The following is a 251,717-nucleotide window of genomic DNA, read 5'->3' on the forward strand; positions in this document are numbered from 1 at the left end:
TTCTGTTCTATTTTCTTTATGTTTGGCTTGTTTCACTTTTTCTTGTTTTATCAATTGCTGAATTAAAATAAGCTGCACAACAAAAACTATTGTGTAAATGTAGCCCTGAGGTTAGCTGTAGGCTAACGTATTTTCAATCAGAAACTGCTGGATTTAACTACGTCAGGGGAGGCAAGCTGCAGCTCTTTTACCCCTCTCTAGTGACACCCTTTGGCTTTGACAAAAATGAATGAATAAATATTATTCATATTACTTAATTATAAGGCTTAATATGTTTTGTGGCTCCACATAGATTATTAAAATTATTCTGAGTCAAAAATGGCTCTTTTGATAGTGAAGGCTGCCGACCCCTGAAGTTGGTGAATCAATTGACAGAGCTAACGTTAGCTTGCTAATATATTACCTGTCTAGGGTGAGAAGTACAGTATAAGAGGTAATGGAATATGGTTGACACAGCTGACGTGACTTTTGATTACAACGCTGTTTAATACTGACTATTTTAAAATTACATTTCACAAAAACAATACAGTATCAGAATACAAAATACTAATGTTAATAACTGAAAAACCGAATAACAGAGTTGCTAACAGATGTTTCCTAGCAACCTATTTAGACATTAGCTTACTGAAGTTTTTGTTAGCTAAGTAATTAGGCCATCATTTTAAAAGACTTGTTTAACATTTTGGGAAACGCTTAACCACTTTCTTGCCAAGATGAAAACAACGATATCACTCTCATTTTTTTTGACTTCAGTAAATATAAAGCCACAGCCAGCAGCCAGTTAGCTTAGCTTACTGTTGTAAAGACTTTGACATGCTATTGTAACGACAGCCCAAATTTCCAAAGACCTATAAGTCCAAAAAATGTCCCACTGGACTGAAAACCCATTGCTCCGCAACCTGTTATCCCAAAACAAACGCCCATTGCGCTTAAGTCCCTTTTCTACGAAAATGCACACTCCTTGCAGTTAGCCTCAGTTTCCCAGGGGCATTTAATCCACCAATCCTGGGTATTTTTACTGACCCTTCATACTATTTCCCAGTTTGAGCCACTTAACCCAGGTGTTTTTCATGGACCTGTCCCTTCGTTTCCAGCAACTGATGTTTCCCTAACCGTAGCCAAGTGGGTTTTGTGCCTAAACCTTACCACACATTTACCTCAGCATTGTTAACAAATGTAAAGTATCAGTGGTTTACAGAAATGTATCATGTGAGCATCATGTCTGGGTTGTCTAACTGCAGAGTTGAGAAACAGGACTCCTGGAGCAATGGGCAACTGTGCTGGGGATATCTGGCCAGCAGAGAAATGGCTTTTCAGTCCAATGGACACATTTTGGACGAAAGAAGCTTCGGAATTTCAGGCCGCTATGGGCAGTCCCCATAAAGGTGCTGGGGGAAACAACTAGGTAAACTGGGGTGTAAAATAAAACCCAAACCGCAATAATTGTTTTCACTTTTGTTTTGTTTTTTATTTAACGAGAAATTTTATGTCAATTTGTAAACTTTAGAGGTGCTGGTAGGCAATTCATTTTCACCATCTGACAGCCAGACTTTCCCAGTTTGTAGTCTTTGTGCTGAGCTAAGATAACTGGCTGCTGATTGTAGCCTCATATTTATCATACAGACATGATAGTGGCACTCTCATCTAACTCTTGGCGAGAAGGTGATGGAAACTAGGCAGCAGTTGGTGAGAACTCAGATTTTTAAAATCATGTATATGATGCATCACAAGCTGCTAGAGTTTAGATGTGATGGAGACACATTTATCACTCCTTTGGTGGTCTAGGACAGTCCAGAGTGAGTGAAAGACCACCTCCCAGGTTACTATGAGGTTAATGACCCCTGCACACACACACACACACACACACAAACACACACACACACACACACACACAGACACACACACACTGGCCACGTTAACAAAGACAGAGAGGGGAATGAAAGTGATGGAGATGGGACTTAAATCAGCTCCATACTGTATACCATCCAGTGCCACTACGCCCACTGTCAATCTGCCAAGTCAGCTGAGGCACTGCAGCCATGACCTTTGACCCCGGAACTGAATGGCAGGCGAAAGGTTATCAATATCGGGGTTTTTGTTCTTGAAGCTAAATGTCCAGACGGTGCAGGAGCCACACCTCGAGGAAGGAGCAGACAGTGTAGGAAACCTGAAGGAGAGATGGACATATACCACCCTCTCAAACACACACACACCGTCTCATCAGTGTTTCTGATCACATGACCATGGTCGGGGAGCAAACAGTGCACTGTTGTTTACCCTGCTTATCAGTGGTGTTGTAACAAGTCGAGGAACACACAGGCTGACCTCAACGCACACATGTGCAAGAAACCTCACCAAAAAACGCTCTAAAATTCTAACCGAGTAGAGACACATGTTCATTTTCTGACTTTTTAATAACCTCACTTGACCTGAAAAAGTTCATGCTAACAGAAGTCTATATTCTGACACTTAGGCAAGCCATGATAATGAGTACAGATCATGAGCTATTAGCTAACATTAGTAATAAATCTCCCTCAGCACTCCTTAACTCTCCTCTGATCTCATGTGCCATAAAAAGAGGCTTGTCTTGTACTGTAACCATCATTTTACTGAAAAAAAGCACAGCCGCTGCTCAACTCATAGGTAAAACTATGAGCCCCGGCAAACACAGGCCAATAAATAACAGCTATAAATCCCTATACGAATTATGACTGTGCCTGCTTATTTATGATTGTGCGATAAGTCAACTTTTCATGCACTGTACAGGTCGTGTTCCTGCGAGAGGGCAAAAGATATAAGGGCCATGTTAAAGGTAACTTGAGTGTGTGCTTACTGAGTGTTTACATGTGTACGCCTTTTGATGTGTGTGTTCTCATGTGTGTGTGTATGTGCGCTCATACGTACACTCCCACTCTCACACTCAGACTCTGGTTAGTCCAAGCCAGCGCCACATCAGTCCATCATCACAGATATGGCTTGTGGTTAGATAGCAGGTCTGGCGGCGCACAAGACATTTTGTCCACTCTGTCATGTTTACTTATAATGATAAGCTTTGATGGATTCCCTGCAAGCTATAGACGCCACGGCGCACACACACACTGACACACACACACTCACCAATTCACATATGCACACTATCACACATGCGCAGTAACAGAAAAGAGATTAAAGATAAAAAAATTCCAAAAAAGCTAATTAAAATATACATACTATTATTTATCTGTAGCAACAGAACATATAGACGAAGCAAATGCCTCAGAGGGCAAAGGGTTATACTCATCTTGGGAAGAAAGATATCTATTAAAGGTCCAGTGTGTGGGATTAAGGGAGATATATTGGCAGAAATGGAATATAATATATTAAGTGTGTTTTCTTTAGTGTATAATCACCTGAAAATAAAAATCTTTGTGTTTTCAGTACCTTAGAATGAGCCGTTTCTATGTACATAGGGAGCAGGTCCACAGAGATCGCCATGTTGCACTGCCATGTTTCTACAAGTACCCCAGAACGGACAAAGTTAGCAGCCCCTTTGCGATGACAGCATTGGAAAAACACTGACTTTTTAATGGGAAACTGCTTAATTCTGTGTTTTAAACTGGTTTAAATTACCTGGTCTGTTTGTTTTGGAGAGGAAGAGACCTCTGCGGATAATTCAGCTCCCGGTGAAAACCTCCTGAACGTCTGGATCTTTAAGTTATCAGAAAAAAAAGCTGAGCGCACATTAGCAGGTGCTGGGCTCCTAGCCTGTCTCAGACCTGCCAAACAGCATCGGAGAAACATGGATTTGGAATGTAAAACTGCTTAATTTGGTGTTTTTACTTGTTTAAATTGCCAGGTCTGTTTGTTTTGGAGAGGAGGAGACCTTTGTGGATAATTCGGCTCCCGGTAAAAACCTCTTGAACATCTGGATCTTAAGTTATCAGAGAAGAAAGGTGCTGGGGTAGCGGCCTGTCTCATACCTGCCAAACAGCATCGGAAAAACATGGATTTGTAATGTAAAACTGTTAATTCAGTGGTTTTTATGGTTTAAATCAGCAGGTCTGTTTGTTTTGGAGAGGGAGAGACTTCTGTGGATAATTCAGCTCCTGGTAAAAACATCCTGAACATGTGGATCTTAAGTTATCAGAGAAAAAAGCTGAGCGCACATTTGCAGGTTTTGGGCTAGCGCCCTGTCTCAGACCTGCCAAACAGCATCGGAGAAAGATTTGTAACATGAAACTGCTTTATTTGGTGTTTTTTTAATCACCAAGTTATTTTGGATAGGAAGAGACCTCCACAGATAATTTGGCTCCAATTAAAAGCCCGAACGTCTGGATCAGAAAGAAGTTGAGCACACATTAGCTAGTGCTGGGCGAGCGGCATGTCTGCGATATGCTTAACAGCGTAGGAGACACACAGCTTTGTAACGTGAAACTGCTTTGTCAGTGTTTTTAACACTTTTAGGGGTCTCACTTATAAACATTGCATATGCGCAAAATGTAGCCTGAAAGAGGCATTCACCACTTCCCACGCAAAAGTTGTGATCAATAAAAACAGACTTGATGGGAGAAACTTTGACGCATACTTACAAACATTTTGGAGACGAGAAATTGGCGATGCTCATGGTGAGGTGGAGGCCTAATTGTAGAGACTGTCAAATTTTTTTTTTTTGCGGCATGCCATTTTTGGCTTTTGTCTGCAGTGTGTAAATCTTACACACTGCTCCTGTCATTGAAAAACACATTCTACTCTTTATCCCTAACAAAGAGCATACAGCCAAAGCAAATGCATCAGAAGGCTAAAGGTCACACGTAGAAGTTGTTTTGTTTTGCTCTCATCTTGGGAAGAAAAATATCTTTTAAACAGCTGATTATCAAATGTTTTAAATGATTTGGCACTAAGGAGACCGGTCAAAGTTTCCTGGGCACAAGAGAAGGCCAACAATCTGTCAAGTGAAGGGAGTAGATGTGTTCAGAAACGGATTCCTCGTGTGAATTTTTTAATCAAACAAAGCAGGTCGATGAGAAACATTTTACAAGCTCAAATGTTTCAATTCTTTCAGCAACAAAACACAACTATATGCTGTGAATTCCTCACTTGGCTTGAGCCTGAATCAAAAGCCATTTTGGCAGGCTCCACATTGCACTCTGGGATCTGTTAGTTGGCCTGTACAGTGTTCCCATTGGGTCGGTTTACTTTAGCCTGGCATGTGGTCGGACCACAGACTGGCTTGCTGCAACTGTTCTGGACCAATTAAAAAGACTAATGAGGCCTGCGCTTATCATGTCACCCATAGGGCAGAGAGGGCGGCACAGAGACAAGCAGCATGGCAGACGATGGAGAGAGCAGAGGAGACGATACGCTGTTGGTTGGAAGCTGACTTATGACTTAAGTTGAAAAAATACTTCATTTCTCTTTTTGATTCATTTACAGTCTCTGTTAATGAATCAATCTTCTGTTCAAACACATACTTCCAGATGAGCAGACACAGTATACAGCAGGCTACGTACATAAAAAGCTTGACAATAGAATAAAGAACAAAGACTGAGACTCTGTAAAGTAGTTTTCTGTCATGTTGAAGATGCAAATTTAGAATGCGGAGTGAAGTCGGGGTGAATCTGACTTGGGACAGGCTGAAGCGCTGAATGACTCAGAGATCTGATAATAAAGTAAATATATGTGAACGGTCCCCCCCGTTATGGAAATTGGCACCAAGAAAACATCAGAGGTGAAATTTCCTATCTGTCTTTTTGCTGTGTTGACTTTAGTCACTAAATTACACTTACTACTTTTTAGTTATTTCTGGACACATTTGTTTTCATACTGTACAGGGAACTGGCTGCTGCCATTAATGTGTACTGCACCCACTTGTAAACATATGAATTTAAAGGGACAGTTCACCCCAAAAATTAAAAACACAATTATTTCCTCTTACCTGTAGTGCTATTTATAAATCTAGATTGTTTTGGTGTGAGTTGCCAAGTGTTGGAAATATCGGCTGTAGAGATGTCTGCCTTCTGTCTAATATAATTGAACCATGGCTTGTGGTGCTCAAAGCACCAACAAATACATTTGAAAGACTTAAGATAATCCACAGACCTTGTTGTGAGCAGTTTCATGTAGGAACTAACCAACACTAACAAACCCACCAACTGTATCACTGCGCAGAAGGAAGTGTGCATCTACTGCTAGCTCACCTAGCACCACTGAGCTAGTTTGTTACAGCTCAGCCGAGGAGGACGCCATTAATTTTTACGTCTTGGGCTGTCACCAACACGAGCATCTGGTCTGTAAGTAGATGCACGCTTCCTTCTGCACATTGATACAGTTGTCAGGTGTAGTTCAGTAGAAAGAAAATAGTTCCTACATGAAACTGCTCACAACAAGATCTGTGGATTATCTTGAGTAACCAGGTCATGATTTCTGGAAAGAGACACTGCTGCTGAGTTTTTTCAAATGTATGAAAGACATCTCTACATCTGATATCTCTCTATCTCTATGACACTTGGCAACTCACACCAAAACAATCTAGACAAGGAAAAATATGCATTTTTGAATTTGCATGGTTTTACAGACATTCAGAAATGTTATACACCCAGGTGGTGTTTAGCACATGAGTGTGTGCCTATACAATTATATCTATAAAATGCACTGCAAAAGCCAGAGATTCATGCATTGAAATGTGTGACATCAGTGAAGTTAGGGATTTTGATTGTACATCCACTGCATATTTGCTTTTGTGCTTTAGGGGAACAGTACTCAGACTAGGAACTGAGAGTCCACTTGTTGATGAGGCCCAAAATCAATTATTGAGAATAGTTTTGGTGGTGATACAGACTCAACAGTCCAGTTCCACAATGCTTTTGACTTCTCTATTGCTCTGATTCAACAAGCCTTTAGTTGTATTCTGGTATATTTGCTTGGATTTTCCTGCATACAGTGCGAATCATTTTAATGCCAGGTCTTATACTGTACCGACACAGAGCATTCACATTCAATTTGATGCCATTTGCATGTTATAAGTCCTTAAAATTATCTTCATTTTTTCTATTTTTTTCAATAAAACAACTTGAACTATTAAAAATGTGCAGTGGTCACTTTTCTTAATTTTTTCCGAAGGTTTCCTCAAGGGACTGGACTGAGAGTTTTCAGCACAGCATTAGCAAATACATAAAATGTAGCAACCACATGGCATAAATGATGATAGCATGAGAACACTGAGCACCTTCAAGTGGTCTAACAAAACTGTACGTTAGGATCAACATTGTCAAGTCATATTCACAATATGATCAAAACTAGAGAACATAAAGTGCAAGAACTTACTTTGGTCTTCCTGTGGCCTTCAGGAAACTCAAATGATGCTACTTCCTGTTGATCATGTGACCTGTGTAATGTCCCAGTTTTTTAAAGGTGGGAATGTGTCAGGGTGACAGGACTGAGTGAAAACCTCGGGACAGGACTAAGGGTTTGCTTTAACTAACACATTCTGAATTTTCCAGTGAGAAAAAATGTATTTTATGTCTGAATTCAGTGTTCCAAGTAGTTTTTATTGAGATTTTACAGGATGTTTCTTCTAACTGGACACTTTGCTCAATAATATAATGTATTATAGAGATACTTTTCATGCATGTTATTGCATCTTATATCCAGGGAACTGAAGATTGTCCCCAAAAGCTTTTAACTGCTGTACCCTTTGACCCCCCTGACGGCAGCCTAATGTGTGGCAGTAAGAAGTTGCATTTCACTCTTTTTCTCATGCGTGAAAACATTTGTAGAGTGCACCCTAAGTTCACTTTTTGTTTTTCCCTCTCTTATTATTAACACCCAAGGACACTGGTGAAATTTAGGGAGTGTGTGTCTGACAAAGAGAGTGAGAGAAAATGACAACGAGAGGTGGAGGAGCAGAAATAAGCAACTCAGAAACAACGGTCTCCTTCTTTCGCTGATTCTTATTTTACATCTCACCCCTCCTCTTGCTCTGTCAAGGCCACTCTTTTCTTCCTCCTACTTGCTTGGCCGAGAAGAGGTCAGAGTAAGTGAAAGAGCAACCGACACACACACACACACACACACAAAAACACACAGCAACCGTTACAAATCTTCTCCGGCTTATCGAGGACAACACACTGATAAGTGTGTCTCCACTCCCCATCCGACAGATCCATCTCCGAAAACATCTGAGACACACGTAGGAAGATGTGGAAATATATTTCTGGGTAACTGGCAGATTGATGCTACAATTCACTCCCATTACTGTAAATGAGTCAGACCAGGGTTGAATAGCGGTACAGGGTTGAGTTGAGTGGTTTCAGTGGGTACACACTGATGTTGAGGGGTGATAATTAACAAGGTTTAGATGACACGAGTTGTGTGTGTGAGAGAGTGTGCGTGTTTGCGCATGTTGGGAGTGCTGCACCTGCAACTAATGATGTGAAACTTGCCAAACTCATCTGCTGCAGGCCTCCACGCTCCACTCACTCCCCTCTTGCACCTGCTGACCCATACCAGCACACACACACACACACTTTTTTGCAGATAATTTTTTTGGCATGACAATAGCCATTCCCCTTCTCAGGGCTAAGTGCCTCCTTAACCTCGTCTCAGGCAATTAATTCCCTGATTTTTCCCCCTGTGAATTCATGTCTCGTGGACTAATACCAAACCTGACATCATAATCTGTCAACCGTAGCTGCACTGTCTTTTATGGAGATACATGGGCTGACGAATGTCAAAAGGAAAGTAACCTCAGCTTTATCTTCAACCTAAATGACATAATATCTGTCATACACAGTTTTATCAGGCCGAGTGTGCCCGGGGAATTGATTTCTTGAGTGAGGTTGAAAATGTGTAACTTATAACGCATAAAGTGATTCCCTGAACTTGTGCACTTTATTTTCATTCATTAGAAATCAGTCACTGCTGAGCTAGTTTAACAAACATGATGGGAGATAACAATGTTCAGTAATATGGCTACCTTGGGACATATTCGATGCAAAAAGACTATTTTTATAGAAGTGGATGAGAAGATCCTCCTATTGAGATGTTCAGCAGTTGGGAATTTTGATAAGATGCAGCTCATTAACTGTACAGTTTATATCTGCTGTGCATGAGATAGTTGTGTTTATTTTAGACTCAGAGAGTCCATTTAAGTGGAAGATGCTTATAATAGCAAGATGTGACAATACTTATAAATACACGTAAGCATGCAGTCTTATAAGTCTGTGGATATGAATTTGTTCTCCTTTTTATAGACAACATGTACACATGGATCAGTGTCATGGGAATAGCCAGGACTTTAAATATTCTCAGCTGATGATGTACACCATTTTTTAATTATTCAGTGAACTGTTACAATTTGATTTTGAACATTTTTGCCCTAACACAAAGATCTGAATGTTTCATCCTGTTTGATTTCCACACCAACAGGAATTAAATTCTGAAGGAGAAAAGCTGAAGCCTTGAATTATTTAATATTTATTTTATTATTGCTGGCTTAAAAATAGTTTGAGGGGCTCTATGTAAAATTGAGAGCGTATGAGTTTTCTGAACACGGCTCTGGATATGGAGTTGGCTGAGCAGTTAATGGTGCTAACTCCATAAAAAGTGCTAAACAAGGAGAGCACTGGTGCTGTTCTTTAGCACTTTATGGAGCGCTAAACAACGCTTAACAATAGCATCAGTGCCAAACAACGCTAAACCAGTGTTGCCAACTTTGCAACTTTGTCGCTATATTTAGTGACTTTTCAGACCCCTCTAGCAACTCTTTTTCAAACAAGTGACTAGCGACAAATCTAGCGACTTTTTCTGATGTTATTCAAGACTTCTGGTGACTCTGTCGTGAGAGCATGTATCGTTTCTATTCTTTTCAATGAGCAGCGGATGCTGCCGTGGGCTCCTCTCTCGCCCCAAAGCACTCACAGATGGCCCAGTCCTCCCTCCCAGCTGCAGTCAGAGCAGGAGATGTTAACCCCTCCACGTCCAGTGAATAGCGCATGCGCGGAACCGCCGCTGGCTGATCCCGACCTGGCTTACAGTCAGGGCAGGATGTAAATGTTAAATTTTCTTTGTCTAATATAAATCACTGAAAGAAGGTTCATTTGTAGTTCTAAACATATTCAGGGTGTTTTTTTACTCAGTTTTTGTCTCTCCCACGACGTTATTCCTCTCTCCTACAGCGGCCATTACAATTACATGCATATGGACAATTATGCAAATTAGGCGATGACGTCATTTAGCGACTTCTAGCAACTTTTAGGACAGCCAATAGCTACTTTTCTTACTGAGGAGTTGGCAACGGTGAGCTAAACAATGCTGAAAACAGCATCAGTGCTAAACAATGCTGAACAATGGCATCAGTGCTAACAACACTAAACAATGCTGAAAACTACAGCAACAGTGCAAACAACATTAAACAACATTGAAAACTACAGCAACAGTGCAAACAACATTAAACAACATTAAACAACACTGAAAACTACAGCAACAGTGCAAACAACATTAAACAACATTAAACAAACAACAGCAATAGTGCTGACAACACTAAACAATGCTGGAAAAATTGACAACAGTGCTAAACAATGCTAAAAACAACGGCAACAGTGCTAAGAAATGCTAAACAATGCTGAAAGCAACAGCAACAGTGCTAAACAAAACTAAACAATGCTAGCAACACTGACAACAGTGCTAAACAATGCTAAAAACAACAGCAGTGCTAAGAAACAACAGTAAACAACGCTAACAACAACAGTAACAATGCATAAAAACACCAAACAATGGCACAAGCGCTAAACAACAGTGCCAACAAGTCTGCTATTGTTTAGTGCTGTTTATGCTAATGCTACAGTTGTTTAGCCCCTCATACACAATGCTAAACAATGGTAACCATGCTGACAGAAGTAACAGTGCCAGTATTTAGCACTCCGTAAACAACACCTTACAACAGCAAATTGCTGACGGAGCTAAAGATGTTAACCAGGGGGAACTGGAGGGTGGGCGCTACACCTCTGTGACGCTGCCATCCTGATGTAAGTGGTAACTGCTGTAGGCTATGAGTCAGTGCAAAGTGCAAAGCAGCAGGGATGAGCTAGCCATTTGGATACACGCCTGACTAACTTGCATGTGGGCTGGACAGACTAACCATAACAAACCATGGCGAAGCTCGGATTACAGCACATACAGCAACGTAATGTTTAATATGTAAGGTTTACATGGGAGTTGGTGAAAACCGGGGTGTGTGTCATACACAGGTTCCCCCGGTGTCACTATAATGACACTGGTGATATTGCTCATTCAGCATATTTTGGAGCCCAGGGAGTGAGACCAAGCTATACACAGAGGTATCATGACTTAATTTTCTGCTCAGGACACCATAACGTAGCAAATAGTGGTTTGCTGCTATATTAATCCGAACCTTTAAATTTTACCATTTAAAAATATATAAAAATACTGGACTCAGCTTAAAAAAAACTCTCAATGTGTGAGCGTTCACCAGGAGTGTGTTCTTTCATGAATTACTCATGTATCCTCACCTCTGTGTGTGTTTTCGTGGTGGACGTGCGGGGCTGTTGGGTCGAGGTGGGCTGGGTCCGTAGTTCCCACAGCCTGTGTGGAGGCAGCCTCTGCCACGCTATCAGCCTCCGTCTCCGGCCCCCCAGCACCAGCGGGCCCCCTGACGTCAGCCCCGGGCTGATAACGGGGTCCGCAGCAAGCAGCAGAGGGGGTGGGAGGGGGAGGAAAGGAGGGGGGGTGGATGGAGATGGAGGGATGAGGTGGAAGGAGAGCGGCCGGCAGGGAGGGAGGGAATGGGGTTACACTAACAGAGCCAGTGGTGGATAAGACCCTCAGACAGATAAGACAGAGCAGAGTGTGGAGCCTCTTTTGTTTTCCACTGCTCCTCCTGTCTGGTGGCTTCTCCTCCTCTCTGACATTCCCTCTTTTCTCTACACTTTCAACTCCTTTTTTTTTCAGACGTAACCAATTTGTTAAACTTTTCTCCAGCACCACCGCCGCCCCTCCTCTCCTTGTCCAAACTGAAATATTCCTGCTGTTATCAGGGCATGTGCGCTGCGACCGTCTCTGGATTGAGGCACCTTTTCTCCTCTGGCTTCCTCATTGTGTTTTTGTTTTCTCTTACAGTGTTTTGAGAGCGGGAGGAGTCTGCCTTTGACTGACGGCAGAAGAAAGTTTTTGTTCTCACACTTGTTTCCAATCCTCCTCCTCCATCACACTCTTCTTCCACCATTTTAGGCGCACTAACACCTCTTTAACCCTCTCAGCATGAACTCTACGTGAACCCTTCAAAGACACTAGTATCCATTGTTTTGATGATGTCACCTCACCTTTACCTAACCTGAATCTTACCCCTAAGTTGCCCCTTCACATACAAACAAGCAGCTTTCTCCCCACCTGCCGCATCGCTGCAACTAAGCCCCACGCATCAGTGTATTAAACACTGTCTTTGCATTTGTGTGTGAGTGTGTGTGTTCCCTATTTGCTCTTCAGGCCTTTGCTAGCCTGCGGACTTTGGCCACTGCTTATCACAGGGAGAGGTCCTGGGATCCCTGAGTCTTCACTGCTAAAAATACACTCGTTATAGCTCCCATACAAACATGCACTCACACTCTGGGTATCATGGGACACCCCGCTTTGAAGCTGTCAGTCAGATATCAGGCTAATATGACTGGTCAGTGATGGGTTTTGCACATGGGGCCATCTGTGCAATGCACATTTAAGTATAACGAGTCACACACAGATTTTTCTCAGTTTTATAGCTGGCATTTGGAAGCAACACCCAGGAGTGGAATTTCAAATATTAGCATACAAGCGTCAAAGAAATATTCAAACGTTTGTGCGAGCGAGTTGGTTAAGTAGCTTTACAAACAGTGGAGACCGTCAGAACAAAAGAGGTTTTGATAATTGAATTCTTATCACCTGTAATTGAGTGTTGTGTGATGTGTTTGCGCTGCTCTTCAAACAGTGTGAACCAAGAGTCCAATTCAACACTTAAGCCTGTCACATATGAGAACCTGCACCTGAGGAGTTAATAATTTATTCAAAAACGAAAAAACCCAACACCCCTGCTTAATGGTGTGTGTGTGTGTGTCTGTGTGTGTGTGTGTGTGTGTGTGTCAGAAAGAGAGGGAGACGATCTGTGTTACTGAAGCCCAGGTGTCTTACTGAGCAGACTTGTGTCTCCCCAGTGTGACTCCCTGACCCTACCTGGTCAAACACACTTAATCCACAAGCATAACACACAGATACCTTAGAATAACACACAAATCCACACACTCACATTTACAAACACACACACACACACACACACACACACAGAAGCATGATCCCACAAGAAAATTATACGTATTTATAGAAAAATAAATAGTGAATGCAAAAACATTGTGGACTGGACTGCAGAGGTGTGGAATCTCGAGTTACCAGTTTGATTAATTTTAACTTGAAAAAATCAAAAAAGACTTTACTTCGACTTGGGCCTTTTGACTTTAACATGCTTGATCTCTTCCCCCAAGGCCAAAGATTAAAAAGTAAGTTATTTATGTTTTATGCCACAAATCAGTTAATTTCCCTTCATTTCCCCAATCAGCTAACATTAAAACTATTAATTTTCAGTGAAATCGACACTTAATTCCACAGATAATCCACTTTGTTTGAACCAATCTGACAGCATCCAATCAAGTTGCAGGAGAGAACTAAAGAACGAGAGAAGAACTAATGTTACACTATTGAGTTCGAAAAAATGATACCAAAGATAATTTTGTTTGCATACAAAAACTATGCGGTGGTCGAACAATGAATTGCAGTAGGCAAAACATACAGGATTGAAATTACAGATGGTGATGCAACAACATCCAACAAACTTGTTTTAACAAATAAACACAAATTTTAAAATCATCATGATTCCTGTAAATTTAATATATTATTTACCTTTGGTGAAGAGCGCATTATGCGCGGTCAAATTCTAGATTGCAGCGCTCACTTGCGCTCACTCACTCACCCCTCCCGTTGGGTAAGTGACGGTGGCATCGTAGGACAAAAAGCCTTGTGCAGACAGCAAAGTTTTTCGAGTTTTTCAGGAGTATCTAGCGACGAGGTGAATATTTATTTAGGAATCTAAACCATGTTACGATATGTTATAGCTTACCAGTGAGATATAGGTTATCTGTGAGATATATATTAGGAGTGTTTTATTTCTAATTGTTTTGCTAACACGAGCATTAGCACAGTAATGCTAAACTTTTTTAGCCACGTTTTATGTGATAGTTACAGCACAGTGCAGCAAATATAGGTTGGTACGATTATAATATATGTGTTTCCAGAGTGTTCTTCCACAGGACACAGGGAGATGAGGAAGAGGGAGAGGGAGAGGATGAGGAAGAGGGAGAGGGAGAGGAGGAAGACCAGGGAGAGGAAGGGGGCGTGGGGGTAGAAGCGGTGCAGGAACAGCCAGGCGAAGAAGTGTGTCTCGGCTACCCAGAGGGAAGAGGAGGAGGACAGGGTGACAGCCTTCGCAGCAGCGCGAGAGGAATCAACAAATTAGGCTGTAGGTTAGGCTAACCATTTAGCTGTAGCTCTGGGATAACGTTAGCCAAGGCTAGGATAACGTTAGCAAGGAAACGTAACGTTAGCCGTCACTTGAACTTAGAAAAGAGGTAAAAGTAGTTGCAAACATGAAGCCAAAATGATTTTAAAATATCAGATTGAATTACCTGTCTAGCAGAAAGCAGGCAACCTCCGCATCTCTTGTGAAATTCCTTCTCCTTCAGGAGTTCTTTCCACCTGGAATAAGCAACGCCGATATTCACTCGCGTTTTGTCCCGTCCTCGCTTATCTGATCTTTTTCTTCTATTTGGTGGCTTGGTTTCCCTCTTATGGGGCAAAACACATGTGTGGTCCTCCATTTAAAGTGCGACAGAATCATAAAAGTACATAGCAGGTTCACGCAGAAGCGCCCCGGATTGATCTTCAACTTAACCATCTACCGTAAACGTAAAAGGGAAAGGTGAAGCGCGTATATCCCTTTCGGCCACTGTATTAAAATATGGCGACGCAAGAAGGCAGCCTCCAGCAGACTGCGCTCTGCCTGTGTATATATAGAGAAATCATTCTAAGCCTATGAGAAAGCTTCCATTTGTATGTGAATTGCATTACACTTTAGTAAATATATATTTATGAAAACAATAGTTGATATTTGCTAATAAACAACCACGTAAATTACACATTGTAACTTTAAGACTTGAGTACAGATCCTGGTCTGATTCTAAAGTCATCAAAATCCGGTGCTTGGGCAGTGACTTGGGGCGTCAGAAACCAACGAAAAAAGGCATCCTTCAACGTCGGCATGATACACAGCTGGTTGCTGGTATAGTTTAACTGCCCCTGGCAGCATAAGGGGGAAACGCGGCAAGGTAAGGACAAAAGTTACGGCTGCAAAAGCCTGATCGGGGTGGATGGGTCAAACAAACACCGACTTTCACCTGAGAGAGCAATATTCACATCCCGTAAGATTCTGAAGCCAAACCCTGCTCTTTTTTCCGAAACCTAACCATTTGCTTTTTTTTCTAAACCCAACCACGTGTGTTTGTTGTTGAAGGAAAAAAAACATAAATCGGCAGTGTCGTACCGACGTAGTGCCTTTATTTTTGAAAGAGACTGTATGTAAACATTAAATTTCCTGTGAAAACAAAAGTGTGCTTTGTAAGAAGACAATGCATGTAACAGGCAGAACCTGACACGGCGCGTCCCAGAATGTCAACAATCAACGCACCCAGGGTACCTTTCACATCGTATCTGGACGTGGAAAATCCATGACCAAACATCGATATGTGACAAGATCAGGGTGAATGTGTTGGAGTGCAAAGACTTGAGACTACTTGTGACTTGGTCCCACCTCTGCTTTATAGATACTACCTGAGAGATCTCCTAATAAAAACCTTAATTTAACTAAATTAGTTACTCAAACTTAAAGGAACAGTTGACTCCAAAATCAAAAATACATATTTTCTTCTCACCTGTAGTGTTATTTATCAGTCTAGATTATTTTGTTGAGAGTTGACGAATGTCGGAGATATTGGTCATAGAGATGTCTGCCTTCTCTCGAGTATAATGACACTAAATCAGCCGTGTCCCTTTTTTAGAAATCATGACCCAGATATTCAAGATAATCCACAGACTTTGTTGTGAGTAGTTTCATGTAGGAACTGTTGTCCTTCTACCGCACTATACCCGCCAACCACATCACAGCTCAGTAGGAAGCGTGCATCTACTGCTAGTGAAGACATGATATGATACAAAAATGTATTGCTTTTGTAGGATATATATATGATACAGACTGAAGTCAGTAGATAGGAAAATGAACACAGACACACAGAGAATAAATGTGTTGCTACAGCTGACAGCAGAGCTTTAATGTCCCCATGGGGCAATTTGGTTTACAGACAGCAGTCAAACGAATAGTACTGTAAATACAAAAAAAGTACAGCAACGAATAAAAATAGCAATAGAAACAAAACCATTTCGAGAAGTAAAGAGACACCGAAACCAGACACGGGGGACAGTCCCATTCAAAACTGACAACAAGCCAAATAAACTTTATTTTAAAAAGGCAATAGTTGATGGAATAGTCCTTTTTTGTTGCTGTTTTTCTCAGAGGAAGAAGAAGACATACCCTATTGATAGCTCAGGGGGAAGTCAATTTTTTTCACTGTCAAATTTGAAAGTCTGGCTCGATAAAGTCAGTCATTCAGAAAAGTCAATTGAGGGTCATCAAAAAACTGAATGAATAAATAAACAAGACAGAAAGGACTTTGAGAGTCGTCAGAAATTATCAGAGGTCTTTATGAGTCCATTGGCAGACAGTGAGCTAACACTGATTAGCACAGTTTAATCGTTATCAGTGTCACATGAGTGGATCCATGATGATCAATCTGATCAGATAGAACAAGACAGACATGGTGACGTCAGCAGGAATAGATGCAGACGAGACTTAATGCTTTCTGCTTACTTTGCAAAACAGCATGCTAATGAAGAAGACGACTGAGAGACGTGTAGGTGTGTGTGTGTTTCCCTGGCCTCTGTTCGCCTGTATCGACAGGGTACTCTGCCTCCTGGGTTTTCCTGCTTCTCCATTTGAAGTGTTTTTCCTGGAGCCAGGAGTCTACCAGATTTGGTGTGTGTGGGTGAGTGTGTTTGTGTGTGCAAGGAAGAAGGGCCGAAGGGGCAAAGTAAGTCACCGACCCCAAATGATTGAATCTCTGCCCCAGCCAAGACGGGGACAGCTTTCCTGGTGCCTGGTTTGGACACACACACACGCACACACACACACACACACACACACACACACACACACACACAAATGCATGCAAACACACACACTTTTCTCAGCAACAGTCTCCTGCTGTCCACCACATACCACCAGCATCTCTATCTAGTCCTCAGCCAACACCTCCTCATTCATACACACAGTTGCACAGAATGGTGGTTATAAACACACACACACACACACACACAGAGTTTTCATGGGCTCTGGCCTCTGTCACTGTCAGTGATACAGCCTGGCATGTGCAAACACACAAATCAAAACACACAGTGTACTGTACAATAACAGAAAAGAGGATGAACCCTGTTTAATTTTTAGTTTATTTTTGTAAACTCTTCCCCTCACAGTATGTTGTGTCTGATTAGACTGCACTGCAGGAGCCTATAGGGGAAGCCTTGCTGCTGAACAGGGACTTATGTCACTCGACAAACTTCTTGTACAACATGCAAAACTAACAGAGACACAGACTGTAATTCTATACAGTAACTGGAACCATAAACGCATGAATCACTTCGGACCGTGGTGCTACTTTAAGCTCTTGCAGGTTCAGGGCCCAGGCCTTGATATTATTAGACACCAATTGGTGGTTCTGTTATCAGCTGCAGTTACACATTGATGACAGTTCCCCATTTCCATTGAGGCAATATTACTCTATTTGCCTTGACTTCTACAGGAGAGGGTGGGCGGCCGTGAACACTGTACACATTTTTATTGTATAAGGGTCATGTACAGATAGACGGGATGTTTAGGTCATTTAAAGGGGAACTTAATTTAACACATCAAAGTTTCACAGGTCTTGGAAAGAACGATTGTATATGTGACAAGTTCTAAAAAGCTGTTTGTGATTTTCTTTTGAGCTGTGGGAAATCTGATAAATGTCCGCAAGTGATTTCACTTGAGTCAGCATCAGTGCAGATAACTATAAGTCTGAAAGTAAAAAACAATTTGAGCGTGTAGAGTTATAGTATGTTTCATTTGCATTGGGAAGTTGGATTTTTTTTTAGTTCCCTGTTGGAAATTTTAACCGGAACACCCCCAGAAGTTGGATTTTTGACTTGTAAAGTCGGAGGAACCTCACCAACCACAACTATCAGCAATGGTGTTTGGTCATTGACCTCTGGCATCAGACACTGACACCTTTTCATGTTGGCATGATACGCAGCCTGTCGCCGTTATTGCTTAGGGCACCTGGTGGTGTTGGGGGGAAACACAGCAGGACAACAACAAAAGTTAAGGTGGTGGAAGTCTGAGTACGGTGGGTGGGAGGGGTGGTGGATGGGTCCAACAAAGGACTTTCACCTGGAAGGTTGGTGTTTGCTTCCCGCAAGATTGTAAAGCCAAACCCTGTTCTTTTTTCCTAAACCTAACCGTGTGTGTTTACTGTTGAGGGAAAAAAATGTCAGTTTGCGGTGTTGTACTGATGTAGTGCATTTATTTTGAAAGAGACCGTATGCAAACAGTAAATTTCCTGTGAAAACAGAAGTGTATTTTGAAAGAAGACAATGCATGTAACAGGCAGAACTTGGCATTGTGTCCCAGAACGTCAACAACCAACGCACACAGGGTACCTTTCACGTTGTATCTCGATGTGGAAAGTCCATGACCAATCGCCGATATGTTACGAGGTCGGAGTGAGAATGTGTTGGTTTAAAGGGACAGTTCACCCCAAAATTACAAATGCATGTTGTTCCTCTTACCTGTAGTGTTTTTTAGAAATGTATATTGTTTTGGTGGCGAACTATGCCCGCCGATCATATCACTGCGCAGAAGGAAGTGTGCATCTACTCACCAAGCACCAATAAGCTAGCTAAAATAACAGCTTGAGGAAGATGCCATTAATGTTTACATCTTGTGCTGTTATGAGCACGACCCTTTTGTCCATGAGTAGTTAGTTCAGTAGCAAGAAAATAGTTCCTACATGAAACTCCTCACAATAAGGACTGTGGATTATCTTGAGTTACTGTGTCATGATTTCTGGAGAGACATTGCTGTTGAGTTTTTAAAATCTATTTTTTTGTTTTGTTTTTTAGCATTTTGAGCCACCACCCCAAGCCGAGCATCAAGTTCTATGATATTGGAAAGAAAGCAGACATCATTACGGCCGATATCTCCAACACTCAGCAACTCACACCAAAAAAAATCTAGATTGATAAACAGCACTACAGGTGAGACGGAAGATATGTGTTTTTATATTTGGATGTGAACTGTCCCTTTACATATTTTGCTGCACCTATTACAGTGGGACCATTTACATTCATATTTATTTTTTAAAATCATTTTAAAATACCTATTTATAGGGGACCATGTGAAATATTTCACAAAAGTCTGTTCACATGTCCCTTTGCAAGTCAGTGGGCTGAGGAAGAGACTTCTGGAGAACACCTCTCTGAGTTGAACGCACTGTTGTGATGATTACATTTTCTTTTCAAGCAACTTTTAGTATTTTTATTGATTTGCTTTGCTTTGATTGAAAGTTTTTCATTTGTTTTGACAAGGCATATTTTATTTGATTTTCAATAGGCCCCTTTCACAGTAGACATTTTCAACCTTTAATAGCATAAAACCACAAGATCACATTAATGATAGCTGCACTCCAGGTGTGCCAGTTCCAGGGATGTGCACTGTGGTACACTGGGACATTTATGGAGTTGATGTGATCAGTAACATGTGATTTTCATGCTGTTAAATCAAACTATCCTCATTGAGGAAAGTCTCTTTAGTGGCAGAGAACAGCCTGTCAAACTACAACTGTGTTTAATTGTTTATTTGAAATATAAAGCAGACAATAAAGTCTTTAATGCAGTCTGGATAAATTCTGTGAAGACATTTTTTCTCTCCGTCACAGCTGAATAATGTTCCTGGTACAGTTGTATGTCTGATAGTCACCCTCTGATACCTCTCTAATCAGATTATACTGTTCCTTTTACTAGGAGGCTCTGCAGTATTACAAAACTGCAACCACCACTACCCTATCTCTTATACACACACACACACACACACACTGGACCGTATTGGCAGCCTGTGCAGAGCCACATAACTCAATGAACGTCTGTCTTGTGGGAAGTGGCTGCACAATGAAATGGCCTCGTGTGTTTACGTTGACTGGTGTTGATGACAGGTATAAATCTGTCCCCAGGAGGACAACAACCGCCGGAGACATCCGACTGAAGGCGCGTCAAGCAGCCGGCACTATTATTCATTTCTGTCATGAAAGAAAAAACACATCAGGCCTTAATGTGGCTGTTATTAGACATGTGAAGTGCCAGTTAAGCACATGTATGGAAGCCGAAAAGTCATGAAGCAAATCAATGACTTGATAGAGAAATTCAGTTGATGAGACTGCGAGCAGTTAATTGGTATGTCGTCAATAACTCCCATCTCGAGGTTTATCAATTTTTAAACGACTTAAACGCTTACTAGAATATTCTAATGCTGAGCTTTTAAACATATCACCAGGTTTATTTTAATTCAACTACAACACCACAGGACAAATATTAATATCTGCACACTAGCAGAAAAAATATGCATATCATTATTATTTAAACTGTATTATAACTTCAGATCGGAAAACGAGATCACTGCAGCACCACACACACACACAATAATATTGTGGTGATTTTTCGAAATTAAAAATCAGTCCGTTATCATTGAGTTAAAAAGGAAGTTAAATGAACAAATTAAACAAAATCTTGCATCTGATAGCTTACGTCATTTGAGACAAACGAAAAAGTATTTTGATAAGAGTTAAAGAGAGTTAATACTGAGTGAATGGACACTTCAGCTTCCGGTTTGTAAGAACTGAAGGAATTTAATATCTACAAATAGAATTTGTTTTAAAGCTCGTTATGCATTCATTTGATTCATACATGAAAATAAACAGTTTGTTTCTTGTGTTAAAAATATTCCACAAACAGTAAAAAACACACTTTAACAAAAAAAAAACCTGCCTTTATAGAATTTATCAGGAGGAACATAATGAGCTAAAAATAATGATAAATAGAATAAAATAAAATGAAATGAAATAATACAAAAATATAAAATAAAATGCAATAAAGATGAATAAAATAAATTAAAAATAAAAGTAAAAATTAAATTTAAAATTAAATAAAGCAAGAATAAAATAAGGCTAACTAACTTTTAAAAAGGATTATTAGCATAGTCAGTTGCATTAATAAAGCCAAAACACTCCAAACATCTAGAATAAAATATAATTTGATTGGTCCATTTGTTTTTTCTTTTATAAAATTGTTACGTTTCATTTATTTATTTATTTATTTATTTATTTTTTGACATGGGTGTAGATTTCAGGGGGACTCGGGGGACACCTTCCCCATAATATCTAAAACATTTGCATTTATCTCCCTCTAAGAAAATCGTGGAAGTAGCAGATTATTTTGACAAAATCAAAGGCATTCCAACATAAATTTGCGCATAAAAAAATAACCAAAATGCAGGAAATTAAGTGTTAAATGCTCAAAATGTTCTTGTGAAGGACCCCCAAAACCCCAAATATGCCCCCCTCTTAGCGTTGAATCTATGCCCTTGTATTAAAATATCTTTCACATTTTGGGGGGCATACAGAGACAGTGCGTGTGTGTGTGTGTGTGTGTGTGTGTGTGTGTGTGTGTGTGTGTGAGAGAGAGAGAGAGAGAGAGAGAGAGAGAGAGAGAGAGAGAGAGATGATAACAGCTGGATCTTGATCACAGGCTATAGGCTCTCACTCCTCCTCCTCTCATGTCTCCTCTCTCAGTTTATTCCTACTTTCTGCATGTTGCGGTCGCTTTGCTTCACTTCTTCACAGCTCATCTGATTTTAATAAGGAAGGGACACATTTTCGGATCGTGTTAAATATTTGTGCATTAATACTTAAGAGCGTAAAGTGCATCCACACTATAATTTATCTCTTCTATCAACACGGATGTCCAGCTCCAAGGAGAGGATATGTATCAGGGCATAATGACAACCAACCACGGACCCCCCTCCTATGAGGCCGGATTTCTCCACAACGCCTCGGCGGGCACCTCTCCGGTTTACGTGCCCACCACCCGGGTCGTCACCCCCATGATCCCGGCACTGCCTTACCTCCAGACCCCCGGCGCGTCGCAGCAGAGCAGCACCGTGTCGAGCCACTCTGCCTGGGCGCAGCCGTGCGCCGACTCAGTGCCCTCGTACAACCACTCCCCGGTGTCTCCGCGCTTCGCCTTCTCCACCAGCCCGCCTCTGTCCTCCGGGGTGGCCACGGCCCGGGACACGGCGGCTTCTTACAGCAGCCCGCTAAACATCTCTGCCAACGGGAGGGAGCACTACGGCGCCCGGAGCCTCAGCGGGTCTTATCACAGCCCCTACCCGGCCTACATGAGCCCGAACGTGGGTGGGACGTGGCCGGCGTCTCCCTTTGACAGCCCGGTTCTCCATGGTCTCCAAACCAGCGCTCCTCATGGCACAACACGGCACCCAAACGGTGAGGAAAATTACACACACATATCTACTTTTCATTTTAGATTTAAATATGAGAGAGTCCTGCTTTTTCATCCCAGTAAAACGTGTTTTTAATTTTTGAAATTCTGTCCTCCAGACAGAAATAATAAGAATGTCAAACTATCATCTTTAATTGTCATCACAAGGAGAAAAAAAGTGCAGATACTGTTGATAAAAACAAAGAAGCAAGTCTCTTTATTTATTTACATTTGTCATCGATTAATAAAGAGTAACCCTACTGTTAATGGACACAAAAACACACATTAAACAAGGTAAAAGCTTGATCGAAAAAAATCTATTTTATTTTTCTCTTGCAGAAAGAAAAAAATAAAGAAAAAGAAATGGACTGTTTTTTTTCCTGCATGTACAAATAATCACACATTAAATAAATAAAACACATCAAGAATATAAGGCTGTCAGAATACACTTCACACTGGTTGCACTGATTTGAAATCTGATTTATAAATTACAAATAAATCAGTATTTTAATAACACATAGCAACGAGATTATTGCATATTTCAAACCACCAGCCTACACAGATTTTAGCGTAAGAAGAATCAGTTAGACGTCCTTGAATTATGAGATAAGATTTTAAATTAGCCCTATATGTTATCTTTTAAGATCTGACAATAAGCTGCATTTCATCAAATTTCTGCAGAACGAAAAATCCTAATACTTCCAATTTAAATGAAGCGTGGCGCGTGCATGTTTTATTATTTTCTTTATTAATCAAGGCCTACATTTGATTAAAACAACGAAGCAACCAAAGACATTAAAGCATTTTACAGGCTGCCAAGTGAGATCAATCATTACCGTGATGTGGTCATAAACTGACTGCAGAGTCTCTGCAGCAGGACTAAAGGCTGTCTGTCACCTTTGGAAAATCTGTTTGTTTCTTTACACGATTTATAATTCAACAGTGTATACCCGAGATAATTGATATGACATGGAAAGAACATTTTTGAATTAATAGCCTAATTATATTTGGCAACCTTTGGTCCTAACAAGTTTGATGAAGCGGTTCTGAGTCTTGTGTGCCGCTGTGTTGCTGCACTGTATTTGTAATTATCACACATTTTAGTGACATTATTATGCGTCTCATGGTGACATTTTACACGTAAAAACAACATAAAGTCATTGGATGAAATTCATGGCTCATTTTGTCTTCATATGAAAATGAACAGTGGATCTATTTGAAGCTTTTCAAACCAAATTTTATGATAAGTTCCGTTGTGAATAGAAATAAACCAACTGCTCAGATTAAGTATTAATGGCAGTAAATCAACGTGCGGTTCATTTAATTAGGGCTGCAACCAGTGTAATTACTGGACCTTATTGCACGCTATCATGCACGTATGGTCTCCTCACATGATCAAAGACTTGACACTGGATAACATCATCATATATATTACCCAGTAATCACCAATATTTAGCAAAATTACCAAAGGAAAATAATCAATAATTAATTTGATTCAACGATTTTAATAGTTGATTTAAAGTTATGGAATAGGTATATAATTTTGTTAGAGATGCTACTGATTATTTTACAAAAAACCCTCATTCAAGGGCATACATAAATGACACTGGTTTTAATCTAATGAGAGTTCTTTGAACACATTTACAAGGTGGCAGTCACTCATAAGGGTCCATTCTCCATTGTTGGAGGGCCCACTTCTCTCTGTAGGCCCCCCGCCTTATGGGCCCCAAGCAACCATACTGCCTATATTTACTCCTTTGGCTGCAACTAAGGTTTCTTTTCATTATGCTAATTATTTTCATGATTAATCATCATTTAGTTTATAAAATTTATTTTTTTAAAAAGTGAAAAATGCTCATTATAATTTCCCAGAGCCCAAAGTGACAACTTCAAATTGCTTCTATTGTCCAACCAAGTCTTCATTTACTCTCAAAAATGACAAAGAAAATCAGGAAATGCTCACCTTTAAGAAGCTTGAACCAGCAAATGTTTGACATTGTTGCTTGAAAAATGACTTAAGCAATTAATCGACTATCGTTACTTTTCTTTTGACTGACCTGGCTGGTTAATTGTTTTTAACAGCCAAGTTAACTACCAACATATATTTAACACATAGCAAACATTTGTGAATGTTTTTATGAATCAAATGTAGGACTATTATTGGAGTGATAGAAATTAATGTTTAACTGAAGCTGAATTTATAGCACAGTTTATGTGGCCTGTGGATCAGGCCAGATCTGATTTGATTAGGACTCAACTGAAGAGTCCTGTCTTCTACTTATGGCAGATACAGTGAATCCTTTTAAATAATAATAATTGAAGAAAGCTTTATGTCCCTGTGCTGGATGGATGTGATTTTGGCCCATAGCTGCAGTGAACTCTGGACCATAATACGCAACCCACTGATTTTGCTCAGGCTGTCAGTTGTCGATGACAGCGACCTGCACGTCGTGTACTAATCAGACCTGTCTTTATTTGACCTGTGATTCTTCCATTATTTGCATTTTCTGCAGGGTGATGACGAGCATCTAAATCTGAACCTTTTCATTCATCAAGTCATGAATATAATCTGATCTAATTATCCTGTAATTTACACTGTAATCTCATGATCATAATTAAATATATCACTTGGTATTATTATTGGTTTTTATCACATTAACTGTAGATTATCAGCTGATTAGTTTCTCTGAGTCTTTAAATCATTGGTGAGGTGATTATTTAAAGGCCATCTTTGTTTTCAGCTGTTTGATGACGAAAGAAAAAGACGATCTGTCCAACAGTGTGACAGATAACAGCATTGATCCACACTGACCTCTTCATCTGATCACAATCACACTCACAGTCTGTTTACTCACTGCTGCTCTTTATAGGTGCTTCAGCTCATTGTTTTACACTCACATCAAATTAAATCAGATCTCACAGTCTGATGAGGTGGCGTTCACCCGTGCAGTGAGAGTCTCTATTGTTCTGCTGTGAACAGGAGAGAAGGGAAACTCCCTCAGCTGTGAAGTGACTTTTCATCTCAGTGAATCAAAGTGGAAATAAATCACAATGAGCTCTTTTAATGATCAGCATTGAAACTTTAAAAAAGCATCTGTGAAAATATTTTGGATCATTTGAAAGAAAAAGCTTTTATTTCTGACTTATTTTCCAGAGAAATATCCGATGCTTTGACATTAGGAATCGATTATAAACATGTTGGTCAAAGCTGTTTCAGATGTTTATGACATTCTGCCCTGATCAGTATTTCTTAAACCTGATCTTACTTAAATTGGAAAATTATTTGAAGTAGAAAACTATACAATTCCAGTACTTTTATTATATATTTTTAAAAAATGTATATTCATAATTAATTTTATTAGACATTATATCTGTATCTAATGGACCTCGGCACTGATGTGCCTCCCTGTGTGTCTCCCTCACATATAAGATAAGGAGCATGTGTCTCTGCCTGAAATATAAAATAGAAATTTAACAGTTTAATATTCTCTGTCTTTACCATGTGTCGTGTTGGCAACTAACACTCATAAATATTTGATTAAGATTTGGTTGGAAAAATAAAATAATGTAGTAAAGCAAACTTTTAGAAGTACTTTAAAGTCAAATTAAAATAAAAAAATCATCATAGTATTATTCAAAAAAATTACCTCAAATATCAAAAGTAAAAATACTCTACACAGGCCCCTGTGAGTGTCGTTCTACTTTATTTATTGACAATAGAAGGTGTAGATTTCTCGAGGGGCGCAGAGGACTCGTCCCCCTCAGTATTCAAAGCATGAGCATTTGTCCCCATCTGATAAAAACATTAAAGTAGCAGAGTACCTTTATTCTGACAAATTTAAAGACATCTACATCATAAATTGTTGCAGAAAATCCAAAGATTGGTGCATATAAATCATCAGAATGCAGAATATCAGTGTTTGACACTCATAATTTCCTGGCGGAGGACATGAACACCCCACATTTCATATGTGTCCTCCGCAGTGTCGAAACTAAGCCCACGCTCTTGATTAGAATATTGTAATTATACTATATATTCCAAGAGTCTAAGCTAGTTTCAGGGACGTAAATATAGACGGTGCTATTGCACTGGGGCCCCTGGGGTGGATGGGCCCGTAGAGAGAACAGGCCCTTGCAAATGATTCAAATTGCCATCTTGGAAATATACCTGTGTTCAAAGATAAATGATTTTTAAAAAAGAATATTATCAATTTAAAAATGGTGCCATTGGCTTTATCTGTCTGCGTCATGATATTCTTCTTTCTTCTTTTTAAATACTCAGTAGCTATCTAAAACTGAATTATATGCTTTATCTAAATAAGCCAAAAAAGATATAAATATAGTATAAAAACTATTTAATTAAATGAGTCCTTTCTTATTTTCTGTTATATGTTAGTCAGATATGCAACGATGATTCCGGATTATAGGATAGGATAGACTTTATTTGTCCCAGTGGGAAATTTGTCTTGGATTTAATAATAATGTATGTTGATGTTGTCCAATGTCAAGTCTTATTTGTGTCAAGACAATACATGCACAACAGTGTGCACCAGGGCCCGTCGTAACTTCCTTACGCCACTGGCCAGTTTAATGCACAACAATGCATCATATTCTATAGATAAGATATGATAAAATAAAGTAAAATGTATTGTTCCAAATGGGAAATTTGTTTGAGGCACATAGTGTGGCGTAGCTGTATAGCAGATACAACCATCATATACAAACAAGACACACAGTAGACAACCATGTCTTACAGCAACACGTATATATCAATAACATAATTGTACAGTCAGGACTCTGGGACGAAATAAATGCATCAACTTTATCATGAGAGGTAATAGACTTATCTTATTTATTTTTGTAGCTGTCAAATAAATTTAGTTTTTTCACAACTGAGAAAGGCCCTGCGCTTATTATTATTATTATTATTATTATTATTATTATTATTAATAGTAGTAGTATATACTGTATATGTAATTTCATTTCACTTTATTTGGTCTGCTCATGCACATTTAACAGTCAAAACAACTCTAATACACATTTCATGACTGAAAAGAGCAGAGAAGAAAAAAAATATTTTCCTGCCCCTTTCTTTAAACATGATTAAAAAAAGAAATAGATTATAGTTACTTAACAACTAATACAGAGCATACATATTAATTCTCCTTCAACTAAGGGGACTGATTCTATCTGACAACTTCATATAGTGTAATTAATGTTAACATTTTGTGAACTGAAAAATATTTATACAACCCTTTAAATTATTCTGTAGAGAAATCTACAGTGTGACACCAACCACTGATGTAAAATGAAGTTTTCTTTTTGTGAATGTTCTGGTTCAGGTTAAATCCTCAACTTTCAGTTGTCCAGTAACTAAAGTATGGCAAAATGAGTGGACACTACAGATTTCTCATTGCCTTGTCACCTAACACATACTCTGCTTCATTTAAAAGAAAAATATTCTTAGACACCTTTGTCTTATATTGATGTTGTTTCACTATCTCACATAGCGACTGGTGGCTAAACAGAAACAGATCATTTCAGGTCTGTATATGTAGTGTCATTAGTGACGACAGCCATCAGAAACATCACAGAGTAAAAGTATAATGCAGAGGTGTCAAACATACGTCCCGAGGGCCAGAAGCGGCCTGCCAAAGGGTCAAATCTGGCCCACTAGATGACTTTGCACACTTGACATTGAAGCAGTTGTGAAGGCTAAGACGTGCAGCTCTCAGGAGCAAGTTAAATAAGTATCTTACTTACATTTTAAAATGTTTTTCAGATTGTGCTTAGATAAAGTAAATAAACTCCCTCATCAACCTTCATCACTGTGACAAATGAAAAACAAAAACTGAAACCCTGTGCAGCCGGTCCGTCGTCACATAACGTCACAGTTGTTTTCACCTTTGTCCTCTGAATGCGTTTGGGTCTCCAGATAAAGACACACACTGACATTTACTCAGCGGAAAAAATAAACTTCCATTTAGATAGACGCGGACGCTGCAGCGTTTCTTTTGTGTATTGTCTCGTGTTGCTGCGTTGTGTTGGCTACAACTGCTGCCTGACTCAAGGTTAGCTCACCCTGCTGTCTCTGTTTCACTCTCAGCCTTGGAGGAGGCCTGACTATGTATCAGTCAGGCTCTGCAGCGAGGAGGAGCAGCAGATGGAGGCCAGATTTATACTATCTGAAGGAAAATAATTATGCACAGTGGAGCGTAGTGTTAAAAAAAAACACTGATCTGATTTAAATGTGGCTGCTACAGTTAATATGTTGGTGTTTTGCACATTTCCTTGAGCATAACCTCACATAGCTGATGAATACTGTAACCTGCCGTCACTAAAACACCACTGACTGATGCCTCCTCCTCCTCCTGGATGGCTGTTATTCACTGTTGAGTGTGGCGATTATGAGACGTCATGCTAACTAAGAGAGAGAAGGAGACAGAGACGTGATAGACACAGAGAGTCTCTATTTGAATATGATGGAGCTCTATTCCGTCTCTATTTCCAGCCGGCTCTTTATCTCAGGGGGAGCTGTGAGATAAGGAAGGATTCCTGGCTGCTGTTGTTGTGAGGGGCCTGAAAGACTGAAGCCTGCACCTCCTGCTGGTGGAGACAGGTCACTGCATTTCATAGTCAGGGTTTGACAGTGCAGGAAAGTTTATTAATGAGGGTGGAAAGAATTTTAGCTCAAAGTTCATTTCTCTAAGAACGACAGAAATGAGCTGGGCCTGTGATATGAGCTGGATATGTGCTAAATAACGTGGAAGTTATGTAAAGTCGATTAAATTTTCTTTGCAATGGCTGACAATAACAGCACCCACTCAGAACTGCCATCATCAGCTTTAACAACCTATGGCCAAACATGAACTTTTCATAAAAAACTGTGCCTTCAGGTGCTTTTTTGTTTATCCAGTGGCGTTTTGAGTGTTAAAGAGCTTATTCTAGCTCATATGTTATTGTGTGATCTTTGAACTGATGTTAAAGGAATATTTCATCCCCAAAATCATCATGTGTTTGTCAGTTACTCACCCCATGTTACGCTGAATTTGTGTAGAAAACAATGTTTTTCTCGCATGCCTACACGGTGACTCCAAGAACAGCAAAAATACTCTGGAGAATGAATTAGAGTAATAACGTTAAATAACAGCAAAACTCAGTGTCTGTTTACAAACTCTCACACATCTCATGCATTATAATCCAAGGCCTAGTCCACATGTACATGGGTATTTTTGAAAACAGGGTTTTTCCCGTTCCACACACAAAATTATAAAAAGAAAATCTAAATCCAAATGAAAACACCAAAACACAACTGAAGCGATGTGAAGGACATGCCAAACCAACAGGCAGAGATATAAGTAAAACCCTTAAGCCACGTAAAGAAGAAGAAGAAGGTGAAGAAGATGATGGTGGCCAATCAGGAGCCTGCTATTGTAAGGCCACCTGGAGTAATGACCTCCTTATCACATTCTGAAGCCTCTGCTCCTCAAAAGTAACTGTACATTAATACTGAAACATGTGCAAAGTCACGTCAGCCAACACATTCTCACTCCGACCTTGTCACATATCGACATTTGGTCATGGACTTTCCAAGTCCAGATACGACGTGAAAGGTACCCTGGGTGCGTTGGTTGTTGACGTTCCGTGTTCTGCCTGTTACATGCAAAATACACTTCTGTTTTCACAGGAAATTTAACGTTTACATACAGTCTCTGTCAAAATAAACGTACTATGTCAGTACAACAATGCGATCTGATGTTTTTTTCCCCCCTGACAACTAATGCATGTGGTTGGGTTTAAGAAAAAAGAACAGGGTTTGACTTTATAATCTTACAGGACCTAAAAAAAGCTCTCCCGGGTGAAAGTTGGTGTTTGTTGTGTCAGTTCTGTAACCTCACCACTAGATGCCACTAGATCCCACACACTGGACCTTTAAGGAAAAAAGACAGTTGATGTTTTGACTCATCATATTTCTTTCTTGTCCTCCATCAGACCTGTTTGATGATTTCATTGAGGGGCGAGAGTGTGTGAACTGTGGGGCGATGTCGACGCCCCTCTGGAGGCGGGATGGTACGGGCCACTACCTGTGTAATGCCTGCGGACTGTACCACAAGATGAATGGCATCAACAGACCTCTAATTAAACCTCAGAGACGGCTGGTGGGTGACAGTAGACACTTCTGTACTCTGTACATGTACCATACAGAGAAGTCATACAGTGAGCGTTGTTTGCCGCACAGTGCTGATGTCTTGCCTTTTTTGTAAATAAAAATGAAAATATTCTCTTTTTCTCCTGCCGTATTTTATATGCTGCAGTCTGCCTCGAGGAGGGTGGGCCTGTCCTGCTCCAACTGTCACACCACCCTCACCACCCTGTGGCGACGAAACGCAGAGGGAGAGCCGGTCTGCAATGCCTGTGGCCTCTACATGAAACTCCACGGGGTGAGAGAGAAAGAAGGAAAAGGGGGAGGAGTGCATTTATGATGCTGCTGAAATCTGGTGTATAATCAGTTACAGTTTGTGTAGTACCTGTACTAAACTTGAGTATTTCATTTTATGCGACCTACTTCTACTGTGCTACAGTTCAGAATTTAATATTGAAAATGTATCATTAGCAATTTGTGGAAAAATGGGCAAGTCTTAAGGAAAGATTTTTTTTGCCATATGCTTTTTCCTTTGCACCTCTGACCCTTGACCTCACCTTAAATTTATCTTACTTCAATCTGCTGTTGTTGACTAAGGGTCATTCTTTTGTCCCGTTGTCTTGACAGGTACCACGACCCCTGGCTATGAAAAAGGAGGGCATCCAGACCCGCAAACGCAAACCCAAGAACCTCAACAAGTCCCAAACTGGTGAGATTGAAGACCACATGTGCTGGAGTTTGTAAATAGATAGATATGCAATGTTAGATCAGCAGGAGCAGAGCTAAGACTTACGAACCCATTTACATGTGCATCTTGCCCTTGAATGTGTAATCACTTCAGTTCTGGTCTTCCACAGGGACCCCAGGCAGTGAGGGGACTCCAGTCACGCCAAGCAGCACTCCCCGGGCCTCCACCACCACAGAAGAGCCTCGCCAGATAAAGACGGAGCCGGACACTCACAGCTTGTACACACACCAAAGCGCACATGCACAGGTTGGACACCTTAATAGTTGAATTACAGGGAACACTAACATCTAAAATGGTTTTGAGTCTTTGGTTGTGACGAGGAAAGAGAGTTATTACATTCAACTCAGTCTAATTAGCCCAGAAAATGGTATCACCAAAAGCAACAGTTAAACTAATGTTTGGACATGATCATTATAATCCAAATTCCACAGTATGGAGTCTCATTTTGGACTTATTAAGTTGATGTTTAGCATGGTCGCCAGAAGAAAATGTTGGCATTGTACATTTCTGCAAACCGCAAATACATTACATGGCTTGATATACCAACATGGAAGGGATGGTGGATGGCGTGTCACCTATAAGATGCTACGGACCTGTAAAGACTACTGTTTGAGACCAGCAACCAGCAAAACCAGCTGTTTTTTAGCAACCTGTCCCTGCTCTTCCAGTGGGGATAGGGCCGTGAAAGACGATTGTTGTTTTACTGAGATGCTGCTGTTGTGCTTCCAAAACTGGATATTTTAAGCCAAAAAAAAATATTTTCTTGACCATAAGCAAGTTGTTTTACGGCCTAAACCTAATCATATTTTAACCACAACATATCTGCTACATAATATCGTGCAAATGTAATGTATCTGGGGTTTGTGTAACATTTCCAACACTCTTCTGGCGATTGGGTTGCAAATAATGGGACAAGGTAAAGAAAAGGTCCTTTTTAATGATCTCAATGTAAATGGGATAAACAGCTGCACAGGACAGACTACATAAGAAATTCCTGTACTGGCCTTCTCATCATCTCCTCCTCTGTCCCTCTAGATTTCAACCCTGCCAGCCTACATGGCAGCTCAAGGTGGAGCCATTCCTCTAAAGATGACCCCTGGCAGCCATGGCGGATCTTCCGGCTCCAAAGCGGAACCCTGGAACAACCTAATCCTGGCCTAGAAGACCTACGACCCAGCATCTCAAACCAACCTATCTGTGGTGATTAAACTCTCCTGAGAGACAGGAAGCAGACTGCTGCTCTGGATGCAGATGTTCCTGCAGCCTGAGCACCGTACAGTGCCTTCAGTGCAACACTCTGGGACACATGTGAGGCAAATGGAGATCCTAAACAGAACTGAGCAGATACTGTGCATCATTCATTCACAGCAATGAAGGACTGAATGGAGTTTGATCAGACTGTGATCAGACACACGACTGTTCACCTTTTCCAGTGTGCCAGTGCATGGGCGTTAAGTGACAAATACTTTAACTTAAACCAGTAACAAATAACAGTCAGACTTTATCTCCCTGATTTATTTTTATTTTGTTATATTTGTCTTCATTTTCACATTATTACGAACAACATGATGGACACACAAAACACGTAAAAAATCACAACAGCACACCTTAATGTCAAAAGTAGCACAGGAGGAGTCGTAGCCAGTGCTCTTTAAGGGTTAGTTCACATTGATAAGAAAAACAGCAACTATATGTTCACACTCATAATGGTATTTACTTGCAAATGTGACATCAAAGTGCAACAGAGGTAAATGAAAAGTATATTTTAAAAACTCCAAAGCTCTGTCTCTTTACAGAACAAACAATGTGCCGGTGACTTGATAATCCACAGAGCTCAACATGGTCAGTTTTCTGTTTTTGATGTGTTTGCTCAACCTGTTCTCACACCCCGAGGTCATCAAATACGGCAGCTTGGTCAGTGGCCCTCGACAGATGCTAAAGGACACACGGTGCACCTCTTTGCATCCATATGAGATGAGATGACTCCAGTGTAATCCAAACTGCGGCAATATAAGACACTCGGAGCAACTCATGCAGCATAAAAGCGAGAACATGTTTGTATGGATTAGGTTGGGGTGGATGGGTGGGAAACACAAGACTTTCACCCAGGAGGCCGTTGTTTGTGTCCCGTGTGAAACCAAAAGTCATTTCAATCCTTTCCCAAACCTAACCAAGAAGTTGCGTTGCCTGAACCTATGTTTCAAATGAACACAGAAGTTTGCTTTGAAAAGACACTGTATGTATTTAACAAGCTGAAAGTGAAAAAAAACTGATGCTAAAGGGGTACCAACCTGTTCTGAGTTCTTTGAATACCATTCTCGGAACCCATCAGCTGTATTCGGCGTCTGACTTCCGGCAGACGGCGATACAGCCTCTGGAGGCAGACCCCTGATGTTTTGGCATTTTGGTTTGATTAGGGCGGAGGAGGCGAATTTCCATTTCCGACTTCCATTTATATATAAGTAAATATGCTGAAACATTGCGATGGATTCAGAGTTTGCAGTGACGCCAATTAGTTCACCACACAGACCGTTTAACCTGGCAACAACTGCAGCCGGCTCAAACGTGATTGGTCAATATCACGCGGACTACAAACAGCCTACAACCGGAAACCAGGGCTCTTCCGCTCTTCTTCCGGAGGCAAGATCTCCGGGGTTTGCCTACAGACTCTACATTCACTGAATGTAGAGTCTGTATATAGAGACTATTTGAATACAGACACTTTGTCATACCCCTCAGCGTGTGATACTAACGCCAAAGGCACCCTTCTGGCATCATCTACTCCACTTCAAACTGTATTTAAAGTTGGGCCCAGCCACCCAGAAGAAACTAATTTCAGCCGCTTGTATCCGCAATCTTACTCTTTTTGTCAAGACACAAAGCTCATGCCCATAGGTGAGGGTCAGAACGTAGATGGACTGGTAAATTGAGAGATTTGACTTCCGGCTTAACTCGGTCTTCATCTCGAAATGATATTTCTTCAAAGCCTAACCAAGTAGTTTTTGTTGCCTAAACCTATACGCAACTCAGACAATTATGGTAATTAAGAGTTACAACGTGTTTTGCCCAGCAAACAGCTGTGCGTCACATGCAGATGGTAAAGGGTGCGTCTCATGTATACGCCAAAGGGTGTCTTTGACGTCAATATCACACGTCAAAGGTGTTGAGAAGCATCGGTATTTGACGATCTGGGATAAGAACTCGTTGGGTGTACCTAGAACATCATAGTTTAAAGCGGTGGCTCCTGAATGGTCCAGCCATGTGGTCCAGATTTGTCCTTAGTCATTAGTTAAAGGTTAACAAAGTTTAATATATTCAGCGTCATACTTTCATTTGGCCATGTCGTCAAGCTAATTTGCTGTCCCTGTAAAGTAGTTGTCCATTATTTTACAAACTTGACTGATTTGTGAGTCACTTGCCCACGTGACCCACTTTTGGACCGTGACCCACCAGTCAGGAACCACTGGTGTAAAGTGTAGGGTCACTGACCAAACTGCTGTATTTGACACGTCGGGAGTGACAAGATGGTCGATGATTCAAACTGTTCAGAGGTGATGAGGTCTGTGGATTATCCAGAGAATCCAATAAAGCACTTTGCTATTGAGGTTTCCACAAACATCCCATCATCTTAGCTGAAATAGGGCGACTCAGTCTCAGCAGCAACAACTTAGAACTTTAGCAAATAAAACCATCTGCAAGGCAAAATACCAGTAGGGATGAACAGAAAAGAATATCTGAACTGACCCCTTAAACATTCTCCACTATTGACACTCACTTATCACTTATATGTGATACCAATAACTGTATCGCACAGGTGTAATTTCACAGTTTATCTAATTTGACAAAGACGAGATAATCAGACATCCATCACTCCTAGACAGCAGAGATTCGATGACCTTCAGTAAACATGATCTCCCGCTCAGTGCAATAGGAACAGCTCCCTGCTGGCCCTTTGCGCCTTTGATTTAAAGTGTAAAAAATACATGTATGTAGTGACACCTCTATGAAAAAAAACAACATGATAATCTACCTTTGCAGCAAGTAAGCTGCACGATGGATGTGGATGGAAGTGATGGCACATAGCTCCCTCTGCTGGCACATGTGCAGATGTGCAGCCATAAGAAAACTTAGAGGGCCTTTCCAGAAGACATCCTGCTAGTATTTATTATGAATTGCACAACCCCAAACCACACAATCATCAGTCATCTATTATCTGAAGGTTGTTCATGACTGTGTATTGTACCAAGACTGTACAGTTTGTTTGCAATACTTAATGCTTTAATTTGCTTGTGACAAGCATGGGGGGGGGGGAGATAATTGTGGGATAATTACCGAGAAATATACGAGCATATATGTAAAAACTCCACTCCAGTATAATTGTAATACACCATTTGTGATATATTGTAAGTAAAGACACAGTGAGAGGTGGACGTGTGCACTAACACTACCTGATGCCCTTCCTCTGTGTGCAACTGTAGCTCTGCTGAGGAAACTAATAAAGACAAAGCATTCTGACATAATGCAAACAGTATGTATGATGTTGAGCTCGAGTGTCATTCATTCCTCTTCAAAGGCATACCACACATGTGTGAGATGTTTGCTCTTATGTAACCTCCTCGTCATCTCGGAGCTTCCTCTGGAAACTGTATCCTTCCAATGTCTAAGTACTCTTTTGTGAACTTTACAGTGTCTTTGATAAAAAGCTGGACGGTGCACTGATTGAAGTCTTCAGTCAGCTTCTCCCTGATGAACTCGGCATGTTTGTCCTGTATCATCTCATTCCAACACTGTTGAAATGTGAGTCTAATCTGGTCCTGGATGGCGTCTGATACTTGGGAACTAAAGGTGTGATCAAATGCATGTCCTTTGTCGAAATATTCCTCAAAGCTTCCACTTTTTTCTGAAAGCAGAGCTTGTGCAGCTTTTATCATGGCGCTCGCCTCCTGTGCTAAGATTTTTTTCTCCTCCTCTGGTTTGCTTTCATAAATACTATGCATACTTTTAAAATAACTCTTCCAGTCCTGACCTTGCACCATGTTTATCAAACCTGCAGATCTCAGGCGGCGTTTAACAGCTAGAAACAGAGTTTCACATAAAGGATTAAGATTAATCTTCTCAGCTGCTTTAACATAGCTCTCATAGTCCTCAGCCAGATCTATACACTCCACTTGGCTGTAGTTAATATCCCTGAACAGATTCTCTTTACTTCCTTTGAAGCCCCAGCATTTCACATAACCAATATAAGTCTTAACTCCATACACGCTCCACCACTCCTGAGCTCTGTGAACCAGGTTAAGCATGCAGGGATCTGAGTTTCTAGCCAAACACGGGCTGTTCATGGTGAAAACATACACTTTCCAGTCCTCTGACACATCCTCTGACTCCAGCAGCTCCTGGGTTTGTTTAATAATGATGTCCTCGCTGTGCTCTCCGTTGTTGTAATTAGGATAATACGGTCCATACATGACGACCTCTTCCTGTTTCTCAATAACAGCCCACGAATGCTGCTTATCTTCTGCGCCACATTCCTCAGTGATGTCACTGTGAAACTCCAGAAATTTCTTGTTGATTGAGTCATCGAGTAAAATGTCATCGGTTACTTGTCTGGACTTGAGATGCTCCAATACTTTATTCACAGAGGATTGTGTGTCAGCCCAGGATGAGATCTGATTGAAGAAGTGCTCAGTGTGAGTCAGGTGTTTTGTCCCGCCATTCACACAGGTGTCAGATGTGCAGGGGGGACCGCACCTCGTCCTGTGACACAAAGATATTTCATTGTCATGCATATGATAAGAATATTGTTTAACCTCCTGAGACCCAAATTTTGTTTGGTATGCATTTTTAATTTCTCCTATCTATTTGGGATCAGAAGGACCTGGATAGTATAAAATCTAAGCATTGTCAATGATAACATAGTCCCAATGTCCTCAAACAAGACGATCATAAAGTCCCAAGGTCCTCAAACGAGTACTTCCTAATTAACAGTGTCTTAGCTTGAAAAATTGCTAAAATTGGTCAAATTTGTTGCCATATTAAACTACAAACATTATTAATCATAAACAAACAAGTTTCAACCATAAAATGTGATCATGTTTTGGGCCTTGTCCATTTATGTGTCGGGATCGGCTGCAGACTGACTTGGCAGAGATGGCTGCAATCCTGTTTTCACATGGATGAGTGTATTGCGGTCTTACTACCACTAGATGCCACAAAAAAGTGTCCACAAACGAGGACAACAGGTCTAAGTTAAGCAGAATGAAGTATAAGGTCAAGCATACCTTGAATATGATGTCCTCATATGAGGACACAGGGTCTCATAAGGCTAAAATAACTTTTTTATTTACTTTTTTAACAAATAGTTTTTCATTGTGGGAAATACATTGTTTATTTTCTCGCATGGAGTCAGACGTACAGTAAAAACCGCTCTCATGTCCATCCATTAAACATGGATCTACAGCCAGTAGCTCATTAGCTTAGCTTAGCATAAAGACTGGAAACAGGGGCCGCTACTAGCCTACCAGCATCACCAAAAGTGTTGAAATTTACACATTATATCTTGATTGTTAGATTGACACAAATACTGAAGTGAAAAAAAATGGAAGTGACTACAAAAACTAGTCAAGCCAAGACAGCCAAGAAATAGCGAACTTCACACCATGTCCTCACTGGATGTGATGGAGAGAGCATCAGTGACTAAGTTAGTTTAATTGCATTGTTTTCTAGTGGAATGTCATAACTTCCTACAAGTGACTAAGTGGGATACAGAGCGATGCAGTGTTTAGTTCTGAGCAGAACTCTTGTTGGACATATCTATTTTATTCCTGTCACTTGCGCTGAAGTGTAGCAGTGGACGAAGTAGACGTTATCTATATGATACCTGCTCATTTCACTACAAAAACCATTGGCATCTGGATGAATGGAGCTCACCTGGCAACTGAACCTTTCTGGTAATTATTGTTGTGTGGGATACTCAGTAGCGCTTGCTAACAAGCCCCAAATACCCCTCCAAGATAAAAAACAAAACAAAACAGTAAATGCAAATTAATTACATTACGTGTCTGTTCATATGTCTTGGGTTAAAATATGTATGTTGGAGTTTTGGATTGTTTTGTAATATTTAATAATTAGACATATGTTCATTTATTTCTTCTTTACAACTGAATTAGTTTGCTTACAATCTTAGCATCACCTTAGTATCATTAATCTTAATCTGACTATTTGCTGATACTTTTGTTTCCAAGGTAGTGAGCAGTTTAGGCACACCAGGTTAATCTACATGTATGGGTGGGCAGGTAGAGGACAGGCACACACTGGGAGGGGTTCATGTCTTTCAGGATGAGAGAAGCTGCAGACGCCATTGTTCTTTGTTTGCCTGCTTGCTGAAATGTCAAGTCAGTGTTATTTACATAGCGTCAAAGCGCAACAAAAGTTATCTCAGGACATTTTTTATATAGTGCAGTTCTAAGTGCAGTAATCTACAGGTTCCCAGTAGCTCAGTGGTTACAGCAGGTGTCCCATGTACAAAGGCACTGTCCTTGCCACAGCATATACTGTAACATGAAACACCGTATACTGTTACCCTGCCACTTTTGCGGCATGACTAATACCAAGAGGAAGTGAAAATGTGACACCTGAAATACCCTTTGTCCTAAAACAACCTGTGTGAATAAATAAACCTGTGTCTTTCCTGTTGCAACACATCGTTTCACACCCTGTGTTAACTGTACTGTAACTCTTCTTCAGTCGGGCAGCACTTACCTCAGTCTGGCATGTTCTGTGTCTCTGTCAGTCTCATATCTGTCCAGCAGAGTTTTCAGAGTGGCCAAACATTTCTTTTTGCACAGCGGAGGCTCCTTTTCATATCCATTGAACAGAGGTCGTTTACGGCTCAACCTGAATGAAAACAGTCTGATTAACACGTAGGATCAGAGAACAGAGTATACTGTTTGGCTTCATGGCATATCTGTGGAAAAGTTGATGTTTTTGCTGAAAGAAAAAGTTCAATGAAAACTCACACAGATATCAAGATATGTGTCTGATGTCCCTTCACCTCTCTTTAAGGTCATAGATAATGTCTGTAATGAATGTACTTACATGGGAAGATCCATCCAGACTCCTGCGCCCCTGTACTTCAGGAATCATTCAGGTAAAATATGCCTCCTTTTTCCTCAACCCTGTATGTAAAACAGCTCATTTGCCTCCTGATTACACCAGAAACAGCTCTGACAAACAAAGTCACAAGCGATCAGTTGCACTCCCAACATATTTACTCAGACACCTGCTTGAGAGTTTGTGTCTTTCAACACCGAGCTCCTCCTCTTGTGAATTCTCACAGCCATATAGTCAATACTTTCACTACACACTGGTGATATTGCCTCTTTCAGCCAAGTTGACGTGTTTGTGCCATCAACCGTCTTACGGCACCCGCATCTATGTCGTTTTTTCCAGTTAGGCGAGTTCACAGAAGTTTATCAAGGAGATCCATCTAAGTTTACTTTTCTTGCGAAGGGCAGGGCATGGCAGTTGCCTCACAAAGTAAAAAGAGTAAAAGCCAAAAGATATAAATGAGATGCTCCCGGCTCATTTTTAATGGTCAGGTGATTTATGGTGGCTGCGAAGTGACACATATGCAAAAAGTTGGCTGCAGATCAGAGCCGCGTGCCCTTGAGCAAAAACAATTAAATGATAATTGCACAATTAGTCCTTGGTTCACATGGCTGTAACAATCTGTCTATGATCCAAACAATGTGTTTGTTCCTGTATATTATGGCAAAGTGAAAGATAATCTATCATGAAGCAATTCTGTACCTTATTGATTGGTGTGTGTGTGTGTGTGTGTGTGTGTGTGGGAACTTCATATAGAAAAGTGTGTTATCACTTTCATAAACAAACTTTATCCTTTGTGTTCAAGAGGGTTTTATTTGTTATCATTTTTTATCATTGCCTGGGGGCTAAAAAAGCAAAACAAGGGCACACAGCAACAGTTGTGGCAGATTAAAACATCTATTGATTTAGAAATCATCAAAAAACAACTGTAGAGATCTGTCGCCTTTGGCTAAATGTTCTCATCATTACTCTGTATTTGCATATTTGTGCAATTCTTCGGCAACAACAGACCAGCTGTAATGACACCAATCTCCTTTGTTCTTTCCTGTGGTTTACGATGGAAGTAAACATATACAGACAGTGACGTGTTAAAACAAAGGCATGTGTGCTTATGAAGAAACTGTTGCTACAAACAGAGTCATGCAGACTAACACGTTAGACAGGATCTGGGTGTTACTCTATCTCTGGTTTTTGACAGAGTAGCTCATCAGTGCATTTAGGTCACCGTTGGTTTAAGATCTGAAATAGTAGAATGCAGAGTATGTTATTAACTTTCATTTAGAGGTCTCATAATATTCAATCAAGGTTTTTGTATTCCATATGTCTTGTACTGATCATCACCTACTATGCACCAGTATCTGGCTGAACAAAGCCAAAAAGCTGTTTTGTAGCTAAGCTAAGCTAAACTAAACTAAGATAAGAAAAAAAAATACAACCTTATTTATTCTGAGGGAAATTGGAGTGAAGCAGTTAAAGTGCAGATACAAAGTAGTAGAAAGCAATGTATGCACTGTAGTTATTCTTAATGGTATTTTAGAGTTCGTCATATCCTGGCAAAAATGTTGATGAGTCATCGGTCCTGACCCAAGGTGGTGGGAAGGCGTTGCTATGGAAGCATGACACCCACACACCAGTCCCCCACCAGGCCATCACATTAACACGGTTAGCTCTGTCATCACTGTTGTCGTTGTTAGCGCTGTTAGCATTGTTAGCCGCCGCCATTTGGGGCTCATTTTTTCTTGTGACAACTGATAACAGCCTGTTTTCACTCCCAACTTATCATCTACTGCTGCATTGTCAGTGATTTGGGCGTCAGAAACTGATGCACAAAGGCACCTTTCACAGTGGTCTGATACACACGGGGGCGGCGGCTATTTCTGATGCTACTAGCAACAACTGAATTCATGAAATACCTCTGATTTGTCATTGGATGTTGGCGTGAAACACTGACGGACTGAGACACTCTTTGTGTTGGTATGATACGCAGCTATTAATGACTCTGCCAATACCTACCAAAGTATAAAGAGTGATTAAGTCCATTTAGGGTGGGTGGGAAGGTGGATGGGTCATGCAAACACCAGGCGTCATATTCACAAAGCTTCCTAGTACAAAGAGTTGCTCCTAGTGACAAAATTCTATTAATTTTATTTTAGAATTGTGACGTTTTCTTAGAATTTCCCCTTAAAGTTAAGACTGGGTCCTAGTAAAGATAAATTATTCACAGAGCACCTTAGACCCTGAAAGAGATTCTAAGGTTTAAAGCTGTTAGGAGCAGGAAGGAGGACTTTTAAGAGGCTTAAGAGTTTCTTAAGAAGAGAGGAAAATAGTGGAAACACAAAGAGGTCAGAGAAATATTCTCCAAATACTGGATGACTGTGAGTAAATGAAATGTTACAGATTGGATGGTGCAGGGATAATATGTGTGGTTGATCTCATTAGGGATATGCACACATTTCCCACCTAACGCTATAACGCTAGAAATAAAATGATCACAACACTAAGACATTTGGAAAAATCAACAGTGCAGCAGTGATGACTTGAGTCTGTCTCAACCCTCCATCAGCAGAGTGATCACACTATCAACGACAACTCTTTCACTGTCAGCAGTTCATCTCATCTCCACTGGGTGTCCTCACCTTGCAGGCTCAGAAAAGAACGGCATCAACCACACCTCCTCATTAAGGTAAAAGTTGCTGTCCCTTTCTTGAGAGCTGCCCTGAGAACTTTCCTAAAAATCACTCCTAAGCTAGAACTCCCTGCAAAAATGTTTTAAAAAACAAATTCAAAGATTAAATTAAACATGACCAGAGAGTTTTGTTGCATAAACTCAAGGAACTAAACATTAAAATGAAGTGTTTTACCTACATAGAAAGTTTATTTTTGCAAAAGACTGTATGCAATTCCTGTGAAAACATAAATGTATTTTAAAAACACACAATGCACATAACAGGCATAAATTGAAAAGGAATTGTTTTTCACATGAAATATGAAACTTTTAGTGTCAAACACTTAATACTGAGGGGGGTGCTTCCCCTGTGTCTCCCTAAAATCTCATCCCATCCCATTAAAACCCAATGCTTCCAAAAATATTGCTTTTCTCATTTCACAGTACGTTTGTCACAGTTTGTAAGAGAGCACAGTTGTGTAGTCCTATAATAAACACCCTCTTACTCCTCTGTCTTTCTATGTGCACGACTTTGCTTCAAGCTGTGTTACTGTACATTTCCACATGTTAGTATCTTAACTTTAGAGTGTTTTGTTTATCTGCAAATATATGCATATGTGTTGGAGACTGCAAGTAAGAAAGTTACAACAGAGAGGTGTTAAGTCTTAGTATGCTTTCCATGCTTGGACGGTGGATCTTGGATGTCCTTTCCATGCCTGTTGATAAGGTATTTGGCAATGTGACAGTTAACTGGCAATTTTTTAGTGACACTATATTTAAAAATGATAAAATACATGAGCATTGAGTAGTTTTTTAATATGCTAGATAGGTAACAAAAGTTAGGACATCAACTCTAAATGAACATAATAAAGGTGATAGGGATCTCAGATAGTGGATTCAATAGTGTTTCCTCATAAAAAGTAAAACTCAGATTATCTCCACTTAGAGGAAGTGTTACTTTCTTAATCTCAATATAATTTAGAGAGGAAATAACATGATTATATTCAACAAAATGTGCTGCTACTGGATAATTGATGTCTTTGCATCTAGTCCCTCTGTGTTCAGTAATAAGAGCTTTCAGTGCTTCCACTTGACTTTCTAACATATGACTTACCACATGGGCAAGTGATCGAATAAATGTACAAATTATTGTAACATGAAAAAAATATTTTTAAAGGAATCTCTTTACCCGTGCGGGGATTTTAAAAACTATTGTAGTTACACCGACTGCTGCCATCATGGCGGGGGTTGCCGTCAGGTGCTAAGGTATCTGGTACTGATTGCAGAGAAGGCAAATATGAGTGTTATAGATGCTCTCTCTGATTTTTTTTTAAATCTTTTATATACCATGGTCGTTCTTTGAATACACATAGTTGGGAATCATATTCAAGTATATGCCCATTATATTATCTGTTCTGCACCATTACCATTTGCAAAGTAGATAAGATAAGATAAGATAAGATAAAATAAGATAAGATAAGATAAGATACACCTTTATTGATCCCATAATTGAGAAATTCCAGTGTTACAGCAGTCAAGGAGAAAGAGTCAGATTAAAGATTTCAAATTTAAACTTAAAAACTTAAATAACTAGGCATGCAAATAAGTACAAAAATACAAGAGACGGCGATAAATAACAATAACAATAATAATAATAAAAAAAATAATAGGAAGTGGATAATAATGAGCAGCAGTGAATGAAAATGAGCAGTGGATAAAGGGAGCATATCTAGTGCAAGTGATTGTATGTGCAAAACAGCAGACAGCTGTGGTGTCCATAAAGTGTCCATAGTGTCAATAAAGTGTCAATAAAGTGTCCATGGTGCAGTCTACTGTGAGCAGTGCTGGTTATGTAGCCTGACAGCAGCAGGCAGGAAGGACCTGCGATAGCGTTCCTTCACACACTTTGGGTGAATCAGTCTATCGCTGAAGGAGCTCTCCAGAGCTTTTATCTCCTCCTGCAGAGGATGGGAGTCATTAGTCCTCAGAGATGACAGCTTGGCTATCATGCTTCTTTCTCCCACCACCTGCACAGAGTCCAGAGAGCATCCCAGGACAGAGCTGGCCTTCTTGATCAGCTTGTCCAGTCTCTTCCTATCTGCAGCTGAGACGCTGCTGCCCCAGCAGACTACTCCGTAAAAGATGGCTGATGCCACCACAGTGTCAAAGAAGGTCTTCAGGAGCACCCTCTGCACTCCAAAAGACCTGAGCCGCCTCAGCAGGTAGAGTCTGCTTTGGCCTTTCTTGTATAGTGCTGTTATGTGATTAGTCCAGTCCAGTTTATTGTTAAGATGACCACCCAGGTACTTATAAGATGTCACCATCTCAATGTCCTTTCCCTGGATGTTCACCGGTGTTGGGGGGAGGAGTCTGCACCTGCGGAAATCCACCATCAGCTCTTTGGTTTTCCCCGCGTTGATCTAAAGGTGGTTCCTCAGGCACCAGTCCACAAAGTCCTGGTTCAGTTCTCTGTACCCCCTGTCGTCCCCATCTGTGATCAGGCTGACGATGGCAGAGTCGTCAGAGAACTTCTACAGATGACAGGGGGGGTGTGGTATGAAAAGTCTGCAGTGTAAAGGGTGAAGAGGAACGGTGCCAGCACTGTCCTCTGCAGGGCCCCCGTACTGCAGACAACCAAGTCCGATACACAATCCTGGGTCCTGACATACTGCGGCCGGTCCGTGAGGTAGTCCAGGATCCAGGATGTGAGGTGATTAGCCACCCCTATGTGCTCCAGTTTGTCCCTCAGAAGTGCAGGCTGTATGGTGTTGAAAGCGCTGGAGAAATCAAAGAACATGATTCTCACAGAGCTTCCAGGCTTCTCCAGGTGGAAAAGAGCTCTATGTAGGAGGAAGATGATGGAGTCGTCCACCCCAATGCCAGGCTGGTAGGCAAACTGCAGCGGGTCCATTGAAGGGCCTAATGCGGGGCGGAGACGAGACAGGACCAGGCACTCCAGAGTCTTCATGAGGTGCGATGTTAATGCCACCGGTCTGAAGGTGCTGAAGTCCTTGGGGTGCGGAGTCTTGGGCACAGGTACCACGCAGGATGTCTTCCACAGCTGTGGTACTCTCCCCAGCCTCAGGCTCAGGTTGAAGATGGTTTCAACTATCCCGCACAGTTGGTCTGCGCAGGACTTCAGGAGCCTGGAGCTGATGTCATCTGGACCCGCAGCCTTCCTCGTCTTTATCCTCCTCAGCTGATCTCTCACCTGACAGGTAGTGAAGGACAAGCTGGAGCAGGGGGGCTGTGTGCTGGGGGGTGGGGGTGATGAGGTGGGGGGAGGGGTGGGGGGTGGTGAGATGTCCGGGGGAGCGGGGGTGGGGGAGGTGTCGAAGCAGTGTGCCAGGAGTGTAGGGTGGGGGGGAAGGTGCAGGTGAGGATGAGGGGGGTTGCAGCCGTGATGTCTGGGTCAGGGGAGAGGCAGACTGATCAAATCTATTGAAGAACAGATTCAGATCATTCACCCACTTCTGGTCGCCTCTGGCCTGGGAGTCTGGTTGTTTGTGTCCTGAGATGGTTTTCAGACCTCTCCAGACTCCGCTGACGTCGCTCTGCTGCAGCTGTTCCTCCATCTTCTTTTTATATCCTTCCTTTCCCCGCCTGATGTTTCTCCGTAGCTCCTTCTGCACGGCCTTCAGCTCCTCCTTATTTCCAGAGTTAAAAGCTCTCCGCTTCTCCTTCAGGAGAGCTTCTGGAGTAATCCAGGGTTTGGTGTTGGAGAAGCAGCGTACAGTCCTGGTGCAAAATTAAGCAGCACACTGAGCGAACACTTCAATGTTAACAACCTCCAAGCAGCATGAACAATCTGAACAGCATCACCTATCTCAGAATCACAGAGAGGGGACCATGTAGCAACCAACAGGCAGAAAGAGCAAAAGGCAGCCATGTTGCCACAGGTGCTTTAAATACCCTCAGGTTGATTAGGGGGCTGGACCAGGGAGGAGTTGACCTAATTCACACCAACAGGGAGTCATGCAGCCTCAACACAAAGTGTCCTTGCTACAATCCACCCCAGCTTTTTTTTTAATCATCGTCCCGACGATTGTTTACTTATTGCCATGGTCTAAAGATAGTAGCTACAGGTACCTGGGAGATAGTAGCCCCAATCGCCCTGCTTCTCGTAGCCTGTGGGAGGTGATGAATGTTTGTGTGCCTCCCAGCAGTGGACCGGGTGGTCCTCCTTACTGCCCCTTCATCTGCGCCTTGTTGGCCTTCACTCCGAGAATCTGGGGATCTAACTGGCGACTGGCTCCCTGAGGCTGTAGTAGATGCAGTAGGTTGGGGTTGAGCTGGATGTGAAGAAGAATCATTCTGTGGGCAGAGAGAGTTTACAGGCACGTGAGTCTGAGTGGTTTCAGGACCTACCACGTACAAGTCGCCATACAACAAATTTCCCTCCCCAACAAGGGGTTCCATGTCTTCTTGGGAACCGGCTTCAGTGATTTAATCAGAGATTGCACATCCAAGATGGCCTTTCAGTAGGGAGCGGTGGACATTCTTCACCTTACTGGGATCATCCACTGGCACAATGGTGTAGACAGATCCTCCCTCTTTGGGGGCTTTTAGCACCCTGTATACCACTGAACTCCAGACATCTTGAATTTTGTGGCAGCCTCTCACTCCCATGTCGTGGAGGTACACCAACTGCCCATCCTGTAGGGGAGTATCCTTAACCTTTTGGTCGTGATGTGTTTTACGGCGGGTCGCAGCAGTTTGCAGATGCTTTGTGGCTCCTTCAAATGCCACCCGGAGTCTGGTCTGGTGCTCCACGATCCAATCCTGAGAACTTCCTGCTTGTGCAGCTGGGATTCTTCCTAGGAGGAAGTCAGCAGGTAAGAAAGGATCTTGCCCGAACATCAGAAAGAAAGGAGACTCACCCGTAGATTGATGTGTTGTTGTGTTGTACGAGAAGACAACTTGTGGGAGGTAGGATGCCCAATCCTTTTTCTTTGTTGTGGGCAGGGTACGCAGAAGGTCATGCAGGGTGCGATTAAATCACTTGCACTGGCCATTCCCAGCAGGGTGGTAGGGAGTGGTATGAGACTTTTCAATGCCATACAAACTGCATAGTTGTTGGATCAATGCACTCTCAAAGCTCCTGCCCTGGTAAGAATGGATGCGACTGGGCACGCCAAACCTGCAGAACCACTCCTTCACCAGTACTTTAGCCACCGTTGAAGCACATTGGTCATGGGTGGGGACTGCCTAGGTGTATTTTGAGAAAACATCCGTCATCACGAGCACATCCTCCATCCCATTCTTAGATGGTTCCAGCAAGGTGAAGTCCACAGCCAGAATTTGGTTTGGGCGTGCAGCAAGAAGGTGGCCCATATAGGTACGCGTTGACGGCTGGATGTCCTTGGCTACCTTACATCTTTCACACTCTTGACACTAGCGCTTAACATCTTGGTGCATACCGGGCCAGTAACATCTTTGCCACACCAAGTTCACTGTCCGTTCAACTCCCTGGTGGCCATGCTCATGGTGCAGCTGGTTTAAGACCTGGTTCTTTAATGACAAGGGCAGGACTAGCTGAAGGACCTCATCACCATCTGGAGAAAAGACTTTGCGATAGAGCACACCATCTTGTTCTGAGGCCCAATGCTGTTCCACCGCACCCAACTTTGCTGTTGAAAGATGGCTGAGAGGGTTATTGCCAGTGTATACCACACATTTCTGGCCTAACAGGTATTCTCTAAACTTTTCTGTCATGGCCCAGTTAAGGGCCAAGAACTCTAACTACATGGAGCTGTAATTATTCATATTACGCTCTGCTGGCTTGAGGCCCCAACTGGCATATGCTATAGGCCTGATCTTACCATCTTGCTCTTGAGAGAGGACGGCTCCCAATCCACTGTGGCTGGCGTCCACTTCAAGAATGAAGGGCAAGACGAAGTTGGCATAGGCGAGCACTGGTGCTTCCACAAGCTTGTGTTTTAGGCCTTCGAAGCTCTGTTCACACTCCTTGGCCCATGCTGCCATAAAATTCTGCTCAGACTTCTACCGGGTCTTGGGGCCTCTTTGTGCAGCAACCAGCCGGTGTAGAGGGGCTACCAACTTTGCAAAGCCATCCACAAAGCGCCGGTAATAGCTGGCAAAGCCGAGGAATGATTGCAGTTCAGCCACATGGGTTAGGCGCTGCCACTTAGATACTGCTTCGATTTTGCAGGGGTCGGTAGCCACACCTTCTTTGGAGATGACATGGCCCAAGTAGCCAACCTCCTCCTTGAAGAAGCAACACTTCTCCAGCTTAGCCTTAAGGTTCTCCTGCTTCAGCTGCTCCAGCACAGCATGTAGGCGCTCCATGTGTTGGGCTACAGTGGAAGAAAAAATGACAACATCATCCAGGTATAACAGCAAAGATTGACAATGTTGGGCCCCAAATATCCTCTCCATCAATCGTTGGAATGTGCTTGGGGCATTGCAAAGCCCAAAAGGCATCCTGTTCCACTCAAACAGGCCGAAGGGAGTACAAAAAGCGGTCTTCATCTTGTCCTTCTTCGTGACTGGCACTTGATTGTGTCCACTAGCCAGGTCCATAGTGGAGAACCACCGGGTCCCAGCAAGTGCATCGAGGGGCTCGTCGATTCGTGGCAGGGGGAACGCATACTTCCGTGTCTTGCTGTTTAGCATTCTGTAGTCCACACACAACCGAAGACTGCCATCTTTCTTTTTCACTAGGACAATGGGCAACGTGAAGGGGCTACTGCTCTCCCTGATAACCTGTGCCTCAAGAAGCTGATGGATATGGGCTTTAACAGCATCATACTTTGAGGGAGGAATGCATCTATACCTCTGTCGTACTGATGTCTCATCAAGCAGAGGGATGTCATGTGAAATCAAGTTAGTGCAGCCTCAGTCTCCCTCGTGAGCTGAAAATACAGCATTGTGTTTCTGTGGTAAGGACCTGATCTTACACTGCTCCTGCTCGGACAGGGCTGACAAATCAACTGCACTAAACTTCTCCTGCACTGAGTCAGTGGCTGTCTGGCAAGATACTGTGGCTGAAATATGTCCCTTGACCTCTGTGACCCCTGTAGGTAGACCCATTACATGAGTATAGCTGAAGGTACCTATCACAGTGCGTGGATAGAGCACAACATCATTGACCCCTACATTAACTATAGGTATGTAGACTGTACCTCTTTTCAGCCGGACCAAAGCCAGAGATGCCAATAAACCAGCAGGTAATCCGGCACTCAGGGCTTCAAACAAGGCATCATAACCAACATGGTGCTGGGAGCAGGTAGCTGCCACCAGCTTCATGGTACCACCCGGGACTCGAAAACCCTCCAACCCTTGACTTTTACTCTGCTCGATTGGTCAGGGGGTGCATTGACCTGGGCTTGGTGACACTGTTGGAGTGCTTGTTGGAGTTGGCTGGGGGCCTGTGACACAGAGGACAGATCTAAAAGAGCAGAGCCATGAAGTACAAATAACTCTTTGTAACAGGGTTTGATAATTCAAATTCATGCCTAAGATACCTGGGGCAGAGGGTAAATGACCAGGGGGCTCTTTCACAACCAGTACACCTCGTTCGGTAATTACCTTATCACAAAGCTCAACATCAAGCTCGAGGTAACCAATATATGGTATGTCAAGTCCATTAGCGGCCTTAAGCTGAAGCCAATTACACGACCTGAGCGTCTCTGCTCCCCAAGATTCAAAGTTCTCAACAAAGAAGCTTTTGCTTATGGTGGACACCATTGACCCTGTATCAACCAAACATGGAACCTCAATCCCTCCCATTAATATGGTTATGTGTGGACAGGCTGACATCAACTCCGGTATAGCGTCTGCGTTCCCAGGACATGGCTCTGAGCCCACTGAGTACCCACCTGAACTTTGCCTCAGCAGTTCAAGGGGTGAAAGTTTCCCGACTGCTGATTTGTGAATAAGGCCTATCACTACGAGTCTGAGCTGGTGCCTGAACTCTTTCACCATCACAATCACTTGCAAAATGACCAGCCTTCTGACACCTTTTACAAATTACAGACTGTTTCCCAGTACGAAAACACCTGCGGACATTCTGGAGTGCAGCAAGACTGCTACTAAGCTGGTTTAGTTGTTCCTGTTGCTGTTTTAACATTTCCTTTAACTCTGCCAACACGGACTTTGAGTCTAGGTTACCTGACCCTGAATGAGAGCCTCCCAGTATGGCGAACTGAAAACCTGCAGCAGATGGGACAGAGTGGCTCCTACCTCTGGCACCCCCTGGCATTCCCTCTCACTCCCATCTAATAGCCTCGCTACGGACCTCAAGTAAGGTGGCAGTGGGATGACTTCGGACAAACTACTTTAACTCCCTGCGGAGAGCACAATCATACACATGTTCAACAAATTGGTCATGCAGCAGTTCACTGGAGTTTGGCAGGTTATTAGGAGCATTAGTTAAAACTCTGTCCATCAAGCACATCAAGGCATCTGGATAGAAATGTAGAAAAGGTTTTATTACAATTACAAATTTATTCTTAACAATATTACTTTTCTTTACAAAAAAAACAACTTCCAGCAGGAATAACTAAAACTATGATAGGCATGGGAATAGTGGGCTGAGGCCAGTAGTGGGGAGGCAGATGTGTTCCAACAGTGCAAACTCACCCACCACTCGTGTTCTCACGGCAACTGGCAATCACAGCAAACAGGTGTTCAATATGGTGTCCCAGTGCTCTTACCACTACAATCTGTGAAGGGAACCGCACTAGAGTGTCCTAGCCTCCACCACCAGCCAGCAACCAGCTCCACTAAAAGGGGACAAAGAGTATTAATAAAAGAACAAAAACAAAATAAATGTAACAACCAGTTGGTTCACTCTAAAATACAACCTAGCCTCACGGCTAGGCAGCTACAGACAAAGCAGATACGATACTGTCTGAAGGCCACCACGTATCAAGGCAGCATTATCAAAGCTAAAGCTAAAGGCAAAAGAGCAGTCAGTAAGACTTAAAAAGTACAAGCATATAACATGTTAATAACAAGTTCATAACAGAGTAATAACATGGTAATAGCAGGTATCTCATATCCATCAACTGCTAGATACAATAACCCATACCTTGACATAAAGATGCATTGACTATGCAAACTTGAGGGGGTTAACATCCAGGTCTCAGACAGCATCACGTACCTCAGAATCACAGAGAGGGGACCATGTGGCAACCAACAGGCAGAAAGAGCAAAAGGCAGCCATGTTGCCACAAGTGCTTTAAATACCCTCAGGTTGATTAGGAGGCTGGACCAGGGAGGAGTTGACCTAATTCACACCAACAGGGAGTCATGCAGCCTCAACACAAAGTGTCCCTGCTACAATCGCATATGTTCTCGTACTTTTGCTGCTGTGACATTTAGGCTAAAACTTTCTTCTTGGGATAAAGAAAAAAGTTGATTTTATTGTAATAATAATAATAAAAATTAAGAAATCTAATAACCTTTATTTGTATAGCTATTTAACCCTTTGAAACCTGACAGCAAGTTGGCTTGATTTCTTTAAAAATACAGGAAGAAGGCAGTGAGCAACAAGAGATGAAATGACCCAAAAAACTGCAAAGTCTTAACGCTGCTGTGAAACTGTGCCTTCTTAGGGCAACAAAAAAGTTTCTTGGGTGTGTTGGTACAATGGACAACCAAGAAATGACGGCAGGAGAATACTGGCACACCAATTCAACTGAGCTGGACAGCCACAATAAAGGTTCACAGGCTGAGATCAATGTCAAAATAATGTCAGTTCATTCAAAGCACTAGTGCATAAAAAGAAGGGTGCTCAAAGTGCAAAAAATAATAAAAAGTGGTTAAAAACAGCAGCAAATGTTTCAGTCCTTGACTATCACCAGTGCACTGATGATGTTTAAATTGCAAGAAATTAGTAAAAAAAGAAAAAAAGTTTTAAAAAAGGAAATTAGTAAAAAATGAAAATTTAAAAAATGTAAAAAAAGAAAATTCAAAACAAGAAAATTAGTTTAAAAAATTAAAAAGTAAACAAACAAAGAAGGAAATGACCTGAAAAGGTGCTTAATTCATTAATTACAATAATTATGTACCATAAAGTTAAATATGTATTATTATCATAAATATCATTTTCCCTAGCTTCTTCCTTTTTTCTGTTTTTTTTTTTTTAATATTTATTTAAATCAGTGATTTTTTTGCAATTTGATTCTCACCAAGTTGCTCATTGACTTTTCCCCCATGTTTATGAAGGAAATCATAGGCTACTGATTAGCTCAGGTTCCAAAGGATAAAAAACAAAAGTACATATTGATTCACAGTCAGAGAAAAAGACTTAAAAGGCCAAACATGAACCAGGACATACAAAACATGAGCAAAGAAAAGGTTTTCTGTTCATAAAAATGGGCTAAATTATTTAAAACAGATAAATCTTAAAAAGCTGAATTAATTTTATACGTTAGGGGATAATATATATATATATATCACACACTGTGTCAGACAGTGTGTTAGTGTGTAAACACCCCGGTGATCACCACCAACAGGTATCAGTCCCAGGATTAGATAACTTTAATGAGCAGGTACAGGTTCCCTCTCGGATCAATGACGGACCAATCAGAAGCCGCGCTCCGCTGACAGCCCGCTGAGGCGGGGCATCACACCAGACGCTCTGCGCGCTCATTGGACGCTGCGCGCTATGCCCATGACGCGCCAACCAATCAGAGGCGTCAGTCGATCTGACGAAGTTGATGCCTGAGAGCCGCATTCTCTCCCTGGTGCTGCTGCCGCTGCTGCATCTCAACGACGCATCGCGTTGATGGGGAACATCTCTGTAGGGGCACACATCACTTTGACAGAGTAACAGCTCTACACCACAAAGCAACATGGACATCCTGAAGTCACTGGGCCACCCGGAGGAGATATTCAACCTGTTTAAGTTTAAAATGGGAGGCTGCAGAGCCGTCATGCCAAAGTTGGATTACGTGAGTAATTCCTCTTTTTGAACACACACACTAAGAATAAACGTGCGCATAAAGAAAGCATCGACAGATCGGAAAGATGTCTGCATTAACAGATTTAACCTCTCGGATCAAGTAGCACATCATGTCCCCCCTGACAGTATCATATCTGCTCCTCTACAGCAACACGGAAACACACACATGCCTGCTATCACCATGTAAACTGCATTAATGGATCGACCTATATGGTGCTCAGTTCCTGCTGCATGAGCCCATGGAAACACACTCAGCTAGTTGCACTCATTAGATCTCTCACTCCTGCGCTGGCTCGGATGTACACAGGCAGATATGACCATTGACTTGGGATTTACGTTACGTAATGAGCTTGCAGGGTTCAGCGGCGGGGAGAGGTGCTGTGCGCATGTTTGACGGCTAATCCTAATGTTTTAACACCAATGTCACCCCGAAGGAGAGGGGAAGCCAGAGAGGGATAGTCTGTATTAACTGCATCATGATTTGACCAGTGAGTCTATACAAGGCCCAATGTCCCAATGCAGAAGTTTAACTCAGTCATGCATAGGGAATCTGGTCATGTTATTAGAGTAATAGTTTTTCAGGATGGTGTTGGATGCAAGATCATCCTCACTTATCTTTGGGAGTAGGATGAAGGCTCTTAAAACAAGCTCACAGCGTCCTGTATGCAAATCATGTTCAGAGTAGATGCTAATACCACAACGCAAAAGCCCAACCAGGCAACATTGCAGAGGTGGATTTAGTTACTACCCATGGGTGTACTGGCACCAACCAGTGTTGCAGCTTTTTCCGTGACCTCATCAAATTGTCCTACAAAAGTAGCCACACACTTCTTTTCAGTCATTTAAATTGAGCTATTAAAACAAAGAGGAAATTCAGTTTGACTCTTAGGATTTTGCAATATTGGCAACCCCCTAATATTTAGATGGAGTCACAGATTTTGATTATGGTGACAGAGCACCTGATATCACTGGAGTTCAGATACCTGGCTCAGGAATACAGAGACATTATCTCAGATATCTGCCACCGTATATGCTTTGGAGTAGGAATGGCTGGATTCCTGGAAAAGAAAGCGGGATCCATGACGGAGTACTTACCCCTAATATTTTCTGTCAAAGCATCAATATTTTTCCACATTTACGCTTCTAGCACCACAGAATCTGACAGCAGGTCACAGATTGTACTGCAACACCTGCACATACAGTCCTTCCCACTGTCTCCCACCAGGTGTCAACAAAGTACACTGCTATGCTGTGTATGGTTTGCAGCAAGAACAGCTTGAGTCACCTCTGGGCCCTGTTTTTCAAATGTGGTTAAACTAATTTGAGCTTACATGCTGTTACCAGGCTACACTAATCTTCTTATTTGGCTAATTTTGAACATTTGAAAGCAGTTTGCAGATTTATTAGTTGATCCTGGATGAAGTTAACACTGTGCTCTTATTTTGAAAGAGAGGCAAAATGAGAAGAGAGTTGAAATTATAGTCAGAGTTCATATTATTGGTCGAGTGCTGATCATGTCATTGCAGTTTCATGAGGTAGATGTGTTGAGAACCGTCCCAGCATGCACCGGTGTAATAAAATCATGGACATTATGTGCTTTCCTGGACTGTTACAGGTGTTGTTTTGCTCTTTTCTCTCCACACTTTAATCACTGTAAAACACTTTGAGGCGACCAGTGAATGTTGTTTGACTATGGGTGTATGATTGTTGGGTGTATGATTGGTTGGGGCCTCCTGTGAGTGTGCAAGAGACATTTAAGTGATAATCATAATACTGCTGTGGAGAATGTGAAAGTACATCGTGCTGTGTGGGATGAGGGTGCCATCTTTGAGATATGCACCCTGTTATCTCTGTTACCGAAGTGTATGCACTCAGTCCAAAAAAGCGTACAGTACAACCTGCTCTGTGATTAATTAATCTAAATTAATCACATACATCAATTTTTGCTGTGAAAGTATCAAAAAAATTCAATTGGAATTAATTCTGGAGTTCGTCGGTCACAGGCAGACTTACTCTTTTTTTGTGTCTGATTGCCTGGTTGAGTGTAGCTTGACGAGGCTGTGCTAGCCCTGACCGGGTTCATTGCTAAATACTTTGCATTGAGGTGATATTTCAGGCCTGAAGTACTCAGATGATATGACAATTCTTTACTGCAGAAATTGCAGAGAACAGGTGGTTTTTTTACATGTAAATATTCCATTTCATTCATGTCTGCCAAAGTCACTGTGGCCTTCAATGGCGCACTGGGTCAAAGGGCTCCACAGTGTTTTTTTTAATGTGTTATTTTATCTGTGATTAATTAATGGACATTAAAGTGTTATTTTGCCAGGCGTAATAAAAAAGATAATATTAGCAGAATATCTAATAGAGTAGCTTTAATTGCACAAACTATTCAGCAAAGTGACTTTGCAGTTAACCCTTTAATTTAAAGTTTGTTGCGACACTTTAATGTCAAATTAAATGCAATGTGTTCTGGCTCTTTTTGCTTACAATATTTCGGGTTGTTTTGAGCTTTTTTTTAGTGCACAAACTTTTATTTTGTTGTATTGTTTATCATGTATGCATACAAGTAACTTAATTGTGATGATTGTTAACACGCCTGCACTTTTGTAGGTTGAGATTTCAGGACATGAAGAACCAAAAAATTATTCAGACTCATGTCAAATAATCAACATTATAATCTGGATAACTCCATGTTTGCAGAATTGGCTCCTATTTTTGACAGTGTTAATAAGATTTGCTGGATATTAACCTGTATGAAAGGGTGGAAGTAGTAAGACAGCACTGTATGACCTATATTACATGCAATCACTGGTGACTGGAGACCAAAACATGCATGAGTGCCTCCCTCATGGTGACGATGGTCCCATAGCTCAACCTCCTGCACTCTGTATGCGTGTGCGCAACATGAGCTTGCATACGCAGCTCCAAATATGACCTACTATTCTAGAAGTGTGTTTCAATTGCAATCTCTAGCTTCACTCATATCACTCTCTGCTCTGTGCTGTGACACAGTCATGTGTGTGAGGTTTGCAGCGGATTGCACACACGTTTCCTCTGCAGAAACATGATGAAATGGCTCGTGTTGTTTTTGGTAGAGGTGGGAGGAGCAACAGCGTGATCATAACAGCAGATCTACAGACGCTCTGCGCAGACTCTGTTGGACGATACAGTGTTCTCAGATCAGCGGTGCGCCACATTTAGCTCCCCCCCGTCCTCTCTATGTGTTTTTCACCTTACTCGACCCCTCTGCTCGCTTGTCCTCTACATGCTCCAAACCTTCCCACTAACCGGGCCGTCGACATGGACGGAGTCGCTTCATAGCCGCAGCAGGGTCGGTGGAGCTCTCAGGTTATTCGCATGGCCGGAGCATGCTGCAAGTGTCCAGTCTCTCTGTCCGTGTTCAAGCGCTCTTTCTCGGTGGCGCCGCGGGGCAGCGGGTCCGCCCCTCGGTGCCTCCTGCCGAGCCGGAGGCTGGGGGAGCGGGGCCTTCAGGAGGCCGCCCGACCCTCCAGCGTCTTCAGACCTGCAGGCTTTTACCGACACACGACCTTCTTCTGTCTCTCCTGCCAGGAGGCCATGACGGAGAGTCTGCGGACCTGCTATCTGTACCTGAACCAGACCAGCAGGAGCTTTGCAGCTGTGATCCAGGCGCTGGACGGGGAGCTGAGGTGAGTTAAAGCTGGCTGTAGGTGGAGAGGGGTGTGTCTGCAGGCATGTTTTCTTTCCTGAAGGGCAGAGCCATGGGCGGTGGCTGGGCACTTCCCTTTTTCCTCGCCACTAGGCCAGCATTTCACTGTGAACTTGTGCAGAGTGGCACGTGTACACCGTTGACACTGCTTCCAGCATGTTTGGCATAGACCACATGGACTGGATCTTATAAATTCTCTGGTGCATTTGTCAGTAAACAGCCCATATATGATTTTACACAAGCCAGTTTATCAGTAGCTAATCGACTGCACCACATGCAGCAGCCTCAGTTAACTATCATGCAGCGCATGGCTTATCCAAACCTTTCAGCAGATTTAAAGGAGCAGTACACCTATTTTAAAAATGTACACGTTGTTCCAATGATCTAAAACACAGCAAAATACAAGGCAACAACTCTCTCCTGAATCCAAAAACTAGAATGCTAAAACTCAAGTCTGGAGCTGCTCCATAGACAAAGCTGTTATAGATCAGTGGTTCCCAACTAGTGGGTCGAGGTCCAAAAGTGGGTCATGGGTCCATTCTGAATGGACTGCAAGTGACTAGTGAATTTGTCAACTTTGTAAAAAACACACTTTATTTTGAAATACAGTGAATTTCTGGCATGGAGTTTTTAATTTGAGGTGGCGTTTCCTGCCGTAGAGTGACTAACGGACAGCTCCTTTACAGAGACCGAAAACTAGCTGGACGACAGATTTGACACTAAATATATTAAACTGTGCGGACCTTAAACTGATGACGAGGGGCGGTACACATGCCACGTCTTTAACTGCCTGGAAAATGTTCGTTTAGTCTATAGAATATAATGTATGGTAACTGGTAAATACATTAAAGTTAATGAACAAGTATTCATCAGATCTGACAAGGTATCCCCCATAATATTAATCAGTCAACGTGTAAACAAACAAATGTTTAAATGCAGCCATTCAGTAGAGAGTTTAATGTGTATTTAAGTTAAAGTAACACCCATCCATCCACCTGGTTATCCGTATCTGGGTCATGGGGGCAGCAGGCTGATGATATGATGATAATTAATGATCATCATCACTCAGGTCAGATTTGTCAGCAGAGACATGTCAGTTTGTAAATGCTCATCTTAAGTGTGTGTGTGTGTGTGTGCGCACTGTATATATCCTGGGTCAAAGGGAATCCTCTACATATAGACTAACCTGATCTGTGGCGACCTGCTTGACTTGCCTGCTATATTTATCACCTTGTGTCAGCCCCTCTATTTATTATGTATTTACCTTCTTTACTGTAACTTTTTATTGTACCTTACTTTTCATTTTTAACCAATGCTTCTTGTTTTGCCCTGTCCCCTTTCCTGCGGTAGCAGTGCAAATTTCCCAGCTGTGGGACTAGTACAGGATTATCTTATCGTTTCTTGCATGTGAAGGACACGACAGCCTTTCAGTCAGCATGTGAAATCTCATCTCATGTCTTTCTCTTCCAGACATGCCGTTTGTATTTTCTACCTGGTGCTGCGAGCACTGGACACAGTGGAGGATGACATGACCATCCCTCTGGATAAGAAGGTTCCCATGCTGAACGACTTCCACACCTACCTGTACCAGGATGAGTGGTGCTTCACAGAGAGCCAGGAGAAGGACCGACAGGTTCTGGCAGATTTCCCCACGGTCAGTAGCACTGTGTTTGTTTGTATCAGCAGCTGTACTTGAGTGGGCGGAGTGTAGAGTAGACATGGGTGGAACTTAAACTGAAAGTGTGTGGGACCCAACCAGACGTTATATTTTTCAGCCTTAAATTGATGTGGGTTAATCAAAAGTTGCTATGTTTATTATTTATCAGAAGTTGTTTACAGAGCAGCCTCAGGATTGAGCTTCAGATCATTTTTGATCACAGGACTAAGAGATTGAACACAGCTACCCAAATGAGGATTTTCCTTCATTATACATATAGTTTCCCCATACCAGGCAAGGTACTCTGTCTCTGTCCCAACCCTCACCTATGGTCATGAGCTCTGGGTAGTGACCGAAAGAATGAGGTCGTGGATACAAATGAGTTTCCTCAGAAGGGTGGCTGAGCTCAGCCTTAAAGATAGGGTAAGGAGTTTGGACATCCAGAAGGAGCTCGGAGTAGAGCTGCTGCTCCTTTGTGTCGAAAGAGGCCAGTTGAGGTGGTTCAGGCATCTGATCAGGATGCCTCCTGTTAGAAGTGTTCAGGGCACGTCCCACTGGTAGGAGGCTCCGGGGCAGACCCATCTGGCCTGGGTACGCCTTGGCATCCCCCAGGAGGAGCTGGAAAGCATTGCTGGGGAGAGGGATGTCTGGGGTGCTTTGCTTGGCCTGCTGCCCACACTGCCCGGTTTCGGATAAGTGGCTGAAAATGGATGGATGGACATACATAAAGTGACATGTTACGCGGATGATACTAGTTTTCTTTATAGCCCGGTACATTATCCGTACTGCATACTCATTTTGTCCGAGTATTCGGCTCAGCTCCAGTAGGCATGCACATTAGGCGCACCAAACTTAATAAACAGATCCGGTTTCTATTTTAAATTCAAGAGTAACAGACAAACAGCATTCAGATTCACTATCTCGTTTTTTCTAGTTTTCTGAGTTTAGTTAGTAAATTGGTTGTCTAAAATCTATGATGGTACTCATATTAAAGGCTGTTATAAACCAGTAACTATAATCTCCATGTGTGTCTCTGATCCAGATATCACTGGAATTCAGAAACCTGGCTCAGGAATACAAAGACGTCATCTCAGATATCTGCCACCGTATGGGAGTCGGAATGGCTGAATTCCTGGAAAAGAAAGTGGGATCCATGAAGGAATGGGACCTGGTAAATATAACCTTGTGTCACAGTTATGTGAAGATTGCAGCAAAAATGTAAATGTGTGTTAAATAACAGTAAGAAAAAAATGACTGTAGCAACACAAACAGATCTCTGGCACTGTTTGTGGTACGCTGCACTGGCCGTGACATTTTTATCATACTTGTTAAGTTGTCACTATAGAATCAGACACCATGTCGTCTCTTTTCATCGTCTGTGCAGTATTGTCACTACGTGGCGGGGCTGGTGGGTATCGGTCTGTCCCAGCTGTTCTCTGCGTCCCAGCTGGAGGACCCCGAGGTGGGGCGCGACACCGAGCTGGCCAACTCCATGGGCCTGTTCCTCCAGAAGACCAACATCATCCGAGACTATCTGGAGGACACGCAAGAGGGACGTGCCTTCTGGCCACAAGAGGTAAGACTGGGAATGTGTACTTTTGTCCTATTATGAGCGTGTTTGTTTTACCCGTGCGACGTAAACGAGCCTCACAGTTATTCAGTATGATGTAATATACAAAAGGTGTTTGCACTTCTCTTTATGCCGACGATTCCGTGACAGCTGTGGCTGGATTGTGTTTTCGGGTTGTCTGTCCGCCCCGTTCTCGTGAACAAGGTAACTCAGGTGCGCCTGGAGAGAATTTCTTCAAATTTGGCACAAACGTCCACTTGGACTTAACGATGAACTGATTCAATTTTGGTGGTCAAAGGTCAAAGTCACTGTGACCTCCATAAAGCATGTTTTTGGCCATACCTCTAAAATGTCTTTGCTAATTATTACAAAATTTGACACAAATGTCTAACAGGATAACATGATGAAGCAATGACTTTTTAAATCTAAAACAAAGGTCATCTTCACTGTGACATCATAATGTTCTACAAAAACACTTTTCCCGCCGTTACTCAACGTCATATCTCAGGAACAGAAGGGGAGACATTTGATCAGCTACTGAACTGGTGACTGATTTTGCGTGTCTTTAAAACTGTGCTGGTTGTATAAATCCTTGTGCTGGTGGGGGAAAGGTATATGACACATCCACGTTTTAGAATTTGTAGCTTTTCCTCAGAGACATTCGTATTTGAAGCATTGTTATCTGTCATGACTTAATATGAATCTGGACAGACATGGATGTAAACTTCAACTTGACTGGTTGTTGAAGGCAGACAACCATGAGGTGGTAATTCTAGTTTTGTTTCAGGACGGCAAAGGCATCACCCACCCTACTCTGCCTTTCTGTGTCTCTGATTGGCTGACGCTTACTTGCAAAGAGTGCCAGCCAGTCAGAAGGAGAGGAGGGTGGGTCGTGCTGTTGCCATCCTAGAAAAAAAAATGGCTTTAGGGAGAGGTGCTTGAAACATTGGCTAAAACAGAGCCTCTCAGGAAACACCTCAGAAATTGATCCCAGAGGGGAGATTATGATTTGTTACAGTTGCTCCGATGTAAAGAACAGAGAATTAGAATATGAAATAAAAGTATGTAAATATAAAGCAATAAAATAAGATAAAATAAAAATGAAATGTGCATTACAATGAAATAAATTGTGCATTATGCTACTGTGTTTAACACTTGTACTTCAGATATAAAAATTAAAATATTAAAATAAAATATAGAGAGTATATATCGTCACTGTGCTGAGGCTTTAAGTGTGAAAATTTAACTACACTATATACATCAGTATATAAGCAATATGTACAGTTGTATGTCGAATTGATATAAACATTCAAGAGATGAAAAATATTGCACAGTTGAATAATTGCACAGAATCTCGCAGCAGTTGAATTATTGCACCCAATAGATAATTATGAATTATAAATGCAGTAGGTGGCGACTTCCTGTGGCGCTCTGTGGTGCATCTTGGGGGAATGAGTCTGTTATGTGGCCATTAAAGTGTGTAAATATGTTTTAGTAGAAATCTTAAATACAAGTATGAACCTGAAAATGAGCATGATAGGTCAGCTCCTAAGAAAATGCTTCAGAATAGTTTTCTTTCTTTTTCAATTCCATTATGTATTGGAAAATGTACATTAATATAACCTCTGGTGCACCTTGTTGTTCATAATGTGTGTGTTGAAGCAGCAGGGGTGCACTGGAAAGTTGACTTAACTCAAATATTAACATTTTATCAGTCTAAATTATAGTATATTCTGTCTCTATAAAAAAATAATTCAGCATGGAGAGTTGTTTTTCTTAAAGAAAAAGGAAGCAATGAAGGGAGAGAAAAAGAAAAACAAACATAAATTCTTTCTACGTTGCTCATGTTGCTTAGAGATCTGCTGAATATCTACGAAAAACCAAAGTATCACACGTGATGTGTGTTAATATCTCGTGTCCCTGTGCAGGCTTGGAGTCAGTTTGCCAATCGGCTGGAGGACTTGGCTCAGCCTGAGAAGCTGGAGTCGGCTCTCTCCTGCCTCAATATGCTGGTCACTGATGCTCTGCGACACGTACCGGATGTTATCGCCTACCTGTCCCGCCTGCGCAACCAGAGCGTCTTCAATTTCTGTGCCATTCCACAGGTACACAGTGGTGTATAATTTACTGCCCCCGACCAATGCAGTGATGTAATTTGATTGGTATGATGTGATATTTAAACACCACAGCTCTGGTAGAGTTGACAGATGCAAGAGATTTTGACTGCACATTCCTCTCTTGACCAGGTGATGGCAATAGCTACACTGTCGACGTGCTACAACAACCCCATGGTGTTCCAGGGAGTGGTGAAGATCAGAAAGGGACAGGCAGTCACACTCATGATGGAAGCCACCAACATGACAGCTGTGCAGACCATCATCTCCCAGTACAGCCAGGAGGTGGGTGTGTTTTTCTGTTTGCTTTCATACAACAGCCATATCGGAGCACTTTAACACATCTCACTCTCCCTCTCTGCAGATTCTACAGAAGGTCTCCCTCACGGACCCGTCGCGGGACAAGACCCTGCACATCCTAGCTGTGATCCAAGAGAAGTCCGCCCTGTCACAGTCCAGCCTCCCCTCCAGGACCCCCCACCTGTCGCCCATGTACCTGTCTGCTGCCATGCTGCTCGCCGCTCTCAGCTGGCAGTACCTCAGCACCACCGCAGCACAGGCACAGGGCACCGGAGACATGCACGGACAGTGAACTCATCCACCCTCACCTTTTCCGGGGGGCCCACAGACTCAGAAAGCCCTTTGCCCACTCTGGAGGTGTGGATCTCCTCTGACTGGAGGAATCTGAAGCCCTTCTTCCCTCTTTGCCCTCTTGATTATGGCCGTTACAGGACCATGGCCATGTGTAGACTGTGGACGGTTTCTGGTAGCAGGCTGGTCTCTTTAGGTTGTGTGACAGTTATTTTGAGTAGTCCATCCCGCGTCTGGATAAATTTTTCCCACACAGTGTTGTGTGGTTAATTCACCAGCATAAATGGCACATTGACAATTCAGGGCGTTTTGTTGTTTGATGTAATTTTATTTGTTTGGTTTGTTTAAAACATTTTTGACCCATATTTGAATACTTCAATAATTTAAATTACAAAGTTGAGTTTGTCTGGAACCTCTCAGTTTATTTTCGACATCCAAGGATAGACTTACCACCAATCAGAGCAACAGAATGACAAGCGCTGAGCGACGAACAAATGTAAACAGACTACAGCATGCAGAGATGAGCGAGTGTTGCTGTTTGACATGATCAGGCTTCAAACACAGCGTCCCACATTAGCTGCAGGCATCTTGGTTGTTTTTGAAAATGCCTCCATAGTGCATCTCTTTATTAATCTAGGTTTATGCTCACTATTGTGTCCCTGGCGCAAAGGTGCACAAGCCAAAAATGATGTTGTTGAAGGCTCTGCAAGTTGTAAATCACTGACTCAAGACCAGAGACCAGAATGGAATCACAACATCGCCAAGGACACAGCACCTTTTGGGGGAAAGAAACGCGCTTTCGCGTCAGAAGAGAAACAGCAAAATGCCAAAAGCTATTGTGTAGCAGGTTATAACTGAGGCTAACTAAGATCTGAGGCACATTAGATACGTGAATCTTCACTGTCAGTGTCGAGAATCTCTAAAATGATGCTGGTGACAGTTACACCTGAAGGACAAGGAAGTTAGTTTTATTTTCCACCTAAAGTGTGCTGAACTGGTGAAGTGCACACGACATGACACTACCCATTTCAGGATTTTGGGGGACACAGTCACCAAACTCCGTTAAGTTTTTCTTTTAATTTTGTGTCAAATCTTCATATTTTTCATGTCAAAGCTAGCTTAATATTCCATTTGTGATGTTTCCACAGGAGAAACACTCAAATGAAATTCATCACAGTGCACTTTACAGCAAATGCACTGCGTGTTAGCGTAGATGACGTGGACAGCATCCACTCACAGTAGAGCTTTATTTCACCTTTATGTCTGTGTTCTGTTTCTGTCATTTTGAAATAGCTGAAAAAAAAAGGAAAAAAAATCCAAGGTAGTTTTGACATGGACTGTTTAAAATGAACGAGGGAGAACAAATGTAATTTCTGCTACATTTGATACATAAAAAGATGCACACTGAGAACGCTAGCTAAAGTGTCCTTAACGCAGCTTTGGTGAGTAGAAAGGCTAGCACACAGTAACCTTGTACAGAACCAAAGGAGAGCTACAAACATTGCTATGTAATGTGACATTTTGATTTGTACATATTTGAACAAATAAAGAGGTTGAAAGAATTTGAACAGCCTAAATGCTGATTTTGCACATTTTGCACAAGTCACACTTTGGTTTACAGCCTGGTGATTGTCATGGGGTTAAAATCAGTGAATTAGTTTATAGATGCCAGACTGTAAAAATATATTTTACAGCAGTTTCAAGCCTTGTATATTTTGCTTTGTTTTCATTAGTGATATGAGATTGCATATGTGTGGACATGCAGAAATCATCATGAAGCAAAACAAAGCAAAGGAAAGATTTTAATGAAGCCAAAAACAAAAGGCCAAAATGTTTTCTTGTTGCCAGGTCAGGATTTTATGATCACCTGTCAACCTCTATGTCAGTCACATGAGATGATTACTGACGATGCTTTATTACACAGACATGTGAGTCCATAACTTGCTGCTTGTAAAAAGGGGCAGTAAGAAGCGAGACGACTGGTGTTTGATTCAGTGACAGAAAGGAATCGCCCAGAAGAACATCCTTCGATAGAACTGCAACACAGGTAAAAGTCAAGACTTCGATTTAGGAAATTGTTTTTCATTTTCTCTGTAATGTCGTTAATGATACTTAATGTCCATAACATCTTAACATTTGAGTAGTGCTGGGCAATATTACCGATACTAAATCAATACAGTGACTTGAGACGAGATGTGTTCTCAGATTTTGGATATCATGGTATTTTAAGTGTTGTCTTTTCCTGGTTTTACAGACTTAAAGCTGTTTAATAATTTGCCTTTACCCACTTAATCATTATATCCACATTACTGATGATTATTTATCAAAAATACCATTATATAAATATTTGTGAAAGTATATTTCACATTTATATTTGAACTGATGTTAAGAAGAAAAGAGTTTGTGCAGCGGAGAGCACAGCACAACCTTACATGGGGTAAATTGTAACATGGACTTTTTAAGTGGTGACACAGGGTTGATCCTTCTGTGCTGCCGGCCGGTTAACTGCAATACCACCAAACAGTGACCTGCGAAATTCCATGGAGATTGGACGTGTCAAAGAGCTTGCCTTTTTTTGGCCGTTTTGAGTACATTTCTTTATCATATTTGTTTTTCGATTACTAAGCTGTCTATGTAAGTCAGCGAATGCGACCGTGTATCATCTTAATAACTGTCTCCTTGCCTAAAATATAGCACCGGCAAGTGTTAGCTAGGCTAGATAAAATTTCCACATAGCACGTTTAGTTGTAACGTGGTGATACAACTAATTCAATGCCTAATTCAATGTGGATGAGGCAGAGTCACTCAACAGGCTAAATCCAAAAACCCAAGGAAATGACACTGGGAGACAAAAGGCTGGAACACTACATACACACACACAAGGAGCTAAGATGAACTGGCACTGAGAGAAAACAAGACACACATTAAATACTCTGGTGAGGGGAAGGATAAGGAGACACAGGTGAGGCTAATCAGGGCAGTACAGACAATCAGACACAGGTGAAGTCATCAAAAGGGAGGGAAAACACACAGGGACAGGAAGTGAAGTGAACTGAAATGTGAAAAGTCAAACAGGAAACAACATGAACGAAATAAATACATAACTTAAGAAACTTGAGCTGTGACAGAGATATACTTTATATTTTTAATTTGTCAGGTATCTTCACAATTTTACAGTCAATATTCATGAATTCAATTCTCATATTTTGACATGTGGATTTAGGTTGCCCAATCTATGTCCATCTATCGGTACAACCACTGAATATCAGTGATAGACTAGTAGATGCTTGATAGGTATCTACATACATCTATTCATCAATCTATCACAGATTCATTAAGATCAGATTAATTAATCATCGGAGGCATTGGTGGTTAGATGAGGGATGTACAGATGTTTGGATACCTAGCATAGACAGATCCATAAACAGCACCAGCCTCTAGTAAGTAAATAGAACTGTGCCCCTCTAGATACTACTAGTCAAACATAGAGTGAACAGGCAGGTGAGACAGTGATAGTTTTGTTGGCTCGGAGTCTTCCAGGACACAGGTTTAGTCCAAAGCACTTGGTGTGGCATGCCAAAACAGAAAACAGGTGAGTCAGTGACGTCCACTGGATGCATACAAAGAGTAAACAGTTCAAACGTGTGCAGTGGTACCATGAGGGAGTAGACGGGAGGGGATGTCAGATGAGTAGAGGGTCCAACATCAGTTAACACACAAGGGAAGCCAACACACCTGTGAGGAGCCGCCTGTAGGTAGGACAGAACTGGCAAGGAGTCAAGGAACCATCAGTGATGATGAGTGGATGCCAAGTCGCGCATAGAAAGGCAGAATGTGCAGCCATGCGGTGAGATAACTCACAGCAAAGGAAATCACATGCCTCAAAACGGACACTAAGACACTAGGAACAAGGAAGCAGAGCTCTTGGTCAAGGACAGAAGGCTGAGTTGTTTGCCGAGGAGCAGGTGAAGCAGGATAGTCAGAGGCAGGCGAGGTCGGCAACGAGAAAGCAGTGTGGGAACTCATGTTGGGAAGTTCTTGCATAGGTATGACAAAGAACGATCTGGCCGGGAGAGTCTGTGAGGCTGGAGTATTTAAAGTGTCAGGGAGCAATGAGGCCCAGGTGAGAGGAGGATAAAGCTGTGATTGCCTTGGGATGCTCATTCAGTATTGTCTCATAAAACACCGTAATGTCTCATAAAACAACAACCTCTCTCTTTTAATTAATGGTTATATTGTAGGTGAAGAGATTGAGCTGAAGTCTAATTGTCATCTGCCTCACAGGATGCGATCCCTGGCTCTCGTTTCTGTACTTGTGACAGTCTCTGTCACCTGGGCTCGGCCTCACCACCCTCATGCCTCCTCAGAGATGATCAACCTTATTAACAAAGCCAACACCACCTGGACGGTGAGTACACTGGGGTATTCCTGCATTGCTGCTAACTATCTTTGCAGCATATGGTCACCTGAGGAAACCCTGCTGTCACAGACTGTGGTTGTGAATGTTGTGATTTCTGTAATCTCTCATTTGCTTTTGCTCCAGGCCGGGGAGAACTTCCACAACATTGATATCAGCTATGTGAAGGGACTGTGTGGAACCATACTGAATGGACCCAAGCTGCCAGAGGTGTAAGTTTAACCATGTATGAGGGCATGTGGGTGTTAAATGTGTGTGTTAGTGTGTGTAGTCTCTCACATGCCCAAACAGGTGACAGTCAGCAGGTTCACCTTATCTGCAGTGCTCAGTGACCGTCGTCCTCTCTTGTTCAGGGTTCACAGTACGGAAGGCATAAAGCTGCCAGACAGCTTTGACCCGCGCCAGGAGTGGCCCAACTGTCCCACAATCAAACAGATCAGAGACCAGGGATCCTGTGGGTCCTGCTGGGTAATGTAGACCAACAAAAGGACACAAATCAAAGGGCAGGACAAACTGTAACAGTGGTTCAACTGATGGAAACCAAAAGATAACTAAAGTGCATAAACCAATGTTCCCTTTTGTTGATTGCCCGCAGGCCTTTGGGGCAGTTGAGGCGATATCCGACAGGATATGTATCCACAGTGGTGGTAAGATCTCTGTGGAGATCTCTGCTGAAGATCTGCTCTCCTGCTGTGATGACTGTGGCATGGGGTGAGTACTTCAGTAACAATTAGTGTATTCCAGGTGTGTTAAAGGAATACTTCACTCCCAAAATGATCATTTATATATCAATTACTCACTCCGTGTTATGATGAATTTGTGAAGAAAGCCTTTATTTTCTCACATGCCTCCATGGTAAACGAAGAATCCAAAAGTGGAGAAAACTCTTGATGAATTGGGGTAAATGGGGTCCATGTTTATCAACAGCAAAATTATATCAAAACATCTGTTCAAACTCTCAAACAACTTGTGCAGCATAGTCCATGTCTCATTTATCCAGTGGTATGCTCAGTACTTCCCAAACAGACAGCCCTTTCTGGAGGGGAACTGAATTAAACATGAAGCTTACTGATCCTTTATTCAAATCAGTTAGGTTGTTTTATTGTGTTTGGATTCACCACAGTCACACAACACCACAAACAAAGTAACTGAGTGAGGCAGCGGTACACCAGCAGCTCTCATGTTAAGTGAGGTAAAATTACTGTTTTGTTGATTGAGTCTGGATTTGAAGAAAGCAGATTTAGGGTGCTTTCACACCTGCGCTTGTTGGTTTGCTTCAATCGAACTCAATCGAAATTGTTTGCCCCCTAAGTGCAGTTCGTTTGGGCAGGTGTGAACACAGCAATCACACTCAGATGTGTACCAAAACAACCGGACCGAGACCTTCTTGAAGAGGTGGTCTCAGTCTGGTTCCAGACGAACTCTGGTGTGGTTCGCTTGTGGTGAGAACGTGTTCCGACCTGGATCCGAACCAACTGCAGTCACATGACCCATTGTTTGGGTTAAACATGAGCATGTTACAGTCCTGGAGGATTGTTAATGTGCACCTCCTTCCTGTACTGCCTTAATATGCACATTCAGCACATCCAATGCATTAAACATTGTTTTCTAGTTGGGGCCGCGCCTCGTTTTCAAACTGTATGGTTTGACTAAAATGAACAATGACAGCAATATAGTCCACGATGAGCAGCGCTAAAATCAACCTGCGTAGTTGTCCCTCCATTGTGACATTAGAAAGTGTCACATTTATCTTGCAAGTGTACTCTTCTTCAACGTTTGGTTTACTTCCTGGATTTTTACCACATGGAAATTCTGACCAATCAAGAGCAGCTTTCTCGCACAAGGCATTTGATCTGGTCCACTTGTAAATGCTGCCGTGAGAACACGAACCAACTCTAGACAGTTATACAACTTCGTAACAAAATTAGACCCTGATTCAGACCAAAGCAAGACAACTCTAGGTTTGAAAGCACCCTGAGTTTCAGGTCCGTTTGTTCAGGAAGTACTGAGCATGGATAAATGAGACGTGGATTATACTGCACGAGATGTGTGAGAGTTTGTAAATGTATTTTTGGATATAGTTTTACTGTAGTTTAATGCAGTCGCCTTTGACTGCAATTCATCAAGCGTTTTCTCCGCTTTTGGATTCCCCATTCACCATGGAGGAATGCGAGGAAAACAGTTTCTCCATGAATTCAACATAACATGGGGTGAGCAACTCATATACAAATGATTATTTTAGGGGGTGAAGTATTCCTGTAGGAGAACACTGAACAATAATGCTTGTGGTGTTTTTATTTGAATGTGGATGCAGCTGTTTCGGTGGTTATCCCGAAGCTGCTTGGGAGTTCTGGGCAAAGAAAGGACTGGTGACAGGAGGCCTGTATGGAACCAATGTTGGTAAGTGTATCTTCAGTGTGAACTGAAACAGCTTTTTAAGGAAGCATTAAAAGAAAGTATTTAAAGTCTGAGCTGATATTAATGTTGTGCTTGACAGGTTGCCAACCCTACAGCATTGCTCCCTGTGAACATCACGTGAATGGGACTCGTCCTCCGTGCCAGGGTGAACAGGACACTCCTAAGTGTACGGAGCAGTGCATTGATGGATACTCACCATCCTATCAGAAGGACAAACACTTTGGTAAAGACTATAAAAAAAAAAAGAATCCATTTTCTCCTCCTGCAGCAGCTTTTCTCTGCCACATGTCTGTTGTCTTGTTTCTATTGTTTCCTGTGTCTCCCTCTTCAGGTAGACGCACATACACTGTCCCGGCCAAACAGGAGCAGATCATGACTGAGCTGTATAAGAACGGGCCTGTGGAGGCAGCCTTCTCTGTATATGCAGATTTTCTGCTGTACAAGACTGGTGAGGCCTTTTTTTGACTTTGCTGCAAAATTAGATAAAACTTTGAAAGTGTATAATGCACGCATGCACACAAAGCTCTCCTCTACACACAGCAGCATGCACACAAGCTGGAAAAGTAGCCTCAGTTTCACTTCATCTCAGAATGAAAATTAATGTAAAACCTGCTTTAGTTTGTGTATTTTATATTCAGTCAGAGACACATTATCATCATGTCATCCCTGTTTGCTTATTTGTATTCCAAATTTTAACCCTACAATAGTGATTCCCAAACCTTTTGTCTCACGAAATGAAATGAAGCAGTATGTGGCTTCTCATCACATATTAAAGAGTAACTTCAAAATGTTTCAACCACACTTTTTCCATGTTTTAATGGGAACAACAACTTTTGAAATTGGTTTGTATCAAGTGAGAGCGCTGCCGAGGACAGTTGCAAAACAGGCTGCAATGTAACCACTCGGGGCATTTGTGCACAATCAATTTACGTCCACTAAAAGTGCTTGTTTTTGCCACTGACAGGCTGAGACTGTTATTCTAACTGTGTGACAACATTATGGAAAGGTCACTACAGAGATAGAACTTTTGTTAAAGAGTAAGATCTTTTTTGTTCAACCAGAAACAGCCCCAAAATCACTATGGCCAAACCTACCACCATACTCCCTTTAAATAAACATTTTATCATCATAAAACACACTTCATTAAAAGGCAACTGAAACAAAATATAACTCACAAAAACTGTACTGGTTTGTCTTTCCACTCTTTCAACAATCACCAACTTTGGTTTGGTTGAAATAAACCCTTAATTCACTCAGTGAGATGTGAAAATGTGCTGACAATAACGATTTTGAGGCTTAGAATAACAATCTAAAACAAGCACTTCTAGTGGACGTACATTGACAGTGCACAAATGCCCTAAGTGATTAGACTGCAGCTTCTTTAACCGCTGCTTGCTGGAGTGCTCTCTCTCAATACTGGATAAGTTTCAAAAACTGTTGTTCCCATTAGTCAAATAGACACAAAGACTTGATAACACTGGGTCCAGGTTAAATAAACCAAAGTTTACCCTTTAAGGTGTCAGTGTGGCCATGAGCTGTGAGCAGTTCGACCAAAGAATGACTTTTTCTTCTAGATTATTTCATTTGAAGGATTTGCACATGAAAAGTGCTTATTATTATTAGTAGTATTGTAAAGTATTTAGTATTTCACAAGAAAAAAAGTTTTTCAAGGTAAACATGAATGTGTGTAGCTGTCCTACAACATAGAAATGTAGTGATTATTGGTTACTATAAAACTTTGGATGTTTGTGATACAAAAACACACAACCAATCTAAAAGCATAGTTTATCCTTCAGAAAATCAGTAGTAAAATGCGGAAAACAACTCCTCTTTTAAGCCCTATGTTATTGCACTTAATGTTCCTCTACTGCAGGTGTGTACCAGCATGTGACAGGGGAAATGCTGGGCGGTCATGCCATCAAGATCCTCGGCTGGGGAGAGGAGAAGGGGACACCCTATTGGCTGGCTGCGAACTCCTGGAACAGTGACTGGGGAGATAAAGGTACAACAAAATCAGCGTTGTATTTCTCTGTCACGTGTTCTGTCAATGTCACACAACCCGACAGTTTAGTGAGTGATATAGCAAAGAAGTTTAAATTACGATTCTGTGTCTTCTTGTTTCAGGTTTCTTCAAAATCAAGCGTGGTAATGACGAGTGTGGCATTGAGTCAGAGGTGGTCACAGGAATCCCACTCAACTAGGTTCAATGAGTCCTAGCTGCAAACAGTCGTCAAATCAAGTTAATCAAGGAAGATTAAAATAAAGATTTTATTTTGTAAGAGACTTGAGTATTGCATTGAGGTTTCATGCAGCCAACAGGGAATACACTGCACAACATGGTGAACATTAACTTTTGTGCTTACTGTGTTGCTGTTCTAAATGACTCATTATTTGCATCTCCGTTTTTCCCCCCAATGAACTATTCAGTGTTTCAGTATGTTTTTGTTGTAATAAAAACAAATCCTGTAAAAAAAAAAAAAAAAAAAAAGAAGAAGATAAAAGTGTTACTTTTTGAGTCAGACTGTGTGTACAACTTCAGTTTAGGAGGTTTGCATGTCATATGGAGGTCAGAGGAGAATGGCCAGACTAGTTCAAGATCACAGAAAGACAACAGTAACTCAAATGACCACTGGTTACAACCAAGGTGTGCAGAAGACCATCTCTGAATCAACAACACGTCCAACCTTGAAGCAGATGGGCTACAGCAGCAGAAGACCACACCAGGTGCCACTCCTGTCAGCTAACAACAGGAAACTGAGGCTACAGTTCACACAAGCTCACCAACACTGGACAATAGAAAATTGGAAAAACGTTGCCTGGTCTGATGAGTCTGGATTTCTGCTCCCACATTCAGATGGTAGGGTCAGAATTTGGTGTCATGGATCCATCCTGCCTTGTATCAACGGTTCAGGCTGCTGGTGGTGGTGGTGGTGTAATGGTGTGGGGGAGATTTTCTTGGCACACTTTGGGCCCCTTAGTACCAACTGAGCATGGTTTAAACACCACAGCCTACCTGAGTATTGTTGCTGACCGTGTCCATCCCTTTATGACCACAGTGTACCCATCTTCTGATGGCTACTTCCAGCAGGATAACGCACCATGTCACAAAGCTCAGATCATCTCAAACTGGTTTCTTGAACATGACAATGCGTTCACTGTACTCCAATGGCCTCCACAGTCACCAGATCTCAGTCCAGTAGAGCATCTTTGGGATTTAAATTCTTGCGACAACTCAAAGCGCTTTTTACACTTAGCATCACTAACACATTCATACTCTGGTAGCCGAGGCTACCATAGAAGGTGCCATGTGCTACTCAGTTTTGAACACACTCGCACAACGATGGAACAGCCATCAGGAGCAATTTGAGGCTCAGTATCTCACCCAAGGATACTTCGTCATGCGGACTGAAGGTCCAACCCGCTAGTAGCAAGGTGTACCGACCTAATAAAGTGGCCGGTGACTGTATAGAGCATAGACATATATACATATATATATATGTCTATGGTATAGAGCGTGTGTGTCCAGAAAACAAATTCATCCATTTTGTAGCAGTTTTGTAGCCTTCCGGTATTTGCTTTAGCAGGTCCAACGTTGCCATGGAAATGGCGGAGGAATATTTGTAGTGATGAGTCAGGTGAACCGTTATGCTGATTTGAGCTCATTGTAACTGTCTCATAGACCAATCAGACAGCTTGATCGGAACTACTTGTTGTGGAATCCACTGCGCCACACTCCAGTCCAGTAGGTGGCGGTGATGAAGCTAAAAGCTAGTCAGCCAGCCGCCATTACAACTCAAAGAAGAAGAAGAAGCGGAAGTACTTCCTGTATGGTGAAGGCGGATCATTACATGTTGCATGAGGCGGACTTTGACATAGGAGGTGTCTCTTTAAACGGACCATCTGATAACCAGGAAGCTGCCGAAACACCCCGCTGAATAAAACCCTGCAAGTGGATACCGGCTTTTACCATTACCGTCAGAGGTGATGGGACGTCTCGGGGTAAAGGAGCGGCCGTAAAGCATCTTTAACGTTAGCTGGTGGTGATGAAGGCAGGTTGTCGGGCATTGCTGTAGCTAACGTTAACGTCTCTCTGTCAGCTGTCTGTCCCGGTGTGTCGGCTAAAGAGCCTTTTAGCCTAACGTCACCGTTAACGTTAGATATCGTCAGCTACATAAGCTAAGTAGATAGACAGTAGCCATGTTTTTATCACATTTGGAGCTATGGAGAACATACTGGGAGTGTGTGTCCAGACCTTACACGGTGTTCATCTGCTCCCTCACGGCCGCACTGTACTATCTGTGGGGCCGCAAGTGTCAGGTCAGTCACTGCGTTAAAGGGTACCGGTGATAATGACTGCACTAACGTTACATCCACGGTTTGTTTTTATATTGTATAGTTTTTTGCTTGAATTTATTGTATTGTTCTTATATATGTGTAACGTTATTTATTTTTATTTTTTTTACCTTATTCTACTCTATTTTATTTTAATTTATTTTATTCGACTTATTTTAAGTACATTTTCTTATTTAATTATTTTTCTGATTTAACTCTATTTATTGTTTTATTTTGCTATTTATTTTTGTCTTATTTCTTTGTATTGTTTTTATTTATTTTATCTTATTGTCCTTAATGTTATTTTAGAATATTTTATTTATTTTTATTATGTATTTTTTATTTTATTTTATTAATTGATTTTTATATTTTATATTAATTAATTAATTAATTAATTTTCTCTATTTAAATTATTATTTTATGTTATTTCAATTTTTTCTTATTTACTTATTTTTTTATTTTGTCTATTCACTCGTCTGTTTTATTTTATTGCATTTTTTAAAAAAAATTAATCTTTTTTTTTTTTTTTACGTTTTTGGTGACAAGGCAGTGTCTTTAAGGTTACATAACTTTGCACTATTGGGTATTTGCTGACACTTTATTATAACCCCTGTTTGGCATTTATAACAATCATATGAATAACTCATACATGGTTTATAACACATTAAGAAATAGTCATAAGGAGAACCTATGACATTTTTAAGTGTTTATTGTAGTTGTCAGTAGCTATAACTTTCATATTAAGCAACCATAACTTATGTATAAATTGGTAACGAATGCTCGAAATTTCCATTTGACACTCTTGCTACCATATCAGCTCTGAACACATCTAGTGAACGTTTTAAACCATTTTTTCATTTGTTTGTGCAAGTTATATAGCTCTCCCATAGGAGGAGTTATGATTGTTGACACCAATACATGCCAAAAGAGGGTTGAAATAAAGTGTCAGTGGCTATTTTCATTATTGATGAATGTGCTGACAGTTTTCTAAAGCCCAAGCGATGCCTTCAAATAACATCAGTCCCAAAATCCAATTATATTCAATGTACAATTATTTTAAACAAAGAAAAACATAAAATATTTACACCTGAGAAGCAGGAATGTGCAAATGTTTGGCATTGTAACTTGATAAATGACTGAAACATTTATTTGATTATCTTTGATTATCTGTTGACAACTCAATAAGTGCATGTTGGCTTCATACCACATAATACTCATGTTATATGTTTTGTAAACTGCTATAACAAAACAAAACATATAAAAGTGTGTATGATCATTTTTTTCATACAAACTGTTCTTGGATTGCTTAAAAAAAAGTAGATCATGTTTTTCAGGTTTTGTAGAACACGACACTGTTTACCACACATCATAAACACACACACATCACACAGACACACCCTCCTCTTGAAGCTCTGTATCTCTCACACTATCTGCCCCCTCACCCAGCTTGTTTTGGATGCATTCTTTTCTGTCACAAGTATTAATTTACATACCCATTTGTTTTACCCCTTTAATTTCGTCTCTTTTCCTCCCAGACACCAGTTCTGGTTTCCAGCAAGGCTTTCGGTGCATTTCTCCACAAGCACTGTCCTGTGGTGGTCGAGCGCTTCAGTCCCACTCCGTGGTGCTGGGGAGGCCGGCTTCAAACGCTAGTCTGCGCCGTCCTCAAGTCCAGACCCTCCGTCTCTTATCGCAAGTAGGATGAACCTCTTGCACACATTCTCTTCATTCCTTTTGCTGACTGACACAGCCATATTGTAATCTTTCGACATCATCATTATATTTCTATAGTATAAGTTTATATGTATCAATAATCCTTCCTTCATCCCTCAGTGAGCTGATCCGAACGGTTGATGGTGGTCAGATCTCTCTGGACTGGGTGGACAATCAGGACAGTGCGACCTACCCAGAATCCTCCACCCGCCCCACAGTACTGATCCTCCCAGGTCTAACAGGCAACAGCAAGCAGTCCTATGTGCTCCATGCCATTAGCCAGGCCACTCGCCGCGGCTATAGGTAAGTTGTGCTCCTCACCTGTCACCTGAATCACAAGTAAAATTTAAACACCCTGAACATTTTTTATTCAGTAACTAAATCAAACATATGTGGAAATTGTTACAATTGCGTTTAATTTAATGTCCAGTAGCTGCTGTAGTTGTTTTCATAGATATTTCTCTTCTAGATGTGTGGTCTTCAACAACAGAGGACTTGGAGGGGAAGAGTTGTTGGTGAGTACAGTGATCACCCAATGAACCATGGTCATGTCACATTTAATACTGTTGCTATTTCCAAATAATATTTAGGTATGAGACTAGACATCCAGTATTTCTCTCATTAGCAAATCCCATGAAGAGCTATAGCACTTACACATATGTGCCATAGATCTACATACACCAATGAGCCACACTGTTGTACCAAGTGACTTGATCCTTCATAAGGATGAATTCGGGTACTGTAGTTTAGTTGTAGTCAAACATACACAATACTCACTAGAGCACCAAATGTGTATTAATCCACTGCTGAAAATAGTCCCACAGTAAACACATTGTTTCTAATGCTTTGAGTAACTTTCACCAAAAACTAAATTGACCAGCCATTTAAAGGAGACTTATTATGCTCATTTACAAGTTCATATTTGTATTTTGGGTTTCTAGTAGAACATGTTTACCTGCTATAATGTTTTAAAAAACACTTGTACTTGTATTCACCCACTGTCTGAAATGCACGGTTTTAGCATCTGTCTCTTTAAGCCTTCCCTCCTAAAGAAGCACAGTCTGCTCTGATTGGTCAGCTTTTCTGGGTCTCCTGCATTTGCACTCTTGGTGTCTCTGCATCATCATTGCAGCGGGGTAACTGAGTGTTATGGAGTATGGCGACGCTTTTTACAGTGACAAATCTCCAATGAAAGCTTCTAAACCAAAATCTTCACAACCGGACATGCTCCAGCAGGAATATGATCAGAAATCAGGGACAACCTAACAACATTCGCAACCAAGATTATTTTCAATTTTCAATTCAATTCAATTTTAGTTAAAAAAGGCCAGTATAACAAATAACAATTTGCCTTAGAGGGCTTTACAGCATATGACATCCCTCTGTCCTTGGACTCTCACAGCGGACAAGGAAAAACTCCCCAAAAGAAACCCTTTAACGGGGAAAACATGGTAGAAACCTCAGGAAGATGTTTCACTGATGTTAGCATGTAGCTACATGTAGCACTGTCAGCCTGCTTACAGCCTGGGAATGACTGTAACAGAGTGTACCTGCACTTTTCTACCTTGAAAAATCACCAGTGAAAGCTTCTTACCAAAATCTTCATAACCGTACATGTGCCAACATTAATACGATCCAAAATCAAGGAGAAATTAAACGCTAGCTTGAAGCTACATGTAGCAGTGTACTTGTAGCCAGGGGATGACTGTACTCGAGTGTAGCTGCACTGTCTACTGTGGAAAAAAACCCAATTAAAACTTCTAATCCAAAATCTTCAAGACTGGACATGTTCCAGGAAGAATGTGATGCGAAATCGTGGAGAAATGAACAACATCAGCAACCAAGACTACATGTTTCCCTGACAATAGCACGTAGCTACATGCAGCAACGTATGCACTTTTTAGGGATTTACATACAGGGATTTACAGTAAAAACAATAAATATTACTAGTAAATATTACAGACTGGCAGGGTAGGTAGAATGTACTGACACCAACTAACGCAGTGTTGGTTTTGGTCTTCTCTCTGGATTTGTTGACGATAAGATGACTACAGAATAACGCCAGCTGTAGTAGCAGTTCAAACCCAAAATCTGGCACTTGAACACACCATGTAACGCTCCTCGTCTGTCCCTTTGCTTACTTCAGACGCCTGTCACCTACTGCGCAGCCAACACCTCAGATCTTGAGTGTGTGGTGCAACATGTCAAAGGACTTTACCCACATGCCCCTGTGCTTGGTGCTGGTGTGTCTTTGGGAGGGTGAGTTTGCGCACGGTGTAATGGTTTCAGTCTGCTCTAATCTCTCTGTTATCAAAAGGTTATTTTACTGTCAAATTTTTCCTATCCATTTCCTTTTCCTTTAGTTGCCACCTTTTAGTCAAATAGCTGTTCCTGTGTTTTTCTCGTCTTTAACCCTGGATAGCATGTTATTACTAAACTACCTGGCCCGTAAGCGCTCGGAGTCGGGGATGGTGGCAGGTTTCACCATCTCCGTCCCCTGGAATGCACTGAAGTCTGCCACCTCGATGGAAGAACCACTTAACTGGCTGCTTTTCAACAAATACCTCACAAACGGCCTGTGTCGTGCTGTCACCAGGTCAGATAAGTTGAGGTTTCATAAATTCCTGAGTTTTGTGTAACAATTTTGGGGTTGTTGACAAAGTATGTTAAACAAAAACGTGTGTCTCACAGGCACAGGAAGGTTCTCGAGAAAGTGGTGGACATTGAATATGTCGTGAAGGTATGGCTCATTCTTTACATTTGCTTTTCTGTCATAGTTTCTCATCTCCCTTCATGTGTGATGGCTTTTCCTCTTCATTTTACTTTTAATGTTAATGTCATCCCTCTCCTCTAGGCGCGGACTATCCGTGAGTTTGACGAACGCTTCACCTCTCTGATGTTCGGTTATAAATCTTGCACAGACTATTACATTGATGCCAGCCCAGACAATAAACTCCAAAATACAGCAGTGCCCATCCTGTGTCTCAACGCTGCTGATGACCCCTTCTCTCCCCAACACGGTGAGTAGACAACAGGAAAAGATGGACATTGTGTTAGGTTTACAGTTCTTGATGTAACTTTTAACTTGTGGTGATGTTTCAGTGGAATTTTGTCATCAGATTCAGCAGATATCTTCATACCATGTATCCTGTTGTGCTCTAACTGGTGTGTGATGAATGAGTTTTGTTGCTTGCAAACCCAGACTGGGCCATATTTACATTTCTTTACAATGAGACCAGAAAGACAAGCAAACCAGTCCATCTCAGTGGGTTGGAAATCCAGTCTGACAGTGTTCACACCTGACATGTAATGGAGCCAGGTATAACTAGATGCAAATTTCCCTTTGAACAGACAGGTGTGACCACAGCCTTAGTCTTTGAATATCTTAAGATCATTTGTATAATCCTAATTTTACAGCTTGTAGAAGGAGTGAAACACAAGCTCTTCCCAGTCAGTATAGAGGGCCTAATGAGAGTTACACACGTAACTACAGTTCTGTGAATTGTGGGTGACTGCCAGATGTTATATCTAGGCATTAAATGGTTGAAAATAGGGGCACAGTGACGTGTGGTGTGCTCTTTCCCTCTTTGTTTATCATGATACTACTTCTGCAGGAGTGTGAGCTCTTATGTCTGGGACAGAGTTACACACGTAGTGACAGGGCTATCTGTTAGCATCACACGGCTAACATTAACCAATGGTTATTGATGTGTTTAATGTCAGAGTCGAGCTGTTTTAGTGTCGGTGTGAGATTGTTGAAACCATTTAACAGCTCAGTGTCTGATGTTAGCTGCTATGTTAGCTTGTGCAAGAGCAGACAAAGCAGGAGAAGAGTGACTCATGGAGACCGTCCTTTGGCACTGCTTTGAATGGCAGCAGCAGGAGCAGCTGATTACCAGCATCCTCTGCTCAGGACGCAATTATTTCAATCAGGAGAGACTCATTCTGAGAGAAAATAATATTTATTTACATGTGCACAAAGTATGAGAAATGTGAAAAGTCTTTTGCAATTAGACCCCATTGTGATATCATCTATTCCCTGGTGGTGGTAATGGTGGTGATGAGATGAGATGAAGAGGGAGCTCAGGATCTGGATGTGAAGATGAGTGGGCTTTTGATGAGCTCATTCTGGGCTCTGGATAAGGTGACTGGAGGTGAATGGGGTGGAGGAGAGCATGATGGTTCTGCCTAAAATGACAGCTGACAGGAGCAGAGAGGAGAACAGATTTGAAGTTTGGCAGCAGCAACATGAATGGCTGAAGTAGCTTGTGGCAAAATTTGATTGTACTGTGGCTAATATTTCAGTCTCCATGCTACAAGAGATGTTTTCTATCTATTGCTTAACATGGCTAACTCACTAAATCCTTTCCTGCTCATCCAGCCTTCCCGCTGACCACAGTCCAGAGCCTGCCGAACGTCGCCCTGTTGTTGACGGCCCACGGTGGACACATTGCCTTCCTGCAGGGTTTGTTCCCTCGGGGCGAGAGCTACATGGAGCACGTATTCGGTCAGTTTGTTCAAGCCGTATTTGAACACCCTAAGGACATCATGAAAGCCTGCAGCATTAAGGAGGAGCAGATGAGCTGATCATCTTGTCCGAGCACCAGAACGACTGCTAGCTGAGAGGAATATGAAGTCGCCGGCATCTTAGCAGTAGAACAGCAGTTCACAAAAATGCATTGCTTGGCTTTGCATGCCGTTAGCTTACCGCAGAAATGTTGGGTCTCCTTCATGTTTGCACAGAGAATGACCAACTGTATTGTACAATCATATGACCTCATTGCAACTTTGCTGATCTACCTCATCATCTCAGGTTCTCTATTTAATGAGCAATCAAGAAGTAAAAATGTGCAGAACTCATTTGTGAAATATCTAAGAAATCTTGCAGCCAGCCGATAAATTAATACAGAATATTGTATTAAGATAAAAACACGCAATATAAACATTATTTTAAAAAAAGATTGTACATTACTTTTAATCATGTAGTTTCTCCCACATGCCGTCCCAAATTGAAGCACTTGAAGTGTGTGTTGACAACAAAATGCGTAATTATTCCCTGTTAGAAAATGAGTGCTTGGGTTTATTTGAAAATTATTAAATTATTTAAAAAGGAAAAGAATGTGAAAATTTGAACATATATGCTTATGTTGCTGTTTGTTTTGCCTCATTAGCTGCTTTGGTTTTGCAGTACTAGTTTTCCTTGAAGTGTGCAACATTCCTGAAAAGATTCTACTTCTTCACGTTTTAGCCTTGCATGCATACTTTACATAGACTTTGTCAGTGCATACCATACTCTGTGGTAATCCTGCTAACAGCTGGGTTGTTTGAACTGTCATTCTCAACCAAAAAACAGCCACACGGCAGGAAACAACATATCTGTCATGAAGGAAAGACATGTACAATTGTAGGACAGGTTTGTCATCTGAGTTTGTGATTCTTAAACAAACAAAAAAAACCTGACATCAATTAAATGTAAAAACTATTGTACGCTTGTAAATGCTTTTGCAGTGTGCTTGATTGCAATGTAAATTATGCACTACCTTAGACGTGACTGTAAAAAGTACTTAAGGTATTTGTACCTGCCGTCAATAATTTAATAGCGAGTGGTTTTAATTTGTGAGTGCTGTAAATCTGCCTTTTGTTTGTCACTGACACACATTGTTGTTTGGGGAATGAGTGATGGATAAAAGAATGTATATCATGTCCACATGATGATTATATGATGTGTAGTTTGTAGTTACAGGAGGTCATTTGTTCTTAACTTAAAGGGTAACATTAGCATTTTTTAACCTATGTCATATTTTCCCATGTTTTTGTGTCTCAGTGACAAGTGAGAACAACAGTTTTTGAAATTGGTCCAGTATTGAGTGAAACAGGCTGCAGTATAACCACTTGGCGTCCACTAGAAGTGCTTGTTTTTGCCACTGACAGGTTCAGATTGTTATGACACTTATTGGAAAGGATCCCTACAGAGATAGACCTTGTTGTTAAAGAGTAAGATCCCCTTTATTTAACAAGGAACAGCCCCTAAATCGCAATCACCAAACCCACCAGACTCTATTTAAATAAACAGTAATTTTGGCATGTATAGAGCTAGCTTGTTTTCACATCTAACTGGGTGAATTAAGGGTTTATTTCAACCAAACTAAAGTTGGTGATTCTTGGAACAGTGGAAAGATGAACCAAGATGGCTTTTGTGAGCTTTATTTTGTGTCTGTCGACTTGGAGTTAAGTGTGTTTTATGAGGATAAAATGACTGTTTATTTAGATGGAGTCTGGTGGGTTTGGTCATTGCAATGTCGGGGCTGTTTCTGATTGAACAAAAATGATCTTACTCTTCGAGAAAAAGGTCTATCTCTGTAGGGATTATTTCCATAATGTTGTTAGTAGGGCTGCAACGATTAGTCAACAAATTGATCGACTATTAAAATAATCGGTGACTATTTTAGTAGGCGACTAATCAGAGAAAAGTATTATAAAAGTACCCCAAAATACTCTTATTGCAGCTTCTTACGTTCAAATATCGGCAGCTTTACACACTCTCCCATGACGGTGAACTAAAACCCTTTGGCGTGAGTATGAAACAAGACATTAGATGACATAATTTTGGGGTTTGGGAGAGACGGACTGACATTTTTCAACATTTTAACACATTTTTCGATAAAATGATTAGTCGACTAATCGAAGAAATAATCAACAGATTAGTCGACAATGAAAATAATCGTTAGTTGCAGCCCTAGTTGTTAGACACTTAGAATAACAATCTGAGCCAGTCAGTGGCAAAAACAAGCACTTTTAGTGGCTGTTAACAAACAGTGTTCACATGGAGTGGTTACATTGCACCAGGTCAGTATGTGTGTACTGAATGTCATTTTCAATCAGTCCAGAATACTTAGAAGGTTTTTATTATGTGTGTATCTATCACCAATAGTGCACTGATGATGCAAACACACCATTGTACAATGCCACTACCAATATGTTATCACTTTATGATTTATGTCATTTTTACCAGAAGCTGCATTTGTTTTACTTGAACAGTAAATGTCTGCAAATGTGACCTGAGAACACAGCAGCACATGTTGCTGACTGCTGTCTTACTGCATCTACTTCCTCATCAGTTCTTTGCCACATTCTCATGCCTTTCATTGCCGTGTATTTTTTAATGGATACTTATTTCTCCAGTCTGTATGAGCTGTAACCACAATTACATTGTTTTTGCAATATCAACGGTGTATTCACTTGAAAGAATGTTGGGCATTATGAAGTATGTATTTGGTTTTTGGTTATTGAATCACACTTGAATTAAAGAATGAAAATAACCTCAGCTTGGTATTTATTTTGCATGTTAAATTTATCAAAGTAAATGAAGGGAACAGGTTTCGTTTCAACATGGGGGGTGGCCCGCCAGAAAATTTCGAGCACCACGGAATGACAGGATGGTAAAATAAAAACATACATGATATGTTGCAATGGTGATGCTGTGCTGTTCACAAAAAATGTAATAAAATCCATTCCGTGTGAATGCAGCATTAACTTATTGCATACTGGGGAATCTTTATCCACCAGTTTGTGCCTCTTTTTTTGCATAATTTTAGGTGTCATTTTTGTCAAAATGGATGTCCTCTGCTACTTTTACTGCTGTTTTTATTGGGTGGGACAATTGCACATGTTCCAGATATAGAGGGTCCCCTGTGTCCCCCCCAAAATCTATGCCTATGATTGTAAACTACAGGTAAGATGAACTCATTGTTAGCAGTAGCTGTATTCAGCAGCAGCACATAATCCAGCCTGGCTTTGTTGCAATGTGGCACCTAACCTCATTTCTATCATTGAGTAAACTGAATCCTGACTAAGTTACATATTTTTTTAATGTTTTATTTTATATTCAACATCACAGGACAACGTATAAACTGCACGTTTAACCCAAATGCTGAACGCAATAACTGCAGGAAGTTGTGTAAAACGACTGATTAGGATGAATATTGAGCAGATAATTTCCTGAGAATGTGTTTTCCTGATATTTTTAGGAACTTTTTAATATTGTTCTCTGATTGTATGATATGTTGATTTTTAATTTTTAACAATCATACATACTTAGTGGGCTTTTCCTGCAAGCCCTTTGGTGCTGCGTCCTTTCTAAAGCGTGTTCAAGCCTTCACTATGCCCTTATCCTGTAATGTAAGAGCAAATTATATCTTTAATAGTAATCCATTCATCCATTTTCATAACTGCTTATCCTCTTGAGGGTCGCGGGGGGGCTGGAGCCTATCCCAGCTGACACTGGGCAAGAGGCAGGGTAAACCCTTGACAGGTCACCAGACTATCACAGGGCTGACACATAGAGACAGACAACCATTCACACTCACATTCACACCTATGGACAATTTAGAGTCACCAATTAACCTGCATGTCTTTGGACTGTGGGAGGAAGCCGGAGCACCTGGAGAAAACCCACGCTGACATGGGGAGAACATGCAAACTCTGCGCAGAAGGGTTTCCTGCTGGGATCAAACCAGGAACCCTCTTGCTGTGAGGCGACAGTGCTAACCACCATACCGCCGTGCTGCCCTGAATAGTAATCTAAACCTTAAATAATAACAAATGCATTTAGTTTTCGTCACAGAAATTGATGAAATACTGAGATATAATAATGATAATACATTTTATTTATAAAGTGCTTTTCAAAACAACGTTACAAAGTGCTTTACAGGGTTGATCTGGGATTTAAAACAATGCAGAATTCAAGCAAATTAAATGAGGCAATTATCAGAAAATACAAAGAACAAAAAATAAGATAAAATACAGTCACTGAAGCAGAAAAGCAAAGTTGGCAACTAATTGCCCTATAGATTGCACTGAGGTACAGGAAATCAAACAATTAGAGTCGTACAAAATAAAAGAATACAATAACCACTGACAACAAAAAATATAGGCCTACTGTAACAAAAAAAAAAAAAAAAGCTTTCCTACACCCTTTAAAATCAAGACGGCCTCGCAACCCCCCTACAAAGCTTTGATGTCCCCCAATGGGAGTCACCTTCAGGCTGGGCACCAGTGAATTAACCTATATCACCATGTTAATGGAAAAATGTCATAACACATGCTCTGCCTGTCACACAGTCCCCTCAGGTTCCACGGCTGAAATCCGAGCCTTTGTATCTCCGATCATCGGGGTCATTAATGTCGTTGATTAACCAGACAGAGTATCAATAATTAACTGCGAACGATAAAGACCCACACCCTCTGTCACACTGCTAACCCTTCAGCCCTCATTTAGATTCATTTAATGACGCTGCGGCCTGGAAAACATTCAGTGGCATTCACTCTGTGGAAAAACTGGAACCTAATGAAGGAGGCACTTTGTAACTGCGGCAGATCATTCAGAGTTGTCCTGGTTGCCCTCGGCTTTGATAAGTTCCCTCAACTCCAGCTGTCAGTTGTGTGAATGTGACTCTCAGACAAAAGGCAAATCACTGTGATCATTTTGTAGAGAGACTGTGTTTGAAAATCTGTGGCTCGGTTTGCAAAAAATATCAAGGTAGAAGAGAGCGTTTCAGTTCACTTCCTCTTTCCCTCATCTTTTCCAATGACTGTCTCATTGTGTGCTCGTGCCTGCACTCAGGTATCTGTCTTTGACGTCAGCAGGAAATAATATAAATGTATAAATGTCACAGAAATCACAAATCAGTATTAAAGGTATGTTCTAAAGTAGAGAAACAACACTATATGCAGATAAACGCAGTTAAATCCCACACGAACAATGGTTTAAATATGAATTATAGCACAGTTAAGCATGATTTTTACACCCCAACTTCAGCTTTCTCTCCAGTCCATCCTCCTGCCTGTATACCTCTACCTGGTGTTATGGGAGGAGCCTCAGGTTATCGTTAATGATTCAACACCAGAGCTGCTGAGATTGACAGATAGACATTGAGAGTGAGGAAGAGAAAGAGAGGGAGAGAGCTGGAGAGAAGTAAAAATAGTAAAAGCTGAGGAGCAGACATGGCAGTGTAAGCTGAGAAAGTGTGCAGCTGCAGTGGACCAAGTACTGCTACGGAGGTTGCTGAGTGCACGCTGGTATCTGCTCAGGTGTGTCCTGGGGTCAGGGAGGTCAGAAATTTATCAAGCAACTCCTCTACAGCTGGAAGTGGATCTTGTGAGCGGTTCGGGGTGATTATTGTCTCCTGTATGACCCATGTGGCCTTTATAGGCTGGACAGACGTTCATCTACTCTCCTGATCCACACACAGCCTGCAGGTGAGTGCGACTCTGTCTATAAATCATGGCATTGTGCCTCAGTGTGGCTCCATGTGTTTAAAGTACAGATTGTTACCTTTACAGGCTTGTAAACAGCCAAACACACCTTTTCCATTGCTTCCTTCTGTAAGGCACTAAAGCTGTCGCCATCACAGTTCTATTAAGTAAAAACATGCTCATCTTCATGTGACAGAAAGCTGTAATATCCACTGAAAGAGTCTGCCTTAAACACACCACCAGACTTGGCACACACTCTCTCCAGGTTTCTATTTCAGAGCATCTTATAAGAATTCAGCTGTAGTTACACTCGGCCATGAATTAGTAATGAGACAGTATGGAGTGTACAGTTTGCTGCCCATATCAGTAAAATGGTGATCAGTCCAGCATCATGTTCTCCCTGTGCAGCTGACAAGAAGACAGAAATACTCCCCCCCCTTTTTTTGTTGTGTCTGCTAATTTCTTGCTCTCTGCTGGATGAATCGCTGCTGATGTGAATGTTGTTGGCTTCCAAAGACCATTCGTCATTGTTGAAAATAATGAGTCAAGCTTAATAGTTTTAAGTGAAAAAATACTTGAAATATCTCAGTATTGTTGTAGTCGCTGCATCACCATCACCTGCCTGAGCTATCATTTGATCGCTGAAATCAGCAGGCCTATATTTGGGACAGGCCTTTAATTCCTTTGATGCAAAACTGTTGCTCAGCAAAGATCGGGATTAATTTACAGGGTAATAGAGGAATGGACACATAATTTGAGGTAGTTAACAACCCCATTTTATACATCTGAAGAACCTTTATAAAAAAAACAACTGCTTGGCAACCAGCACAGACATCTAACTGAGACAGGCCTTTATTTGTCAAAATCAGTAGCCACACCAAGCTCATAAAAGAGACAGGCGTTTAATTGAATTTTTACGGTAAGTACATTTACTTAAGTACAGTACTTAGATGCAATTTTCCAATACCTGTACTTATTTCCATTATATGATACTTTATAATTATATTACTCCACTACATGTCACAAGTACAGTACAGGCCAAAAGTTTGGACACACCTTCTCATTCAATGCGTTTTCTTTATTTTCATGACTATTTACATTGTAGATTCTCACTGAAGGCATCAAAACTATGAATGAACACATGTGGAGTTATGTACTTAACAAAAAAAGGTGAAATAACTGAAAACATGTTTTATATTCTAGTTTCTTCAAAATAGCCACCCTTTGCTCTGATTACTGCTTTGCACACTCTTGGCATTCTCTCCATGAGCTTCAAGAGGTAGTCACCTGAAATGGTTTCCACTTCACAGGTGTGCCTTATCAGGGTTAATTAGTGGAATTTCTTGCTTTATCAATGGGGTTGGGACCATCAGTTGTGTTGTGCAGAAGTCAGGTTAATACACAGCCGACAGCCCTATTGGACAACTGTTAAAATTCATATTATGGCAAGAACCAATCAGCTAACTAAAGAAAAACCAGTGGCCATCATTACTTTATGAAATGAAGGTCAGTCAGTCCGAAAAATTGCAAAAACTTTAAATGTGTCCCCAAGTGGAGTCACAAAAACCATCAAGCGCTACAACGAAACTGGCACACATGAGGACCGACCCAGGAAAGGAAGACCAAGAGTCACCTCTGCTTCTGAGGATAAGTTCATCCGAGTCACCAGCCTCAGAAATGGCAAGTTAACAGCAGCTCAGATCAGAGACCAGATGAATGCCACACAGAGTTCTAGCAGCAGACCCATCTCTAGAACAACTGTTAAGAGGAGACTGCGCGAATCAGGCCTTCATGGTCAAATAGCTGCTAGGAAACCACTGCTAAGGAGAGGCAACAAGCAGAAGAGATTTGTTTGGGCCAAGAAACACAAGGAATGGACATTAGACCAGTGGAAATCTGTGCTTTGGTCTGATGAGTCCAAATTTGAGATCTTTGGTTCCAACCGCCGTGTCTTTGTGAGACGCAGAAAAGGTGAACGGATGGATTCCACATGCCTGGTTCCCACTGTGAAGCATGGAGGAGGAGGTGTGATGGTGTGGGGGTGTTTTGCTGGTGACACTGTTGGGGATTTATTCAAAATTGAAGGCACACTGAACCAGCATGGCTACCACAGCATCCTGCAGCGACATGCCATCCCATCCGGTTTGTGTTTAGTTGGACGATCATTTATTTTTCAACAGGACAATGACCCCAAACACACCTCCAGGCTGTGTAAGGGCTATTTGACCAAGAAGGAGAGTGATGGAGTGCTGCGGCAGATGACCTGGCCTCCACAGTCACCGGACCTGAACCCAATCGAGATGGTTTGGGGTGAGCTGGACCGCAGAGTGAAGGCAAAGGGGCCAACAAGTGCTAAACACCTCTGGGAACTCCTTCAAGACTGTTGGAAAACCATTTCAGGTGACTACCTCTTGAAGCTCATGGAGAGAATGCCAAGAGTGTGCAAAGCAGTAATCAGAGCAAAGGGTGGCTATTTTGAAGAAACTAGAATATAAAACATGTTTTCAGTTATTTCACCTTTTTTTGTTAAGTACATAACTCCACATGTGTTCATTCATAGTTTTGATGCCTTCAGTGAGAATCTACAATGTAAATAGTCATGAAAATAAAGAAAACGCATTGAATGAGAAGGTGTGTCCAAACTTTTGGCCTGTACTGTATATATTGTAGTTTTTAATTCACTACATTTATCGGGCACATTTAGTATCTTTTTACATAACCCCCCCCCCCCCCCCCCCCCCAAAAAAAAAAACATGCTGATATGATGCAGTACTTAACTACTAATCTGCTCAGTAATATCTAATTGGCTTAAAGGATTAAAATGCTCTTATATATCTTTATTAGCAGTATAGTGAAGGTTATTTTGCCTTATAAGTGGTTATAAATGTTGTGAGTAATGTAACTATTTTAGTTACTTTATTAAAGTAATGTTACTTATTACATTTGATTACTTTTTAATTACTAATTCTGATGTGACTAATGGCAGTTACATTAACTTACCTGTGCAATACACTGTAAACCCCAATTCACTTACTCAACTTACCATAAAACTTCAATTAGTAGCCCCGGCTATTATCCGCTTGAATCACTGAAATCAACAGGCCTGTATTTGGAGCAGGCCTTTAATTCCTTTCACACAAAAGGGTTGCTCTGCAAAGATGGGAAGCACAGTCACATAGTTTATTTAACTGGTATTGATATTACTTGTTTAATAATCAGGCTTCAGATAATATATCAGTTATGAATCATTCATTCAATCTAGCTAGAGAGACAGAGTTGCAGCACTCGAGGATAACAGCACCCAGCATACCGACACAACACCACTTTATCCTGTTAAAACAATACTCACAACTTGGATTAATTTTTATGAAAAACCTTTTTGATTCTTTTGATTTTAGGACCCTTATAGACTAAAGGAATATGAATAACTTACAGAGTGATTGAGTAATGGACACATAATTTGAGGTAGCCAGTAACCCAGTTTTACACATCCAAAGTACTTCTATAAAAAAATGTTTTAATTGCTTGGCAACCAGACCAGGCGTCAAACTGAGATAGGCGTTTATTTGTCAAAATGTGTAGCATGTAACATGAAAGTTTTGTGTAGACAAGACACAAAATAAATGTGTCACATGACCCTTATCTGACAAAAAATTGTCAGAATGTCAGTTTGACATAACTTGTTTTTGTTGTTTGAGCTTTTAATTTTATATCTTATGAACATTAACATTTTTCCAACCATTTTTAATTTCATTGAATTAATAAAATATATGTTAAGCATACAGTGATAGTGTTGTTAATTGGTCTTGAACTAATTAGGCTAAATTCATAAATCTTAGTCAAATTAACTCAAAGTGTTTACTTAACATGCTTTTTTTTCAAGTTCACAAGCAATGACTTTCTGTGTCAAGTGAACATAGAATTTTTATGTCATTTTGACAATCCTTGACATGTGTGTAGACTTTAAGTTAAAACTTTGTTTCCTCAGGTTTGACATCGAGCGTTTTGATATCAACAGCATTTTCACTGCTGGTAAAAAAGTGTTACACTGCACAGAAATGTTGGAGCACTTTTCTGATTTCAGAAGCAAAATACTGTTGAATTTCCAGCGCAGTCATTTTGTTGACAGATGAGAGGTGGTGCAAATTTAAATAAGACAACCACTAAAAAACACCACTCAAATTTGAACACATACCAAATGAATGGAGCCTGTATGAACAAAGAGACAGCTGTAAGACATCCTTCCCTTGATGGTTACAATCAGATCTGTCCCTCTGGCTCTGCTGGCCCATGTTGTCCAGAAATCTGCCAAAAGAAGATGCAAAGAAACAAAATGAATGCTATATACTACATAAAAACTTTTTACTTAAAAGAATACACTCCTACACTACTTCCTCAGTAACTGTAACATATTACAATTAAGTAATTCAATTATGTAACTCCATTACATTAACTGGTTCTCCCTAACACTGTTCAGTGATAAAAATTATATTCTATAAAAATAAAATACAACTGCATTCTGCAATTTTCCTTTTGATACTTGTAAGTACATTTTCCTGATAATAATTTTGTACTTTTACTCATGTAACATTTGGATTTTAGGACTTTAACTTGTAATGGATTATTTTAAACTTATTTAGGTAATTCTACTTTTCCTCAAGTAAAGGATCAGACTACTTCCTCTACCACTGTAAATAAATGGATAAAACAGCCAATAGGCTACACAGTTGCTGTTTCCAGTTGCTCAGGGCTGAAAGAGTTAAACTAAAAGTGGTTTTCCTCCATTAAATGTTGACCTGCAGGCAGTAAAAGTTAACATCCCGATCCACCCTGCAAGTTCCTAGAAAGCTTACAGATTATGTTTGTCCACAGCTCTGTGTGTGTGTGTGTGTGTGTGTGTGTCTGTGCATGTGTGACAGGTTAATATATCCTCCTAAGGCAAATTTGACTTTCTAGTACGTAGTTACATATTTTTTGCAGCCATTGTGTTCCCTGTAAAATTTTAATGACCATCAAGCTTTCTCTTTCCCTCAACACTGCTGCACATTAACCCCTGGCCCTGCAACTGCATTGTGTGACGGACTGGACTGAATTATCACAGTGTTGTTGATAGTAAATCACTGGTGTCATGGAAAAAAATATCACATCCAATCTAGGTGACTGCAGTAAAACTGCCTGTCAGAATCACCGTCTGTCCAGATTTGCAAAAAAGGAACAATTCTGTTTAAAAGTGGAACAGGAGCCATTTTATATTCTCCCCTCACAGTTTGCGGTGCTGTTGCTCATTGACTTTATGATTCACTTTAACATCATGTCTAATCTCAGAGCTGGCCAACGTTCAGGGTGAGGCAGCTGTAACTGGGGGTCACGTGACGAGCACAGTGAGGCAAGGCCGTAGCCATGGATTCAGCATTGTACTATTGTTGGTAGCTGGGTGAATGTGGCTAATTAACTGCAAGTAACTTAGCTACCATAGCTGATATTTGTAATGGCTGATGTCTATTCTGCACTCGGCGCTGCACATTTGAAAAAATGTCCAACTTTAAAATGCTATGCTTGTCACTGTCACTTTTAACCGCTGCGGTCCAATCATAGTGGAGGAGAGGCGGGATAAATACCACAGACATGGGGCCAACGGACCTGCTGGTCTGTGTGGGTTAAGAGAGGAAGCATAAATCAATATGTATATATATATATATATATATATATATATATATATATATATACACACACACAGTATATCAACACATTTCTCCTCCATTGTTATTGTTGTTCAGCACTTATACATACGATATGATGATGGTCTTCATGGTATTCGTCCCACCTCGTCTGTGATTGAATGGCTGGGTAAAAAGTAACAGTGAGGAGCAGGCCAGCCATCAGGAAATATGGGCTATACACCATTTTGAAAATGGGAATGTTCATTTTTCCCTCACCAAAATTTAGTGTAACTCTGGAACATTTTTAGCCCCCTTGCCAACAAGATAGCTTAACATGGTTGGTACCAGTGGATGCCTCAGGTCCTCTGGTTTAATATGATACCTATGCCATCATATTAGCTTTAAAACGGAGCCCTCTACTCTACATTTATTCATCATGTAAATATATATAACTTGTACTATTGGTGATTTAAGTCAGGAAGTAAATGTTTGCACTTAATCCCATTTAAGGGTCAACCACAGACCTTTTCGTGGGCGCTCCTTTGGTCTTGGGGGTGACCTACGAGTTGAATGTTTTGCAACTCTCAGTGACCAGAGAAAAACATCAGATGTGCAGTGCCCAGCGCAGAATTGATGCTTGGTGCCTCGTCATGCTGCTGCCGTTTATAGTGTAGCATAAATTCCTGGCGTTCCCATTGCAAAGAATTTAAAAAAATACACTGGCCTCATAAAAAAAAGCTTTGGTGGACACTAACCCAAACAGATCCTAAACGCATGACACATGTTATTGTTGACACATATTGACATTCCATGTCCACATACGATGTGCAAGGTACCCTGGGTGAGTTGGTGTTGACCTTCTGGGACACCCTGCCAAGTTCTGCCTGTTACATGCATTGTCTCCTTTCAAAATACACTTTAGTTTTCACAGGAAATTTAACGTTTACATACAGTCTCTTTCAAAATAAAAGCACTACGTCATTACAACACCCCAAACTGACTTTTTTTTTGCCTTCAACAAAAAACACATGTCGTTCAGTTAAGGCAACAAAAGCACTGGGTAGGTTTAGGAAAAAAAACAAAAACAGGGTTTGGCTTTAGAATCTTATGGGACGCGAACACCACTCTCTCCGGTGAAAGTTGGTGTTTGTTAGACCCATCCACCACCACTCCTGCCCGCCCCGATCGGACTTTCGCAGCCTTAACTTCCATCTTTGTCCCACCGTGTTTACCCCCCATGCCGCCGAAACCAACTGCGTATCATGCCAATATTAAAGGATGTCTTTTTTTTGTTGGTTTTTGATGCCGCAAGTCAATGCTTAAGCGCCAGATTTCGACGACTTCGGAGTGAGACTGGGCTCAGTTAGCATAACATTGTGAGACGATAACCATTCATAAAATGAGCATTTTCATAACACTTTACAAAGGCTATCACAATAGACAGCGATTTAGCAATATATTATATTTTGAGTGGGTGGCATTTTGAACCTATCTGAATATTGGGGGGATGTGCCCCCCTATAATCACTACCTTGCAGTGAGGCAAACTGCTTGCCCACCCCTGGCTTTACTGAAGCGTATGCGTTTAGGATATTGATTGGGTAACCTTGTGTTTGCACTGATTGTGATGTTTGGCCTGTCAATAGAGGCATAAACATCTTTCAGTGAACAGCAAAATGAAAATAGTCGGGGAGCTTTGTTATCAGCGTCTGCAAACAGATCATCTGTAAGACAAAAAGATATTAGCTCTGTCGTGCGGTTAACCTTTCTCACGCTCTACTAAATCTGTGTCAGCTAATTTGTTAGCATGTGTGCACATCTGTTGCTCTACTCTCAAACTTTAATTGTGCAGCAGAGGTTTTTAATGTCAGACATTACTGTAGAAGCACACAAGAAGAGAGAGTAAAGAAGTACACTCGAGCACATAGCCTGCAATAGGGGAGCTAATAATGAAGGGTTTAATTTGACAGATTCTGTGCCGCTGACAGTCGCAGGTACAGTAATAGATCTTTAGCACAAGCTGGCAGGGTGTGACAGCGTTCACAAAGCACCCTGTTGGCTGTCCATCATTAGTCTGCATTATTCAGTGCGGCTCTTGCTGTGTGTTGGCAGCAGAGTAGAGTTCAGTGTCTTGTGAAAACGGCATCAGTGTAGTTACATACAGTTGAAATGTGATGTGTAGGGCTTTGTGTGACTGAGTGTCCACACGTGTTTATATTTACCTCCCTACCACTGATTCTGCTGTCGGTCATCTTCAGTCTATCGGTTACTCACATATATATCTTACATTTTTTGGTATTTTTTCCCCCCCGTAGTCATGGAGAAGCAAATAGAGGAGCTGAAACAGCAGCTAGAAAAGCAGTGTGTGATCAACCAGGAGCTGCAGAGGCAAAACAAAGACCTGGGTGAGTATGATCACGACTACATCACATTAGAGAGTAACTTTACATTAGATCACACCCAGCATCACAGCTAGGTGTGATCCAGCTGGATGTGATCACATGTAGCTGTGATATAGTGCAATGCTACATCACTTTTTGCATAAAGAGAATAAAGTCACCACGGAAACTGCAGTCAAGACATGCCAAGCAGTATTTTTAGAGAGCCGTGACAACAATACCATAAAACCATAAAATGTCCTGTTCAGTTCACACTTTAGTCACAGGTCTTTAATAACTACATTTCAGGGATCATCATAAAAAATGTTTGTGTTAAGAACATGCACTCTAGCAGCATGTTCCTCGTATTGTTTCAACGTTGAAAACGCTTTTCTGCTTTTATCCTCACAGAAAAACGACTGCAGGAAAAAGAAAAACTTTTGCAAGAGCTGCACAGTCAATATCATGATCTGGGTAAGAGGCCATCATGGGCACCAGGGACAGGAACACACACACACACACACACACACACACACACACACACACACACAGTCGAGGTGACCTTTGATTCAACGTTACGCTCCAGCCATTTACAGTCCCTAACCCTTCCTTTGCATTCCCGTTTGTTTGTCTCAGACTTTCACTCTCATGGTGATAATGAAATCGAAGCAGAGGTCAGGAAGAGCCGTGCGGCCGTCATTGCCACTGAACCAATCCCTGAGACCCTGGAGATTAAACGCATGAGGGTCAAAAAAACAGCTAGGTTGGTAATCAGTACTGCTGACGACAGAACATCACATTTAAAGCAACACTTACAAACTCTCAGACACAATGCATATAGTATAATCCAAGTCCTATTTATCCAGTCGTATGCTGAGTACTTCCCAAATACATGCATTTTTGCATTAAAAACGTATTAAAAAACGCATGCATAAACAGTCTTGTGCGTTGTGTGAGTGTTTGTAAACAGATGTTTTTGTATAATTAAACGTGGCCCCTTGTTATTTCAATTCCTGAAGAATTTTCTGTTTTTGGATTCTTCGTTCCTTGTGAAAGCATGCGATAAAGCCAAAGTTTGCTTCACAAATTCAAGGTAACACAGGATGAATAATTGATATACAAATGATCATTTTGTGGGTTAAGTATCCTTTAAGTAAGTCCGCACTGGATTTTTTTTACTTGCCACTGTGGCAAATTCAATATATCATGTCAAACACCCAAATCATGTATGATGGGTTTGAATGTTGAGGGGGAGCTCTGCAAGTTTTCAGTGGCCTTAGCTCACGATGACTTCTCTCACCCCATCATCAGCGAGACGAATCTGATCGTCAAATCCATCCAGAAGAATGACTTCCTGAGCCGCCTGGACGAAGAGCAGACAGCCATGATGGTGGATCTCTTGGCGGTGTCTAACTTCAAACCGGGGGAAGACGTCATTCAGGAGGGCTCTGAAGGAGACAGCATGTACATAGTAGCAGGTGGGGTTTCGCCTGAGTGTGTGTGGATGTGTCTTTGTGTTCATCTAACTGTGGCTGCATGTGATGGAGGATTTTATTTAAAATTCTACATTATGTTTCAAGGCTCTCTTTTATGACATGAACCCCTTTATTTAAAAAAATCTATATAATATTTTATGGAAGACTATGTTGAATATTCTAAATATTTATCTATGAAGAAACTTCTTTTTTTCCTTCCACCTTTTAGCTGGTGAGCTCGTCGTCACCCAGGCAGGCAGGAGCCTCCGCAGCCTCACCACTGGAGATGTGTTTGGGGAGCTGGCCATCTTGTACAACTGCAAACGGACAGCAACAGTCAAAGGTCAGTCCTGTAATGATGACCTCTGGAAGTTGTTTATCTTCATACTATAGGTAAACTGCAAGACAAGATGCCAAAATAAAATGTTGGTATTGTATGTTTCTGCATACCACAGATTACATTCAGGTGAGCTATTGAGCGCTCCAAAAAGTGGGTATTTTTAAACAAGAGGTTGAGACATTTCCAGCCATGTTTGTGGCGACAAAAGTGGGTATTTTAATCGAGAGTTTGGGACATTTCCAGTCATGTTTGTGGCGACAAAAGTGGGTATTTTAATCAAGAGTTTGGGACATTTCCAATCATGTTTGTGGCGACAAAAGTGGGTATTTTAATCGAGAGTTTGAGACATTTCCAGTCATGTTTGTGGCGACAAAAGGGGGTATTTTAATCGAGAGTTTGGGACATTTCCAGTCATGTTTGTGGCGACAAAAGGGGGTATTTTAATCGAGAGTTTGGGACATTTCCAGTCATGCGTGTGGCGACAAAAGTGGGTATTTTAATCGAGAGTTCGAGACATTTCCAGCCATGTTTGTTGTGACTTTGTCTTTAAAGAGAGACTTGGACATTTCCAGCTGTTTATAGTGTCCAAAACAGGCATTTTAAACCAAAACATGATGTCTTCCTAACCTAAACAAGTGGTTTCTGTGCCTAACCCTAACCACATGTTCACCACAGTGATGTCAGAACATAAAATTGAAAATTGAAACATAAAGACAGGTAAAGCTTCAATTTATCCATCCATGTATATCCTATCCATATACGTAAAATGTACAAATGTAACATATCAGTGGTTTGTAGAAACATACAGTTTGGGTCTAAATAACTTTTTTTTTTGTGGTACCATTTAATTGTCTTTCTACCACCTGCATGAGGGGCCACATGCACACATACAGACACTCACACTGTAGATGCCCCAAATCAAGTTTTTGGTCATGTCACAGAGGGGGTCAGGTAGGTCGCTGGGTGTGATATTTTCAACTGTGCATTTGTATAATTTCAGTTTTAGTACAAAGTGGCCCCTTGCACTCTTTTCTAATGATAGTAAAGCCAAACTTTACAGTTCTGACTTCAACTTTTATCACTTTCCCTCACACTGCAGCAAAGACAGCAGTGCGTGTTTGGTGCATGGAGCGACAGACCTACAGGACGATCATAGCCAATAAGTCCAAGAAGAAACGGGAGCAGCTCATGGGCTTCCTGAAGACGTGAGTTTAGAAACTCTGCAGATAGAAGAAATTTAATATCTTGTTTGATTTGGTGGTTTCCTCTCACATCACACTGCCATAACAGTACTTCTTCTTCATTAATTGACCATATAACAACTGTTTCTAACTCTGCTGCTATATTTTCCGTATGCTGTCACAGGTCTCGGACTCTGAAGGACCTGAATGATGTCCAGTTGTCCAAAATCATTGACTCAATGGAGGAGGTATTTACTCAGATGTTTCACTGTGAACTTGGAGTGTTACAAGTCAATAGAAATCCAGTCTTTTTATATGCTGACAAAACACATTTTAAAACATCTGTTTTAGAGGATGAACTCAAAACCGATGGTCACTAAGTTAAATACAATGTCTTTTTCATTTTTTAAATACTAATGTTTTAAATCGCAGTAGTCTGGAGAGAAGACATTTTTAAGGCACTTGATGTGACATTTGTGGCTTTATTTTCCTGTAAATCACAAACTCTATTTTCAACATTTGATATAGTTTTGTCATTATATTGAAATGACTCTTATCATTTTGCCTCCCTCAGGTGAAGTACCAGGACAAAGATGTTATAGTTCGAGAAGGAACAGAAGGAAACACATTCTACATCATCCTCAAAGGAGAGGTACTTTCACGGTGTATTATTTTGTGCCCAAACTCATACCTAAATGTGTCAGCGTGCTGCACCAACCAGGTCGTACACTGTATACATAATCATGCGCTCACCCCCTCTTCCTCCCTCTCATGTGTGTTTCCGCCTCAGGTCCTGGTGACTAAGAGCGTGAATGGGCATCAGAAGCAGATTCGTAGGATGGGAAAAGGGGAGCATTTCGGGGAACAGGCCCTCATTCGGTAACCATGGCAACACATCACATGCTTCAGGGCATTTGTTGGAGCTTTGTACAACATCCACTGCACTGATGTCATGTCTGACATTATGGTTTCACAATCTGTCAAGTATCTTCTAAATATGAACAGTCATTTGCAGCTACTGAAGTAAATTAAATCGCTCCACTAAATTAAGCAAACCCAGAATGTTTTCTTCTTTGCTGTTTTTAGCTAAGTCAAGTAGAAAATTCAAAATTTCTTGCAAACTTTTAATTGTTACATTAAATGTTAAAGTTTACTCTTCTGTAGAAAAATTGTGAGCTGGTTTGTTGTGGGTGTTTGTTAAACAGCCTAAAAACCTACAGTACCATATAACAGACTCATTGGTTTGATTATATAAGGATGATTTTGGCTTTCTGAGATAAAAATCATATGATTAAAAATATTTTCCGCATTTACATTATTGAGCATATAACACAGTAACCTTGTTGCTTTATCTGGAGGTTTTTCAGATGCAGATTTCTGCAGCATAAAGATAAACACATTAATAAATATGTAACACTTCACTTTTCTTAATCCACATCTATTAAAGGAACACTTCAACACCCGAATGAACATTTGTATATCAGTTACCCACCCTGTGTTACATTAAATTTGTGAACAAAATTTAGTTTTTCTTACATGCCTCCACGGTAAATAATTGGATAAAATTCTTGATGAGTTGAAGTCATAGGGGTCCATGGATAACACCAGTAAAAACTACATCGAAACATCTGTTTACAAACTCTCATAGAACTCATACAGTATAATCCAAGTCTCATTAATCCAGTTGTATGCTCAGTACTTCCCAAATAGACAGCTCTTTATGACCAAGGGACTGAATGGAAAGTGAAACTTATCTATGCTCTCCTCAAAGCCAGACTCCATTCACAAAAACAGTAAATTTACCTCGCTAACGATGGGAGCTGCTTGTCTACCACTGCCTCGATCAGTTTGTTTATTTTATGTTATTGTATGACTTTGGTGTTTTAAAGCGTTAATATGAATTTAGCAAAGTCACACAATAACACAAACTAACTAACTGAGTGAGGCAGTGGTAGACCAGCAGCTCCTGTGTCCAGCAGGGTAAAATTACTATTTTTGTCAATGGACTTTGGCTTTAAAGAGAGCATAGATAAGTTTTACTATCTGTTCAGTCCCCAAAGGAAAGAGCTTTCTGTTTGGGAAGCACTGAGCTGGATATATGGATATGACTGGATAAATGAGACTTGGATTATACTGCATGAGTTGTTTGAGAGTGTGTAGACAGATGTTTCAATTAAGTTTTGCTGTGGTTAAACACGGACCCCTATAACTTCAATTCATGAAGAACTTTCTTCGTTTTTGGATTCATCATTCAACATGGAGGCATGAGAGAAAACGTAATTTTCTTTACAAATTCAATGTAACACAGGGCGAGTGATTGATACACAAATGGTCATTTGGGGGGTGAAGTATTCCTTTAATGTGCTTTAGATGATGCCAGCTCTGTAGCATCAAAACCGTAAACATGTAAGATGGCAGTTTTCAAAAGCTTCTGAGACAGGGTGTTGACGAATGCATTTGTAAGTACTAATGACATACAGTTTTTCTAGGCTGACATGTGTGCATTGTTTTCCCTCTTGCAGGGAAATCTTGAGAACTGCCACCTGCAGTGCTGACGGCCCTGTTACCTGCTTCTCCATTGACAAGGAGTGAGTCTGACTCCTCATTATTTTCCTCAGGGCGAGAGAGATTCTTGAAGGGATTTCTCCAGGGTGTTTGTTCTCTGTCGCTGTTGCCTTGTTTGCACTGTGTTTATTTTTTATGTACTTTGCTGGTCGATGCAGTTTATGTAACAATGACTTTTCTTTAGGGTATTTGAAGAGACAATACCCATAGAACACCTGGAGCTGTTTGACGAGTACGTATGGCAGAACACTTTTCATCAAAATCGTAATTGTTCACTCCATCATAGTGAGAATAGTGGGGTGTGTAAATGAATAATAAACTTCTCTGATTTATTTGGTTTTTACTTCTAGCTCCAAAGTGATGCAGGAGGCGCAAGCTCCACCAGAAAAATCCAGGTAGGTGGGAGATGATAAGATTTCATGGATGCAGGCTGAAAGATGTAACACAATCATATGAATCACACAAATGACTTCCTCAAAATTAGAGTTTAAAGTTCTCTGTCTGTCTCGGTTAGTCCCAGCTCCACTCTGAGGTTTAAGGACCTGGTTCCTGTGCTGTACCAGGAGGGCCGCTTTCAAGGGGATCCTGTCACACTTGGAGTTGGAGGGTTTGGCCGTGTTGAGCTGGTGAGCGTTTGTCTTTGTATAAGCACTGTTTCAATATTTGCTAGAATGTAAAAAGCATTAGTTCTCTTATGCAAAACCATATTAGGATTGAATATGGTTAGAATATATTAGACTCAAGCCCAGTAATAAAATGCAAGTGGTAAGACTGGAGCTTGAATGCTGAGGGGCTGTATTAAAATCATTAGGGTGAGGAGAGTGAGCTGAATATAAAAATGTAATTTATCAAAAACAAGGCCCTTTCATGTGTTATTTATATTTCCCAAGGACCCTTTGCTTTACAAGTACAATACGCCTTCCCCATGAATAGATTACTGAATGGGCCTACCAGGCCCCGGGGCGCAAAGTGTTCATATACCAGCGCTATTTCAGTGGACGTCCACAAAAGATAACAGTGTGCAAAGGCATCTTTCACGGCAGTAGGAAATGCACTGAGCAGTGGCAGTTTGTAATGCAGTGTAATGTAACAACGTAATGTAAGGAGCTGTAGAGTCTCCATAGGGTGGGCAGGAGGGGAGGTGGATGGGTCTAACAAACCCTGGACTTTCACCCAGGAGCTTGCTGTTTGTTTCCTGTGTGAATGTTGAGCCAAACTATGATGTTTTTTTCCTAAACCTAACCACATGCTTTTGTTGCACAAGGAGATACACGTAAATACTAGATGTTTTACCAATGTTTTAAGTTTATTTTGAAAAAGACTGTATGCATCTAACAAGAAGAAACTGTATATTTCCTGTGAAAGCACAAGTGTATTTTGAAAAGACACAACGCATGTAACATTTGATGGACTGGGATGAGAAGGCATTGTGTGAATGTGATATCTCAAGAACTCCTCGGGGAATTTCTTTTGGCACAAACATCCACTTGGACTCAAAAATGAACTGATTAAAACTTGGTGGTCAAAGGTCACTGTGACCTCACAAAACATAATTTGGCGATAACCCAAGAATTCATTTTCGGATTATATGTCTCAATTGGGGTTCTATTTCATTCTTCCTGACCGTATCTGGCGGTCATCCAGAATTTATAGAACCATAGTTACAGCTGTAACTCTCGTTTTCACTGCAGTTTGTGTCTCCCAGCTTCTTGCCTGCTTATGCTCAGCTCTGTGTTGTACACAAACCACCAAGTCTGTGGGGTTAAGATACATGCCCAAAAGAACGACCCACATTTCTGGTTGGAAGGAGAAACACACCTACTTTTAAACATTATGACAGACTTTGATTTTAACAGGTTTTTGGATATATGCAAATATTGCAACATTCCCCTTTTTAAGAAGGTGGTTGAAGGAATTTAAAAGGGAGGCTGTATTCATACGACAGAACCATTCCGCAAGCGGAGGAAAACTTGTGAAATCGTGACACAAGAGACTGCCATTTCACTTTCCCATTTAGAGTACGCACGGCTGTATGTATAGGAGTATAAGTAACTTTGAACTTTCAATAAGGGCAAAAAAAGTGAGTTTTTTTGTGCGCGTTAAGTCATTGTTTTGTTGTCATTCTAAGATGACCACAGTGAATCATGGGAAATACTACGCCATGAAGCGAGTCAGCAAGAAGCACATTGTTGCCAAGAGACAGGAGGAGCACATGCTGTTTGAGAAGAAGATCCTTAAAGCTATCCAGTGTGACTTCATTGTCAGGTGTCTGCCATCACACACACACACTTGTTTAATCACAACATTTAAAAACAGTTTAACATACGGTCAGTTTAAAAAGGTGTTAATCTTTAATCTGGCTTTTGTATTCTCTCTCTGTAGACTTCACGCTGCCTTTAAAGACACACGATATATCTATATGATCATGGAGTTCTGTGGTGGAGGAGAGATCTGGACCAAACTCAAAGAAGTGTGAGAAAACAGTAACACAAAACAGCTCACTTCCTCATTAAGGTGTTGGGATAGAATTTTATGAAAGAAAGGACATTTTATTTGAGCAATTTGGCAAAATCAGTGACATTTTTATTGGTAGGGAACTTCATTACTGCCATTTTTACACCCTGAGATCTACACTTAATAAAGTTGCACCTATAGTAGCTGCTAGAATCTGACACACAGATATCAGCAGTAGAAAGTGATGAAGGAGATCAATTTGTTTGAAAGTCATTAAAGTGAGCAGGAGGAAGTTGTTGGAGAGGGGTGATTGAACCTTTCATGTCTCTGTGATTTTCAGAGGACGTTTTGATGAGTCCATCGCTGTGTTCTGCACTGCCTGTGTGGTAGAGGCCTACGTCTACCTCCATAAGAAGAACATCATGTACAGAGACCTGAAACCTGAGAACCTGATGTTGGACGTAAAGGGTTACGTCAAACTGGTGAGTAGTTATCTGTGTAAGTGTAAGGACAAATTAAATATTCAGAAAATGCGGCTGTTTGTTTTTATTGAGAGATCTCTAGTGGGAGAAAATTACACATGCATTGAAGCCCTCCTAATTAGTGAAACCCATTGTTTTTTTATTTCACCTGTTATGCTCTCAGGTGTCCTTTTGTTTCAGCAGCTGGTCATTTGCACAGGTTTTTGCCTTTTTATCAAAAGCACAGCTGAACATGGACAGGAAAGGTTGAAGAATGACATTCAGCAAAGGCTTTGGGCCAGAATCAAATCCCAGCCGCTGCAAAGGACCCAGCCCACATGGGGCACACACTCCAGCAGGCGAGCCAGAGGTCGCCGCAGCAGGTGGACATTTTATGGACGTGCAAAAAAAACTGACCTGTGTATGTCTCTTTGCAGGTGGACTTTGGTTTTGCCAAGGAGTTGGTGCGTGGAGAGAAAACCTACTCATTTGTGGGTACTCCTGAGTACATGGCCCCAGAGATCATCAAGAACCAGGGTCACGACTTTGCAGTTGACTTCTGGTCGCTGGGCGTCCTGATCTATGAGCTGTTGGTGGGAAGGTAATGGATTACTGAACGAGCTTATCAGCACAGGCCCAGGGGCCCAAAGTGTCAGGGGCCCCCCTGGCCCTCACTTGCAAAACATCACTCAAATTAACGTGTGATGACCAGAGAGACTGGAAGGAAGGAACTGCAACCCCCCCACAGAATAAATGGAGTGAAGCCAAAATTACCTCAAAGAGATAAAGAAATTACCTCAGACACAGATTTACCTTAGAGACCCCAAACGACTACAAAAAGACAAAAACAACTACAAGATGACACAAAATGACTATAAAGAGATTCAAAATACCCACGAAGCAGCACTAAAAAACAAAAAATAGACACAAAATTACCTTAAAGAAATAAAAAATCTTACCTCAGAGATTAAATTACCGTGAAGAGACATATAATTACCTCAGAGACCCCAAACAACTACGAGGAGACACAAAACAATGACAAGAAAACACAAAATGACTATAAAGAGATTCAGAATGCCCACAAAGCAGCACACATTAACCGAAAATAGACACAAAATTACCTCAAAGAGATAGAAAATTACCTCAGAGATACAAAATCACCTCAAAGAGACGCCAAATTTCCTCAGAGAACCCAAACAACTACAAGGAGACAAAAAACAACTACAAGAAGACACAAAATGACTATAAAGGTATTCAAAATACCCACAAAGCAGCACACAATAACCAAAAATAGACACAAAATTACCTCAAAGAGACACAAAATTACCTTGAGGATACATAGAATAACCTCAGAGACCCCAAGCAACTATAAAAAGACAGAAAACATCTACAAGGAGACACAAAATGATGATAGAGAGATTCAAAGTGATTACAAAGTGACATTAAACAACCAAAAGAGAAATAAAATGACCTTAAAGAGACACAGAATTACAAAAAAAGACACAAAATAACTACAAGGAGACACAAAATGACTGATTCAAATGATTGAATGATTCAAAATACACACAAAGCAGCATGAAATAAACCAAAAATAGACACAACATTACCTCGAAAATACACAGAATTATGGCAGAGACCCCAAACGCCTATAAAAAGACACAAAACAACTACAAGGAGATACCAGAAGACTACAGAGAGTTTCAAAATACCTACAAAGCATCACAAAATAACCAAAAACACAGACACAGAATTACCTTAAAGATACACAGGATTACCTCAGAGACCCCAAACAACTACAAGAAGACACAAAATGACTACAGAGAGATTCAAAGTGACTCCAAGTCAACACAACATGACCAAAAACAGACACAAAATTACCCTTAAGCGACACTAAATGACCTCAAACAGACCCCACACAACTACAGTGACCCCAAAGAGACACAAAACCACAAAAAGATGCGTAACAACTACATAGCGATGCAAAACCACCACAAAGTGTGTGTCTTGCTCCTGTGTAGGAGAGATGGTGGGGTCTTTTACATATCTGTGCCCAGGGGCCCATTTATATTCACCCGTGGCTATTTACTAATGCACCAGACCTTGAGTGGAAGCAATCATCTCTGCATTCTTGTGTGGTTCATAAATATGGTGAAATAGGAGTGAATCATGAACGAGTCAAACCTTAATAATAACCAGTAGATGGCAGCAAAGAAATATGACACGCAGGCTTCGGCGTCTGCAGTCACAGGCTCAGGTTATCCAACAGCAGCTGACTGGTTCATCTCTGAGCCATTATTTTTATTTCTTTGCTTTAAATTCTCTTCTCATTACTCTTCTCTGTTTCCCTTTACAACCTGTCAGCCCTCCCTTTTCAAGTTCAGAGCCTCAGAAGATTTACGCCAAGATTTTGGATGGGGTGCTCAAGTACCCACCTTACCTGACTGAGGCAGCCAAGTCCATTATCAGCAAACTGTGCAGGTGAGACGAATGTATCGACTGGATGATTAAAATGTCATATACTGATATTCAAAATGAACTCGATGAATAACTTTATCATAAAATAGAATTGGATCATCTAATATGTATGGTAAAATCATAGAGGTTTGAGTGTATGATACAGTTAATCCCAGTGTAGAGTATGAATTATGGAACATATCTGCAGAGTTATACGCTGTATCATGATGTGCACTTGCATCTTCATGATTTTTGGAAAGTGGAATCTCATGAAATAAAAAGGGATCTCGTGTTTTTGTTTGCAGACCTCGGCCGGGTCAGAGGTTAGGAAACACCAAGAATGGAATCAAAGATGTCCGGCACCACAGGTAACCATGGCAACATGTCCCATATGTATGGGTGTTTAGATAAATATTGGGTGAAACGACACAGGAAGTACCCACCAGTTGGCTTAATTTAATTTTGTAATCAAAGTTTGTTTTCGTTCTTATCGTCTTGTCCTTACGGTTAAGGTTCCTCCGCTGCTGACTGAGCTTCTTAATGTGGGCTGAATCGTTTCACTTATTTCTCACTCTCAGTGTGTTTGACCTGCAGTCTCCCTCGTCTCTTCCCTTCAGGTGGTTCAGCAGTATGAACTGGCACAAGCTGCGCGTGGGTCAGCTCGACGCCCCCACAGTCCGGCTCATACGCAAGGCAAGTCACGCTGCTATTTATTTTTTCTACTATTGTGTGAGAAGTGACTAACACCTTTTGTTTGGTTGAAGGAGAACAGAAGCAAAGAACACAGCTGGTTCACTCCCCAGAGGATTTTGTAGAGTCATTTTTAAAGACCTTTAAAACAGTTTAAAATCTTCCATATTTCTGTACTGAATGTGCATTTCTAACTTTGAATATGAAGCCCAGCCACCAGACGAAAATGTTCGCATTGTATGTTTCTGCAAACAATGAATATGTGTCATACAAAGTTTCTAAATTAATGTAGTTCTGATTGCATGTAGCCTATAGGCTGAATCACTGTGACATCGTGCTAGCAACAACAGTCACTTCTGAGCAGACTATTGCTTATTGATTTGACTTGCAGATATGGTGGTGCAGTGGTTCGCATTGTCACCTCACAGCAAACAAGTTCCTGTTCCCCCCTGTGTCAGTGTGGGTTTTCTCAGGGTACTCCAGCTTCCTCCCACAGTCCAATTACATTCAGTCTTGGTTAACTGGTGACACTGACTCACCTACGGACAAAATTGTCCGCAGGTGTGAATGTGAGTGTGAATGGTTGTGTGCTCTATGTGTCAGCCCTGTGATAGTCTGGCAGCCTGTCCAGGGTGTACCCCGCCTCTCCCAATGCAGCTGGGATAGACTCCAGCAGTAAAATGACTATTTTTGTCCATGTGTTCTGGTGGCTTTGAGATAATGATTTCAGTCCCTGGTCAGACAGGGCTGGCGGACAGCAAGGTAAAACAATGAAAATATTCTAAATATACCATATACTGATTTTTTTTAAAGGGTTAAAAAAACAATCAAATTTGACAGCATCATATTATGTACATGACATGAGGGTTTTCTACCCAGAGATCATTGCAAACAGACATTATGAATCAGCCTATGAGCTGACTTTGTCACCTGGAGGGAAAGGGGATGGAGGATGGCGTGTCACTTAGGCGAGACGATTGCCAAACTATGGCCTAGGGGCGATTGCTCTGAGACAACAAGGGAGGCTGAACTTCCCCTAAAATTTCATAGAAAAAATGGTGAAATATGCACCATTGAATTTACATTAAAATAAGAATTTACATTGCATTAAACGTGCGCTAGGATGCGTTTCACATCATGACTATGATGTTCAAACATCAGCTGTTTATCACCAGTTTTCAAACACGACCTCCCTGTCATACATTCTTGTGTCAGCACAGTGGACGCGGAGCCTCCAAGCGTTCCTATGAGACAGTGCTGAGCAAGTTTTTTTTCACGCAGCAAAGCAAGACGGTCATTGGATAAATGTGACAAAATCGTCACTTCCAGGGAGGCTCAGCTTCCCCGGGACCTAATGGAGTGGTAGGTGGGAGAAGTTGCTCGGTGTCTGCATGATGATTGGAGGAATTGTCTAAGAGGCTGAACCCCTTTGTGATTGACAGCGCTTACCATTTCAAGCTCAGCCCCATCTGGATATTTGTGAGTGGAGTCTTCTGACAGCGTGTCGTCTGGAGTTTCTTATTTCCATAAGTGATATAGCTCATTTTCACCGTTTTAAACCCATCTGAAAATCTTTGAGGTGTGTTTTGCTGTGGTTCTATGGCATGAGTGTAGTCAAATAACGGCTTTCATTAAATGTTCCTTTTATAAGTTCCTGCCTCGCTACAATATGACAAATTTTATGATGTAAACTTAAAGTGAGATTCCCCTGTTTGAAACACCAGCAGCCGCCACTGATATGGAACTATATTCAAGACTAACACACAACAAAACCAGCTGTGTTTTAGCGAGTCATTGGATTTTTCACCAGCTTTTAGATGCAAAACACGGGAGTTTTGTTGCAGCTTGTAGCTGTCTTTCCAGCCTGGGTAGTGGCACAAAAAACGTTGTTTTTCCTGAAACATGATCTTTTCTTAACTATAACCTTGTGTTTTTGGCCTAAAACTAACCATGTCATCCACAGTGTTGTCGGAACGTATCCACTACATAATAACATGTAAATGTAACGGTAATGGTTTGCAGAAATGTACAGTGCCAACATTTCCTCTGGCGACTGTGTTGTGAATATGTGCAGCAATCAAAGTTGCAACACCATTAGATATTTATTAGGAAAATAATACCTCAAATTGAGCACCAATAAGACTGTGTGAGTATGGTTTACAGAAATAAATTTAAGCCAAACTGTTAAAAAACAGAAAATGTGTGTTTACTGGTATGTGCAGAACAACGTCATTACTCAGTGAAAGGTTGACAGCTTTTCAGGGCCTTTGACTTTAAAGCTTCTATTTACATCTAAGGAGCAGGCTGGGAGGGACAGACTGTTGTTAATAAGTCACAGTTTGACAGCAGTGCACATGAGTGTATTAAATGCACATTATTTATTCCTCTTCCAGGGTCCCTGCTACATCAACTTCGATCGTTTCCCTCTCGATCAGACCAAAGCAGACGAGGAGTTCTCTGGATGGGACCGTGACTTCTGAAATTTGACTCCTGATGTTGAAAAGGATCAAACGCCTCAAGAGTTGCCTTCAACACCTAAATATGGAGCCAAATAAGAATAGCGTCAGTGTCAGACAACACATGATGGCAGTCGGAGCTTCATATTGAAAAAGCACAACCAATTTCAAACTAATTTAATTATTAACTTAGAGTGAAACTGCAGGAAACTTCTGTTGCCATAGAGAGACGACCATCTAGGTGGCAAAGGGCCAAAATATGAGGAGGTGTTGAGAGAAGATGTTAGGACATTCTGTCTGAATCACTGCCTGATGAAAAGTGTTAACATCATCTATATAACACTCACTGATTAGAATAAAAACACCGGTCCATGTGCTTGTTAGCTGAGAAAAAAAAAGGCTTGAGTCATGTTGTACAATCTGTACAAAAGGCCAGTTCAGCTGAGCCTGACAGTAAAATCGATACTGATGTCATATCTGGATTTTACCCCGAATGTTTATTGTCCTTTTGGATCTATGTTAGATTTAGAGATGAAACATTCCTAACTGCTGATAGCAAAGATGGTAAATGCTCTAATATTGTTCCACATGTTGTGTTTTTTATTGTAAACTGACATTTTATTGCAGTTTTTCCTTCAGTTTTGGATAATCTGCCCTCTTTTTCTGTGCAGATTATTTCCAAGCACCTTGATTGTACCTTCAAAAGATCAAAGAACATCCTGATAAAAAGATTTCCACAAGACTTCAGTTAATAAAAGTGATCTAATATGCTTCACTTAGCTGTGTCTGTTGTATTATACTACAGTTGTGCCCACACATATGGTGTATAGCAATGAATGTGTGAGCAATACAGAAAGGGAAAATGTGCTAAAAATGTGTTGTTATCAGAGAGTGAAATTATGTGGGGCTGAGTGCAATGCCGACAGGTTGCAGCTGATTGTTTGGCTCCGGAGGGGTCCAGCTGTCTGTCATGGCTGCAGGTTTTGAGGCAAGAGGAAGGGATCCTTTTTTCCCTTCCTGTTAATGCCTGTGAATTTCCTACTGAGACTATTTTTCCACGTCAGAAAAAAAAAACACATGAAAGCAATCATATCTTCCAAAAGGGGAAAGATACACTGGCAGATGTTTCCCCACTGCACAAAAATAGTAAACACCTTAATGTTTAGGATTTGAAGCATGGACAGCAGTGACAGCAATGGCTCAGAGGATGTGCAGTATAGTACAAAATGATCTCTCCACAGCGGTGAACTGTAGTTTCGTGCTCGGTTGCATGCAGGATCAACGTGTTTCAGGACAACGTTATCTTACCTGCGGTGTGTGTGACTTGAAAGAGACAGAGGAAACAGGATTAAAGGATAAAGCTTGTGTTATTCTATAGATTTCTTGCTGTCAACAAATCCAATGTAAACACCAGAAAAAACCACCAGACAAACAAGTAACAGAAAAAAGCACATTGTGTTTATTCTTTTCTTTGCTTCTGTCTTACTCTGTCCGTGACACTCAGCCCTAAGGCAAATATTTGCCTCCACTTCCATTCAAAACGAGGGAAGGGGTGATTTAAACATTCGCTTCCAGTGGCAAAACAAATTTGGTGAACTTGTACTATAGATTTATAATGATACCTAAATACCAGATGCCAAGATGGTACCTATGCATTCCAATGGAGTTGCTTGCTCCGGGTTTACTTCCATGGTAAACTAAATATATGTGCAGTAGTTCAACGCCCAGAGTTCCCGCTCAGTTCATAGACTTTACATTGTGATGACGTCACTTATTTTTAAATATTTTTTGCAGCTCAAGGAACATTTTGAAAATATAAAACATCCATGGATCAAAAATTGGCTGCAAGGCATTCCTGGGGCCCTGACTTTGACCAGCAGGTTACAACCGCAACCAACTGCAAAGAAATATGCGTGGAGAAGACACTGATTGTTGATAGGGTATGATAACGTGAAAAGTGAAAACTGCCCCACATGTAAGATGCTGCCTAGCTGGCTTAAGAAAATGGAAAATATACCAATAACATCATATTTTAGTAGCAAGTATTAGTAGTATTTAGCAGCAAGCTAGCTAACATTAGCCAACAAGCTAGCTTTCCTTGTGCGTCATACCCGACACTATCCACATCCAGCACGGCAGGATGGATCCACTCTCGGCAGGTGATGCTCACTTGCCTGCATTTGTCATTTTGGCCCTTGCCATCTTGGATTTTTGGAGCCAGAAATGACCATATTTGGATGAGAGGAATGAGATAACCCTGATGCTAGCTGCTAGCCTGATTAGCATGGTGCTTTTACAGTTATGGTTTATTGTGATTATGCTAATGCTTGTTTTCACCAGTGTAAAACTGGCTTAAAACCATTATAACAAAACTGAATATCTGACTCCTTGGAGTGTCTTTTAGTACAACCAAACACTGAACAAGACTTTTTTAGGCGGCCAAATGTTACAGTTCACACCTTCATGAACTGAAAACACTGAAATAGCGACAGCTATTGCTATGCCAATAGTTTGTGAATCTGCGGTTAAGCCTAAGTTACATTACCTATCAAATATTGTTACCATGGTAGTGTTTTGTCAGTGGATGGCAACCACGTGTCACTCAAAGTGACCAAACCCTTAATTATACATAACTCAAAGCCTTGATAAAATTTTAACTGGTGAGAAGAAATTAGTTAAAGTGACCAAAACTGATTTTCTATCAGGCTGTAAACATGTTCATTTCTGCTATAAAGGTTGAGCATTTTAACATAGCGGTCTATGAGGATTGACTCACTTTTGGAGCCAGCCTCAAGTGGCCATTAGATGAACTGCAGTTTTGGCACATCCACATTGGCTGCTGATTGAAAACACATTTGATGCATTTTCTGAGTATCTGCAGCACCAGAATAATGTATGTGGGATTGACTCAAACTAAATGACAGTGCCCAGGTTCATTACAATGAAGGAAAGTGTTACCCAGTGCAACAATGTGTTTTTAATACTTATTGTACAACAATGAAGCTCTATGACACAAAGGAATGAGATATATCAGCCTATGGCTACACATACAACAGCCTACTTGTTGATTGGATTCATTCAGATCATATCCTATTATATTGTTTTTTTTTATTGTGTGACAATATATTAATTAAATGTATTATTGTATATGTGACATGGTTTTACATCATATAGGTCACCTCGAATTATTACCTTGTAACCGCAGCAATACATATACTGAGCAGCAGTAAGTGCTGGGTAGACTATTTGCCTGCAAGGCTCATACTTATACAATACTGGCTGCCCTTCTCTCTGATTAATGAAGGTTGTTTGAGCTGCAGCCTGACAGGAAGAGCTTAAAGCACTTTTAAGGGCGGATAAACAACTCATATCATTGTATGAATAAAATAATGCAATCTGTATTATGATTAACAGTAAACATTCTCCTATAAGACGGAGTAAGAGGCCACTGATGTGAGATAAGGCAGTGAAGGTGTATTAATTACAATATGACCCACTCTGAGGACCGTGGCAAACAAAGCGAGAAATACCACAAATGTAGTTAAGTGAACTGATTTATGTACAAAAACAAAAAGACAGGAAAAAGACATGAGGTGTGAAATGGCAGAAGAGTGAGTGCATATGTGGGAAGTACGGTGTGCAGGAGTTGGTGGAAAAAATGATAAAAGATCCAAACAAAGCGCATTGAGAGACTCTCTGTGAGGATTAAAGTGGCAGTTTCTGTAGTGACTGAGAGCACTGGGCCCAGGTGCTCCCAGTCGGCTTGAGTGGATGATCCTGCCTACCAATCACATCCACCTGCAAGAGAAGAGCAGACAATGCACCAAACAGAGCAGAGGGTCGTTACAATGAAAATAATGTGAATTTAAGTAAAAATGCAAAAACAGCATTACTAAACTGTGCAGTGAGGCTCCAGATCCACAGAGACACAAGGTTCTGTGACAGTTTGTGGTTTTTTAATTGACTGTAAAATTATGTTATAATATATAATATTATGATTGTTAATCCTGTGTGCACAACAAAGCACATTATTAACTTAAATGATGGGATGCTTTAGGCAATTATCTTCCAGAGGGGTCCTAAGTTAAATCATAGTTTTAAAAGCCTTTATTACTTCAATGCTTACATGCTGCAGTTTATGAAATTTATTTTATGCTTAATACATACAGGATACAAAAAAGAGGAGGTGGGAGTCATAGGAAGGCTCACATTTTTGCCCATGGGCCCTGTAGTGAGTGGATCCCAGAACCTTTTTTGGTGTTGTTGGACTGCCATTGTGCTGGAAAGCATGATAAGAAGTGCAATCATAATATATTATTTAAAATATCCCCAACATCATTAGCTGTGTTTCAATTTGAAGAGCAAATTTTTTTTACAGATTTTAAGAAAATCTGCAAAAGGAAATCCAGAAGTGTGAATATTTCCTTTTTTTGGTACATAAAAGGAGGAAGAATGAACCTTACAGGCCCTGACATAGCAAGCCCACGGTCGGCCGTCTGTCAACATTAGGCTGTTGGTGGGCATCTGTTGGCCTAGTTGGTGCGGTGTGTCCTGCACTGTTGCTCCTTGTTGGCCCCCACCTGGGTTTTTATTGGCTGAGTCAGTATGTTGAATTGGTGTCGGCAACGGCAGAGCACATCGGTGAATAAAATCACTCTGATTGGCAGTTGAGCTCAGTGCACAAAAAGAGAAACGGAAGTGAGGAAAGTAAACAAAAGCTAAAGTCAAGAGAGTGTGAGATAGACACAAACTTGTTCCATAAGGTAAGTTGGGTTTTTTTAGCCACTGAGCTGAAAATATTTTGTGATGTGTTGTGTTATTATTCACTGGCGCACAGTTAATATGCTTTGTTATATCAACATTAGATTGTAACTGGCTGACAAGATTATGGTCTTCCACTTTCCATTTTTTAATGACAAATACAGACAATCTCTGCTGGTATGGCGTTGTTTCCTCTCATGCAGGGACACAACATGCAGGGACACAACATACATGCTGGTTGGCTGTTGGCTGTAGTCTTTGCCGTGTGTTCATGTACCACTATTTGCCCGAGGTCTTGCGACATGAGGTAATGCAGCAGGGGCTTTCAGTTCAGTTCAGTTCAGTTCAGTTCAGCAACTTCATTTACCCCAGAAGGGCAATTCAGTTTAACAATCTACCCCGGACCTTACACAAACTCACAGACTGAAACAAGCAGCAATCAGCAGTAGTAATATGCCAGAGAAATCAATACATGGGCAAAAGATGCACACTGGCACTTTGGCCATGTGAAGAAGAACAGACACAGAGTGAACCAACTGTGTGGTTACAAAATAAGGCATTCATATGAAGAGACTTGCAGCCTGTTGCCGCTCCTTCTCTGAAGTCAGTTTGATGTGTCTGGGCCTTAAGGCTTCATGTATGTGATGATTAATTAGCTAAGTCTGTTTCCATTGCAACAGTCTGGCGTCCTGTCCAGGGTGTACCCCGCCTCTTACCCTACGTTAGCTGGGATAAGCATCAGCTCCTCTGTGACCCTGTACCTGTTTTTTTTTTTTGTTTTTTTGGAGCGGTATCTTGAGTTTTTTCAAACGTTTTTGTGTTTCCACTCAGGTTTTTTTTATGCACAAACTGAAAATATGTGCATAAAAAATGTGGCTGGAAACACATCTATTATGTTCTGGGGACAAAAATCTGCCCATGGTGATGTATCACACAGAAATGTGTTGCACTACATTTTTCACATATTGCATCACAGAGTGTTGTATCATATATATCAGCTGTTATTAGCTATAGCTTTTATCTATTGTTGCATACAATCAGTGTGAAAGCCTCCTTAATGTGTCGACTAGAGTGGATTAAAATAAAACCTTTTCACAGAACAACAGTTCAGTCAAGGGTTCAATAGCATCTTCCTTCTGTGAATATCTTCAGGTCTTTCTCTCAGTGTGTGTGTGGGAGGCTTCTGCTGGGCTCAGTGTGAGAGGATTGACTTCCGCAGCCTGAGCTTTACTTTAGACCACCAGGGGAGGCAGATCATTTATGTCACAGCGGGGCATTGTTCTGTTTCCTTTCCTATTTGTTTTGTCACTAGATGTTCTTTCTGGTTGAACTTTCTCTGCTGAGCAGTCTCAAGTTAATTACTCTCAGTGTTTACACCTGTGTTGATTAATTATTGGTTGCACCTGTGCTCGCTCTGCTGAAGCTCTGCTGTTTGCTCACTCTGCTCGGCTCTGCCTCTAATGTCTGAGAGGTTTGAGTGGGCATCTGTTTCTGTGTAGTGTAGTTCTTATAAATTATTAGCCAGCCTGCTGAGCTGCAGTGATTTTGTTTCGCACAGTTTCTATCATTTGCCTCAGTTTCGTGAGAAAGACAACAATACTGACCAACCTTCCAGTTCCTGCTTCAGAGTTTTCACAACACCTCTTTCACCAATTAACATTCATGTGTCTTTCAATCTTTCAAATGTTTAATTATGCTCTGATGTAGAATTTATTCTCTAATATTGAGCATCTCCTTCTTGATACCCTGTGGTGCATCACACTGCTTGTTGTTTACCCCAAGTGGATTTTATAACCTGAGACTACTGGGGAGCTGGCATGTCTGTTGTGTAAGGGATGTATTCCAATCACGCATGTTAAAGTATCAGCATATTGCATGTGATATGAAATAAGCCTCCGTGTGCTATATAGGACACAGAGACATGTTCGTGCTGAGCCTCTCCATATAAATGTGCTTATGTAACCACTTCAATCAGCATTCTGAATCTGCATTCACATTCGAGAGGACACAAGCACTACAAAAGATATTTCCTTCTCCGGGAATAGTTGAGGAACGATCATGTCAGAACAACAATCCTTGAAAGTGAACCTTGAAAAGAGAGACTAAAAAATAATCTGCGCACTTTAATCTCCTTCTTCTACGACCTCTTAAACTGCTTTCACACCACCGCACAGTTATAACTGCCTACCTGCAAGAGCGTTCACCCAAAGTGAAGTGTTTTTAAAAGTGGCTGCTGCCGCTAAGGTCTGCGACTCTGATGGCAGGCTGGTGCTTCTGTGAACACTGGCAGAAGTGCAAGCTTGTAGCTGCATACTGTAGCGAGACAATGAGAATCACAGAAATTACCAAAGATTTCTACATATTTGGACAATTTACCAGTCATCTGAAGTTTAGTGGGAATGTTATCTCAGGCCCAGTTTTTCTTCTGGTTGTCCCAACACATTCGTATTCCCAACTTGTCACATATCGTCGCTTGGTCAGTGGACTTTCATATCTACATATTAAGCACTAGGTATCCTGGATGCGTCAGTTGATGTTCTTAATGTTGATTTAGGTCTGTTATATGTATTGTGTCTTTTCAAAATATACTTCCATTTTCACAGGAAATGTACAGTTTAGTTAGATGCGTACAGATTTTTCAAAATAAGCTTACAATGTTGGTAAAACTCCTTGTATTTATGTTTATTTCCTTGTGCAACAAACACACGTGGTTAGGTTTAGAAAAAAAAACACATCAGTTTTAGACCTGTTTCTGAGATACCTTTTGCATCCAAAATCTTAGAAAAAATAGTGTCTAAGCAACTTCTCTCTGTACTGGAAAATAACAGCATTTTTGAAAATTTTCAGTCTGGCTTCCTTCAGTATCACAGCGCTGAAACTGCCCTGCTTAAGGTTACCAATGACATTTTAATGGCTGCTGCTGATGTGTTCTGTCCTTGAACTCCTGGACCTGAGTGCATTAGTACAGCTATCTGGTACAGCTTTGGAGTGGTTTTTATATTATCTGATGAACAGGAGAAATAATTGGGTAACACTTTACAATAAGGTACACAAAATTAGAGTAGCTACTGAGGAACTAATGAGGAACTAACTATTACTTAATCATTACCTACCCTTTTTGTGTACCCTAAAGTAAAGTGAGACATCAAAAAGAGTAGGTAATGAGTACTTAATCATTACCTACTCATTAGTTACCCTTTTTTGTGTAAGGTACACAAAAATTACAGTAGTTACTGAGGAACTCAAAAGTAGTTAATTTAAACTGTATTTTATTTCCTCAGTTCTTTTAAAAGTTGTTGTTTTCAACAACTTTTAAAAGGCTCCTGGGTGAAAGTACGGTGTTTGTTGAACCCACCTGCCCTAAAGCAATTTTCCAGCACATTAAATTAAGTTGTGTATTGTACCACTGTGAAAGTATGCCTGTTTTTCAGTGGTGTCTGACACGGACATTACTGACCAAGCGGTGATATTTGATGACTTTGGAATGAGAATGGTTTGGGTTGTCCTTTTAAGTTGCTGGCGATGTAACTCTGGGTATTCAGACACCAACATTATCAGTTCCTCCATCTTGTCTTCTTTGTGCTTCCGTGATGCCCCCTACTTTGTCAGAATGTTATTCCGGTCTCAGTGGCAGTCACGCTCAAGCCAAGCTCTTGTATTTTTGATGTTAGTTTTCCTTTCCTTACCTGTGTCAAAGCCTGTTTGTTGCCTGTGCTCCATTAAAGCCAACAATTAAACTAACCTGCATGTTTTTGAACTGTGGGAGGAAGCTGGAGAACACAGAAAACCCACGCTAACACGGAGAGAACATGCAAACTCCCCACACAGGAGAGCTCAAGCTGTTTGATACTGAAACCCTCTTATTATGAGGTGGCAGTACTACCCACTGCACCACCATGCTACACTCAATACTGGATGTAACCTCTAAATAAAATACAACATTAAGGGTGATGTGGAATCCCCTTAGCTTATACAAAAGGAGCAGGACACATCTGTCTCTGGTTTTATCCAGATCCCCAAATACACAACATAAAGTGCTTGATTTAAGCTAACTGCAAGGGGTTGTTGGAATAATGTGTTCTGCTGGTAATGCATGACTGCAGCATTTGTCCAACATTCACTCTACTTTTTGTAGATCTTGTTAATGATCTTCCCTGCTGTGTTTTACTGAGACAAACCCCTCATTCCTGTTTACCGACTCTCATCTTCATGTGTGTGAGTTCCTCTGAGATTTCCTTCTCACTGTTTTTCCCCGACTTAACACATGTTTCTCTCCCGAGCGTTTGAGCCGATGTTGCTATTATTTATTTTACTTTTTTCCCCCACCTGTTGCAGTGGGCATGAAATAGCGTGACTTGGCAGATGTTATATCCTGCTCAGCTATTTGCAGTTCAAATTCAATTCACAGTGGTTGTACAGACCATTCTCAGCTGCTTTTTGGGCTGTTAAACACATCTCAGTCGCTGGTCTCAGTGGTGAAACTGAACATTTTCCTTCCACACAAATACACAGTAAATTGCTGTATATTTACATATCTGCCTTGCTGCCCATAATGTACAGCCCTGCCATAGCTGCTTGTGTATGCACAGTATAATGTACCTGCAGCATAAATATTTTGTATGCATGGCCTCAGTCCTCAACATGCTTTGCTTTCCTGACAGTAATCATTGTGCAACAGCAGCCATGGCATATTTGAATTGAGGAAGTCAGTCTTGAATCAGACAGTTCTGTCAATGATTTTGCTTCTGCATCTTTGGAATAAATTACTCATTAAGGCTCCCCAGAAACTGGTTGCAATATGAGATGCTTGAGTGTATGTTTTCTGAATCCTGATTGACCTTCCTCTCTCTTAGGCTTACAAGTATTATGAGACAATGGACCCTTGAGCACAGACATGCAGAAAGCCTCTCCTTAATGAAAGCAAGACACACACACTTTATAGTTGTTAAGCCTCTTTCTTTTGAAGTTATGCATCTCTTTGTAGTTGTTTTGTGTCTCTTAGGATGACTTTCACACCTGCCACATTTGGTTCGGTTCAATCAAACTCAAGTTTGTTTGCCGGCTAAATGTGGTTCGTTTGGGCAGGTGTGAACACAGCAATCACACTCAGGTATGCATTGAAACAACCAGACCGAGACCTTCTTGAAGAGGTGGTCTCAGTTCAGTTACAAACAAACTCTGGTGCAGTTTGTTTGTGGTGAGAACGTGTTCCGACCTTGATCTGAACCAACTGCAGTCACATGACACATTGTTTGGGTTAAACATGAGCATGTTACAGTCCTGGAGGATTATTAATGTGCGCCTCCTCCTGTACTGCCTTAATATGCACATTCAGCACATCCAATGCATCAAAACATTGTTTTCTAGTTGGGGCCGCGCCTCGTTTTCAAACTGTATGGTTTGACTAAAATGAACAATGACAGCAATATAGTCCACGATGAGCAGCGCTAAAATCAACCTGCGTAGTTGTCCCTCCATTGTGACATTAGAAAGTGTCACATTTATCTTGCAAGTGTACTCTTCTTCAACGTTTGCTTTACTTCCTGGATTTTTCCCTCATGGAAATTCTGACCAATCAAGAGCAGCTTTCTCGCACAAGGCATTTGATCTGGTCCACTTGTAAATGCTGCCGTGAGAACACGAACCTTATTCAGACCACAGAAAGACAACTAAAGGTCTGAAAGCACCCTCAGTTGTTTTGTATCTCTGCATGGTAATTTTAGTCTCCTTGTATTTCTATGAAGTAATTTTGAGTCTTATGTGGTTATTTATGTCTCTTTGTACTCACTGTGTGTCCCTGTGTGGTTGTTTTGCCCCTTTTTCATAATCTTTAAGTCTCTTTGTAGTTGTTTTATGCCCAGTTCATTGCAAGTCTCTTCCAGGCTGGTACATGTATCTTCAAGAGGCATTATGCAGATAAAGGCCAGGGGGTCCCCTGAAACTTTTGGCTGCTGGGCCTGTGCCTGGTTGGACTGTCAAGTAATCCATCCATGCTCTCATTCTCGGTCCTTATCTCTCATGAAAGTCTTGCTCACTTTCAATGACGACTACAGTTTTCCAGGTGTTGAAAGACTGGATGCTGTGTGGTTCGACCTCCTGTGCTATTTTATGTTCATTGCTGGCATTTGGTTTGTTTCCCATGAGGCCAACGGTTATTTCAAATCTCCCAACAGGATAGACCTTTTTGCACACCAATCAAAGTTGCAGGAGTCTGGCCGTGCTTGACTTCTCTGCGTAGGAAGACGGATCTAAATCTGCTTCCACTTTTGGCCCCAGTGATTGGTTTCTCTTGTGCCTGAATGCGTTTGAATCCCTCTGGAGCGTCTGCACTTCAAGGCTCACAATGCCTTATTTCTATTCTTCAGCTTGAACCCACTGGTGAAATATATATAGGGGCTGCGGAGGTGTAAATTGCTACGTTTGGGATACTTACAATTAAATGTGCTGTGAAGAGAAGGGCAGGATAGAATAAGTCAGGCTATAAAGGGCAGCTGCACAGTGCTGAAAACAGGTGTGTAGAAGTTTTCAGCAGAATAATCACCATGTAATTATAATAGGCTGCAACATGTCATCACAAGAAAGCAGGTGTAATTAATATCATTAAATGGCTGGCGCATGTGTTGGGCATGTTGCTGTCATAACTCGCTTGGGCATCAAAATATAATCATTAATGGCTGGCATGGCTCTGTCAAAAGTTTAAAAAAGCTCCTACCACTATCTTAAACTCACTAAGTAACATGGTGTATCATTTGTTTAATTACTGCACAGACACAAATGTAACAATGATGTTTTTCAGCGGAGTTACATGCTGTAAATAATTCCAGCATATTTAAAGATAAACTAACATCCTGTCATGATCCAGGTCTTTTTTTCATTTGTAGTCTCTAGGATTTTGTTTGTTGGGTTTTCTGTTTGTATTATTCCTTGTTTCATTCTTCCCTCAGAAGGACTCATCCTCCCAAGGAAGGATCCTTGACTTTGAGGAAACACCATCTGTCAGCCCCGCCCTGATTAGTTTCACTCACCTGGTTTTCCTCCCCCAGTTAATGCCTTTCCCTCATTTACCCAGCTGCACACCTGCCCTGCGTTTGCCTCATTGCTCCTTCCCTGCTCTGATCAGCCTATCAGCTCCCTGTCTGTTCTACTCATCACTTTATTCCCCTCACCTGAGCTTCTCCACCTGCAATTCATCCCCTCATCAGAATAGTTTGTGTTAAGTCCTGGCTTTCAGGTCAGTCTTTGTTGGATGCTTGAGTTTGGTTGTGTGATGTTTAGTTGCTGTTTCTGTGGTATAGAGAGTGGTCTATTTGAGTTCCTGTGGTCTGCTGTCTCCTGTGCTGGGTCCACCTACGCCACACCACACCACACCACACCACACATCCCAGCTTCACCTATGTACTTAAAGAAATATTCAGTGACATTTGAGGAAATATGCTTAATTTATTTATTTTTGCCAAAAGTGCTTGTGTTAATTAACTCAAATGTTTATTTAACACTTAATTAAGGGAGACCCTCAGTTTTAATGATGCCAAGCATGAACAAGGACATTAAAAACAATCAATAAGCAACCAGAGACTGTCATGCATACCAATTAAAACAGAAATACATTCATACAAACAACAATAGCAACAAATGCTCGCTAAAAGTAAAAATACAGGATGAGAAACATGTTATAGTATATAGTTAAAAGCATTTACACAATTAAAACAAGATCTGAAATAAGGCATTTGAACAGCCATAAGGGTGGCAGAGTGTCCAATCTTAAAGTCTTTTGCAAATTATTCCATGTATAAGCTGCACTGTAAGAGAATGGCATTTCTCCTAGTGAATTTCTGAATGTGAACCAATGACCTATTCTGTGAACAAATACCAAGGTTATGCAAGGTCAGACTTAAAGGGGATGAAATACAGGGTGGAAGCATCTGCATCTGCACTTTATAAATGAACAAATACCAATGCTGGTCCCATCTCACAGCCAAATGTGGCCATCCAACCTATAGGTAAAGGTGGCAGTGATGGATGCTGTAAGAATCACCTCAGGGCTGAGTGGTGGACAGACAACCATATATAACAACCCCATAATCCAAAACAGACAACAGTACAAATTCTACAATTCTTTTTCTATGAGTTATTATCTCTGTACAGAAAACAAAGTATTGTTCTCAGTTTGGTAGTCGGAGTATCAATATGGTGCTTCAAATTAAGATTGCCGTGTGTGTGCATTAGGTGCAGAGCTGGAGCCAGGAGGTATTTAGCTTAACATAAAGGCTGGAAGTGAGGGGAAACGGTTTGCCTGGCTCCATCCAAAGTTTAAATATTCACCTACCAGGATCTCTATAGCTATAATTAACACTTCAGATTGTTTGTTTCTTTCTGTGCTGGAACTATGTTTTTGGCAAACAATGGAGGGCGGTGCAGCGATATCCTGGAATCATTTATCATTCTATATGTATACATCCTGTGCCTATCTTTGAGGTTTTGGGAGAAAACTAAAAAACAAACTGCATCAAAAACAAACAGTGGCAGAGAAGGGTTTTTCTTTTATGTATTCTACTCTTAAAAAGGAAATTTGGAAACACGTACTGTGTCTCAAGTCACGTTCTTCTGTAATTGTGCTTGCTATTAAGTGCAAAAGTGCATTCAGGGTGACAAGTACCCAGATGGTGTACAACAACAGTTCCAATATATCCTACAAAAATACAATGCTTCGTATCTAATACATCAGGTCTCTCAAATGATATGTTCTTAACATATAAAGTTATGGAGGTGAGGTTTAGGCAACACTAGTCTTGTGGGGAAAGTCCTGTGTTTTGTGACCCATCCACCACCCCAGCCTTCCTCCTTACGGGACCGCTTCTTTCCTTACTTCCATCCATCAGTGCATTGGTTATGTGATTGCAGCCTTCCCAAATATGGGGGTTATACTGTACATGAAAAGCATGAAAAATTGAATGTGGAACACTGGAAACGACTTATTCTCAAAGGTCGTCATCTTGGCTACATATCGGAAGGGGAGGGACCACCAAACCTATGAAAATGGTGGTCGAGAAAGTGGTTGCGGTTGCTCTGGTGAACAAACAAACAAGCGGAAAGATATTTTGGCAATAATTGTGTTTGAATGTTGGCTGTAATGCTACATCAAGTGGTAATTTGCCACTAAAAAGAACAATTAGTCAATTGTCATTTCCAGCAAGTTTATAACAGCTGTGTTTTGATTTGAGACAACATTCTGTTTTCTGTCAAATTTCATGCACTAAACAGTACATGTACATAGTGTGCACAGTGTAGTAAATGAAGCGCAAACAGATGTGTCTGAGTTAAAGTTTTTTTTAATCCGTCATCCGAAAAAAACTGTTGCACAGAATACACACTGACTACAATGTGTTTATTTGTTCTATTTATTGCAAATATTCACAATATATGAGAAAATGAAAAGACACATTTCCGCCTTCGCCTCTCTCCACTGGAGTTACCTATCTGGTTGTCATCACTCCCTCCTGTCTTTCATTTGGCACCACAACTGCATGAAGAGGCGGAGCTGTCCTCCCTCTCTGTCTGTGTGTGGTCCACATCCTCCTCATCCTCATCCTGATCCTCATCCTCATCCAACTGAATATTACTCTCTGACCTGTTGAAAGTGAGCTATCTGAGTTGTGAAATGATTCTGTGTGCTCCGTTCCTCTGTCTTGTCAAGGCCGTGTCCCGCCGTCACATTTTCCTCTCTGATTCTTGTTTAAACATCTCTCGAAAGGCTTTGGACTCAGTGTGCAAACATGACTGACACAATGTGAAGTTGTATTTATTTTTAGACGTGCGACAACGTTGGACGAAAAAAACTGACTCAGTGTGCACAGGCCTTTACAGTCAGAATCCTATAACTTATGTTCCAGGTTGCACCAGACTGAGTCGGCCTATTTTTGATGCACGATCTGTCATGAAGTTGTCCCTTCCCAATCTAATAAATTACATTTTAATTGTTCTCCTTATGGTCTGCATCGAGGAATGACGCATCTAAAACCCCACAGCAGGAATTAGCAGGTAATATCCACTGACTGGTGTTAGAAATAGAGTCACGGAGAGATTAAACCTATTCTGAGACAGAACCTGCAGGTGCACTGAGGCATTAATACTACACCTTTCAGACAAAAGACATTGGTTGAACTTGCAGGGGTTGGCTGACGTGGAAAGCAAAACGGATTTTAAATAAATATGAACAGTGACAACAGTTATGACTCTGGTGACTCACTGACCTCCACATCAGCCTTGACAGCTCTCTGCTGAGACTGAACAGTGCAGATGATGCTAAAGGCTACACATCTTAAATTTTTTTTTGGACTTCAAACTAAAAAAATAATTCAATCCACCTAAAAGAAGAAAGAAGTGGTCTAAATATCGGAAAGAAAATATCAGTCTCAATAGCACTTTTGTAAATTGTTTAGAAGGAAGAACTGGGAGGACCAACTCCTTCAACCTGTTCAAAGAGAGCTTAAAAAGCAAATTGCAAGTTCCCAATATATTTCAAGGGCACAGAAGCACCCTGACATCTGGGCTGCGCTGTCAAATCACAACTGTGTCTAATGGAGTAGAAATCTGTCCAGACCTGAGCTTGTGAAGTCATTTTTAATGCCTCGGGCAAAGACTTACAGCTGCACAGCCTTTCAGGGACGCTTCAACATCTTACAAAAAATCTGCCAGATTTTGATGAGATATCAATGAGATACTCTGAAATACTCATGTAAGACTGTGAATGCACAGTAAATCCCTGACAGGAGTGAATAATGAAATGATTCTTACATCAGGAGAGCTTTTGGGACCTTTTTTCTAAAAGTAATATTCAAGGTATTTTGAATTTCATATCGTTGGGTCGCTGTCATTACTATTTATCAAGGACACTTTCTCTAACTATATATATTTATGCTCCACAGGGAGTTTTGAAGCAGTAAAGGTCAGGAAGTCATTCATCCTCTCAGCGTGAGAGGATATCCTATCTGCAACACTCTGGACATGGCAGGAAAATGCTGCGATATTCAGGGAAAGGTCAAAGTTTAAATCATTTCCCTCTGGATTTAAGAGTTGGTCTTTGCTGTCAGGTTGACTTTCAGACTTGGTTTCCTGATTATCTGAATGAAAAGGTCAGTGATCATAACAGGCTTGTTTGACACAGGTTTTATTTGTTGTTAGAGGGAATAGAGCTGACACTTGCTTCATGAGCTGATTGAGTTTTTTATTTGGACTAAAAATACCCTCTAATTTAAACTCTGAAAGCAATTTCACTGCTACTTAATTAATGTTGAAGGAACAGTTAAACATTCTGAGCTTCTTTAGCTTACCATTTTGGTCCACACTAAAAAATCTAAACAACTATTGGCATGAAATTTTGCACAGACAGTCATTCGTAGATTGCATTTCTGCAAACATTCGGGGGCTCAGCTCATGATTATTTTTCCCATTTATAACAGCTATATGGATGTTTTTCCAGCCAGTTGAAAGAAAAAAGACTGCCTGAAAAATCTGATAAGGGAAAATGATAGTTGCCAAGAGAAAAAATCATCCTGCAAAGCCAAAATCCTATTTCTGTATGTTATTGTTCTCAACTGTCTTCATCATTCTGAAACCAGAACACAACAAATGTCGAGGATAATGATTGTTACATGTTTGCCACCTAAGGAGAGTTGTAAAAATATATATAGAGGGTAGGAAATGGACGTAAACAGCATCGTTAGTCTTGAAACCTATTTTTGCTTTACAATGCTGGAGTAGAGTTCACAGAAGGTTAGGTAAACTTTAAAGTCCCAAAGGTGCAATTTGAGATACAGGCAGTAGTCGTGAGCACAGAAAACAGACAATACAATACAAACATACAGAATCAAGTAACACACTCATTTATTCATTCATTCATTCATTCATTCATTCATTCATTCATTCATTCATTCATTTCCCGTAACTGCTTATGTTGTTCGAGGTCGTGGGGGGTTGGAGCCTATCCCAGCTGACATTGGGCGAGAGGCGGGGTACACCCTGGACAGGTCACCAGACTATCACAGGGCTGACACATAGAGACAGACATTCACGCTCACATTCACACCTACGGGCAATTTAGAGTCACTAATTAACCTGCATGTCTTTGGACTGTGGGAGGAAGCCGGAGTACCTGGAGAAAACCCTGGTTCAAACCCTAACCCCCTAACCCACCTCTTGATGTGAGGTGGCAATGCTAACCACTGCACCCCTGTAGTATCACACACTGTCAGGGGTAAATCATTGACAATTAGTGGTCACTGCTGGTTAAGATAAGTGATGGCAGACAGAACAAAGGACGATCTGTTAAGCTGCGTTCACACCAAACGCGAATTCGCAAATTCGCAAATTCGCGCGTCAAGATTACATACAAAGTCAATGCAAAGACGCGATAGACGCGAAAGACATTTACGCACGAGCAATTCGCTTCACTCGCGCCCGGTGTGAACGCAGCTTAAGACTTAGTGCATCATTTAGGGAGGCAAACCTTGGCCCTGAAGCATCTGAAAGTCAACATGGAGGGGATGTTGACAGTCAAAAGATTGAGATTTAGAGGTGAATGAATGTTCAGCTGACGATTCTGCTAAAATAAATCCATGCCATAACAATCTGGGCCGCTCTAATTGCAAATCAAGGATCCCCAAAAATCGTAAGTGCTATATCGTAGGCAACAGGACTTGCTTGCGTTTCTTGAAGACGTTTCGCCACTCATCTAAGAAGCTTCTTCAGTTCTAAATGACTGGTACAGAGTTGCAGGTTTTAAACCCTGGATGGGATCTTGGATGAGAGGTGAAACATCTTCAAGAAACACAAGCCAGTCCAGTTGCCTACGATATAGCACTTACAATTACCATGACCTGGATGACTGAGAATCTTCACCGACAAGATCACCAAAAATGCCAAGTAAATATACAGACTTGAATATTTGGATAACATTTGAAGCTTGAGCCCCAGAAGTCCCCCCTGCCTCCACAAATGAAAAACACAAACCAATTTTGCCCAGAGATTTTGCTATAGGGCCACTACGAATCCCATGCTGCCTTTTCATTTTTACAAAGAACCAAACACCGACGGCATCATGCTGCCCCAGAGTGTGATTTCCATCAGCATGCCGACATCGTGGAAGAAAAAGAAGCGTGACGGGTGTGGCAGAGTACACAGCCTCTAGTGTTACATGTAACGTATGTGTCAGCAGGGCTTTATAAACAATAACAACAGAACAACTTGGTAGCAGCATCATTGAACCCCACCTGTTCAAACTGGCTTATTCACCCTCACAAACACCCTGTGTTTCCCTTTTTATGCCTACAGTAGTACTGTTTCATCCCAGCTCCTTTGTGTCTGCTCAATTCATATCTCTTTGGTTCTGTCTGTTTTATACTTGCTGGCATTCAGTTTTACTTTTATGCTCCACAAAGTGACCTTGAGTATTCTGAAAGGCAGCTTTTAAATAAAATTTATTATTATTATTATTATTATTATTATTATTATTATTGAATGTCCCTGTTGTATGGTGACTAATCTCGTCTTCTGCTTGAAGGGCGAAGAGCTCCCAATTCTCATTGTCCACCCAGTTTGCAGATATTTTCAGCTGCTGTCTTTCTTGTTTGAGTTAGTTAGCATTCTCACTCCGACCTCGTCACATATGGACGTTCGGTCATGGACTTTCCACATCTAGATTCAATGTGCAATGTACCCTGAGTTGTTGATGTTCTGGGATGCTGTTTCAAGTTCTGCCTGTTACATGCATTGTCTTCTTTCAAAATACACTTCTTTTTTCACAGGAAATTTAACATGTACATACAGTCACTTTCAAAATAAAAGCACTACATCGAAACAGCAACACAAATTAACATTTTCTTTTTCCTCCAACAACAAACGCACGTGGTTAGGTTTAGGAAAGAAGAACAGGGTTTGGCTTTATAATCTTACCGGACTTGAACACTGCTCTCTCAGGTGAAAGTCGGTGTTTGTACTTGTTCTTGTCCCGTCCCGTTTGCCCCTGACGCTGCCAAGCACCATTAAACTGTAACAGTGACGGGACAGCCTTTTTCGTCAGTGTCCGACGCCGTAAGTCACTGCCCAAGCATTGTATTTCAATGACTTCGGAGTGAGGCTGGGTTGACATAACACATCGCCACAACGTCAGACCTGTCTTGCCAGCTCTCTTTTTACACAGACGTAAATAAAGTGTTGTTACTGTTGGTTAAGAGGCAATTCCGTTCTTTTAGAAAGGATGGCAAGACGGAGTAATGGTGTGAAATTCCTGCCTTGAACAGGCAGTGTAAAAAGGGCTACAGGGGGGACCTCACATTCCACTTTATATACACACAAAAGAGGCCCTGAAACTGATGTTAAGACTCCAGCACAAAGCACAAGCATAACATGGTCTTGTCTAACTTGGGTCAAGCCACACTAGCTGTTTACCCCTGCTGTTATTTATGCTAAGCTAATTGACAAGAAAGTGTAAAAATGGATGTCTCAAAATGTCACATGACTCCTTAAAAGCTGTATTCTCTGGAGACAAGTCAAATATCAATTTAACTGATTAAAAGAATCAAAGAAACTCCCATGCCTTTCCTTTTCATGTTTGTATAATGGACACATGTTCTATTAAGCCAAGGTCGTCAATACAGTGGCTGGGCACCACATGCTACCAGCAATAAAAGGGAGCAACAATGGATGTCTCACAATGAAGGCAATCGAAACAGTATTTCCAAAACCAATACTCTCCAACTTATTCAATAATGCGTTCTGTGGTCACAGCAGCTCGACATAATGAGTGCAAAGAAACTAATTCTTAAAAAAAAAAAAGACAAAGGAAAAGACATTATGAGGCCAATTATGAGCTGACTAATACTGTTGAATAAGGACCTGTCACAGTAAGCCATTCCACCCACACTTACAACCCACCCACCCACACATACACACAATCCTACCTCACACCCACACACAGACACACACAACCCGCCCATGCACAGTTCCAGCTTCCTCTCGATGTGTGAGGTTACCACCACTCTCAACATGTACTTCTCCAGCTCCAGTGGTTGGTGGCTGAGTCACAGTTTTTCTCTGATGTCACTGTAGACAGAATCACTAATGAACCACCCAACCTCCAACCGTGCTCTGTGGTCGTCTGTCTGCAGGATACTAAATACTCCCTCTTTGCATCTGAGTTTATTTCAAGCAGCCTTTTGAAGCTTTGAGTTACTGTGTGGATTCACTAATGCAGTAAGATCGTAAAGTCTTTTCCCTTTAATATGTTAAGACTGCTTACAGCAAAACTTTTGAATTCTACAAAATAAATGCCTGTACATTTGCTATTTACCAAATGAAATGAATCTGAAGGATTTTTTTAATACTCAAAATCACCTTTCCTGTGCCAACAAAGAGCTCAAATCTATTGGTTTCTTTGGGTCTATATACAGCCAGTCTGCAGTGAACCTTAGTGGCTCGCATTTGAAGGGCACAGAATCATGGGTCCTGTCCTCTCTGTGTAATGCAGCATCTAAGGATGTGCTTATGGTCTTGTCTGTCTGTTGACAGGGAAGAGGCTGTGATGTGACGCACAATGTCACTCTCTATCTTTAGAGTCATTAAGTAACCTGTCAGCTTGCATTAAGGAAAACCGTCACAGACCCTGATCAGAGTGAGTTTCATCTTGATGTCGCAGATTGCATGTTGTATTTCTGTGTCTGGGTCATAGGAAAGTAGAGGAAGGACTATGGGAGAGTTGTACAGTACAAAGAGAAATCATCAGAACAAAAGGTACGAGGCAAACAAATGAAGCGAAGGCGTCAGTGCAGAGACTCATGAGCAGCAGCCTTCTCGATCCACGATGTGCTTGTGAGCTATGAAGAACACTTTGTAACTTGTGACTCAGATCAGTTTGTCAGCACTGATCCATTATCATGTCTGTCGTTATGTTTTTTATTATTGAGCTGCACAGAACAGCCATCTGCAGGTTGTTTATCTGGGACAAGTGCTGTACAAAACTCTCTGACAAAATAAGTGACTTACGTAGGAACCCACCTGGACAAATTATTAAAAAACTTTAAAGTATAGGATTGCAATGTATTATCCACCCATACATTGATTTTCAACTGCTTATCCAGAACCAGGTCGCAGGGGCGGCAGGCTGAGCAAAGCACCCCAGACGTCCCTCTCCCCAGAAACGCTTCCCAGCTCTTCCTGGGGGACCACAAGGTGTTCTACTACCCAGAGCTCATGACCATAGGTGAGGGTTAGGACGTAGATGGACCAGAAAATAAAAGTTTTGCCTTGCAGCTCAGCTCTCCCTTCACCATGACAGTCACAGCACAGCACCCGCATCACTGCAGACGCTGCGCCAAACTGCAGATCCACCTCACGGTCCATTCTACCCTCACTTATAAACAAGATCCCGAGATACTTGAACTCCGTTGCTTGGGGCAGTAACTCACTCCCAACCCGGAGGGGACAATCGATTGTTTTATGGCAGAGAACCATGGCCTCAGATTTGGAGGTGAAGGCTCCTGACCACTTAACACTTGACTGTAAGCCACCCCGGTGCATGCTGGAGGTTGCGGCCAATAGAACCACATCATCTGCATAAAGCAGAGAAGCAATTCCTATCTCACCAAACCAGACCCCTTCCTCTCCCCTAGCTGCGCCTTGAGATCCTACCCATAAATATCACAAACAGAATCAGAGACAAGGGACAAAACTGGCAGAGGCTAACACCCACCCATGCAGTGTGCTGGTACAAAACAAAACAGAATCCTACTATAAAAGTATTTTTGACCATTTTTGTCCAGACACACTGCTTTGATGTGTGTTTAAAATTGCAAAAAACGACTGAAAGCCCCAATCAGCTGATCCTGCTAATAAGTAAAGCATACAGTATGTAGCTAATGCATGATATGGGTTGTTTTTCTGTGACATAGGCTTAAAACTATTTAAAAAAGACACAAATGTATCACATCTTTGCGCTGGGTTGCATGTTTCTTCATTGCCATGAACATGGACACTGTAGTTTTAAGCCAATCCCTGATATACTGTCCTGCTACCAAAAATACTCATAAGAGCACCAAATGTGTATTCATCCGCCACTGAAAAGAGTCCCTTACAAATACATTATTTACTTCTGTTTGAGTAAGATTTGCTTAAAACTACAGTTCCCAGGTGTTTGGGGCAGTGACTTGGCCTTTTTTAAACTATGACTTTGTGAACCATTTTTAACAATTTATGTCTTCAACTGCAACCAGTGGGCTCTGGGCTGAGTGCCCAAGACAGGAGACATGAACTATTGCATTGTCTTTTTGGTCCTTCAGTGGGATGTGTTGAGTAAAATATAGAAATACACCATACTTGTCCAACAGCTGAAAGAAAGAACAGTGACCTTCAGGGTTTTTTTTCATAGAAAATGTTTTATTCTAAACCTTCTGAAAAGTTTGTCGTGATCTGAAATGACATACCCACATTAATATTTGAACATACTGGAAACACATGGTTGCCATATTATCAAAATCAAAGCAGAGCCTGCAATTATAGACACATCTGATCTATAAACACTGGAAGTAACATTTAAAGTGGCATGCAAGACTTGATGAAATAATGTGGCTTTAATGTGGACACTGACCCTCACATGTATATCAGCAAATGTTTTTTACAGAAGAGGTTATTGGGAAATTCTAAAGAAAAGAGAGTTAACAAATTTGTTTGCCTTGACATAACAGGTCTCATTTAAAAATATTTTCATGCATACATTTTTGGAAGTTGACCCAATCAAAGTTGTTTATGAAAAATGGATGTTAATGTCACTGATGCACAATTTCATAACAGTGCTATCTGTTATGATGATTACGACTATGATTGGTGCATAATCGTGTTTTTATGGCATTGTGTTTTTTAATTAAATGAAGGCCAGTGGCTTTGAAAAGCCTGTAGCTGTTTTCACAGCATACCCACTGAGCTAATTGAACTCCTCTGTGTACATTAATCACAATGTTAAATCATAAATGTGCTTACATTCATAATGAGGCTCATCTCTGCCGTCATGAATGAATAGATACATTCAACATGCTTGAACTGGGATTCTGATGCAGCAACAGACTTAATTAAAAAACTGTCACCAGGGAACAGAAGAGGAGGCCCTGTGAAAATGCTGTGGGTGGAAATTAAATTAAATTAAAGTTTTATCAAACCCCAATACACACACGCATTCACACGTACATTCATGCACACAACCACTTACTGTAAACACAATCATGCATGGGTATCCTGACATATGGCCTTAGCCTGACAAATTATGTAACGTGTCATTGACAGCACTCCTTGACTTTCTTCAGCACTGACAGCTCTCCTCTGAGTGGCTGTCAATCACACGGCTGACTGAGAAAACGCAGTGGGATGAATTCTGGGGGCTTTGCTTTGAGCAGCTGCACTAGATCTCACACTGCTTCCCCACAGTTATTAATGTATAGTAGTCTTTCTGTCAGTGTATTGCCAGTCAGTACAACATACAGTGTTTTGATGCTATTGGTTGCTTTTTAGAAACACAAGAACACATATAAATATTTTTTTCCAGAAACTCAACCATGTTTGAAAGTCACCCATCCTCATTATCCTGTTCTTCATTCTCTTTGCTTCACAATCTCTTCATGTTTCCTCTTTGACTTGATTACACATGACAGCTGATGACCTTACAGTACGTCAGCCAGTGCTCACACTTGGGGCAACCTTTTCAAGAAAACCAGGAGATTCAGAACAGAAAAAAGAGCAAACTCACAACCTGGTAATACTGTCCTACTAGTCTGTCCTAGACTGGGCTGCACCAGCTAATTGTGAATCTATTGCTGATTGTGTGTGTAAAGTCCTTCATGATTTCTTAATAAGGGCTAGCTAGTTCACACTTGGGCCAGTAAACTCTGGCAATGTCTTAGCTAGATAAGATTTTATTGAAGTGCAAATTGGTTTCTAGTAAACATCTGTAATGACTTATAATCTTATTTCCAGTTTTAGGAGGCAGAGCGATATATTAAGATCGTCACCAGAAAAATTATTGGCATTGGACGTTGCTGCAAACCATGGATACCTTATATTTGTAAGTTACTATGTAGCGGATACCTCAAAAATTTGATTTACATTGTCTCTTGCTGATAAAATTACTTCTGACACCTCACACATTATTTGAAGAATATCAGCTTTTGCCATCAAACAGAAGATTTAGAGTCCCACAGACTCGACTGAACTGCACGAGGAACTCATTTGTTCCTGAGCCTGTCAACCTATTAAATCAATGTATGGTTTCTCAGTATCCTGGGTCGGACACTGAATGTTATAGTTAATAAGTAATATATTGCACCACATCCACTTTTCATAATGTCTGTTATGAGTTCTAGCATTTGTTGTATGATTTTGATGTTTGGTTGAAAGTTATTTTTGTTTTTATGTGTATTTATGTTAAACAGTTGATGTCCTGGGATTCAAGACAAATTTCAAGTTTATTCTGACAATCAAATCAAATCAAACAATGCTGTGGTTAATGTATGGTTATGTTTAGGTATCACTTGGTTAAGGTAAGGAAGAGATCATTTTTGGGTTAAAAAAACAGTTTTGGTGACACAACCATGGCTAGAGAAGCCGTTGAGGTCTCATAAAAATCATCCATTTTTCACATCACAATCCTTGCTGGAGACACAGCAATAGCTTGGTAAAAAAACAATCACTATTCGTGGAACTATTGCTGGTGGAAAGCAACAGGTTGCCAAAAAAACCCCATTGTGGTGGCCAAAAAGCCACTGGGATCACAATGATGACACACCATAAAATAGCCATTTTTGTCATTTGTTGGTCTTTTACAGTGGTCTGCAGGGTGACACACCAACCATCACCTACTGATGACAAAGTCAGCTCCTGTTCTCCGTCACTTACATAATGATACAAATGTATCCATGGTTTGCAGAAATGTACAATTCCAACATATTTTCCTTGCAAATGGGATGCTGATAAGCTTTAATGATGCATAATGCAAAGATAGGGAAGTGTGTTTTTCTGACTTAGTTTTCGCAGTTTAAAATGAGTGGGGAAATATGCTAACCATTATTTGGTTATTTAGTGTAACTGTATTGGTATATCTTTTAGTTTGTGGTCTATTGTGTCATTTTTGTCAACGTAGTTTAAAATCTTTAATAAATAGCTAAGTGTCGGGTCAGATGTGTTTAATACTTACATTACCTCTTGTAGTCATCATTCTCAGCAGGTAATAAATTAGCAAGTTAATGCACTTTTTGACAGTAAATTCAGTTAGCTATGTGACTTTTACATCAAATGGGTGTACATTTTTAGTAAAAACGAATCTCTACATCTAATCTAAGACCAAGTCTGCTTGGTGCAAGCTGTTTAAATTTAGTGATGTATAAATCTCCACCTCATCACTAGACTATGTTTTGAAACTAAGGAGCTGGTGCACCTGCCACATTTTTAACACAAAACACTCCTTTCTACATGACGACCAAGGTATTACAGTAATTTGGTTTAGCAGACAAGTAGGCTTGGTTTGCCACATGGTATACTGTCTTGTAAATGTATTGTAAATGCATTTTAATGCTACAAACTGTAAATAGCACGGTCAAACGTATTGAGAATATTACAGCATGTCATGCTGGTTAAAAGCACTGAATAACACCATGAGACACACAATCCAAACCACTCAACTGGGAGACACCAGAACCTAAAATATCCTTGCATAATGCATGAAGCAATCCATTCCCATCCTTGCAGAAATTCTCATTTTAAGGGGCCTGTTTAAAATATGAAATACATTTTTGCTGTGCCATGATACTGCTACCATTTTTGTAATCTTTAATTGACACCAAATCAGCTGCAGAGAGGCGTTTATTTAAATCAATGCAACTCATACACCTCTAAAATCCTATAATTTAGTCACTGCAGTGATATACAGTAAATAAAGGTTTCTGATGGTGTACATTCATCATTGGCGAGACATAAAGGATCTCATCTTCAACAGCTGAGGGAATATTCCCGTCCTTTATATCTGAAGGTAGTGATGAGAGCTGCAACGTAAAAAGCAGTAAGGTAAAGATACCGCTTTTATTGCTACAGTACTTTACATGCCAGGATTTATTTCCAATTGGAAAAAAGACAGTGTTGTCACACCAAGCTTTAAGTTTCAATTTCATGATAAAAGAAAAAAAAAAAACAGTGGATTAAATTTCTAGAAATCACAGAGAGCACTCCTGATCCTTCTGATCACACAGAAGTCCTTAAAACAGGATAGTTACTTTGGTATCGGGGAGAATGGGGTCTGATAAGTGAGCTTGGCACTGTGTAGTTGTAACTCAATACAGTAAGACTGATAGGAAATGTCTAAATCACACTGGCAGACTGAAAGCTGACATTTTCCCAGTTGTTAAGAAACAGTTTTTCCACTTGGTTGCCATGCATACTGTAGATTCCTCTTTAAATAACTTAAGAAGTCCATGTCCTCCTCATCTGTTGGCCTCTTCTTCATACTGTTTTTATTCCAAGATGCCTTCTGAATATGTCCTTTTTAACTACTGTGCTCATATATTTATATATATATATAACATATATAACAAGTATGAGTGGACAGACAAAGCGAATCTCAGTCCTTCATGCGTCACCATCCTCACATGTTTGCTAAGGCACAAGTGGATTATTCCTTAGGGTGAAAAGCTGAATGTCAGTCATGGAGGAACAAAAGCATCAACATTCGTCTCCTAAGCGAGGGCAGACTGATCGGTGAAATGCAAGGCATATAAATTCATACTGGTAGAGGTGTAAACTTAAAAGAGAAAAGCCACATTCCTTTGTGTTAGCGCAGGACTGCTGCCTCATCAAGAACAAGCGTTCATTGTTGATTGTGAATTGCTTTTAGCAGTGAGGATCCTCTTTATCTGATGCAGATTTCAGGGCCTCTGGAAATTCAAAGAGATGATGAGCACAGATGCATCTATTGCTTTCTAGGTTTGATGAATGCATTTACCTCCTGTGTGTTCACAGGCTTGTTTGTGGGTATGTGAGAAGATGTCCAGTGCGCTGCTACCACAATATGGGCGTTCATTTCCTTCCTGCTCATTAGATAAGTTTGTTAAACTCATGCCTCTAAATACAATCATTTGTTCCAGTCTGGAGCACACTTCTGATTTGGCTCAATCGCTAGCACAGCTGTCGATCATGTTGGCATGGACACAATGAAAGGAAGTCTGTCCTCTGTTGCATGAATGGGACCTGAGAGCTGGAACATCATACGCTTTTGTTTGAGTTTCAATCACGCACATGAAAGGAGGGAGCTTGATGATTGATCTCTGAAGTCACTCTCGAGGTTTTTAATCAATGATTGGAGCACAATCCACTTAATGAATGCGCACGCACAGGTACTGTATCACAAATGCTCAGTCAATAAGCACTAAAGTGTGTATGTGTCTATAAGCTCTGTCCACCACCAGACATGTTTCACACAGTTTCCTGAATCTCATTTCATGCTGCTCCTCATTTGAGAGTTTCAATGATGGCAATCTCTCGCCGATCAGCATAGTCTGGGCTGAGGCCGTTCAGGTAGAGGCTACCGTTCCTGGCGAGTGTCCCTGGGACAGGACTGAGAGAGAGAGCCATGTTGGGGTAGGCCTCTTTATCCTCACACAGGTTGGCAGACAGCGTCCTCTTGCCAGGAGTCATTTCCTGGTTGATGGTATTGATACCCAGCTCAGATGACAGCTTGCGCTTGATGGATGCAGCGCGCTGGAACTTGTCATAGATGTCAACGCTGAGTCGCCTCCGGGTCTCTTTGAACTCTGCTGACACATTTGCCGTCCACTCAGCTGCGTGAGCTCGAAACTCCCCAACCTGTAGAGAGATACAGAAGATTAATGCCTGCAGGTGACTGAGCACAACGTCTTCCTCCCTATACAGCAAAACATCCACACATGCTACAGTTTTAGCATGCCACGCCACAAAAACAGTTTCTTCCCGACTGCAGTAGGCCTCATCAACAAGACCCTAGACCCCCACCTTTTGGTGCCTTAATGGTTAACAAAGATCTACCATGCAGAAAAGCCTATTCTTAGGCTAAAGGTATTATTCATTCATTGGTGTCAGACATGATAGGTTAATAGAACTGACCACCTAAATGTCAACAACTGACCAATGATTAATGGAGTTCACTCATGTGAACTCAAATGCCATTACCATTCATTTGCACAGACTTCTTTTTAAATGCTTTGGCTGCTCTCCAATTAATGATACACATGACCTTCATCTATTATTCGCAGAAAATGCTAATCAGACAGAGTGCAACTGCAGATGGGGAGATTTAAAAAAATAAATTATTAAAAATAATATATTTTCTTTGCGGCAGATGTGACGAGGTATAGATACTTATCAGTGTCGTGCCATTTAGAATCTGATTCAACTCATTCCTGAGTTATTTAGGAATGATTGTTAGTGACAGTTCAGCATTTTGGAAGATATGCTCATTCTCCTAGGAAAGGTAGTATCGGCACGGTCACTACCTGGAGCTCGCATAAACGGAGCCTGGGTTTGAAGGTGGCAGTGCTGTTTGGGCTGAGAAAGCCATGTGTATGTAAGGTAAAGGAGGTTGTTGGGTTGGTGCGGGGAGCAGTGAGACCTGGCATTAGGGGAGTGTCTCTGGGACGCCGGAGATCACTGTCTAGCCTCCTGGAGGTGTCGTGGGACCAACTAGATGAAACACTGATGAAAGGAGGTTCCCACCTGATGACCCCAAAGACATGTTAGTTATCACTGCTCACTGGTCTGTATAGTTAAGCCTTGCCATAATAGCTTATCATAGGGCTTAGGAGGTTATTCACTGAGTGCTGATCCTTTTCTAGAGCACAAATTTCTTGTGTTTATTTGTACGTCTTGCTGAGAGTTGCATGAGAAGATCGATACCACTCTCATATCCGTACATTACAGATGAAGCCGCACTAACAGTCAGATAGCTTAGCTTAGCAAAAAGACCGAAAACATGTAGGTAACAAAAAAGTTAACTGTCTGCAGGCTGGAGCCATGTGTTTACCAGACAAATGAGAGTGGTATCAATGTTCTAATCTTTTTCTTGGCAAGACAGTAAACAGTTATTTGCCAAAATGTCTTCAAGAAAATATGCAGATTTTGTTCTCCAGGAACCAAGAAGTAAGATAAAGATGTTTTAGGACCATAGGAACTTTTTCATATCTCTAAGAAGCCCCTTTTTATTGTGTCCACACCACAAGAACTAGCACTGGGAGTGTTTACTGTGCTCCTGAGAAGAATTCATATGAATGCCCCCTTGTTGTGGTGTTCACAAACTCATCAAATGAAATGTCCTGAAAGGTCAGAGTTTGCAAGTTGTGACGTTTTTGCTGACATTTTCAGAAATGGTGGAGGCCATGAACATTAATTTAAGAATGAATGGTCAGTTGATATATTGTGATTTTAATCATGTACCCCTGCTCCACCAACATTAGCTCATGTACGCAGGTTATTAACATGTGGGTATACCTGCTAAAAATAGGCTATAGACTCCTTTCCCATTGCCAGTAGATCAGAGCTGTGTACATGGCTCCGCAGCGGACGAGCATGTCTTTCTGTGTGTGGGTTTCTTTTTTGGTGTGTCATGTCTGACGTCACAGACAGGTCAGTAGAGAGGAGCATAGAGGCCAGTGAAAACGTTAAGGTGATTACTACTTTTTATGTATCTCTTATTCATTCAGTCTCTCAAACTCAGGGCAGACTAATTTGGATCAATGTTTGAGTGGAAACAGGCGGTATTTTGTGGTGGTGCATTGTTGCATCTCGTCGGTAGAGGAGCTAAAATTAGTACGTTCACCCATGTGTTGTGTTTTCATCAATGCTGATCGAAGCCAGAGGCAATAAATACTGTGACTACTCCAGAGTCACCTCACCTGGGTGTGAATGCTGATTTAAAGCCTCTCCCACTGTACTAAACAGCCAAATGTTAGCTGGTGGTAAGTGTTTTTTTTTGTGTGGGAAAGGGCTATACAGAGGAAAATGTTAATATTCCCAGCAGCCTCATCTTTTTTGTCTGTCATAATGCCTTCGCATTTCTGACATGACCCCCTTGCTTGCTTGCTAAATTGCTAGCTTTGGTGGCTTCTAGGTGCCAACAGTAGCGTCCATGTTGCTGTTGCCTAGCAGCGGTACTCTCCTGACTTAAGAGGCAAACTGTGAATACGGCTTCCCATGTGGTGGCCATGAGCTCACGAGTTCCATTTGAAGGCAGCATAGGAACGATTGTAGGTCTGGGAACGCTCTAGAAGGACTTTTTAAGCCTCTATTTCGGAGTAGATACTCTATCAGCACAAGAGAAACCTTGAATGTACAGTGATTGAGCCAATCCCATTGGCTGCGTTGACAACAGACAACACATAACAAATACAACAGCTTATAATGAAAAAACCAAGACAAAACAGAAGACAACACGGACAAATGGACCGACAGTGAGGTCAGTTGGTGTGATGGTGGGAGTATCAGGCAATTCTGACTCATCAGCCAGCCTTTGTCACTGTAGCTTCCGTATTGATGGTGTGAATGCAAAGAGTCCTTGAAGGTTATGTAGTCCTCGGGGGAGCTCCTCAGTGGGCACTTCCTCTCAGGGAGTCCCCAGAGCTGTTCGGCCAGAAAATACCTACAGGCTCATTATTCAGGAGCTACTTATGCTGTCCTAAGAAGTTTGCTGTTGTGTGTAGGATCATTTGTGAATAAGAAGTTTGTAATTTCCACTTGAATTTATACAGTGGTACTATCTGAAGCTATTGCTGTTGAGAGGTGCTGTGATACAGATACGGTGTAGACATGCTTGCACCTTCCCCACCCATCACTTCACTTCACGGCCTCAAGCATTAAAAAATGAAATGCGTATGTGTGTGACCTGATGGCCCAGGTTTCTGGAGACTGGACACTGGGCACTGTCTGTCTGTTTATGGTCCCTGAGAAGCAACACATCATTGATCTCCCCTTCATAATGCATTAGGCTTCTTTCTCCAGGCTGTTTAATTATCTGTGAGGCTCTGAGGTGTGCTTGTTCAAAGTGGACTTCTGAGTGCTCAGGTTAAAATTTATGGGTTGTGTCTGTATGTGTGCACACATTAGACACACACACTAGAGCACAAACACTAAAGTATGTGCTTTCTCTTCTTTCTTCTCACTTTCTCTGCCTGATCGTTTTCCCCCCGCCTTCCCCAAACCATCAACTTCCCACTGAAACCTTCTCTCAGTCACAGGCTCCAAAGGCTGCACTCCTAATTACACGAGGATTCCCACTGCAGATTGCCACATACCCCCCCTAGACTCCACTTTCTTGCATTATATAGAATAAAGAAATGAGATGTGCACGCAGCTGATTTTATACAGGAGATTGCATTTGAACGTTCATATGTGGCTCTCTCCAACCTTTTAACATGTAAATAACAAACCCGCCAGAATACCACGCTATCTTATTACCCTGCAGCCACCTGCTGGAAACACACCAAAAATTTAATCCAACTCTTGCACGAAATGGCATTTTCTCCACAGGAGTGCCACCACCACGGCAATTCATCACTTCAGATTGAAGAGTGAACTAGGAAACGCTGTGAGGTATTACTCTATCACTACGAGGGGGAGACGGATGTGATCTCACCTGTGAGCTAACTGCAAATGTCCCTCTGCCTACAATATTTTATTTGTGGCTGCTGAACAATGACTCTTCTTTGAATCTATTCAACCATTAGAAAAAGGATCTTTTTGATGGTTTAGCTGCAGCCAAAAAAACGTTATCTCAAGATGGATACCCCAACATACTCTTAATCATGGATATCTTCTTTTTATAATGTCGTAATGTACTGAACCCAAAGTCTGGTTTTAACACATTACCACAGTATTGTAGTTTATTTTGTGCTCACCAGGTGGATAGTCTTCAAGAGAAGTGTGGCGTCTATAGGGACCAAACAAGCCCCAGGAAGTGCACCAGACTTTGAAGCCAATCTGACATAGTGGGCAAACTGTGTAACTACAACATCTGGGTCCGTCCCGTGATGCCTTTGAGGCTAAAAAGACTTTCTGAGCATTACAACTCTCGCAACATGACTGGTTTCACTATCAGGATGTGATACTTTCGGCCTGATAACATTTTGAAAGTCTAAAGGTGCCACACAATCATTTAATCTCCATCCGAGTAAGCTGAGCGCTAAACCGAAAGTAGCCAGTTTCGGCCAGCGAAGTCTCTGAAGTGCTTGCTCCATGTGCCCAGTGATGCGGAAGATCCAGGTATCTTATACCTAGGAAATAAAACCTTTTTGGCTTCATGTGCCGCTGAGAAACTTTCACAGAAATGAATGAGGCCCCACTTTCAATGCTGCAACCAGTGGTGTCCATGTGACCAAACAGAATTTTTTTCCCTTGTAGCCCTTGAAAGTGAATCCAACCATGCTTAGAGGGAGATTGGGCAGGCAGTCATGCAGTTCTAGCATACTGAACCCTTAACCTTGTTATTCTCAAAGCACCTGCAAAGAATGAAATGCATCCATAATTGCACTGCCAGGTCAATACTGTCAAGGCGCTTCTGTTTTATTTGCATGTTTGAATATGTATACATTTGACACAAAACTGGCCCCTTTCTATGCAAATGAACCTCATCGCAAAAGCAGTCCACTCTAAGAAGATCAGCACTAATAGCCACACACCATTACAGTTGGTGGTAATTGAAGCACATTTATAAGGGGTGTCACACCCAGTTTTACCAGCGATTGTAGCAAGGCAAAGGCATCATCATGCCAGGTGATGCTGTGAACCTCGTCGGTCAGGACCTGGCGCTTGTGGTCTGAAAATTTCAATTTTCTTTTCCTTTCGGCTGTTGTTCTGCCTCGTGTTCTTGGCATAAAGGGAACACAACCGCTTTGCCACACTGATAATTCAATCAGACACAAAAAGGGCACACTCATCTTCAAAACTTGATAGACTTGTTTGCACTGTAATGTCATTTACGGAATATCTTTTGTGAATCAGACTAAGCGGCGGGGCAGATGACGATTGCAAGTAATGCAAAATTCATGATTCCATTCTTTGTGAATTCGTCCGTCTGTCTGTATATTCTTTTTCAGTAACAGTGATGCATTCTCTGACTCATGGTGGGACTGGCAGGGGCTGTTTCTTTAAGTAGTTCAATCATGCAGCAATCAAACTCCATTTTTCCGTCTTACTTGCATCACCTCTGGTGTGACATAACTCCCAGCAAATCAGCACGTACCTCCTCTTTAGTTTTCTTGGAAATGACCCGGAACCAGTCTCCAATCATACTGAGCACAGCGGCAAAGTACGCCAGGCCCACCAGGATCCAGAACCACACCACAGGCTTGTAGTAGTTCAGGAACTCTGGATTCTCTGACCCACCTGCAGAGACAAAGACACAAGGGGGTTACACAAGTCTGTTCCATAATCCTGAGTCACATATGTTACCGTTACCAAACTGTATCACACTGAGAGGAAGAACATAAACATGCAGGACTGATTTTAGTGCCCTCATGCAGGGAGTTAAGTCAGGTGAGTAAAATGGGTCTTTAACTTTCATACTTGTGTCATATATTGAGCCTCCTGCTTGATTTTAGAAGGGTAGCCTTGTCTTTCTGTAGTACTGCTGCCTTAAATTGCGCCTGGGTGTTTGACTCAGTTCTGAATAAGACAATTTTGTAAGAATGTATGGAAAATAAAGAGGGATAGAAATTGAGACTAATTTGAATTAAATTGCTCAACAATATTCAGGGACTGTTATCTTTCCCTGTAAATCACTTGATTAATATTTATTGTACACAGAGAAACATTATAAAATCTTGACTTTGATCTAACACTGGTAACATCTGCAAAAACTAAGTGCATGAACTCAGTAGTATATTACGATAAATACAACCCAATGCATCTGTGCCTCCTCAGTGACACTGAAAAAGTTATATTAAGTTTTTTTTCTTTCTAACTTGGGATATTTTGTTCAGTTCTTTAAAACATAACAAAGGGCCCTACTTAAAAAATCAATAGCGCATGGTCTACAGTGCATGATAAAAGTGCATTAAAGGCATGCCCAACTCCACTTTTGCTATTTAAACTATGTATACTGTGGGCACATAGTAAGGCACAAGGGGCCTTTAATTTTTAATTTAATTTTAACTCTGGGCGTGACATGAATTCATCCAGTCACAGTGTCATCTTCCATCCCCATTAAAAGCCAAGTACACCTGCACCTGGCACACTGCTGTTTCCATAGTGGGTTTGGCAAATTGGATAAGAGAGTGGTTTTCTGCAGAGAGTAATGCAGTTAGAGCAATAATGTCACTGCAGCAAGTATCGTGGGACATTTAAGTGGCAAAACTAAAAATTATAGTTCTTAACTTCTCAGAGGAAACAGAACTAAACTCGTAGCCTCTGAAATGATTAATGAAGTTACGCTGCTCGTAAATACACACACCGTCTCTCTTAATGGGGAGTTGGACAACAGCTCTGCTCTGCTCTCTGCTACGTTCACATTTTAGAGGATGTCACTGATATATTCTTTAACAAGGATGTATTATTTCACCCACCCTTGTTTAACAAGCGTATATGACCTGACTATGTAGGCGCAGGGTTTCCCACACATTCATTTATTTGTGGTGGCTTGCCACATGTTGATTTTTTTTTTTTTGTATTTTTGAGGGCTGGCTCGTACATCAGGTGGATATATACTGTTTGGTTATTCAGTGCATTACACTCTTGGAGCGCAGAGTGTTTGGGCACAGACAGAGCTTCAGAACACAGAGGGCACAGTGACAGTGAATCATTACTGTTTATTGATTCTTACAGTACCAGAATGCTGCATTTCCTAAAACAACAGCGCTCTCATCTTAGTGTTGTCCAGCAGTTGTCCATTTCCCATGGACACTGTGCATCCCACAGTTCACCACTTGATCTGAAAGTTTGCACTCACTTGCCTCTGATCGATCTGACCACAAGCTGATCGACTGATCAATCCTCCACCCCTCGACTCAAACTGAGCAAATTGCTTTGCTGATGTGATTCGACCCCACCTCTGCTTCCTATCTTCCTATCTAAATAATGGCAATGCCCTTTAAATGGCAAAAAAATACTGCACCATTCTGACTTCAGACTAGGTTTTGTTGGTCAATGGTGCAATCGCTTTCTATTGCGTCAAAATAGGAATACATCAACAATGTGCCAACAAAGACGGCACCTCATTTTAAGACCTATATGCCCATTGGTGCACAGATGGGCTGAAGTACCTACACAAAATGGGCACTGGCTATAAAAACGTCAACTGCATCAGTCTTTTATTAGCAATGAGTGTAAGATAAGGCCCAAAGACTTATAAGACATTAACTTAGTCAGGTACTAAGTCTTCATGAAGGACGATTATCGTTGATCAGGATGAAAGGTAAAGCTTTCCTGTAGAGGTTTTGACAGCGAGTAGAAAATATATCTGTAATATGTCTGATTCTGCACTTGAGGTTGTACTGGATCCATCTTACATCAGCTGTGTGGGCTTACTCTGCCTCACCTTAATAATGTAAGTCCTGCGCCCACAAGAACATTACATTCAGAACATTTAAATGCCATTTTGGCTCTGATTATGTGACTTTATTTTTGGATGAGCCCTCAGAAAATCAGATGGTATGATGCAGCAGAGCCAGCCCGCTCACTGTGCAGTTAGAGAACCGCCATTACAGCACCAGCTCCACTAACAGCAGTCCAGGCTTACTTTACACCACCTGTGCCAGCCCTTGTAGTTACAGTAATCTAATCCATAATCATTAGGCCTGCTCAGGGAAGTTTAATCTAGCAGCTAAGTGTTTGTGATTTTTCCCATCTGCCTCTCCCTTCCTGTTTGTCAAGCAGGTCAGAGCGAGCTAATACCACCTGCTTACACACATGCACACACTTAAAGATACACACACACACACTCTTTCTGTCTTCTTCACAGACATGTCTTTTTACTCAAACAAAATATATGATGTTAATTAAAGAGGTTTCCTTTCCTTTCCTTTCCTTTCCTTTATGCTAAGCTAAGATAACTGGCTGCTGCCTCAAGCTTCATCATTACATTACAAACATAACACTTCTCACCCATCCCCGAGCAAATAAGTATATTTTCCAAATTATAAAAGTATTCTTTTAAATGTTCGGGGTGGGTGGCATGTTTCCAACACACACAAAAAATTGTCTGTAAATTATGGTATTTTTAAGTATTATTTGCCTAAGATCATAATGATTGTTGTTATTATAATCTTTTTGTAGGAATGATTATAGATTTCTGCTCCAACAGATGGGAGCACTTCACGTATGGCAGCGATTCAGATGCATTAAGAAAGTGTCAGAACACATGTATCATAATGGGAGGCACAGAACGTGACAGCAGGCCAACGGGAGGATTACCGCTGAGTCACACTGGCTGAGGAATCACTTATCTATAAATATATTGATTCTAAATGAGGCATCAGACATAAAAATGATAATAGGTCTATAAATCAGGAAGAAAATCAAGTGACCTTTTTCACCGGCGACAAAGTCTCCAAATCCAATCGTGGTGAGGGTGATGACGACAAAGTAGATGGACTCGAGTGTGCTCCATCCCTCGATGTGCTTAAATATGACAACCGGCAGAGCCACGAAGATGAGGCACCCAAATAGGATGAAGATCAGGGTGGAGATGACGCGGATCTTCGTCTGGCTGACTTGCCATTTCTGGTGGGAGATAAGAGGATCATTGATTAAAAAGACAACATGATTTTCACATGCAGAAACATTAAAGGGACAGTTCACCCACAAATACAATACATAGTGCTATTTATCAGTCTAGATAGTTTTGGTGTGATTTGCTGAGTGTTGGAGAGATGTCTGCCTTCTCTCCAGTATAATGGAATAAGAGGCACTCGGTGTGTAGAGAAATCATGACTCAGTTACTCAAGATAATCAACAGACCTTGTTTTGAGCAGTTTCATGCAGGAACTATTTTCTCTCTACGGAACTACACCCACCACCTGTATCACCTTGCAGAGGGTAGCGTCATCCACTGCTAGCTCACCTAGCACCACTGAGCTAGCTAACGTCACAGCTCAGCTGGGGAGAAGGCCATTAATGTTTACATCTTGCACTTTAATGCGCACGAGCCTCTCGTCCATGAGTAGATGCACACTTCCTTCTGCGCAGTGATATGGTTGGTGGGCGTAGTTCAGAGGACAGAAAATAGTTCCTACATGACACTGCTCACATTTTATATAAGCAAAATACACTTAACAGAAATTTAAATGCAGCACTTTTGTTTTTGATCCCATTTTTCACAGGTTTAAGTTAAAGATCTAAGACTTTTTTCATGCATTTAATAGATATATTTCTGTCACAAATTTGTTAAAATCTGTGTTGGTGAGCACTTCTCCTTTTCCAAGATATCCATCCACCTGTGTGGCATATCATGATGCTGATTAAACAGCATCATTACCACACAAATGTGCAACACAATGCCCCAAATGTGTCAAGTTCCAAGGGGACATTCTGTCAGCATGCTGACTGCAGGAATGTCCACCAGAACTGCTGCCCATGGACTTAATGTTCATTTCACTACCATAAGACGTCTCCATAGTCATTTTGTCGGTGAAGATTCTCAGCCATCCAGGTCATGGTAACTGTAAGTGCCAATATTGTAGGCAACTGGACTTGCTTGCGTTTCTTGAAGATGTTTCGCCTCTCATCCAAGAAGCTTCTTCAGTTCTAAATGACTGGTACAAAGTTGCAGGCTATAACCCCTGTGTGGGTGGGAACCCTTGCAGAGTTGTAGGGGTCACGTGAGCTCTTAGTTAAAGAGTCATTAAGGTCACAATGTGAGTTGTTGACCCACCTGGCCACCATGTGAGTCGTTAGGGTCAGGTGGGACCAGGGGTGAATGGGTGTGAAGTCTTCTGGGGAGGGATCCCAAGACTGCATTGTAGGTGGGGGATAAGTAGTGTCGTAAGCCACGCCCTCTGTTTAACAATGATCATTCCAGCTTGACGTAGATGGCTTCTTTTACTCCTCTTTCAAACCATCTTTCCTCCCTGCACATTGCTGTCCTCAAAGGAGTGTCCCCTCTCCTGTCGATGTAAGTGGACAGCTAAGTCTTGACCCGAGGAGCTGGCTCTCCTGTGTTGTGCCATGCGCTTGTGGAGTGGTTGTTTTGTCTCCCCAATGTATAAATCTGTGCATTCCTGGTTGCACTAAACTGCATACACTACATTACTCTGCTTATGTCTGGGTGTTTTGTCCTTGGGGTGGACAAGTTTCTGTCTCAGTGTGTTACTGGGTTTAAAGTGCACAGGGATGTGGTGTTTGTTGAAAATCCTTCTGAGTTTCTCAGACACTCCTGCGACATAATGAATGACAATGTTGTTACGTTTTTGTGTCTCTTCCTCTCTGCTTTGGGTCTTTTAGTCATTTCCGTGAATTTAGCAGTACATCCAACTGCCCTCAAAACAAGTCGGTTACAGTTGCAAACTGCTGTCAGGTCAGGACCCTGGTGAATACGATGAACCAGTGTTCCCCAAAATTCAGATTGACTTTAGTGCTAAATGGATTGTCTATGATTTCTATAAGTTGCGCATAAATGAAACTCTTAGCTTATTCATTACTACAGGTGGTTCATAATCATGTTTATTTTGTGCTTATTATAACTGGCCTAAACATATATGATTCACTAATAGACTATTAACAGTTCTGTAATAAGCCTGACCTCTTGTTTAACAGCAGCACTTCCTGTATATTCTCTGTTCTGAATGTAATTTCAAGTAGAAACTGGCGATGTGACCATTGCAGTCAAGACAGACCTTTTGTGGGCATTCGGAGAACTCTTAGCTGTCTCCTTCCAGCAGACGCTGCTCTCATTGTGGGTATTTCCTTGATCATCCAGAGCAGTCTGCACTAATTATATGTTTTATTTTGCTTCTGTCCTGTCAGATAACCGCAACTTCACACACTGTTAATTGGATGACTCTTGATAGTGGATACAGCAGTCAATGTACACATCAGCCTTTACTCCTGTGGGACATTATTAAAGATTGTTGACAGAACTCACAGATTGCTGCAATGCCAGCATCTCAACATATCTATATATGCACCCCAAGCTGAGTGCCATCTAGTTCCATTATATTCGATAGAGGGCAGACATCTCTATGGCCGATATCTCCAAAACTTGGCAGCTCACACCAAAACAATCTAGACTGATAAATAGCACTACAGGTAAGAGGAAACATATGTACTTTTGATTTTAGGATGAACTGTCTCTTTAAACACCCGGAGCGGGGGACCTGAGGAGCGCAGAGGCTATGAATGCAACAACATGACTGAATTTTAATAGGGTTGATGGTTTCCTGTTACTATGCAGCATGATTAGTGGTGTAATTTCTTCGTTAATTGGCCAACATGAACATTTTTCAGTGTAGTCCACAAGGTGTAATTAACTTTCCCTCAAAAGATTGTGAAGGAAATGAACATGCAGCCCATTTCCCACTCCCTAATATGCCACAGGCTTTTTTTTTTCCCCCTCACTCCACATTGCGATGAGTCACTTCCTTCGACCTCCTTCTAGGAATACATTTGCTGTTTTCTAACATCTCAAACGTCAGTCTGTCAAGCTCATGTGACATAACTTTCGCTGTCAGATGGCACGCCCACCCGAGCTGCAGAGAGGCGGCAAGTGATCTGACACGCCTCACATGTGCTGAAACATTGACAACTTATCAAATAATTAACATGCAGTCATAGTAGCAGATAGAGGACTCATCGCAGTTACAGCCTGTGCTATCAACTGTAACTATGTGAATATAAATTTGACAGGAGCCCCATGGTCCCTCATTGCATCACAGTTACAGAACATTGGAGTATATCCTGCGTGCTACTGTTTTCTCTGCTCCCTTTCCACTTGAGGTGATTGCTTTCAGCTGGTTCCCTGTGCATCATGCCCTTTTCCCTTCCAGTTATGTAAGCCCAAAGCACAGTGCCTCAGAGGGGAAGCATAAAGAGCAGGCAGACCTCAGATCACTGAGTCTGTGATGAATAATGTCCTCGCTGCACTAGGCAAAGTACAGTACAGTAACATACAATTTGAAGAGACATACCGTGAACCCTACAAGACCAAATTAGCTGAAGACAAAGCATTAATATATTCTGAAGGGACTTAAAGTGGTTTCACAGTCTGTATCTTCACTGTACAGAAGCAACTTCATCAACTGTTAAAGTACATTTATTTCCACTATTCCCAGCCAGCTGCCAACTTCTTTCCATATCCCCAGAGAGGGAAGCAAGAGAGCCAGCAATGAATCAAATCATAATGAATCTGCTGCTACCAGTATCTGGTGTGTTGAAAAATGCCATGGTTTGTGCTTTTTTACTAAAAACGGAGGTTCTTCTACTGTAATCTTTATTCTATATGCTCTAATACTGAAATCCCACACTGCTTTAGTGGACTTTAATTAGCATTTTATGTGACTTTCATCACAGCATTACAGGTGTTTCATACAAAGGGATTTTTTAAGGTCTGAAACGTAAAGCCAATGCAGAAGTGCCTTGAATCTGCTTTCCCTCTGATAACCAGCCAGAGGTGGCCACTGTTTGCAAAAAGAAGTTTGGCGGTCTGTGCAAAAACGACCCTGCTTCTCTTGATTTATTACCACAGTTAACATTTTCCTAATGAGTCTCATGCTCTCAATTGCTAGTTTCAAATCTTCTTTCATACAGCATGATGTTCATTTTGCAATTCATAGCCCCATTTAGAGTAAAATAGATGATAAAGCAGGTTTTGCCTCAGGGCGTGACCACCTTGTGATTGACAAGTTGCTACCATGGCGATGTCCTCGGGTTCTCAGATTCAAAGAGTGTAGGCATAGCTGTAGCTGTTGCTGTTTCAACTTTAAAAAAGCCTTGCTTAGCATTTTTTGTAGGCTACTAAAAGACGCTCTAAGGGGCTGTGCACTTGCCGCGTTTTTTGCGCCTTCATATTCGTTGTTTTCAATGTAGACGCATGGCAGGTGCACTCAAGCGCCAGAGCGATGCTGTCGTGGCAAGCACACGTTCCCGAGGGTCTATTTTTCAGGGTGCAACGGTTGCGACAGATATCTTTCCCCTGTAAATATCAGTTTGTGATAAATATGGAGAAGAAGTTGATCAGTTTAGTGCAGGGCTGCCAGAGCTTCGCATCTGTGCCACGGACAATAGGCCTACACACAAACAGTGCCTTGAAGAAGATCAGCTCTGCACTCAGGATTTCAGATAGATAGGCTATGATACGGTGTTTGTTGAAGTTGCTTAGCAACCTCGGATGCAACCTGCCACCATGCTCTTAAAAGCTGGCACAGAAAAGGCACAAGAGTAGCGCCCAGTGCCTGATCTCGCTTTTTTCACGCAGTTAAAGACACGGCATGTGCATGGCCCCTAAGCGGTCAGATGTTCTGTTTTTCTGGTATGGAGGCTACTTTTAACGGTTTTAGCATCGCCCAAAAAAGACTGAGATTTTGCCATTGGATATGGATTATTGCAGAAAAACAGCTCTGTGTCGGGTCTTTACAGCATACGACATCCCTCTGTCCTTTGAACCCTCACAGCGAATAAGGGAAAACTCCCCCAAAAAACCTTTAACAGGGAAAAATATGGTAGAAACCTCAGGAAGAGCAACTGCGAAGGGATCCCTCTTCCATGACAGACAAATGTGCAATAGATGTCGTACAGAACAGATCAGCATAATAAATCTACAGTAATCCATATGACAAAATGATACATAAAGAGAGGGAGAGACAGAGGACGTCCTCATTAGAACAAGGCTGTAAAGCTATGTTTGGCATTGTTTGATGTGATGAAACTCTGTAGTCTCATTTCGCCACTTGATAGCAACCATCTTCATTAAGACACTTAAAGCCTTCAAAATTCATGAATAGAGTATTTACTGACGTATTTCATGTCGAAAAACAAAATGTGAAAGTCTCTTACGCTTGTGTTAATTACAGATCTTATTAGGCATTTAACCAAAAATCCACTTACTTTGACACGAGGGAGCTGGGAGCGCTACAGTGCTAACTCATTCCTGCACTACTCTATGCACCATGATAACCAAGCCAGCAGATGGCGATAGGGTTAGCTTCACCCTCTTGTACAGATACAGCCACTTCTGGCTCAAAAAATCCAAGATGGTGACAAACAAAATGACAAACTTGCGGCTTCAAAACAGCAGTCCACAAACCACTGGGTGACATCACAATGTCCACTGCTTTTGTACAAGCTATGTTTTAGCCCTGCATCCATGACTGTTTGTACAAACATGACTGCACACAGATACAAAAGAACATCCCAAAAAAAGGGTCTCCGTTGGAAAGATATAATAACTTTGGGATTCTCTACCATTGCTGCTGCCTAGGTGACTCTCTTCATAACACTGTTTCCTTGAAATTATTTTGATGTAATAATTACTTGCAACAGCAATCAGGCAAACCAAATGCCACCTACGTTGTGTATTTCTCAACATAATTAGGAAACAACGTTAATTAATGTATCTAGCAAGCCGCACAATCTTGATACTGAACCTACAGTATCAGCGTCCACTCATAGCAACAAAAGTATAATTAAACCTCTGTATAGTTATGTTTCAGCACCCACGGCACCAAGGAGATTGTGGTGTTTGTTGAATATGGAAAAAGTCAACATGTACTTGAGGAACAAGAATGGGTGTGTTTACTTTATTAACACTGATCTGAAACCACAATGTTTTCCCAAGCTTCACCAAAGTGGTTTTGTTGCCTAAACGTAACCCAGTCTCTCCGTCCTCAGCTCTGATTACAGCATGTTATCGAGGAACTCCATCATCAGGGACATAAAGACAGCTAATTGTGATAACAACACCCGTGGCAGCAGTCTGAACTGTTTCAAATCACTGAGGGTCACTATGGGAAAAGAATTTCATTCTGCAGTTCAATCGTCCCGTTGGACCATGACGATATTAGCTTGTACTTATGACTCCTCAGCCAATGTACTGTACACAACTCACGGTCCTCTGACACCCAGAGCGGTGCATTGGGTGCATTGCAGCTACTCACTGTGTGTTAACTCTCCATACTCTTGTAACGAAAGTTAGTGTGACTGCAAGCATTTGTGCTGTTTTTCTTCACCAGCACACTCATTTGTTGTTGTTTTTCTCCCTGTAACGTGTGGGATTAGGACCCAAAAGCAGCACAACAGAGGCCAGCAACAGTTGGTTATGATATTTACTGTTATTACTCAGCAGGTACAGAACAGGACTAGTAAACAGCTCACAATACAGTTCAACACTCCAGCGATGACCTTGGCAGCCCGGCAAGTTTGGCAAACTGAACAGAGCTGAGAAGCGGATGAGCGAGTGGTGGAGTTTGCCCAACAACTAACACATTTAGTTGCCAAGAGCAGGCACGGGACGTAAAAGAGGAGGCAGAAAATCCGGAACCAGGGTAAGAACTCAGTAGGGGATAGGATAGGTCGAGGCCAGGCGAATGGTCAAGCCAGCAGGTAAGTACGAACAGGACGCATACACACAGGCATGTGTGGTGACACGGTAAAAATCTCTGGACAACAGGAAACCACAAGTAAGCTGAGCGGAACACACACTGTGGCGTCATCGTCGGATGAAAATGCAAAGCAGCCACTGGCAAAGAGATACCAAGGACGCAGAAGTAGGTCTCCTGGTCAGGGGCAGAAGGCTGATGGGTTTACCGGGAATCAGACAAAGCAGGCAGGTCAGAGGCAGGTAGGGTCGGCAACGGAAAAAAAGTCCAGGATAAAGCGCTGGGGAGTCTTGCATGAGTGGCAAAAAACAATCTGGCAAAAAGTGTCTGTGAGGTTGGAGTATATATACTGACTGAGTGTAATCGGGAACAGGTGAACTGAGTTGCCTAAATGAGGTGGATGTGATGGACAGGCAGGAGCAGGAATAGGTCGACAGGTAATAGGTTGGCAGGTAGGAGTGACAAGGAGGCCAGAGCAATGTCGTTCTAATTTTGCGTCACACCTGTCCCACAGACAATACTTTTTTGGTCCTACACACACTTACAAAACAGCACCTGGAAGAAAATCAGCTCTGCACTCAGGATTTCTGGTAAGTAGGCTATGATATAGTGCTGGTTATGGTTGCTTAGGAACCTCAGACACAACCTTTTGGCACAACCTTCCCCCCAGTGCCCCTCCTTCCAACACCATCCACTGGCTCTGCAACGTTCTAAAACAGTTTTGTGTCATGGCAAATCTTTGGTCTGCACTGGGCTTTACATTACTGTAACTTTTGCTTGCTTCAGGACAAAAGCCTAACTTAATAATGCAATTATGTCATAAACCCTCACACTGAAACATCCTCCCCATCATTTTAAGGATGTGCATTTATATGTCTTTTCCTTGCTTCCACCAAACTATTATTTATCTATGTTATTTAACAACTGTATTTGCTTTCAAAATGTCACTTTAAATTATACTTGCTCACATTTTTCCATGTACTGTACTATGTATCTCCTTGTCTGCTTTTTTTGGGAGACAGTTTTCATCCATCTCTATGATTAAGTTTATTATAGATCAGTGTCATTATGATTCATTATAACCCCCCCTACTCATCTATTAGCTGCACAGTCCATTTGATAAATGATGATAAAAAGCACATGTGGTGCTGGTACAGGAACAAGTTAAAAATGAAACAGCAGTTATTAGTTTTTACAATAAGAGGATAAACACTGTTATCAGAGATCGTCCTTATTGGCCTGCATACTGAGCAGCTGTTTAACTGCTTTTTGTTTTTCAGCCTTTGAGTTTCCAGGAGAAATGTAATGACTACCCATCAACCAGATTGTCCAGCACAGTCCATTTATATTCTTGGTGTCCATCATGACTAATGGTGCCTTTAACTGCTCCAGCAGTAGGCTTATGTGTGTGTTCATGTGCATGCATGTGTTTTTAGGGGCTTGTGTATGGACAGACGTCAATGTGTGACTTGCGGTGGGGTAAATAAGCCTAGCATCATTATTTCAGAGTTATCGATCTGCGTGCTGCTAGTTTAATCCACTGCCATAAACAAAGAAATGCGATGGGAGCAGAGCGGTGAGTTCAGCACAATAGGAAACAAAAACAACTGTTTTCTTTGCTGAATTTTGAAATATTACTCTGAAACAACTGTAATTTACTAATCTGATCTTTTAATACTGAAACTGTTTGCATTTCAGATTGGTTTCCAGGAGTCTGTTGGTATGGCAACCCAAAAACTGCATCCACTTTGTCCACATCACTGCCTGCTGAAGTCTGAGAGAAGAACAAACCCTGCACTTTTTAATGTGAATCTTTTGCTGTACTGTTTAGGGGTGTTTATGTTGCCGCTTTAACCTTGACACTTAGACTTACTGTAGCTGTTTATAGGAACAGCTCAGAGCAGGTGGTATAATTTTACAGCTGCCTTTGCATTACCTTGGTAATTAAGTTGTCAAAAGCGAATGTCCACATTAAAATGGCTCATTGCACACAGGTCAACATACAGCGAGGTGCAAATGATTCAGAGACAAAAACAAGCTCATACAAATGATAGGAACTCACCACAATCATCTTCTCTACTCTGGCGATGCCCTTCCCAAAAATGGTCCCCAGTTGGTCGCCGACACCAGCCAATAAGAATCCAAACAGGGGAATCCCAAGCAGAGCGTAAATTATACAGAAGATCCGCCCACCTTCTGTGTGAGGAGAGATGTTCCCAAATCCTGACAGAGAGGAGACACGGAGGGTTCGTTAGCTCGGCAGGCAGCATTTAATTTAAAATGTCAGTATAGATTAACGGCAACATTCAGCAGCGTGTGTGTTGTTGGTCTAAGTCACGAACAGGGCGCAGTAAATTGCTGTAACATGGTTATTTACAGGGTACAGGTCATAATTCCTGTTTTATGCTCCATACTGTTTACTGCTGATACTATGTTCGTCTTTTCTGTCTGGTTTTTCCTGTTTCAGACACCAAGCAGCAACCTCTGGGGCTGAAAAATGAAGCCAGCATGGAGGTGTCATGATTCAAGGTTTTTTCATTCTCCAGGATTTTGTTTGTTGGGTTTTCTCTTTGTATTCTTGTTTCATGTTTTATTTTGTAGATTCACTCCTAATGTATCATGTCTGCTTTTATTTCCTGTCTTTGTGTGTTTCCCTGCCTCAGTCTTCAGGTGTTTCTCATAGTCAAGGACGAATCCTTAAATTGCTGAATTTCAAGGAGGCTACATCGTCAATTCCCACCTAATGTTCCAATGTCAAGAATCCTTCAAATTCTACCGAGGACTGAGTCCTTCCTTCAGAGAATTTTCAAGGTTGCATGTGTGTATCCTCAGCAGGTATAAAGCACCCACAATTCTCTGCACACATGATTTGCTGGAGGCGAAGGCAGGGCTCGGCTGGATTTAGATAAATATGTCATTTTTTGGATTAGTATCTCCAGGCATTTTGATCATACAAGCAATGACAGAAACCTCATAATTAACACTTTCCAATGTGTCCACCGCCAAATAATGAGCTTTAAAAAATACCGTGATTAAAATAAAACATTAAAGTTTTTAAATTAATCATTTACAGCAGAAATAGAGCGCCAAGTGTCACAAAAGTTTCATTTGGCCTACCCTTTTTTGTCAAAGTATACTCCAGAAAATATTCAAGTCACGTGTATCTGAAAATAGCCTACTGCTTACATTTGTTCAAATTGTACAACGACATTAGAGAGTGCCAAAATTATCACAATATCCTGAAGCCTCCTCAGTCCGCTGAGTGTTAATGACGCACACCTGGGGACTCTCGTTAACCTGTTCTGATGTGTGTTCACCGGATGCAAGAAAGGACTCTTGCCTTGCCTCTGTAGGTCAGTCAGGGATCCTTCCTTGGTAGGACGAGTCCTTCCTAGGAAGGATCCCTGACTTTGTGAAACAATATTTGTCAGCCCCGCCCTGATTAGTTTCACTCACCTGTTCTTCCTCCCCCAGTTAATGCCTTTCCCTCATTTACCCAGCTGCACACCTGCCCTGTGTAAGCTTCATCAGTCCGTCCCTGCTCCTGAGTTTTTCCCAGCCTATCAGCTTCCTGCCTGTTCTTCTACTCATCACTTTATTCCCCTCACCTGAGCGTGTCCACCTGGTTTCTCCACCTGCACTTCATCCCCTCATCAGCCTAGCTTGTATTTAAGTCCTGGTTTTCAGGTCAGTCTTTGTTTAAACCCTGATTTGGTTGTGTAATGTTCAGTTCATGTTTCCTGAAATAAAGTGTGGTCTTTCTGAGCTCCTGTGGTCTGCTGTCTCCTGCATTTGGGTTCATGTTCTCCACACCAGATAACAGGAGGTGCCCAAAGACTGCAGTGACATGAATGGCCACTTGAGGCTGGCTCCAAAAGAGAGTCAATCTCCACAGGCACCTTTATCAAACTGCCCAACTTTACAGCAAAAGCAGACATGTTTACAGCCTGGTACAAAAAACAGCTAATTTCCCCCTTCATGACAACTGCACAGGAGGTGAATTTTTATATAACTCATCCATTTACATTTCATTAAGGCATAAAGGTCCAGTGTGTAACATCTATTGGATTTCGTGACACTGAGCAGAGAGGACTGCAGATTGCAACCAGCTGAAAAATCACCTGAGTAAGAATTCCTTCAGTGTTCATTGTGAGTCCAATTATCCACAAGGGTTTCTTCCTCTTCAAAACAAACAGACCTGCTGATTTAAACTGATAGAAACACAGACTAAAGCAGTTTCACATTACAAATCAGTGTTTTTCCTACGCTGTTCCAGCACCTATTTTCTCTGATTACCTAAGATACAGACTTTCAGGAGGTTTTTACCACCGAATTATTGGCAGAGGTCTCTTCCTCTCCAAAGCAACAGATCTGGTGAGTGAAAGTGGTTAAAAACACTGAATAAAGCACTTTCACATTACAACAAAATCACTGTTTTTTCTGATGCTGCTCATCAAAGAGGGGCTTTACTACGGTAGCCGATGCAAAAAAGCAAATGGCTCTCTCTAGAGCCAGAGTTTGGTGTGTCCATTGTAGGCTACTGTAGAAACATGGTGATGCAACATGGGGATCTACAGGGACAAGGACCTGCCCTCTATGCAGATATAAAAAGGTAACATAAACATTCTTATTTTCAGGTGATTATACACTAAAGAAAATGAGTATATTATATTTCATTTCTGCCAATATATTCCTCTAAATCCAACACACTGGACCTTTAAAGTTACACACTATTATGGGCATGACTGCTTCGACTGACAGGCTGTCTGAGAATAGTGTCCTTGGGCTCTTGGTCAGATCCACCCCTTGTCATCCACAGGTCCACCCTCCCATCCAAATATGGTCACTTCTAGCTCCAATAATCCAAGATGGCGACAGCCAAATGCCAAACTTGAGGCTTCAGAATGGGAATCCACAAACCAGTGGGTGACATCATGATGGCTATGTCCAGTATTTTTTTCATTGTCCTCTATGGAAGACTCACATTTTCTCAACTCTTCTTACCATATGTGTGTTTGCTATACTATGATTTAATTTATTCAGAAGAACAAAAGGAGAATAAAGTGAATTTTTACATTTGCATTTATCAGCTGATCAGAAAATAAGATTGGCGAGGCAGCTTGCTGTGTGGCAGCTTGCAGTGAGTGTACTCTGTACTGTACTGGACATGTTGGCCAGGAGCATCTTGTAACTCTGCTCACGGTGCTGCACAAACACAGAGAGCATTTACACAAAAGAGAGGCGCTGTGTCTCTGTATGTGGGTTAATGTGTGGCTATGTTTTGTTGCATTATTTTCTGAAAGGAATGTTGGCTATTTATTTATTTATCTATTTTATGAGAATTTATTTATAGTTTTGTAATATTAGCGTGCACATATTCTTTGCTTTTTTTTGTTTTGGACTCTTCCCAGGGAAGCATCTGTTGCTTATGAAAAAAAGACTATGTGAATGCTTCGCTGAAAGATAGTGTGGTCTTTGTCTGCTATAGGAGCACAAGCAATGAATGTGTCAGTGTATATGTTCTATCTGTTGCATATTCTGCATCCTATTAATGTTTGATCAAAGCCGGCAGAATACGGAATATGAGTTTAAATGAGACCGGCTAGACAAGATAACTTTTCGCCTGACTTTGCTATAACATCACAGCAAACAGACGCAGCACAACAGCTTTGAGCTCTGAGAAACGTCAGCAGTGAGAGACTGAAGTCTTGTTAAAGCACTGACTCAGACTGGAGTTTATAATTCACACTCTCTGTCCTCAAGATCCTCTGATGTGAATAAAAAAACAGAATGAACACCAAAAATGAAAAGGAGTATGGAGTATGCTGTACGTAGGCCTCCGTATGCACACACACACACACACACAGCCACACACACACTAATGTGAGTCCATCACTGGTTCACTGCCTTTCATCTTCTCTCTAACCCATCATCATGTGCAGCAAGGAAAGCAGATGGGTCTCATAGAGGTCGGTGTCCTGGTAAACATAAAACCCTTCATGACCTGTGCCTTCTTTAAAGCTGACTCCACACATTCAGCAACATGACTTTCATTATTTGATGCTTAATAAAGGGTCTGCATAATGAACTACATCCACTTCTCTTTATTAATGCAGTCATCTGTCTCAGGATATGAGCTGCAGGGAGCCTTCTAATGATCGTCTGGTCTCACACTGGAGTGGGGTGATACTCAGTGTGAGAAAAATTGTCAATCAAGTCTCACTAATTTCCTGATTAGTTCAACAGGAGACCGGATGCAGGATTAGTTTTTAACACCTCCTGGTGCCCCTGCAAAAAAACAAAACAGACACAACGGATGTGATTTGGAACTGAACTCACTTCTGTTTTTTATTGCTGAGTTAAACAGATTATTTCTTGTTGATGTTCTCACCTCATGTTTGAATGCTATCACAATAGCAGAGCTGAAAAGCAAGTTATGCTTTGCAAGCTCACAGAGTCAGTGTCATGCACTGGGATAAAATGGTGCCAGTCGAAGAGAATTGACTGTTCTTGGATTAGGATAAAAACAGCAGAATTACCGCCTTACAGTTGTATGCCTCCGCCATGCAGTCAAATTCCAGTTACAGTTTACATCCATATCTGTTCAGACTCGTATAGCCATGACAGTTTGACAAGTTTCTGCAAAGGAGCTACAGATTCTAAATGATTGCTTGACACATGTCTTAACCCAGCAGCAAAGAAGATCTATACAATCACCCAAGATTAGTGTCACCAATTCAGTATCTGACCAAATGTCTCCCCCTCTGCTCCTGAGTTATATCCCTGAATAATGGCCAGAAAAGTGTTTTTGCTGCAAGTGAAGGTGACTTTTGACCTTTTGGATATTAAATGTCATCATTTCATTATTTTTATTCTATTGGATATTTGGGTGAAATTTTATCAAAGGCCACAGTGACCTTTGACCGCCAAACTCTTTCAGTTCATGCTTATGGTGCGTTCGCTTTGTACTCAGAGGTCGGAAGTCGGAAGTGGGAATATATAATATATATATATATATATATATATATATATATAGGAGCAACACATCCCCCCAAAAAATTAAGATATTTTAAAAAGTGATGTGAAGTCTGTGTACAGTGTCTATCATTTATGTTGTGCTGCATGTGTAATTAATATAGACAGTAGTACCTTTAATTTATTGCATATTTATATAGTACACTATATAGTAGGGATAGGGGGAAAAAATCGATACAGCGTAGTATCCCAATATTGTTGTTTTTTTCATTATATTAATTATTAATATGACAAATATAAATTGAATCACTTGCTTTTTCAGTTCACTAGATACATTTTGCTGCTAAAAAAAAGTCTGAGGTGAGATGACCAGACTGAAAACCTTATCCTATTAGATCAAACAGATGTTGACAAAGTGCTCCTCTGGGTTCATAATTTACAGTTAAAAAACGGTAATAAATCGCAATGTATTTTACTGCAAGACTCAGCATATCTCAACATATTTGAAATCGCGATAATACTGTATCATGACTTAAGTATCGTGATATATCGTACTGTGGAGCCTCTGGTGATTCCCACCTCTAGTGTATAGTTGTATTTGCTTAAGATAAAAAATATCTCTACGTAGGATTGATTTAGTGTTTTTTTTGCTAGAGAGTGGAGGGCTGGGGGCCCCTCAGAACCCCCCGCAGATTTGGTCCCCACCAGTGTGAACTCCATGGCTATGGCCCTGCTTTTTAAACTTTAGAACACGATCTGCTCTCTTTTCTCACACAAGACTTAAATCAAAGGTTAAACACCAAATTCAGTTAAATACCAATAAGTCATTCAATTAGTTTCACACTTGACTCCAACACTGCCGTCATGAATAATACATTAAACTTAAGATTTCCACTGTATAATGAGCTCAAGCCTTAAAATGGATGAACTCATTTGTCAGTATGGGCCCCATATCACTGCATTCGTGACACCACCGACACTCTTATGTAACGATCACATGGTCATCACCATCACGGTCTGTCTCTTGAAGGAACAAATGCATTTGCAGTGGACAATAAAAGCTTAATGACTTCCTTCTAAATTCATTAAGTGACGCTGGGAGAGAGAACGGTGACATGACATTGAACAGAGTGACTTCATTAGCTTCTGTCAGAGACACAGTTTTGCTTTTGTGGTTTGGTCGATAATTTAATTGCGAAAAAAGGCAATAAAACCCTGTAGGGTGGGTTTTAGGTAGTTTTAAAGTAAACTGAACATTGTCTCGTTGTTATCACTGTAACTATACTCTATAATTAAACACATTTCCAATTAATTAAATTTTCAAATCAAGAGTAAAGAAAAGGACATTTTTTCATAGTGTTGTGCACCAATCAACATTAGTACGACTGACAGATGAAGCGAATAACATTTATCATTTTGTTACAGTGCAATGTTCTGCTGTGAAACATCCAGTCCTGGCATTCATGGTGCCGCTTGACACGCACCGCCCACCTAAACACTGTTTAAGATCAAGTACACCCCTCATGACAATGACATTCCCCAATGGCAGTCCACTCAGCAGCACACCACACTATGCCACACTGCAATAAGTGCTCAGGAATGGCCTGAAAAACGTGACAAAGAGCCCAAGGAATCGATGTGGCCTCCAAAGTCCCCAGATGCCAATCCATTCAAGCATCAATTTGACATGCCTGTACCCCACCTCGCAACCCACAGCACTCAAAGGATTTGCTGCCAATGCTAATCCTGCATCCACGCCTCGACAGGTCAGAGCCAAGTCTGGTCCAAGGACGCCCTACTATAGATCGGACTGGAGTCTGGGGTATTGGCACATCTCACAGATACTCAATTGGATTGGGATCTGGGAAAGTTGTGGGCCAGGTCAATGCCTTGAGCACTTTCTCATTTGCGAGCCTTTCCTGAGCAGGCTTTGAGGCGCGACATGGCGCATTATCTTGCTAGTGTGGCCACTAGGGGTGTGCCATATCATCTCGTTCATGATAATACCAATATAACTTTTAATATAGTGTGAAAAATTAATATCGTGATAGTTGACTTGTTGACATATTGACGTCATACCCATGGCAACAACAAGCATGGCTTAAAGCCATATTATTATGACTGCACAGTGGTTCCAAAAAGAGGAGCAGCTTCAGTGGTGTGGAATAAACTGTGGCGTCCTGAATGTTTCATGAACAGCTCCGGACTTCTCAGACTCTTTTAGCGAGTTACTGCAAGTTCCTTCCTTGGAGAGGGAACTCATTCAGCGGCTCCTCTGGCAGCAGCACAGTGTCTCTCCCTCTCTGCTCTCACTGTGCGCACATAGGAGCCTGTCACAGGCAAACTCAATCATTTAGGATTTTGATAAAAGAGAAGGAAATCACCTGTTGATTCATATATATATATATATATATATATATATATATATATATATATATATATATACACGATACAATATGATACGATATACTTTATTGTTCCCATAGGGAAATTTGTTTTGGACTCATATGCTGCGCACAACATGCCTTCACAGTGTGATAAAACAAGCTACATAATAAGTTGCACATGTTCCACATTGCACATTACAAGATATTGCACATACAAATACATAACACATATTGCACATACTATGGTACAAACACCATGATACTATTGCGCAATCCCTGCAGCCTCAAACAGCACCATTTAAAAGTTTAATGAAGGCAGGAACAAATGAATTTAATATAGATCCCAGGGGGCATTTTTTGTATTTGGGAGCTGTTTAAATGTGTAATTTGTGGTAGATTTTATTTTGTTGAACTACTAATATTGTATACAGAATCTGAATCTCACTCTGGGTTACTGATGTTGTTCACAAACTAAAGAAATTAGAGATTTTGTTTAGTTTTTACTGAATATTTGAAGGTAAACTGTAAAACTATATCACTTATTATGTTATAATTCTTACAATTGTTACAGTTCTTAAATTAATAGTAAAATATATTCTTTTGTACTAATTTGTCATATTGTCAAGAATATCATTATCTCAGAAATACCCTGAAATATCATAGTATTTTTTGGGGCCATATCGTCCACCCCTAATTGTCACTGCCATCAGGGACTGCCGGTACCATTATGATGAGATGATGTGTGTTAAGGGCTGGGTGAAATACCTCAATATCAATATTGCGATGATACTGTGGGGTTGACTATTGGTGCTTTAAAAGAATATTTAAACAATGAGATATCTGATAAATAATCATCAGTCATGTGGATACCATGACTAAGTGGGCAAAGGCAAACAATAGAACAGTCTTGTAAGTTCAGAAAATTACATCACTTTACTGTAATGCAGCCTTTAAAACCAGCAAAAGACAACACTTAACAATATTACTATATCCAGAATCTAAGATATGATCTAAGACTCTGATATCATGTCTTATATCACAATATCAATATAATATCAATATACTGCAGACCTACTGTACATCACATGAAAAGTTCCACTGGAAACACCTTCATAACAAAGCCAAGGGGAGGCAAGACTATCATTGAGAATAATAATTACTTTTTCTTTTATGTGCAAGTGACAAAGGAGGCTTCATTTGGGATTCAATTGATCTATACACTATGGGAAATGTGAAGGACTAGAACAGTCAGAGGGACTAAACTAAGGAATCCCACTGGGGAGAAATTCAATCGTTTCAGCACGTCTTTTACTCCCTGGAGAGAGGAGAAGGTTCGTTTCCTGGATAAAGTATGAGGATGAAAATAAATGGGGGAAAACACGCTTTGCCTCGACACTGCGCATCCAATTAAAGATCCCACATAAACAAATCAATCTGCTCTTGCTCTATCAGGTCTGGCTGAATCAAGGATGGCCAGAAAAGAAACGAAAGCTGAGAGAGGGAGCAAACTGTAATGACTGTTTTCCTTTCTGGGCTTTATTATGTTTCCTCGTTGGCTGATTACTGACAAAGAAATTACACAATGACTTTATGAATAGCTTATCTTAGCAGCAATGGCCACACAACATTTTGTTGTAATCAGGCAGAATTATAATGATTGCCAACAGACAGCACGGCAATTATGTGCTGTTTACACTAACAAGCACTGAAGGTGATACACAGAAAATACCACCTGGGAGTTTCTGCGGTAAAATCAATGCTATGAAAGCTGAAGCACTCTGCTACTGTTTGCACCTTCACCTTGTGACCATTTCTAGATGTTTGGGTTTACAAAGATAAATCTATGCGCTCATAACTAAATTAAAGCCAAAGTTCTCCTTTTTCTCTGCTCCAGCTATTGAACTACCGTGGCTCCTTTCATGAGAAAACATCACTACATCTTCAAGTCAAACATCAGTAAATGTGCCTTTTGTTAAGGGCTAGCTGGACTGGATCACCGCAGTGCCCGAATGGAGAAAAGAAAGTCAACACACTCAGTCTGTGGAGAGCAAAGGCAAAACCCGCAGTGAGGCTTCTACTCTACACACAGTTACAGAAAGCACACATATTTTTTTATTTTCCAACCAGAAGGCAAAATCAAGTTATTGCACATTTTCTGACTGAGGAATGAGATTCGACAGGATCCTGAAGACGTGAAATGGAGCTCAACAACCCACCAAACAGACCCGCTGATATGTGAAGGTCTGCTTGGATGAGCCAGATAAGAGCAGCTGGGTGTGTGTATGTGCGTGTGTGTGTGCTGTGGCCAGTAACATATTGTAACTTTGGTGAGCAGAAGAACAAGCACAAGGCTGGTGCAGTGCAGCAAAATGTGGAAAAGGGGCTGGGTCAGGTTTGGGTTAAGTTTGGCCCTCAGTAAAATATTCTTCAAGCCTTAACAGATGTTAAAAATGTGAGAGACCCCAAATATAACATGTAACGATAAACTCTTACAGATTCCATACACAAGCAACTAGGGTCCTGACTCTCAAAATCAGAAATCTCACAAACCTCTTGCAATCAAACTTGACTTTAGAGTAATGTATGGCAAACATGGCAGATGACGGGCAGGAAGAACTAGCTGTTAGTTTTTGCACTACTTTTCTACAGAAAATTTACAAAGAAAACCTAAAAAACATGGACAAAGTCATGAGGACAGCGTAAACATGGACTGTACATGACAGAACAATCTGGAGGTGAATACATTTAGAGCTCTGAGACCTGCAGGACCACTGGCGATCCTCAGGGTTCCCCCGTCTTGTTGAAATCACTGTGCCCAGTAGTGATGCTCGGGTCGACTTGACCTGTGGGTTGACACACGGGTCGATCGGTTTGGGTAAGCTTGTTTAGCAAATATCGCAGGTTTCAGGTGGGTCATTAAGTGACCAAGCAGCATTCTAAGTAGGTTATTAATAACTTTCAGAAACACTGTACAATAGTCCACCTTCCACCTTCTTTACCCAGCTTTCTAGCCCCTTTTGCACTGCCTCTTCAAAGCGGAAAAATGGTGCTGCTTTTCCACCGCGCCATGCTGCTTATAAAGTATGATCGCAGAATTGGGGGAAAGAGTGGTCTCGTCTTTAAGCCGCCACGGGAGGTAGTGACATCGCTGAAATGGTGTCTGTATTAATGGGACAGCTGGCAGGACGGGATCATGGGCAGGACAGGTCTTACATTTCGACGACATGTTACGTGTGTGACCCACTGCAGGAGATTTAAAAACGTAGCTACTAGCAGTTAGCAGCTAACTCAAGGAGGAAGAACAGCAGCCAAAATGTCAGCAAATAAGGAAAACAATGAGGTCCAGGAGCTCCTTACCCTCTGAGCATATGATGAGATCAGCCGCCATATAACAGGAACAGTAAATGATTGTTGTTCCCATGTTTTGCCATTGTTGTTATTTATAAAGTGCTGCCAATGTGTTTGTTATATATCACACTAGAGGCCGACACTGTTGTGTTACATATCATGGCCATCATGCCTCTTTTGATTTCGTGATGCCAGCATGCTGTCTGTAATCACACACTGGAGTGGAATGATGCCACCATTGTTTGGTTCTGTGTAGCGGCCCTATAGTGTGATCCCTGTGCTTCTGTCTTTGTCTCGCTTTAACACATAGCAAGCAGCCTTATCATCAGTGCTGCTGAGCTCAGGGTTTTTGTTATCTGGTTTCTGACCAGGAAGATCTGTTTAAGTCTGACATATTTAAATATCTCCAGTCATAATCCCCTGGTAAAACTATTTCCCTCTGAGAATATGTAGGCCTATCAGCAAGCAAGTGTCTCTCTGTCCTCACTGAATCCATTAAATATGCAGTTCTGTTAGATCATGTAAATAAACCAACTAGATATCAGCTGTGTGCTTGAGATCCCACTGAAGACGTAACCACTTTACAGATGTGTGAGTACTTGTTGTCTTTTTATGTTTGTATTTTTAAACAAAGAACACCTGTTTTTATGTTGTGCTATTTACTGGAAATGACATACAATACAGCCAGTATCAAGTACGTTGTTATTAGTAATAGTCATTACCAGAAATGTGCAGATCAGGTTCGGGTGATTAACGCATATGTTTGAAGGTTGGGCAGAGCAGTTTGGCTGGTGTGAGTTGTAAAATCCTTGACCTGCGCATCACTAGGAACCAGGATAGACTTGCGAGCAAATCGGGGGACGTTAAATACACTATTTAGTAAGTGCAATTTCATGCCAAAATATTCATCAAGATTGCACTTTGTTTCTCAGATTAATAGCCATCCTGTGTTGGCAAAATCAGGGTGAGCTCTGACAGGATGCTAGAGATGTGAAATGGAGCCCAACAGCCCACTTAACAGATGCACTGATCTGTCTTGGAAGAGACTGATGAGCTGTCAGACTAGCTGTGTGTATGTGTGCGTGTGTGTGCGTGCATGCGTGCGTGTGTGTATGTGTGTGTGTGTGTGTGCGTGCGTGCATGTGTGCGTGCGTGCCTGCGTGTGTGTGTGTGTGTGTGAGCTGTTCTGTTTTCCTTATTAGTAATCTCTTACAGCTGGAGGTGACAGAGAATGTGCTACAGGCCCATAAAGCTGACAGCTCCTAGATTACAGTAACTAAGAGCAAATGAACACATCAGGCGCTTCATAATAATATTCTTCTGCAGTGTCAGATCAGTTTAAGCTCTTTAGGCTGTGGTACTTGTTCAGTTAACAGGCATTAATCTTCTGAGGTATTGTTCTAGTATAAAGCTGCAGACTTAATTTCTATTGTTGTGAATTAATAGGAGATTGCAGAGAAGAGTGCCTAACCTTGGCATCACAACTCTCATGGTCCAAGCCTGGCATGAGCCTGCCCCAAGCATAGGAACTAAGTGACAACCTTCAGGACTGGAAAATGAAGCCAGTGCAGAGGTGCCAAAAACTACAGTTCCTTGATTGGCCACTTGAGGCAGGCTCCAGGAGAGACAATCCCCATAGTTCCTCGTGTTAAAATGCCCAACTTTACAGCAGAAATAAACATGTTTACAGCCTGCTACAAGAAACAGTTGTGATTTCTATAGTTAATTTCATCATTCATGACAATTGTACAAGGGCAGAATTTTTTATAAAACGCATCCATTAAAAGCTATTAAGGCTTCAGGTTATGCATAATTAAGGGTGTGATTGCTTTGAGTGACATGTGGGTGTCACAAGTTGCTACATGGCCACAGCATTGGTTAGGTTACATAACCATGGCGTAACCCCAAATTTACAGAATGTTGGTGTAGCTGTTGCTCTCTCAGTGTTCAACATTTGGTTCATGGTTGTATACAGAGAACTGGATACAGTGTTTGAGGCAGGGCCCTGATCATTCCTATAAATGTTGCTCAGTGGTGAAGGAAGCTAAAATAGTATGACATCCAGGGTATAAAATTACCCAGATATTCTGCATTATTGGCCCCATAGAGCAGGCGCACTACAGACTTTTGCAAGCCAAGCGGCTAACTTTCAGTTCAGTGCTCCTCTAGCTTGAATGGGGATAACAAGACTTTATAATTGTTATTGGATCGAAATGATCAATTCGTCAGTTTGTATTTCTGACGAGGGCTTTGTGCATGAAGACGTGATAAATGGACCGTGCTTATACAGCCAAAATTGCTTCAAATCATACAGTAAACACCTTTACATTTTGTATGGATAGTGACATGAATCATTTCATGCGGGTTGTGGCACTACTAAAAAAAAATGCATCCACTGATTTACAGATGTCACAATGTAGGTCTATAGGAAAAAAGTCTTTTTAGGCCCCATGGCATCTGGTGACAGACCCCAAAGTTGTAATTCCACTGGTTGCCCACTATGAAAATTGGCTCCAAACACAAGCACACTTCCTGGGGGCCTAGTTTGGTTGGACTAAAAGTCCCTCTGAAGAGCAAGAAAAAAATTAGCATTAGCATTATAACAGTCAACCTAGACTGTAATGCACTTTGCCAACCAAGCTAGCAGCTAGCGTTCGGGTTAGCTCCAACTTCTCATCCAAATATGGTCACTTTTTGCTTCAGAAATCCAAGTTAGCAGCATTCAAAATGCCAAACTCGAAGCTTCAAAGGCAGGAGTCCAAAAACTAATGAGTAATGTCACACTGGCTACACCCATTATTTCTTTTAAAGTCTATAATTCAAGTATGAAGCCATCTGTTAAAGCCCCTCTCCATGATGTTTTTTATGATGATGTATGGCCTGAATCAGTACATGTTCAGAGTTATGTCAAGTACTTGGATCCTGGTATACTTGTTTGCAGGTCAAATCATTTTGTGGCATGTAGACCTAATTTCTGATTTGAATTGCTAACAACATTCTTTTGCTTTGTTTCTGATAAATAGAGTTTATCTTTAGTGAAACTGTGCAAACAAATGTGGCCAACTTGTATTTGCAATTTCGGTGAGCAGTAGTCTAAACGAAATCCTGGTGCAATGAAGCACAATCTAGAGACAAAGCTGATGCAGGCTTCTGGTTAGCAAGTGTAATTTTGCTATGCAAGTGCAATTTCATGCTGAAATGGTCATCAGAATTGCATTGTGCTTCTGACGACGGCTTTGTCCATGAAGACAAATGGACTGTGCTTATACAGCCAGAATTGCTTCAAATCATACAGTAAACATCTTTACATTTTGTATGCATTTTCAAAGCACTGCATGCAACTAGTGTGAAGTATTTTTAGAAAACTCTATAAAGGGAAAACAATGAGTGCTGAGTAAGGGTGAGAAACTGCTTCTCTTACCGATAGTGGTGATAACAGTCCCGGCAAAGAAAAAGGAGGAACTGATGTCCCAGAGGCTCGTCTGATTGGATCTATTTCCTGAAGGGTTCACACCTGCTCGGACTGCTGAAACAACTTGCTGGAGAGGAAAGTCAAAGAAGAAAAAGAAGTTAGCACATAATGCGCTGTGTCCCAGTGGGAGTGTGGTATGAGGTGAGCTGAGGAATGAAAGACAATTAGTGGTGTGCTTCAATTTTCTTTGGGAATAGATGACAGCCGAGATAAACATCCAACCAAAACCAATTTGGAGTTGTGAGAAACAATGAGAGGTATCTGTCACCTTCCTAAATGCATAAGAAAGGTGTACATTTTAAACACTCCTCACAAAAACAGCAAAGCCTGTCACAGTTATATGGACTAAAAGGACGGTCTTTAAGATTTGGCACTTCTAAAAGAATAATTTGTCCGTATAGAGTGTAATACATTATGCACCAAGTCATACAGTGTTTCTCAACACTTAAATTCATGTTATAACCCAGCATGTTTGCTTGAATATATGTCCACAAATTGCATATCCAGTACTCAGGCTGCAGGGTCTTGGTCAAACATTTTAAGACACTTCACAGACTGATTGTATGACTTTGAGTTTGACTTTGATTAGCCCTATTGACTATGGCTACGATATGGTCATCAGTCGTGCTCAGGTGATTGGTTGACTCTGAGTGTGTGCATGTGGAAGAGCGCTAGAGCTCTAGGTGTGACACGAGTCACAGCTAGGTGTGACGAGCCCATTAGACACCAGCCGGCTGTACAGGAAACGGATCAGCCATGTGTGCTCCCACTCAGCGCTGGGCTCTCATGACAAGAGACTGGAGGGGAGTGAAGCCACCAGCTGGAGGGAAAAAACACACCACTACACGATTTTCACACCCACTATCACCTAAACATAGACATGAGGAGCAGTGAAGCGTAGAGCCACAAATGCAACAATGTGCATCCACACTACAGATACACTGAGTTTGTACCGAAACCTGTATACAGATAAAAACATTATATAAAGTCAGTATCTGAGCTTTAGAACCAAAGATACAAGGCCAGAACTGTAGTGAAGGAATCAAACTGAGTTTATCTGCTCTAACCTGAGCTGCAATCTTTAGTCTGGCTCCTTAGCTTACAACCTACATTAGTAACTGAGCATTACCTCCAAAGCCATTGGTACATCCACTACGTTAATTTGTGGGGTAACAGGTAATGAAAAACAGCCTGTTTATGACGAACGCATCCACTGTGAGGTATTCGCCCACTGTGTGGATGCTGTTCATGGATGCTTCCTGAGCTACATCACAGTTTAGGACAAGGATTCTCAACTTGCTTTGCCCTGGGGCTGCTTTTGCAAAATAATAGGATGCCAGGTCCAGTAAATAAACAAACATTAATGATATTTATCAAATAAAATGAGTAAAAGAGGCAAATCCAGCCACAGGAGCCCCCCACAGGAGGAGTTTCTAGGGTTTGAGGACATATGGGGTTTGGCCGGGACATCTGTCGAGGGGTCTGGGATACACTTTATTTTGGGGTTTCTTCGCTATTGCCGGCTGTAAGTTGAGGATCCCTGCATAAGGCTAACATTGACAACTCTGTCCTGCTCCTTGTTGGGTTTATGGAAGTTTATACTCCAGCAGTCTGAGCAATATAACTGCAGGTAACATTACAGTTGCCAGAAACATCTGTCTGTATTTCCTGTTTTATTTTGACACTCACCCTTGTCTCTCGTTTCAGGTACTATACTTCCTGCCCCCGTGTTTTTCCCTCCTGTGTGATTACCTGCTCTGCCCTGATTAATTTCCTCCTCCCTTGTGTATCATCCTTGTGCTGCCCTTTGTCTGTTACCAGTTCGTTCTCAGTTATTTGAGTGTGTGTTCTAGCCTTTTTCCCTAGTGTTCTCTTTAGCATTTTTGACCTTGCTTTTGCCTACTGCCTTTGGATACCTTTGTTTGTGTTTTTGGACTGATTATGTGTGCACCGACCCCCTTTTGTCTCAGTAAAAAAGACCTTGTGTTTTTGAGTCCTTTGTCTGAGTCCTTTCTTTGTTGGCTCCAGTCTGATACACCGTTTTTGTTTGCGATTTAACTTAACCCTCATACTTCAAGAATTATATCATGTGTGCAGCCACAAAGCAAGGCTGCCAACTTCTCAATTTAGTCTGGAGTGAGAGAGTAAAATTACTTTAGATCTGACATGCCATGGTGAGGGTCTGAATAGGACTCACTCAAATCATTGCAATTCAAAATTTCAGCAAACCTCTGAAGGAAAAGATTTTCTGAGTTTAAACATGAGGACATTTTGTGTTACATTCTATTTTGAGGTGATTTTCCCATTTATTTCTCCAAACAAATTTTAGCAAGTCCAGATATGAGGAAATTATAAATGTTATAAATGTTATTTGGGGCAGCTGTGGCTCAGAGGTAGAGCGGGAGAGCACCAGTTGGAAGATCGGTGGTTTGCTCCCCCAGCTCCGCATGTTGACATCTCCTTGGGCAAGATACTCAACCCCAAATTGCTCCCGCTGGCTGTTCCATTGCTGTGTGAGTGAATGGTTATTGAGTAGCAGGTGGCACCTTGTATGAATGGGCCACCAGTGTGTGAATGGGTGTGAATGGGTAAATGTGACATGTGAGTGTGAAAGCACTTTGAGTGGTCGGAGGACTATAAAAAAAAAAGTCCATTTACTATTTACCATTTAATTTGAGCTAAATTTCCCAATAATTTGGAACATGAATTTTTACATGGTCATAGTGAGGGTCATCCTGAACTAGATAACTGAAAATGAAAGCAAAGTTATTTATGAGAGTCTAAAAATGAGGGGATTTTCAGTGTGTTGCAATATAACATTAATGTTCAGTGTGGTCACAGGAACAGTTTGAGCAGGAATATATTGCACTAATAAACCTATTATGGAACTGTTTTATTAAGATAGGACTTCTTTATCAGCGGAATAGAAAATGTGAGAGGTGCCGTAGCATTGTTCTGACCTCTCATTAGTCCGACGTCCCATTGTTCCATTATGTGATTATACTAGGCTATACTGTATTTGTGTACCATAGAGGATCAGCAACGCAACAAAAGTAGGCTACTGGTCGAGATACAAGTGTCATTGAGAGGAGAGAATGAAACACCATAACCTCTTGTTATTAACTCTGGGGTCCGGGTTGTGTGGGGAGCTCTCCGCAGTGCTGAACGGCTCCCGGCGGGCGTATTTCTGCCTTGATGGTCCACCGCGACCGGCTCTGGGTCAGCTGGGAAAGGCTTGAGGCGAAGCAGGCTCACAGCTTATGTGTTTGTCACTTTCTTTTTCATTTTAACCCACACCATGATCTTTTCCTGACCCTAACCAAGTGGTTTTTGTGCCTAAACCTAACCAGACCTTAACCACAGGGCATCATGATGATTTCGGAACAACGGGACTTCGGAACAATGGGTTTAATATGGTCAGAACAATGGGATGTCGGACCAATGGGCTGTTGGACCAATGGGCAGACCCCATGTGAGAAACCCTATTTGGCTGCTCCAAGTTCAGGTACCGTAACAGCATGAAAAGGCGTGCATCAAAATCCAAGCAGCTAGCTTGATCGGCTTCAGTGCTGCTGTTATGCTGTGTTGCTCTGTCCTGTTTGTCCTTACACTGTCAGTTTCCTGTTTTCAACATAATCAGTTATACATTTGTCTTTTCTTATGTGAGAAAATGGATGTGTGGTGTGACAGTGAGTGAAAAGTGTCAACTGCATGAGTGTCCTGGTCATTGCGTGAGAGTTGTCAGCCGCGCATCAGGCATATTCAATTCTCCGTTTACAGGGTTCTCCTTTTAAAATGGGTCTGACCCATTGTTTCAAACTACTTGAAATTCTGAGCAGTAAGACTGCTCCCCATTTTTCTTGTAAACTGCATATCTACTGAGCTAAAATGGAAAGTTTAACAGCTACTGTAGTGTGGGACGCTTAGCAAAATGTCAGTTCCCCTGAACGCTGGATTAATCTGATCCCACTAGGTTTTTAACAACAGACTCTATCACTTCACTGCACTAAGACAAAAAGTTTCTCGGCCCAAGTGGCTCCTCATGATACAGAATCATTACTGAGACAAATGAAAGAGAAAAGCTTTGCGACCTCAGGGGAGCAGCAGACTCCGCTACAGAGGCGATACTAATAAATTGCAGAGGAATACTTTACCAGACTACAGCTTTTATTCAATCATGTATATGTGTTTTTTTTGACAGTGTAGAACAATATAAATGATGTAATAATCCTTGTGTGGGGCACCTTAATATATTTAAGACTTGTACCTGTGGGGGGTAGTTCTTTAAGATGATTTCCATTATTTATATTTTGTATCAACACACCTCCAGGAACAGAGCAGTAATGCTACAATAATCATGTACAGCATAAAACACTGCCCTGCACAGTCTTCCTGAACCAGCACTGTCAGCTTTTTCTGCACACGCACACACACACACAGTTTAGGGTCACTGCAATGTCAGGGCGTTGTGATTCATCATCCTTAGCGAAACTGAGAGAGCTTTCATTAACCTACGACTGTTGAGTGTGATAAGGCAGTACAGATCGAGTGTGTGAGAGCTGAAATGGATAAATAATGGATAGGAAAGTGAGGGAACAGGCACTAACGTAATGACACAAGAGTTAACATGACATGATGGGTCAGAGGGTGGAGAGATATGGCTAATGGCAGTGAATGGTGCTGTGACATAGTTTTACTTTGAGGTTTACAGGGAGCTGTGTGTTGCTTATCCACACAGAGACACAATTCTCTGCCGTAGAGATGTCTGCCTGCTCTCCAATATAATGGAACTAGATGGCACTCGGCTTGTGGTGCTCAAAGTGCCAAAAAAATACTTTTGAAAACCTTAAAAACAATGTCTCTTTCCAGAAATCATGACCTGGTTACTCAAGATAATCCACTGACCTTGTTGTGAGCAGTTTCATGTGGGAACTATTTTCTTTCAAACGAACTACACCTGCTAATTGTATCACAGTACAGACGGATGCGTGCATCTACTGCTAGCTCATGTAGCACCATTGAGCTAGCTAACATTACAGCTCAGCCGAGAGGAACGCCATTTATGTTTACATCTTGCACTGTCACAAGCAAGGCAAGTTCTTCAGAGGAAACAGGCTGTTCTCATGCACTGTTTTTACGTATACCTACAGAAGTAATGCACCACAAGACATATAAATTCATGTAATCATGAGCCAGCAATTTGTGTACAACCCACATAATCGGGTAGGCTCTAGAGTGTAAAGAGGTGGGTCCAGGTGATGGATGGGTCAACAAATACAGGCCTTTCCCCCAGGAGACCAGTGTTTGGGACCATGTCAGACCAAGTATTCTTTGAATTGGTTCAAGGTAAAAGAAAAAATAAGAAGAAGAAGTCATGTAAACACAGGCCTGAACACACACATGCACAAACAGGACCTACACATGTATTAAATGGAGAGATGTCAGAGTGAAAGGGCTGCCTTGGAGAGGTGCCTAGTGCAGTTGGGGCCTCAGTGCCTTGCCCAAGGGCACATCAGCAATGCTCGGGAGGCAAACTGGCACCTGTCTAGCAACCAGTCCACACTACATTGTTGATCCAGACAGTGACTTGCATCAGCGACCCTCTGTTTTCCAACCCAAGTCCCTTTTTTTTTTCAAAAAATGTATTTAACCTTTATTTAACCAGAAAAAACTCTTAAGATTAAAAATCTCTTTTTCAACAGTGTCCTGGCCAAGACAGGCAGCAACTTAAGTTACAGACAACATAGAACAAATACAGAATAAAAATGTACAGCTTTAAAACAAGCAATATAAGATTACTACAAAGAAAAGCCAAAAAGTATGACAATGTACACTAGACATCAACCATAAAAATGCAACAAAGAACAACTACACATGATTACAAAGACCAGCTAAGACACACCATGACATTAGTGGGGTTTCCATCCACCTTTTTTTATTCACATTTTCAAAAATTACCAAAAAAAAAAAACTTCGATGGAAACGCCAGAAATTCGAAAAAAGACTTTTTACACTTGGAAGGGGTGGATTTGTCAGCCTATCAATAAAAGGAAAATGCGACTTTTTGCTATGGAAACAGGTTTTGCGAATAAACAATGACGTACCGGCACACAGATCCTCAAATGTGGCCCTTGACATACAGAAATGTTTCAGCCAGAGTTCGTGAGTGAAATGCTGCTGAACAACTACTTCCCAAAAGTCCTTCACATGCCTACGTTCCCATACACACGGAGAACAACGCGGTGGTCTCCTTCCAGCTATTTCCGACAGTACTCTTTACATTAAACTTCTTCTTTGTTGTCTCTTCTTCAAGATGGTTAGGTACACTGTGAACACTGACAAAATCCTAACCAGAGTTCTCCCAAGAGCCGACAGGTTTATCAGGAATCTGTCCAGTCCTCAGTTGTTGAGTGTCAGTTGAGTGTGTTGTTGTTTACAGTGGGCATAAGACGCTCTCTTATGACATCATCTCATGGCACACTCTTCTTCTACGGGGGTGTTTTTATTTTGTTCATTTTTTTCGAGAAGCGCCACCTACTGCTCTTCCTGTTGACTCCCAATAATCGCAAAACAATAACGAATGGAAACGGGCATAAATTCGCATTTTCTTTTGCGCATTTTCACAAAATTTGGCCAAGAGGAACCAATGACTCCAATTCTAAGTCCTTCTGCAGAAGATTCTACGTATAAGGAGCTGCATACATAAATGCTCCCTTACCAAACTCTGTACCCTGGGCACAGACAGTAAAAACATGTCTGAGAACACATTTTTTGCTGAATGTACACACATCAGTATGCTAGAAGTAGGCCAAGAATACATGTAGCTTTGGAAACATGAGAATGCCAATGAAAAAGTCTATGAAACTGTCCTTAACAAGGTCTGTGGTTTATCTTGAGTAACCAAGTCATGATTTCTGGAAAGAGACACTGCTGTTGAGTTTTCAAATATATAATCTTTTTGGTTTTTTTTGGTTCTTTGATCCACAAGCCGAGAGCCATCTAGTTCCATTATATTCAAGAGAAGGCAGACATCTCGACTACAGCTGATATCTCCAACACTCAGCAGCTCACACCAAAACAATCTGAATTAATAAACAGCACTACAGGTAAGAGGAAAAATATGTGTTTTGATTTGGGGGTGAATTGCCTTTTAAAGGGTTGGCACAAATTACAAAAAAGCATATTCACATCGGATGATTTTGTACCTCTCTATATGCCAACACCAAGTGCCAGTGCAGGAAATAGTGCGCCCTATATATAGTGATGTGAAAAGCGTGTGTGAAGTTTTCATCGACATGGACATGGAACTAATCTTCATCTTTTTGTTGAATATGATCTTTCTCTAACCTTCATCATACCATACTTGACATGGACAGATATTGTAGCAAGTGAGGAATTAAAAAATGTTGACACTGGATGTCCAAAAATATCATCTTGAACACAATTTAGGGTTTTTCATGATCATCCAATATCAACATTCTTGTGCGGCAGTGGGATTGAACTACCTCTAGTGGTATCTAGCCATGAGGAGAGTTTTATTTTCTCAGGCTTTGAAATATAATTCACCCCAGTAAAATGTACAGAAAACCAAATGGTGCTTCAAGAATCAAACGACTTCACTGCCAATAGGTTTCATTTCTTCAATGAAAACTGAACAAAGAAAACCACAACTATTGGCACGGGTAAAAACCAATAGAGAGATGTGAGAAAATATTTTTTTTTTATTAAAAGCAGAACAAAGGACTGTGTGTAGCCTAAAGCATGAACTGTGCTTCTGAGAAATACACACAAAAATTGGATGCCTTTTTAAATTTGCATTTGTATTTCACACTGGCTTTTGAGTAAAAAAGTCTACCCAGAATGAGACAAATATAAAGATTTGGTTACACACATGCATACAAATGCACAATAATGCACATAATGTACAACAGTGAACACCATTTTTATCTCTTCTATTTCCAAATACAACCACGAGGAAATTTAGAAGATACAATTCTGAAACCCTGCATCCACTGTGCCACATAATTTACCCAAATCACACAATCAGGAATACTTGGCTCAGTTGGCCCCTTTGTTTCCCAGCCAAAGCAGCCTTATTAATTCACTGTCTTGGCAAACTAACCACAGCCACGGGAAACGATAAGATGGGATAATGTGGAGACCACACTGGTGCTCTCCAAGCTGAGTCAAACAGCCAGGAGAGATTGAATCGTCTGAGTTTTTTGACATCACTCACTTTTTTAATTACTCCCTTTGAGAACACATCTCTCCTCAATCCTCTGCTGACTGGCTTTTGATCAGCGGGAGCCTACAAGTGTGTGTGCGCACTATGCATATGTGTGTGTATACATAATTGAGTAAAAAATGAGTGGGGGTCACCTGTATTGAAGCCGTTTATCAATAAATCATCACAACAGAAAGAGCTGCCTGCAGAGCTGCTGTACTCATGAGGCTACTGTGTGATGGATGAAGGGCTGTTTAGTCAGACTGTTGTTAAGCAAAAGCACAGAGACTGCAAGATCTCTGTTAGATATGCACTGTAAAACCTGGCGCACAATTAGTCTGATAGCAGTAGGAAAGAATTAAAGTGCTCTTAAATGTCTCCCACAGGCAAAATGCCAGGTTAAATTCTCCAGCCAGTAATTAATCCAGTATATTTTGCAGTTTCTTTCTGAGGTCCAGGACTAAGTAGTTTGTTTTTGTAAAGTGCAATGAGCGCAGAATGATTCACTGGAAAGGTCAGTGACAGAAGAAGTCATATTTTGCCTGAAAGCAAAAAGGACAGTTTGCCCTCAATTGACTTTTGGCTTTTCTCAGACAGAAGCCTGGGAGAGATTTTGAAGGTTAAAACAGGGGTCATACAGAACAGAAGACATGGTTGTTAGTGGCAGTAAAAGGAGGGGAATTAATTCATTTATGTGTCAAATTTTATTATGGCAGTTATCTTAATATAAACTGGTTATAAACTGGTTTCACTTCCTGTCTTTGTGTGTTTTCCCACCTGTTTTCTGTCACACTTGTCTCGTTAGTCCTTTCCTGTTCCCAGAGTCTTCCCCTCACACCTGTTCTGTAATAGTCTTGTTTTCTCCACCCTAGTGTTCCCCTCCACACTCTTGTTGTTAACTGATGCCCATTTCCTTCCCTTCCTTTTGCGCTTGTCTTCCTGCTACAGCTGTACTTGTGATTAGTTTTCTGTGCATATATACCTGTGTGTTTCCTTTTGTTCATGGTCAGTTCATCTGCATTCATCACTGTGTTCTTGGTGTTGCTCCCTCCTCTGTTTCCTGCCTACTGTCTTGTGTTTCTTTATCTGAGTTTATAATATTAGTCCAATTGGATTTCAGTTTAGTTTCGGCTCTGCTTTCATTTGGACTTTCACTTACCTGCTTGTTCTGGATGTTGTGTTTTTTTATCAGCTGCATTAAATCTTGCTTCTTATTAAAACTTCAACCTGCCTGTAACTCTGCATTTGGGCCCTCCCTGAACTGATTCATGACAGCCCAGCCCAGAGGGGGTGGATGACTTATACTGCGGCCAGCCACCATTAGGTGATGGAGATGTTTCGGCTTCACTTTCATGGAGCTGTCGTGTCGTCCATCTTTATATACAGTCTAAAGTTATTTGTGGTTTGATAAGCAGAAAGAGAGCACAGGGCCAGGAGCTGAGCGCAGCTCTTAAATGAAATGAAAACATTAATAAGTGGCGGTCAGTCTTGATATTGTGGCAGCTGCTGCAAATAAGTCAATGTGTAGGAAACATTGCGCGCTTGATTAGCAGGGACAGCAAAATGTAGCACTTTAAGTTTACTTCAAAAAGGTCCTATTTTAAAAATTCCTTTTATTGTACATGTAACATACATTTTTGTAAGCCAGTAAGTAAATTTAATATAACACCTTTCACCGAGCAAGGTCACAAAGTGCTAGTTTTGTTATGGCACAAAAATGAAAATCTTTCAAAGCCCCCGAGCACAAAACCAGCTAACTAACTAAATTAAACAAACTAAAATCCCAACCCTGACCCATTATTGTATTATCTACAAGCCTTTTAACCTTTCCTTCACACTAATCATTTCTATTTCTTCCTCCAGCAAGCTTGCAAAAACTGCTGGCTAACTCTAGATAGCTAGCAATGCTAATAACACTAACAAGCAACAACAGGAACTAAGAAACAAGAACACATTTCTCTTGTTTTAGCTTCTCTGCACTTGCTCCCTGTAAAATCCAGAACTGAATTTAAAATCCTACCGTTAACTTATAAAGCTCTAAATGGTCAGGCTCTGTCATATCTTAGAGAGCTCATAGTGCCATATGTCAAGAGCTGCTCAACATATGTTCTGATTATGGTATAAAATTTGATGTGAGTTATAACGCTAAGAAGAGTTCTGTTATGATTTGCGGAGTAAAAGGGGATAAGGACCTCGCTTTTCCATCTTTTTACCTGTCAGGACAAGTGCTCCCTGCTTGCTCTAAAACTAAATATCTGGGACACATCATCACTGATAATATGACGGATGATGATGATATGAACAGACAGCGTTGTAGTTTATATATGCAGGCAAATTTGTTGACCAGAAGATTTTCCTGGTGTTCAGAGAAGGTTAAAGTGAGTCTTTTCAGGGCTTACTGCACCCCTTTTTATACTGCGCCCTTGTGGATTAAGTTCAAAAAGGCCAGCATCCACAAACTTCAGGTTGCGTATAATGATTGTCTGTGAATTTTGCTTGGGAAACCAAGATGGTATAGTGCAAGTGAACTTTTTTGTAAAGTACAAGTAATCACATTTCATGCTCTTTTGAGACGATTGGCCTTCAAATTTATATGTCGACTTAACAGTTCTTGTAATGCAATTATAATGATGTTGACTAACCCTGTCCTCAGTACTGTACGATACCAGTCTGCTATGTGGAAACACTGGTATGACTGTCTTTTTTAAATATTGTATGTTCGTCTTTTTTAATGGACCTGGAGTCTAAATAAAAAGGTTGATTGATATAATCCCACCAGAGCACTGCGCTCTGAGAACGCAGGGTTACTCGTAGTCCCTAAAGTCTCCAAAAGCAGATCAGGAGCCAGAGCCTTCAGCTATCAGGCTCCTCTCCTGTGGAATCATCTTCCTGTTGTGGTCCGTGAGGCAGACACCATCTCCACATTTAAGACTAGACTTAAGACTTTCCTCTTTGATAAAGCTTATAGTTAGGGCTGGCTCAGGCTTGGCCAGCCCCTAGTTAGGCTGACTTAGGCCTAGTCTGCCGGGGGACCTCCTATAGACTTAGAGATTTAGACTTAGACTTGCTTTATTGTCATTCAACAAATACATCATTGGTGCACATATTAAACAAAATTTCGTTACCTTGGCTCACAGTGGACGCATAAATTATCTAATATACAAATAAAATATAATACTACATACCATACCTCCTTCTCTCTCTGTCTCTCTCTCTCTCCTTTGCTAACACTCATGTCCTATTACTGCATCTTGCTAACTCGGCCGTACTGCATGTCACTAACTCGGCTTCTTCTCCGGAGCCTTTGTGGTCCACTGTCTCGCAGGTTAATATCGCAGCGGTGCCTGGATAGTGTGACATGTGTGGTTGTGCTGCTGCCATGTTCCTGCCAGATGCCTCCTGCTGCTGCTGTTGTCATTTTTTAGTTTAGTTTAGTTATTTTTTTCGGATGTTGGACAAAGAAAATAGAATACATTCAAATAGAATACATTCATTTGAAAATATAAATGAAAAGAGAAAAGATAGAAAAAAAAGAAAATGCAAAAGAAAATACAAATCCTATCATGACGCCCTTTTTTAGAAACCTCTACAATTTTTTATTTTTTATTTTTTTTAATAATTTTTGTTGTTTTGTTTTGTTTGCATTAGTCATACTTCTACTGTTATTATATATACATATAATTATTGTCACATGTCAGATATTAATATATACTTTTAACATATTGTACCACAGTAACCAGAACTATAATTATAATATTATTACTTTCATTAATGTTGTTGTAAGCTACTGTCATTACCATCTGTCCTGCATCTCTCTCTCTCTCTGTCTCTCTTTCTGTCTCATTGTGTCATGCGGATTACTGTTAATTTATTATGTTGATGTGTTCTGTACGACATCTATTGCACGTCTGTCTGTCCTGGAAGAGGGATCCCTCCTCAGTTGCTCTTCCTGAGGTTTCTACCAATTTTTTCCCCGTTAAAGGGTTTTTTTGGGGGAGTTTTTCCTTATCCGCTGCGAGGGTCCAAAGGACAGAGGGATATCGTATGCTGTAAAGCCCTGTGAGGCAAATTGTGATTTGTGATATTGGGCTTTATAAATAAAATTGATTGATTGATTGATTGATTGATAAAATGTGTAGATATGAACAATATAAAGTCACATGTGACTATATACTAGATAATCTAACTAAATAATATTGTAAGGCAGGATGCCCCTTGAAGTTTTTGCCCCCTTTCTAACTGGTGAAATAAATCTCAAGAATGAATTCACTATAGCATAGCCATTCAAACATGTATTGAGAGCAGATTTAGTGCTGTATATTGGTTAGGAGAGGAATTAAGGGGTTGGGGCATCTTCCCCCATCTTATCCAACTATACTTTCGTAATGGACTAATCAACTGTTGCTGTTGTTTACTGCTGCCATTATTTTTGCTGCCTCCAACCTACATCATCTCTGCCAAGTCAAGTCTTTTCACCACTGGCCAAAAGCAACAGTAGCAATTATGGTCACTGCTATATGCCAACTAATGGGCTGCCAAGGGTGGGGATAAATAACAAAAATGAGGTGAATGATGATGATGATGACGTGATGAACACATGCTGAATAACAGCAACTATTTAAAGAATCATTTGCTTTTAAGTATCAGTCTTTCTTTACATTACAGCAGCTTTGATGTCGCTGTAACACTGTATGTTTATGGTAATATGAATGAAAGGGGGTGGCTTAGATTGCGCTGCGAAGGAGCCAGCTGCCTTCCTTCAGGCAGGGCCCCACATGCATTAAGCCCACTCCTGACACGACATAATTATCATCAGTCAATCTGACAGATGATGATCTTAGCACACAAAGTGTCATCTTCATCATCACCATCTTTGAATATCAACTCAGCATCGTAAAGCCAAATAACTGCCATCTGTTCCCAGCCCTCCTTACAGTAATTGAAAACAGTCTCATTTACATACAGTAGGAGGTGAACATCACTCAGTAATCTAGTCAGCTTGGGTCAATTTTAATATGGTCAGAGCTCATACTGTAAATGTCACTGAATGCCAACACAGTGGAAAACAGTTCCTGAAGTAAAACTGAAAGAGCTGCAACATCAGCTGGATCACAATCAATGATTCTGCGTCTTATTAAATTTAAACATGACTGAAAATCTAAGGTATAAATATTTAACCAAAAAGCCACCATATCTCTAATATTGAACCCAGAAGATGGAAAACATAAATACATAATATAGAAATAATACGTTCTACTCTGGTTAAGGGTGAATATGCAACTCAACAGTGAGGACGAATCAGCATACTATCTGCTTAAAGTTTTCTCATAATTACCAGAAGGCATATGCATTTAAAACAAGAATGCTTGCTTGTTACAGTAAGGTTTTTTTTTACCCATCATGAGACTTAATCCATATCAGAGTCTACACTGATGCAGTGCCATAAGAAATAATGCAACGTCCTGAATGTCAGTGTAATTAGAGTGGCTCTACTGGAGCCTGAGTCTGAGCCAAACTCCAATGTACAAACTTCCTCATTAATGAAAATCCTGCGCTGTGCTATATAGGCGAGAAATGGAAATTTCAGTTCTGCACTGCTGCATCGTGAGAAGGATGTAAAAGAAAAAAAAAAAAAGGGTTTTGGAGCCTTGTTATAGAAAAAATCTGGTATGTAAACCTGACAGTTAATTTCCACATAAATTAATACGTGAGAAGAGAAATAAATGAACTAACAATCACTTTTAGTTCATTAGTCAAATAGTTTTCAGCAGCTTTTGCAGTTTTTACCAGGGCTGTGCAATATAAGGATATTATATTGTTACTGAGATATAAGACTATATATCCTCTTAGATTTTGGACATTGTTGTATCGTGATATGACATAAAAATAACAGTAGTCGTTCATACAACTTTTTTGCATCAGAGAGTATTTGGTCAGAAATATTGTCATGTTCGATTTTGTCTCCCAGTCCTAGCACTGATGAAGTGCTTTTTGAGGAGATTTAAAAATATCAAGATATATATCATGTATTGAGATATAGCCTAAAAATATCATAATATAGTTTTCAGGGCATATCGCCCAGCCCTAGTTTGTGCATATGAATATTTTTCACATGATTAGTAATTCTTCTCATCATATAGATTACAGCTATACTGTATCATTATACTGCATAAGAAGTTTGACTTACATCCCGTACACTCCTAGAAATAAAGGTTCTTCCTGAAGAGCTGAACCATTTGGTTCTGAGGAGCCCTTTTCATTCAAAGAATCCTGTTTTAAAGGAAGGGTTTTTCAATGGTTCTTTGTAAGACTGAGGTTTCAATAGAAACAATTTTCATCCAAAGAACTCTTTTTGGAAGAAAGATTTCTTCAAGGATTGTTGACAGCATGGTGCAAAAGATTTTCACCCTCAAATATTTCATGTTTCTAATGGTATTTTTGCTCTTGTAGAAGTACGATGACAGGAACTAAGAAAAAAGATCATACTTCTCCTGTTTTAGTTTCTCTGCACTGGCTCCCTGTAAAATCCAAAACTGAATTAAAATCTTCTTCACTTACAAAGCTCTACATGGTCAGGCTCCGTCATATCTTAGAGAGCTCATAGTGCCCTATTATCCCACCAGAACACTGCGCTCTGAGAATGCAGGGTTACTCATGGTCCCTAAAGTCTCCAAAAGTAGAACAGGAGCCAGAGCATTTAGCTATCAGGCTCCTCTTCCGTGAAAGCATTGTCCTGTTTCAGTCCAGGAGGCAGACATTGTCTCCACATTTAAATGTAGACTTAAGACTTTCCTTTTTGATAAAGCTTATAGATAGAGCCAACACGTTCTCACTCCGACCTCGTCACATATCGACGTTTGGTCATGGACTGTGCTCATAGGGCTGGCTCAGGCTTGCCTTGAACCAGCCCCTAGTTAGGCTGATATAGCCCTGGTCTGCCAGGGGACCTCCTGTGATACACTAAGCCACTTTTCTCCCTCTCTGTTGCATGCTCTCTTCATTCTGAAATGTTGGTTCTTCTTTATTTGCTAACATTCATGTCACTAACTCATCTTGTTCTTCAGAGTCTTTGTGCTCCAATGTCTCGCAGGTTCTCTCAAATCGCGGCTATGCCTGGATCATGGGTTGTGGTTACACTGCCGCTGTGGTCCTGGCTAATGCCTGCTACTACTGCTATTATTATAAGTCATACTTCTAGTTTTATCATACACATATGATTTTTACTGTCACATACATATAGTATCATATATTAATATATACATGTAACATATATACTACCAAAGATATTACTATTTTTATTACTACTACTTAAATTAATGTTATTGTAGCTATTGTCAGTACTGTTTGCTGTGCATCTCTCTCTGTCTCTGTCTCTCTGTGTATCATTTTTGTCATAGGGATTACTGTAAATTTATTATGTTGATCTGTTCTGTACACACATCTACTGCCCATCTGTCCGTCCTGGAAAAGCACCTGTCCATAACAGTGAGGCGAACTAGTTAGCCAAGAGTTACATACTATTAAAATGCATTGGCTGTTGTAGGACCAGTATAATATGCAACTCAGTTTAATACAATAAAGGGGTCCTTTCCCTGAAAAACGTTGAAGAGCCCCGAGCTAGGATATATGGTAGGTATAGGTATAACCAAAAAGGTTCTACCAAAGGCTTTTCAAATAGTGTATGAGAAGTAAGCATTTTCATACTTCTTGCATATCACGTATGCAGTGATCTTGGAGGTGGCCTTGGTATCACAGTAAAAGGCACTTTTGATGGGAATGGGTTCAGCTATAGAAGAGGCCAAAATTAGCATCAGTGGACAAATCGGTTTCCCTTGGATTTAAAGACCTTTCAGCTCTGGCATATTAGAGGAGAAAATCATCATCCACAAGTCCAATATGCCAGCTAGAATTCCCCGGAGGAAATGTTTTTCATCAACCCTGACAATTTCGGTTGATGGTGAGATCCACTAATCCATGGCGACGAGGTCATGAAGTCAGTGGATGTCTTTTATTAGAAGACTGCTCACTCAATACTGATATTTATAATGCATTTTTATGTGACCCTTGTAATTGAAAATGAATCAATGACTCACATCATTTGTCTGCTTTATTTTTTCCTTAAATTGAATTTGAGATATTCAGGCTTGATTTGTAGCAACATTTCTGAATTTGTTCCCAGCACTGGGGGGTGGGGGTGGGGGAGGCGGGGCAACTGGATCAACAATGCACAGCCCCAGGGGCCAGAGGGGTAGTGGGGTCCCTTTCCCTAAACCACAGCCTTTGCATGAAGTATGTGGCATTTGTAACAATATTTGCCCAGACTGAGTCCAATCCAATATTTTTCAACGTTTATTCACTTTTTCTGTCATTATTTCTGCAGAGTTCATACTTCAGCTACAGTAAGGCAATTATAGAACCTATTGGCTCTTTGCAATAAAGGCCCTGAGGGCAAGGGCCAATGTTTCGATCTGATCCAGTGTAGCAAGCTGATGTCCAGGCCATGAATTCCTCCTCTGTGCACCAGTCATTTCGCCTGATCTCTATAAACTGATAATTGAAAATGAATATGCATCAGTTAAGCCAACTCAATTTCAGACAATAGCCGATGGGTTATGATAATGCATTTCACCCAATGCTTTCCCCCTCTCTATACGAGCCATTTACCTATCATTAAAACATTATTGGTCAATACTTCTCGGACAACGAATGAAAACCACTTTCAATGCCAAAATCTTCACCGTCATGGTAACAATACCAAACATGTGGTAAAGGTCTGGGAACAATCGTAGTCATGCTAAAAATTACACCATTGACTGTCGGATAGGAGGGAAGCAAACAGTGGCCTCTTGTGTTGAAGTGTTGAAGTGCAATGGCTTATAATTGAAAAGATAAAAGATGTAAGATCCAAAACCAAAACCGATATAAATATTTGTTGATACAACACAGCCTTCAGGGGCCACAGAATAAATGTGCATGGACAAATTAGTTCTGTGATTCAACCGGCTGAAAAAATATATCCTTAGGTTGAAGCTCTGTTTTACAATCCCCAAGCAAACAACATAAATAGAATGGTATACAATATTTATTAAACCTGTACACACTGTGTGAAATACTGTAAGTCATTGCCACCATCCTGCAGAGGATCTGAATTATTAATACAATGCTGCTGCTGCTTCCACCTACCTTGACCAAATCCTCCAGCTCAGAGGAGTTCACACAGGTGTGCGTGGCCAAGAACTCCAGTTTTTCTTCGAGAATGGCCATCTTCTTTAAGCTCTCATGAGGCTGCTCCAGCGCTTTGAACACCGTCGCCCCAATAATGAGATAAAGCACCACCAAGAAGAAGATGGCTGACACGGTTTTCCACCTCATGACAGTAGTCCGGGTGTCGCACTCGTCCTCTGGAGTGTTCAGCACTACCGGTTTGACCGAGAACGACAGGCGAGGTTTGGAGTTGTGGGTGGCAGACTTCGGGTCCAGAAGGTCAGGTGCGGCCACTGTGAGGATGAAATTGATTGATGTAGAACTATCCATTAGCTATAGACAGATCTAGGCTACAGCATGTGGTTCATACAATGTAAGAGAAAGGCTGCAACAAATACTATTTTCATTGTGGATTATTTTTGCTGTTATTTCCTCAATTAATTGCTTAAAAATTTGGCCAATCAAATGTCAGAAAACAATAAACAACAACCAGTCAATCATCAAAACCGATGATTACTTTATTGGTTGCTGACTAACTGATCAATGCACTAATTGTTTCCACCATACAGTACAGGCCAAAAGTTTGGACACACCTTCTCATTCAATGCGTTTTCTTTATTTTCATGACTATTTACATTGTAGATTCTCACTGAAGGCATCAAAACTATGAATGAACACATGTGGAGTTATGTACTTAACAAAAAAAGGTGAAATAACTGAAAACATGTTTTATATTCTAGTTTCTTCAAAATAGCCACCCTTTGCTCTGATTACTGCTTTGCACACTCTTGGCATTCTCTCCATGAGCTTCAAGAGGTAGTCACCTGAAATGGTTTTCCAACAGTCTTGAAGGAGTTCCCAGAGGTGTTTAGCACTTGTTGGCCCCTTTGCCTTCACTCTGCAGTCCAGCTCACCCCAAACCATCTCGATTGGGTTCAGGTCCGGTGACTGTGGAGGCCAGGTCATCTGCCGCAGCACTCCATCACTCTCCTTCTTGGTCAAATAGCCCTTACACAGCCTGGAGGTGTGTTTGGGGTCATTGTCCTGTTGAAAAATAAATGATCGTCCAACTAAACGCAAACCGGATGGGATGGCATGTCGCTGCAGGATGCTGTGGTAGCCATGCTGGTTCAGTGTGCCTTCAATTTTGAATAAATCCCCAACAGTGTCACCAGCAAAACACCCCCACACCATCACACCTCCTCCTCCATGCTTCACAGTGGGAACCAGGCATGTGGAATCCATCCGTTCACCTTTTCTGCGTCTCACAAAGACACGGCGGTTGGAACCAAAGATCTCAAATTTGGACTCATCAGACCAAAGCACAGATTTCCACTGGTCTGATGTCCATTCCTTGTGTTTCTTGGCCCAAACAAATCTCTTCTGCTTGTTGCCTCTCCTTAGCAGTGGTTTCCTAGCAGCTATTTGACCATGAAGGCCTGATTGGCGCAGTCTCCTCTTAACAGTTGTTCTAGAGATGGGTCTGCTGCTAGAACTCTGTGTGGCATTCATCTGGTCTCTGATCTGAGCTGCTGTTAACTTGCCATTTCTGAGGCTGGTGACTCGGATGAACTTATCCTCAGAAGCAGAGGTGACTCTTGGTCTTCCTTTCCTGGGTCGGTCCTCATGTGTGCCAGTTTCGTTGTAGCGCTTGATGGTTTTTGCGACTCTACTTGGGGACACATTTAAAGTTTTTGCAATTTTCCGGACTGACTGACCTTCATTTCTTAAAGTAATGATGGCCACTCGTTTTTCTTTAGTTAGCTGATTGGTTCTTGCCATAATATGAATTTTAACAGTTGTCCAATAGGGCTGTCGGCTGTGTATTAACCTGACTTCTGCACAACACAACTGATGGTCCCAACCCCATTGATAAAGCAAGAAATTCCACTAATTAACCCTGATAAGGCACACCTGTGAAGTGGAAACCATTTCAGGTGACTACCTCTTGAAGCTCATGGAGAGAATGCCAAGAGTGTGCAAAGCAGTAATCAGAGCAAAGAGTGGCTATTTTGAAGAAACTAGAATATAAAACATGTTTTCAGTTATTTCACCTTTTTTTGTTAAGTACATAACTCCACATGTGTTCATTCATAGTTTTGATGCCTTCAGTGAGAATCTACAATGTAAATAGTCATGAAAATAAAGAAAACGCATTGAATGAGAAGGTGTGTCCAAACTTTTGGCCTGTACTGTATAAGAGAATGGTTCATTCAAATAAATTGTGAGACAAAAACCATCTGGAGAACTAAACTTTAAACTTTATCATAAATGGCCAATAAGTCATGGATATTAAATTCATACATGAACATGTCCCAGTACAGATCTACACTGTTAGAGATAAAGGTGCTTATATTTAAGGTTCTTCAGCTTGTCCGAATTGGAGAACCCTTTTTGGTTCCTGGTATTACCTTTTATAATGAGTTCCACTTGGAAACCAAGAACCCAGGGTTTTGTCTAAAACCTACCCAGAGGGTTCTACTAAGAACCTTTTTATGGTTGCAGGGTTTCACCTATAACCCCCCCACAGGTAGTGCCAAGATCCTTTTATGTTCCAAGGGTTTTGACGAAAACCCAGCCAGAGGGTTCTACCAAGACCTCTTTTATATTCCGAGGGTTTTTACCTTGAATCCACCCAGGGGGTTCTACCAATAACTCTTATAATGCAAGGGTTTCGTATAGAACCCAGTCATGGGGTTCTACTGAGACCCTTTTCATATTCAAAGGATTTCAACGAAAACCCTCACAGGGGGTTCTACCAATAACTCTTTCATCTTCCAAGGGTTTCATCTAGAATCCAGCCAGGGGGTTCTACCTAGAAACTTTTTATGGTGCCAGTCATGGGGTTCTACTGAGACCCTTTTCATATTCAAAGGGTTTAGATCAAAAACCCACACAGGACGTTCAAAAAAGAACTCTTTTATATTGCAAGGATTTCATCAAGAACCCAGTCAAGGGGTTCTTCTAAGAATCCTGTTATATTCTAAGGGGTTTCATCTTGAACTCACCCGGGTGTGGGGGGGGGGGGGGTCTACTGACAATCCTGTTATATTTCACTAATCAGGATTTTCATTTTACAGGTTAGCCTGACACCAAGCGAATCATGCCCAGCAGCTCTTGAGGGGGCGGGGCTGCTGTGGTCCAGCACAACCCACAACACTCCTGCTTCACAATCGTGTTTTTAGGAAGTTGAGAATTTGTGCTGTCACTACTACAGCCTTTACTGTTTCATTGGTGCAGTGCTTCTCATCAGAGTGGATGGCATCTCTGCCAAGTAATATATTAATATATATTATTATATATTAAGTAATATATAATATATATATATATTATATTAACTGGCAGAACACATGTTAAATTAATTGATAAAAGCGATTAAAGATACATCTACATTCAGCCCTCGGTCCTTCAGGAAGAACTCTTTTAGAACCCTTATTTCTAAGTGTAACATCAGAACACTGCTGCGAAATACTCTTTTAATAACGATTAGTATATCCACTCTTTTAAAGACAAATAAACTGCAGACTTTAAATGCACTGCAGCATCTGACACATGGGAACTTAATGTACTCCCTCCTGTGACTTCACTACTGTAGCCAGTTTCCTCTGATGGTGGTTCTTTTACTTCTTACAATAAGGAACCAGAGGAATAGTGCTACTCCGCAGATAATAATGATCTGCATAAGACAGAGCAGGGTCTGAAACACAGCTCATACCACCTGTATTCTTAAACAGTATTTCCAGTTATATCTGGACTTACATGCACACATTTCTGTATCCTGTCTTCCTTCTCTGAGCTTAATCTGATAAGGGGAATTTGATTTCTACCTGGACTCAACTCAGTGAGGCTTTCTTATAACATTAGGTTTTTATATTCAGTGTTATAAAATAAACATGCATGGATAATCATACTTCTAATGTATACAATAGTGTCACAGCAGGGTTTAAATTGTCTCCCCGCATGTATTGTAACTGAAATGATGCTTTTTCTTAGCTTTTGGGTCCCACAGCACAAATGAATACAATGATGGAGTAAAAGCTTATTAAAAATTAAACACTCTTTGTCACAGTCCTGTTTCCCCAAACAGCTTGCTACACTAGCTGCAATTACATAAGCACCCCATGAGGTCCTGATAGACAGTGTTCTACAGTAAACAACTTATGGAGAGGATCACTCACTCAGTAGTAAACTGGGACTGTGTGAAATAAACACATGAACATTGAAATTATTTTTCCTTTTTTAGCTGTATTTGTAATATTACATAACTGCGTCAGTATCTGCTTGATTTCTGTCATTTTAAATGGCTTTTCACGTGCAAAAATAAAAGTATATTAAAGATCACAAGGGAATAATCTAGTGTTATCACCAAGAGGCAGAAAAAGATGCCACAATTCATTAAAACTCACTACTAAACAACACATAAGCATCAGCACATTTTTTTTCTGTATCATCACTCTCTGGAGGTGCACACTTATTACAAGTCATGCAAGATATTTATAATGTTTTTATGATTCAAAAGATGGATTTCAACTAGTTGTTGGCGCACTTACTTCTCTACCATCTCTACTCTCTTTGTTTCCTCATCGACGGATCTTTTTTTCTCCAAGAAAGCACAAATAATGATCTCCTGTTAGCGTCGCCTTGCGCCTCCGGTGCTCCCATCAAGGGACGTGGCTGCTCCCCACATGGTTTCTTCAGTGAGCTGCGCTTCCCTCCACTTTACAATCTCCGGAGAAAATACATCCAGGACATCGCGTACCCAGCAGAAGACGCGCTAGGACGGAGCGTAAAAGGAGAAAGTGGAACAAATCGCTTCCATGAAATCCATGCGGGTGTTTGGAGACATTGTTGCCCGCTGATGCGCCTTAATGGAGAGGACGCAGTGGTTTGTATCGGTCAGAGGAGGTATTCACCGCTGTGACACGCTGCGCTGCTCTGCCACTGCTGGTGTGGACCGTGTGCGCTCCTGCTGAATAAAGTAGAGAGAGGAGCTGTGCGCGCTGTCCAACACTTCACAGGGTTCCCATGCTGCAAAATTTCACACAATGGATGAGCCTATTATCTTAGGTGCACCTCGCTGCTGTTGAGGTTGTGAAAAAAGGGCAGCAGCTCAGCATGAAGATGTCTTACATTTGTACAGTATACATTATGAAAGACCACTCTGGTTCTTTCAAGCATCATCCAACATGCTGTGTGCCTTCCCCTGGTGGCCTCTGAGGAGCCATGTAGGTGTAAAGTCCCTGGGTCAAGAGCACAGTGACAGATGCTACTAAGTAAAGTGTTATCTTCTTGCTTCGGGGAAAAACAACAAAATGGTAATTTTCTATTTTTATGTCATCATTTTACTCAAGAGAACCGTAAAAACACGTTTTATTCACTTTCTGCAACAGCTAGGAGGTCACAGGTTTAAATCATTGCTCAGTGGTCAACAGCCTTCTGTTTTCTCCCAAACCAATCACCAGAAAAAATTATAGCATTGTTCCTTTCTGCAAACCATGAATACCTTACCTTGGCACGTTACATACATATCATATTAACATTGTCTAAAGGGATGTAGCATATGAGCTGACTTTGTCATTGGAAGGTGGAGGTTGATGGTGTGACACCTCAGTGAGAAGCCTGCCAAGCTGCAGACCACAGCAAACCAATGTTTGAGACCAAAAGCAACAAAAATGGCTGTGATCTAGGAAGTCATTGCTGCTTTTCCAGCGACATTTTAGCCATCAAAAGTGGGTGTGCTGTAGCGACATCTCATACACATACTTTCCAGAATGAATAGTGCCACAAAAAGTAGTAGTTTTTCACCAAGACATCGTCGCATTTCCTGCTGTGATAGTGACATGAAATGCAGTTGTTTTTGACCAAAATCTTGCTGCATTTCCTGTCGGAATTGTGCAACAAAAAGCGATTGTTAGTATAGTGACGCTAAAAGCGGTTGCTTTTCACCTTTGCTACATCTCCTGCTAAGATTGTGCAACACAAATGGTTGATTCTTACCAAAACATCGCTGCACTTCCTGCAGGGACAGTGACACGAAAAGCAGTTGCTTTTCACCAAAACATCCCTGCATTTCCTGCCACGATCATGACATTAAAAGCAGTTGGGGTTTTGTTGGGGAAACATTGTAGCACTTCCTCCATAAAAGTGACATGAGAAGTGGTTGCTTTTTATCAAGACATCACTGCATTTACCACCAAGATAGTGACATGAAAAGTTGTAGCTTTTCACGAAGACATTGCTACATCTCCTGCCAGGATTGTGCAACACAAAATGTTTTTTTTTTTTTTTTTTTTACCAAAACATCGCTGCATGTCTTGCCAGGATTGTGCAACAAAAAAATGTTTGTTTTTTTTACCAAGACATCGCTGCATTTCCTTCGGGGATAGTGACACAAAAAGCAGTTGCTTTTCACCGAGACATTGCTGCATCTCCTGCTGAAACTGTGCCCCCAAAAACTGGGTATTTTAGGCCAAAACATGATCTTTTCCTAACCACAGCCAAGTGTTATTTGTGTCTTAACCTAACCTCATGTTAGCCACATGTTACTGAAACATGAGGTTTCAGCACATTTGCTTCATAGTAACATTAAAATGAAATGCAGCTGTGGTTTACAGAAATGTACAATTGCAAAAAATATTTCTGGCGATTGGGTTGGAAGAAAAGATAGAGCTTTATCATCTTTGACCAGTGATTTAAACTGGCAACATCCTGTGACAAGCCCACATCTCACATCCAGGCAGCAGCTTATCAGTAAATAGAAGCAGGCTTCAGGTTGCAGTGGCTATTTGCCCTGAAGGGCAGTTGTCAGTGCAGTAATTAAATTCATCTGAGTTTAGTAACGCGGTCTGTATGGTTTATGTCCCTCATGTAACTTATTATTCACCGTGGCATGCAGGTGTGACAAAACCAAGGCTAACGAGGATTTTCACTAATTTGATTGTCAGTTGCAGATCGGCTCCTTGGGGGGATGTGTGTCTAAGAGAAACTGTGTGTGTGCAGATGTTTGCACTACATTGATTTGCATGAGCCATTACGGCTGCTGTAGCCATAAAAAATCTTTGTAAGTGCACAATGAAAGATAATGGTAAGAATATCCCACGAGCCCCACTTTTGCTGACATTTCAGTCTTCCAGTAGCTGAGGAAAGAAAACCTCTGCTGTGAAAGAAAAAAGATAAAACATTGTAGTGTGCAGTATGACAGTAGAAAAACCATAAAGCAGTTCCATGTGCTTGTGCCCCACCTTTTTATAGGCTCTCAGTGGACTGTGTCCAGAATTCAACGAAGCGCCTGTTCCATCATTGATCATTTCTACCTCATACTTTCCTGTTTCCTCTCATTCTTTTCCTTTCCTGCCCATCTCTTCCTCTCTTCTACCCCAAATTACTTTGAATCAGTGGAACATCCATCCTGCGCTCACATGTTCTCAGAATGGCCGATTCATTTTGATAAGAAGTGGTAGTATTGCACATGGGGAAGCCACGCTTTATTCCATCATCCTCAGCTGGTGTTGGCAGTAAAGGTATTTATTCGATAAGGGATTCAAGAGGTGGAAAACCTATTCCTCTTTAAAATAAAACAACATTTATGATTTTTGATGTCACAGTGCTGAATTATTAAAACATCACTTTCTTTGTCCTGCCAAGTTAAGGGACAGCTTCAGTTCTGATTCCCATTAAAGCCTCTGTCACATCCACTCACGTCAGTCTGCACTCGAGAAGTCAAGTGGATGCTATTCGTTTGTCCAGTAAAGAACCAAAGACTTTCAATTGAGTAGTGGATTTGCCTATGTTGCTATGGTTACGGATCTGCTGTAATTGTAGCAATGGAGCTACATATTTTTAGCTCCATATATTTTTATTGTTGGCAGTCCTGCAAAGCTTTTGGTGTCAGCTTAAGATTATTAAAAAGATGATCCTGTATCAATATGTCATGATGGATTTTCTGGTAGCAGCGTCTAATATGCAGGACAAAACAATGGGAAAGCCTGCTGGTGTTTATTAATTTTGTTTGGGGTTATTTTACATTAATAACTGGCTCGCTGTGTATCATCCTTTACAGGGCAGTGTGTTATTGGTGCAGTGAGCCACAGTGCCTACAGCCAGATGGAGAGTGAGAGAAAAATGGAAATGTCTCTGAGCAGCAGATAACAATACTACCAGAGGGCAGGCTAATAATTTAACGCTATAGTCAACAAGCATTATGTGTCCTGTTAATCCCCTGAGGTTGAATTTCCTGTCCTCTTGATGTCCTTGAACAGGTCAGAGGTCAGATCAGTCAGGACTCAAGAGCAGGACTCATTAGCACTCAAGGTGACATTTAATAGAGCTGCTGCTGCTGCTGGACTATACTTCACAATCGCTTTCTGCCATTATTGTTTTATCCATGTTACCAGAAGAGCTACAACACTTCTGAAAGATCTGCGCTGTGGGAATTTGTCAGTCAATAAATCTGTCTAACTCTGTCAGTGTGGCTTTGCTCTGGACTGTTTTATAACTGTTGCTGTAGTCTGCTTCACTGAGACACTGTTATCTGGTTTTTGTCACTCTTAGTATCTCAATATCAAGTCTTTTTTTTTTAACATCTGAACCAAGTGGATAAAGATGTTGGAACTTCATAAATATGAAATGTTCTCTTTGAATCTTGTGGTTGTTTTTGTTTGTTTTGCCACGACTGGCTTGACATAGCCTTTCAACACGCTCTCATTCCCAGAGCATCAAATAGGCAGCTGGGTCGGATACAACGCACAAGGCACCCTCTAGCATCAGTAAGAGATGTACTGGCTTTCGACTAACCTCAATGTTTAATCTAAGAGACTTGGTTTTGTTGTCTGTTCCTAGTGCATGGTCTGAGCTGGGAAAGAAAGCTTTTATGTGCTCTGCTCCTCTCAATTGAAATAACCTTCAAAAAGAGTTGAAACAACACAAACTGGTCTCTGCCTGACTGTAAAGCTCTTATAAGCACAAGGATAAATTAATTGGTTGGTTCTTGTCATTGTGCGTGGGTGTTCTAATATTTCTACATGTTACTGTGTATCTTTTATGTTTTTTTTGTGTGGTTGTTTGGTTGTACCTTTTTGTATGCTGCTGTCTTGGCCAGGTCTCCCTTGTAAAAGATGTAAAAGAGATTGTTGATTTCAACAGGACTTACCTGGTTAAAAATGTGTTAAATACATTTTTTAGAAAAAAAATGTTCTCATGCATTGTTTGTTTGTATAACCTATGAAAAGTAATCCACCAGAATTTGTATATAACCCACATAATTATGAGCCAGTAACTAAAAAATGAAGCAAATTCGGAAGTGCTAAAAAAACTGCAGTTCATCAAATGGCCACTTGAGGCTGACTCCAGAACAGAATAAATTCCCACAGACCTCCATGTTAAAATGACCAACATTACAGCAGTCATTAACATGTTTACGGCCTGGTACAAAAAACTGTTGGTCTCTATGGCTAATTTCAACACTCATGACAACTGTACATGGGTGAATGTTTATATAACTCAGGCATTTATATTTTACTGAAGCTCAAAGTTGGCATATTTAAAGGCATGGTCGTTTGAGTGACAGGCTGTCTGCAGGGCATTGCTACAGTGTATGAGTCAGATCCACTTCCGGCACCCCAAACCAAGATGCAATAGCTGAAATGCTGAACTTGAGGCTTCAAAATGGCAAACCAGTGGGTGATGACACAGTAGCTACGTCCATTATTTTTACAGTCTATGTATAGAACCTGCCTAATATGGATGTATGAAATAACATGACCGATGCACTGACTGGTGTAAAGAAGGAAGTAGTATACAGAGTAAAAGTCCATGTAAAGAGGCAGTATGGGGTGGTGGATGGGTCAAACAAACGCAGGACTTTCCCCCAGGAGACTAGTGTTTGTGTTCTGTGTGAAACCAAGTGAACTTTTTTTTTTTTTTTTTTAGATATTTTTTAGGGCATTTTTTGCCTTTAATTGATAGGATAGTGAAGTGTGAAGGGGGGAGAGAGAGAGGGAGAGACATGCAGCAAAGGGCCACAGGCTGGAGCCGAACCCGGACCGCCATGGCAACAGCCCTGCACATAGGGCGCCCGCTCCAACACCAAGCAACCGACGCCCCAACCAAGTGAACTTTAAGTTAATTTTAAGGTACATTGTTACTATGCTTCTTTCCCTTAACCTAACCTATGTAACTTTACTTTCCTAAACCTACAGTAACCTACGTATCTGAAAGTTAAGTATGTAACTTTACTTCAAGTATGTAACGCAACGATGTCCAACCTTGTTTCTTTTCCTAGAACTAACTTTATTTTCCAAACCTAACCTATGTAACGTTACGTAAAGTACCTGATGTGATGCCACCCATCCAACCATGTTTCTTTTCCTCAACTTTTCTTCAAGTACATAACATGACAACGCCATTCGTGGGATGCTAATTCATTCAATGTTGTACAAACCATCGTATGTACATTTTCATAAAATATCATACAAACCCTTTTATGAGGATACATAGACAATGTAAACCCATCCACAGCCATATTAGACACTCAGAGCAACTGACATAGTACAAAGAGCAAGAAGGTCCATGTAGGGAGGAGGTCGGGATGGACGGACAAACATAGAACTTTGACCAAGGAGGCTGCTGTTCGTGTCCTGTGCAAAACGAATCATAGTTACGTTGCGTGACATGTAAAAAATAAAAAATATACTTGTTTTAAACAAACCATGATTTTTTCTAAACCCTAACCAAGCAGTTTTGTTGCTTGATAAGACACTATGTATATAACAATTGGAAACTGACATGTCCGAAACTGACGCTAGAGCAACTTGATCTTATCCATACTCATCAAATTTTGACACTTGGGCAGAGGGTTTTTACATTGTGTCTTGACGCAGGGGATCATCTGTTAAGGCAACAAAACTACTTGGTTAGGGTTAGGAAAACATTGTGGTTGACATTAGACATTTCAGTCAACTAACTCAGCATTGACCTTTAGTTTTACTCGGAATACCAACACTGGTTTCCTGGATCAAAGTCCTGTGCTTGTTTGTCCAGTCCACCTATGCAGAATTTCTCACTCTTTATACTCTAACTTTGTTGCTCTGAATGTCTAATAATGATGCCGATGGAGTTACAGTGGAGTTTGTTCAATCCCTGCTGGTCTCAGACAGACACTAAAGGGTGTTTTGTATCTAACACCAAGGACCATTCCCCAAGCTACCTTTTTTGGTGCCCTGAGAGGCCAGGCTGGCTAGAGGAGTAGAGCATCACAGTTAAAAGCATCGAGCAAATAGCCAAGCTGCTGTATTTGAAGAGCTGGGAGTGTTTAATGTTGGTCCTCTGTTTCTTCTTCCTCTTCTAATTATTTCCAGGCTTTGGTGGAAATTGCAGTCAGACAACACAACTGTATTTCTCATCAAGGACAAAGGAGTAAAAATTCAATTTAAAACTTCTATTACAGAAGCTATTACAGCCAGAGTCATGTATGGTATATAATGACACATGAGGCCTATCTCTAAATTGCCTGCGCCAGCTCATGTTCATTTGCTATCTCTTATGATCTGAATTGCCATTCACTTTGAAAGTGTCTTATCTATGGGATATAATGTTTCTGTGCAAAATTAAATTAGAGTTACTCAACATGAGTGCTCTGGAGAAATGAGGGATGAAGTCTGATTGAGGCTGTCTCTTGCACAGTGGGAGCTTTTGGGTATTTTCAGGAGTTTCATTTAGGTATTTTAGTAAAGAAATCAGCTTAATGAATGCAATGGTCTCTTTGTCATCTCGTTAATAGTCTTCTCATGAGATAGAACCTCATGCCTCAGCATCTCTTGTCCTAATTTACCGACTGCTTTCCCTTGAACAGGACAGCACCTGCAGTAGGAACATGTGGCTTTTGTTACATGACAGTAATCTTATTATCGGTGACTTTGTTGCGTTAATGGACTTGATTACCATAGTAATCTCTCCTGATGTCACAGCAAAATGTCAGACACTGGTGCAGTAAGCCATTTTACAGTTCCCCTGTGACCTGTTTGACAAATGGGGCTTGCAAAGTTATTTCTTACAGAAACTGTGACATTAATTTTATTAATTAATTAACAATTTAAATTCTCCGATTTGTAGCTTTAACTGAGACATTACTGAAAAAATGCAATTTAAATGTTATGCATCATATTACTGTGGATAATTTGAGGATGCTGTGCTCATTGTTGTGGATATTTTTTTTTTTTGAGTTGGTGGTGATACAGTAAACCCAAAACATATGTTGTATCTTATGAACAGATAGTTGGAGATTAGTTTCCGTTCTCTGCCTGTTTACAAATGCAGAGCCATACAAACATACTGCAACATTCCTGGTCAAACTCTAACAGCAATAGCTGGAAAAACCCCACAACACAGATGATCCACGACATCAGCAAAAAGAAATGCTGAAAGTTGAATACGTTAAATATGATTGAACATGTATATTTTATACTCTTGCCTGCAAGCTTGCATGGTAAAAATTCAGGTATCACAAATGGATTGCAACTCTCCACCAAATCCTGCTGAATGTACCTGAGTCATTTCCACTGAGGCTGCAGTTTTTCTCCTTGCAGAAAATAATCAGCAGTATTTTCAGCAGCAGGGACCTTTACTGAATATAAAATGTTTGCTTTTGTGTTGCTCTATCCTCTGTAATCAGAGTGATAAATGACAGATGTATACAATTCTACACAGGTGTCGACTTTTTGTTATCAAGAAAAGAAAGCCTACACTGACATTCTGGTGCAATGCCACTGTTCTGAAGGCCCATAATTCTGATGCCCCATGAGTCCAAAAAAAAAAGTCTCATTGAATTTCTCCTATTAGCCCAAAAACAAGCACCCATTACAAATTCCCCTTTTTCAGAAAATGTACACTCCTTGCAGTTAGTTTCCCCAGCAGCATTTGATCCACCACTTCTGGGTGGCTTTATTGAACCTTTGCGACATTTTCTAATGGCTTCCAATCCCTGGTGTTTTTACTGAACCTCTGTGCCATTTCTCAACCACATTCGAGCCAGTGATCCCAATTCACGACATAGCCCAGTGGCTTTTGGGCCACCAATCCCAGGTGATTTTACCAACCCTGCTCAGTGGTTCTCAGTGGCTTTAACTGATCCTGAATGTTTTTACTGACCTTTCCTGGTGTTTTTTCAGCTGGGATTAAGCCACAGACCCCACCAACCAACCCAGTCTCACTCCAAAGTCGTCAAAACCCTGTGCTTGGACAGTGACTTGCAGCATCACACACTGACGGAAAAAGCCATCAGCATAATACACAGATGGTCAGTCGGTGGATGGGTCCAACTAACACTGACTTTCACCAGGGAGAGTGATGTTTGCGTCCTTACAATTATAAAGCCAAACCTTGTTCTTTTATCCTAAACCAAACCAAGGGCTTTTGTTGCCTGAATCTAACCACATGAATTAGTTATTGAAGGAAGAAAAACGTGAATTCGCATTGTTGTACTGACGTAGTGCATTTTTTTTGAAAGAGACTCCATGTTAACCATAAATTTCCTGTGAAAACGGAAGTGTACTTTGAAAGAAGACAATGCATGTAACATGCAGAACTTGACACTGCGTCCCAGAACGTCAACAACCAACACACCCAGGGTACCTTTAAAGTCTAATCTGGTCGATTGGTGACGAGGTCGGAGTTAGAATGTGTTGACTAAACAGGGGTGTGTAAGCTAGAACATGATCTTCTCCTAATTGTAACCGATTGATTGTTGTGCTAAAGCCTAACCAGACATTCACCACAGCGTTGTTGAGAAACACAATGTGTCAATGTTACGTTTCTAATTTGCAATTGTAATGTATCCGTACAATTTTCTGGGATTTCACAAAGATCAGTGACTTTGATTGGGGTGAGGGGTGAGACCAGATAATACACAGTAAGCACTCATGTGGAAACAGTCTCCATAACTGAAGCTAGTGTCAAGCTTCTCTGTCATTGAGTCGTGTTTAATGCTTTGCTGCACGTCCGTTGTCAGGTGTGGTTGTTCTAGTTGCTGGTCCTTGATAGATGATAGAACTCAAAAAGAATAATTGTGGTTTCACAGTAGACAAGAGTCTTTCATCTTCTGCTTACTCGAGTGAGCTCTGTGGAAATTAATCATCACAAACAGCTGAGCGAAATGAACTCGCATATTCTGTGTGTCCACAGGAGACACCTGAAAACACACTCATGTGCATGGCCATTAAATTAACACAGAGTGTGAGCTCGCTCCGGTGCCGGCGGTGCTTTGAAGTATAAAAGCCTGGAAAGCAGAGGAGGAAAATTGGCAGTTTGTGCTGTGACAATAATTATTTGGCAGTTTTGAATAGGTATTCATCAGGCAGTCGAGGGCACCTTTTGCATATCATAGACTATTGAAGAAAATGAATGAGGTAAATCGATTAAGGTCAACAGGAGGTCCAATGCTTTGTTTAAATGATTCTCAACAATAGATGCACTAACACGTAGAGTTTCATGTTATGCGTGCAACCCAAGAGCTACAGAAAATGGTGGCCTTTTACATCTCTACAAACCACAGATAGATTACATTTGCAGGTTATTAAGTAGAGGATGTTACATTTCAACACTGCTGTGATAAAAGTGTGGGTATGTTTCCAGACAAAAACCACTTGGTTAAAGCCAGGAAAAAAAAACATGTTTGGGCTTAAAATACCTGGTTTGGAAAGTCATTCATCGCTTGCATTTCTCCAAGGCCAAATTAAACAGAATATTCCTGTCTTTGTCCGCCACATGTGAAAAGTGTAATTCAGGTGTGGGGACCTTTTACCTTGTACACCTTTTGAGGTCTTGCCCCAAACTCAGTAGACAGTGCAGACTAGCCAAAGAAAGAGACCAAACCAAACAAAACCAAACAATGTAAACAGTCCTGCAGAGACACTAATGGATAATGGATGCGGGCAGACATTTTTCAATTGTATAGTAACAGATAAACAGTGAACAGTTAGTCCCTGATTCTCTCACTGTGATACTGGGCTGTTCTGATTACTCTTTGACTCTTTCCCCTGCATTACAGGAAGCTCTTACGTTTGTTTTAGTCATAGCGAAAAAGGTTATTTTGCGAGGATGGAGATCTGCCTCGCGTCCTTGCTTTACAATCAATCAATCAATCAATCAATCAATCAATTTTATTTAAAAAACCCAATATCACAAATAACAATTTCGCTCAGAGGGCTTTACAGCATACGACATCCCTCTGTCCTTTGGACCCTCACAGCAGATAAGGAAAAACTCCCCCCAAAAAAACCTTTAACGATCAACATGATAAATTAACAGTAATCCGAATGACACAATGAGACAGAAAGAGAGACAGAGACAGAGAGAGATGCAGGACAGACGGTAATGACAACATTAATTCAAGTAATAATATTACAATAATAATTACGGCTATTGTGGTACAATATGTTGTAGGTATATATTAATATATGATAGTATATGTATGTGACAATAATCATATGTGTATAATAACAGTAGAAGTATGACTAATGATGACAGCAGCAGCAGGAAGCATCTGGCAGGACCACGGCAGCAGCACAACCACGGCACACAATCCAGGCACCACTGCGATATAAGGTAACCTGCCAGACAGTGGAGCACAAAATCTCCAGAGAAGAAGACGAGTTAGTGACATGCAGTAGTAGTACGTGAATGCTAGCATAGGAGAGAGAGAGAGGAGAGAAGGTGGTATGGTATGTGGTATTATAGGTCCCCCGGCAGACTAGGCCTAAGTCAGCCTAACTAGGGGCTGGTACAAGGAAAGCCTGAGCCAGCCCTAACTATAAGCTTTATCAAAGAGGAAACGCTTAAATCTAGTCTTAAATGTGGAGATGGTGTCTGCTTCCCGGACTGCAACAGGAGGATGATTACAGAGGAGCGGAGCCTGATAGCTGAAGGCTCTGGCTCCTGATCTACTTTTGGAGACTTTAGGGACCACGAGTAACCCTGCGTTCTCAGAGTGCTGTGTTCATGGCACTAAATGATATCGTTTCTTGTCTACATCTTGAACAAAACTCAGTACACTATAACTCCCTCGTCAGGTTTTCTAAAATCTGCGGGCCTTTTATTAACACATGAAAAGGATGAGGAGTCAAGCTGACCAACTGCATTGGACTGTACTCTGTGCTTCAATCTGCCAGGACAATATGTCTAAAAGTCAGAAATAAAATGGTTTGGGGGGCAAAATCCCAGCAGAGCGAACAGTGATGTTGTGGTAAAAACAGCCCCCTTTCATACTTAAAAAGCTGCATTAGAAACAGCAACAGGTCCCTAAAAAAACACCCATGTGCATAAAAAGCAGCTGGAAACGCAGCAATGACTCGTTAAATCCCAACTGGTGTTGTTGTTTATTGGATTTGAACAGTGGTCTACAGCTTGTGACACGCTGTTCACCATCCCTTCCACCTCCTGATCACAAAGTCAGCTTATGTACTTTAAAAATGCTGATGAAATGAAAAAGAAAGAAACGTTCAATACCATCCACTTCTGGGTGCCGCCTGGGCTGATGTGAGAGCTCAGACTTGTCTGGACCCACTCGGTGTAGATGAATCAGTGTAAGTGTAAATTGATTTTCACTTTAACAACAGTATACACCAGAAGTCAGTGTTCAGACAAATAAATCCCTCTATTATCCCTGGGTCTCTACTGGAAAAGACATTTTTAAGGGTCATGCTGTGACTTTATTTCAGTGCACAAAGTGTACCGCTGTCTATTTTTTAGTCTGGCCACTTATATTGTATAAAATATCAGATAAACTCCCACACACAGGACTCTTGCGTAACTGGTGAGAATACTCTGAAGAGGCTGAAACTCCTGCAACACTTGTAGTATCAAGAACAACTTTATTGTGAGACCAATGCATTTCAGCTTGTGGTCTTCATCATCATCATCATCATCACTCTAAAATACATTACAAAGGACATTTAAATGGGATGGAAAGAAGACATTTAATACATTTAAAAAATGCTTTAAAAGACACCCCATCATATACATATACATACAGCCTTTTGGGCATTCACAATTTGGTATATGCTCATACGGTTTCAAGCCAATCGTGTGTCATGGATAAAGTGTGAAGTAAGTAAACTGCTTTAGTTCGACTCCTCCAGGGTTGACTTCTGATCAGCAGTCAGGTTTGGCGTTGGCTTTCTTCCAGAAAGACAATGAGGGGGGACTAGATATTTTTAAAGTCAACCAGTTTTCTAGTGTTGGACCAGAACTTTCTTCACAGTTACAAGGCCAGTTGGTGATTTCAGGGGAGACGCCATCCCCCTTAAAGGGAAATTTCGGTTTATTTTCAACCTGTCTTCTATCGTCCTAAATTTGTTTCAAGTGACTACTGACATAAAAATAATAGTTAGCATGTTAGCCGTTAGCCTAGATACAGCCGGGGCGCATAGTAGCGTCAGACCTGTTAAAATGTAAGTGAACGGGCAACCTTCAAATGCAAAGTTAGTCCACTAAACAAGCTTTTTTTCCACAAAGACCGCCTCATATCATTAGGATAAATGTCAGAGAACATATAGAAAACGACATGTAAACGTGTTGTCTTACCTTACCGGTGTGCTGCCATGTTTGTTTACCATTTAGCTCTGCTTTCCAAAGCGCGGCCGAAATATATCTTGCGAGCTCTAGATAAAGCCCAACTGGATACTAATGTTACTCCAGGTGGAGGTGTCTCGTCCTCGGTCACATCCAGACCTTGAAAATAAGGTTGCAACCGGCCCCATTCCTTGCAACAGAGGCATTCCTCTTCTGTGGGCACTGGGGCACAGCATTCACAGGTACACCACCAATCTCCAGAGCTACTCAGCTTTGCAGCAGCCATTCCTCCTCTCTCGTCCTCTACCTGTTGCGCCTCTCTCTCTCTCCTCCTCCGTTCTTCAGTTTCACGAAGCTCTTCATCAGTGTATTCTGGCTCAAATAAATAAGGGCGGCCATCAAACCCATTTAGCTCTGCTTTCCAAAGCGCGAGAACAAGCAGCAATCTCATACCGTACCTGAAATCTCGCGATAACAAGCAGCAACAGCTGCAAGGCAGAACCAGACAGTAGCCTGAAAAGTTCATTCATTTATTTTATGAAAGATTTATAGAATAATGGCTGACTTTTTGCCAGACTTCGACTTTGTGGAGGAGGAATTTGATTTTGCAGAGTCTGATGGCCGCCCTTATTTATTTGAGCCAGAATACACTGACAAAGAGCTTCGTGAAATTGAAGAACAGAGGAGGAGAGAGAGAGAAGCGCAACAGGTAGAGGACGAGAGAGGAGGAATGGCTGCTGCAAGGCTGAGTAGCTCTGGAGATTGGTGGTGTACCTGTGAATGCTGTGCCCCAGTGTCCACAGAAGAGGAATGCCTCTGTTGCAAGGAATGGGACCGGTTGCAGCCTTATTTTCAAGGTCTGGATGTGAGAGAGGAGGAGACACCTCCACCTGGAGTAACGTTAGTATCCAGCTGGGCTTTATCTAGAGCTTGCGAGATATATTTCGGCCGCGCTTTGGAAAGCAGAGCTAAATGGTAAACAAACATGGCACCACACCGGTAAGGTAAGACAACACGTTTACATGTCGTTTTCTATATGTTCTCTGACATTTATCCTAATGATATGAGGCGGTCTTTGTGGAAAAAAAGCTTGTTTAGTGGACTAACTTTGCACTTGAAGGTTGCCCGTTCACTTACGTTTTAGCAGGTCTGACGCTACTATGCGCCCCGGCTGTATCTAGGCTAACGGCTAACATGCTAACTATTATTTTTATGTCAGTAGTCACTTGAAACAAATTTAGGACGATAGGAGACAGGTTGAAATAAACCGAAATTTCCCTTTAAATGCATCCCTCTAGTTAACCTACCATCCCTCTCCATCCTCTGTCAGCCTCCTAATAGACAGACTGCAATCCAGGTCTGCATCCAGATGCCATTCTATCTATCCTGGACCTATGACCGACAAATGATTGAGAATTAAACTTTGACGGAGTGTTCCTATTTTAATTGGCACAGCATTTCTAACCTTTACTGCAGTGGTTAAGCTGAGAGAAACAGACACATGGGGACAGGACAAGACAAGAGACAACAGTCGGAGAGACGAATGAGTCAGAAAAAGGTAATTTCATATGGCGTCCTCAAAAAGGAGAAAAGCAGACAGCAAAACACAGTGAATTAATGTGTTTAGTGCCTCTGTTGTGCTGAGAATGATCAGCTTGGGGTCAGGATAAAATGTCAAACTAACCTTTGGAAAAGATGCTGACAATGTCCTAATATATTTGGTCTGATTAGGACAGCAGGCGAAGCTGTGTGTCAAGGTGCCCTCGGCAGAATTAGACTCAGGAAAAATGCTGTGGGGTTTACTTTTTGAATAATACAGCCTGTGCAGTTTAGGCCAAACATATTCTGGTAGAGAGGCGAGAGTTGTGCCTAATGATGGATGTGGGTGACACTATATTTGGTCCACAAACAGGAGAAATGCATCTATGGGGAGTTGTTCCCAAAATGTGCCTCTTAAAGGAGCTGTAAGCAACATTAGATATATTCTATAGCAACAAACAGCTACCTGCAAAGTAAAGATATGGTGAAGTCACTCCACTTCGTTGTGTGTTGTAATCCAAGCTTCTCTGCTCTTTGTTGTGGTTGCTGGTCCAGCTGCACATGCATGTGTGCATCCCACTGGGTAGCTCATGGCCATCACTCTGCACTGCAGTCTTATGTTCATTACCAGTAATAACACTGTTCCGACTTGTGCTGTCAGCACTGTTGTTATTTTTAACACTGTTTATGCTGTTAACACCATTTGCTGTTCACTGCCAACTCAGTCATCTCCATGTTGACAGCTGTGTACAGACAGTCCCAAGCCAAACCAAACAGCAGCGTCTCACCACAATGACGACATTTTTTTGTGGCCAGGAGGCATGTTCATGTGTTTTAAGTGGGAAGAAATTCTTTGTAACATGTGGTCAACATGTCACAGGACTCTGTTTATTGACTGGTCACAGGTATTCTCTGGTGACAATTCCCCACTCAAAGTCAAACTATTCCCAGCTTTAAGACTGGCAGCACTTCGCTACAGAATTAACTGTTAATGGGCAAAAAGATATGGGTGTTGCCCTTGGGGGGGACTAGTTTTCTTTCATTTTTATTTGTTTTTGTTTGTTTTTATCTGCCGGCTCCCCCCACTAATAACCGACTTGCTCAGGTTAACCCCAGTCAGACAGTCAGGGCAGGCTTCAGGTGTGCCGTGCTTGACTATTTGCAGTGAAGATAATTAAGTGTGGAATCTTTGGATCTGTGTTAGCACTTCGAGTGCAAGACGTATTGATTGCAGTGTGCACTGGTGTGACACTGGAACTTAAACCCTGCCTTCAAAGTGATAGCTGGTGGCAAATCCTGAGGAGGGTGAGGTGGCAGAATAAAGATTTGTGTGTTGAGCTTCTGTAATAAAAATACTGTTCCCCCCCATTTCCTGTCTTATCTTATGTTAGAGACCTGTAGTGCGTGTAACACTTACATTACAGTTTTTCACAATTGCTAAAACACTAAACCCCATTCTCTGAACCAAATTCTCGTTGGCCTAAACTCATTTGAATCAAACAAACCTTAAACACAGTTCAGGTACTTAGACTCAATTTGTAACCTTAAACGCATTCTCAATCACTAAACACAATTCACACCGTGATAAAAATTGAAACCAACATGTTTCTAAGGATGAAATCAGACCGATTAGGCAGGATAAAAGTCAGTTCATGGTGCACAGGTGGCACATGTGCATCAATCTACAATACACAGAAACATACAGAGAGGAAGAGGAGGGAGGGTACGTGTGAGAGGTGGTGGACAAGGAGGAAAGGGACAAGGAAGAGGCCAAGTGGACCAAGAACAATCATTACTGATGAAATTCGGGCAACTATTGTACACCATGTCCTTGTTCTTGGGATGACAATGAGAGAAGCAGGACAAATAGTCCAACCCAATTTGAGCAGATTCTCTGTGGCCAGCATCATTAGGACACTCAGACAAGAGAACAGGTAATTGTTTCTTGTTGTACAACATCTGACATACAGAATACTATACTGTAAGTACAGTTATGTTCATTACAATACTATTTTCACTGGCTGTATAACTGCGCATGAGCAGCTGGATCAGCAAGCAGTGCATCCTGTATGTGTCCTATGTCAAACAAACAGGACCCCACAACCCCTACTCCGAATGACCATGTGCCGTTTAGCATAGATAAACTCATATTAAACAATGTCACAATTAAGAAAAACATTTACAGGAGTAATTAAGACAACATAAGTAGAGTCTTTTAAAGTGTTCAAATGAAATAAGAGAAGGTAACTCAAGATTTTTTTTAAGCTCATTCCATTTGTGTGCAGCATAGTACTTGAACCTGCATCTGCCAAGTTCAGAGTGAACAGGGGACACAACTAACATTACAATATCCTGTGACCTGACATTGTAACTATTAAATTCAACCAGAGAGCAGAGGTAACACGGTAGTTTTTGTAAAAGAGCCTTAAGGATAAACAATATGCAATGCTGCTCCCTTCTGTTTGTTAAAGGGATAGTGCACCCAAAAATGAAAATTCAGCCATTATCTACACACCTATATGCCGATGGAGACCCTGGTGAAGTTTTAGAGTCCTCACATCCCTTGCGGAGATCGGCGGGGGCAGCAGCTAGCACACCTAATGGCAGACGGCGCCCCAGACTAATGTCCAAGAACACAAAATTGAATCCACAAAGTATCTCCATACTGCTCATCCGTAGTGATCCATGTGTGCTGCAGCCCCGACATAGAAAGTTGTTTCGAAAAACGTCATATGAACTCTGTTTTTAGCCTCACTGTAGCCTGCAGCTCTGACTGCTTCTCTGTGCTCCGCGCTCACATGTGTGTGCTCAGGGTGATCGGTGATGAGCTCTGAAGAGCAGCAGTCTCGTCAGTACTGATGTCCAGATTCTCAAGTGCAGGCATCGCCAATACCCAGTCTGAGCAGCAAAGACTTTCCTCAGCCGTTGGCATTGCTTTGCATTTGAAACAACTACACCACCAGGTTTCCAGTGCTCGACTCCGGTATTCTGCAGCTGGCTGAGGCTCATGAGCTGCGGCGGCTGCTTCGTCCAGTAGCCTGAGTTCCGTCCGTATACTCGGGCTCAAACAAATGCGGCTCAACAAAGAAATACTGTTCCTCCTCAATTTCAAAGTCTTCAGACATGTTGGGCTGTCCTTTGCTAAAAGACCGTAGTGCAAATGATCTTTTAGCTTCTGTGGTTACTACTGTCTCCCCGTGCAGTGCACGTGTCACGTGATGTAAACACGGGTGAGCAAAGCTCATGCTTTCGCTGGTCGCGGGCAAGTGCACACGCGTGAGCACTGAGCACAGAGAGGCAGTCAGAGCTACAGGCTACAGTGAGGCTAAAAACAGAGTTCATATGATATTTTTTGAAACAACTTTCGGGGCTGCAGCACACATGGATCACTATGGATGAGCACTATGGAGATACTTTGTGGATTCAATTTTATGTTCTTGGACGTTAGTCTGGGGCGCCGTCTGCCATTAGGTGTGCTGGCCGCTCCCCATGCCGATCTCCGCAAGGGATGTGAGGACTCTAAAACTTCACCAGGGCCTCCCTCGGCATATGGGTGAGTAGATAATGGTAGATAATGAATTTTCATTTTTGGGTGCACTATCCCTTTAAGGAGGGCCATCCCACCTTTTCATATAAAGTGCAGTGGTGAGTGAGGAATGTATCACCTGTGATGAAGTGCAGTGCACTGTGATGCACAGCGTCAAGAAGCATGCATATATACAATATCACCATAATCGAGTGTAAACAGAATTATAGATTGCACAATGGTCTTTCGATTAGCTGAAGAAAAACAGGATTTGTTTCTATACAAAAAGCCAATTTTGACCTTCAGTTTGCTCAATAGGTGTTCCACATGAGTTTTAAAAGTGAGTTTGGTATCCAACCACAATCCAAAGTATTTATAACATTCAACAGTTTCAATTTCAGAACCCTGAAAGGTTCGGATATGGGTAGTATTTAGAACAAGCTTATGTTTGATGAGCGATATCTGAAATTTATCAATAGCAGACTGTAGATTTTCAGTGGCCAGAGTAAGAGAGGAGCCAGTGGCATATAAAATAGTGTCGTCTGCATAAAAATGAACATTACAGTTTGGGGTGGCACAGATTATATTATTTATGTATATGGCAAATAAAAGAGGATCAAGAATGGATCCTTGTGGTACACCTATTGAGACATTAAGGGAGCTTGACTTGGAGCCATTGGAGACTACTGCTTGAGTTCTATATGAGAGATAATCAGAAAACCATTTAATGGACTGTACATCTAACCCAATTGAGCAAAGTTTATCTAATATAATACCATGATCAACTGAGTAAAATGCTTTAGATAAGTAAATGAAAAGTGTAGCACAGTGTTCGTGATTGTCCAGAGCTTCAATGATATTGTTAACTACGCATACTGCAGTTGTTGTTGTGTTATGATTTGACCTGGAACCCGACTGCTCTGACTGTAATATGTTTTTTGACTCTAGAAACAGTCTCAGTTGAGAATTTACAAGGGATTCCAGGGTTTTTGCTAAACAGGATAATTTTGAACTGTGGAGTCTTGTCAAGGCTGTGTTCGGATAATTGGTTTTGAGGTGATAGTTTGTGATAGAACAGTCTGGGGTTTTGTGAATGTAGTTTGAATTTTTGGATTTGTGTTTAAGGTTTTGAGAAAATGCGTAGAGGTTTCAAAAAAATGTTTTGTAGCAAGTGGGGAAAACTGTAAAAGAGAACCTCCAATGAAAAACACTATAAAAGCACTCAAATGACAGTTGGTAAAATAGTAATTTTGTCATTTCCTTCAACAGTAATACTCAGGATGGCAGTGAGGAGGTGAAACTAAACTTCAAGCAGAGAATATCACAGTTGGAAATGAACTGCAACACCGTCATTGGGTTTAAACATGCTTTTGAGCCTTAAAAGGAATGGAAAAAAAAATAAATATCACTCTATTCTTGAGCAAGACAAGCTACTTATTGCCAGAGACAGAAAGTGCACAGATGTCATAGTTATTTCTCTTATAATATAAAACGATTATCACTCTTTACAGTCTGTCTCTATTGTCTGGAACATGTTTGAATGCTTTGTTGGCAGTGACTCAGATTTCTCTCCTTTTGTTACATCAGATTTTTGTTGTCCCGGTGCTCTTCACCACCCACTGAGATGTCAATGTCACCTATCCCACATCGCTCTGTCACACCGGTACGCCACAGCAACGGGGGGTTAATTAAGATTAATGTGGGGGTTGACAAGGGTATTGCTGACTGAGCTGACACACACACATATTCTCATACACACACCTTACTATGCAAGCTGGTGAGAGGAGATAACCGCCGGGCTTTGAGTGCACAATGCAGTAATATGCATCCATGAGAGTGTAATTAAGTAATAAAAGAATGACAGCTAAAATGTTGATGTTGTTGTAATGGGACCTCTCAAGTGTAACAGGAATTATCATCATAAACCACATCAGGGCCATAAACTGAAGAGTACTGTGTCTTTACAGCTTGTTGGTACATAATCCTTATTCCTGACTTCCTTCCTCGTCCCTGAAAGGTCGCTTGTGCTCCATGTAACAAAACTCACAAGCCACAAGTTACGTGAAAATCAAGTGTAGTTCATTCTCTTTGATCATCAAACTAGCAAAGCAGTGGATACGTGAGGTCTGCCTGACACACAGGACCTCTCCGGAGAATAATAATGCCAGTTTATTGTGCTGTTGACCTCAGTGAAAGAATACAGGTACCATTTGGTTTCTTTTATGTCTAGGGGTTTAAGCAGTAACACTTGCTCAAACTCTGAATCTGCAGTGACATTGAGTATTTTTTGAGTATTTTTGGAGTATTTTCTATTTTAGATAATATATACCTTACATATACTGTATCTTTACCTTACATACTGAGTCTTTTATAAAAGACAAAAATACTCCAGTTTTGCATGTGTGATATCATTGCCTCAAGTTGTAAGAAGGTCACATCTACCTGGTGGTGCAGTGGGTCACCCTCTCTGGAATTCAGAGGTCCAGGATTCGAATCCCAGGGGGACCAAGTCCTGCTTGCCAATAATATGGTAATTTATGCATGTGGTTTGTTTTCAAGTGCTCATTAAAGACTTATCAAGTTGAAGATTGTTTATCGTGACCCATTTCTTATTATTTATTTTTTATTATGTTTACGGTCCATTTGCACTTTAGGATTATTATCAGCATGTCCCATGGATGCTTAATTTGATTAGGACCTGTGGAATTTGGAGCCGGGCCATCTGCGAGCAGGTTTTGCGGTGTGCATTGTCCTGCTTGGGGGCCACTGCTATTGGGGAGTGCTGTTGCCTTGAGGGGGTGTACTTGGTGTACTTGGACTTACAGTAGATGGTGGTGCATGTCAAGTGGCATCCACATGAATGCCAGGACCCACGGTTTTCGCAGCAGAACACTGCACGCTAAAGAAAGGATGAATGTTATTCACTTCACCTGTCAGTGGTTTTAATATTGTGGCCAGCTGGTGTATTCAGCATATTACCATCATTATCATATGTATTTATAGTTTCTATTCATAGTCACAAAATGACAACTGAAAAAGTCACAAAATTACTTAAAAGAGACCCAAACGACTACAAAAAGACACGAAATGAACAAAAAAAGACGCAAAAAAAACACGAGGAGACATAAAATGACCATAATAAGACACAAAAACACGAGATGCAAAACCACTGCAGTCTGTGTGTCTTGCTCCTGTGCAGGAGAGGTGGTGGGGCCCTTTGCATACCTGTGCCAAGGGGCCCGTTCTCTCAGATTCTGCCTATGACCTCAAATATGTACATTTGTATCAAAGAGAAGCTATATGGATGTCTCTGAACAACACCACCTACCGTGAGTTTACGTGCAAGTGGAGGACCATGTTTCAGGCATTGTAGGATAAATTAATTCCTGGCGTTGGTCTCTGTGGTGGAATGATTTATAATAGCAAAACAATGAGCTTTAATTAGGTGCAGGCGGCAGGTATCTCTATCAGCTAAAGATGAAACAGTAGCAGATGGTTTGGCTGAAGCTGCAAGGATACTGCTTGTTGAAAATTAGTTGTCACTAGTAAGATATAAGGTGATATAAGCCATGTATGAAGTCTAAGAATTCACTTTTCTTCTGCAGACAATGGCACAAATTGCAGCTCCACAATAATATGAATCATATTTTTCTTGGCTGTTCTATTCATGATGATAATAGATGGTGTAGGCTCTTTCTCTGTAGCCAACTATGCTCTTTCAAGCCTTTTCTTCCATCTGCAGGATCCAAAATTACTCTGGTATCAGCACTGCATCCTGTCACAAAGAAAATAGGAACTTTTCCTTGGGGGTTGTTTGTTTGACAGGGAGGTTTGCAGAGTGCAAGACACGCACGCACTCAATGCCAGCAGCAGCAACAAACAACACACTGTGTGAGCTTTTTAAATAATGGCACGCTGTGTGGTGAAACTATGGGAACTATTCATAACACTGACAGAATGACATCTTTCTTTAATGGTGCGAATTTCACCGCTGACAGTAGATTGATTCTCTAATTAAAAAGGTGTCTCTGGAACAGAAAAATGATTGGGTTTCACGATTATTTGATTTTCTCCAGATGCTGTGGCTACTCCCCCGCTGTCTGTCACTCTTTTAAGTTAGGCACACACACACATACACACACACACATTTCATTTACACAAGGGAATCTTCAGTTTGCTTTTAGCTCACTCGCCTAAGCACTTGCCTCTCTCTTCGCAGGCGAGTGACAACCAGCGGTCAGAGACAATGACAGACTAATCAATATAGCTGAACTGGAGAATCCATACAAGAGAATTGGGCTCTCTTTTATCTCCCACTATAGCATCCTTCCCTGCAGATGTGATGACTGAAAAACCAACATCTCCAAACCACAGAAGTGGAATGTTTTTAAAAGAAAATGATGTTCCTGTGGAGACATAAAGCACGTCTATTTAAAACGCCTAAACCTTTTGGGGGTGTGCTGTAGCCAGTGGCGTCCCCAGAAATCTTTCATATGAGTGGCCACATTGGGCCACTTGGGTCTTGGGTTATAAGTCATGATGGAAAAAACAGCAAAACTTTTAGGCAAAACATTTCTGGCGAATGATTGCTCTTCAAATAGACTGGTTGTCCTTTTCCTTGAAAAGACAAATGAAGCTTTAGTGAAAGTTCAGTCAGGAAGACAATACTTATTATGCCCAAGCTGTAAGTTTCTTTCTCACCTTGCCATTCACTCATTTGTACTCATGCTCACTCACTAGCTCTAGGTGTCATTGTCTGAGTAGGTCAGTGATGTCATCACCTGTTTTCTTTGGCTGATTCCCAATCAACCAATAGAACAGCGACACGCCTTCACCGTCAGCCTATCATCTTACAGCTCCTCATTTTAGATATGGTTCTTTCTCTGCTGTAGTTTGTCTTGCTGCAGTTGTGTCCACCCCCCACCTCCCCATCACCACCTCTTTACGGATTCATCAGATTCGTCCGTCTCAGCATTCAGCAGCCTCAGAGTCATCAGCCACCACCACCACCACCAGTGTCTGGACTCCATGGCGGGCGGATTTATCTTGTTGCCGCTCAGATGTCTCTCAATCACAAAATATGTCCCCCTGGTGTACAAGCGCCAAAGACTTCAAGTCAAATCATCTGTTAATCTTTACACTCCAACCCGGTCTCACTCCGAAGCCGTCAGAGGCCAGCACTTGGGCAGTGACTTGCGGCATGAGACACCGATGAAAAAAGACATCATTTAATGTCATCAAGATACGAACAAACACCAACCTTCACCCGTGAGAGAGGTGTTTGCATCCGTCCTGCACTTTTTTTCCTAAACCAAACCATGTGCATTTGTTGTTGAAGGCAAAAAATGTCAATTCACAGTGTTGTACCGACGTAGTGCATGTATTTTGAAAGAGACTGTATGTTAATGATAAATTTCCTGTGAAAAAAGAAGTGTATTTCAAAAGAAGGCAATTCACGTAACAGGCAGAACTTGACATGGCGTCCCAGAACGTCAACAACCAACGCACCCAGGATACCCTTAATGTTGTATCTTGACATGGAAGGTCCATAATCAAACGTCAATGTGACGAAGTCGGAATGAGAATGTGTTGCATATCCTGTATTAAACATGATCTTTACTTCATTCTTCTGTCTCTCCTGACTGAAATATACAGCTTCAGTCTGAAGGAGTGCATTGATTGTAAGGAGCAACACATTTACAAGCTCTCTTAAGTTTAGGGGAGACTCTTGGGTGCCCATAGAACCCATTTCCATTCAGATATCTTGAGGAGAGAGTTCAGGTGACACCTTTGAAAATGACCACACCATTTGTTCATTCGCCAAAATTTAGCCTAAAGTTGGAGCGTTAATTTAGCTGCTCCTGACAAGCTATGTTGAAATGATTGATACAAATGGATGCCCTAGGTTGTCTTTGTCACAAGATACCACACTGGCCTAAAAAATTAGCACAGCACAGCCTCTTAAAGACAATAATGTCAGCCTCCAATATTTCAGCTGGGGGGTCAGGGGAGCAGTACTTGCATCACTGGCTGTAGCATGTCTGACTGGGTTTTCGCACCTTGCATAACAAGCTCTTGCCCAGAGACATTATTATGTGGTGGGCTTTGATGAGAATGCACACACAGAAGTCCCGCTTCTCCTCCTATCACATTGACTTTGTGGTTACCCATTTCCTTTTGGAGCTTTCGACCCACAGCAGCCCAACGGCTCATTATCTCTTGGATAAAACATTCATCGCAGTGGCATGTACTATACTTGGAAGGCAGCTTTTGTATGCGTGTGTGCGAAATTTGCACCATTGAGATCACACAAGCCTGTGATTAAGTTCTTTCCCCAACATCACTGCATCTTAAAAACTATATGCATTAAAATGAGAGTTGCATAACTTTGTTTATTAAACTGTTTTTGTGGGTGGAAACATAATAAATCATAATAAATTTACTCTGCTCCTACATCACCTTTGAAAATGAGTTGCTTTACATTCCAAAATTGTGCTGCAGCAATGACCAGACATTTTTATCGCTGCTTTTCTTTACACCCTCTCCAAACACTCGTTGTTCCACACATCGGTTTGATGAATAGCGTGGGTGTAAGATTGCAGAGCTCCCTGCTTTCTACGTCACAGCAGATATCACTTTCTCGGTTGCTCACAGACACAATGAATAGAAATGGGGAAAGTGTTTGTGGTTCATCTCCAGGTGTTGTCTCATTTTGTTGGTTCTTTCTGCTATCTCACACGAGAGCAGGTGCCATCTGTGTGGAAATTACACTGGCAGGGAACGGATATGGGCTAACCAGATGTTAATCCATTGCCTGCTGTTTACCTGCAACAGGCAACATATTAGATTAGTCTGTAATTATCTCTTCTTTAACACGGTTGCTACAGTGACACCGGCTGCGTTGCTGCCGGTGGCTAAAGCAGCTGCTCATCATAGAAATGAAAGGAGAAGTCTGGTTTATTGTTTCTTATTTGAAAAGACAAAGGCCAACATTGGATCAATCCTATTAACGTACTGTGTAGTTTAACCCTGACATATCTCATTCCTCGACGACAGACCTCCACTGATGTCTAAAGACTAACCACAATACCGTTGTATAGGTTGACAAGATAATTATGGGCACTGTAAGTTTATTTTGAGTAAAAACATTAAATCCGCTGCAGAAAATAACCCCCAATAAATACACTACTTTCGTTTGAGTAAAGTTGGCTAACACTGACTAAGTGCCACAGACCAAACAGGGAAGTCAGAAAGTATTAAGGAACAGACTATCGTATTTGTGGGTATTAGTTAACATTAAGAACAATAAAGAACGTCACAACGGTTGTCCTAAGAAATCAAAGTGGTAACAATGGTAACGTAAACACAAGTGTATAAGGATTGTACATCATGTTTCTGAGTGAGTGATTTTTAACATTGTTACAAACTATACAGACAGGTTCTTCATAAAACTTTCTGTAAACTGAAAAACAAATAGTTGCTGGTCAGTGCTGGTTGAACTAGAATTACTGTCTCGCAGTTGTAGCTTATATCCATGTCTGTGAAAACAAAGGTACTTCACACATATAAAATGTCATCACCTCATCATTTTATCCGATTAGACATATGTGTGAAATTTTGTCATAATTAAGTTTTGTGAGGTCACAGTGATCTTGACCTTTGACCACCAAATTCTGTTCAGTTCATTCCATTCTAACTGAGCATTTGTGCCAAATTTGAAGAATGCCTCTCAAGGCGTTCCCAAGATATTGCATACTCTGAAATGAGACGAATGCGTGGTCATAGTGACCTTGACCTTTGACCACCATAATCTAATCATTTATTTTTTGACGTTTGTGCCAAATTTGAAGAATGACTCTCAAGGCGTTCCCAAGATATTGCATACTCCGAAATGAGACAAATGCGTGGTTATAGTGACCTTGACCTTTGACCACCATAATCTAATCATTTATTTTTTGACGTTTGTGCCAAATTTGAAGAATGACTCTCAAGGAGTTCCCAAGATATTGCATACTCCGAAATGAGACAAATGCGTGGTCATAGTGACCTTGACCTTTGACCACCATAATCTAATCATTTATTTTTTGACGTTTGTGCCAAATTTGAAGAAATATCCTCAAGGTGTTTGTAAGATATTGCATTCACAAGAATAAGACAAATGCAAGGTCACAGTGACCTTCATCTTTGACCACCAAAATCTAATCAGTTTATCGTTGAGTCGAAGTGAACGTTTGTGCCAAATTTGAAGAAAAAAATCCCTCAAGGCGTTCTTGAGATATCATGCTCACAAGAGTAAAACAGACGAGGTTAAAGTGACCTTGATCTTTGACCTATGATCACCAAAATCTAATCAGGTCATTGTTGGGTCCAAGCGGACGTTCAAAGACAAATTCGAAGAAATTCCCTCAAGGTGTCAAGATATTGCATCCACAAAAATGGGAAAGGTGGATGTCCCTTTTCCAAATTCAATTTTTTTTTTGTAGAGTGTTTAAATAATTCATGAGACAGTTATCACTACATGCTCAGTATTTAGAGGGCATCCATAAATAGCCACATCTAAAACATTACTGAAATAATGAGACCTCCCTCTGTTAAGCCAACGCCTTTGTAGAATTCTCCATAAAACACACACAGATTGGTACAGCCCTTGCCGTTAACAGGCCTTTCCATAACGTGTCTGTCAGCCTCCACATGTGATTTAAATATTTTCACATATAGAGTCGTATCACTATACCCATCTCTATTTTTCTCCTCAAAACTCATCAGAAATTTATTGCATTCTGTTCTGCTCCTTTGGGTCCATGTGTTTCTCTGCTTGCAGCATCACGCTGTAATCTTTCTCATGCTGTTGAACCTGAAATTGAAGGAGCAGACAGTTCAAAAAGAGAACTAATGAGCTTATTTATTTTTCACAGTAAAATTGGTGTCATCTTATTCAAGTGATTGAGCAGACCTAAGAAAAGGTTTTAGTGGTTTAACACTGAAGCTCAGTTAGACGAGAAAGCGTAGAAAAGAAAAAAAGCTCTGCTGATAAACTTCCTTAAAGGAGGGCTGTTTTTTGGAGTGTTTATGGCTGGCTTGAAGTGGAAAAAAATAAGTATCAGTACTCCTGTCGTGTATCACAGGTGTGTGTGTGTTTGTGCTGAAAAGTGGGGGTGTACGTGTACTGAATTGACTCAGTTCACTAGTTAACAACTAAGGTTACTTAAAAGAACCCGTCATCTCATCACTTGTGCTGATGCTAATGTTACACCAGCAAAGCAGATGTTAGCTTGATGCTCCCAGCCGGCATTTAGTAATGTAGTATTATACTTTTTCTGATACTGTTTGTGATTTTCTCTGTGTCTCCTTTTTTGGAGCCAAGTCAAAAATATTGTCAGGTAATGTTACTAAACTACCCTCTGACAGAGAAAAGCAGGCAGGTAAGAACAGGAATAGCCATGGGTAGATGATGTAGTGCCCCTAGTGCCCTCTGGGTCATGCAATTGATTTAGGGCCATTATGAATAGAGTGGTGCAGGAATGAGTCCTTAAACCCAAAAATGAGTTAGCATTTTACCACTCCCGCTTGTCTCGTCTCAAAGTCAGGGGTTTTTGGTTAGATGCCATTTACATTTTGTTCTACAACATAAAATGGGACAGTTAATATGCCATGTCTAAATTTGAAGCCTTTATGTGTCTTAAAAAAGGCAGTTGCTAAGAGGTAGCTAAATGAGACTACAGAGGATCATTACCCCAAATGGGGAAAATGCTGTGTTAGTAAACAAATTGTTGCAAGAGGAGTTGATGTTAGTCTCTTATTGGGTGAGTGAAAACAGGTTAAAGATGAATGTGGTAAAAACAAAGAGTATCATGCTGGGCTCTAGATATATGCTAAGATCTAATCCTGAACTCCATCTTGTTTTACAGGGTGCTAATATTGAGCAAGTTAGAGAGGCCAAATTATTGGGTGTGATTATTGATGAAACACTTTCATGGTCATCACATATTAATAACATAGTGTCTAAAATGAGTAGAAATATTTCAATGATAAGAAGGGCTGCACACTTGTTGTCTGGCTCAATGGTTCAACTAGTATTGCAATCTTTAGTACTATCCTGTCTTGAGTACTGCCCAACAATATGGTCTAGCGCTTCAAAACAAGACTTACATAAACTCCAGATCACTCAGAACAGAGCGGCACGCCTCGCACTCCGCTGTAATGGAAGGAGTAGTGTTGAGTGGATGCATGGAGTACTGTCTTGGATGAAAGTGGATCAAAGACTGGCATGTAGTCTTGTGACATTTCTGTTTAATATTTATCATTCTGGTAAACACAAGAATTTGTTGTTTCAGCTACAACCTATAAATGCTAGACATGGCTATACCACTAGGCATGCTATGTGTGTTCACTTTACTCTACCGCTACCAAGATCTAATGCACTGAAGAGAACTGTAATGTATAGAGCAATAGCATATTGGAATAGGCTCCCGCCAAATATAATTAGGATAGACAATAAATTGAGATTTAAAAAGAAATTAAAAGAAGCCATTATTGGTAAAGAAATTGTGTTCAGTTAGCAAGTTGAAATTGCAGAACTGTAATGATGTTTTGGTTCTTTGAATGAGGTATGTTGATTGTACATTAAGAGTTATTAGAAACACTGAATTTTTCTGTTTGTTTTGTTTTATTTTGAGTATGTATTTTGTTTTTGTATTTTATTGTATTGTTTCATTGTATTAAGTTTTTATTTTGATTGTACTGTATATATGAGTGTCTGGACCCCAGGAAGGATAGTCTTCACTTTGTGAAGACTAATGGGGATCCATAATAAAAAAAATAAAATAAAATTAAAAAAAAAAAAAAAAAAAGTGGTAGCAACACTGAAGTCATGTGATGGTGGTGTAGTTTGTTTATAGCCTAATGTTAGCTGCAGTTGCAGACGCGGCATGTGTGCGGCCTCTAATTTCCAGGGCTGGTACCTGCGGTTATTCCACAGGCTAGTTAATAACATGTCGGGCAGGAAATCCAAAGCGTGGGATCATTTTGAGAAGGTGAAGGACGAACCCAAGGTGATATGTAAACTCATCTTCATTGGTCGACTACAAACATGACGTATCATCTGAAACATGGTAGCTACATGCCCATTAGCCACTCAGCACAATCATTACTGCTTTGCCAACAGTGTCATTAACAGGCGGCTCGCTCAGTGTGTGACGTGCACTTGTAGATAAAATATAGGCCTATGTTAATGAAGGTTCATTAGTACGGTTTTGTATTTCTCTGTAATGTAGCACAGTGTTAACAATGTTACTGATACTATTCTTTCTCACACCTTCAACTCAAACCATTGTGTTGCCCTGCCCAAAATATATCATTTTATGAATCAAATTAATATCATAAACATGCGGGTGACTAGTCAACTAATGGCCCTGAATTTACTCTTCAAAGATCATTTTCTGCGTTATTCCCAATCCAATGGAATAACCCTATAGCCTTTTTGTTGAAGGAAGGCTGATGATAACTTCCATGCTGGCCTCCAAATAAATGTCATCCCTGCAGCAGAGAGCCTAAGGTGGAGAGGGCAGACGCACCGGCAACTTGTGAGAAGTGCTGTAGTGCAAGAAGTTATGTTACACCACATAGTAAAATGTTAATGGGCTTGCACTACATACCTGTGAGTACCGGACCACTTTAAGCACTGGTGTCGTGTACAATTTGATGCTAATCAAGCACTGTTGGACTGCATTTGGCAACACCATAATCTGCAGCACCACGATGCTGCATTTGACAGAAAAATCTGGGCTGTTGATGGATGGGTATGAAGTCTTTCTCAGTGCAGAAGCAGGACTTTAAAAGGCGAAACACCACAGCAAAGTTGTGAAGCTGAAGTCTCACAATAAATCCTCATTCCCCTTATTTCATCGGTTATGTAACACTGATGCGATCTTTTCATGTGTCAAATGTGATGTTGATTTAAGTGTTTGCAGCCTGAATGACTGACTGACCTGTTTTTGCTCCTTGATGCTTGTGACACAGGCATAACAGCAAAAAGAAAGCAGTAATTGCAGCTTGTAGCGTTCCTGGGCAACTGAAGTGCAAACCCTCCTCTTGCTTTCACACACACACACACACACACACGTACACACAGGTAATTGTTATTCCTTACATTGCACCTGGAATGCACATTTCAAAAGTTATTTCTTCCTCCTCAGCTCGTGGTATTATCTGCCTTCGCAAGAAGAAGAATATTAGCCCTGGACCTTTTAGCTGAGGTGTGATACTGTCACATGGTAAGGACACAAAAAGCTTCTCACATTTTGATAAGGTCACTTTGAAAGAGGACCTAGTAGTGCACTAAATTCAATATCCAGTGAAATAAAATGACTGTGATCTCCTCTGTTTTAAAACTGAAAATAAAGCATTCCTCACATATTCTGTGATGAGCAGAAAAGCCTTGACAGACAACCTCTCCCCCTGAAGCTACGGTCGCTTTCTGATTGCTGCCGCTCAAAGAACAAAAAAATAGTTTTTTGGAACAATTAATGTCTTTAGCGAGCATGGACAGCTCGTTCCCACGGTCTCTTCACACTGCTGTGAAACATAAGTGCTGTGGGCTGTTCATTCTCCTCAAGTTTAGCTGTCAACCTGAGGAGCAGTTAGTGACCAGATGGCTACAGCAACAGCTATTTCAGGGCCAGATGAACATTGTAATTCTCAAAAGTGCCTCATCTTCTTCGTGCCTCAAGTGTTGCGTGATGAGGTGTTGGACAAGACATTTTCTCGCATTGAGACTTGAATGTTATTTACAGCTTTGTGGCTAATGTGGCTGTCTCGCCAAATCGCAAAAGTCAGTTTTCAGGGAAGAACATGGTTTGGCCTGTAATTGCAAATGTTGCTTCCCCAGACACAAGTATCTCAAGCTCCATTAGCTATGCCAGGGTTACATGAGATTGAAGAACAACAAGGTGTAATATTTTTAAGGGAACTACAAGGCTCCTAAGTCTATGGGGAAAGTCCTTTTTGGCCCAGAGGTTGTAATTACACGGTTTGGTTGTGTCAAATTGGCCTCATAGCCCAGTGCTGTTCCTGGGCGCTTGTTCCATACAAAGATCACATCATGTAAAATTCAACCTCCATCATTTCTCCATCTATAAGCCTGAACTTTACTGTATAGGCATATTGATGAGCCAGATCCCTCGTCATCGGAGAATTACTGAATTTGGGTACCGGGCACAGGCCCAAGGGACCAAAGTGTGAACAGGGAACCCTGACCTTCACCTGCAAAATGCCAGTCCAATTAAAACATACTGACCAGGAAGAGATTCAAAATGGCTACAAAGCAAAGCAAAGGAACTGCAAGACACACAAACTAGCTATAAAAAGGAGCAAAACAACCACAAAGACACACAAAACTACAGAGATTCTGTAAAACTAAAAAAGCCTAGTCCCAATTAAATGCCTGTCCCTTTTACTAGCACCATGTAGCTACACATTTTGACAAATAAAGGCCTGTCTCAATCAGAGGCCTGGTCAGGTTGCCAAGTAGTTCATTTTTATAGAAGTTCTTTGGATGTATAAAACCAGATTGTTGACTACCCACTTTAGCTAACATTACTGAAACCATGAGCACCAGAGGAGAGTGTAATCATTCAGATTTACCTTACCTTCGCTTTTTCATTTCTGTGCTCAGGGGTCCATTGGCTGATAATCCACCCATGTCCCTGGCCCTGTGCCCTGGTGATGGACACAGATTTTGATTCCTGGATTGTCCAATGTAAAAATCATAAAATGAAGCTAATTCAAACATGTATTCTGTGAATGTGGCTCAGAGGTAGAGCGGGTCATCCACTGACTGGGAGATGAGCGGTTTGATCCCTGGCTCCTCCAGTCTGCATGTCGAAGTATCCTTGAGCAAGATACTGAACCCCAAATTGCTCCCAATGGCTGTTCTATTGGTGTTTGAGTGTGTTAAAAACTCGCAGGTGGCACCTTGTATGATAGCCTCAGCCACCAGTATATGAATGTGTGTGTGGGTGAATGTGACTCCTAGTGTAAAAAGCACTTTGAGTGGTCAGATGACTAGAAAGGCGCTATACAAGTGCAGGTCCATTTACCACTTACCATTTATTCTGGATCTTTCTCAGGATTATTTGTTATTTGTGGACCATGGCAATACTGGAAAGTTAAAGCAGCGGGGGGAAAATAAGAACCTCTTACTTCTTCAGCATTGCAATTTGTCACCCACTGATGTGTCACCAAGAACAGGAGTGTTTTGGTGGCAGTATATTGGTGTGGCAGCCTATAATTAGACAAAAGAAAGAAAATAAGACGGACTTACATGTAGATGTAAAATGTTTCTCTATTAAATCAATCTCATCATTTTAAAATGAGGTCAAAGGAATCTGGGATTACAACAGAAAAGGTAGTAAACACACACACACACACGTCATATTAAAAAAACACGCAGAGGCAGCACTAAAACATGTAGCACCTCACTTTGTGTGTTACATAATCTGCCCATACACACACTGCTCTTGCTACACCTATTGCAATGTAAGCCTGTCACACTGACAGTCATAACAAAGGCATTGATATTAAAAAGCTGTCCTTCATTAAAATAAGACTGAGTGCGCTTGTAATTCATTTATCAGTTATCTTATCATCTATCATGCTGACAAACACAAAACAGAAGCTTTGAGTCTGCATAGAGATGAGAGACAGAGGGACACTCGCCCTGAGTGGAGCCTCCTGTGTTTGTTACCACAAATGACCCCTGAATTTGGAGAAATTAAATTACCCTTCTCATTTGGCTGAAATATAATCCTTGATTTAATTCAAGAATGCAATTTTCATTATCTTTGTCTCATGCCTGTTAGCAGCAGCACAGGTCTGTGGCTTTCAGACAAGGAGGGAGACTCCCAGTCTCATAGAATTTGGAGAAAGTGAAATGAGCACGCACTCTGAAACTGACTGAAGACATGCAGTACATGACTCTTTGTCTCCTCCATGACCTCTGGTCCTTCCTATTCTGACCGCAGGCCTGACATCCCATACTACTGCTGCACCGGAATATGAATTGTTTCCTGCTTTAATGTAAAGTTGTTCCACATTAACAAACTGACAATACCCCAAAGTGGATTTTATTCCTTATATACTGTATTATGTATCTTTAACAGTTTTAATTAACAGTGATCAAGCATTACTTGCATAGGGCACACAGTCATTCCTGCCCCGAATGATTTCATACTCAGAATTAAAGGTCATATGTGTTGGATTTAGAGCCATCTAGTGGCAGGAAGTTGAAATAATATCCATAACTGTTTTCATCTGTTTAAAATCACTTGATAATAAGAATTGATGTGTTCTCATTACAATGAGCCGTTCATATCTACATATGAAACAGGTTTCTTTCACAGAGTCTGCCATGTTGTTCTACAGTAGCCCAGAATGGACAAATCAAACACTGACTCTAGATAGAACCATTCATGTTTTTGCATTTTCACATCTTCATGTCAGCCATTGTATGTCTCCTACAGACTTGGAGTAGTTTCAGTTGCTAAATCCTACACAGCAGAACTTTACATGAGATAAGAAAGGTTCACAGTAACAATTATTCCTTCAAAGAATCCACACTTTCGATAGATAAGAAGCAGGCACACATCAGACCTGTCAGTTGATCGTGAAAAAATGTTTCTCTCATCAATTAGTTCACTTAAGTTTAGCTCACTAACATTTAATGAAACATTTATTTGTAGTTAACGTTAGAGTCATGCATTGTAGGTTGCTAATGCAAGCTATTCAAACAGGTGTTTATGCTAGCTAGCTAATGTTAGCAGGCAACTTAGCTCCATTTGTGAACTCAGTGCTTTGTACAGGATGTTGTTTGCCGACCAGTGTTGAGCTCGATACTCTAAAAATGTAAACCATTACCCATTACTTGTTACTTTTTAGAAAAGCAATATCATTACTTTACTTATTACTCCCTGCAAATAACCTGACAGGCCCAACAACTTTGCCAAACAGGTTGGGCTCAACATCATCACCTGTGATGTGTGTTAACACCATCCCCACAGCATCCATTCTTTTAAATGAGGAACCAAAGACATCAAAGCAAGGTCAGAAAAGGCTCGGGTTGCCTTCTATCAGCTCCCGTCCATCTGGAGATCCAAGAAATAGGCTACTGCTTCAAAATGAAAATGCTCTCGTATAACAGCAATGTCAAGTCTGTTCTGCTGTATGGTTCAGAGAGTTGGCGAGTGGTCAAAACACACATGATAAGAGTGCATGCCAGATCTTCTGGCCAAACAAAATCTCCAACCTTTAACTGTACCAGAAAACAGGAAGCCAGAGCATCACCAAGGAAACCACACATTGGCTAGGCCATGTGCTGAGAATGGAACAGGGCCGGATCCCGAGGGTTGCTTTTAGATGGGCACCACCGGGCAAAATAAAATTTGGGAGGCCCGAAACCAACTGGCGCAGAACTGTGACACTGGAGCTGGAAAAGATGAACCTCTCATGGGGAGAGGCACAATATGCTGTCAAGGACTGAAGACAATGGAAAGAGCTCATTGAAGCCTGATGTCCCATAGGAAATGAAGAGGACCAAGTCCTGGCCAGCAGTAATTCCTTATACTACTAATTATATTACTTTTCTGTTACACCCCACAAAACACTTTTCCTCAAAATTCAGACTTCACATGTGCTCCCCTGTGTGTGTCGGGTAATCTCCAGTGAGTGTAGCTAATGCTAGACAGCTTGCAATTACTTTTTATCTGGGGGTTTTCTGTTTCCTGTTTGTCTGAAAGAGTCAAATGTTGAGCTCCACCACACATCAAGCCACAAGCTTTAGTAGTTCTTTGTTGCTTGTCATCTGCTGTTGTCCACGATTAAAATCCAGTTTTGGTTGTTTAGCCATTGTAGGGCTACAGTGATCCTCTGCAGCCAAGGAGGGCTCACCTTTGGTGGGATGTATTTCCTGGAGCTTTCTGTTGTTGTGCTTTTGGTTGTAGTAGGTGTATTAGATCAGAGGATGGGGGCCATGTTTTTTGCAGTGGAAAGAGTCTTAGTACCACTGAGGTTACCTGGAACAATGATGTTCTTGTCACCTTCCTCCCGGCAAAGTTCTAATTATCGGAATATTTCTAGCCGACAAATGTAACGCCGGAATTCCACTGGATGTGTGTCTGTTGCGGAACGGCAGCGCTGGTTATCCGCTGCGTACCCCGCCGTCCATCAACACCCACCGGTTGCGTTTGCTGTGCGGAGCGGTGCAGCACCGCCGGAAGACATCTCGGTGCACCACCATGATTAATATCTTCTCGTCCATGGTGGCAATGGGGAGAAATAACGTCTGAAAACCTCTGAGCTGTTGACTTCAGGCCTGCCGCTGCCCATTATGTAGTTTTCAAGGTGTAGTGCAGGGAAATATGATCTGCCGTGAACACTGTGTATTTTATTTTGAAAATTAACCGCATGTTTTATTTTGTTTCTGTGCACGACTTCCTGCCCCGCACAATCTGCTCTGTGCTGAATTGCTGCGTTGTGCTCCGGCGTCTGGCAAAAACAAAAGTCCTGCGTATCTGTTGCGGAGGGCTCCTGAGTGCTGGAGCTGAGACGGAGCCGGAACGCAGCACAGCCGCAGCCGGTGGAAACACACACATTGACTAGAATTGAATCCTAGCGGCTCCGCTGCCGTGCCAGAGCGCAGACGCAACCAACACGCATCTGGTGGAAATTGGGGGTAAGCGTTTCCATCTTCCAAACTAGTCTGCCGTTTTGTGACATGCATGCAAAAATGAATCAGCTGTTGTGATGTTGTATTTCAAGTCAATAGTGGGGTTAAAACAAAAGTAAGGATGTAAAGAGTTATTTGGTTTTGGGGTAACTGTCATATTATTACTGAAATTTTATCAGTAATTAGTTACACTACTCATTACTGGAAAAAGTAATATCATTACACTAATGTGCACAACACTGTCCCTGACTCAGACTACATACTATTGAGTAAACTCACAGCTGTCTACTGTTTGCCTGGGTCAAATGTTTGAATTAGTATTTCTGCTGTCGTAGCTTGAGCAGTTCCCAGTAGAGGACCACTCCATTTCTGAAATGAATATTACGCTCTTGAATGTGCTAGTCTGTGCCGTTAACACAAACTGAACCATTAACAGCCGGTTCATTGAGTGGCCTATCCTCTCCCTCTTGCTTTACACTTATCATGTTCGTTATGGTTCTGTCTCTGCATCTTCTTTCCGGTTGTGTAAAGCAGCATGTGAAGTGACTTTGCTTTGAGTAAATCCTCTACATTTGTTTGCATAAAGTGCCAGTAACTGAGACAGTTTGAAATAAATTAGTGTCAATTGTCGTTACTACTGTAAGTGGCTTATTTGTGAGATAAGTGATGCTTGAAAGGCTAGTCTGTCATTAGTCATTAGCTCTAACAGTTAATCTGGTTAGGAGTTAAGTTCCAACGCTGTGCAGCTGATTGAGTCAGAGCTCATTCACAATGTGTGAAATATTGTTAAGATGGAAAGTTATTTAATTCATAATAATTATGGTGACTATGCCTCTTATTCTCTGTGAAGGCTTATGCATTTGTAAGATGGGTCACTGTCTTTTTTTTAAACCTCACTGTGATTGCATATAAATGAATGATTTAGGGACCATAACTTGCATAATGAATAGAGAAACGTAACATATGCAGACACTTCCATACAGGTCACGAGGGGTCACTGAAGGGTTTGATGAGTATGGAAATGAGGCGAATCATGAGATTTGCACCAGATCTCAATCTGGTTGAGGGTAAATATGTAATGGATGAATGACCAGAGACTTGTAAGAAGACGTGAACTGGTGTTTATTGCTTTAATTTGCCAGCTATCTATATGTAGATGTATACACCAAATGCCTTTATTCATCATGTTCTTTGATGATTTCAGATGCTTAGGGAAAATGGGTGCCTGATTACACTTAGCTCTTCATATCAAGTATCTGTTTTTCTTGCTGCACACAGAAGCTAAAAATATATACATAGCTTGCCTTTCAGCGCTTCCATTAAAAAAATAATGTCATGTTCCTGAACTCAACAAGCTGTCTGAGCAAGGCACTTGTGTTTTTACAGCCTGGCACTCAGCCAAAAGGAAAGCTTGTTCAACTTAATGACCAAAAAATGAAATTTTATGACAAGGTTGAGCAAACTCCATAAACTGTAGACTGCACCCTGATTTTAGATACATGGGAGCAGTCGAGAGTGCAGATCTTTCATGACAAATGCCTCAGACAAATATGCCAGATCTTCTGGCCAAACAAAGTCTCCAATCTTCAACTGTACGAAAGAACAAGTAACTGGAGCATCACCAAGGAAATCACACACAGGCTAGGTCATGTGCTGAGAATGGAACAGGGCCGGATCACCAGAGTCGCCTTAAGATGGACACAACCAGGCAAAGAAAACCTGGAAGGCCCAAAACCACCTGGTGCAGAACTGTGACACTGGAGCTGGAAAAGACGAACCTGTCATGATGAGAGGTGCAACATGCTGCCACTGGCCGAAGACAATTGAAAGACCTCATTGAAGTCATATGTCACATAGGGGATGAAGAGGAGTATAGGTTGGTAGCAATTTGGAGGTTATGTCTCTGACAACCAGATCGCACTCCAAACTTCATCAGAATCCGGCACTTGGCCAGTGACTTGCAGCGTCAGACACCAAGGAACAAAGCTGTCCTGTCACGTCGGTCCATGTCTGATGCCGACGTCCACTGACAAAGCGGCAGTATTTGACGAGTTGGATTGCTGCCTGCTGCCTCTAAAACTGACACGCCTAGTGCATATCATACCACTGTGAAAAGGTGCCTCTGTGTGTCTGCGTCTGACACTGACATCACTGACAAAGTAGCTGTATTTGACGAGTTGGGAATGAGGCTTGAGCGAAATATACAGCTGTGTGTCATCGGCATAGCACACAGTGCATGACACACACACACTAACATAGTGAAAATAATACCTGCCTTTACAACGTTGTTACGGCTGGTAACTAGGACAGTCAGTATATGATACCTGCTCAAATCAGCATTTTAGCCTTGTCACTGTGAGTGTTTCCATGGTAACAATAGCATTAATTTCAGAGCACATCTGTTGCTTCCACAAACTGTATAAAATAACTAATGTAGCTATGCTGATATCACCTGTTTGACTCCCCTTTTGAAGTCTCAAGTTTAGCATTTTAGCCATTGCCAGAAGTGACCATATTTGGGTCAGAGGTTGGTGCTGTCTGAGAAACTGAGGACACTATCGGCAGACAGCCTGTCACTCAAAGTGGCCCGCCCCTGTACAGTCGTCATAAATGGGGAGCAGGCAGTCAACATGTATATTTCTGCCGTAAAGTTGGATGTTCATTTTCACATGGGGGTCTATGGGGACTGACTGGCTTCTGGAGCCTCAAGTGGCCTTTCAAAGAACTGCAGTTTTTAACAAGTTTTGTCACATTGCATTGACAAAATCTGTCAACAGATGTATTTAACAACTAGCAAAATACTCAAAACGGCATCTGTGGTAGTTCCCACTACAAAAGGTGCCACCATGACCTCGTTTTGCCATGACGACACACACACACACACACACACACACACACACAGACTCACAAAGTGAAAATAATACCCACTGTCACAACATTGTCGCAGCTGGTAACTAATACGGTCAACGTCTGATACCTGCTCAAATCAGAATTTTAGCATTGTCATTGTTTGTGTTTCCATGATGATGTCAGCATTTAGCTTAACGGGCCAGTGTGTAATATTTGGCATGGTTTATTGAAACCATATTTATCTGAATCTGAATATTCTACCCATTAATACATTTATATAAGTGTATAATCGCTATAAAATAAAATTTGTTTGGTTTTCGTAGCCTTATAATTATGCTTTTATATATATATATAGCAAGGGCCTTGCTTTAGAGAGGTCGCCATCTTGCGCCGCCATGTATGTACGGCAGACCGAGCGGACAATCCAGCCAGCCAGAGAACGCGTTTCGCGTGTATAAATGAACCAACGAAGACAGCGGAAGGAAGGAAGAAGGAGGAAGAAACAGCAGAGTGTTAGTAGTTCGTCGATAGAGAGTAGTGAAAAGTTTTTTTAGTTATAAAGTTTGCGAATGGACCACACTTACCACGCAACAGGAGAGAATGAACCCGAACCGTCATCTGCGAGGAAAAGAAGATGCAACTTCACTCCTTGTGATGCACTCTCTGCGGCGCTTTTCCTCCTGATGATATATCTCCCCAACGATGGCAGCAGTAGCACCGAATCCTATTCTGTGCATTCAGCCTCTCTTCTCACCCGCTCAGCATCAAACACATGGAGTTCCTCATCTGTATGCTCCGGCTCAAACAGGTATGGCTCTGGGTCTGTGTCCGCTACAAGAAACTCTTCAAAATCGCGTTCAAAGTCATCCATTGCAGCTACTATAGTCCGGAGATATTGCTAGGCTAAATAAACAGCTGAGCTCTGTTTACAGGCTACGCTGTCAGTCAGTGTGCAGGTTGGAGATTGGTGGAGCAGAGAGGGGAGGTGTCCCCACTCGGGATGGTAAACGAGTATGTGTGTATGAAGTGTGTCTGTTACGCTAGAAGAGTCTTTTACCCCTTGGAGTGTTACCGGAGTTTTTGGAGTGCTCAAATAAACTGGCCTTTTTCCCGAACGCTCCTCTGGTCTCCTGCTAGTGAGGGATTCATTACAATATCGTAACATGGTTTAGATTTCTAAATAAACATTCACCTCGTCGCTAGATAGACCTACTCCTGAAAAACTTGTGTGCAAGGCTTTTTGTCCCTACGAGGCCACCGTCATTTACCCGACGGGAGGGGTGAGCGAGTGAGCCCTGCAATCTAGAATTTGACCACTGATGTCACTGTTTTCAACCCATTTTACACAATGGCCCTTTAAAGCACATCTGTTCCTAAGCACAGCCTCACAGAGCTGCGAGCATGCCTGTAGACTGTCTTGTTTTCTGTTCTTGAAGTGGACCTGGATTGTCCTCATTCCTTCTTTTCACTTTCACTTTCTTTTTTTTTGCTCAGTTATGAGTCCCTGGTTATTTGTTGTACGGTTTACATTTTATTATATTCATTGATCTAATTTCTTAAATTTGACTTCAAAGCCTGCCTTGTACATTAGCTCATAGAGTGAGTGATGAGTCATTTACAGGATTCACAGCTCTTCAGCAGTAATCAGTCTCTTGTTGCTAGGAATGGGGAAATTCAGTAAAAACTGTTTAATCGTCCTAATAGAGGCAGCAGAATCCTGTAATTACATTGCCAGGCGGCAGAACACACGCACAGACACACACACAAACACACATTTCTCCTATCATGATCATTATGCAAATGAAAAAGAAAGCATGCCACTTTGATTAGCTCACAAAGTGGGTGGATAGAGCTATAAGTTAAAAGGGCAGAGTGGGAGGCTGGAGCTACGGTTTGATGTACAGTCTGAGGGCTTATGGAAATTCATCACTCACTGTCGCCCGTGAATGGCGGCAGCGGCAGAGCCCAGCTTCCGTGCATCATCTGTAACCTAAAGTGAACATCAATTCTTCTGTATTTATTTGTTGTTTCACCTTCGTCTGAGCAGAAAGGAGACTCTTTCCTCTCCACAAATGACCATGCATTGTTACCATGGTTACAGGTCATGTCAGACAAAATGTTGTTTGTGGTTGGGTATTGCATTTACAGTATAATAATATATACAGTATATTTTTGCTCACTGAAACGGCAATTTTTAGCTCAAGTGTATTAATTTGTTTGCAGATCGTCCTCTCATTGCACTCAGTCACATTGTTGGCTGTGACTTCTTATTTACAGCAAATCACATTTTGTTGTAGATTATTATGTGGCAGATTAAACAGAACTAAACATTCAGAGTGAACCTCTGGTCTATCATATGATGTTGCTTTTGCAGCCTTCAGCAAAAAGGAAACTGAAATAGAGAGGCCCACACACAGCTCCCATTGAAATCATTCCTTGAAATGCTGCATTAGAGATACAGTAAGTACTGTATAAGGTGCTTTTTGTGGCTCTATATGCCAGGGTGCATACGTTACACAAGCCACAAGTAACAGTGATAAGATAATGGAGTGTTTTATGAAAGCTTTATGATTCACTCCATTAAACTGTGATGTGAAATATATACACAACCTCTCCCAACCAGCCTCATCTTCAAAAGCAATGTTATGTCCAATAAAGTTTTTCACTACGCTCTCTAGAGCGTAGTCTCTAGAGTGATCAAAAACATTGCAGACCTACCTTCACAGAGCTATGAAGGGGTCAGATACAAACATACTGAGGTCTCTCTGATTTCTCAGTTTATTGATGCCGGTCCTGTGTCAACAAGACACATATGTACAGTGTATTCATACATGTAACATCACACACATATGCTGTGTGTTCCAACACCTATATTACCATACTATATAGTATGCCAGAAAAATATTTAGTGTGCAGTATGCTAACAATACCAGGATGTTCTGCTACATCTGGTCCAATTTTGCAGTATGCAAGCCAGCATGCTTTTCTGGCTATTCCATTATGCAGCAGAAGGATTCATCACATCAGCTGAGCTGCAAACAGATAAAGGCTTGACAGCTGATTGACAGCTGTCAGAAGCCGCAATGACGGATGACAGTGCATTCAAGTAACTGAGGACCAGTCGAACAGTAATACTAGGAATATTGATTGTTTAAGTCGACAAATAATCATAAATATCACAAACAACAACAGGACATAACTATGAAAATAACAGTGACGGAGAACTGCAAATGTAATTTCACTGTTGATGTTAGAATCTACAATCTGTGCAGGTATAACTTTAGAGATAAACTACATACATTGCAAAATAACAACAGCAGAGCTCTCTCTCTGATCTCTGTCTCTGGCAAACTCAGTACACCGCATTGTTTTATCTCCACGGTAACGGATATAAAAGCAAGAGGGTCAAATTTCAGGACGTAATGTTATACTATTATGATACAGTTTATACAACAGTTAGTTCCGACTGAGTAATTTGATTGGACGAGAGGCATTCCATGAGTGCTGATATAGAGTATAACATCACTGGGACTTGTAACAGTAAAATCACTCTGCTCACAGGTGTTATAAATATAAATACAACCGTTAATTAACCAACTGTCACACTTGCTACATTGACGCAAACTGACACTATAGTGTTACACCAAGAAGATGGATATTTTCCCCAAAATTACATGTGAATTAAATTATGAGTGGTCGTCAGGAGAGGACGAGGAAAAGGAAAGCCAGGACTCTTTTGTGCAGACCTCCAGGTGTGTTTGTGTAACATCAGCCGACCTCGACAAACTGGAGAGGAGCAAAAATGGTCAGGCAAACAGAATGGGCTGATGAGGATGAGGGAGAGTGGAAGCTGAATCCGGCCATGCCAACATCCAGGTTTGCCAACGTTTCATCAGCCGAACTGGACAAAGTTACACAGTTGCAGATCAATGTAAATACAAAGTAGCTTGTGAGTTCCTGGTGTGTGCTGTGTTGCCTGGCAACAGACTGGGGGAACTGTTTTTTTTTTTCCGCGGAGCTACATAACATACTTAAATAATTTATTTCATCACCTTTGGTTAACATTTCCTTACTCAGCACTGCTGTTTAAGCTGTTGTTGAACTGTTGTATAAAAGCAATATCACACTCGAGGTCGTGATGTTGTACGCTATATCGTCACGGCTGTAATTGTCTATGACCGAATCACAGCTGTGACAATATACAGTACAACATCACTCCCTCTCGTGTGATGTTGCTTAAATGTACGTTTTAAGGGCAGCTGCAGTGCCTTCGAAAAGTAAAAAGAAAAAGCAGTCACTTGTTGCATTTTACTTTGGCAAAGGTGAGACTGGAAAAAATGTACAACGCAGTAACAATAATTGCTTTCAAAACCAAGACATGTGTTACAGTCTGTGGCCATTTTCTATATTCTCCAGGCCCTTTCATTACCATTTTCCACCCATCCACCAGATTCCCAGGCTTTCCCTATCACCTGATCACCCCACCCTTCTGCACACCTGTTCCCACTTCCCTCATCAGCTCTGCAGTTGTCTGACCTGCCCCACCCACATGCTCACCAGTTCCCACTTCCCCTCGTCCGCCCTGCAGTATTTAACCTGCCTATTTTCACTTATTCCCTGCCAGTCTGTCAAAGTTGCATGTTCCTTTCTTGCATTGTGGTTTTGCTTTTGAATTCCTGTTACCTAGACCTGTACAGCTTCCTTTGAGTCTATACAACTTCACTGTGGCGATAAATCATTGAACTCCTAGGATATGACAATGTGTGTGTGGAAAAACTCACTGAAAGATTGAGGAGGGAATGATTTTTAGGTCCTGATTCATGTTAGAGTCTACAAGCAAACCAGTTCGTTTTCAGTGATCCTCATGTGAAAACCTTAGACCAATTACCTTTCAGTGCTCTTAGGCTGGCTGCCTGAATATTAACTGTGTTCATGGGAGGGAAGCCAGTAGGGGATGATGACCTTGTTGGTGTGAACTCAAAATAATGACTCAAAATCAAGAAGAAATTGCAAAACTACAAAGTGTCATTGTCTGCACACTGGTCGATCAGAAATCTCTCTCAGGTCACCTTTCTACTGTGTCATTCTAAGCAGCAGGATGTTCGATGCAATGATTAGAGTCTGCAGAGAATCCACTCCTGCTAATACAGCTGCTCTAATTCGGTGTGAAAAACACTGGAGTGTGATTAAGCACACTGGGCGTGTGATTAAGTGTGTGATTCAGCATTTCCATTCACAATACATACAATTAATTGACACTGGATTACATAAAAGTGTGAGTCATTGTCACAGCTCTACCCAGCTCAAGAACATAACAAAAAGAGGACAAAAAACACCAAGTGTGGTTAAGTGATTTGACTCAGTTACCGAACAGAACGACAGTGAGGTCAGTGTGACATCAAGGAGAGATCCACACAGGAAAGAGTGAAGAACAGAACACACAGATTGGTGTGGAGAGAAATGACAGTCAGTACTGTAACAAATGTGTGTTTCATGATCAACGCATGAAAACAAAACTTTAAAATGGGTTGGAAAATGTGGGAACGTTTGGTGTTCATACCAACAAAATTCAAACAATTTAACATGTAAATACACTACTAAAAAAAATTAAGAGAAGCATCTAACACCAGGTCCGTTAAACTTCAGGATATCAATCCGTCCATTTAGGAAGCACAAGTGATTGTGAATCAGTGTCACCTGCTTTGGTGCAAATCAAAGTGACAACAGATGCGATGGAGAGGCAAAAACAAGACAACCCCCAAAAAGGGAATGGTTTTACATGTGGTGTCCACAGACAGTTGCTCTCTCCCTATCCTTCCTGACTGATTCTTCTCTAGTTTGGTGTTTTGCTAGTGTCCTCGTCACTACTGGTAGCATTAGGCGGTGCCTGCAGCCCAGTCAGGTTACACAGGTAGTCCAGCTCCTCCAGGATGGCACATGCATAGGTGTGGTTGCAAGACGGTTTGCTGTGTTTCCCAGCACAGTCTCAAGAGCATGGAGGGGATACCAGGAGACAGGCTGTTACACAAGGAGAGCTGGACAGGGCCGTAGAAGGGCATCAACCCAGAAGCAGGACCAGTATCTGCTCCTTTGTGTGAGGAGGAACAGGAGGAGCACTGCCAGAGCCCTACAAAATTACCTCCAGCAGGCCACTGGTGTGCATGTTTCTGACCACACTGTCAGAAACAGACTCCATGAGGGTAGACTCACAAGTCAGTCTATCCAGCGGATATCTTAGTTACAACATGATTGAGCTAGCAAAGCAGTTTTGTGTTGCTATGTGTGGTATTTATTCAGTTTTAGGAAATCACGATGTCTAGAAAGCATCAGTGGCTGCAGCTGACAGGGACAGCTAACAGCAGCAGCAAAGCTAACAGGACGTCATCTGTTAAAAGCCTCCCGTTGTCGGATACGACATGAAACTACTCCAGTTAGCTCAATAATGTTGTAACTAAGACATCCGTTGGAAAAAATATTTTCTTCACGGATGAGCACACGTTTGATAAAACGGAGTTAAATCTCTCGGCATCCATTTTCAAGCTCTCTGTGTGTTTGTTGCCTTGCGGACGAGCGCACATTTCCGAGAAGGCGTGTCCTTTTCAAAAATGCAAGAGGCGTTGCTTTGTTGCCGGCCGTTTTCGCCGGTGTGTTAAACACACTTTAGAAAGGAGTGTCCCCAGACTATCAGAAGGCGGAGATCTCTGATTGTCTGGTGGCGAGACTACCATGAGGGTGGCATGAGGGTCCAACGTCCTCTAGTGGCATTCACCAGAGAACACCAGAATTGGCAGGTCTGCCATTGGTGCCCTGTTTTCTTCAAAGATGAGAGCAGGTTCACACTGAGCACATGTGACAGGCAAGAAAGAGTCTGGAGATGCCATGGTGAACGTTACACTGCCTGTAACATCATCCAGCATGACCAGTTAGGCAGTGGGTCAGTGATGGTCTGGGGAGGCATATCTTTGGAGGGTCACACAGACCTCCATGTTGTAGTCAACGGTGCCCTGACTGCTGTTAGGTACCAGGATGAAATCCTCAGAGTGACTGTCAGACCTTACGCTGGTGCAGTGGGCCCTGGGTTCCTCCTGGTGCAGGACAATGCCCGGCCTCATGTGGCCAGAGTGTATAGCCCTCTCATTCCCCTGACCGAAATCCAATTGAGCACCAATAGGAAGTTATGTATCGATCCATCCAACACACACACACACAACTGAGTCACATTATAAGTTGCTGTGATAAAATTCACGCAAGTTGGATCAGCCTGTGATTTCAATAGTGCAATTTTGAATCCAGCCCTCAGTGGGTTGATGATTTTGGTTTCCATTGACTGTTGTTACGTCATTTTGCTCTCAACAAATTCTGCAAGGTACAATGTACATCAGTAAAGATTTTCAACTTGAATAATTCGTTCATCAAGATATGATGAGCAGTGTTGAACCCAATATCTATATATAGATTTTTAACCTCAAGTTCATTCACCTATTCGGGTGTTTAATATGCATGATAAATTACTCACAAATTGCCACACACATTTCAACATGTCCTCATGCACAAAAATGCACATACAATGGTTCATAGCTATAATAACTTATGAATTAGCACCCCACAAATGGCATTATTACGTTATGTACCTAATATAAAGTTATGTAGGTTTGGTTTCGTCAGGTAAAATTACATGGTTGGGCATCATAAAGTTGCCTGGGTTAGGTTTAGGCAGCTAAAGTTATGTAGCTAAAGTTTTGGGAAAAGAAACCTGGTGACAACATACCTTAAAATAAAAGTCTAGTCTCAAAGTTAATTGGTTTCACACGTTCCTGAGCACAGGTCTCCTGGGGGACAGTGCTGTGATTTGTGACCCATCCACCAGACTTTGTCTTTATACTACTTCCTTACGCCTGTCAGTGCATTGGTCATGTGATGGCTTATTTCACGAGTTTGGGTTATATACTAATCACTGGCTCCTGATTCTGTGTGTTATATACGAATTGTGGTGCTTTACTTTCACAGGTTTATGTACGAACAGTGGATGTGAACAGCCTGCACACTTCAGAATCTTGTTTTAATTTGTGGATACTTGCATTTGTCACCAATATTGAGACTAACCACTGTGCATACATTTGACACTGAAGTCAGGAGAGGAGCTGGCGAAAGGTTACACAGTGATCTTCATTTATAGTTGTAAAATATACAACAGTTACAATCAGAACAAATTTGCAAATGCAAGACTTTCAGTTTAAAGTGATGCATTGTGCAGAGGATTACATTGAGTCTCAGGACACACCTTCCCCACCATCAGTGAATGTGTGTGTGTATGTTGTTGTGATGGGGGCGCCCGTATCTTCTCTCAATCAGGCGAAGCAGGCAGGCAGTGAAAGAGCAAATATGGATAATGCAATTGACGGAAAACCACAGTTCCTTTTTACGTCATCAGCAGGGTGAGAGGAGGGACACAAAGAGGCCCCGCATTCATTAAATATTCATTCCACACTTCATTCTGCTGGAGAGAAGCCTCATGGTGTGAATACAGTAAGGATGTTAGATACAGTATGTCTCGTGTGCAGGTTGGAACATTTTTGGGTTTGTAGCATGCAGGCCTTGAAAATATTTAAACCGAGCAAAATATTTTGAGTTCATGACACTGAGAGAAGTACCAGCATTTACAACAACAGGTCACTAATTTGCTGTGACTCACCAGTTCAACTGCTGCAGTTAAAACCTTGAGTAGCCTGAGGTCTAACATAACCTTTACAATTATCAAATCAATATTATTATCTGCCTCGTGATCCGGGTCATACAAAGCGTGTGTAATCTCTTTTGAGTCGCTTGCAGGCAGATTTGTGTACACGTGTTTTTGTGTGTGTGGTTGCTCCTGTCTTGTTAGATCTTTGAGTGCCCCCATGCTACAGCTGACCACAGGATATGTGGATACAAGGGGCATCAAGTGAGGAACATCTTCATCTCATCAGTCTTCATCTAATCTAATATAGGATTAGAGGTAAAAAATAGCAGGAGCTAAAAATAACCAATTTCTGAGAATCAGAGAACATGGTGTGGTGGTTGAGGACCCATTGGGGCTATATTTTTAGCTACGCTAGCTGAGTGGCCACCACTTTGGTTCAGAATGAAATCTCAACACCTAATGGATTGCAATGAAAGTTTGTACAGACGTTCATAGTCCCCAGGGGATGAATCCATATACGGTATATAAAGATGGACAACATGACGTGGCTCCCCAAAAGTGGAGCCCCCTAATGACCGGTGGCGGTATAGGTCATACATCCTGCCCCGCCCACTGATGCCAATGAGACATGGACCAAACTCAAATTTGAATGTACATCCAAGTGTTAATTTTTCTCATAAGTTTGGTCTTAATTAGTTATTTGATGCTTTAAAAAGGAGGCGTGACATCATGATTGACAGCTGTGTGTGTCTATGTGCTTGCAACCAAAGGCGCTGCTTGACCAATGACAGTTGGGTCCAAATGGGTGCATGAAACCAAACTGAACTTCAAAACCACAGCTCCACTTCCAATCGCTACTGTGCAGACTCTGGCTCCAAATGACCATGGCAACACCCGTACCTGTAAAATTTTGGCTTCATTTTTGTACAGTGTGAGGAAGTGGAGATGCGTTGGCCATCTTCATATAGTCAGTCACTTGATGAATTTGGTGATACCTTGACTTTGTCTCTGGCACAGCCATGAGATTGACAGTTGTGGTTTGGAGTGAACTATTAACAACTTTTAGACCGACTGCCATGAAAATTTAAGGTTTTCAAAGTTTTAATAGTATTTACCAATGGCGTTTGAGCAGCAGGTAAACAGAGTAAAAGGGGCAAAACCAATGGGCCAAAAAATAGTCTCTGAACCCATTGGTTATTGTCTGACAATGATTTATTGCATTGCATTCATATGAATAGAATGACCAAAAGATGCAGTCGCAGATACAAGCGGCTGAAATGAGTTTCCTCCAAAGGGTGGCTGGGCTCAGCCTTAGAGATAGGGTAAGGTGCTTTGACATCCAGAGGGAGCTCGGAGTAGAGCCGCTGCTCCTTCACGAGGAAAGGGGCTAGTTGAGGTGGTTCGGGCATCTGATCAGGATGCTTCCTGGGCGCCTCCAGTTAGAGGTGTTCTGGGCACGTCCACCCGGTAGGAGGCCCGGGGCAGACCCAGAACACGCTGGAGGGATTACATATTTCATCTGGCCTGGGAACGCTTTGGGGTCCCCCAGGAGGAGCTGGAAAGGATTGCTGGGAAGAGGGACGTCTGGGGTGCTTTGCTCGGCCTGCTGCCCCTGTGACCAGGCTGCGAATAAGCGGATGGATGGATGGATGGATGGATGGATGGATGGATGGATGGATGGATGGAATGGTGAATGGATGGGTGGATGGATGGATGGAATGGTGAATGGATGGGTGGATGGATGGATGGATGGATGGATGGATGGATGGATGGATGGATGGATGGATGGCATTAATATGAGCAAAAATTACTGGAGTAGGTAATCCACAGAGCAGGAAGTCTTGGCCTGAATGTGGCTACAATGAGTATTCCCCACAGCCGTTGCCCCCAGAGACTTAATGTAGTCAGACCAATAGCTGATTTGTTGTGAGATTGCATGGCTGTAGAGTCTTGTCTCCCCTCTGCCTCCGTGAGCTGATTCTATCTGTGTGATAAATTGTCCTTTCTCTCCTGTTGCTTTTGATTTGCACTTCTTCCAAGAACTCCCCAAAAAGAACAAAACAACTAACGAAACAACATTTATTTTGTTATTTTTTGCTGCATGTAAGAGCAAATTGCAAGGCTGAGCAGAAACCATATGCTGATAACCATCTGGAATATGGGTGAAAAATCAGCTGAAGGAGTGCTACCCACTATCTTGTCAGAACTGTTTTGTCATAGTCTCTGTCTTTCCTTTATTCCTCATGTGTCAGCTGTTTCCCCCATTCCCCGTTGTTTCTTGTGGCTCTATGTTTGTCTCTCTGTGTCTCCTGCTGCCAGTCTGCCCACTCACCTGAAAGCCATTCACTAATTAACCCCAGCAGTACAAATACTCTCTGCAATTCAGTCTACCTTGCAGTATTAACTATTTGTTGCATATTGCTTTTTTCCTCTTGGATTTTTTTGCATATACCTTGTTTCTCTGTGCCTCAGATCCACACCCACTGGTCACCTGTTTGCCACTCCAACCTTCTTGGCCTGTTTCCCCCAAATGCCCTGGGTCAATCTAAGACACCCTTCTTGCTTTATTGAAAATAGATCCACTTAAAACTGAGCAGCTGTCACACTTTTGGGTCCAGTTGTCTCTATACTATACAACAGCTTTGGCCTTTTACTGAACAATTTGTAAAAACAACTTGTGTTTTAAGTGCTTTAGTTTAGTTTGTGATGAAAATATTAGTTTTATTGTTTTGGCACCATAGCCTTTCTGTTCTTAATAAAGTGTTGTCTTTACCTAGACTATTATTTTCTCTTAATTGTCTTATTTGAGAAGTGGTGGGAAAAACATCGCTAAATCACTTTGTAACAAAAATTAATCAAAGGGAACTTTAATTCTGAAAGCAGACACTTTTAAATACATAATTCCTTCCTTTGAAACCTATTTATTCTATCAGCAGTAAATGGAGTCTGATTTTGGCACCTTTTGATGACTTCAGTCACTCTTGTTTTGTGTTATTTGTTTCTTCTCTCAGAGACACTTTAAAAAGTGCTTTTCAAAAGAGTATTGATCTTAATTCTAGCAATAACACTCAATTAACTTTAAGGACCTGTCTCTTACTCCAGGGACTGCGTTTGATCCTCCTGTTACATGTTGAGTGGTCTGACTTGGACTGCTATCTTTTTCTTGGAACTAGATTCTGTTCACTCTCTGTTCATTCTCAGAGGGATCATGTTTATGCTGAATATCACCTGTGTTTTTCTGGACTTAGTGCACTCAGTCACTCTGTGGGTTGAAAAGAGGAAGCTGCATTCAATAGTAATAACATTAGACAGAGTGTACCTGCACATGCAGTCGGCTGTGTTGACCAGCCAGTGTTGCTTGTCCAGCTAATACACGTTTGTCAAACCTGTCTTCTCTTGCTAACATGGTCCCTCTGGTGTACATCACACACACACACTCCCCGTGGTGTGTCCGTTCAGGATGAGCACTGCTGTGTGTGAGAAATGCTGTTTGTGTCCTGTGAAGCAGAGGTTGAGGCAGTTTCGTCCTCTGGAGACCAACAGTACAGACGAGATAAGGGGAAGGAGAATGGAGCAGGAGGAATTTCTGCTGGGTTTATGATACATCTGTCATCTTGATTTAAAACACAACAGGCAAGTTTTAACCCTGAGATGTCCGGCTGACATGCAGGTTTACGATTTTAGCTCTTCAAATATAGTTTTTAACATTAAAATTCAAATGAGTTATATGTATGGTTTGTTTTTAAAGCTCCTCTAATCAGTATTTTTATATTAACAATGGATTAAATGATTAGGCTAAGTTTACTTATTGAGCCTTTTAGCATCTTTCAGCTCATTGTTTTGGTTTTCCAGCCCACATGTTTACTCTACTACCCCATAGGTAGTGTGAACAGCAAGGAGTCCGCATAGGAAGGAAGTAGGATGGACTGGACTTTCACCCAGGAGACCACTGCTTGTGCCCTGGTAAAACTAAAAGTCAATATGGACATCTTTAACTTAACATATGTACATCTTTTAGGTATTTACGCAATATTATGTAATGTACTTCCTTTACTTTACAACATACTTGTGTCCCGTACATAACACACACATTTGGTTGAACATAAAACACAAGCTTTTTCTAAACCTAACCAAGTAGTTTTGGTGCTTAAACCCAACTGTGTCTCCACCCTGTAATTTCAACAGCAGTAGCATCACTTTGTAATGCAGTGTTCACAGGTTGATCATTTCACATATTTCTGTGAAATCACATTGTTTAATTCACTCTCATTGGGGCGGCAGTAGCTTAGTCCATAGGGACTTTGGTTGGGAGATAGAGGAACACTGGTTTATGTCCCCATCTGGACCAAATATGGAGTGTGGACTGGCACCTTGAGAAATGCCAGTTCGCCTCCTGGGCACCGCTATGGCGCCCTTGAGCAAGGCACTGGACCCCCAACTGTCCATGGGGAGCCCCCTTGCTCTGACATCTAGCAATTTAATGGATGTATAGGTCCTGTTTGTGCATGTGTGTGTATTTCAGGCCTGTGTGTATATGACAAGAGAGTGGAAAAATAAATTGAATTTCCCCTAAGGGATTGATTAAGTATATCGTCTTCTTCTTATTGCTCTCATTAGCATTATTTCCAGGTTTTTGGTCCTTTAAAAAGTGACTGTATCTACCTGCCAAGCATCAGATGCAAACAGCAAAGACAGCTGGTGAAAATAGTGGAGCTTTTTAGCCTCTAAAGAGCTAGATATTTCCATCAGGAGCTGGTGGAGACCAAAAACAGAGCATAAAGGATGAAAATTAAACCAGGTAGCAAGAGTCCGACTCAAACTGAATGCTAAAGTTGCTCTGTATCTGCTGGATGCATTAATAGGCAACTGTTCGCTAGCAAGTGTGCTAACACTTAACAGCTAACAGCAGTTGCCACTACCCCCAAATCGCCATAAAGTTAGTTAATGCAGGTTTAAATTTGCAGTCATCTTTAACATGATGTCATGTAGTAACTTCTCTTTGCCTGTTTGCATTCTAGTTTTTTAATGTTTGAGTGATATACAATTAAAAGAAGTCTTGATCTTGACATTTTGACATTATTTTGTAGATAAGCAATTATGGATTGCAGGTGAGTTCAATGCATAGTGCATATGCAATAAAAACATGAAGTTAAAGTACTCCTCCACGTCGCAATGTGAAGGAGTAGATTAGGTCTCGCCTCTGGCAAGGCAATGAGACAGGCAGCCATGTGCTGGATGAATCTGCCAACACACCAGTGACATGGTAAATGAGAGCCCATGACGTTTCTAAGGCGAGCTGTAATTAGTACCTGCTGCAGAGGAAGGTGAAGCCCTCAGGTTTTTCTTATAAATCATTCAGAGAGGCATTGGAGGGGAATATAGTGTGGAAAGGGATGTCATGTGTTTAACTTACCTCTAGTATCTGTAAAATAAAAATGGCAGTCAGACATAGGCAAGGCAGAGGAAAATGTTGCACTTAAATGAACACTTCACCTGCAAAATTTAGCTTCTTCGTGACCCTCTTCTCTTTGATTTTCAACTCTCCTCCAAACGAATGCTGCCAGGAGTAAGTTACCAAATAAAATGCATCACCACAGAGTGACTCATCCGAGGTGCTCTGTGTGACCCCCTTCAATTTCAGAAGATGATATCTGAAGCTGTTATCATCAAAGACAGTAATCTGTCTGTGTTAGCCCGAGCCACCTCCTCTAGCTGTTTCTGTCTTTTACTTACTTTAGTTCAAGTCTGGCATGTCCCTGTGGTGCACTCAGGTAATAAGGTTGACATGATATATGATACTGAGGGGAGCACAGTGATAAATAGAGCAGATTAAAGTCTGGTGTCTGCTCAAATTTATTACCGCCACAAGCTTTGAGCTAGAACTTGAAATCTATCGTGTGTGTGCATGTGCGTGTATTGTGAGGTGGACTGAAAGAGACTGAAATCTGATGATCATGGTTGCATCATTATGAATAACTGTCCGGTAAAATGGCATGTGCTGCAGATAAATATAATGCGTCCAGAACGTGGTGCAGACAGGCGACGCATACGAATTGATACTGACTGATCGAGTCACATGCTGGAAGCCTCTCACTGCATTCAATGCATCACGACCAGGTGACATGACTTGTGATCTGTCCTAAAGGCGAGGTGTAGAAAAACGATCTCATTGGAAAGCAATAGGTGTGCGTGTCACGGTGCTGGCAGCAGCTGGAAAAAAATCCATCGGTGAACAATCATCTGGTTTTCTTTGAGCAGTTATACAGGCTTTTCTGGCACATATCAGAAGCTAAAATGAATCTAGTGACATATATAGTTGTTTCTTTCAAGAATGCTGCGACAATTTCAAAAAAAAAAAGTTCCCCAACCACAGCTCTGAATACTTAATCCATTATTCACAAGTGTGAAGCATTCACATGGAGGCTTATCAGGAGTCCCTGCGGGTTTCATTGGTAATTTATTGTTTCGACAGCAGGTATCATGGTATGATTTTGCTGTTGACTTTATACACATGCACTTTTTTATTGGTCTCTAGTTACACAAATTTGCTGTAAAGCTTTCCTGACAAGAATATCATTTTTACTAATATGGGAAAATAGAGCTTATGTTCGGTCTGTACACTTCCAACAAATTAGAGGAAATCTATAGGAAATAATGATAGTCTTCTTCTTCGACGTCTTCTTCTTCTGTTAAAACCTTGCTGAAAATAAACAAATTCTGTGAAGATGCATACACACAGAGATTGGTGACTACAGCATGGTCCACACGGACATGGGTATTCTAAACTAAGGCCCCAATCACACAGGAAGCATTTTAGCAGCTGGAGGCGGCTTTTTGTAATTGTTTTTATGAGAATCTTTTTGCTCTTTGTTTTTGCGTTGCTATGCACCTTATGTTTCTGCCCTTGAGCACCTGGCATTTTTGTCAGAGCACTCTGAACTCCAAGTTGAAAAAACTTTTAACTCAGAGCCGAAACCCCCCGTACGTGATCTCTGCTTTTTTCCCATTGTCGAATTGGATCATTTAAGAGACAGGCCTTTTGTGGTGGTCACGACAAGTTTACAGCTGGTAAACAATGGAGGAGAAACTGGTGGTAGCACTTGCTGGATACCCAGAGCTATACGACTTTACAAACCACAGTTCCCACCATCTCAATAGAAAACAGCAGGCGTGGAAGCATACAAGTGCAGTACTAGAAACGGTCATCAGGGATGCGAAGCCCCTGGACCAACTGGTGGTACTCCCCATGATCCACCCTCTCTCTTAGGGTCTCATGTACCCACACAGATCTCCGTTTATCTGTGCCCAACAAACTATTTACCGACAGCCTCTCACCCTCAACCAGAGCTACAGCAAGTACCCTCTGCCTCAACATTTTAGGAACTAGATACTAATCACTTTGTTTCTAAAAAAAAAGGCCTGCAAAATGTTTTCTGTGTGTTCAGGGCCTGAGCTGGGTTTTTTTTTTTTTTTTTCTTATGCATTTTGGCTTTTTGTCCACACACAAACTTTTAAGGTCACTAAAAACAAACCTTTTATTGAACTGTTGGCTAAGGATTTTCAGAAACTCCATTTTCAGTATTGACTTGTAGGCAGGAAAAACTGTTTTTGCTTGAGATGTCAGAATGTGGCCTGTTATCTATTGTCAGAAATGAGGCAGCATTTCCTGAAATGGCAGACGTGATGAAAATAGTACTGGTGCTCCAACCTGATAGAGCTGTTTGTCCCAAGTGTCTCCGCTTCCCTGTGTTTCTGTTTGTCTTTCTCTCCCTGTGTTTTGCTTTCTCTGTGTGTGCTGGTATGGCGTGGTCTCCCTTCCTGATTCCCCTGGCGCTGTTCATCACATTCACCTGTCTGCTATCAGCTCATCAAGCACACCTGCCCATCATCAGTTAATCCACATGCAGGATTTCTACTCTGGATCTCTTGCTACTCACTGCCAGATTGTTGGTCAACCTTTTTGTGGATCACCATTCACCTGTCTGCTATCAGCTCATCAAGCACACCTGCCTCATATCAGTTCGTCCACATGCAGGATTTCTACTCCAATCTTCCAACCACCCACTGCCACATTGTTGGTGGCACCAACACCATTCACACGCTCTGCATGCTTCCCTTTGTTGTCTGCCCACACATGGACGTCGGAACTATTTTCTGAGGGGGGGGCGGGATTTTTGTTGGGAGGGGCGGGGGAAGCACGCACACTTATCAATGATTAAGGATTTGATTTGAAGTTATTTTTTAATAACATGCAGTTATAAGAACTAGAATGTGAACGCGACATCTTTATTGTTAAGAAAATGAAATTTTGATAACTAAATCAAGCCATTTAAGGAACATAACATTATTTGTAACGGTGAATGCAAAAAAGAAAAGTCTGCGCTCCTGACTCAGGGCCAAATTCCCAAAAGGACTGCGTGGTTTTTGTGCGGCCGCTAAACCGGTAAAAATGGAGCAAACAGATACCGTCTAATTCACAAAGCACGCGCAGAGGGTGAAATGCTCCACTAACTGCGCTGCCAAGCAGATTGCATCTCGGTGCTCTGGTGTTATTTGCATGTATTTAAATGAGGTAATATGCATATATTTGGCGGAAAAATTGCCCCTTTCTATGCAAATGAGTCTCATTGATAAACAACGTCTAATTCACTACCACCAGCGCTAATAGCCACACGCAGTTTGAGTGAAGTAAATAACGTCTTTAGATAGCTGGTGCAAACTGGGCACTCCTCTGTGGAAGCCTCTCGCCCAGACTTTCCAGTGATCGTGGCAGCAGTGATCGTCTGTTAAATCAGTCTGTAAATAATATTTTGACATTATTATTATAATCATTATTACTTTAATGATACTGATGCGTTGAACAGGTGACAGTCTGCGGTCGTTCTCAAAACACACTTCTGTCACGCACGTCAAAAGCAACTTTCAATAATTTATTTTACGAAACGGGGGAAACAAACGTGAACAAAAACGGTTCCATAATTCATATTAAATTCAAAAGATAACGAAAAAACAGCTACAAGTGAGAGGGAATAGTGATAAAGTGGTCAAACTTGGTCAAATCCACAGCCTCAACCCATCCGACACTGTCAGACTGACTCACCAGCAGACATCACTACATGAGGGTATACAGTATTCAGTACTTTGCCAAACAAAGTCTAATTAATACCAGCGCTAATAGCCACACGCAGTTAAGTGAAAAAAATAACTTTGCCATGTGTGGCTTATTGCAATCAGGGGCAACTCAGGGGCAAACTGCACTCAGCTGCCAAACTTTGTGGGTGTTTGCGTTGGTATATCATTAGCGCAATATCCTTTGTGAATAGGACGTTAAGACGGAGCAAACTGCGGGTGCAAGTGAAGTGCAATTCAAGGTGCTATCAGCGGCCGCAGTTCATTCTTTGTGAATTCGGCCCTCAGAGCTTTCATGCATTTCCAAAAGTGGACCTTCTCTCAGTTGACCTACTGATGAAGATTTTAAGCAGGGTCAAGACATCGCTTTCATCCATAAGGTCACTGTGAGCATTCATAATGGCCAAATGTGTTAGCCTCTCCTGCGTCATGGTGTTGCGCAGCCAGGTTTTCAGCCTGCGCAAGGCTGAGAAAGAGCGCTTGGATGCCGTGACAGACATGAGCAGGGCCAGACAGAGCTTAATGAGCTTCTCCACCTCCGACAGCATGGAGCGGGTTTGGGGCTGCAAGGTTTGCAGGATGGACACAACATCCTGGATGCCAAGGCTACTACTACTGTATGTAGTCAGGCAGGTGGCATATCACATCAAAAGCATAGATCTATGCATTAATGATATGAAAGAGATAAATGTAAGTCAGACAAATTGAGTTTAAATTCAGATTCTTTGTTTTTTTTAAAGCGTAATGCAGTGGGTAGGGAGTCTGGGGTGCGGGGGTGCGGATGGGAGGGGGTGCACCCCTAGTTCCGACATCTATGTGCCCACACCAGCCTCATTTCAGCCACCTTGGACTCCCACCATCCGTCACCACCAGTCTCATTTTATCGTCCTTTTGTGGCATTAAATCTGTTTTTCATTGTCATTCAGTCTGTGTCCTGCACATTGGTTCTACTTGTGTTCATGAAATAACCTTTCTAACAGGAATGTTTACACATAAATATACAGTTACTCTTTGACTAAATTGAGGAACAGAGGCGTCACAGTGCATGACAGAGATCACAACGCCAGGAAGCCCTCCAGTAACAAGGCCGTTCAAAGGAGGCTAGGACACGCTCTTTAATCCCATGGGAACTATGGGATGTGAAACATGTGCAAGCTGGAGCTGCAGTGTTGGAAGGTTACAGCGGGCGGTGCTAGAAATAAAGGGATATTGTCTGCCTAGGTGCTCTTTGGGTGCGCTTTTTTTAGCCTACTTGGGTGCACTCTGCCTAAGAGAACGTTTGGGTTCGGTCAAATGGATGGTGGCCAATATACTTTAGAAAGTTGCAAATAGAAAGCATTTGTTTATGATCTTTTATTATGGATTATTTAATAATTACAATACAGTAAGTCTTACCCATGCCCTTATTTTTGTACAAATATATTCCGACCCAAGGCCGACTGCGGACGCCTCAGTCAAGCTTCCTTATGTTCTATGATAGTGTGCCAGCTATTGAGACCTTCAGCAAGTGCAGACCAGATCTTACTGTACATGTATTGTACCTCATTGGTATGACATGACATGATGCCAAGACTTCGCTCTTAAATCTCCTTGTCTGATACTAGAGTTTTTTAGGCCTCTTATTGGCCAGCATCTTCTTTGTGTGGCTTCAGGATTAGGGTCATATCACCGCCTGCGGGTTTGGCATGCTCTTGAAAGCGCTACAATTGTTTTTGCATTTTCATTCGAGCAGAGGTTTGTGGAGTGTGTGGACCCTGTTTACAAAAATATCCATGTCCGTGTGGACGAGGCCTAAATATAGAAAATTGTACGAAAAACCAAACATAAAGGTGTCGGGCCACCATTATCTGCAAAAGCAAGAGATTTAATGCTCCTAGGCAGAGATTCTCCAAATCTGGAATGCTGCTGGGGGATTAAAAAACATTATCCCTAAAAAAAAATTCCTTTTAGTGTTTTAATGAGCGCCGTCCAACACATTGGTCTAAAATTCCATAGGGTTGAAATGTGGTGGCTGCAGAAGCCTTTGCATTATTATCATTCATATCATTTTTATTCTAACCAAGCCATTCAGTGACCTCCACCCCCTAGCCTGTATGGAAGCCCCTGCATTTTTCATTATGTTTCTTGGCTCATTTCTTTTTTAATATGTCGCCCATCTGTATGTGACTGAGAGATCACAGCAGATCTATAAAGAATAAAAGAGCTTTTCATTCTACAAAATCAATATTCCAGTCACGGCAGATAGTGGAGCTCTAGATGTTATGGTGAGAGGGCTTTGTGTAACTCCTCATTCAATTCAGGAAATATAGAGCAAGCTGTGTAAGATCAAAGGAGTAACATGCTGTGTGTGGATTTAGACATTTCACTGGGTTTGTAATATCATTCTCCCTCAACTGCACACAGTCAGACATGTATATAAATACACATTCGTTCATGAAACAGTTTTATTTCTCTGCGCCTTTTTACATTCAACACCTTCCTTTCACTCACAGCAACAGCTGCTTTGTTCTTCTTTCAGCCTGTGTGATGGACATTTGCCCCTTGGTTACACATGATTGGTCTCTAGGCACGATGCTGGAGGCAGCCTTTCAACAAAGGGTCCTGCATTGTTAGTCAGAGGAAATTAATTCAAAAGTCAAATTTGCGCTCCATTCTTTGTGCGCTACACACACACGTCATGTTCCCAGCACAGGAAGTGAAATACCTCCTACGTCCCTCTTATACCATCACCACCTGTCCTGCATCCTGTCAAACTGTCACATCACTCAGCCTCAGCTTTTAGCTCCATGTCACTGTGCTGGGAGAAGCCCCTTGACATCGTGACAAATGTTTATCTGCCTTTTTTCGCACCATGAATAATTCAGTGAGAGGGATGGTTTTCAATGCAAAGGATCCAATTTTCATTATGTGGTCACAGAAATGAAGTTATCCGAAAACACTGTCAGTGATGACTAAAGACAAAATGTTTGATTTACTTTTGCAGCAGCAGACCAGTCTTACTTTAAATGGGACCATCATTTACAAAATGACCATCGTGCTGTATTGAAGAAGACTTGAGACTAGCTATTGAAACAATAAACTCATTTTGAAATTGTTAACCCAGGTAATAATTCAAGTGAGGAGTAGAGTCATTATCATAGACTTAAAGGCCCAAACACCGAGCCAACTTCAGAGAACTAGCGGTGACGATAGCTGCCTGCTGGGTCGCCTCATGTCACCTGCGCAAAAAAAAGCACATGAACATTCTACAAGGACTACAACCGGGGCCAACCAGCACAAATGTTCTGTACCTGCATGAAAGGAAATACCTCTTCACACCAGCAGGCGGCCGTAGTCTGTAATTGCCATTCAAAAAGGGAAACTGGGAGTTAGTTAGTTAGCCAGTTAGCACATTAACAACACAATCCAGTGCTGAAAGAACAAAGCATATTTAACGTGCACCAGTGAGCCACAACACAAACTATCAGGAAACCTTTCTGCTAAAGAGTCCAAGAAAAACAATCTGAATTATTTAACAAGTTTGTTTCAACCTCCCTTCCTCTTGACTTTAGCTCTTTGTTTACGTTCCTCACTTCCATTTCTCTTCTCGTGCACTGAGCTGAACTGCCAATTAGAGTGATTTCAATCACCGATGGGGCTCCACTGCTGCTGACGTAGATTCAACATTCTGATGGCTGGAAAAAAAGCAGACCAGCACAGAAGAGGGCCAAAGGTGCGAACACACTGCAGCGACTGAGGTGAACGGATGCTCACCAATGGGCCCAACATTGACCAACTTGGTTTGTTAGAGTTTTAACATACAATCTGACTCGTTTTTGCAACCAGTGGAGTCATCCCCTGCTGCCCATTAGAAAGAATGCATGTTTAAGGCACTTCCACATTGGCTTCACTTCTCAGACCTGGAGATAACCCCTTGGTTATGAGCAGTAGTTTGTGTTAGCTGAGGTTATGATATGTTAGCAAGCTTTAGATAGCTTATGTGTAAGCAACATTAATGAGTAAGTTTGCTGACTATGGAGCTCTCCTTTTTCTGTGCTCTTATTACAAGTCATTAAAGCAGCTGACTCAAGAGGATCTTGGAAAATGAAGGCAAACAGATGACAGTTGAGAAGCACATCTGGGTGCTTTGCCCTTGCATCATGCCCCCACCCTTTTTGGATGACAGCAGCCTCTCTAATTCAACTCGCATTCATTTCAAATTCCAAGGTCTTTGCCAGCCTAATTGCGTAAAATAAGATTACTGTATTGCTTTTTAGCTATTAGAGCCTAAATCCCAGGGCCAGGAAACAGGAATTGGGGGAGTGTGCTTTCAGTGTGCCTCCATCAAAGTGGACAAATGAATTAACTCTTTTCTTGACTTCTCTATATGTACTGCCCTTTCAATGCAGCATCAACATTCACTGCTTTGACTTTTAACATCATAAATGTTAACTTTAACCTAAACTGTGAAGTGTTTGCCACAGACGCACATGTATTGACTGACCAAGTCCCACAGTTTACCATTTTAACCTTCCCTGTAAAACGCCTGGAGCCACAGGACTCCTGAGTGTATTGTGTGCCTGATTCGCATTCTCGTCAGCTCGCAGTCGTCTCATCACTTGTTGAATAAGCTAGCAAAGCCATAACCTAAAAAGCTGTTTATTAACTTAAAGGGATAATGCACCTAAAATGATAATTCAGCCATTATCTACTCACCCATATGCCGATGGAGGCTCAGGTGAAGTTTTAGAGTCCTCACAACACAACACGGAGATCCAAGGGGAGAGTGGGTAGCAACACAACTCCACCTAATGGAGGCTTACGGCACCCCAGATTCAAACGTCCAAAAACGCATAATTGAAACCACTAAATATCTCCATACTGCTCATCCGCAGTGATCCAAGTGTCCTGAAGCCCCGACATAAAAAGTTGTTTAGAAAAAGGCATTTGAACTCTGTTTTAAGCCTCATTGTAGCCTGTAGCTCTAACTGCCTCTCTGTGCACCGTGCTCATGTGTGCACGCTTGTGCGAGACCGTGAGACATGGGCACCGTGTTCATGTGTGTTCACGTGCTTTCGCTAGTCTCGCATGCATTTTTGGGTGCACTACCCTTTAATTCAATACTGTAGTTACCAGTTGTGGACACAGTGGCTGCTGTCATTTTTGCTTGAAAGCTGCCTAAACATTCCAGGTTTTTTGACACTGTGATTTCAGATTTCACTTCTACTTTGGGCACACCATCAGCAGCAGCTATTTATCCTTGAGGAGATATCTGCTGGTCTCTGTGTTCCTGGCTCTGAATCTGTTGCTGCAGAGAAGATACACTGTGAAAAGTTACAGCAGTTTATCAAACACAGTCTACATGAAATACTGTAGCAAAAATATTTCTACTCACCTCTGAAAATCTGGGTGTACTGATGAAAATATGTTTGTTTGTTTTTTTTATGTAGAGTACTTATAGCACTGTGGCTGAACTAAAATTCAGGTAGTATTTGTGGATGTAAACTGCTGAAACAAAAAGGAAAGAATAAATTTCTGTACCTCCAACTTGACAGTGAACATT

At 41.3% G+C, this 251,717-nt stretch overlaps 5 protein-coding genes across 7 annotated transcripts; 3 read left to right on the forward strand and 2 right to left on the reverse strand.

Moving 5' to 3' along the window:
- Positions 1-22,024: 22,024 nt before the first annotated feature.
- gata4 (GATA binding protein 4) lies at positions 22,025-36,183 on the forward strand. Its single transcript, XM_033648187.2, has 6 exons — positions 22,025-22,769; positions 30,757-30,923; positions 31,080-31,205; positions 31,535-31,616; positions 31,765-31,901; positions 32,691-36,183. The coding sequence occupies exons 1-6, from the start codon at positions 22,250-22,252 to the stop codon at positions 32,814-32,816; spliced, it is 1,158 nt and encodes a 385-aa protein (XP_033504078.1). The 5' UTR covers positions 22,025-22,249; the 3' UTR covers positions 32,817-36,183.
- On the reverse strand, positions 33,156-41,947 carry LOC117270523 (uncharacterized). Its single transcript, XM_033648176.2, has 3 exons — positions 39,750-41,947; positions 39,414-39,548; positions 33,156-37,409 (listed from the first exon to the last, which is right to left on the reverse strand). Exons 1-3 carry the CDS (start codon positions 39,761-39,763, stop codon positions 36,275-36,277), a joined length of 1,284 nt encoding a protein of 427 aa, XP_033504067.2. The 5' UTR covers positions 39,764-41,947; the 3' UTR covers positions 33,156-36,274.
- Positions 41,948-53,129: 11,182 nt separating this feature from the next.
- Positions 53,130-64,544, forward strand: fdft1 (farnesyl-diphosphate farnesyltransferase 1). Of its 2 annotated transcripts, XM_033648639.2 has the most exons (8): positions 53,130-53,348; positions 56,933-57,030; positions 58,521-58,704; positions 59,750-59,878; positions 60,092-60,283; positions 62,206-62,382; positions 62,524-62,676; positions 62,756-64,544. In XM_033648639.2, the coding sequence occupies exons 1-8, from the start codon at positions 53,250-53,252 to the stop codon at positions 62,981-62,983; spliced, it is 1,260 nt and encodes a 419-aa protein (XP_033504530.1). In that variant the 5' UTR covers positions 53,130-53,249; the 3' UTR covers positions 62,984-64,544. The 2 variants fall into 2 exon arrangements, with proteins under 2 accessions (XP_033504530.1, XP_033504529.1); XM_033648638.2 differs by lacking the exon at positions 53,130-53,348 and having other exon boundaries at positions 56,351-57,030.
- Positions 64,545-64,934: 390 nt separating this feature from the next.
- On the forward strand, positions 64,935-109,004 carry LOC117270421 (uncharacterized). Its single transcript, XM_078174133.1, is given in 43 exon segments — positions 64,935-65,029; positions 67,267-67,390; positions 67,526-67,611; positions 67,753-67,867; positions 67,995-68,110; positions 69,714-69,799; positions 69,897-70,040; positions 70,149-70,265; positions 71,691-71,819; positions 71,942-72,015; positions 74,002-74,127; positions 75,685-75,845; positions 75,983-76,165; positions 76,332-76,377; positions 78,009-78,121; positions 78,285-78,458; positions 78,554-78,602; positions 78,717-78,882; positions 80,244-80,358; positions 80,470-80,758; positions 85,666-85,771; positions 86,024-86,119; positions 94,091-94,180; positions 94,565-94,651; positions 94,803-94,920; positions 95,465-95,631; positions 95,858-95,971; positions 97,068-97,173; positions 97,334-97,397; positions 97,724-97,801; positions 97,940-98,028; positions 99,672-99,737; positions 99,899-99,946; positions 100,065-100,109; positions 100,229-100,340; positions 101,843-101,979; positions 102,097-102,186; positions 102,509-102,650; positions 103,067-103,230; positions 104,991-105,107; positions 105,389-105,451; positions 105,701-105,776; positions 108,167-109,004. Coding segments are annotated over 42 exon segments (4,674 nt in total). The 5' UTR covers positions 64,935-65,029; position 67,267; the 3' UTR covers positions 108,254-109,004.
- A 21,406-nt stretch (positions 109,005-130,410) lies between these two features.
- Positions 130,411-190,226, reverse strand: LOC117271223 (potassium channel subfamily K member 2-like). 2 transcript variants are annotated; one of them, XM_033649362.2, is made up of 7 exons: positions 189,721-190,226; positions 185,150-185,463; positions 167,692-167,809; positions 153,623-153,783; positions 144,559-144,754; positions 141,279-141,421; positions 130,411-135,877 (listed from the first exon to the last, which is right to left on the reverse strand). In XM_033649362.2, coding segments are annotated over exons 1-7 (1,287 nt in total). In that variant the 5' UTR covers positions 189,722-190,226; the 3' UTR covers positions 130,411-135,523. The 2 variants fall into 2 exon arrangements, with proteins under 2 accessions (XP_033505253.1, XP_033505251.1); XM_033649360.2 differs by having other exon boundaries at positions 185,150-185,492.
- Between the last annotated feature and the right edge of the window lie 61,491 nt (positions 190,227-251,717).

Source organism: Epinephelus lanceolatus, chromosome 13 (assembly GCF_041903045.1).
Source record: "Epinephelus lanceolatus isolate andai-2023 chromosome 13, ASM4190304v1, whole genome shotgun sequence".
Lineage (NCBI taxonomy): Eukaryota > Metazoa > Chordata > Actinopteri > Perciformes > Serranidae > Epinephelus > Epinephelus lanceolatus.

What these genes read in the sequence shown, in the direction of transcription:
- gata4 (XM_033648187.2), top strand. Translation starts at nt 22,250, where the DNA reads ATGTATCAGGGCATAATGACAACCAACCACGGACCCCCCTCCTATGAG. An exon ending in TCTACATGAAACTCCACGGG is followed by an intron (nt 31,206 to 31,534) that starts GTGAGAGAGAAA and finishes TTGTCTTGACAG; the next exon opens with GTACCACGACCCCTGGCTAT. An exon ending in CCTCAACAAGTCCCAAACTG is followed by an intron (nt 31,617 to 31,764) that starts GTGAGATTGAAG and finishes GGTCTTCCACAG; the next exon opens with GGACCCCAGGCAGTGAGGGG.
- LOC117270523 (XM_033648176.2), bottom strand. An exon ending in ACAGAACATGCCAGACTGAG is followed by an intron (nt 37,410 to 39,413) that starts GTAAGTGCTGCC and finishes TTTGTGTCACAG; the next exon opens with GACGAGGTGCGGTCCCCCCT.
- fdft1 (XM_033648638.2), top strand. Translation starts at nt 56,720, where the DNA reads ATGGCCGGAGCATGCTGCAAGTGTCCAGTCTCTCTGTCCGTGTTCAAG. An exon ending in GCGCTGGACGGGGAGCTGAG is followed by an intron (nt 57,031 to 58,520) that starts GTGAGTTAAAGC and finishes TTTCTCTTCCAG; the next exon opens with ACATGCCGTTTGTATTTTCT. An exon ending in ATTTCTGTGCCATTCCACAG is followed by an intron (nt 62,383 to 62,523) that starts GTACACAGTGGT and finishes TCTCTTGACCAG; the next exon opens with GTGATGGCAATAGCTACACT.
- LOC117271223 (XM_033649360.2), bottom strand. An exon ending in GACTGTTATCACCACTATCG is followed by an intron (nt 153,784 to 167,691) that starts GTAAGAGAAGCA and finishes CCTCTCTGTCAG; the next exon opens with GATTTGGGAACATCTCTCCT. An exon ending in CCAAGAAAACTAAAGAGGAG is followed by an intron (nt 135,878 to 141,278) that starts GTACGTGCTGAT and finishes ATCTCTCTACAG; the next exon opens with GTTGGGGAGTTTCGAGCTCA.